This window comes from Gasterosteus aculeatus, chromosome 17, assembly GCF_964276395.1.
Source record: "Gasterosteus aculeatus chromosome 17, fGasAcu3.hap1.1, whole genome shotgun sequence".
Taxonomy (NCBI): Eukaryota; Metazoa; Chordata; class Actinopteri; order Perciformes; family Gasterosteidae; genus Gasterosteus; species Gasterosteus aculeatus.
Window position 1 is genome coordinate 20,890,338 of NC_135705.1, and position 215,973 is coordinate 21,106,310.

General features: G+C 49.1%; 5 protein-coding genes across 32 annotated transcripts; 4 read left to right on the plus strand and 1 right to left on the minus strand.

Moving 5' to 3' along the window:
- The first annotated feature begins 14,309 nt into the window (after positions 1 to 14,309).
- rybpb (RING1 and YY1 binding protein b) lies at positions 14,310 to 28,487 on the plus strand. 3 transcript variants are annotated; one of them, XM_040204267.2, is made up of 6 exons: positions 14,316 to 14,474; positions 15,105 to 15,230; positions 25,955 to 26,177; positions 26,208 to 26,341; positions 26,424 to 26,522; positions 26,818 to 28,487. In XM_040204267.2, the coding sequence occupies exons 1-6, from the start codon at positions 14,449 to 14,451 to the stop codon at positions 27,065 to 27,067; spliced, it is 858 nt and encodes a 285-aa protein (XP_040060201.2). In that variant the 5' UTR covers positions 14,316 to 14,448; the 3' UTR covers positions 27,068 to 28,487. The 3 variants fall into 3 exon arrangements, with proteins under 3 accessions (XP_040060200.2, XP_040060201.2, XP_077948658.1); XM_078092532.1 differs by having other exon boundaries at positions 25,955 to 26,162; XM_040204266.2 differs by having other exon boundaries at positions 14,310 to 14,474; positions 25,955 to 26,341.
- Positions 28,488 to 49,628: 21,141 nt separating this feature from the next.
- On the plus strand, positions 49,629 to 51,813 carry prok2 (prokineticin 2). The gene is made up of 3 exons (XM_040204082.2): positions 49,629 to 49,934; positions 51,280 to 51,405; positions 51,635 to 51,813. The coding sequence occupies exons 1-3, from the start codon at positions 49,704 to 49,706 to the stop codon at positions 51,758 to 51,760; spliced, it is 483 nt and encodes a 160-aa protein (XP_040060016.1). The 5' UTR covers positions 49,629 to 49,703; the 3' UTR covers positions 51,761 to 51,813.
- A 1,351-nt stretch (positions 51,814 to 53,164) lies between these two features.
- gpr27 (G protein-coupled receptor 27) lies at positions 53,165 to 56,741 on the minus strand. The gene has a single exon (XM_078092533.1). It carries the CDS (start codon positions 55,106 to 55,108, stop codon positions 53,996 to 53,998), a length of 1,113 nt encoding a protein of 370 aa, XP_077948659.1. The 5' UTR covers positions 55,109 to 56,741; the 3' UTR covers positions 53,165 to 53,995.
- A 531-nt stretch (positions 56,742 to 57,272) lies between these two features.
- Positions 57,273 to 61,666, plus strand: LOC120835287 (eukaryotic translation initiation factor 4E type 3). Its single transcript, XM_040204081.2, has 7 exons — positions 57,273 to 57,623; positions 58,155 to 58,227; positions 59,104 to 59,198; positions 59,489 to 59,549; positions 59,638 to 59,704; positions 59,783 to 59,938; positions 60,555 to 61,666. The coding sequence occupies exons 1-7, from the start codon at positions 57,478 to 57,480 to the stop codon at positions 60,599 to 60,601; spliced, it is 645 nt and encodes a 214-aa protein (XP_040060015.1). The 5' UTR covers positions 57,273 to 57,477; the 3' UTR covers positions 60,602 to 61,666.
- A 3,146-nt stretch (positions 61,667 to 64,812) lies between these two features.
- foxp1b (forkhead box P1b) lies at positions 64,813 to 185,840 on the plus strand. 26 transcript variants are annotated; one of them, XM_078092544.1, is made up of 20 exons: positions 64,857 to 65,298; positions 77,796 to 77,873; positions 90,563 to 90,606; positions 105,090 to 105,159; positions 119,498 to 119,681; positions 141,138 to 141,272; positions 155,526 to 155,663; positions 155,793 to 155,903; positions 158,745 to 158,895; positions 163,662 to 163,869; positions 168,127 to 168,234; positions 172,071 to 172,158; positions 173,311 to 173,394; positions 176,766 to 176,970; positions 177,052 to 177,128; positions 177,729 to 177,830; positions 178,546 to 178,667; positions 179,457 to 179,526; positions 179,681 to 179,847; positions 181,960 to 185,840. In XM_078092544.1, the coding sequence occupies exons 5-20, from the start codon at positions 119,523 to 119,525 to the stop codon at positions 182,102 to 182,104; spliced, it is 2,070 nt and encodes a 689-aa protein (XP_077948670.1). In that variant the 5' UTR covers positions 64,857 to 65,298; positions 77,796 to 77,873; positions 90,563 to 90,606; positions 105,090 to 105,159; positions 119,498 to 119,522; the 3' UTR covers positions 182,105 to 185,840. The 26 variants fall into 26 exon arrangements, with proteins under 26 accessions (XP_077948671.1, XP_077948662.1, XP_077948675.1 ...); XM_078092535.1 differs by lacking the exon at positions 178,546 to 178,667 and adding an exon at positions 178,958 to 179,115 and having other exon boundaries at positions 64,858 to 65,298; positions 105,090 to 105,160; positions 119,500 to 119,681; XM_078092547.1 differs by having other exon boundaries at positions 64,858 to 65,298; positions 158,748 to 158,895.
- The last annotated feature ends 30,133 nt before the right edge of the window (positions 185,841 to 215,973 follow it).

Below are 215,973 nucleotides of genomic sequence, written 5' to 3' on the forward strand. Positions count from 1 at the left end.
CCGTCTCTACCCGTTCGCCACAACGACCAGGGAGCACAAGTTCGACGGTGAGCCGAGTAGAGGAGGGGCAAGGTTCTTGGCCATGTCAACTCTCCCAATCACCTGACCTAAACCCAGTAGAACACCTCATGGAACCACCATCACATAGAACCACCATCAGAGAACCACCATCCACAGAAGCCTGTGGGGAGGGAGAGCACAGAGACTTTAGGAGAGGGTAATGTTGGTTTATGAGTACAGTAATATGATTAATATCTAAAATAATAATGATGATGATGATGATGATGGCAGCAGCAGGCGTCAGCAGGGCCACGGCAGGTGTCAGGACCAGGGTCCACAAGGGTCCACGATCTACGAAGACCTGCTAGCGGAGAAAGCACAAAAAAAACTCCCAGAAAGAAGCTGAATTAGTCATGTGCATTAATAAAACGTGGATTATGGTAGAAGGAGAGCGTGAGAGAGGAGCTCGGTGTGTCCTAAGAAGTCTAAGCCTATAGCAGCTTAACTAAGGGCTGGTCCGGGCTGACCTGAGCCAGCCCTAACTACAGGCACAATCAAAGAGGAACGTTCTGACCGAGAGGAAAGGGCGGCGACGCGCTGCCTCCGGTTGATTGTAATAGAAAACTCAATCTCCTCTGCTGATTCTGAGAGCCAAAGTGATTCTGGTACTTGAAAAGATTAATAGCCCTCAAGCAGAAATGAATCAGATGACCCCCTCCCGACCCCCAATGGGCGTGCAGATAGGAATCCCGTGCTTCCCTCTTTCCCTCCACGTGGCCTTTTGTCGTGTCGCTCGGCCGGCGGAGAGACGCGGAGCTCCGGCGCTCCAGAAGACAGAAAGAGAAGAAAGGGAAGCAGGTGGCTGCTGCTGCTCGCCTCGTCCTTCTGGCTTTTGTCGTCCGCCGCCTCGTGAGTGACCGCCGCCTGTTAACGGGGGAATGAGAGCATGGGACGTTCCAGTGTCTCTGACGGTGGACGGATTATCTAAATTGGCTATTTTCATGCTCTTAACCACAAAAGGAACATGGAAATACCCCCAGTTCCGCATAGTGTGGAAGCGTGCGCGTGTGTTGACAGTGGCGGCATCCACTTGACGTCAGTAGATTCGCTCTAATTGGTGTGAGCAATGTCCGTTAAATCACTCGCTAACTCTCGGTGGACATGTGCTATCAGGCGGCTTAATGCTGCAAATTGCCTCTGCCGTGTCTGTGTGTGTCTGTGTGTGTGTGTGTGTGTGTGTGTTCTACCACCTTGTTAAGTGCGTTGGATGTCGCTGGATGTCAAAGTGGAGGAGAGTTACGCGGATGAGCAGCAACACACGGAGGTTCTTCCACTCTTTAAACTTCATGTGTTCTGCTCAGCGGGCGCCGTCACGGAGCTGCAGCTCCTCAACATCTCGCACAGGTAAACTCTTCTAATGGGGCTGTTTGCACCGACTGCGCCGCCGCCGCGAAGCCCGATATCCCAGTATTCACTCTGCAGTTGTTCCTCATCTGAGCCAGTGTGTGGTTTTGTTTGCAGCTAAAACAGCTGTCAAACGTGGTCAGTGTTTCAGCGAGAGAACGGGGCTGAGGGAGTTGGGAACAACCAAGCGACGGCCGCGCGGTGTAGTTTGCCTCCGTCCGGCTTCTTCGCGAAGTTGATTCATTTCGTGACTTCCGAAAGCGAAAGCGAGGTTGGGAAATCCAAACAAAGCTCAGGGAAGCTCGGCTGGTCGATGTCAACAAGATGCAAATCGTCTGCCTCTCAGAGGAAGAAGTGATGTCGGGGTTCGCTCGGCCTTGGGTTTCGCAGGACGGTCCCCCCCCCCCCGGCGAGGCTGAGCGTCGGACTAATGAGGCCTCCCGGATGTTGCCTTGTTCCAACCAGACGGTGAACAAAGCTTCCCCCGACGCCGCCGACACAGAGATGAGAAGCTCCCGGGAGTCGACACAGACGCACACTCCCTCCTCTTTTATTAAATCTGCTTCTGTTGACGTGTCCGAAAGCAAGCAAACAAACCCGTGGACTTTCCACCCTCACCGTCCTCCTCCTCTCTTCCCCCCCTTCGTCTGCCGCACTTTCTTTAACCTGCTCTTTCTATTTCACGCTCTGTCACCCCCCCGAATCCCCCCCCACACTCTCACTTCTGGCCTTCTCCCTTATCTCCACCCGACTACTCCGCCGGATGTCTTTCACGTGGCGTCAGCCGAGCCGTGCACATCCCACCACTTTTCAACCGCTACACACATCGCACATCGCACACGTTGGCCTCCCAGCCCACCACACCTCCTCCCCCCGGGGTGAGTTACATGAAAGCAGATACCCTCACATGCGTCGCCAAGCCGATCCTGTCAGCATGTCACGGATCGGCCACCCGCCGAGTTTCAATCGCTGCTCTCTGGCGCGGAGACGTGTAGATTACATCAGCGCCGTGACTTCCAGCCGACACGCGGCATCGACGGGGCGGGTGAAACGTGGGAGCTTACGGGGAAGAAAAGAGGAAAGTCTGTTAGAAAAGGTCCGTCTGAACTTTCTAGTTGGAAAGTCTCATCAAAGAAGCAGATTTGGGGAAAAGCTGAAAGCGACTAAAGCGTTGGTACATTTAACGCAGACTGTAAGGCCTCGCCCCCCCCCGACGTCCATGACCACGTGACTTGCAGATCAGTGGATTTCTCTGACATCGGAGCAATGGAATACGCATGTTGCATAAGTTGTTGCGGCGTGGAGCAGTGGGAACAGGGTCAGATCAGATAAGATAAGGTGGAATAAATGTATCTGCAGCAGCGAGGACTCTGCACTCTGTAGGAGGGAGGAAGCCGTCAGACCACCACTTGCAGGACTGTTGGTGGATTTGTTTACTTGCAACGCTGTTGACCTGTGAACCCTGGTTGAGTGGCTACTTCAACGGACCTTGAGTCCAAACGACTTGGGAGAACTTTGCTCTCTGAAGCCGTGCTGGTTGTTTGCATTGGTGCTTTGAAGCAAGGAGAAATGTTTCTTCAGGAATGTTCTCAGTATGTGAATACAGCTTATTCTGCCAACCTTGTATCACTGTTTTATGCTGCAAACATGTTGGTAAGAATAGCGACTGTTCTGGGATCCGGCTCCACGCTGGTGCCTTTGGTTATCATGGAGATCAGGAGCAGACCAGTGCAGTGTCCATTACCCTCAGAAAGCGCAGCCGACAGCTTGCTCGGGAACCGATATTGCGCGTTGACTCGAGGGAAGCGGAGTTACCTGAATATGACCAGCAGCGATAGTGAATGCTGTAAGAAGCCCTGAGGCCCCGCCCCCTGCTTCTGCTCCCAGCGCCGCGTTTAAAGTTTATTATTGTTGAACGCGTCCTAATTGCACCAGCTTTGAGCTCCTCGGGGGGCATCTGCACACCAGCCAACTGGGAAGTGCACCGGCTGAACGATTAAAGAGGTATGTGAAGGACACACATGCACACATGCACACATGCACACATGCACACATGCAGACATGCACACATGCACACATGCAGAGATTCCTTGGTTCATAGTGAGCAGACAGTTTGCTTGACATTTAACTAGAGACTCACGCTGCCTCCTGGGTCGTGTTGCAGACGTTCCCACTCAAAAGATCTTGGAGGAACAGTGTGTTGGATTTGGGGGATTTATTGGCAGAAAGGGGATATAACATTAACAACGATTCATTAGTGAACCTGAAACTAAGAATCACTGTTCTCATCTGCTTAGATGAGCAGTTATCTACATATGGAGCTCATGGTACTAAATCCGCCATGTTTCTACAGCAACCCAGAAGGACCAAGCACCGGCTCTAAATAGTCCCTTTGAGACGTCTTCCTTACCCGAAGGTCCACGTGGTTCTCCCACATGCTTGGAAAGACAAGAGTTTAAGTTTAATAGGTTGGATGCAATTTGGGGAGAAAGTCTGGCCTGAAGGTGCATGTTCCTCTTAAAGATGTCCAAGCCCTGAGTGTGTATCCCTAACATGCACTGCGTGCGTCTCTGCGGTTGAGTCAGCGGCCTTCACACATCGGGATGCTGGCATCACTGGCCGATGTACTCGTGTGCTTTCACATTCCTCCCTCGGCCCGTCGGTAAAGTCAGGACAGGCACGACGTTTTCCAAGTGTAGAAAAATATGAGATAATGTGTCATTTCGCCTTAAGGGGTCAAGAGGGATTTGCTAAACAAAGGCTCATTATTCAGAACAAACTGCTGCTCTCGTTTAGTAAACCCAGTGGAATAAAGCTGCAGAAGTAAAGCAGTGAGCTGCCAGAAGAGAAAAAAAACATTCGATGGCAAATGATTCCATGTCCTCACATGCTGAGTAGCTTTAAATAAAGGTACATACATTAGTATCCGTTGTTGTTTCCACATGTTTTACATGTCACGGAGCAAAACAAGAGCCAAGCATTCAGAGGGACGTCTCAGAAGCAGAGAAGGCCGCAGTGAGTGAATCACAGTATGTGATCCTCGGTGTCCGTGTCAGAGCGAGAGATTGAGCGATGGAGTGCAACATATAGCAGAGAGTCTGGGGCCAACAGGCTCCTTCTTGGAGACGTGCATCTTGGCCGTCTCACAACCGTCCAGCCTGTCGGAGGATGCCAGCGCGGGACAGCAGGCGTGCTGACAAGCTCTAATCGAGAACAGACCTTGAATTTGGACACCAGCTTGGAGAGAAAACCAGCATCTTGTCATCCTCCAAGCTGTGAGATGATGTCTATTTAGGACCGAATAAGGAAATGATGCTGCGCTGCTGAGAGATTCTTCACTGCGACTTCATTAGGACAACAACAACAACTCTGATGTGCACGTTGCAAAGATGTATATGATCATCTGCTTGCTCTCCCATCGGTGCGGACGTGTCCCATTCAGCCTTTGACTCAGCGCGAGCGTTTTTTAAATGCTGTAACTAAGCTTCTTAGCTGGTTCATACAAGTAATCCTTTCCTATCTCACCATGCTGGAGGTCCACTGCCCTTTGCGTGTACAATACAAAGGAAAAACGTACCCTCAGCTTAGCAGTTTTTAATTGATGACATCTTGACGGCATCTTAGCAGTAAAACACGTGACATTTGTTGACTTTGAACGGATCAATTCTTCACTGATCCATTGGATCGATTATGTGTTTGGACGTTAGACATTTAGTTGCTAACATGCTCAGTAAGACTTAATGTCAATGCTTAGCGGATGTGTTTACCATCCGCACCGCGTTGACTGGTGTTAATGAACACAAATGATTGGATTGTTATTTGTTTTGCAGGTATTTCATCCTAAATCAAAGTATTGGACTGAAGTAAATTGCCTGAACTGATTTGAGCTGATTCCTCACGAATGTGAATATTGTCACAGGGATTCATTCTTAGGGAAACAGACGGGTAAGTTGGACATCGGTTGGACGTGTTTTACATCAGCAGGATATTTTTTCCTTGTGCCACAGAAGTTGCTATAACTAAAAAGTAATCACGTGACCTTGTTTCATGACCCCTTAAAGGCAGAATTGCGTTGAGGGCCCTTCAGTGATCTCGGGGAGCCAAAACTGACGCATCATTTCGTTACAAAGTCCGTCATTATTTTTGTTATTCTTGTATACTGCCAACCTCTGTGACAGACACGAAAGCCCAGAATATAATTCTGATCCCGATCAGATCAGTTTTAGAAGGTGGGTGCAGGCCTCTCTTTTCTTATTTGATCAGGCTGACAAGATCAGTTTCTAGGACAGCTGTCTTTTCCTGCAGGAAACCTGAGTGCGAAGACCATAATCCTGACCTTAATGAACCCTAAGCTGACCTGACCCCCCTGATGAACTCCTGAACTAAATGCCTTAAGCGTAACTGCTGGGAGATACCTGAGACAACTCCAAACCCATCAGTAAGTGTCTTTAAATGCTGGCAAATAATGCCCCATCAACGAATCAATCCATCAGTTTTAATTATATGGGATTGAATTCCAGGTCAATGTATTCACCCTCTCTCAGTTTGTCTCCTTCAATTTGTGTCGAGAGACTTTAAATAGAAAGGATGTGAGTTTGTATTTTGCACAAATCCCAAATTCCTCGATAGGATTCCGTTGGCTTTTGTCAAAGGAAGCAGTGCAGTAATGATGTCTGAGCTTTCCCATCATCTCTGCGTCACTTAAACTTAGATGCTCACTTGCCAAATATCTCACGACAAGATACGATGTGCTTTGAAGAAAAGTCCCCTCCAATGCTCAGAAAAAGACTCTATAGGAATAAATATATATATATTTATTATTAGAGTGTGATCTTATTTAGCGTCGTCTTCTTGTAATGCGGCTTTTCCTCCGCTGGGACGTTCGCTTTGTCTTCTGCAGGACCAGCTCACAACAAGAGATGGTTCCGCTGTCACCTGCAAGGCCGAGAGGTAGAAGCCTCCCTGTAGTATATTTATATGTCACAGTTACATGGATGAGCGCGCCGCTCGTAACCTGCCCTGGGCCTGTTTGCCGCTGTGCAAACACTCGCTCCGATGGACAAAGACAAGCTGCAACCTTTCTCTGACGTGACAAAGCAGTGGGCTGTGTGAAAGCCTGATCTGACACAGCTGCTCGACTCTTAATGGTGTGTCTCTCCTCACATGACAGACCTTCTCACAATGTTATGACCACAAATTGCTCGTGCAATGTGGGATTGTTAGTGGAGGGTTTATCTGGCAGTGCTTTGACCCTTCTTCCTGGTGATAAGCTGCGTTGGCGATACGTGCAGACAGCTTTCTGCCGTGTTTCCACTCTATCAAACAGGTAGAAGAATCCTGTTCCCTTTGATTGGCAATGATGGGACAGGAATCTGATGTTTTAGTCGAGTTCTATGAACGGTTTGGAAATGTTCAGTCAGTCCTCATTCACGTGGCATTCATGCTTTGGACAGAAAAGGGTGTAATTCCATCAGATTTAGTTCAAACATGTACGTCCCGTATAATGTTTCCACCAGCACCAACCGGTCCAAACTAAAATGTGCCCAAATAATTGCAAATAGCGAATGACGTTGTGAGGCTGGCTTTGAGTTTATCTGCACTTGTTGTCAGAGCAACCGGCCCGGTGAAGCCAGCCACGTTGCGTGGGCTAGTTTGTCCACTTTGTTTTAATGGTCATCCACACATAGAGAAAAACAATTTGCATTACGAGACCTTTTCGCTTGGAACGATAGAATTGTTAAAGGCAAAAGATAACTGGAAAAGCACAGCTGAGGACAGCGAATCAAGGCGCCTCTATCCGCTGTACGCTCTGTGATGATTCGCCGCCATGATGTTAATCTTATTTACATGCTTGTTTAACTCGAGCGTTTCCCTCAGCAGCCGCTTAATTAAGTCAAAGGAATCCGCAGGTTTCTCCCCCCGGGCGAGGATGTCACGTGTACAACAACGTGTGTATAATTTCCCTGTGAGCAAACATGACCTTTGTTCATGATGCCACTCACAGCCGTTCCTCAGGCGGACCCCTGCTGGGGGGAGCGGCGTGCCGCGGCTGCTGAGCCCGGCAGTGTCTGGTACCTCCATGGCAGGTAGGACTTGAAGGATCAGTCAAAGTGGAGATGAAGAGGAAAACATTGTCCGGATCGCTTCAGATAAAACAACATAACACACTTTTTTTGTGTGTCTGCGGATCTGGATTCTAGGACAACATTCCTGTGTGTGTTTTTTGATATGCAAACACGTTTTGATCCGTATGTGCTCTTTTTCTCCTCCCCCTCGGGGCTCCCTTTCTTCTCCGCCTCAGAGCGTTCTTGTTCCCAGATGCTTAAATTCAATCATGTGCTGCGGCTGTTGGATGGATTCCTCTTGAGATCTTGTTGTTACCCCCCCCCTCCCTCCCCCTGTCTAACCCCCCCTTATATTCTACTCTACATGGAGTACCGTTGTTTTTTGAGGCAGCGCTCTGGGCAAAGTCCTTGAAGAGCAATCCATCCTCCTTCATCAGCGTGCTCGCTCTTCCAGCTACTTCCGACCATCTCCTCCTCTCATCTCCCGGAGCCCTCTTACTCCATCTTAATTTCCATGCCTCGCTTTCACCACCTGCTGACTCACCCCTCCTCCTCCCTGTTCCTCCTCCCGAGTTACCCTCTTCCTCCGCGCAGCGTCACAGACTCATCACATTGAGTATCGCAGGAATCAAATGTGAAGGCCGGCCGCTTAAGTCCCCTCATAATGGAGCCCAAGGGTATCTGAAATTGAGTGTGAAGACTACATCAAGGTCATTTACTCCACCCCACGGGATGGTGATGGATGTCTTGTCTGATTGCTCGATTGGGCCGCCCCGCTCCCAGAGAGGGGGAGCGCGTCACCCTCTGGGTGAGGGCAGAGTGCTGCTTTCGATGCCCAGAAAGGGATTCCTGCAGCGGGTGAGAATGTAATGCGACGGTGGGAAAACGGCGCTTCTGCATCCACGTTCTTGGGTAAACATGGGGAGGGATTAAAACAGCGCATATTGATTGCTGGATGGATGGCACGCCATCTGTCAATACGCTAATCTGCCAAATTGACTGCGCCTCTCGGGGCATTCTGCGGCTCCAAACAGCTGGATCCAGTCACAGAAAACCACAAACATCAGCCGGGGTCGCCTGGAACCTTTCCCAAGTGCCTGCGCTTTATAATCCCCTGGATTGTGTGTGTGTGTGTGTGTGTGTGTGTGTGTGCGCGCACTTGAGGGAATTACTATGCACTGTGGTTGGACATGTGAAGCTCCGCCCATGCAATTTTATTATAGGGGGGTAAAAATAAAATACTGAACTGACTGAATTGTGCATGTTTGACATTTTATTTGGTTCATCCACTCTCTGAGAGGCGGGACCCTAAAGAGAGATTGGTGACCCACGGCGACCCTTCTATCCCGTCTCATTGGTCCCGTCTCTTTGTGCATGAACTAGGTTCGTTATCTCTGTAGATTCCCCCTGATGGACTGTGTGATAAAGTACAACGTCACACGGAGCAAGGAAGCTAATTATACTTGGCTTAGAATTCTGAATTTTTGAACACAGAAGAAAGTATCATTTTTAGGCAAAGAAGTATTTACGTTGTTGACATAATACTTGTTTTCATGAGCAATATGATCTCAATAAATTTGATTTCAGAATACGATCAAAGTAAAAATCTAACAAACGAACCACGCCATGTTCACATCACTTTGCTTTGGCCTCAAGTTTAGAAGCATTTAGCTACTTGTTAGCAATCACTTCCATAAGAGAAGTAAAAGCTTTGGAACTCACGAGTGGAATATTTACGGACCGTATTTCAAGGCTTATGAGTAAAAGGGCGTAATGACTTGTAGACGGGTGGTCGTGCAAGCATGCTAACTCGTTTCATGGTTTTCCCGCCGCGCTCCCTTGGATTGGAGACAAAAGACTTTCATTTGCTCTCAATAATGTTTTCTTTGCTTGATACAAATTTCTCCGCTAAACATGATTTCTGATACTTGAAAACAAATGTCTTTTCTCCGCGTGTGCTCGGCATTGCGACACACATTCATTAACCCAATGCGTCGGTAAACCGGTCGCGCCGCCTGAGGTGTCGAGCGGTCAGCTCTGTGTTCAACAGGCAGGTAATTGACAAGCGAGGCGCTCGTCTCAGTTTTTACTCGCTGTAATGTCGGCGGGTTAACAAAGCGTGAGATCGGGCTGCGCCTCCACGCTGCACCTCCTCAGCTTGCAGGCCTTTTGTTCTGCAGCCCCTTTTGTGGAGCCTGGCCCGGATTCATTGAGACTCAGGAGCCGCTGTTTTTTTTTTCTTTATTCTCTACTCAAAACACACACACACACATGCACGTACACGCACAACAGGCGTGCACAAAGGCTGAAGCTCTGCCAGCATTTCGTGGGATAATCTACCTTCCTGAACGTTTACTAAAGCCCCCCCTCCCTCCCCTCCCCCCCCCCCCCCTCCCACCACCACAATCCCACTCCTCCTCCTCCTCCTCCTCCTCTTCCTCCTTATCGGCCCCAGTGTAAGCACCATGTGGTTTCCTGCAGACGTCTCTCCAAACAGGAACACGCATGAAGACATTCCAACGCTGAAGGAAACAGTGTCCTCCGCCGCCCTCCCCCACCCTCCCCCCCGACCCTCCCGTGGACGCTCACACACAAATCTGCCGGGGCGCCACCGCTGGACAATCAGCACGCATTAAACTCAGACTGGACGCGCACAAGATGCAGGCGCACAGAGCATGCATCGCCGCGCACGGACGTGGAAATGGAGATGGCAGTAAGAGAGAAGGGGATTTGGGGGGAGAGTCGGGGGGGGGGGAGCATGTGCGCATGGGTACGTGTGAGCCTTCCACACACACGAGAAAACGAAGAGGCAGCGAAGACTCCTGTAAAGAAATCTACCGTCAGCTCATTCCACCTCACTTATCATCACAATGAGTCTGACTTCAGAAGGATTATTCACCAGGAGTTTCTTTCATTGATTTAGCTGAAGGCAAACGTCATTGTGAGGAGGGTGATGGGTGCTGGTATCTGCCCTGTCAGAAGACTAAATATGTCTAACGTTGCAAGAAAGCGCTTTGAAACCAGGTCCGGGTAAGAGCAATAAATGTACAAAAAGGTGACAGAGAGGGGCAGAAGACGTGGACTCACACGGACCTGCAGGTGAAAGGTCAAGTGGTCAACGTGGTGGAGTTGGGACGGACGCGGCAGCAGGCCGAGCCCAGAGGTGACTCGTCCTCGCGATGACAAAGGAAGCATCGCTGTGAGGAGAAAACAAACGGCCTAATTAGTAGGCGTGGGAGGCACGTACCATGGGGGACGTACCATGGGGGACGTACCATGGGGGACGTATTCTGCACAAAAGTCAAACAAGAACTGGGAATTCAGACGTGCAGAAGACGGCACTGAATCATTTAAAGCCGTGTTCTTAAGCAGCGTGTCTTCTCTGCTGGCGTGCGATGCATATCGATTGGGGAATGTTATTGGGGGGGGGGTTCTGTGAGAGATGATTAATCAAACGTCACTTCTCTCCTCTGTGCGTATGGAGCAGCGCCAGCGAGCGTGAGCGTCCTCAATCTGCCGTCCCGCTGCCTTTTTAGCAGCCAATTCTCCCACTTCTGCTCCTCCGCTCCGTCTTATCTCCACTGCTCAGTTTCTCAATGGGCTTTTTTTCTTCTTGGAGGAACAAGTAAACAGAGCGAAATGGACATAGAGAGACGGAGATGGAAGCAACGCCCCTCCTTCTGTGGGCCTGCTCCCCGGGCAGATACGTGGCCTGGCATCTTTTGTTGTGTGCCGGCATAAATGATTCAGCGGCGTGTTGAATTTACACAGTGAGCTACGGAGGAGGAGTCGCACAGGCGGTTTTTCCAGAAGATTCGGGTTCAACACTGAACGCTCAGGACAAACGGAAGCACTTGAGGCAAAAGGACATGCGTTTAAGGTGCTGCGCTAATTTATTCCTCACTGAGTTTAATTGCCACACACCCCAGTTTCGACTGGATCCTCCTTTTGAACAATCGCCCGTATACGATCATCACCGCACAGAGTTGAGAATTTAATGTTGAAAAGACCTTGACTGGTGGTTATTTCTGATATTATACCTATTTTTGCTCGCAGTATTTGGTCGATTATCTTATGGTCATGATAGTAGATTCTTGGCAGGCTAAATTTGTGATCCCCATGCGATTCCCCAACCTGGAACCATTGCGTTGTGGCCCCGTGTGGCCCTGTGTGGCCCTAACCCTACACATTCAGCACAGACCTGGATCCCGAACAGTGTCAAAGATTCGGCATCTTCTACAACATCTTCACGTGGCAACTTGTAGCATGTGCTTCCACCGAAGTCCCTCGCTCGACATCTTTCCCGCATCAGAATCAGGACTCGAGAAAGGTCTGAATTTCTCCTTCAAGCTCTCTTTTTTCATTTTAGTTTAAACCACTTCCCGTTCAAATGAACGCAGATTGAATACCAATTTGAAAAACCCAGTCTGGAAGTGAGCGTAAGTGCTCTCTGTGATGGGTCGCTGTCACGGCCGGTGCACTTTGGGCAAAGGTTGGTTATTCTTATGCATCAAGAAGACCCGCTTGAGGTCAGGGGATGGAAGGTAAATTGTAATTGCAGGTGTATGATGGGATGCAAACTTTGGTCTTCTCTCTCTCAAAGTCTGACTCGCTACCCGTCCCTCCCCCCACTTCTTTACATTATTATTCACATTATTCAACTTCATATTTGGCACCTGTGGCCGATACTTTAAATGGTGCGACAAGGTGTGAGCTTCTTCTCTCACGCTTTCTCTTCTGTCCCTTTTCACGTGATCAACCGAAGCGCACACGATCGATGTCCTCCTGCAGAGATGATTGAAGAATAAGCACCGTACGTACAACCATTTAATCCTACTTTTAGAAACACAGCGTAACCCAAGATGTAAACATTCATCCTCTCTACCCATAGCGCCTGCGTTGGCACTGGACCAGAATTTGGGGGTGCAGATGTGGACACGGTGGAGATATCTGATGTCCAACATTAAACCTGTGAGATCTTCAAACAGGTGTTACTCCGTTTTAACCCCTGAGTTTCCAGAAGAACTACCATCTCAATCTTCTATTTTGAGACACCAATCGGTATTTAAGTGCTTCAAACTAAGTGCTGTTGGGTGCAAAGGATGCCGTCACTTTCAGTCTGGGCACTTTTTCTGAATCTGACTCACACTTTCAGTGACTTTTCTGGAATAAAATATTTCTCACTCAGCATGTGAAATTAACCTTTTTACAATTTTTTTATTTGGAAATATTGGCAGACACAGAATAAAGTGAACATTGTATTTCTATCTTTTCCTACAACAAACCACTGGTTCATCCACCTAAAGAGCAGAAAGAGGAAAAGGTCACCTCATTTTGCCGTGCCATAGGTGATTGTGTGTGTATATATAAATGTGTGTGTGTACATAAACACACACTACATCTGTATGTAGACACACATGCTTCCGTCTACAATGTAAACACACAATCATTGCATTCTACAAGCACATTATGCCCAAACATCAAATGACTGTAGGATAAGCGAGTGGAATCCGAAATGATTCCAGTGTATATCACCCTCCGTTTACTGTTCAAACTCATCTTCTGTAAATAATGAGCGTGGGCTAACTGGTTGTATCATGAAATTGTCTGCGAGTAATGTGAGCTCCTTGCTCAAGGGTGTAGTTGATGAGGGAGGGACGAATCTGCTCCATGAGTGCAATTCTCTTTACCTTCACTGCAGCTGTTTTCAGTAAACGTTGCTCCCTTAAAATGCTCTTTATACCTGTTGGATCAGAACTCATCCTGCCTATGAATACAAATGAACTCCACTCGCTGAGCTCGATGCAAGTGAGAATAACTTGCAAGCTAAATCAAAACAAAGAAAGCACCGTTTTCCCAGAAACTCATTACAGAGCCGGCGAAGGCGGGTCTTCATGTTGTCTCGCCTGAATTGTAGTTATCAGTAGGCCACCGCGATGAAGCTCAATTAGAGCAGCGTGCTGTAAGGTGATCACCGGAGGAGAGGAACGGCAGTTCACCCCGATCAGACAAGGCCAGGGGTTCACAACGGGACCTGGAGCCGTGGAGGGCGGCTAATGAGCCTCCATGATTCACCAGAGAGCCTCGTCCAGGGCAGGAATCAAGAAGCCAGAAATGCTTGATGCGTTCAGTTCAGTAAACGGTGTGTGCAAAGGCTGTAGTTCCGATGCGTGATGTGTTTCAGTATGACTATTCAGTGTGTGAGTAAGTGCCACATTGCTTCACAATAAAATGCATCTAAATCACAGGCGTTGTGTAGTGAGTGAGTCTCTATGTCCAGCTGCTCTGGCTTCCTCCCACAGTCCTTTAAATCCCCGTATATGTGAAATTAAGTGCAAATGTGTTGGTGTTGGGCCATGTTTAAACCGTCTAAACAAACGTTCCTCTGTGTCACCTAATGCAGGCTGCAGGCTCAACAAATTCCTGCTGCCTCTTGTGATTCCTATTGTTACTTATAATCATTGTATAACTGCAGAAATTAGCACGACGGCTGCCTGTAGTTAGTGGCATACTCTGAATATTTTACCCAAGGATTCATCAGAACTCCACCTGTTGAAAGAGGTTGTGCTGGCTGCACCTCTTTTTTGTTTTATATAATAACCTATAATTATTTCTTCCGTTTGTGTATTGTTTCCTTTTATTCTTTCCTCCTCTGACTGGCAGCGCAATTTGACGGCGTTTTAGAAGTTCTTTACTCGTAGGTGCGTGCGGGTTGAGGTGAGGTGAAGTCTGTCAAAGTCTCTCGTAGTTATTAAAATCGCTGCCAAACATCCAGCCAGACTTTTAAACCGACCCGCGCTCCCATTGGCCGGCCGGCGGTCACGTGGCGCCGCGCCGTCAGTCGCTGTGCCTCGAGCCAGCGCGAGCGCAGCCTGTCTGCCAACAGCCTCAGCAGCGGCTCGATCTGGAACCCACCGCACTAACTGCCAATTCAGAGGAGGCCCCTTTTTCTGCTTATTTCCGAGGACTATCCTTCACCATGGGCGACAAGAAGAGCCCTACCAGGTAACCCGACCGCCCGCCGACGTTTGGGTTTAGTTTGGTGCGTTTTGGGCTCGATATTTGGATGCGTCTCCCTCACGCAGGGATCGTTTCTCCCTTTTTCGGTCGGTGTGCCACAGCTAGCTAGAATAGTGCCGTCACTATGGCGGCTTCTCGCTCCCCACTACACAGTCACTTAACAGACAAAGGGAATTTTTTCGGAGGAGACGCCTGGCATTCTCCGAAACGCTCTTCCGCCTCGACGGAGCCTTTCGGAGGGTCAATGTCGAAATTGACATTGTCCGATATTGATTTCGTTAGCCGACGTGCTAAGCCCCGACGCCGAGCGTTTTAGCGGCGCTCCGCCCGCCCGCCCGCCTGCCCGCTAGCAGCCTAGCTGGCGATACGACCGGACGGCGCGGAGCTTCGCCGCCGAGGGGATTCACGCAACGAGGCGCTCCGCCTGACGGGTCAACAACCCAAAAACAATGACAGCCCCCCCGCGGATTGTGCGGCACTTGCTACCTTGTGCATTTACACAACGCGTCGTGTGCGTCGCGATGTCGTTTCTTGTTAATTGGGGAAACGTGTTGGTGGTATTTACACACACACACACACACACACAAAACTAACTTGACCTTAACATTTTGTCAGGCCAAAAAGACAAGCCAAACAGACCGCTGACGACGGGTACTGGGACTGTAGCGTCTGCACCTTCAGGAACACCGCCGAGGCGTTCAAATGCAGCATCTGCGATGTGAGGAAGGGCACATCCACAAGGTAACGTAACGCTCCCTCTCTCTCCCTCTCTCTCCCTCCATCTCTCCCGAGCGTCTCGGTACCCCCCCCCCCCCTGCTTGGCTGGCTGCAGCATTGCATCGCAATTTAAGCGGATGACAACTTTGATCGACAGCTCATTTGTCTGCGAGCGGACGCGGACTTGTTGATGGACAATTCTTTGCAAACACCTCCCGCCCCTGTCTGGATGATCCGGAGCTTCTATGCGACTCGCGTTGGGTTGCGTTTAACGCATTCGTGGAGGCAGGCTGGCTCAGAGAGGAGGAGAGGGGGGGGGCGACCAACCATACTTCATGATGGCTGTAAAGCTGTAGTGCATCATCAGCGAAAGAGCTGCTTTTTTCTCATGGCGTGAAACGCGGAGACTGCACGTGTGTGCATCTCGCCTACCTGTAGGAATGCACAGGCTCTGTAGGGCAAAAGTCAGCTGTATCGTGCATGTGATGGATGTACAGTAAGATGATTGTTTCCAAGATTTATGTTGTTAATCAGGATTAGACGTAAACCCAAGATGGGCCTTTTTTTTAAATGTCTTTTGTCTAAACCTGGTCTAACATGTCGTTTCATCTTGAGCTTTTTTTCTTTCCCCTTCCTAAAATCTATCTGAAAATGTCAGTCGACTCATTCGTCTGTGATTAATCAACTCAATCTGCCACAGACAAGTGAACTCACTCATGCTTGCTCTCTCAAGACGTCTCAGATTAATCATATCGCCGTTCACTGCAACAGGCCTGTATGTCCCCGGACAATTCCCCTGAGCTGCCCTCGGATTACATTCCGTGATGTCAGCCGAAAACGGCGTCTGATGGGAAACTGAGATGTAATCGCTGTCTGACTTAATGTCATGACGGGATCCCCGTCCTAGTTCTGTGTGCGCTGATGCTTCCTCCACCCGACCGGGGGAGTGTTTTTCACCAGAAGTATTGTGTGCCGTGGTGTGAGATTGTTTACTTGTGTCATCACTTGCACCATGAGTGACAGATGAGTCATTTGTGGGTTTTGTTGACTAGTCCCCAGCACTCTAACCTTTCCAGCTGTGGTTTTACAATGAGTGGCAAACGGGGAGAACACACAGACGCTGGTTTACTGAAAATCCCAAAGATTGAGCTCCGTCTTAATTGTCTGGCTCCCCTCCCCCACTGATGTCTTCCCGAGCTGCGTGTAGCTTAAGACCACAGCCGACGGGTGCAGGCTGAGCAGGAAGCGGAGACGAGCACGCCGCGGCCATCCTGCCACTGTGCTTTGGCAACAGCCCGGCTGCCTCTATTTGGTAAATGGGAGCACATGACATCACAGGAGTGCCTGTCACACACCCCCGTTTGATGTGAACGGGTTAACCTTTGATTAATGCAATTGTGTAGTGGGGGGGAGGGACGGCCCCCTCTTATTTTAATGGGGACTAATTAGCTTTCTTTGCCGTGTGATGTAGACCAGCCGGGCTTGAGACGAAGCAACGCGCTCTCGGCGAAATGATTCACAGTTGAGGCTGCGAGTGGATGTTTGTCTTTCTGCTTTTATCTGAGGCTCTACTTCGGATGTGCTTCTATGCGAGAGAGCGCGTGTGTTCACTCATCACAGAGGCCCCTTCTCTGAAAGATGGAGTTTGATTTGGATCATCAAATTGTGTTTATCCCGAGATGAGGGGGACTTGGATAGCTATTGATCTGTGCAGTCACTGCGGTATGATTGTATTTAAGCACCTCTTCAAAGGGCTCCTTGTGAACGTGTGGATGTGACCTCTTTCCACACAACCCCTCCGCAGTCACCAAATATAGCTGTCTTTCCTGCGTCCTGGGACAAAGGTCAGTCTGTGTTGACTGCGTTTTAAACAAAGTACGGAGAAGGTGTGTGACAGCGGAAGATCTGCACGTGGAGGAGAGTTGTTGGTACAGCAAGTAGCAGTCAGCGGACATTCATTCGCGTGATGGCGGCCCGTCCTACAGAAGGCTCCAAGATCGGATTAATGGATCCACCCACTTGAGTTTGATACAGCCGTCCCTCGCCGCCTGCACCCGAGTCATCGAGATATTTCCACAGGTGGCGATGGACCCAATTAACATGATCCACAAAGGCTGGAACAGCGTCCTCCCCTCCCAGCGGTAGGCATGCTAGGTCTGTGGGTGAAAGGAGGCAGGAATGTGTGTCAACGAGGGCAAAACTGTGGCTTCAGCGTGCAGAGAGAGGCCCCATCTCCCCAGCCAGCGCAGCCCTGCAAACCTGTTGACCCAGTCCGAGTCCGTGATGTAACATTATACCCAAGTAGGCTAAATCCAGCCAGCTCTGACTCTTAAACAAGAAAGCACTTTCTTGCACCTGACCTCGCCGCTAATCTACAAGTCTGAGTAGCCCATGTGTTTAGCGTCCGCTTTCAGTGCCCGCCTCTGTGGTAATTGGAGAAGGGCTGGCATAAGCATCCCCTGTGAGGACGCACGCTAGCGTATTAAAAATGTTTCTGGCACGCCGACCCGATAGCTGCGTACTGAACGTGCATCAGTTTGTTTTCGCGGGGTGTTTGGTATGCGCCTCGTTCAGCCTCGGGGAGAAGCCATTAGGAGCCCTCTAAAGTTGATTGATGGCGGGGATCACAGGAAGTCTTGAGGTACCTCGGTCTTTGGCTGCGGCGCTGTTATCTATGTGCCGTTTCTCTTGATGCTTCCATCTGTGCTTCATATAAAAGAGAACAAACTGGTGTCTCTCGCTGGTTGACATGCAGTGCCCTGACTAGATTAAATAAACCAATTTAGATGGTCCGCAATTCATATGGAGCTCCGACTGCAAAGGTGACACCGAACCTCAACCATAGCAACCTATAAACTGTACATACAGCAGTGGAGGTTCAGGAGTTCATTTACATAGGTGTTGAAATTAAGGTGACGCTAATCTATAATGGTTGGAGTCCTGACTACTCAGCAGAAGCTCAAGCTAAATCAAATAAGACATGACATCTGAAGAAAGTTGAAAATTGTTTTTCATTCACCTGTAGCTCATCTGTCATGTACAAACACTGTTTCAGGGTCAAGGAGATGTTTTTCATGATCATTCTGGCAAACTACCATGGGCAGTTACTCCGGTGTGTTCAGTTTAAATTCATCAAGGGCCATTAAGAGAGTATTTCCTGAACATCGCCGTCATTTGTAACCTTTGATGTGATTTAGTCCCATGGTTATTAGAGTAGCTTGCAGTTGTATTAATGTAAAAAGAAAGTTCACATTAATAATATCTTAAGTCTGATGATTATTATAAATCAATGTTTCTTCTCTTATTTCAAGTTAAACAAGGGCTACATATTTAACAATTAATAAAAACAATTTTTTTTTAGAAAAAATGTATTTGAATTGCCCTGCAGCTTTAAACTCAGTTATTTCAGGTGTGAAGTGAGGTCATAATGGTTTGTTCTTTTAATGAATATATTTTCTGGTTATTTAAGCATCTTGTTCCTGCTCTCCTCTCTGTTAACATTATTGTTGAACAGGGAGTGGACGTGTTTGGATTCTGGTCACATTGGGCTCTTTCGTTTGGGATGTGAGTGGGCACGTTGGCTCGAGTTTGTTGTCCTTTGCGCCGTAGTGACGGTTCACGTTACCACTTTTGATGATCGCCACGGTCTCTGAGCGTATCAGACAAACTGGTTTTAAACTCACCGTGGGAAGAATCGTCGTTCTCCGCTGAAGGTTCTGGTCTTGCTGAACGCGTTTCCTTTTTTTCGGAGGACGTCATGTGAAGTAACCTCTCTAACTTGTTATTCTCCTTCCACCACTCCGCCTGTTGCTCAGCTCTCTTGTGGCTGTTTATCTCACTCAAGCCGGGAAGTTGATCAGAATCCACATATTTGTTGGGTGCGTAGTTCAAGTGATTCACGGCGCATGTGACTGGTTGGTGTGTTTCCTGGGTTCCTCAACAAGTGGCGTAGAGCGCTCAGTCAACATTTAATAGGTCCAGCTTCCAGAAACAACGGCGTCTGGTTTCCGTAGTAGTGACCCCTGGTGTTAATGTACTTATGTTTATGTTATTTCGTCTGTGTCTTCATACTTATGGGAAACTTATCAATCCACAGATTGAAACGTTAGAATCAGGATTGATGAACAGAGTACAAACGTAAACCCAACACCGAAGCCATAAGTTACTGGTGTGTCTGAAAAAGTGCATCCTTTTGTGTAAGCGTTGAAGCTGCTTAATTATTGGGAAATGCTTGTTGTGTAAGTGTGTGTCCTAGTTGTGTTCTACAATGATGGAATAGAGCCATTATAATCCGTGGATTCTGCCACTGTCACATTAAGGCAAATTCTCTGGGATAATGGAATTACATAAGAGGGACATGCTGGGGCTCAATTCATATCTGCACTCTCCCCCAACCCCACCCGTACACCCCCCCCACACCCTCCCCCGCGCTCAGAGGAAACTGCTTTTGCTTATCCTGCATTATCAGCGTCTGCACTAAAGCCCTAAGCGTGAACGGGTAGCCCTAATCTTTACATGTTAATTGCCGGATTTAAAAGTTCTTAATTACTTCATGGGATTTGGCTGTGTGTGAGTGATTAAATACAGTAGCCAATTTGGCAATTTGACAAAACAAGAGCGTTGAGAGCGCTGCGGAGTCGGGGCTCCTCCCCACACAGCAAGACGAGGCGAATCAAGTGCGACTGCCAGTGAGCCCCGGAAAATGCAGAAAGAGGCATGTGAGGACAAGGAGCCAGCTGAGGAGTAAAGGGAAGGTGAGGGCAGGAGAGGACACGGGGAGGAACAGCCGTCTGGGCATTTATGTGTGTTGAACGGGGGTGTGGGGGGCTGGTATGGATCGCAGCAAGGGGGATGTGCTCACTCAGCCAACAGTCTCCAGGGGCTGAAGCACATCATTACCCAGGGAGAGCGAGAAGCCGGGCAGCCTCTTCTCTCTCCTACCACCGTCCATGCACTGGGGCAGATGGAGAGCGACTCCCGAGTGGACTTTGTGAACGCTAAGAACGTTCGTTGGAGTCGGATGGTTTGATCCCCGGCTGCCTGAGCGTGATGGAGAAGGGGTGGACCGGGAATCCAAACACTCCAAACGCCGTTGTGTTTGACTTCTCCGTGTCCTGTTGCCTCACTTGGTTTCTGTGTCGGCTGCAAAGGTGCAACGTCCCCTTTGGCAGTTGTGCGAATTGTAAAACCAGATGCTGTTTACGCTAAAGCAAACGGGCAAAGAGGGTGACGGGACAGCGGGATGGAGACGGCGAGCGGGTCTACTTGACAGATGACTCATGCACACCAGAGGAAAACGGAGGCAGAGAGGGTGAAGAGATGTGGAGACGACCTACTTAAAGGCAGCAGGATCTGTGCATGACGCTGTGAGGAGGAGACGAGGGCGGATGTACCGGGAGAAAGTGAAGAGAGCAGGTGAGAAGACAAAGTGGCAGCGGAGAGGAGGAAACGAAAGATGATGCTGCTGAGGGAAGCAGCTCATTTGTTCTCGCTGCCTCTTTAATGACTCGCTGTCCGTCATAGAGAGTGATGTAGACAGCGGGAAGACGAATGGTCTTCCACACATGAGCAAAGGTGTTAACTGTACCTGAACCAGGGTTGTTGCTAAGGCCAATCCTATTTCTGTTAACCAGCAGGTAACCGCAACACGCACGGCTACTCTCTCTGCAATACGCTGGCTGAAAGAGTACGTGAAGCAGACGCACAGCTGCCCGCCTCGCTGCCAAACCAGCGCTTGATTTATGCATTGGAGACGTACTGGGAAAGCAGCGGCGTGTGTGCACGGCGATGTGCGGGACAACATGGGTTTTGATTGTAATTTTTGCGCAGACCTCAACAGCTTGCAGTAAGTGATGGTTTCACAGTGTTTGCATGTCATTGCAGCAGGGCTGCTTGTCAGGCTCTTCCAACATTTCCTCTTTTTATTCGTAGAGCTTCTTTTTTCTTTTTCTTGCATATGTCTACCTCTTTCACTCAGACTATTTTAGCGTTTCCGAAGTGACAGAAAACTCCAGCCAGCATGGTGCCAAAGGCTTTTGCAGTTTGGCAGTTGTGACAGAAAAGTTGACGGGTTTCTTAGAATTTGGTCTTTTTCTGTTCAATAATGTCAAGAGGAACTAAGAGTCATGGCTGGCGTTTACTTTTTTTAAGAGATGGTGTCGGGTGTAGCTTCTGAGATCCTGCTGTGTGAAGCTCCTGATTGAAATAAGGTGGTTGAAGCCACATACCCTCCAGGCACGCAGGGGGGTTACATGAACCTGTTCAACTCAAAAAATGTCATATTTGTGATAAAAAGTGTAATTTCTCTGGAAGTGCTTTGTTTATCTGGACTCCTGTGAGGGTTCTGATGTGTAAAAATCAGTTTTTATGTTGATGGTGAGGAAATAAATCAATACAACACACAAAAAAACCTTTGAATTTCGAAAGGTGTGAAGCATTCATATGGGTTTGTGATGAGTACACGATATTCCTGTTCAAAGTGGGTTCTGGCTGGGTTTTGTGCCCCTTAGGGCGGCCCTGGAGCGGGTCTTACGCCCTCAGCCCGGCCTGGAGGCGACTCGTGGAGGGTTAAATGCTGGAGGCATCTGGTGGGAACGAATCGTAGGAGCTCTGTGGCCGCAGGCTGCTCTTCTTCTCCTTCACCCTCCACAGCGTGACTGAACACCGCTTCAGTCAGCGCACGCCGCTTCCACTGATCAACACGTGTCCCTGCAGTCCACTGGTATTCTTTATTTGACGTTTCTCCATTTAACATCCCCATAAATGAAGGCTTGTTCCTGTAAGGTATTTACTTTAAGATTGCCGTCCCTTCTCTGGAAAGCGCTTGAGTGGGTTCTAGTTGGCCTGTGGATTCTCCCCATGATAACTGTGAATTAATTACCCAGTGAAGTGTGTAATTAGGTTTTACTGCTGATCGTTATCACACAATATTCAGATGAAACATGAGCTATAGAGATTGACTTCAATGCTTTCTACACAGCGTTTCCACTTGTGCCCCGATACACGGACAATTCCACGTATGCGTCAGGACGCCGTGTTGCCATGCAGACATACCTCCAGTCTCTCTGGCAGGATGGTCCAACAGTTGACAATAGAACGATGGAGCTCGCAGATATAAAAGCCCGCGGGCTGCTCAACTCCTCAGGAGCAGCGCAGGCAGGCTCTGCTCCGTCGCCCTGCCGTGGCGCCCGTACAGCCGACACACAGCGGTGAGTGTGGGTCGTCTGCTGTGTCACGGGACGTTGCCCCATCAGACACGCCGGACCAGGGAGTTGTGCTCCAGGCCGAGGCTGGGATGGTCCCTCGGTTCTGTGTGGTGGGGGGGGGGAGAAACCAGGTCACCGCCGAATGCGTATGAATGGAGGCTTCATGTTCGTGAACAAGTTTGCACATCATTGAGGACGAGCGGCCCACGTTGGTGCTGAGTGGATGCGGTTTTCTTTCAGTCTGAATGAGAGAGTGGGTGGCGTTAAACAGTCTGAGCTCTTCAGTGGGCATCAAAGAATACGCTCTCTCCCTCCCACCCTCTTCGCTCAGCTGTCTGCCACTGCATTCACTCAGCCCGGCAGGAAATAATTGCTTGTCCTCGACACAGCACTTCAAATAAAAGCGGCGTGTTAATGAGGGCTTTCCTGCAGCCCCCCCTCTCTCTCTCTCTGTCCATACATCAGCTCTCCCTCCCTTCATTACTCTCTGCGGCTCATTGTTTTCCGGTATCTCTCGAAAGAGTTCCCTCTGCAGAAGCAGCCACAGGTTTTCAGTTGTTTCTGTCTTTTCTTGCGCCTCCTGCAGCCAAAGCGCTGTGTCCGTCTGCGGGACGGTTCCGGCCGAGCGGAGCGGTCTAACCTCGGCTGTCAGTCTGACTGAATTAGTAGCTTTTACGTGTGATGATAGTTATTCCAGGGCGTCCCGTGGAGGGAGTTCTCCCTCCCCCTCCTAACACCTTCCCTCCCTGCCTCCCTCCCCCAGACGGTGGAATTTAGGGCATGGGAGGAGCTGTCAATCACGGCCTATTGTTGTGCAAAGGGGAGGTAATAAGCTGTAAGCCCTCACAGTGGGGAAATAATTCGACAGCCGGCTTTGCACACTTGACACTCTCTTTCTCACACTCGCACACTGAATCCCCACGAATACATTGGCAGCCGCGGGAGGTCGGAGCAATCTCTCCAATTGGGCGCTGGAGTTCACCGCTGGGCCGCCTCCTGGTTTGCTTCCAGTCCTCCTGTGAAACGTCAGTGTTTTGTATTTGATTTGGATGTTTGCAAAAATAACATGTTTCAGTTGTGGAGTCATTTTCTGCAATGTTGTAGGTAGATTTGTACATTCTATGTTAAAAAATGTGAGCGGATTATAATAACATGTTTTTCACAATTAGTTTTCAATAGGATTTAGTTTTTACAGCTGTTCAGAGAGACACACACACACACACACGTGCTGTCAAGCCGGATCTCCAGCCATGTTAATGAGCCGCGGAGTGTGGCTGTGCAAAGCCGCCGTGTGTGGTCAGTAAATAAATAATGGGGCAAAGCGAGCGGTGGCTCCATCACACCAACATTAGCTGGTGGCTGACTTACAGCTGGCACTGAATCACTGCCCAACCACCGCCGCCGCCGACACGCATCCCAGACTGACCAGGGCCCATCAATCACTCCGTCACCGCCTCCTTGACTAACGGCTCGCGCTGCCAGATACAATGATTTGTCATCTTTTGGGGAGCTGGCTGTGTTGAATCTGTTTACTTGTGGATTAGGATCAGATCCCTCCCGTGTGCCTTGTTTGTGTTGTGTGTGTTTCTGTTATTGTAGATACTCCTCACATCTTTGTTCAGCTCAGCTGCCGCCCCAAAAGTGGAATTCTTTATGACACGTTCTTGGCGGCGTGTTGGTTATTTCCCGCCACACGCTGACCCCTGATCACTAATCCAGAGGTACTTGAGGGACCCACAAGGTTCCCATGGGGGGAGGTGTGTTATGTCAGTGACATGGTGTGCTGGAATGTACTATGGTAGGAGGTCCAATGCTCCAAATGATCCCCTCCTATGAATCAATGAATCCGCAGGCAGAAGAACGTAGTTCATCATTATTTATGCTCCTTAAAGCAGCTTCCAGTGCTTCATTTGGGATCTCACGGTTTCCCTGGATTCTTTTGGCACAGAGCTGGAATAAGGTTAAAAAGCGCCTATTGTACAGTTTTATAGTCCGAGTCAATGAACACACATGAATTCTGGCAACTGATTGTTGAACAAATAATTCCGTTGCCTCCACAAGCGAGTGCCGAGCGTCAGACTGGCGCACGCGCTGTAAACGCCTCAAAGCAGTCGATCGCCGCCAGCCGCGTTGATGGAGTGCAGCGCGGAACGCAGCGACGTGATGCTCTATTATGCCGCGATTGATCAGCAGCACGCGCTCCCCAAGGAAATACCCTCTCTGTCCGTAATGGGCCGCAGCAGGGGGAGACTTAATGGTCCTGATGGAGCAACAGGAAGGAAAAAAGGCGCTAAAAAGAATTGGATGGTTTTATTTTTTTAAGTGGCCGGCTACCAAGACGCAGACGGACGGCGTGCAGCATCCTGGGGGACAGACAGACACGCAGGGCTGCCAATGCAGAAACAAGAGTAACCAGACTGGTGATGTAATGATGCCAAATTGAACCACTGAGGCTAACCACTTAAGCTGCCGTCTGAAAACCACTCCACATCAAGCCGGTGAAATCGGAGCCGCCGGCGCCTGACAACACTTTTCAGCTGCTTCACACGCGCCGGCTGTAAAAATACCGCACGCAAAAACATTTGTTTTCCCCGTCGGAGCTTTGTGTCCTCCAGCGGCAGCTCTTGTTGACCTGGACCGACGAGGTTTGAACAGTCCCGAGGATCAGGGGCGCCCCGTCCCCGTGCAGCGGTGCGTCACAAACTGCTGCCGGGACGAGCGCTGGTTACACACAGCCAGCGTGTTCCAGGCGAAAGGCCTCCTTAGCCCTGTGTGTGTGTGTGTGTGTGTGTGTGTGTGTGTGTGTGTGTGTGTGTGTGTGTGTGTGTGTGTGTGTGTGTGTGTGTGTGTGTGTGTGTGTGTGTGTGTGTGTGTGTGTGTGTGTGTGTGTGTGTGTGTGTGTGTGTGTGTGTGTGTGTGTGTGTGTGTGTGTCCGTCCGTCCTGGCCTCCGTTTAGCCACGCTGCAGTTTGGTCTCAGCCAAGTCGAAGCCTCTGCCCCCCCCGATGCTGCCGGCTGGTGTACATCGTGCTGCAGGTGCGCGCGTTGGCTCAGGTTCTACTCTTCTGCACAGCTGATGGAGCAACATGCTGCATCCTGCATGTTTGTAACAGTCGGAAAAGGGAAGTGCCTCTTCGAAGGAATCCGTGGGATTCTTTAAAGTTTCCCTTGTCACTGTTTGCTAAATGAGAAGGAGGCGGCGAGGATGAGCGGGAGGAGCAGGGTTTGAATATAGGACTGCAAGGTGTCTAGTGCTGGTGAGCGGAGCAGCTCCACCATGTCCAACTGAATCTCCGCCTGTGACAAATGGGGCCAACCCTGCAGTAATCAGATTAGAGGGCCTAAGTGACGTGCTGCAAATGTCCCACCTCGTGATCCCGTGCATTCATTTTATTACAGCCGTGAGCTAATGAGATTAGCCCTCCGAACGGAGCGGCTCCAGCAGGAAGCGGCCGCGCTCGCCGCTCGCCAGCCCGCAGCTTCCGTTAGCGCGCAGCTCCGCTACGGGGCTAATCCATCTCTGTGCCTTTGATCTCCTCCACAGGAAACCCAGGATCAACTCCCAGCTGGTTGCCCAGCAGGTGGCCCAGCAGTACCCGATGCCCCCGCCGCCGAAGAAGGAGCGGCGGGAGAGGAGCGAACGCACGGACAAGGATCGCCCCGACGGCGAGGGTGAGCGTGCCATCTTTGAGGGACCCCCGGAGGTCGAGGGACACCCGGAAGTCGAGCGTCCGGAAGTCGAGCGTCCGGAAGTCGAGCGTCCGGAAGTCGAGCGTCCGGAGGTCGAACGTCCGGAGCTGCCGATGCCCGAGCGAGACCCCCCCGAGAAGGAGAAGAGCGACACCGAGCAGCAGCTGATCACAGACAAGCCGAACAAAGAGAAGGACGTCGTCGCGGCCGTCACCAAGAAGCCCAGCAGCAAAAAGACCAGGTCAGCGTGCACGTCCTGTCCTCTTTGCTGGTGTCTTCCTCCCTGATGTCTAACCTGTCCCCTCCCCTCCACCCCCCCCCAGACCCAAAACAGACAACCACCAGAGCCCACCCAGTGAAAAACACAGCATACAGTCCGGAAAATCAGCAACCAAGACCAACAAGATCAGTCACATCTCCAGGTGGGTTCCACCTCGCCGACGACGCTGGTTCTTCTCTCAAGACAAAGTCGTGCAGCACCGTGCGAGTGGGAAAACCTCAAATGATTCACAAGTGATCTTTTACACCAAACACCCACACTCACTTTACACACTATCGTTCTTCATGTGTCACCCGGCAAATTGAGCAATTCAGTGTAACCGCCCCCTCGCGGTGGCGGCCTCCCCCTCGCGGTTTTGCGGTGCCGCTCACGCTCACCGGTTGTCTCTCTGTGTGTTTTTAACGTCTCTGTCTGCGCCCCCCCCCGCCCCTCCTCAGGCCCAAACTGAAGAACGTCGACCGGAGCACCGCCCAGCAGCTGGCCATCACCGTGGGCAACGTGACGGTGATCATCACAGACTTTAAGGAGAAGAGCCGCTCCTCGTCCACGTCCTCGTCCACCATCACGTCCAGCGCCGGCTCCGAACAGCAGCACCAGAGCTCCGGCTCCGAGAGCATGGACAAGGGCTCGTCGCGGGCCTCCACGCCCAAAGGGGAGCTCTCTGTGGGGCATGACGAGTCGTACTGAAGCCCCCCCCAAGCCCACTCCTCCCATTTTAGTCCACCTGTCCTCGCCCCGACCCCGCTACACAACCCCCCCCCCCTTCAACACACCACCACACGTTTCTGGACACTATGGGTCCCAGAGAGGGAGAGTTATCGCCTTTCTCATCGGGGCCCCTGCCTCCATTCCATGACCACTTGAACCCCCCCAGAGGGGACGAGCAGTGGAGCGGACGTCTGAGAGGAACAGTGCAGCGCTCCTTGTGGTCGCAACCTGTGGCGCAGGCGAGGAGAGCCCCCCCTCCGCCCCCCCACCCCACCCTCCCCCAATCCAGACACTTGTATGTATTGTTTTATATTTCTATGTACGGCCAAGTCGAGCTTTCTTTTCTTTGTTCTGTTTTTGTAAAGAAGAATTCTCCGCTGGGCACAACGACACCATCGTTTCAGTACTTTAAACTATCATTACCTTATTTATTACCTGTTGCACATCTATTCTTTGATATTCTCCTTTTTTATGTTGAAGCTTTGCTGTGTAGCTCCGCCGATCGATCATTCCTGCAGTGTTTTTATTACAGTACGAAGATGACCGGACTCTCTCACACACACACACACACACACACACACACTGGTGCTAGATACACTGTGAAGCGTTTCTGCAGATCTGGGTTTGTCCATTCACTCAATGTGACGGAGTGCTGATGAATCAAATTCTCATTCACCTTTTCTGATCATCACCGTCTCTGGACGCCGTCTGGACCTCCATCGGTCTGTTCAGGTCAAAGTTCAAGGACGTTTCAGCGGTTTAGTATGCTATGGCAGATCTCTTGTACAGTATCTTCTGTTCTCGACTGTACAGTGTAGACTGTGTAAAACACTAAAAGCTGTGGATATTTTCTGCATTCCGTACTTGGATGTTGAGTTTGTTTTGTGTTCCTGGTTGAAGGCAGAGCCGTCCTCTCGGCTCCGGAGCCACCGTTTGTTCCCGTGGTGACTGAAGGACGCTCGCACTACTTTGAATCTTCGTTCTCTCAAACTGATACTCCAGAAAAACGGAGTGCAAACTAAATTTGCAAAGAGATTTGCAATTCAGTTTTTATTTTATTTTCTTGATAAATTTAAGACTCCCGTCTTTGAAGGCAAAAATTACTATTGCAGTAGTTAATAGAACACAATTGCTCTTTGATTTTTTTAAACAGCGAGGCCTATTTAAGGGTTTTATTCCCTTCCACCTTAGCTGATACTAGACCAACATCATTTCCTTTTTAATTGTATGAAATTGTATAAAGAATAAATGTGTATATGATATCTTAGTTTTATTTATTGAAGGACCAAAGGAATTTCATAATGACATAATGATACATAGGCAGATAAATAACAATTGGAATTGCAATTATCTAATGTGTGAGATGAATAACAGTTTAAATAAAGACTAATATAATCCATATAAACGGTGTTCTTATTGTCCACTTGTCTCTGCGCACGCTGAGGTCAGAGAAGTGTGTGTAGCGCTGCGAGCCAGACTCCGCCCCCTCGGGGGGGGGGTGGCGGTGAGAAGCGGGGGAGGGATAAGCGGTGTGTCCTCAGTAAGCGACCCCCCCACGGTGCTGGACTACCACAGTGCATGAAACACCCCCCAACTCACCCATTGTGCTGCTCCCAGAGCCACTAAACCACAGTTAGGTGAGGCCCCCCCCCCCCATCTCAAAGGACCTCATTCAACCTCAGGCTGCGAGGTGACGGACGGCGTTCACACGTACGCGTCCAAGAGATGCTCATGAGTTATTGTTGTTCTTTTTCTCTCTGCTCTTCTAAAGCTGTGGTTAATATGTAATTATGTACTTTATCGCATACAAATATGGAGTCAGTGTTCAGTGAGGAAAAGCAATGTGAATAGAAGAAAAGAAATAAGGGAAACATGGGAACGTCGAGAAAAACCCAACAAACTCTGCTTTGTAATGCAATGTGTTAGAAATGGGCTTAAGAAGCCGTCTGTACACCTGCCTTATCGCCAACATTCACTTGACTGAGTTTCAACAGAGCATTCATTGTTAAATTATTGACAAATGGCCATTTGCTGCGTATATGAATTATTGCTTGTACATAGAATTTTAAAACACTATGAATGATGGCATCGAAGTCTTTTCTTTCCCACGCAAGCAGTTCTGTTCTTGTGTGCGACCAGTAACCTTAATTTACTGTGTAAAGATGGTTACATATTTGAGCTTATGTTTGTCAGAGACCCAAATATAGAAGGCTTGTTTACTGACTGTATAACCTTTACCGTGAATTTACAATTAAGTGTATTACACGCACCCATTTCTTGCTATAACGATGTCTTGTAAAATGATTTCAAAGTTATTGCTCGGGTTTTAAAAAAAGTGACAAAAAAGGACAAAAAAAAAAAGTTTTAGGGACAACACAATAATCCATTCTTTGTTTAATGCAGTTTTGTTATTTTTCAGACTTCTAGCTGATGTGTCATTGTTTCCCCTCGTGAAAGGGTCACATTATGTTGCTGGTGTGGAAATGTATGCAGCATTTCCAGCAGATCCTTGTCTGGCTTATAATGTTAAAATACTACATGTTTCTGGCATGTGCACGACTTTGCGCTTATAGGCTAACCTGATCTTTTGTTTCTCCCCCCTCTGCTTCAAATAGAAACGTCTATTTATGAATTTTGCTTGTAGTTTTTCACAAATAAAATTGTTAAAGTTATCTGATTTCCTGGCTGCTGTGTGTCCTTTAATAAAGAGAGAAAGAAGCGACTCAGGACGCATGTGAGTTCACATCTTTGGCTGTTTCTACGTCATCACATGACAGGAAGTGTTGTGGCTTTGAGGCGGCAGGCTTTTGATTGATGTGTCTTGGAGAGTGTGTGACTGTAGTGGAGGAAGCCCCCCTCCTCGCCCCCCCCTCGTCCCCCCCGGAGGGCAGAGACACATGAGACACGAGGGAGACAACGGCTTTTCCCGACGGTCTCAAACGCACCGTTCCTCCGTTTGTTTTTCAAAGCTAAAATAGTTTAACAAAAAGTTCTTTACATTCTACAAAAGCTTTATAGCTGAGATTATTCATTTTATTCCTTTTCTTTGTATCAAGCAGTGTGTCAAATTAAGGGTTTTGATGAATCATAGATAATAGGTTCTTTTAATAAGTGTTGAATCATGATAGACAAATATTTACGGGTCTGAATTCTTTCTACTTCCAGGAAGAGCGACGGTTTGAAAGCAGTTAGAAGGACTTAAAGGGAAAGAACTTCTTCACTCATTCCTCCACATCGTCTGCTCATCCCGGACTTCACCCTCATCCCTTCACCCCTCACCCTCATCCCTTCACCCCTCACCCTTCACCCCTCACCCTCATCCCTTCACCCCTCATCCCTTCATCCCTTCACCCCTCACCCTCATCCCTTCACCCCTCACCCTCATCCCTTCACCCCTCACCCTCATCCCTTCATCCCTTCATCCCTTCACCCCTCACCTTCACCCCTCACCCTCATCCCTTCACCCTCATCCCTTCACCCCTCACCCTCATCCCTTCACACCTCACCCTTCATCCCTTCACCCCTCACCCTTCATCCCTTCACCCTCATCCCTTCATCCCTCATCCCTTCACCCCTCACCCTCATCCCTTCACCCCTCACCCTCATCCCTTCACCCCTCACCCTTCATCCCTTCACCCTCATCCCTTCACCCCTCACCCTCATCCCTTCACCCCTCACCCTCATCCCTTCACCCTTCATCCCTCACCCTTCACCCCTCACCCTTCATCCCTCATCCCTTCACCCCTCACCCTTCATCCCCTCACCCTTCATCCCTCACCCTTCATCCCTTCACCCCTCACCCTTTATCCCTTCATCCCCTCACCCTTCATCCCTCATCCCTTCACCCCTCACCCTTCATCCCTTCACCCTTCATCCCCTCACCCTTCATCCCTCATCCCTTTACCCCTCACCCTTCATCCCTTCATCTTTCATCCCCTCACCCTTCATCCCTCATCCCTTTACCCCTCACCCTTCATCCCTTCATCCCTTCATCTTTCATCCCCTCACCCTTCATCCCTCACCCTTCATCCCTCATCCCTTCACCCCTCACCCTTTATCCCTTCATCCCTTCACCCTTCATCCCCTCACCCTTCATCCCTCATCCCTTCACCCCTCACCCTTCATCCCTTCATCTTTCATCCCTTTATCCCTTCACCCTTTATCCCTCATCCCTTTATCCCTCACCCTTCATCCCTTCATCTTTCATCCCTTTATCCCTTCACCCTTTATCCCTCATCCCTTTATCCCTCATCCCTCACCCTTTATCCCTTCATCCCTTCACCCCTCACCCTTTATCCCTCATCCATTCACCCCTCACCCTTCACCCCTCACCCCTTCATCTCTCATCCCTTCATCCCTCACCCTTTATCCCTCAGCCCTCATCCCTTCATCCCTCATCCCTTCATCTTCCCCTGTAAAACCTTTCATCCCTTATTGAAATCAAACTGAGTTTCTCGGCAGGATATTTTTGTATTCTCTGGGCTCCGTGTGCAGGTATCCATGACCCTTGACCTCCACCTGTGAGGGAGAAACAGAAGCGTAGAAAGGTCCTTTTAGGTCACTGCCCGTTGCAGAAAAACCAAAGCGTGGCTTTTAAGACATAAAATCAAATGGCTGAGATTGCTTTGATGGTTGAAGAGCAGGATGTCCGTTATCACTCACTGTTCCATGGAACGCTGTGAAGGACTTCTGAGGAGGAGGCAGAGATGTGAGGTTTCATCTTGGTGGATCTCATTCCTCAAACAGACAAACCGAACGCTACTTCCTTTCTTTCTCCTTCCTCGACCAAAAGAGAGATGAGGACAAACGCTTCATCGGGACTATTTCCCCTTCAGGTCAAGGTCCAAACGATGGCGAATAATCATGAGATGTTTTCCTTTGGGGTTCAATGAGGGAAATCTCACTTATTAAAACGCTTTCAACTGTAGCTTCTTTGACAAAGTCCAGTGATCAGGACTGAGACAAAGAATGTATCAGAACACCATGTGTGTGTGTGCACACATCATGAAGTTACCGGTAAATAAATCTTCTGTGTCGGTTTGACTGAAGGCTTTTTGGTCATGTTGCCTAACACGGTCAATATAAAACATCAAACCCCATTTGAGTATTGGTTCAAATGGTACAAAATGATTTTTGATGGAGGCAATTTTACATTTTATTGTTAATATTGTTAATTATGACACCGAATTTTCAAATGTACAAATGCAGATTTGTGCTTTTATTCAATCCATATACGACTGCAAACAAAGCATTTCTCCTGTAACATTAAATACGACTCGTCAAGAACAAGCAACCGTGTGAGTTGAAATCAGTCCCGACCAACGGATCTCTTTCATCAGCAGGAAACGTTACAAATCAACGCGCGGCCGCGGGCGAAGCGGGTTGGTGTGTGTTTTCAAAGTGAAGGTGGGGGAAGAAATCGATCAAATTGCCGTGAATTACAGGCTGAGCTATTGGCTCTGAAAGAGGTGATTTGGCATCCGGATGAGAGGCACCTTCAACCTTCCCACACACGCTTAGACGCACTGCTCTAATGTCGGTGGCTGCTTGGTGGGCCGCAAGTTCCTGCTGCTTTGCTCTGCAAGTTGACCCACCAGCAGGTCATCGCCTGCACGGTTTCTCATTATGTCGGCGAGTCGGTGCTAAAGCCTCGTACTGTACGTCCTGGTCTCATCCTCGCTGTGTTTCCTTTCTTTTGTTTCAGGGCTTAAGACATAATTCACACGCGGACGGTCAGTGATCTTTGTCTCACGAAGACGAATTCCTCTTGCACTTTGATAAATGGGAGGGACCCGTCCTTCTGAATGTCATAATAGTCAAGCTGCCTCACAGCTTTTTCTAATGTAGTACGCTATGTTCTGAACACTCATCCAGCTTGAAAGCAGGAAACAGATGAAAAGCATGCTGTGAAACACGAAGCCAAGCAGTCCTTATTTAACCTTCACAGCCGTAAACAATGGAAAGAACCACTTTTTGGGGCCCATCACTCGATACGACATGGACCTCCACTCCGAGGGAAGGACTTTGTCTTTGCCACCGCGGCCGGGCGCCGATGAAAGCTCGTTCCGGGTCGGGTATTTATGGCCCGACATCAGACTGAAAGGGCTGCGCGCCGTATTCCTCTTGACGTGATTATGATAAAGGCTGATGAAGACGTCTCGATCAGGCCGCGTCCCACTGAGGCAGCAGGGAAGCTCCGCCATTACTCACCACATGGGTGAGACGCAACGATCAATGTGGGTTTCTGCAGCAGAGTCAGACGTGGGGGTTTTTGACGCCCCCCAATCTGTCTGCTGAGATCAAATCTCCCAATAAAAGCACCGTGATAAAAGATTTATTGAGCGGCAACCCGGGTGCTCGTAAAGTGGAACAGTGAATCTCTGTTGGAGAAGCTTTTCTTCTGCCCGGCCGGTTTGTTGGAGGACTTTTTTTCTTCTCCTTTGCGACAGCTGCTTGTTTGTTCCTGTTCTGTGCAAAGAGCTGAACAGGCCGACGAGGTCACGCGATCCGACCCACGGGCCACACTCACAAAATAATGTGTGAACTAATGTAAACTAATGTAAATGTCTTTATACTGTCACCTTGTTGGGAGACAAATTCACAATCCACTGTGTGTGTGTTTAACAGGTACACACACCTGGTTTCAGTCACATTGTGGGTACTCACATTTCTGTTGGGACACAATGTAAAATGTGTGTGTGTGTGTGTGTGTGCTTCCATTTCAATCCCGTTTTGGAGCGTGTTGGTGTGTACATGCATGTTAGATGTAAATGAGGCTGCACGAGGACGGCGTGAACATGACTGGCGGTGCGGTGAATCACTGATGGACGACGGGGCCTCTTGTTAAGCGGCTCCACCTGAGGGCCAGAAAAGTCTGTCTGTGGCAGCTGGCTGCTCTCTGACAGCGTGTAGACGTCACGCTGCCGTCACGCGTGCATTAAACATGAGCGACGCAGGTCCTCACGAGGCTTTGAGTGTAGTTTCTGGAGGACACTGGCACGAGGAGATGACGAGGAGATGATGAGGAGATGATGTCGCTGGATCTGCGCCGCGTGTGTTGTTGAGGCGCATCTCCTCCTGAATGCTCGGCCTACTCTCCCCTGGGGGGGGTGGGGGGGGCATTGCTTCAGCATTTAGGCTAATTACCTCCGAACAAATGGTTTCTCGCCGCCTGTCAGCCCGCAGCGCGTAATCATTCTTGACCTACTCCCTGAACTCCGTGTTTTAAGCATTTGAACTGTATAATGTTCTCCCTGCTTAATTATTAATGGGACCAGAATGCGTGAGATGCGCCATCCGTTTAATCTGTGCAGCTCAGTGGGGGGGGGGGGAAGAATTACAGCAGTAAGTAACGACAATACAATGCAAAACAAAAGGTAAGACATGATGATAATAACACATAATGAGGGTCAAACGTTTGCATGTAAGATGTCTGGATTCTAACAATGTTGTGGATAAAATAATAAAATAAATAGCTCACCTATTTTTATTAAATGTGCATAATAAAACATGGAGTAATTGTAGTTTTCTTGTAGCTGAAATGTCCATTATAAGCCTTTATGTTATTGTGCTACGGGTTTTTATAACCCTCAGTCGTACACAGGAAACCTCTGTTGAAAGTAGGAAGACGGACATGTAACGAAAGGGAAAGCCTTTGGCCGGCTGCTGCGGACGCTCGGAGCAATTAGCGCCTTCCTCGTTGGGACGCAGAGTTTTGTTCCGCTGACCGGCCCCGGGACGCCTCCATCCGGGTAGCCGGCAATCGCTCACCCCCCAAATCATGCGTGAGGCCGACAGGTGGGCACGGCTCCAAGTGTGCGTTTCCATTTGGGAGCCGTCCAAACAAAACCTGGAGTGCTGAGCCAAGCTCCTAATGAGGGAGCCGGGGGGGCCTGAGGTTCAAGCTAACGTGAACTCACTCACTTGGACCAACCACTGATATCAGGAGACCTTTTTCATTTCATTCACTTGTGGATTCCAGCGGGGGAGAAGGACTCCAGTCTCCGACCAAAGCAGTTCCCTGCAACTACGCTGAGGTCGACCTGTACACGAACCCCAAATCTGTAAATCCATCTCAAAGTGTCACTGCGATGCAACTCCGGCCTTTGCAGTCAAGATGAAGACGTCTACTTGGACAAATGTTTAGGGACCCCTTTATTTTGAACAATACTCTTTTAAAGGGGGACTGGGTTCACAGTTTGAGTATTTCACAACGAAAGATAAAAACAACATCATCACCCACCCATCTGTGGTTTACAGGGGTTTCATCTCTTAACAGCCCAACGTTTATCCATGGACGGCTCGGGGATTCTAGACAAAGGCACGGGAGGCTTTCTGATCTACCCGGGGCGCTGATGAACACGCGCCACAGCCGCCGCCACAGCCGCTGCCACAGCCGCCGCCACAGCCGCTGCCACAGCCGCGGCACTCCCAGTGGCGACAGATAGAGAAGAGGATGCCGAAGGAGAGGAGGAGCAGGACAACGAGGAGGAGGGGATTGGAATCTGTGAAGGGGAAAAACATAAAGGTGCTTCTGCTGTGACGTTTAATCCACAACATGTGAACGTGCTTGTTATGCACTGGTGTGATTGAAAAGTGCCTCAGCCGCTGCCTGATTATTTGTGCTCGGCGTGCGTTCAGCAGAGAAAAGCCCGGCTCTGTGCAGCAGGGAGCATAATGAGATGTTGAGAGGCGATCCAGAGCGCCATGTGTGAGTCCCACTCTTATTTCAGGCTCCGGTGGGGATGGTTTTTTGGATTGGAAGGCGGGGAGTGGCGGGGGAGTTGTTACACCTCCTTTTGGAGAACGTTAGTACCTACAAGGGCTTTGAGCCGTGCAAACCGACGGCACCCTGCTGCCAAGCTGGCGCAGCCGGGCGCCGCATATTGAGCGATTCTCCCGTGGAGCCCACAGGGCGCCGTGGGCCCCCCTCGGAAGCCGGCGAGCCGGTGAATCATTTAAGCTCTCGCTCTAACATGCCAATGCTGGTATGACACACTTATTTGGGCCGATGGGCTGGTGAGGAGATCTTGGGGGCAGAACGCCAGCAGTAATAAATAATTGCAGGTTGTTCACGTCAGCAGCCAGTTGGACGGATGTTTTTTCTACAGTCCGATTGAGATGCAGCAGAGGAATAATCCCCCCCCCCCCCCCCTAAAAAATACCCTCCACCGGGTTGCCACACCTCAGCCCCCACCAGCCAAGACAGAATGGAGTTGAGGTTTTCTGTCTGTTGGCTTAGATAGAAGATAGAAATTGCCTCTGCTGCTCTCATATATTTCATCAGCATTGGAACTCACCTCCATTCTTGGGAATTAATGGCGAGGATTTCTATGAATGTGAAAGCAGGCGGCGGCGCTGCTCCGCGCTGCCGTGGAAACAGGGAGGCAGATAAACCCTTAACCAAAAAAGAGAAAATATCATTAACATTCTCCTGTCATCTTAGTTGGTTTAGTGAGTCCAGAGTTTGTAATGTTTTATAACCATTTGCATTCACAGCTGCTGTAGTTTGATGATAGTGAATCTGTAATTATTCAATAGAAGTTCTCAGGCTGTCTGCTGAGGTTGTGTCATCCTCAAAACATGGTCAACTAAACCAGTTATATTATGCGCATGGTGACCGACTGGTTGCTGTTAAAGTCATTACACTTATACATATACATATTTTGTGTAAACACAAGCTTTCCTGCTGAGAGGATCACAAACAGTCTATTTGTCAACAGATGTCAAACACAACAATGGTTAGAGATGTTGTCTAAAGATGACTGAGTTACGCCACAGGGCAACGGAGACTCCTCGCTGCATCCGTGAGGTTGCCAGGCAACCACGGTTGACTCATGGAGGTTGCTGCTCCAGGCCGAGAAATAGTTCCAGCGTGCAACAACTTCTAGTGTTGAGACATTAGAAAGGGATCAAACAAAGCAGATATCCCCCCTTGGGTCCAAACTAAACAGATTCATATTGATCATTTTATTCAACTGGGCAAAAAGCAAACAAGGCTGTTCTGCAAACTGTCAAACAATACATTTAATTGTAGCGTTTTTGTGTTAATGTGTGATTTTGTGATAAAGACATTTTTATTTATATACATTTAGAGAAGACAATGCTGTCAAAGCAGATTCTCCCAAAACAGCACTTTGACTTCTTGATTCAAAGTCCTGCAATTTGAGTAAAAATCAACATATTATTTCAGTTCAGTTGGAACCTCCTCTTTTTTTGATGGTCCCTTCTGTAGTTCCTCGGTCTGTTCCTCCTCTTCCTCCTCTTCCTCCTCCTCCCTGGAGAAACACATGATGGGCATCCCTACCCGGTGCAGAGCTCATGACATTTAGGCTAATATTAAGGTTGTTTGCATGTAAATAGTAAATGAAGAGACTCAATGTTGCTGAAAAGACATTTAGTCATTCAGTTCAGGCGCTAAAAAAAAGAAAAAGTGTTGTTTTTTTCCGGCATTTGCACGCAGGGAATACAGACGGAGATGTGGTGAATTAATAAAACCAACATAAAAGGTCTTCAGTTCAGGATTTTACCCCCTTTTTTGTAGAAAGAAATGTGGTTACTGGGTTGCACAATTTTTCAATTCCGCCACTGAGGCCGACTTCCCTCCAACCTGTATGAGTCACATGAAGCTGACTGACCGTCACACGGACGATAAGGTTTTGTTCATAGTTCCTGGTCCACAGAAAATGAGGCGCTGAATATAATATATGTTTCTTTACGTGTGATCTTGTCTTTGCTTCACATAAACAAGTGATTGTAAACATACTGGATGTAACCAGTAAAACCAGAAATAGAGTAGGTTTCTAGACTGGTGCTTGCACGCGCCTTCATGTCTGTGTTCTGGTTTTGGGCAGTAAGACGTAAGCATGCAAACCTGTCAGATGGGGAGTTTTCCTCAAATGGGACCTTGTTGGCAGATCGGCGCCCATCCAGCTCCACAGGGGGCAGAGACGGACACAGGGAGGCCTCAATCAGTCAAATACCGTGTATCTGTTCATAAGTCCAGGTTCCTTCTCGCTGCACAGCACGAGAGCTGGAAATGGGCTTTAGTCTGCGAGCGGAGCCAGAATCTTCATGGACAACCAGAAACAAGCCACAAAAAACATGATGGTCTAAAGGGGAATCCTTCCAGAAAGCCCTCACTGATGCGGATGTGCACATATATGTGTGTGTGTTTGCAATTGGCCAGTCTGGTGCGTGAAGCCTTAGGAGGCTTGTGTTTTATTGGACATTCCAGTATTCCCACCGCTCTCGTTTCTGTTGAGCCGTATCACTGGTGTCTGGTGAAAGCCCAGCATCTCCATGGTGTTCACTCGTCGGGAGCCATACGTGGTTCTGGAAGTCAGACGGCATATTTGAATGGGTCTGATTTGCATCGGGGGCAGAGCTGGAGATGGAGATCAGCTGCTCTGGAGCGTTTGATCGTTTTGCACAATGTACCTGGACAGACGAGGGACGCTGTGGTCATGGATACGCAGACCGTCTGCAGAATCTGAAATTGAAAGCGCATGATGTATGTCTCCAAGGTCATGGATGAACATGTATAATTAAGGATTTCATTTATACTCTTTATCTTCACTGCATTGGATACAAAGCACGTCAGACGTCTTTCAAAAGACAGAGGAAAGGAAACAAATCCGGCACGCTGTCGACATATAAGACAATTGATTCAAGTCTACAGGTTTTTGAATATTGTGACCAACCTACGCAGATTGATGACGAAGCATAAACACTTTACGATGGGCGATAAAACAGAGGCAGACAAAAAACAGCCAGCGGGGAAAAGGCAGAGCAGCCTTTTGGGCTTTTTATAGTCCAACTCTGCCATCTTCTGGTCAAAGCAGCAGTAGAAAGAAGCCCAGCCAGCTTCTGATCGTTTCCTTCTGCCTTCATCCCAGAATGAATCAGCCGGGCCGGCCCTGAGCTCCGGGACCTGTTGCTCTGTTCAGTCACTGATCGAGTGGTCCGCCGATGGAGGGGAGTGATGATACGACGTGATCGGTGGTGACACCCAGTGGTAATTTGTCGCTCCTGGTGCAGGCTGCTCCACCCCGCCTGCGTTCTCCCTCCACCTAATCAGATAAGAAAAGCTCCCCGGGCCTCCGTCGTCCCGTTGGCGCGGGTCGGCCGTTAGGAGGCGGATGTGTGGCCTCTTCGCTCTTTCCAGCTCTGCTGCTTGATCGTAAACACATTATTCTCAAGACAGCCTTGGAAACGCAGCAGATGTCTAATTGGCGTGTTAATTACCGTCATGTGCCACTCGTGAGTCTGTCGACAGCACTCTGGCACAAAAACCCGGAGCTGCTGTCAGATGGCGCAGAATTGTCTTTTTTCAGCGCCATTTTTGAGGCTCCACGAACCTCACTGATTAGATCCGAGTCTCCTCATCAAACCATGTGAGTTGAACAGGCTGTGAATATTTGAGAGAAAAGAACAAGACTGTCAGACAGACAGAGCAGGTTACTGCGAGACATCAGTTTCATATCAATAACTCTCAGTGCAGAGCGGGAAAAGATCAGAGCCATCGTTAGCGTGTGTGATATTCCATCAGCCTTAATACGCGGATACTAGCATGCTCTACTAGGATGGTGACCATTGATGTTTAGCATTTAGCTCAGTGCATTGCTGAACCTGAAGAGCATCACTGAGATATTTAAATCCACAGTGAGAAGACGCCATCAGCGCTGCTGTTCCTCAAATAACGACTCTCTTGTTTTAGGCCTCGGATTTCATTACTTAAATATGCCGGATCTTAAATGCGAAAAAGCCATTCAACATATTAAATAGCACCATTTGTCCTCTGACACCAGCTCATGGGTCCAGGTTTGGTGCACGCAGGCATCTCAGCCTGATATTTATAGAGAGCGCCGTGTGAATAATTGATCTGGAAGTAGCACCGGGGCACAAAGAGGAGCCCGCTAGCTGTGGCGGGTGGAGTTAGTGGAGCAGGAGTCCCTGACAAAGACGGACGGAGTGCAGCACTCTCGTTGTTCCGTGTGTGCTGGGGTTCCCCTCCGTCAGAGACCCAGGAGGAGGCCTTCTCCTGGGTCCGGACCTGCACGCACCTGTCACTGTCCTCGTAGTCACGCACCTGCACCAGATCTGCAATCACCAGGGTATAAGAGGGAGAGCCGGACCACCAGCCGGCGCCGGATCGCCACGTAGGCCGATCGCAGGCGTAGCCTAAGTCCCAGTTGTCTCAGTGTCTGTTCCTGCACGCTGGATTCTCACCGGATATCGTACACCTGGGAATTCACTCTCACCATCGGCACTTCACGCCCGTTCCTGCCGCTCACCTACCCTCGTGCCATTGAATAAATCCGTCTTTCACCTGCTGTCTGACTGCCGTGTCGTTGACGTTCTGCGCTGGTTCAGTCCCACTACAACACCTGACACTCTCGCTGAGTCCTTTAATCACGTTGGGGAACAATTTTAAACTTATGTACGTTTGGACCCATTTAATAGCCGGAAGGGGGAACTTGTTCCATACGTTAATCGTGCAGAGAATGTAAACGTGCAGCTGAGGACACTTTACTCCCACAGTGACCTTTGTCTAGTGTCTCATCCCAGAGCCCCCTTCATTGAGCACTAATAAGATCCCCTTTGGCTTTAATGAACATGAGCTCCAGGGTTGTGCGCCTTAGTACGTGTTCCTGGCTGGAAATCGAAAGTCACAAAAATATCAAGTGAACATTCGTATGGGACAGAAAACATCCTAATTATGGAGTTATGTTAATTGGGCATCTGTTGAGTCAATTTCATCCTCGAGCATTCAAAATGAGCCCCCCCCCTCCTCCCACACTCATGGGTCCGGCTCATCATGATCACTGCGGAGGTGGTGGATCTCACTGCTAAGTGGCTGAAGGCCTCGGCTGGAGGGGAAGTAAATACGCAGCGTGAAGGCTTCTGTTGTGGAGATAAATCCTGACACGCTGACATTTTGTGGGGGAGGGGTTGCTTTCACCCAAAGTGCCTTCCGGTTCGGCGAGAGCTCGTGTTCTCAGCGTGGCAGCGGATCAAACACTTGCTCTTGGCTGTCAGTGTGATATGATATTTAACAGAGGTGTCACTTGGTGATAAATGTTTAAAAAGACGCCGCCACGTCTCGGCATCCAGGTGTTCGTGGCAGCCTGTTCCTCTCCTCCCCACGAAGCGCACAGCAACACGCCGTCATCTGCAAAGAATATCTCGTTTCATACTTGACATTTGACACACACAAACAAATGTGACAATTATCTCCCAGTGCAGTTTTCAGCTCCGGGTTCAGGTCTCTGACCCCTGTGTGCGTTACTGGGAAACATGCGCAAAGTGTGTTTGCGTTGCTGTGACAACGGCCAATGTGACTGCGGTCAGATTACTACATTTGTTTAAACTGTAATTTACATTTTTATTGCTATTTTTTCCATTCTTTGTAAACATAATACAAACTTTAGTTCATGTAAAGCTTATTTTTTAAATGTTAATTTAATGAATAAGCATGAAAGGTACACCTGGCCTTAAGAACATTTCTGTAGACTCTACATCTACAGATTTGACTGTGTTTCATTTACATATATTTAAAAAATGATTAACAATAAGGTATTTAGTGGTAATCCAGAAAAAGATACACCACAAACCTGAAATCCATCTGAAGACATTCAAGTAATAACCGTCAAACTATTCATCCGATTCAATCTGTGTTTGCTGCTTTTCTCTCACAAGAAGAAATCAGTGCATGACGCATTCTGCCGTCTCCTGAACACACCGTCTCTCTGAGGACAAAGATCAACATGACCTGGATGACAGCAGCCAGCGTTGTTCACACACGAAGCCCAGAGAGTTCAGAATATAGATCACGGAAAACATATCGACGGTTCTGCACTGAAAGTGCGATTAGAGCCTCATGAACTTGGTGTTAATGCACCAGAATTAAGAGTTAAAAACATGTTGACGTGTGGCAGGGTTAGGGTTAGGGTTCTTGGTTTAGAGGGTTACCCTGCTATCCATTGCTAATTAGCGCTTAGCACAACGCTGGTGCGGCTTAAGGAAACCCTGTGAGGCACAAAGGGAAGCCACACGGATGTAGAGCGGTTTGGTGAAAGCAGGAAGCGTCGCGTGTGAGTGGACACCCACATGCACCATAACGCCTCAACAGCTCTGCAGGAAGCACATAAATCAGCCGATCAGAGTCAAAATAAACTCTTTGAAAGTTTTCTCTCTAGTAGATTGATCAAATAAAAATAATGTCCTCAGATGCACATGTGAGCTTTTCTTTTATCTCAACAAACAAACTCCCCCAGAGGATGAAGGGAATCTCCGCTCGGCATCATCTCATTCTGCGGGATGCTGAGTGTCACAGAGGGGCCAGTTGTTGGCTCAGCACGACCAGAGCAAAGGAATGCAGTCCTCCCATTAACTTGTATGGACAAAGACACGGTGTGATTGACACTGAAGGAGGAGCAGGAGGTTGTTCCAGTGAAACTGACTTTGTGGAGACATTGTGTCAGGGAGCTATGAATGAATTATGAGGGTGGGAAAATGTGCACACATCCTCTCTCTCGCCGGTTTGACATTGTCTTTCTTCTTCTGCGCAGCTTTTTTTACTGACTGCATTTCATTATTGCCGTCTGAACTAAGAGAAGAAAGCCTGCCGCTGTGTGTCACGTCGTTGCATCACGGTGATGTTTTTGTTTATCTGTCCCCGTTTTCCCCGCTAAGCAATTCCTCTGAGCCTGATGTCTGTTTTACAAGTGTGCTCCATCAATGAATACATCAGCAGTGCAGAGAAGGATCGTCCAAACAACAGACAGCGAGAATAATAGACAGTTCTGCAGGATGCAAGCGATAGAAGTCACATTACTCCCACTCTGAGGCTCCATGTGATCTGTGGACATCTACCACCTGCCTTCATCTCCACTGATCCGGCATCGTCTTCGCTTCGGCTCGTATCGCATTGAAACTATTGCCGCTCAAGGTTTATGGGCCGCTTCTCCTCCCGGGACGCTTCACGCCGCTCTGAAAGAGCCGGAAACCAACAGTGATTATCAAATCAAATTCAGTGAGGCGCCTCGCGCGGCTCTTGAAGTTGCCATGAAGGATTCCTTTGATTCTCTCTGACAGGACAGAGAGAGAGAGATTCTACGCGCTCTGTGATTTATGGCTTCATAGCATCTCAACTTCTGGCAGGAAGCAGAAACCTGAAGTTTCCCTGGAGCCGGAAAACCTGCAGGCCGCTCAGCAGGACGCCTCCGTCCTTCTAAATTCAGCCCACGCGAAGGGCAAGCGGGGGTTTCTAGAACAGCTTCATCTCATTACCCCCCACAACGGTTTCTCTGCGTAGCCCACCGCTTGCATCATCCCTGCACTGCAGCTTCAGAGGGATCTCCTCCCCCCAGAGCTCTCAGCTGGGCGCCCTATTTTTAGAGGAGCGCTCGGGCAATTTAGCTGAACAATGTGCCGTCGTCATCTTTGCAGGATGTGAACCACTGTGTGTGTGTGTGTGCAAAGGCCTGTGTTTTCTCAGCACATACAACAACATCTTCCTCCTTATGCAGAAAAGACGGCATCTTATGTTTCTAAAAGCAAAATAGAATTGTGAATTTCATTGTGTGCAGGAGCAATGTGGGGTTTTTGTCCCACTGCTGAGCCGACTTTAGACAAAAGAAAGTCTTGAATGGAGCAAAATCAGATGTAAGATTTCCTTCCACGGTTCATCGTTATTACCACATGAACAGCCAGGCTGGCTTAATTAAATGAAAGCCATGTCGTGTCCTATAATTCAATGGATGTAAGCTCAATTACTCCCCTAATTAGAAGCAGAGCTTGCGTGAAACATGTGGATTCACCTCGAGTCTAATCCAATTCATTGATCGACGCCCTCGGAACAAGAAGGGAGGACGCGCTTTAATCACATCATTCATGTTGTTGTTGCTCGCTTCAGCCAATGATGTGTTTTTATAATTCCTGCTCTGAAGAGATGAATGCATGAGAGCACCTTCCTTATTACGGCCTTACAGGCAGGTGAGACGCAGAGATCAGGGAGGAGGCCACGGCAGGCGGGCTCTTCATCGTCTGCAGGTTCAGAGCCAGTGGGCCCTCACACGTGGCTGCATGCATGTTGTCATGGTGACGTGGTATGTTGAAGCTAAGTGCTTCCAAGACGACCACTAAGTGTGGTGGAAGAAGTGGGTTTTCCTTTTCCAATCAGCCTCCCTTGATTTACAGTCACTCACACAGCTTGACCGTTGAATTGCATCCCTGCTATTAGCGCTGTGGTTTCGACAGGAAGTACCTGGAGCTGCTGTGTGATGCGTTTGGCTGTTTGTCTGCGTGGGGTTCAGAACCAGTGGATCCGTGCAGGATCAACGCAAACTAATTAAGCAAATTTGTAACAGGTGATTGGAATCATTGGTTAATATTTGTTTAAACTCCCTTCATGCAAAATGAGTTTGGTGATCCATCATGTTCACAGCCAACAGAAACTCCAATCGAGGATTGACGTACAGGTCTACGGTCACGTGGAAATTGTCACACGTTATGTCTAGTTGCGTCTTTGTTCCGTCTCCATGTTTGTTTTCGTGACTTCCTGTTTTATTTTGAAGATTAACTCTCCTCTCGTTTCAGGTTCCTTGTGCGTCACCAGTCTGAGTGTCCTCCCTGATTCCTGGTGTGTCCACCTGTTCCCTCTTCCCCCCCATGTGTTCTTATAGCCTGCATCTCCCATTGTCTCGTACCAGCCAGTGTCCAAGACCCGAGACCTGAGTTGGTCTAGTCTCGTGACCATCTTTTACCGTGCCATAGTTAGTTCAGTTTCATGATCATAGTTTTCATTCGTTCGAGTGATTTTTCGTTGTAGCTCTTTTGTCCAGCGTCAAGTCCCAGTGAGGTTAACTTAAGCAGCCTTGGAGTGACTTTATGTCTTGGACCTATTTGTTCTCTGTGCGAATAAAACGGTCATCCTCTGCGTTTGAGTCCTGCCTCCCGCCCGGTTCTTACAGAAATGTGGACAATATTTTGTTCTTGAACAGGGTGCTGGATTGACAGAATAATAATCTTCTGTTCGTGGGATGAGATTTTACATTTTTACATATTTCCTAGAAATAAAATCAAATGAAATGGTGGAGAAATTGTCTGCGACGAGGGTGAGAGGCGATGAACTATTTGCATAATGTATGTGATGCTGATGCACAGGGCGGAAATTGTCTTTCTAAAAATATTAGGGAAACAAAAGTAAATGTGTTGAAAAGGACGGCAGGGGAGTAATTGGCTGCAGTATTGAACATTTTGTAAAACATTAAAATAAATCATGTGTTTTTGTGGGATTATGCAATAACATGAAGTGATACAGAAATCCACAAAGGTTATTTAAAAACAATCCAAAATCCTTCACGAGGCAGTGATTCATTGCCTCAACAGTCATTGTTTTTGGTAATGTATGTTTTGTGCAGACAAAAGACGGCAACATTTGGGTTCCATGCCGAGCTGCAGGTTTCTCCCCGTGTGAAACTGAGCCATGGCACACGTACTGCAGCCTGTGCTGGGTTATTACAGGTACTTGGTGTGTCGATAAGACTGATGGAAGTGAAATGCGCACAATAAAACTAAAACAATGGGACAGAAAAGCCTAAAAAATATGAATTGTGCATAAATGTTTTTTCTCACTGGATTTCTCTTGGTGAGAGATTCGCCCTCGTGAGCAGCTCTCCTGAAATGTCCAGTCATGTTTTAGAACGGGGGGAAAAGTGGAAACTGTTCTCAGAAGAGTTCCTCGTCCTCAAACATGACCTCATCTCATCACATTTGGGTCCCGGCTCCCCACAGTGTGGTGCTTCCTCATCACAGCGCTCATTGACTCCCAGTGAAGCGATCTATGCACCAGTCTGCATATTCATGCTGCTCACCGTCTCGCTGCAGATGCCGTGTGTTTGCTCATTGAGCGTGTTTGAAATATTCATGCATCATGTTTTGCAAACAAATCTGTTTGAGGACGGATTAAATTTTATATATATATTCTTTGTTGTAGCGGTCTTATTTGCACGATGTAATATTCACTGTGTGTATAAAGATGAAGGCTTTACCCGGATGCAGGCACCAACGTATCAGCCAGTCACAGCTTCACTGTGACCCCTGGAGGGCACGGGGGGAGGAGGCCAGGGTTTGCCAGGTCTTGTCAGTTATGAGTCCTGGACTCCCCCCGCTGCTCATCTCTCACCCTGGGGAGGGATTAGGCTGAGCAGGACGAGGACGGGAGGTGGCAGAGGGGGCCGAGGAGCCGTGTGCATGCAGACACGCCGTGTTTGATCTCTGAGACCACAGCGACATCTGAACGGAGTGTTTAGCAGACGCGTTGGAACCCGGTAAGAGAATAAGCCCTGCTTTTTATCTGCTGGCTGCAAATTGTGTGAGCCGCATCCCCAAATCTCACCAACAAAGTCATATTCAGGCTCCTCCGATGACAATGAGGCTGTGTTATTCCCGAGCTGGAGAGTATTGTTTCTATGAAGAGAAACATCTGACTAAATGTTGGATTTTCACTGCTCCGAGCTGCAGCATGTAGAAGGTGCAGTCCTGCATGTACCGCTACAAGGATACAGGATGCCGTGTCTACTGTCCACGCTCACTAGTTACTAAATAAAGCCAGGAAACCCCTGGGCTCAATGAGTCTTCATTAGCAATGCACGGGTCAGCTGAGACGCCATCCAGATCTTCCCGGATACGGAGCGGAGTCAGCCATGTGTCCCCTCATAATTAAGATCAGAGACCTGCATCTGCATAAGGATTAGATGGGTTTATGAATAATACATAACACGCTGTGATCTCTAACCAACATTTGTAATGCAATAAAAATCTCTGTAAGTGAGACCTGTGGAACATTCGTTGTATCTGTGCAGAACGCATCATTTGGGAATGTCTCCATCGTTTAGTTGGTATCATAGTTATTTATTGGTTTATTTGGTACTAAAACTGCACAAACCACAAACCACTTAAGCACACAATTAGCACACGTAGCATTAGCACACATTTGGGTTCCAACTTGTGGACAGAAACAGCATTATTATTATTAGCTCTGCTTTAAAGCATTCTGGGTCTTCTGAGGTTTGGTCATTTCTTCACCAACTGCAGCATTTGTCTGTCTGGTTTTAGGCCGGGCAGCACCAGGGCACCATATCACCCAGTCACAGCTGGCACGGGACCCCCTGGAGGGCGCGGAGGTTGAACTTTCCTGATTCTGGTTGATCCGGTTCTGTTCCCCTCTTGGTTGAATGCACTTTTTATAAGTCACTTTGGATGAAAGCGTATCTCCAGAGACATGCGAGACATGTGAGACAATGAGCATCTTTAGCTGGCAGTCCTAATGAGACATCGAACGCTGACAGACTTGTTTACTCGGCTACAACGCTCACGACGTCCTCCGTGAACTTTGTTACCAATTTGGTTTTCACGCTGCAGAATAAAATTAATCCCAAACTTAAAGTGTTTACATGCAAGGGATTTGTCACAGCGCAGCAGTGGCACAGCTGCCCCCCCAGAGGAGTGTGTCATGTGTCAGCATTTCTTTACTCATTTATGTCGTTACATTTTGTTAAAGGGTTGTGTATCACGTCACATGTATAAACAGACCCGTGGTGTCCGGATGCATCACACATCCACGGTGCTCTAAGTTCAGACTGAATGCGTCACCCTCATCACCCAAGGACGTCCAGCAGAATAGATTTGCTACAAACTTGTGTTTGGATGGAGATATTTCCCAATAGAGGTGTGGATGTCGTGAACACGTCTCAAGGGGTCTGAAATGATGCTCGTGTCAACACAAGGCTTTGACAGAAGTTACTCAGAAAAGTCCATGCGACGTGGCAGAACTCAACGCCCAAAACAACTTCCAGAGCGATGTCCACATTGAACTACGCCACCTGGAAGGAGTGTGCATAATCACTATTTCCCCACCCGCGACCTCCCGCTGTCCTCCGGCCCTCCGGTATTTGTTCCGCACCGCGTCCTCAGCTTCTATTCCGACAACCAAGGACAAAATGTGTCCTCTGCCAGAATGCTGCTGTATGAAAGGCATGAAAAGTGAGGCGGCCTCAGCGCCGCTTCCAGAGAATGTTAATTAATCGCATCTGAGAGAGAATCCACCTCCCATTCAGAATCCAGCACTGTGCATTCCTCATAATTCCTTGTGCCGTGTTTTCCTTTGTATATCATACAATAAGAGTTTAAATACTAAAATAACACGCATGGACAAAATGCTCCTCCCTAATCTCCGCTCGGGGTCTGTTGAGTGAGGTGGGGGCCGGCTTTTTCTGGAGTGAGCCAACGTTAAACCTTCTACAAGAGGGTCATGTAATAGAGAGAGAGGGAAAAGCAGATTATGTGCGTGGGATGTTGGCGTGTTTATGCGGCACAAGATAAGGGAGGAGGCCCTGCGGCTGCAGCAACATTATGTCATCCGCAGGGGGGCTGATCCCCTGACATGCTCCGTCTTTGCTCTGACCCTGTAATCTAGTGGCGTTTGTTACACTCACATGTTCGTGGACGGGGAGCCAATGAGGTCGGAGATGGCAGAGGAACGCGAGTCGGGGGACGAGCGCCGGCTCCACTGCAGTCTGTCAGAGACGGATGAAGAGCTGAGGCCGGCGTTTTTTGGGCGGCGCCATTTGGCCGTTTAGCCACCAGTGAACGAGGCCGACAGAGGACCACGTTTTACACGTCGATGCTTTAATACGACAACTATTTCTATTCTAACTTTTTCCCCTCGGAGAAAGATTTCCCTCGTTGAACATAGACGTCCTCTTGTGTGACTCGCTGTCACTCTGCTGATCTGTGACGGAGACACGTCCGCTCAGAAGTGTCCGTTGTCCCTGTCAGTCTTAAGAGCTGCCGCTGCTCGGAAACACTGACTTTGACGAGACCTCGGCATCACTTTGTCACTTGCTTCACTTATACATCATCATCATCATCATCATCACCATCGTCATCGTCATCGTCTACGTAGTTCTCTTTTTGCGTCGTCATCCAGAATGTTTTAGTTCAATGTAACTATCAACCAAACACTCAGACAAGACGTTGGCATCTTTTCAATCATTTTAAGCCTAAAAAATACATTGAAAAATACCAAAATGAGTCTTTTAATCTGCTAAAAAAAATTAACTCGGTTGTTCATGAAACTTTGCTGTGGATCTCAATATTCCAAAGAGTGATGACTATTAAAAAGCAGAAATCTTCAAATATTTCCCTCTATAAATTCATTAATTTATTGATTGCTTATGAAATTGGTTAATGTATATTGGGTAGAAAGTAAGTATAAGATTGAGAATGTAGGTCGTGACAAATGACGGAGACTCATAGTATTGATATCATTCATGAAGTAAATGAGCATCGCTGTGAGACTCAGTGGCCTGTGGTTTATTTCTTTTAACCAGTGAACATTTGTGAGGGACAAAAAGATTCAGTGGGCTTGAGAGGAGGCTTTGAAATGTGTGGCCTTGAATCTAACAAACAAAAACAATGCCATCGTTCCCCATAAAGCATAAAACAAGAGGCGTGCGAGCTCACTGGCGCTTCACTGTTCCCCTCGGCCTTTGTGGGGTCTTTTTTCTGCAGCCCCCGCGAGGTGCTGCTGGCGTCACGGGGCGTCTGAATGGCGGGCTGGCTTTATAAAACCTCTGCCAGCCTTCTCGCACGAGTTGGAAGGCCACTCGTCTCCGCGGTCGGTAACGTGTGCACGCGCAGCAAAGTCCCACATCTTCAGCATCCTCAGTCTTCTCCCTGGAGGACAGCGCAGAGACAGCTCGGCACCATGAGGTCCTTCGTCCTACTCTTCTTCACCCTGCTGTTGGTGTCCCGCGGATCTTCAGCCGTCATTACTGGGGTAAGTGGGAGAACAGATGGGAGGGGCAACATTTTCTTATTTGATGTGCACGTCTCAACGTTGTCTCTGGTGGGAATGATGAACTTCTTACCAACTGCAGTCATTTTCTGCTTCACACGTCGCAGCACAAAAAGAAACCGGTCCAATATTCCTGTAAAAAATAAGATCGTGCTTAACACTTTTCCTCTGATGATAAATTGGAAAATTACTTTAATGATTATGTTAAATAATGAAAACCTTTAGCTTAGGACAAATGCATTTTAGTGAAAATGAATCATCATCATCATAATATTTTGAACATTAATATATTTTTATTTCTTTATTTCTTCTTTAATTCTGAATTATTTTCTAAAAGTACAATGGTCTACTGTAATGTAAATAATACGTGCCCTCCCATCTATGTGTATGTGTATTTACATGCTTAAAGTAAATGTGTATTATTTTACACAGTTCTTTGAGATATTTCCAAAATGTTTTAGAGAGCTATGAGCATAAATCGTAGCTCATAAAACAGCCTCCCTGTCACAACAGCCCCCCTTTCGCTGAGAGGAACATGCAGCCATAAAACAGAGGAGGACTTTCATCCATGTCTGTCACATGAAATCACTTGTGTTCCTCTTCATTGCTTTTCCTTCCTTCATCTCATCCAGAGCGAGACGTGTCACTCAGCATCTCCTCCAGACACTCGAGACAATAAACCACCACAGACCCCGAGGTGTTAGTTAGAGGTGTGATGTGACTAATGGTGTCATAACATTAGTCACATCACACCTCTAGCTTAATATTCTGTTTGGGTAACACCGGTGTGCGTCGTGTGCGTGTGTTGCTCTACTTCGTGTACGCGGCTTCTCCTGTTAAAACGTGTGACAATTAGCATGTCATTGTATACAATTACATCACATACGCAACATGGATGGATTTTTTTATTACATACATATTTACCAACTACATTTCTCCTTGGATTCGCCCAATTTACTGACAGCTGGTCATTGCATTTTGGTCCATTTTCGAACCTAAAGGGAAGGAAAATACATCATGAAGTCAAAGCTAATGTGGAGGATTCAAACGATTTGGTTTTCATTCAAGGATCCAGAGAATGCAGAAGCTCCAATGGTTGAATCCTTTAACAGCCATTAGGAGGCGACTTCTCTGCTGGCCACAAAGAGTCAGATGAATAGAAGTGTTTGAGAATATGACCCTTACTTTTTAACATTATGCAGGTTTCAATTTCTCTTCTTCAATACAACAATATAATACAAAGAGAGCTTTGTAGGTTAATGAACACGCAACCGTTCTTATGTGTGTGTGTGTGTGTGTGTGTGTGTGTGTGTGTGTGTGTGTTCAGGCCTGTGAGAAGGACTATCAGTGTGGGGGAGGGATGTGTTGTGCGGTGAGTTTGTGGATGCGCAGTCTGCGTATGTGCGCGCCCGCGGGACAGGAAGGAGACGACTGTCACCCCCTGAGCTACAAGGTGAGAAGTTCAGCACACGCGTGTGTAGTAAAGTGTCGCACAGCAATGATTTAATCCCACACGGGTCTCATGGCAGCGATGCTTCCAACACTCACATCCCTGCAGAAAGAAACAAGGCCTCACAGGCAGTTAATAATGATTATTTTGGTCTGATATTTCTGCACGTTCCACTTACGCTTCAGGAAGATTAAATGACGTATAAACCAAAGGTTTTTCTTTCTGCTTCCAGATTCCTTTCAATGGAAAAAGACTCCACCATACTTGTCCCTGCCTGCCCAACCTGATGTGCATCACCTTAGAGGAGGGGAGGAACAAATGTCTCTCGCCACTCAAGTATCCAGACTACTTCCTCTGAGGACCAACACTTGTTTTCTTTGTTTATTTTGAATAAAGATATATATTTAATAATGTTTTGTCATTTTTGGTGATAATTAAAATATTAAACCATATGTTTAACTTGAAACTATATATAGATGTATATTTATATTGTACTTTTGTATTATTTTTACATATATAAATATGCTATATATAATTTAGATTCCGATTGAATTGATTAATACATTGTGGCACGTTAAATGAGGCTATATTTTAAAGGGAAATGCGCCCTTGGACGAGTTGATGAATGATGACGGCTCCCTGCTGTGTACGAATGTGCTTTGTTCGTTTCAGTTATTTCAGTGACGGGAACCTCAGTGGCTGACAGTTGAATAAACGGCTCATGCTGTCTCCCAGTTCTCCACATCAGCTTATTTAAGTTTCCAGCTGCCCTCCAGGGAAGCATGAAGAGATAAACACTTCCAGTGTCATCATCCACTCACCACCAAACACACAGAACCAGGCGGCGCTCTTCATGCTTCCACTCACAACACAGTGGATGAAAGAAAAAGCGTGAGAACGTCTGAATTGTGGTCAAAAGACTAAGAGACTCTTCTCTCGCCCTCACCGTGGAGCAGGAAGAGGTAATCTCTCATCTATGACATGAACCCCTGTGACACGTTTGATTCATGGCTCAAAGCTACAATCACATTTGTCCAACTCACATAAATAAATGGACGTTGATCTTCTGTGGCTCTGAACATGAGAACATTCAAAAAGCGTTAAAATCTGTGTAAAAAACATTTTAACGTAATGAACATTCTAAGCTTCTATTGCTTCACCCCGACTCTGAACAGAAAGTCATTTTTAGGAGAAAGGTTTGGACGTGAGGCTACAATGACGAGCGTAATACACCCAAATCTGGAAAACAGTCGGAGTTGCACTCTGGGTAATGTAGGCAGGAAAAGATTGTATTTCTTATTGTAGGGAAATGGTGAATTGATGCAGTACTCTTTGCGTACTGAGCTGCGTTTGCGTTGAGCCGAGCACCGGATCAGGAAGCAGCAGGCGTGTGGTGATGCTAATGGTTATGGGTGCTTATGGGTGATAATGGGTGGTTATGGGTGCTTATGGATGGTTATGGGTGGTTATGGATGAGCAGATTTTGAATTGCTGGACTGCCCTTAAACATCCCTTAAGTAAAACCAGGGAAATGAGAAGATCCACAATAGAACCACTATGATACCAAGGCCTGTATTGACTTCTTCAAATACAGAGCGCAACACTCTGTGTTTTTTTTTTTATCATGTCTATTTTCAAACCGATGCAACGGGCTGAAAGGGGGCTGCCAGGAAACAGGAAACATAAGGCTGCATGAGGACGCTATAAGGGGCAGAACCAGATCAGGCATCTTGTTACAAACAGACTATAGAACTCAAACAACTTATCATCCACGTCTCATTTATTTGCTAAGAAATACAAACAGTGCAAACATCCTTCATCCTTTCCAGAGCACCAAATTGCTAAAGAGTATCATGTCCACATCTGTAGAAAAAAGGAACATATGTATACAGGAGGGAACCAACATCTCAACCCTTCAACCAGATTACGGATTTGGAAAATAGCCTTTATAGTGAGTTTGGACGATAAAGATTCCCCCTGGATTATGAAATATACAACAATGAAAAAGAGAAAAAAGGGGGGGAAGAGAGACTACAGTATTTAATACTGTGACACCATCCTCCTTAAAAGATATACTGACATCTGCTTCTCAGTTGTGGTATCCAAACAACTAGAAGGATGCGGACGGATCAGCTGATAAAATAGTCCTTTTTCAGTCATCACTTCTGTAAAAGCTTTCTGGGAATTTACGAATATAAAACCAGATGACATTCATGTGACATTCATGTACAAAGAAAATGAATAAGGTTGATGTAAGTGTTTACGCATACAGGTTATGTTATTGTAATTAATACAATGCATAAGGATTCTCTTGGAAAATAGATCTAATTATTCCGATTGGAATGTTCAGGCATTTATTTACATCTCATTGGTGGGTAAAGGGTTCACCCTCCTGTGTGTGTGCGTGTGTGTGTGTGCGTGTGTGTGTGTGCGTGTGTGCATGTGCGTGTGCGTGTGTGTGTGTGTGTGCGTGTGTGTGCGTGTGTGTGTGTGCGTGTGTGTGTGTGTGCGTGTGTGCGTGTGAGTGCGCGCACGTGTTGGGAGCAGTGTTTACATTCTGAGACGAGATGCGAGCGTCTCCGGTGTGTCCGGGTCAGATGACGCAGTACGGCTCCGTGGGCGTCAGCGTCCCCCGGCAGCTGGGGAAACGGGCTCTGAGGCGCACCCGGAGCTCCTTGTTGAACAGGAAGCTGATGATGGGGTTCGCCCCCGCCTGAGCGAAGCTCATCCACACCGCCGCGCTCAGGTAGAGCTGCGGGACCGGAGCTCCCCGCACAAATATCCGCAGGTAGCAGGCGATTATGTAAGGAGCCCACAGGACGAGGAACGTCAGCGTGATCATGTAGTACATCTTCCCGATGCGCTTCTCCATCTTGAACTCGTCCAGCACCAGCAGCCTCCTGTTGCCGGGGTGCGACGCCTGCCTGATGCCCACCAGCGTCGGCGGGGTGGGCCCGCGGCCGAAGCCGGCGATCCAGTTGGCGGCGGCCTGCCCGGTGGCCCCGGGCCCGTGGAAGGTCCAGTTCTGGCTGATGGCCGGGACCAGTTGAGCCGGCTTCATCTTGCGGTGGTCGTAGACGAAGCACAGCGTCTTGACGTACACCACGTGGGTCGTCCCCACGACCACGGCCAGCATCAGCAGGAAGCCCAGCGTGTCGTTGGCCTTCACGTAGCGGTGCTCGAAGGTGCACTGCTCCTCCTCGCGGATGAACTCGTAGGTGCCCACGTCGAACACCGGCGGAGAAGCCATGGCCACGGAGAGGGTCCACGCCATGCAGATCACCGCCGCGCACGTGCACCGGCTCATCCGCTTGTAGTAGAAGCGGTGGTGGGCGACCGCCATGTAGCGGGTGACGCTGACGCAGAAGAGCAGGAAGGCGGCGTGGAAGCAGAAGAGCACCGACATGAAGGCGACGATCTTGCAGCAGAGCGCGCTGTACGGCCAGCCGCCGCCGCCGATCGCCGCCATCACGAAGGGGAAGCAGACCGCGGAGCGCACCACGTCGGCCAGGCAAAGGTCCAGGAGGAAGAAGTAGGGGGCCTTGTGCAGCGCGCTGTCCTTCAGCAGCAGCAGCGACAGCGCCGCGTTGCCCAGCAGGCTGACGCCGGTGATCAGACCCAGGCAGGCGAGCTTGACCGCAGAGGCCGCGGACGCGTAGCCGTGGGAGGACGGGCTGCTCTCCCCGAACGCGCTCGCGTTCGCCATCTGTGCGGCGCGGATCCCCCGCGTCAATCCATCATCGCGTGGTAGGAAGCCCCTCCTGCCGAGGCTGGAAGCGACACAACCCCCCCCCCCCCCCCCCCAAAAAAAAAACCCGATCCCGATCCGTAAAGCCCTTTAACGGAAGAAAAGAAAAACAATAAAACTCAGGAATAAATTCCACTCAGAAGCATCCGTTCAACATCGGCTGGCATCCATCCCGGTTTGTTCTGCGATCAACAAACAAAATAAAAGCATCTGTATCTTTTCTTTCTCTTCTTGTCCTTCATCTCACACGTGTCCGGTACAAAAGACCGTCCCTGTCAGTCGGCGCCGCTTCTGCTGGGTCGAGGCAGCCCGGTTGAGCTTTAAACACCGTGTCGTTGGGCTCTCGGAGCTCATCTCAGTCCCCCGACCGATGGCGGAGGTCTCCCGCTCCACTAAACGCAGACGGTGCCGCGCGGACGCACCGCGTAATTACGCATCCGCCGCCTCAGCGATCGATGTGAATGAACATCCAGCCTCAGGAGGCAGGTGTGTTGGAGGGAGCCGGGCGGGGGTCGGAGGCTCGCGGAGCGGGTCCGTCCACCGCTGGCTCGCACGCAGCGGCGTCTACAGCCGTATGCGGCGCACGTCCGCGTGAGCAGACCTGGGATCAGTGTCATCCGGCAGTGCGTGTCTACTGCAATCTACATGTTATGTAAAACAACGGATCATGTTTTTATTTTATTTCAATTTTTTAAACTTGTTTTCAGTTTATTCTCACTCTGTTATAATTGTACTTTTTTTCTTCTGTTCGTTTTAATCTAAAGACTGCGTGTCGTTGACACATTTTCTTATTGTTTTTTTTTTTTTAACGAGGTCATAATGAGATTGAACACTGTAAAACTAAACAACCCAAACAATAGTCATTCATTCATGGACAGTAGAATGTATTAACTACTAAATCTTGCCCTCAGCCAACTTGCGTCTTGGACCACAGCTCACCATGTGGTCCACCAGCCCCCCCTGCAGCCGCTGCGAGGAGCATCAGGAGCGCATGTGGAATCAGGCGTTTTGGCACTTCAACAGTTGTCACTGGCCTTGTTTTTACATAGTGAAACAGTGAAAGGCTCACGTCACTGCTCACGCTTCATGGCTGGTTATGGGGCGTCGAGGTCACACGCATCTGTTGTGAGGGGCTTCTGGTGTTGCAGTGTTGATGGTCAAGCAGCAGGGTAATAAGACATGGCTTCGTTATTAGATACAGCTGGTCTAAAGTGTTACAGTGCCTTTGGGGCAGGAATGTGCACCGTGTGGATGCAGGCAGATGAGATTTAGATCACATTTTGCTCATTCCAGTGCTGAAATGCCCAAAGCCCAACTGTGTTGTTGGACCTTGTACGCAGCCCACTTCCACCAAAGGGCCCCTCTGAAGACAACAGGGGCCTGAAGATGGTGCAACGAGAAGAGGCCTCACTCCATAAAAAAAAAGAAGAACTGCCCACGTCCTTGTCTGCACATGTTGGGACCACGTTGGGACCACAAGAAAGAAGTTTTAGGTAGAAATGTGATATTCAAAAACTGTCGTGAAGTATCTACATTTTCGTCCTCTCTCTCCATTCTTTAAGGATTAGAAATAGATGTTTTGGTTACAGCACATCAGCATCAAAGCAGCATCAAGAAAAACTAATGAAAACGATGATGCTTTGACTCAGAACCACAAGTACAACAACAAGTACAATAGTAGCAAAGTGTAACCCCGCCGGTATTGTATTTTTAAACACGTAGTATCGATATTAGAATGACGCTTCGCCGGTGAAACATCAGTGCATTTGTTGTTACTTATGCATGAACTAACACATGTTGACGTGCCTTTGCACACTCGTGAAGTTGCAATTGCTGCTGTCTGTGTGGGAACACACACACACACACATATATAGATATATATAGATATATATATATATATATATATATATATATATATATATATATATATATATATATATATATAATGTTGTATTTCCATGATACTTAAGTACCGGTGATCCACAGTACATAACTTTCATTTGAAGCCATTTGAGTCACAAAGTTGAATTATGTTTATGAAAACAGAAAATCATCTTCATGATTCGTCATATTCGGTCAGATCCGTGTAGGAACTTTCATCCCGTTTAGACCCTGAAAACCGGACCGAGTGAGGCGTCCCCCTCATTGTCCTGCTCTCTGGGACGGACCGTCTGTGACGTTTCTGCCCAGTGACGTCACCAGTCGGCAGGCGGAAAAGCGCCAGCTTGTGTGTGTGTGTGCGCGTGCGTGCGCGCGCGCCGGTCTCTGGCCTGGAGGGGAAGAAGGAAACCGGGTTCTTCACTTGAGTCGCACTCGGCGCTGCTGCCATGTCGGTCCCCGCGGGGCGGACGGTGACCCCCGAACGCGGCATCGACATCGACGAGGAAGAGTTGGAAAACATCGCGAGGAGCCAGCGGGGGGGCGAGGCGGCCCAGCTGCCGCTGCACTCGCCGTGGACGTTCTGGCTGGACAGGTAAAGTTAGCGCCGCCCCCCCGGGACGAGCCGCGGGGATGGAGGAGAGACGAACGCGGCTCGAGGCCTCCCGCGGGCCTGCGGGTGTTACGCTGAAAGGACGCCCGGCCGGCGAAAAGCGACCATAACTGTTTGTGTGTAATTCGACGTACAAGTCGTTTCCTTCTTCTAATGACGTCACGGGTCCGCTCGGTCCTCCCGTTGACCTGAAAAGGAGTGAAACCTCAACGGGTCCGGACCCCGTTGTAGTCAACAGACGCCTACAATCTGCGTCTGTATGTGATTCTAAACCCAAATGTGACATTTGGCTCGTTGATTTGAACATGTCACATTTGACTAATGCAACAGTAAAGAGGCGAAACAATCTGACAGATTGTAATCAATAAAGTAACTGATCCCTTATTCAGACAAGCCTGTGTCTCTACAATCCAAACACTAGGGACCCCGCAGGGGGGCTCGCTGCTTTAATGACCCCCGGGAGCAGCAGCGTGTCCTTGTCCTCCGTCTGACGCGTTCCCTCCTTGTCCTCAGGTCACTACCGGGCACCACCGCCGCTCAGTGTGAATCCGGCCTGAAGAAGATCTACACGGTGCAGAGTGTTCAGGTGAGACGGCAGGAAATGAGCTGTTGACGTGCACCAGCAGTGCACGTGTGCTGGTGGAGGGTGAAACCACCACGTCCTGGAACAGGGACACGTCTGCACGCTTTGCTGACGCCGCGGCACGGCAGCGTTTTCACTCTCACTGTTGTTAATTGAAAAGTTCCTGTTGATTAACAGACTATAACATGATTATAAGTTGCCGATATTTTGATTTGTGATCTCATAGTATTCATCTATTATAATGATGTCAAGCTCATTTTAGTTCTTGGACCATGTAAAAGAAAAGAAAACATTCCAGAATAATCTTTTAAACAAAAAAATCAATGAACATTTAGTCACACAACAGACTTTGTCCGTCTGAAAAAAGGGCAGTTTTCCATCACAGGGGATTTACAAAAGCACCTAAATAGTATTCTTCTTCCTCATGACTTCTGGAGACGTAGGCAATTCACTACAATACTCTTCACCTACTACTGGAAGTCTGCTGGATTGACGAACGACAATAAAAGTCCAGTGTTGAATTTCTTTGAACATGCTCATAATTCTGCTGCGGTGAGGAAGCAGCATTCTGGGAAAGCGCTGCACTTTATTCCAGCAATAAGCTGAAGAGGCTGTAGCTCCGCTGTGCGTCGGGCCCAACGCCACCCACCAACTGTCCTGCCTCCAGTACCTTTTATTATACATCATGAATAGTAGTTGTAGTAATTGCTTTTCAGTAGCCTGGAGAGAAATGTCCCCGGACCCGAGCTCAGAATGCTGCACGTCATCGACCCGTATTATAATCAACAGGTTCTTCTCGGCAATTTAGTCTGTTGTTATAAAACGAAGCTCTAAGAAGGAACACATCTTTTTACCATGTGTTTTTGTTTGTGTTTACAGCTGTTCTGGAGTGTGTACAACAACATCCCTGCAGCCACAGCCCTGCCTCTGAGGTGCAGCTATCACTTGATGCGTGGAGAACGCAGGCCGCTGTGGTGGGTCCATTGTTACCATCAATAGTGTTCTAAATACTGAGTAGGTTGCTGAACAGCAGCTCGACCACACGGCAAATTCTACTGACTTTATGTTGTTCAAATGTCATTTTATTCTCTAGTTGCATCATACAAAGAAAAAGTGATAATGTAATAATAATAATTACCACTCAACATTCAACATTATCCAACATGTTCCTCTGTTAAGTCTCCCCGGTTCATTTAAAGTCCCAAATGTCTTTAATGGAACACTTGAAGAGTATCAACTAAAACCAAATGTTTGATGCCAACAGGGAAGAAGAAAGCAACGCAAAGGGAGGAGTGTGGAAGATGAAGATACCAAAAGAAAGCACCGTAGGCGTCGTGCTCCGTTTAGCAGCTTCTCACATAGTAGATGAAACGTGTGAATTACTCGTTGGCTCCTCTGTTCTTCTCGCTTCAGTCTGCAGTTTGGAAAGAACTGTTACTTGCTACCATCGGGGAGCAGTTTGCAGATTACTGTTCCTCAGGTGAGCTTCTATTGGTCCATGAGCTTTTGTCCCACAACCCAGAGAGCGGTGAATTATTTCTCCCGTTTGGTTTCCCAGACGACGAGGTCGTCGGCGTCAGCGTCAGCGTCCGGGATCGGGAGGATGTTGTACAGATCTGGAACAGCGACGCGTCACTTGCTGGGGAAGCAAATATCTTGGGCAAAGTCTATGAGCTCCTCCCGCACATGTCTTTTAAAGCTGTTTTTTATAAGTGTAAGTATGCCTCTTTTTTCCCTCCTGCACATATTGTACGTTTGGGGCTTATGAAGGGATACAGGTGATGCTCCGCGTCCCGTCTGATGCATGAAAGCGTGCAGTAAACTTTCTATCGTCACGGGACTATTGTCACTAATGCTGCATTAGGAAGAAACTTTTATTTTTATTTACTTTTATTAAACAAACAAACAAACCTAGCAATCCAAAGAAATGTTCGCCATCTTCTTGCCAGAGAGGATCATTTTTCAGACCAGACCACTGTTAAGTTAACGCAACAAACACATTATTCAAAATAAAACGTTTTCCCTGGCAGACTGCATGTATCTCTCCACAAGTTACAAGCTTAAACTATCAAGTTAATACATTTCATTATTGTCCGATTGCACTTTTAAATACTATTTTCATATGATAATAACCCTAACTATGGCCATGTAACATGCAACACAATTTAACATTACAAACAGTCTCCTCACTGTGCTGTTGGTGCAGCAGCAGCGAGGTGATGACATCATGATGTCACATGACGTGAGCGCTGAGGAACGAGTGAATGTGAATGTTTGTTCTGCTCCCATGAGGGTTCGTTCTCACCCTGATTCCCTCTTGACGTTTTCAGCTCACATGGAGCATCGTGCCTTTGAAGGAGGACGCTCAAGACATTAGATCACTACAGAGCACGTCGTGTGAACCGGAGCTCTGCACCCGCCTCGACGTACGGGTCCCCGACCCAATCAGGGATATAAGCCTTCTGCGTTGAGCAAGGAAATGGTTGTTGATGTGTATTTCGTAACTTTTAATGGCCGATGCCTCGTTCCCTTTTGACGGGACCGGCACGTCTCCAGAGAGCGTTCATGCGTGAATCCCATCTGCAGCGGATGAGCTCCAACCCTGAACTGTCCTGCCGCGTCCCAACGGACCTCCGCGGCCTTTTTTTAAACCTCATGTAAGCGATCTGAAGCCACGATGGGATTTAATGACGTCAGCTGCAGTCACTGGCAAAGCACCTTTTTATCCCGTTTAAGGAAGGTCGAATGTCGATTTCCACCTTTCTTAAATCCGCTGGAGTTTGTGCCCATTTGGTTTGTTGCAGACTTCCTCATCCGTACCCTCAGTTTGGTATCAGGGTGACGCTGGGAGCTGTTGCACACGACTACCTGTCCCCCCCCCGCGTGTCCCAACACATCCCAACACACTCCAGCGCAGACAAAAGGCTTAGTGAGAGAGGGAGACCCGTCTCCCAATGTTCTCCGCCACGTTGCGTCTGAGCTCTTCTGCGTGTTGAAAGTGGTCCTCTGCTCTCGGCGAGGTCACACATGGTTTATTGTGCTGCTCTCAAGAGACGTTTCTCTGCTCCGCAGTACTTGTTTGTACTTGTTTGCCCTTTTCTTTCTTACAACACACCCAGGCGCTGTGGTTTGCTTTTAGGTGAGAAATGTAACTAGCGTGTCAGGAAGAGATGGGAAAAGTCAAATGTGACAGACGTGATCAATACTCATTGGCTCGATTTCAAAGACGACACCGTTAACCAGATGTTACACTGACTTCCCCCATCGGAGAATGTCCATATCAATAGATACATCACTATTTATAGGGAAGGAGCTTTTTTCCTTTACTAAAAGCTCTACTGGTGCCGTGTTGCACATCAGTGAGAATTGGACAATATTTCCTTTGTAAACAGGATTTGCAGTGAACCAAAACAAGTAAATAAAAAGGAAATGACAATACAAATAATGTCCTGCGTGTTTCTTCTTTCATAGTAAAATACACACTGCTGGTAAGTGTCCATCAGTGGTCTCGTAGGACGACTCCTGGGGTTAAAGAAAAGCAAGTAGGAGCCTTTTAAACATACAGATAGAGGAGCAGTGTGCAGCATTTAGGGGCTCAAATACTAGAACACCCTGTAAATGAGGTTTGCTTTCTTTAGATCAGAACCAACAGACAATATGATTTGGGTTTTTGAACGAGGGTTTGATCTCCATGTGGAGTTGCAGTGTGTAAATTCACCACCAGATGCCGGCAGAACTCACACATCTGTAAGAGGTTTGTGTCTTTACTCATGAAACCACATCTCAATAGAAAATGGAATACTTTCCTATGTATCTAATGACAATGGAATATATCATTAATGACCGTTGGGCTTTAATTCTGCTGTGGAAAATATACTTTTTTTCTGTGGTGAAGGATTCAATTTGACAGCGGATTCCCTGATCCAAAGCGCTCTGTTACTGTCCACCATGAACCCCATCAAGCTGCAGCCGCAGCTCGTAGAAATGGTTGTTTTAATCTCCTAACATGGCAGAAATGCACACAATGAGATGTGAATATCGCCTGACATGGTCAGTGATTCTTCTCCCTCCACTCTGCTGACGATTGCCGATTATTTATTTACTTTGTTTTTAATGTGAATGCATTAAATTGAATGAGCCTATTTTGTCACTGACCTCCGCGTACTGATGTATATTTAAATCGTGCCTTATGGCTTTACACATGCTGAAGTGATTTTAAAATGTCCACGGTGTCCAGCTGTAAAAAAAACATAGAGAAAGGATTTCTGTAAAGGTTTTACGCATAAAATAGTATTTATTTCTGATTTATATGCCTCAACGGGTCAGAATTAAAAAAGAAAGACCGTTTATTGCACCAAAAAACACACATTTTAAAAGAAGGGACAGAAACATTAGAAATTCTTATCGTTTTACAAAGGAAGCTCTTTATTCTTTATATTTATTCATATTTGACGACTGCAAATAAATACATAAAACATCCACGCGTCAACCCCCCCGCTGCAGAATGGTGCACAACAAGGTCTCATCTCTTTGTCCCCTGACAGTCATTATCTGTACAGCCCCTTTCATTACACGCTGAATGCTGCTGCCCCCCCAGCAACACGGGGACAAACCCCCATGAAAGCCCCCCCACGGAAATCAAGAGGAGCTCCTGTTCATCTGCTTAATTACCTAATTAACAGGAAGCTAATTACTTAGTTGTGTGCATGCCTGTGTGCGTTTGTGTGTGTGTGGAGACGCTGTTGCGTAACTGATACTGATCCTCAGTTAATTTGTAGCTACACTGGATGCATTCGGGGGCCTTTGATCCACACGGCGCATCACCAAACCAAACGTGGTAATAAAGAGAGGACGCGAGGCCGCCGGGCGCCGCTGGGCTCAGAGATCCGCGGCGACACGCCGGGGAAGAATTACAACGATTGTCTCCACCAAACTGCACGCACATCACGCTGTTGTTCTCCTTAATTACACAATCAGACAATCGTGTTTACAACATTTTGAAGAACAAAAAAAAAACACACACACACACAAAAAACGGTGCAGTGATTCTGTGAAAGACTCGAGTGGAAGAAGAAAGTACAGATCCTGTTAGGGAAACAATGGGCGTCACGTTGCACGGGGAGGATGTCGGTTAGTAGTTTTCTCTCAGGCGTGGGGTCAAAAGGTCACCTAAAGGTCTCACAGGCCATCTGTGCGCTGCTGTGGCTTCACAGGCCCTGAGGTCATTGAACACAACACCAGGAAGGGACGGATGTGACTACAACATGTGCTCATATCAACCTTTGCACTTGGAATTTGCTGTTTACAAGCCACAGGTTTGAGGACACGTTGTAATTATGTTAATGACAAAGACAAGTGATGGAACTGTTTTATGCATATAAGACCTGAGAACATATCACCCTGTCTTAAGCCCTCGTTGTATTTATTTACACCCCCTTTTTTCATTAATCAATCGTGTCCAAATTGTTGTTGTCAAACGCGTTTATGTCTAAATTATTTATTGTCTGTTAAAGAACCAAAGGATGGAAAATAGGTTTTCCTGCGTTTAGTTTGGCCTGAATGCCTTAAACCACACAAAGGTTTTGTGGGTTTACAAACCCAAACCCTAAACTACAAGTGACATCTGAAGTATTATAGACTAAGGTAAAACATTTAAATTATTCTTAAGATAACCACCATTTTAAAAGTGTTTTTTTTAAATTATTTGTCATCGTCAATATGCTACGAAAAGTCTCCAAGTATCCTCAGAAGCTCGATCCATAGCTGATGCTAATGGACTTTACTTCTGACCACACATCATTCATCCACTCACACAGTGGTGACAGCAGCTCCTTCACACAGACACCAGCCGCTAACATTCACTGTGGCCACGTGCTGGGCCAAGTGTCTTGCTCGAGGACACGTGGACGTGCAGGTTAGCAGCACCCGGGATCGAACCGCCAACCCTCACAGGTGTGACCAGAGGAGTGTAACCCTCCACATCTGTAATAAAAGAGGATCGAGTCATAAAGTCACACTGTGGTGGTTAAATACCGCAGCAGGGCCCCTGAGACGGGACTTGGCCACAGGGCGGCGCTGTCCACCAACAAGAGGACGTCTCCAGCAGCGCGGCCATGATGAAGCAGCGAGGAGCTTCAGGAGGGAAAGAACCACGTTAGGCGTGTTCTTCACGTCACGTCAGCGCGTCAGGCGTCGACTGGACGGTGGTTCTCGCTCACTCAGATTTGAACTACTATCAGGATTTTATTTTTTATTTGCACTTGTTGTGACTGTCTGCTGAGGTGAAACTGTGAAGAAGTGAACAAAACTATTTAACCAAAAAAAAAGAAGCAAAAAAGGCCGCAGCACAGATTCGTTGAAGTTACTTATCTGAAATTCAGACATGCCCTTTAAAATATTAAAATATGGAATTGGAACCACACGCCAGAAAATAGAGCCATGAAGTCCTCTGGGAATCTGCACCTTTCTTCTTTTTAAAACTTAACACCAGTTACAACTTCTCATATTTGAGTTGATAACATCTAAAAAACGAGAGAAAAAGACGGGACAATTCTCTGAAATAATAAGTTGTAGTCCGTGTCACGCGTTGAGCTCAGCGCGCAGCGGAAAGGACGCACTCGTGCTCGCGCGGCTGTGATGCGCGGCGGAGGATCCGCGACGCGGCAAACGCGCTTCACCCAGCAGGTGGATGTGACGTCACGGACCTGGAACATCAAAAACAACAACATCCAAATCGGCGATTCTCGCCCTCTCGCTTGTTTTCTCCCCTTCTTCTCCCTCCGTGTAATCATCTGAACATCAGCCGAGGAGGAGCAGAGCAGCTCGCGCGTTTCCCCGCCAGCACCGGGAGTCAGCGCGCGCCAAACTCCACGTTTCGCTTCTTTTTCCTCGACGCCCTCCTCGGCGAGACGAGCTTTTTCCTCCTCGTAGTTAAGTTAGTAAGTAAGTCCCCCACCTCCTCCACCTCCACCGGCACCTCCTCCTCCACCTCCACCGGCCGCTGTTGACGGTGCGATCTGTTGTCGCGTGCACGGCTCCGTTATTGCATCGGTAGCCCCGCGCGTGTCCACGCGGGTAAGTTGTGTTACCTTAATGTTAACGTCAGTGTGTGTGTGTGTGTGTGTGTGCGTGCGGGCAGCGCCGCGTCCGCCGCTCGTTTTGTTTCGCTGTGAAAGTTGTGTTTGTTAACTTAGTTGTGTCTCGTCGCGAGCCCCCCCACCAGCAGCACCACCACCACCAGCAGCACCACCCGGCGCGTGCACGCGGCGCGCCGTCGTTAAAGCGACGTTAGTTAACTTGTGAGGGTCGTGATTTGTGGCGCGGGGCACCGCAGGGGGGCTTTTCTCCCCCCACGTGTCCGCTCCCAACCAGCCGGGAAGAAGGTGCGTCAACGGGGCTGTTCGCCGACACGAGACGGCGTTAAAAGCGGATGTTCAACACGTCGCGGACACACAGGATTCAGACGATTTAGTCTCTAGTTTAGTTTTAGTTTAGTTTAGTTTAGTTTAGTTCTGGCTCCTCGTTTGGTTCCGCGGGTTCTACCGGCGGTGGTTCTTCTGGGGTCAAAGTGGACATTCTTCTGTGTGTAAAGGAGCGGAAGTTGCAGAGCACTTTATTCACTTTGGAAAAATAAGGTTTAAATTGTGTTAAATCAACAATGACCCGTTATTGCTATTGAGTGGACGGGTAAATTAATTTTATAATAATAATAATTATAATATTGTAATATTTTTGTGTTCTACTATCCAAATAAATGTAACGTTGGGTGAGCAAAATTAATTTGCCTGTACAAATAAATTCAAAGCAGTGAAATTTATATTAAAAATATTTCAGCTCCTTTTTTAGCTCTGTTTTAATTTTATAATACAAAACAGGTGTATTGCAGACAAATGATTTAATGTTTACATATCACAAACAAATGTCCTTCATGACTTATTAGTCATTTGTAAAGTGAGACAGAATTTTTATTCTCACCAAAATGATAACTTCATATAAAAAAGATAGCGATTATGTATCTCTATTGAGAGTGAACCGCGTACACGAGAGAATGAAGCATTCCCCTAATATATTTTTTTACAGTAAGTCAGTCTGCAGCTGGCAACAGCAGGACCTTTTTATAAAAGGGAAACTGCAGCTTTAACAGCGATTGCTGGCAGTGCTCCCTCCCTCTTGCTCTTTGGATTAGTCATTGTCTGAGGGGGAAAAAAACCCACTTTTTTCTGTAGGAGAAGTAAAGTAAACAGCCTCCAACAAGCGAACCTTGACAACCCAGATTAAGGAAAACAGTGGAGATCAAACAGTGGTGCTGCTGGGCTGTTGTCATGAGAGAGCCGCAGACTATTTGAACAGGCACCGGGTTTGTGTGCTCACTTATGCAGAAATGGACCCTTTGCAAACGCTGACCCTACGTTTTAAAAAACAACAAAAAAAAAAAAATGCAGGGTGAACTTTCTCTGCAACTTTTCCCCGGCCTGCGTTTGCACATCAGACGCTCTGCTGGGAACCGTAACGCCGCGCCGGCTGCTTCTGGAAACTGGAATGTCTGTACTTCTCTCTGCTCCACAACTGAATAAATTACGTTTGCAGCGGGGTGAGGGGGGGTAAAAAGATGCTTAAAATTTGAGGAAGAGCAGCTGTATGCGTTGCAATGACGCAAGATCCTTAACGCCTGTGATTTGGTATGGCATGGAAAGCGCCTGTTGGTAGCCGGGCCTCCCCAGGCGGGGCCCGAGGCTCTCCTTTGTAGCGCGTTGAGGTTCAACGGGTAAGAAAGTAATCAGTCACTCAAGCATTCAGCGCCAGGACTCCCATCCCTGAGTGCAGCGGCCTCTCTTTCATCTGACGGCTCAGTATTTGTGAACACACACCGAAATACCCCGTGCCGGGTACGGAGGGGCCGTTAGCCGCCCGGCTCGCAGCCCGACGATAAGGAGAGTTATTGTCCCGTGCAGTGTGGGAAATAAGGTTTCCGCGTTTGCTCCATTGTTTCTTTCAGATTTATTTGCCTTTCTTCACCCCTCATTTGGTTTCAGGCGCGAGACGCCCTCGAAGCACTTGCTTGAGACTCTTTTTTTCTTTTTTTTCCCCCCCACAAAGCGAGACAAGTGACAGATGAATAAAGGGAATCCTTCTGGTAGATGACTTTGTATATTTTGGCATGTTTGATTGAGTTATCGCGAGGTGATGACAAAGGCAAAGCGGAACGATATTTCCAGGGTCGGTGTGCCCCGGCCCCCCGCGGCGCGGCGCGGCCATGCAGACGGTCGTCCATGCCGGCCGAGGCCATTGGTCGGAGGGGAGCAGCTTCAGGTCTGTGGAGACGGCAAAGCACTGAAGACGCCCATTGACTCATGCAGCCATGAGTTACTGTCTTCTCCTGTGATGTGACCTTAATAGAGGGAGGGACGCTGTCAAGCGCTTCTCATCCGCGCAACTACGTCATTCAGAAATGAGCTCCCCGCCGGTGTCGTCTTTGTGCCTTGAAGCAGCTGTTGTTCGTGTTGTTCTCAGATGAAACCGGTGTTTTATTTTAATGCTTGCCGTACATGCGGTGCAGGCTGTTGCAGAACACGTTTCCTCCGCTCTATCAATTTACATCTAGGGTTTTTTTTTTTTGTCCACAAATATTAGCTTCCTGTCTGAGGCTCGGAATACAACAAACATTATTATTCATCTGATCATTTCCCCAATTAATCCGTTCATTGATAACTCGTTTGTTCAATAAAATATCAGAATTGTGAAATGTCTCCCAAAGCCCAAGATGAGGTTCTCAATGGTGTTTTAAAATGTTTTTTTATGGTCAACATCTCAGATATTCTGGTTACTCTCACAGGGGAGTAAAAAACAAGAGAACATTATCAAGTTTAAGTAGTTGCAATAAATAATATAAATAAATAGTTTATAAAAATGCAGGATAGTTTTTATGATGGATGGTTGGGAGATTAAGTATTTGATACCGATGCAGATTTGTAATTTGTATCATAGATACTCTTAAACTGTGAGTGACGGAATCTGAAACAAAGCCAGATAATTACAAAAAATGACTTTGCCGTTTATTGCATGACACAAGTATTTGATCAGAAAAGCCAAAGTTAATATTTGGTACAGAAACCGTTGTTTGCAATTAGACATCATACGTTTCCTGTAGTTTTTGACCAGGTTCCACACACTGCAGCAGGGATCTTGGCCCTCTCCTGGAGACGAGCTAGGCCACCCCAGGACCTTCAGCTGCTTCTTTCTCCTTAGCTGCCCCGGCTGTGTGTTTTGGGTCGTCATGCTGGAAGACTCAGCCAAGACCCATCTTCAGTGCTCTCACTGAGGGGAGGTTTTTATCTGGCGATACATACAAACACGGCCAGTGGAGTTTAGACTAAAAAGCTCTATTTTTGTCTCATTAGACCACATGACCTTCTCTCGTACCTCCTCTGGATCATCCAGATGCTCATTGGCAAACTTCAGACATCTAGACCTGCGCTGGTTTGAGCAGGAGGACCTTGCGTGCGCTGCAGGATCTTAACCCGTGGCGACGTAGTGTGTCACTAATGGTGGTCCCAGCTCTCTTCAGGTCATTGGCCAGCGCCGTGTGCTTCTGGGCTGATCCCTCACCCTCCTCGTGACCATTGATGCCCCACGAGGTGAGATCTTACATGGAGCACCAGACCGAGGGAAATTGGCCGTTATCTTGAACTTCTTCCATTTTCTAATAATTGCTCAAACAGCTGTTGGCTTCTCACCAAGCAGCTTGTCTGTTGTCTCGTAGCCCGTCTACAACTCTCTCCCTGATGTCCTTACACAGCTCTTGTCCATTGTGGAGAGTCTGTTTGGTTGACAGGTCTCCTACTGGTTGGTAGGTGATCAAATACTTACGTCATGCAATATACTGCAAAATATCTATTTTTGAAATGATACAATGTGATTTTCTGGATTGGTTTTAGATTCCGTCACTCGCAGTTGAAGAGTACCTTTGATACAAATGACTCCTACATGCTTCATAGGTGGGAAACCTGCAACCTCAGCAGTGTATTAAATACTTGTTCTCTCCACTGTATTGATCATTGCAGCTGGATGACGCATCGCTGCAGGAAGCAAGCTGATTTTAGACGTGATGAAGACAACAAATAGAAGAATAACTGAAGCGAGTTGGTTTTGCGTGTGTTGTGGTTTGCGTTGACATTTGACACCTGCTTCAGGGGAGTGAGGTTCTGACACCTAATCAGGATGCGTATCGTTAGAGCTGTTTAAAGCAACAAAACGTAGCAGATTTAACATTTAACCAACACTGCCAGATTCCTGCACACTATTCCCTGTTCAAGTAATAACTTAAAGCCTTCTCAAATAGAGCGGCCCTTGTCTGTTTTGGGAATGATGCAGGTAAGCTACAAACATTCCCACCCAGGCGTGAGGGGGCTCAGCCAGATGCTCAGCTGCCGGGCCGAACCGCACCACCTGTTTCCATCAGCTGTCCAGGCGGCCCGGTGGACTTTCTGTCAAAGATGCATCAATGAGTGTTTACACCGATGGTGCAGTCTCGGAAGTCAAGGATCGACTCACCTTTGGGACGCGTTCGTGAAAGCCTGGAGGTGTGATGCACGTTGTCGTCTCTCTTGTTTGCGGCGCTTTAGGTTGTAGCGGTCCGATCTCGCAAGGCTCCTCTGGTTTATTTTGTGTTTAAACGCCGTCGCCCGCTCCGCGGTGCTCCGCGCTAATCGGGCCGCAGGTGGAATAACAATGTTGGGCTGAACCAGAGCGGAGAAAGACAAACCATGAAAAAAATGCCACTTAAGGCGCGCTAACTCTCGTCGGCAGCTTGATGTAAAGCCCGGTAGCAGGAGCACGTCTTTAAGGGCCTCATCCTCCACTTCTGCTCTCAGCTGGCAGTCCCGGCCTAATAAGAAACACGACATGGCAGGGCCCGCTCCTCCGTCGTCATCGCCGCGTGGAAAAGTTGCCGTTGCTTTGATCATGTCTTCTGGGCGCATCACTCCGGCTTAGCCCGCCGCTCGCTACGTGATAAGCCATCAGAGCACTCAGATCTAAGCCGGCAGCTCCACGGGCTCCAGGAGAGACGGGCGGGAGCGCCGGAGACGAGGAGAGAGCGCCGATGCAAATTTTGTTGACAGACTGTTGCCGCAGCTGTTCTCTTCTGCCTTTGAATTCCGCGATGTTGCTGTCCGTCTTCGCTCGTCTGTGCGGGAAAGGGCCAAGTTGCAAGACTTTCTCTCCTTATTGTGGAACGGCGCCATTCTCGTGTGGTGACTCGGCCACGTTGGCAATAAGAAATGCCTTTTTAAAATTCGACTCATCGATTACTCGCCTCAAAAAAAGCCCGAGTTCATTATTGCACAACGCGTACCGTGCAAGCGCTGCGTTGTCGCGCCGCTCTCGTCCCGTCTGCATAAATCAGGCTTTTCTTTGGACCCCCCATTATGAAAGGGCGCTCCTAATTGACGGGATGTTGCTTGTTTATTTGATGTATATTTACCGGCTGGGTGGTAATTGGGGAGCAGTAATTACCTGAGATGCAGCCCGGCGCTCCGGCGGAGGTGCTGCCACGCTGATGAGTGTGGAGCACGGAGGGAAGTTACTGTCGTCGTCCTCGGGGCTGTTTAAATATGTGACAGCGGAGAGCCGCGATGGCTAATTGGGCCCCGCGTCCCTCGTACGGGTTTCCGTGTTTACCGTGATGATGCACGGTGCGAGATAAAGCGCGGCGCTTTGTGCAATTTTTTCTTTTTTGCAGGCCCATTTGTTGCCAACGTACCTGAGCAGTTCATAGCAACAATAAAAAGGTGTGTGTGTGTGTGTGTGTGTGTGTGTGTGTGTGTGTGTGTGTGTGTGTGTGTGTGTGTGTGTGTGTGTGTGTGTGTGTGTGTGTGTGTGTGTGTGTGTGTGTGTGTGTGTGTGTGTGTGTGTGTGTGTGTGTGTGTGTGTGTGTGTGGGCCCTTGTAGATTTGAAGTCCCTCCTGGATGATGTAGTTCCTTCACTGATAATGGCCTTGTTAACTGAGATTCATTACCTCTTCATTCAGAGTCCCTTCTGGATATCGAGGGAAAGTGTTCTCGAGCTACTCGCTCGCCCACGGTGAAGTCATGCTGACGCCTTCTGCTGTTTGCCAGCTATTCGTGGAAGGCGGTGACGGTATCTTCCCAGACTCCAGATGATTCAGTTGACCTGAGGTCAGGGTGGCTGGGTTGGTGTTTGACTTTGTTTGTTACTCAATTCCACTTTCACACCATCTCTCTCTCTGTCTGTGTGTGTGTGTGTGTGTGTCTCTCTCTCTCTCCCTCCCTCAGCAATTCCCTCAAACGCACAGAGACGCACACCTTGTTTGTGCTGTTGTGTGATTGCTGGCTCTCCCAGTAGATCTGCAGACTTTGTTGTTGTTTGCCTGTATTGGTTGGAGTGTGTGTGTGTGTGTGTGTGTGTGTGTGTGTGTGTGTGTGTGTGTGTGTGTGTGTGTGTGTGTGTGTGTGTGTGTGTGTGTGTGTGTGTGTGTGTGTGTGTGTGTGTGTGTGTGTGTGTGTGTGTGTGAGCTCCTTGGAGGGAGTTTGTTTTTGTTCTCCGTGTTGTAAACAGGGCGAGGCTTCGTTCCCAAACCACTCAGTTGGTTATTTTCGCAGGAGTTTTTTGTTTTGTTTACCATCTCGGTCAACCGATTTCTCTGGGATGGGATCCGGTTTCGGGGGCCGATGTGCGGCCATCCGTCCGTCACTGTCATCTCTGTGGTGATTTAAAGAAGCACTTTGATGACTCAAACCTTCTCAAGGCAGGGTCTTTAATCAATGTTACAATGTTCTCATTTTTAGTATGAGATGAATTGGTTAACGTGATCTCATCGTGGTCTCCGATGCAGCTGTCAATCACAGCTATCATGAGTTGTTAGTTTGATAATAAATACCTAAATGACAGAAACCATAAGAAAACATCCTATTTTACATGTTGTTTGACCACTAAGTTTGGGCTTCACTTTACAAACAGATCATTTCTTTTTGTTCCACATCATGACACGCTAATATATATATATATATATATATATATATATATATATATATCTGAATGCGAATAGAAGAGGCCTCAGCAGCGGTTTGTGTAGTCGCTGTTAGTGCTCCCTGATGGGCGTTACCTCTGCACAGTAACCACGCACACCGGTAGTCAGGTGACCACAACAGGCGCGTCTCTGCTGCGTGAAGATCTGAGAACAACAAGAACGAGGGACAGACGACAGCCGCCAGCAGATGGACGTCCTTTGAGTCCAGCGATTACAAAACACGGTCACACAAAACCGCATTTACCCAATGAAACGGGGTGGGTCCATGCCCACAGAGACAGAGACAGAGACGGAGACGCAGAGACAGAGACGGACTCTCCATCTGCTTCTTTCTCTTCTGTGACTCGTCATCTGCAGCGTCCGTGTGAAACGCCGATGAGACGCCACATTCTACTTGTTCCTATTTATCTCCAGTATCACTTCTCAGTGAGTGGCGCTGACACGCTGCGGCGCCTCCCAGCTCGCCGCGGCTAACCGTTTACCGTTTACTGTTTACTGTTTACTGTTTACAGCCCTCTTGTTTGGAGATTTAGCACCTGTTGTAAAAGCTGCAAAGGCGCCGCAGTTTAAACAATCAGCTGCTCCGAGTTACTGGATATTCCTCTGAAAGGCCGTCCATGTGGTGCGCGTGGAGTTCGTGATGCGCATCGATTCCTCGCCGCCAGGAACGAGTAATCCAACTCGTATCCGACTCCACAGGGGGATTTGTGTATTTAGAGTGCGCATTTGTGTACTTTGTACACAAGCGCACGCTGCGTTTGAGCGGCTCATTTTAACCACTGAGGCCGATGTCGCCGCCTCTTTGCTCTTTGGGAGTGAAATGAATAGATGAGCCGTCTCCTTTTAGAGCCTAATGGCCACATTGGAGCAGATGGATAGCAGATGAGAATCCAGTATCCTTCATGCACTCGTTCTCTCTCCCTTCCACTCAGTCACGCCGGGCTCTCCGGTCTTTTTTTACCGTAGTGAGAGACCTGTCGGGGGGGAGAGCAGTTTGACAGGCAAAAATCGCACAGCGGCAGAAAAGAGGAAGTAAAGGATCGAGTGTTGGCTAATGTACGATTTCACGCCGGTGCGGCGATATTAGATGTTGTTCTGCCTCCAGTTTAAGTCTCATTGATTGCGGCGCCACATCCTCCCACCAGCTTCGCGCTCTTTTTTTTTTCCACCGAGGGAGCTCACGCCGGTCGGAGGCCGCGCGTTGTCAAGGTGGAGGCGGGTGGATGTGTAGACAGCGGCGGAGGCGGTTCCTCACCACCTGATCCTTCCTGGTTGCTGAGAGGGACGAGGGTGCTTCTGCTCCCAGTGGCCTCCTGTGATTCCACCTGTGACCTGCAGTCAGCAGCACGGCGGCCTGCTGCATCCGACCTCTGGTCACTGGCCACCCGATGCCACGCGCTTCTGCTTTCTGATCCACAAAGAAGCATAATGAACCGTTTCCCCTGCATTACGTGACCAGGGAGGGTCTGAACAGGTAATACTGTTACTGTAAATATGTACGTATGTAAACACTTGTTGTGGTTCACGTCCTAAATAGTCGCTAAATGGTGACGATGAATCAACGTAAGGGAAACGCTGATTTCCATCAGGATTCCAGTGAGAGGGCACGCCAATGTTTCCATGGCAGTAGCGCTGGTTGATGTGACCTAACGAAACCAAAAACACATCTGTATTATTAAAGGAACCCATTATTTTCAGATCGGGGCCGTGAGCAGCGAGTGCCAAGAGAGGTCTGCTCTGTTACGGTGAAACTATTTTCTCAGTATTAGACTTTCGGAAAACGACAATGAAACATTAGAAGAAAAAAATGCAATTCCTCTGCTTATTAATCCACATCAGAGTGGTGAAAATGCTGCATATCCACAGCTGCCTTTAAACCAGACAAACTGCAACACGCCACCTACAGTCTCAGGGTCCACGTGGTGATCCAATGGGTTTCCACTCTGGTAAATAGAAGAGGACCCCGATAGAACATCGGTGCCCAGACTGAGCTCTCCCAGTTCCCCTCTGGCTGGAGAGGAGACCTACTTCAGACGGCTCTGAGCAGCTGAACAGAGATGTTCCTCGCTACTTGAGCTAACGTAAATGATTTGCATGGAGTTTGTCCCCGCTGATTACGGCGGTTTGGACCGCTCCTCTCTGGAAGAGCGCCAATCGCGGGAACGCGGCTTCTGGTCCGGGCCCGAGGCTCCATCTCCTCTTTGCCTCCCCCGATCCATTCGCATCACAGTGACAATTAGCCAGCTCCACCGTCCCCAAATGGCACACGTAATTAAAGAGTTGGCATTCTAATTACGAGGTGTTTACTGTCTGTTTATGGGTTTTGTGCGGCGCATTACGCACTGGGAGATTTCCTTTGGTGTAAATGGATTGACGGCTGTAATTTCATGCGGTTAACATCTCGACATCTCCTCCCGTCAGCCGCTTGACGCTTGCCGCGCTCTTAACGAAACGAGCAGAAACTGGCACAAAAGAATAAATGTCACTTTGCCGGACTGGGCCTGTAAACGGGCGATTGGTTCGTTTCTCCTCACTGCCAGGCGGCCTGCCGGCTCTAAAACACCGGCACCCAGATGGCGTTCACGCGCTCCCGGGGAACCGAGCCCACTGCGCCCGGCCTGCTGCTAAATGTTGTGTCACCTGACCAGGTTCTTGTGGAAAGGTTCTACCTCGGAGGTCCCCCGGCAGAGGAGCCCCTCTAATGAGGAGGGCGGGATAAAGCCAGAAGAGAGAGAGAGATTCTTCTTCACACACGAGAGGAAAGCGATGAGCTCTGGAGTGTTAGAAGTCGGTCAACAAGGGGATTTCTTTACCTTCCTGCTCCTCTGCAGCTGGCCTCTGTGGGGCCGGTGGTGAAGTGTGTCCTCTGCAGCCTCTAACAAGTACCAGCTGCACGTCCGCGGGACCGTCGTAACAACGGAGAAATACTCCACAACGACCCCCCCGGTTATGCAAATGCCGGGGAAATGTGTTAGCGGATGGAAAAGCCCTATTTGTGTATGAAGAGGCCGTTTGTTTTATAACACGGATCCACATACCCGTGTTATAACAAGTTTACTGTTTAATCTACCCCCCCCCACACACACATCTGTTAACCAAACCTACGCGTTACAGACAAACACAAACTATTACTTGTTGAGTTGTGACACCAGATGTGGTGGGAGAGAAGGGTCAAACTGTCAAAAGGTTAAAGGTCGAGCAGCCCCGTTGGTTGGAGATGTTATATTTATGTCCTTACCGTCCTGTGTTGCAGTCTTAAGCCTGATTGTAGTTTGCTTTCTTCTGTTTTTTTCCTCCCCCATGAATGAAGAACGAAACCTCAACATCCCGTCCCGTTGTTTAGCTTCTTCTCCCAGTCACCTTGTAATTGTTTCTGTGTCACAAGCCGCTATTAGCATTGCTGGGGAGCGGTAATGCTTCGAGGGGACTCATCCCTCTGAGGGGACGGCTCTCTATCACACTCTCGCATTCTCTTAAAAGGGAAAAGGAAGATGAATTTTGCCCATAAAGGCCGTATCACGGGGGCTTTTTATCCCAAATGGCTCTGGGGATTGTTATCTGTGGGAAGTGTGTCCTGCCTCCGTCGTGTTCAATCAAGTGTCCACTTAGCTGTGACTGCGAGTAATTGTTCCCAAGTGGGCCACACGCTGACCCGTTAATGCCGGCGCTGACCCTCTCACCTTGTCAGCACGTCTTGGGGAGGAGTTTAAATCATGTGGATGTCCTGCACGTCTTTACGCTACCGGGTCAAATGGGCGTCCCCCCCCCCCCCCCCTCCCTCCAAAAAGACCACTCTCTCGTAATTGTCCCCAGCAGCGCGGGTGTTTCCAAACTCCGGCTCTCATGAGATGAGGTTCTAGGAGTGGGGTGAATTAATAGGTCACGCCATTGATCCGATGTGGCCCCCGGCCCCCCCCCGCCCCCCCCCTCACAACCACTGCAGAGCCGGATCACAGTCGCGGTGTCCCTCACACCAGGATGCTGTGGTCTTGCACTATTTGACCGGTTTGAACCGGTTTCCACGTTGTAATTTGCGGCGTGCGGTGAAGCGAGCAGCAGGTGAGCTGGTCACACGTAGTCGCGGTCAGACGCCCTCGGCGAGGACGGACCGCTGCGAGCGCCCGTCCGCTCACGAACGAGAGGCAATTAACACGCGGCCAAGTGGCGTTTCCTCTCAGCGCGGCCGTCCTTTGTACGACCACACGTTTCCACGGCGAGCGTCAAGCGGCACGTTGAGGCGGCGTTCCAGTCGGAGGCCAACGTTCTAACTTTATGTCGCCGTGTTTGGTTTCTTTCAGTTTTATTTTTATTTCATGGACAAATTACTCACTAATACCGCGTTTTTAACATCCAGCGCCTTTTATTGGCAATAAAGTCTCTAATTCCAAGCCTCCTGAAGTGTGCGCTGTCCTCACACCCACTAACCTAAACCCCCGACTTCTCATGAGTCAGTCACAGGCGAACAAACCGAGGCCCTGCTGTGCATCCATGAACGCGTTGTCTGTTGGGATCAACGTATTTTCAGGGGGGGTCTTACCTGGGCCCAGGAATGTGGACTGCTCTGTTAATGGTCGATGGATAACGATGAGTCTGGTCAGTTATGGGTAGCGAAGTGATTATATATATATATATATATATATTTACACATGCAAGCCCACACATGCAGCCACAACTCCTGTTACGAGGACGGAACCAGAAGCCGTCCGTTCCTCCGCCTCGTTGGTCTGAAGCGTATCTGGAAGTCATTAGCATCTTTCCACTCGTTTGTCTGGCTACACATGAGCGCTTTTCCAGTTTGACGCCAGCTTTTTAGAAAGAACAAAATGTTGTCTGGATGTTTTTCTGGGGGCACAAGTCATGCCTCACTTATGGGAAGGGAACATGCGCCAGGTGGAGACCACTTCAGGGACCGTGGCTCGCTGGTCACTAGCACACTAGTGGCTCCGTAGTGCGTCGCAGAGGTTGAATGGCGTTATGTAAGAACTATGTCATCGTCAAAAAACGTTCTGTGTTTCAGACGTCACGTGCCTGCCGGATCGCTTTAAAGGGAAAATAATATTCAACTTGTGAGTCCTGTAGTCGTATGTTTTGATCGTTCATTCACTGACGGGAAGTGAATGCAGCACGTTTTTCTCTTTTTTTTTTTTCAAGTGGGTTTGTGAAAACATTCTTACCGCGGTTACAAAGGTCAACCGCGTGACATGTTTACTGTTTTTTAGGTTCGAAATGAATCACACTTTCTGTGATTCAAACTCCCTTGCTACTATTTGAGCGTCTTATCTGTGGAGCGGCGCAGATGAGGCGTTTGCGCCCCGACAGGAATCCGTGCGTCACATCTTATCAGATACTTGCGGCCGGCGATGATCACTCTTACTTTTGTCTGTTGAAAGGCCGTTGTGTAATTTCTGTACGTGTGGGCTCAGCGGGCCGGGTTAGGGGCTCCCCCCCACACCTTTTCACTTCCTGTTTGTAATAGTTGTATCTCTCTCTTTCCTTCCGTCTCTCGCTCTCTTTCCTCCCCAGTGGTCCAGCCCTCGAGTCTGTAAGCTGAATTCTGATTGGAGGAATGGAGCGCCGCTCTGTCCGGCCCCAGTGATCCGGGTATGTGGCATTCGTACCACTAAGCAATCTCCCGTGTGTGTGTGTGCGCTGTCGGGTCTGATTGTGAGGCCGAGGTGACCTGGAGGCAGATCCCAGCACACGTCCTCCACAAGTGTGGATGCGAGTGGTACAATAATACGGGATACGTCTTGGGTTAGATGTGATCTAATTAACAAGTTTACTGACCGATACTGAAATCATTTTGTATGCATTTAGCTGCAGGAATGTTCTTGGGTCCCAAGCCTCTGCATGTTTTCATTCATATTCTTCTGTCCATCCGTTTCCCCTCCCATTGAACGTGCCCCGCCACCCCAACAAAGTGTCACTTAAAATGAAAATAAACACTTCCAATACATTCCACCGCCCGCCCCCAAATTAAAATAATAATCATTAAAAGAAAACCGCGGGGCGCCCCCATATATAATGGCAGCGGAAACACTGACGCGACCTGCCGACCTTTTGCCAAGTGGAAAATATGTGGTGATGACAGTGAAATGCAGTCATCTGCAGCACATGTGTTAATGCGGCACATTGCCCTCTACCTGAACGGTGCACCGTCAGCTGCTCCGCCTTGGTGACTCTGTATGGGGGGGGGGGGGTCACAGTATCTTCGCCCTACTGTATTCTTTCCGTCCCTCCCGCTCACCTCGGTCCGCCCTGATTGGCCGAGCGCTTTCTGCGCCGCGCTCTGGCTGCTCGCCAGCGGCCGCTGAGCCCCCTGATCACCAGAGAATGTGACATTTGTGCAGAGGTAATGGAATCTGTGTGCAATTAAATCTCTGCCTGTGAAGAGTATACCCTAACCCCCCCCCCTCCACCCACCTCCCCCGTCTCCTGCCATTGCCAGCAGTGGGGGGGGGACACGATGATGAAATCTTCCCAGCAGGCCCCCCTTTCCCAATCTCCGTGTCAGGTTGTGTTTTTTGAACTCCGCTGCGCTGCCGCCGCATTCGTCTGGCAATTAATTACCAAAAACGTCTGTTAGTAATATTACATGAACAACCATGGTGGCCAACGGCCCGAGTCTGTGATCCGTTGCCATAAAAGGAAGCTTTTCCCTCTTTGCTGATGGGGCATTTGCTCGTGAGTTAATACCCCCCCCCATCAGCTAACTGGTATCTAATGGATTTCCCCCCCATCAGGGCGGCTCATAAACGTGGAGCCATTGAAAGCATTTCCCTTGAACCTGTGTAGGAGTGTCTCCCATCCGTGTTCCTCGTCCACAGCGGGGGGGCGAGACGCAGGATATCCAGGTCAGGGTTTGGCCGAATCCTCCCTGTGTCGCGCCCGTCCAAAAGGAGCCGTCTCCTATCTGACCGTTCTGATTTTGGAATGTTCCATTACGCTGAAAAGGCCCAAGATCACCTTTTATTGTTCCAGCTTTAACACGAGGTCCAGTGCCGCTCGGCTAGTTATTTTTTTGTGCTGCATTATTAATGTCAGCGTTGGATGAAGGGTCACTCTGGTTTCCTCACCCAGGGGTTGATTTGAACAAACAATCACGCAGCCTCCCTGTTTCCTCGCTGAACTGTTTGGCTCTTTATTCACCAACATCCTGCTAAACACACACACACACACACACACACACACACCACCCTCTCCTCTCGGCCTGCTGGGTTCTCTTCCGTCGAGAGGTTCGCTCCGTTAGTGGCGGATTAGAGCCGTCTGACAGATAGACGCAGAAAATATTGTTTTAATTGTATAATCGGCCGCGGCCACGCGTGCGGAAAAGTGCGGCGGCGCCGGGGAGGAGCACACATTGGTGCTTATTTAGTCTCTGCGCAGCAAATCAGCAAATGAACAACAATCGGGGGTCCTCGGGATAAAACGGCCCCCCTCTCTCCCCCCGGGCGGGTTGTGACATGCTCACTGAGATGCTTCTCTCTTTAAGTAATGCCTCTGGCCAGCGACGCTTTCCACTCGGGCAAACGGGGGGGGGGGGTCGGATCAAGATGCCACAACAAAGGGGGAAGCGACCGAATCCCATTCAGCTGGTTTCTGTTGAGATGTTGGATTGCGAGGCTACAGAAGCCTCTGCCGGCCCCCAGACTCCCGCTCCTCTCCTGCTAAACATTCCCAAGGAGGCGTTTGCATGGAGCACCCATCTTAACCGCCCATTTGCTTGGAATACAACATCAGTTAGCAGCTCTTCCTGTTCCAGAGGGCGAGGGGTGTTTTACCTGAGGACGGGTGTTTTAGGGCTGATTTAGCTCAGCCTCACTTCCTTCAGGTGATTGTGTTTCTGCTTTTGAATAGAAGCCGTCCCTCATTGCATCCTCGGCACAGAGGATGTCATCACGGTTTAAGCAATAAACTGCTCCGAGTGGGATGTTGCCGCTGCTTTCACAAAGGCTTTGTGTACGGATTAGCAGTTGAGGATGTTAATTTCAACTAATATGTTGATTCATAAGATACTTATCGCACCACTTGGTGTCCTTTTGGAGATTAGTTCATCCTGCCGTTTAGATAAGCATTACATGGTTCTCTAACATGTAAATTTAGCCGGTTAGGCATCGCTGAGCTCGAACTGGATGCGCTGCTGTTGGCACCTGCAGCAGTGAAGCGGTAGTGAAACAATGAGGAGGGCTGTGGGATGTTTGAGCTGCTGTCACGGAACCATTTAGCTGGTAAAACAGCAGACATGTAATGCATCTCATTCTTCGTCCTGCCTGCACGATTAGCACACGTTGTGTGTTGGAGAAAAGCCACAAACAAAGTGCTTCTAAATTAGTGAGGATCGTTTTAATATAAAACCAGGAAATGATGAGTTCTTCATGAGCAGTAACTCATGGCAACACGACCCAGGCGGCGAGTCTCAGCTGTGGCCCGGTTCTTCTCCTCCTCTGCTGTCCTTGGAGGTCGGGGTGGGGGGGGGGGGGGGGGCATCATAATGAAGATCTATATCTGATAAACGTCAGCGAGCGGCGAACTCGATGCCACCAGGCCGTCTCTGCACGCTGGCTGTTCCAGATGGCTGCAAACGGCACCTCGGAGCGTAGTAACGGGAGTCGCTTTGAAACAACGCGTGATAATCCACGGGATGGATGTTCACACACCGAGCACAAAGCCCGGTGGGGGGGCGACGGGCAGCAGCGCTCCCTCGAGGATGCGGCGCGTGGCTTTGGAATCGCACCAAACAATAGCCAATCAAATACCAGCTAGCGCTGATTTCCTGGCTGCGCAGGGAGCCTCCTCCTCCAGTAATGAGAGGTGACAGGAAGGACTCGGGGTCTGGAGCCGGGGCAGGTGGTCCGAGCGGGAGGAGAGGAAGCGCCGCGAAAAACCGGGCTAAAGTGCAGAGAGAAGCAAATTAAAGCTCGTATCTGCCATCTCCCCCTCGCCTCCCTGCACTTTCCTGTTTGGACTTGAAGGCGATTGGGAGCCAAGGCGGTGACAGTTGGCGGAAGCCGCGCGGAGGAGAGAGTATTTATTTACAGCGAGACGCAGCGATGCTTGTTCAGGATGCAGTTTCACGCAGGATGTGCCCCCACGCCCCCCCATCAACAAACAAACACGCACACATGCACTCGCGTACCTCCTCCCTCTCACACTACACCCCCGGGTTTGATGAAGAATGGGAAGCGGGTTATTGGGGCCGGCCGGGGGGCTGCATTGTGTGAGCGGCTGCGTCTGGATGCAGCCAGCGGAGAGCTCACTCAGCGCGGCTTCCTGCCCGGCCCAGGAGGTGGTACCGGAGTCAGCGCGGGTCACCGACAAAAAGGGAGTGCGAAGCATTAAGATTGCATTGTGTGACAAAGGTTGTCTATAAACGAGGGGAAAACACATTGGAAAAGAGAGAGCGAGCTGCCAGGAATTCCACCTTGTAAAGCCGCGTTTGGGGGCTTGAAGGTGTGTAAATCTCAGTAATTTCACTGGTTGCCGGAGTACAATTACCTTCGGTGTCAGCGCAGCGTGCAGCACTCACGTTACGGTAAACGGTTACGTCACACCACCCCGCAAACTGTACTTCAAGTCAAGTAGGCCGATCCATCTTCACCTCTATCAGCAGGCGGGATGCAGGGCGGCGAGCTCGCCAGCGTCCAGGACGCGAGATCTTTGCCCACTAGCGGCCGCGTCGGCATTAATCCTCCCCGAAAGTTTCAAAGGCACGGCTTTTACGACCTGATTTACAGCCTCGTGTGTGCGCACAGCGGCGTCTAAACTCTGGAGAACCTGCCACATAAAACGCACATCTGTTCCAGGCCTCAATTGTAAAAGAGCTGCCCCTGCATGTCGAGGCAGCGTTGAGTTAATGATACACTCAAGGTAAAGCTTTTAACCCCCCCAGCGAAAACCACTGCGACTGTCTTACGCTGACTTCGTTTGATCGTCTCCTGTATCTTTGCTGATTTCTTTCCATCGATTACGTGTTTTCGTTGAAGTGGAGCTGCCTCTGGCATCACTACTCAAAATGCATATTTGATAATGAAAAATATGTGTAAAATCGATCATTTGACTGAATTCTTGACAGAATAGTTTGACGCGTTTAACGATGTCAACTCTTATCAGCGATATCTAACATCGCAACAAGTTATTCTACCGTAAAGTTCTTCTAGTCCTTTTACATTAGACAACAAATACTCCTTGAGGTCTGACACCACGACCGAAATACTCTGAAAACATTAGCCAGTGATGCAACAGGAGGCCGGGTTCTCATTACCGGGACATTTCAGTTGAGTCTGTGAAAGAGGAAGTGAGGTTTCTCCCTGAAGGTGTCATTGCTCTCGATGTACTGACAGAAACGACACAACTTAGACCTCCGCTCAAAGGCTGTATAGCATCCGATGCTAGCAGGGCTAATATCATCAACCGAGTCACTTTATCCATCGGTCAATATGGGCTGCTGTTGTTCTCATTTCATGCCAAATCATAAACTAATCCACATGTTGGATCACACTCGGGACAGAAGTAGTTTTCGGCGTATACGGTGACATCTGCCAGGCGATCAATTCCACATTGTGTTGTTGGTTAAAGGTTTTGGCGACATCAGCTGTTCCTCGGACAGTCTCCTGCATGTGACAACACGGTCACCATCTTGCAGGAAAAGGACTTGTAATTTCCCCGTGCCAGCGGGTCGGAGCCCAAAGTGATGTTTGGAAGATGAGCTCAATTGAATGAGTCATTATTCCTTTTCGCCAGGGTTTCATTAAAAGCCCCAAACCAAAAAAAGGGAAGAGAAATCTGTTGCGGAATATTTCCTTTCTGCGAGAACAGGAGGTCGGATTGGTAAAAAGGCAAATAATATATGTGTGAGATTGATAAGTGAGTAGCGACCCCATTATCTGCTGAGATGTTAATTACACTGTGCTCAGCTAGCATGTCAAACGGCAGATAATTGAAGAAGGTAAAAGATGTGCCACACTTTATTTATGCTGTCACTTGGGGCTGCTGGGCCTTTTCTTTCTCTTCACTCCCTTTTTTTGCCCTATGATGTATTTATTGTTGGGTTATATTACAATGTCAGAGTTGATCATTTTTGCAAGGATATTATTCACAATCATTACCGCAGCGTTTGTGCTCCTGGCTCTAGTTTTATTTAAAGATCTTTTATTTGACAAATACTTTTACAGACCGCTGGAAGACCTTCTGTGTCCGTCTGAGGCTTCATTTGTTTTACTTCCACCTTTCTTGAAAAGAAAACACAAATGTCTGTAACACACACACACACACCTGAGCAGCTCGATGTCAGTATACCTCCTACAGCACCTACGCCACAGAGGACACGACGTACATGTCCATCATTTCACTGCATACTTATTGAGAGAGCGACAAAAACTGAGTTTCCTGTGGCTTCCTGAACTGTGGTGCGCTGCAGTTCAAAAGTGTGCGTGAACACTGTCTGCAAAGCTCTGAACGCACACACATCAACGCTCCCGGATCCTCTTCTCCTCCACGTGTTGCCACGATGGGGCGGAGCCTGAGGGCGTGGCCGTCACACCTGGTGGGCGCTGGCTGCGCAGGTGATTTAGTGCATCACCTGGTGGACACGGCGAATAAAGAGATCCGCGTGATGGAGATGAATATGTACTTATTCTACTTCACCGGATTTCATCTTATTATGGTAGTTCGGCGTTTGTCTTTTGGCCACCCTGGCGTTTGCCACAGCGAGTGCAGCCTCGTCCGCGCTCCAGTCTGTACTTTAATGGGCTTTATTGATCTAAACAACATCAGGGGTTGCGTTGATGTTACTAAGGCCGAGATAACTTAATTCCACTCCAGCAATGTTTTATCCTTTTATTGGTCGAGATAACTGAGCCTTTTAGACTTTAATGCACTAGTTAGTCACAGCAGCTCTCCACGTCGGCAGGGTCTTAATAAAGCATTTATCTGGACATCCTGCTGTGGCGAGAGTGAAAAACGACAGGTTGCAAGGCATGCTGGGAAGTTTCCGTGCCATCACTGTGAATGATCTCTTTTGAATACATAAGGCGAGCGGAGCGCTGTGAAGTGGAATTGGGTGGAGGCGGCTGTGGAAGTTTGTACAAACATGTGTTCCAGCGCTGTCTCTGTTCCACACGTGGAGGTGGTGTGAGGAGGAAGACGAACTGGATGATTTTCAGACGAATGGCCACCGTGGTGACGGTTGTCCCGGGCTGAAAAAACAGAAGCAGCATCAATATTGCCGCCTCTCCGACCACGGCGCCCTCTGGTCGGACACTCAATGGAGTTGCTTCTCTCCGGCAGCCATATAGGCAAAGAAATGCCGGATCCTCAAAGGACAAAGTCAGCAGAGGACGAAAGGGACTTTGTCTGGAATCATTACTCGTTGTGTCACGCGGTACCTGTACCCACGGATTTCCAGAAGTCGCCCCTCTTCCATGGCCCAGGTGCGGCTGGACGTTTCGACCTGCCTGGTTGTACGCCCGTTGTTGGACACCTCTCTCTGCAACTGGTGACGATCCCTCAGGGCCAAGCAACTCCTGCTGCTGCAACCGCTGCCGGGTCTGTCTTGGTAGAGCGGCCCGGCCTGTCGTCGCCCGCCGGGTCTGTCTTGGTAGAGCGGCCCGGCCTCTCGTCGTCGCCCGCCGGGTCTGTCTTGGTAGAGCGGCCCGGCCTGTCGTCGTCGCCCGCCGGGTCTGTCTTGGTAGAGCGGCCCGGCCTCTCGTCGTCGCCCGCCGGGTCTGTCTTGGTAGAGCGGCCCGGCCTCTCGTCGTCGCCCGCCGGGTCTGTCTTGGTAGAGCGGCCCGGCCTGTCGTCGCCCGCCGGGTCTGTCTTGGTAGAGCGGCCCGGCCTCTCGTCGTCGCCCGCCGGGTCTGTCTTGGTAGAGCGGCCCGGCCTCTCGTCGTCGCCCGCCGGGTCTGTCTTGGTAGAGCGGCCCGGCCTCTCGTCGTCGCCCGCCGGGTCTGTCTTGGTAGAGCGGCCCGGCCTCTCGTCGTCGCCCGCCGGGTCTGTCTTGGTAGAGCGGCCCGGCCTCTCGTCGTCGCCCGCCGGGTCTGTCTTGGTAGAGCGGCCCGGCCTGTCGTCGTCGCCCGCCGGGTCTGTCTTGGTAGAGTGGCCCGGCCTCTCGTCGTCGCCCGCCGGGTCTGTCTTGGTAGAGCGGCCCGGCCTGTCGTCGCCGCCCGCCTCATCTGTTGGTTTCTCCCAGTCATCCAAACGTTTCATCCCCTAGAACCATTTAACCCTTTGAATTTTAACCATTTAAAGTATTTATATGCCTTTTTATTCTATTTATTTGCCTTCAAGTATTTATCTATGTTATTCGGGGTACTTATCCACATTAATCATATGATTTATGTAGTGTATTTCATCCCCAAGTATTTATTTTATTCAAAGTCAAGGTATTCATTTTTTACATCACATGTCATTCAGCTGACGTTTTTATCCAAAGCGACTTACAATAAGTGCGTTTCAACAAGGACAAAAACAAGAAAGTGCAATTTCATTAAAAAAGCCGATTTACAACTTGCTATAGATAATTATTATTATTATTATTATAATTATAGTATTATTGTCTTTCATCCACTTTTTTTCAGTCTTTTTTTCAGTCCAAATATTTCACCTTCACCTAAATAGTTTCTGTCCTATTCGTGGACGTAAAGCCTGGAAAGTCCACGAGACTCCGTTTCTCTCCCCGGCCTAACGGGGGTTAATTACTTTGTGGGGGGGAATATATCATTATTTTCAAGTATTTAGTTTAATTTCATGTCTAGACAAACTAAAACCAGCATCTCTAATTAAAGCATGTTTTTGTACTAAAATCAGTTGAAATGTTATCAGGTAGAAACACACCTGTTTATGTTCTGTGAAATGAGGTAAACATTTAATTCACCTGACGACATTGCGTTTGCATGAATATGGAGGGCAGTTATGGGTGAACATAACATGTGGCCTAGTTACTGGAGGCTGAGGACCTCGTGTAGCAGCTGTGATGACGGTTGATGAATATGTGTTTGCATGAGCATTAATAGGCACCACCATGCAATTATAAGTGGACAAAATGCTATTGATGTATATTAAACATACAAAAACAAATGGTTGTCATCCTCAGTGAGAAAAATATACAAAGATGACATTTCAAGGTCAATTCTTTAGCAAAACAGATAAAAGAATAAATGATGATGCATCCAGAGTCCTATGAGTTATAACCCGTCTAATGTAGATAATGAATATCAGATATAGTTTTGGTAGTTTATCATTGATTCGAGGTGTATGTGTGTGCAAACCTCTCAATGGACAGTTGTGATATTTCTTTCCGTTCAAGGGCATCAGAAATGTAATATTTATATGAAATAACGAACCCATTTATCTGGAAGTGTATTTTCGGGGAGGGGGGGGGGGGGTAGCGCCTCATAATTTGCAGCTATTTAAAGCCTCGGTTTTGGTAATGAATTATTTTGTCATCTCGACGGTGATGAGATTCATCTTTAATAACTGTAACAATTATTTTATTAAAAAGAGAAGCCATGCATTACGGCTATCTCACCAAAGTCTCATTAAGCGCATTATATTGCCCCGCGTGCTTTCAGCTGGATGTCCCGCTGAAATTGCATTAGGTGTCAACAATGTTTGTGTTGGAAGTAAGCAGTCATATTTACAGAGGCTCGGCTTTCATTTGCCGGCTGACACCGGGAGACGTATTAAAAAAAGGAAAGATACTAATGTCCTGTATCTGATTAAGTCACTTAGAGAGAAACTCCTGCAAAGTGTTGACTTTTAATATAAGGCCGCGCCGCTCTCTCCACACATAAATCTTCATTTGGAGTTGAGGGAACTTTTGATGCTGGAGATTATACAGTGATTCCTTTGCCCCCCCGACACCTTTCCCACAGACCTGTGAGCATCAGGTTGTTTGCGTGGTGATGGAGTGTGTCTGCTGATGGTTGGCGTGGTGTGCGGCGTTGTGTTAGTTAATGGTTTCGGGCCCGGGGTTGCTGCTAATGACACGCTTGTAATTGTTTGTCAGTGTGATAATGCAGCATTTCCTATTTCCTCGAGAAGTCGGACATTTGACGGAGGAGGGGTCTTGTCAGGAAGACAAAGTGCTGCCATTTGTCACCAGCTAAATGAGCTTCTCTCCTCTTGGTTTTCAACAGCAATATTACGCTCCCACATCCTTTTTTTCCTCTTTTCTAGGCGGGGAGCCGGGAGGCCGTTGCCTCACCCGCTGCACCCTGATTAAGATCAAACCAACGGTGAGATGGAACTCAGGTTGCATCCCGTTCTGCTGACGTGCAGAAACAGTTAACTGTATTTTACAGAAACACAGAAGTGAAATCACAGAATGTGGTAATCTGTTATTCTTAGTTTATGCCAGGAGTCATCACTTCCTTAAAAGGTTAATTCTATTTCATCATAGAGAGAGAGAGAGAGAGAGAGAGCTTTATCTGCTCCAGTAAACACTCAACTCTGGTTCTCTGGTTCTCCCGCTTCCTGTCCGCTCCGTCTCCACGGTGACGCCACAAACATCATCCCGTACTTCACCAAAGTCTTTGATGTAGTCACCCCCTAACAGGCCGCTTCTGTTTCTCATTAGACTGGTTCCATGTTGCGGGGGGGCGGGGGGGGTCCTTCCTATATAACGAGCTAAACAAGCCCGGCAAAGGCGATGTGCGGCGAGCGGGTCTCCTGAGGGAGCTACTTATTGTCACAATTGCCCCTCTCCGTCTTCTGTCCCTCGCCACTCCACATCGATTCACGTCTCACACACGCAATCAGCTAAATGTAGCCTCCGCCTTCTTATGATTACCTGCTGAACACTGACCCCCCCCCCCCACCTTCAAGGACAAACGGTGTAGGAGAAGGCCGATCCCGTGCGAAGTCCCCGAGCTCTCGCCGAGCAGCAGATCCCTTTTCAGTGCCAGCTGTTCTCTCGGATACGCCGGCCGCTGAAATTCTCTTAATATAATTCTGGGAGGGGGGGGGGCTCGGGGGCTCGGGAGAATTGTGCAAAAAAAAAAAAAACGCATGCCAGCCAGGAGAATGTTGAATTTTTCATCAGAGGGCCTCGACTCGCCGAGTTACCGGGCAGCGCTCTCATTCATGAGCAGATGTTCAGCGCGGTTCCACTCTGCAGCTAACGTGAACTCGTTGGCCTCCGCCGCCATCGGCTGCAAGGACGTTGGCAGCGACCCGGCATCTGAGAATTAGTCCGGCCCGCGGCCTCCGGCCCGCTTTCTCCTAGCCCCTCCCTCAGCCCAGGAGCTGGATGCCGGACAGGGGGACGGCGCTGACAGCCCATCCGTCTTTGGCCCGACAGTGATGAAGCGCTCGCCACCGTTGGCTTGCGGGGTGGCGGGGGGGGGGCGGGGGTCGGGGGTGTAGCCCTAAAGACGATTTCCACAAGTTTTTACGGTGCTTTCTAATGACTCGCCAAACACGAAGCACTCAGCAGGTGAACTGCTGTACAACATGAACCACATGCCCCCCCCCCCGACCCCCCCCTCGCCCCCTGCTGTTTGTTTAAAAAAGTTTTACATGCTGAGGAATAATTCCAGTGCTCTTCATAGAAACAAGGCACCTGTGAGGGGGGGGGGGGGCAGTTTGGCCCTGGTCGATCCATAGCTGAAACCAGCTGGTGCTGTGGTCAGTCAGGGGGTGGGGGGCCGGGGGGCCGGGGGGGGCATCCTCTCACCAGCCCGGTGCTTCAGACATCTGCACGGCCAAGCTGCTCGGCCCGGTTTCATCTGTAGTGTCTCCCTCCAAAACGCTATTTGATGTAAAGTGCCGTTAACTGTCGCGGCGAGTACGTGACATCGGGTTGGGGGGGGCAGCGTGCCTGTGTGTGTGTGTGTGTGTGTGTGTGTGTGTGTGTGTGTGTGTGTGTGTGTGTGTGTGTGTGTGTGTGTGTGTGTGTGTGTGTGTGTGTGTGTGTGTGTGTGTGTGTGTGTGTGTGTGAAAGTCATCCCAGTGAAGTTGTGCATGTGGGATTAAAACAGTGAAAGCGACGAGCTCTTGTTTCCTCTGCGCGTCTCATTTTCACTTTCTAATTGGTCGTTTTCAGGTTGACTTTACGAGAGCAAAACTAATTAGTGTTTCTAAATTCAGCAGGAAAAAAAAAGAGAAGGAAAAAAGGAACCTCCTGATTGTTCTGGTTTCCTCTCCTGTCGCCCAACAATAAAATAAGACTCTAATCATTTATAAATTGCTGGTATTTTTAAACCCTGCGGCTGAATGTCACTCCCTGGTCCCTCGGCCTTTTGTTCACCGGGGGGGGGGGGGGGTCCGGGGGGGTTGTGTGCTCTCTGTGCTCCGTGCGAAGTTCGGGCTGGTTTGGAACTTGTTTGAGGTGGGGCGCGCCTTGCTTTGATTTGGGACGTCCTGCCCGGCGGGTTTACAGAAGCGGTGACATTGCTGTTACCTTTATTCAAAGTGCTCCAGCTGCAGCGAGCCCTCAGGAAGCCCGGCGACGCCCCACACGGCGAGGGGGGGGGCGGGCCCTGTTTGAGTTGGCCGACGCTCGCCTCTTCGGGGAACTTCTGCTGCCTCTGCAGAAAGGCCCGTGGCGGGGCAGCGGGGCAGCGGGGACTCTTGGGGGCGGGGGGGGCAGGATGGGCTCTTTCCAACCTCCCCTCCCTTACAGGAAACACATTTCGCTGTTTCTTCCCGCCGCGTTTGCAGGCGGAGGGGAGGGGTTAAGGTTGATGGGCGGAGGGGGGCAGACAGTGACGGAGCCCTTGGGGGGGGGCGGTTTAAGCAACTCGTTTGTGTTCAATAAGAAAACACCGTAAAACTTTTGCTGTTTTTATTTTCCCACCAGCACTTTGGGGACTCGTCCTTCCCGAAGCTCAGTAATTAAAACGTGGTGATCCGAGGTCAGCGAGGAGCAGTGTTTAAATGCAATTAGGGCAACGCTCAAATTCATTTACAGCTTTGGAAATGTGTCATTATTTGTTTAATCAAGGGAGTTGTGGTTTAAGATGCTAAATATGAATCTACCATATGAACACACGCACACACACACACACACACACACACACACACACACACAAAGCAGGGTCACTTTGAAATGAATATTCATTAAAGGAGAATTAATTGTGTGTGTGTGTGTGTGTGTGTGTGTGTGTGTGTGTCTCATCAGCACACCACAATCAACCAAATAGCATCAGAGGTGGATTCACTGTTGCCATTTAATGAGATTGAAGAACAAAAATATAAAAACATGCATGTGTTTGTTTTCTGTCACCTTCATGTTGCAAATAATTTCCCCTCTCTGCCCCCCCCCCCCCCCCCCCCCCCCCCGTCTCCTGCAGCCTGGAGACTCCGGCGGCGACGTCCTGTGGAGCCAGAGATCAAAGTGAGTTCTCCTCGTGTCCCTCAGCGCCACCGGGAGACACGGTCTGACTTTTGGACACTCTTGTTGTTTGATTGGCGTCTCTTAGAACAACGTGGCCGTTTCACATCGAGAGCAACTAAGTGATCGATTGGTTTCCTCGCGTCCTCACTCACTTCCCTCTGAGTGACGCCGGCGGCGAGGGCCAGACGGGCGCCACGTCCTCTCCGCGTTGAAAAGTTGAATCTGAAAACACGCAGCGGTACGTCTGCATCCGAGGCCGAACTACCCAAGAAGTAATTACTCCTTGTGTGTGGTATAAACACGTGTGTGGTATAAACACGCGTGTGGTGTAAACACACAACACGGCAGCCTTCATGGAGGCCAGACTTCAGCTTAAAGCCGCCGTTTGTTTTATTGCCCCCGTCGACCGTGGTCACACGTAGTCCTCGTCTCTCCGGTTCCTCCGGCTCAGCGTGTCTCTGGCGTGTCTCTGGCGTGTTGATGGCGAGCGGCTGACACGCGTAAACTGTCGTTATGTAGATGTTTTTATATGTCATTACATAATATGGTGGTACTTTTTGCAGGATTGCAGCTGTTTTATCTGATACTTGAAGTAAATGAAGGAATCACATTATTTGACGTGTCATCTATTTTGCACAGAGAAGATGACATGCAGTAAGTGTGAGGGTCTAATTACACAGCAGCACTACTTTTCAAGGTGGTGGAGGTGGAGGTGGTGTCCACACGCTCTGTTTCTGTCCTCCACAGTGCATAAACTGCAACGCGCTAAATGACTTTGTTAATAATTGGTTAATACAATAAATCTTTAGTAGTTTTATTTACTAACAGGTCATAATTTCATACAAGAAAACCTACATTGTAGAAGATTACATTAGAATACATCCTAATAACCAGTTAGCCTTTGAACGTATCGTGATACTCGGTGGAAAGATAGTCAACCCGGACCCGTTGATCGCGTTCCTCTCGGGTCTTTCAGTAGCACGCCGTTAACTCTTGTCTTTTCGTGCGTCTCCACATATGAGGGATGGAAGCCGCTGTGTGAATGCACCCCTCTTACAGGGAGCCCATGTGTGAAGCCATGAATATGCATATTCCTGTTTCACGGACTCCTTAGCCCCTGTGAGCGGGGGTGGTGGGGGTTCGGGGGGCTGGGGGACTGCAGGACGATGTGAACCCGTATTTTTAATAAAGCCCGGCTGCCGAATGATCAAATAGAGTCTCTAATTAAGGCCTGCGTGTAAAACTCTCTCTGGAATGCTAACAACCTGTGATATATCCAGCGGAATTTGCTGCACAGGTCTCTGGGGCGTTTGGGTGGGAGGGGTTAAGGGGGTGGGGGAGGGCTGAGTGTTTGCGGCTTGGCGGGGGAGGCGGGGCAGCGTTCGTGCGGCACGCCAACATGTTGTTCACATCCGTGTCAGATGGAGGCTAATGAAGGCCAGGCTGATCCTTTTGGATGCAAGCCTTAAGTAAATGATCCCTCTTTGAATATATTAGTAACCCCCCCCCCCCCTCATGCTTTACCGTGCCAGCGCTGCAGCGCGTCGTCTCGTGGTCTGACGGGGCCGGTCGAACCGCCCGTCACGGCCCTCGATCTCGGCGCTCTTCATCCCCGTCACAGGCGGCGTTGCCGCGCTGGCACAGACTGATCTTTTGCAGGTTCGTGCTTGTGACAAACAGTTTGATAGTAAATGGAAAGTGTGAGTGTTTTGTCATTTGACTGTAAATGAGCCATCGGAGTACGTCCCCCCTCCCTCTGCAGCAGCAGCTGCATTTACATAACAGACAGAGGTTTGGTGCTTATGTAAATTGTTCGTGTAGACGTTTTTTCCTGTTTTCTTTTTATATAATATTATTATTTATCTAGAAAGAAGTAAGAATGTTTATTAAACTATTCAGGAATAATAACATATTAAGGCAACAGACAGAACTTTCTCCTCTGCAGTACGACTACACTGGCACTTTGCATGTAAATGAATGCTAAACGTGCAATTACGAGGCACTTTTGAATATTGATTGGAAAGACAAGGACGTAGAAATGAAGCACTCGTGATGCAGCCCCCCCCCCCCCCCGAAAGCTACTGTAACAGCCCATTAATAAATACCTCTCTGGCTCTTTAGTGCCGGACTTGCCTGAAACAACGTGGTTTGATTTTCGCTGATATGGCGTGTGTACTTCACAGATGGATGGATGGTGGGGTGGATCCAATTAGCCGTGGTCGCTGCTCGTGTATTTAAGCTGACAGCGGGAGTCCCGCGTTGAATATCCTTGATTTCGCTTCTTTTTTTCTTGCAAAAATGCTCTTCGCCAGGCGCTTTTAAAAGCCCATAAAGAGCACATTGTGCGGAAGCACCTCAGATGGAGATTTGATTTACAGCTGCAGCAAACTTTCTCAATTAGGAGGGAAATAATTGATTTTCAGAAGCACAATGACACGGAGCGCTTAAAGGATGATGAAGTGACCAACATCCCCCGTTCTCGCTTTCTTGTTACACGCAATCGACACGACAATTACTTTTGACTTTTCCCCGCAATTTCCTGCAGGCTTTATTAGCAGATAATGCATCTTTTAATGCTACAGCGCGCACTCTGTGCCTCGGGACACCCGGGTGCAGAGGTGCGCGTTGTGTCTGGCGAACGCCTCCTGACCTCCCGCAGGACGCGCCGGCCTGTTTGTGAGCGCGAGAGCGTCTGCAAACACAGACAGAAGGCTGGCGTGGGGGATTGTGGGGGGGGCGGTCTGCCCCTGGCGGACAGACGCAACGTGACAAGCAACAGATGTTTTGCACAAAGCTGGGGCGCGCGCCCGCCATCAGACGCCGGGCGCCGCGACGAGGCTGGCGAGCTCGGCTGGCAGATGAGACAAGCCGGCGCCGCTCGCAGCTCCCTGTCTGCGCGAGGACACGCCCGCTTGTAGGCCGCCGTGACACCCCGACTCACGCTGCCCTCAAAGAGCGTCACATCAGCCGGCTGACAGGGAGGATCCCAACGAGACAACAGCCAGAGGGGGGTGTCCTCTTCAAGCACTGGGGGAGAACAAAATAACATCATATGACATCATCCCCAATGCTCTTTATGTGGTCTCCTTCTAGTTCGGGGGGAGAAGCTTGTATGTCGTCCCGTGTGACGCCTGCACGCACACAGCGAGAGCGAGGCGGGGTCTGAAGTCACGCTCGGTCCGTCCATGATGCCCACTTCGTGCAAACTGATTGTGGTGTTTGACGGCGAAGGCGAAGCTTTGCTCGGAGGACCCAGTAATGTTGTTCTCGGCAGCTTAATCTGCCCGTCGCCGCTGCCCCGTGAGCAACCAGCGCGGCGGGGAATCGGCATCCATCACCGGAACAAGTGAATGAATGAAGGTGCAGCAGCAGCAGCAGCAGCTGCTTGACTGACTGCAGACTGTCACCCCCCCATCTGTTTACCACTCCGACAGCCACACAAGTGTTTGTATCCGCCGCTGTAATTGAGCTATTTTCCCGAGGGCAGCTGTGACCCACACTAAGTTACATTCCAACTTTCCATTAAAGCGTGTGTGTGTGTGTGTGTGTGTGTGTGTGTGTGTGTGTGTGTGTGAGGGGGGGTCTGACAGTAATCGCTGCCAGCAACGCCGCTATGTAAATACGGCTTATCAGCTTCGCCAATTTGGTTAAGTGACACCAACGTGGGTGAGTCCGGCGGAGGCCGCGTACACCCGTCCTATTAAACGCAGGTAACTTGCGTTGTCGCGCACAGTCGGTGTCAAAGCAACACGCCGTACAAAAAAAAAAAGATGCAAATGGCCCTCGCAGGCATCAGCCGGCACGTGGGCAAGCTTAACTGTCTGGATGGATGCACAGTGTATGGAAATTCGGAAATATCTCAATCTCAAACGCACCGTTTAAATATTCAAATGTTAACGGCAAACAATATAATGCACTGTGGCTTTTTTGCATTTGCCTACAACTCTGTTTGCCGCCAGGAGCCGGGGGATGATACCGGGCCGAGGGAGGGAGAGGGAACACTGATATGGAGCACACAAACAAAGCCTTTGTCTTAGGAAAATAACATCTGATAGCGGTACCAGTTCGTAGAAAGAAATCCTTCCGTGTTGCCTTTTGCTCCGTTGCACATTCTACGTCAATATTGGCTCAATCTGTTGTTTGCTTACATACGTTCATGCGGTTCGCCTAGAAGGAGGGTGAGAAAGCAGGAGCGGGACGTGCAAGAGAAGAACCAGGTAGATCTCCTGCAGGCGTGATGGAGCGTCTGCAGCACACAGTCTAGTTTAATCTGCCACGTGCTTTTAACGTTAACCAACATTTCTATACACAAATTTCACTCAACTCATAAAGCCACAAACATTTGCTCTGATTGGTCAAAACGCTCTAAACGGTCTTGAGCGAGTATCCGGTCATCCAGCAGAACAACTTGATAAATATTTGGATCACATGAAGAACTGCCCTCAAAGTGAGATTATTAAATGTTTCTTTATTCAACTTGTTTTGAGTTCATGGAAACATTGATTTTGCTGCTTTTTGAGAAACAGCTATTTTCTAACCCCAAAGAACACTGAAACTCAACATTTCCCTTTCGCCCCACAAAGACTCTCATTGTTACTGACCGTCTCCACAAGGTCTTTATCTTTTTTCCATAACTGGAACCCACCATTTTGACCTTTGTTTGCGCGGTTCTCAGAAGGTGGACCGGGCTGAGTAATTGATCACACAGTGATTGGCGGTCGAGGCCTTTTTTGTCTCCGTGTGTGCAAACGTCAGACATCCAACATATTCCAAGTGGACTCTTTTTGGAGAAACCAGGATGTGAATGGTGAGGAGTAGAGCTGGCGGCTGGTTTCTGGTGGGACGGAGGAGATCGGCTGTGTCCCTGCAAGTAGCCACCACCAACAAAAACAAATTAACTCTGCAAAATATTTAATTCTATATTTCACGCTCAATAACAATCGCCAGCGATGAGAACTTTAGATTGAGGGAAGCTGTTCCTTGTCGCATTTTCACCGTATTTAAATTTAGCCGGTGTCAGTCAGCGTGGTTACATGGATTCCAATAACTGGCTCAGTCGGACTGAAATCAACCTTTGTCCAACTACGATCCGACTAACACGCCTGGATAACTCCATCCGATCCGGTTGGTAGTCCGACTATCGCGGCATGTAACGGTGAATCGGATGAGGAACTGGACTGGATGCTCGAGATCCCGACGGCGTCTTCTCTCCGTTATCAAATCAGCCAATAGCGGCATTCGCATCCGCTGTGCTCCTATTAGCATCATGCACAGACAGTAGAGGGATGTAGCTTCACCTTGCTCTCCGCTCGCCATCTTTCCCGTAATGTTGATGTTGTTGTTGTTGGTTGTTGTTGGTAGTGGTGAAGCGGTCAAGTAGAAATAGCTGCATCACAACTACTCGTAATGAAAACAGCGCCACCTATCGTATCGGATATGACGATATGCTTTCGGCCAATGATTCGATTTATTCACTGCCGTGTATATTGGGATAATAGCGCCTCACCCCGAAAGAGAGCACAGTCCCACTAAGCAAAGATTCCAATTATACCATCATGCAAACACACTCCGTGTCCCGCGGCTCATTTTCTATCTGTCATTAAGCTGCAGAAGGATACGGGTTGGATGTACTGGGAAGACAGGACGTCATCTATGGACCACGTCCTTCCAGCACTACGCGTCGTTATTGTTCGTATGGGAGGTGGACGGGGACCACTGAGACGTGCAGCGGTCAAAGTGGGCTGTGAGGGCGCGAGAGGGGCCCATCACATCCCCTGTCAAATGAAGATTAGCTCTTTATTTCACCATCTAATCCCTGTAAATCTCTCGGGCTTCTGTGTTTTTTAAACAGCGCGGCGGCTTCCCGGCGTGCGCGTGTCTGCCTCGAGTCTGAGCGCACGCGGGAAGACGCAGAAACCCGTGGCGCCCGGTTAGTCGGCGCCTTCTAAGGTGGGGATTAGCGAGCGCTTTGAGGAGAACCGAGGCGCTCGCCGAGCTCTCCGCCGTGTAACTAACCGTAGAGCGGCTTCCTCACATTCTGTTACCCAAGATCATTTCTTCTTTTAATTCTCAAATATGCTGAACATTCTTTTTGGTGAATTATTAATGCGTACATTGAATTATTGAGGGAAGATAATTCCTGATCAGATTAATATTAACTCCGTTTGAAATATTCATGACTCCTGTTTGAAACGATGAACTTGCGGAACTATTAATACAGTCATAAACAGCCGCGCTGCAGCTTCCCTGCAGGTCGGCGAGGAGGAAACGCGGCGCTGCTGAGCACCTCGTGCCCGGGTCGGAGTTCACCAGCGTCGGCTCGCGGTCCACACGACCTGCGGAACCTCCAAAGACGCTCTGCCGCCGGCGAGCGAACGCAAACGCCACTGGTGCCTTATTTTATGTTCTCACAAAGCAAATGGAGCCAAGCGAGGAATCAATCCGGCCCCTTTGTCAGATTTGATTAAAACTCCCTTTAGATTAATACTATTCAGCAAAGATTTGCTATATCGTTCGCCATTCTTTGGTTTGTCATCACGAACTTTGGATTGTATTCATAAAATATGGAAATCGGGAAGAAATAAACCATTATTGTAACATAATGACGAGCACCTCGAAAATACGTCCGCATTGATTACGTCTTAAATGCTAATGCCAGCGAAGAGCATAATAACCACGACATGAAAGACTCACTATTCAGACTCTGATAGCCAGGGAGAAGCAAATTATTTCAAATATTTGATATTTAAATTATTTTTTCAAATGAACAGAGACGTGAGTGGAGCGGAGGCAAGTCGTTTCCCCCGGTGATCCTCCGGGCCTCTTTGTTTCCTCGCTGTGTCTCCAGCTCATTAACGTTCTAAGCGTGTGAGGGGAGGCAGAGCGTGCTCCGTAACCCAGAGCCGGGTGACACCTCGGGCCCCCGCGCACGCACACACGCACACGCACACGCGCACACACACGCGCACACACACACACACGCGCACACACACAACATCCCTCAGCCGTTTAAAGTCCACTGGCTCTTTCAGGAAGTGATGGCCGCCAAGCTGTCCTGATTAAAATGACAATAGTCTAATTAACTCGACCTCAGTCTCAGTGCACTAAAACGGCTGATGGCTCGCCAGTTCCTGTTTGAAAGCCCTTTGTCTCCCCATCGACCAAAATATGACTTTACCCCCCCCACCTACTTACCAGAAGAACGCCTCAACCTCGTTGGACGAGATGCGCTAATAGCATTTCATTTCTCATGAGCTAATTAAATGCAGGGAAAGTTTTCCATTCTTTTTTTTGTTCTTCTACTCGCATAGAAATCTCGGGGTGAGAGGGGGTGGCATTGGGGTGGCATTGGGGTGGGAGGGGGTGGGATTGGGGTGGGGTGATTGTGGTGTTATCATTTAAGTATCACAAGCAACTTCAAGCACAGTTGGTCATTGAGATTACAAGCAGCTTCAGAGTGGCGTCTTGGCCGTTGGAGCTGATTTCATTTCAAGCGTTTTCAATCAGTCATTTGCCACTTGAGTGTGTGTGTGTGTGTGTGTGTGTGCGTGTGTGTGTGTGTGTGTGCGCGCTGCCCTCCCAACCCTCCTCTCAGTGTCGTCGGGTCAAAGGAGCGCAGGCCTCCAAGATCTGTGTTGAACAGAAGACAGAGAAGAGACGCAACTCGTGATTCTTTTGCATCATTTGATGGACTCATCTATTAAGTGCAGAAGAGGGAAAAAAGAGAACAACAATATATAATATATATATATATATATATATATATATATATTAAAAAAGAGGCCTTTAATGACCAAAGAAGAAACGCTTCTATTATCCTTGTGTTGGTGATTAAGGTCCACGGGGAGATAATTACGCTTTATTCTGGAGTTAATGAAACAAAACTTCTCTTCTTCTTGTGAAAAAAGGAAGGGCGGATCTTTTGTGCCGCTATCTGCAGACTTCTCCCCCCTTGACGAGTCACACAGAGAATTGCTTTTGTTTTAAGGTTCGTAGCCCCCCCCCCCCCCCCCCCTCCCCCGCTGCCTGTCAGTGTGGCTGATGTGAGGGATCCACGGATGAAAACATCAGGTCATCTGGGATCCGCGCTTATTGGAAAAGAAGAAGAAAAAGAGAAAAACCTTCAGTCCTACTGCGCCCTCGGTCCCCCCCTCGGACCCCCCCTCAGTCCCCCCCTCGGTCCCCCCCTCGAACCCCCCCTCGGACCCCCCCTCGGACCCCCCCTTGGACCCCCCCTTGGACCCCCCCTCGGACCCCCCCTCGGTCCCCCCCTCAGACGGCGTGCGGAGGGAACGCATCGATTCGGGTTCCTCGCAGCCCGACTCGCAGGTGTGGACCGAAGCCCAAATTACAACTGTCCCTTGGACGGCCACGTCTGGTGCGTGCGTGCGTGCGTGTGTGTGTGTGTGTGTGTGTGTGTGCGTGTGCGTGTGCGGAAGTCACACAAACACACAACTCTCACATTTCATCATCTGTCTCGAGTCGGCCGCTCTGAGTCCATCTGTTGTTATTATTTTCCACTGATAATTGGCTTGAGCAGTGGAATGCCTGTTACCCCCCCCCCCCACGCCCCCCCGCCTTTGAAACACTAACCCTGTTTATTTTCCAGAGGTCTAGTAGTTCTTCACTTTCTCTCTCTTCCTTATTTCCTTTCACCCCTCGATTCCTCCCCCTTCACCCCCCCCTCCTCCCCTTCACCCCCCCGATCCGTTTCAGAGGGTTTCACATGAAAGTGACTTTTTTTTGACTGCCCCCGTCAGACTGTGTCACTCAGCATCTGACGCCACATTTGGAACAAGAGCTCAGCGCCTCCCCCCCTCCCCCCTCCCCCCTCCCCTCTCCTCCCCTCTCCTCCCCCCCCACGTGTTCTTTCTCTGTTTCATTTTTCATAACTCTTGACTGGCCTCGCAGTTTTTTCCCAGGAGTTTCCCCCAACACACCTCACACGTCTGCATTCCTGCCTTAAGTGAGCAGGAGAAACAAAGAAGCACTCAGAGGCCGATAGACGCAGAGGGACGAGGGGGGACGAGGGGGGACGGGGGAGGACGGGGGGAAGTAATAGAGACACTAGAACGAAAGCCATTGAATGGACCTCGGGATAAATCTTTCTTTCTGCTGATTAGCTTTTATTGTTTTTCCCGTTTGCAGCAGGAGGCCGGCAGAGGAGAAGCGTATATGTAAAGATGAATTAAAGGATTAAAGGTGCATCCTTTTAATCCAGGACGTACTTTAATGAAAAAATGAATCAATTAAAAGTGATATTTTAAAGTTTAATTAGCCATTTAGTTGTTGTAATTTAATTCTTCAGGCTGTGGTCACGTTCCTCCACGTTATCAGACGGAGTTCTATCAATAAATTGTCGGCAAAGTAGAAACCTCTAATATCTTCTTATAATATCTACGGCAAAATGTCCTCACTCTCCTACGGCTTAAACTTCTGTTGTTCTCATTAGGGACATTTTTGAGGAATTGAGGAAGCGTATTTTCTTTTCTTCCCCCCTCCCTTTGTTCCGCCTCGATGTTCATTTGTTGTGCCGGCTCTAATTAAAAGAGGCCGGACAGGGACAGACAGGGACAGACAGGGACAGGCAGGGACAGGCAGGGACAGGTAGGGACAGGTAGGCTCTCTGCAGGCGTCCGCTCGCTGCCCGTGTTCAATCCGGGGCAAAGGCACCAGCTCTGGTTGTGTTTAGACCACATACCTCCGGTCCTGCTGCAGCCGCCTGTCTCTCTATCTGACACACACACACACACACACACACACACACACACACACACACACACACACACACACACACTTCAGCTACTCCACAGCCGCTACTTCCACCGGCAGCTTTCTGCTCCTCTTCAGAAGTGGATTTGAGAAGCACTCGGTGCTCTGAGTGAATCTGCATCAATATACAGTTTGATGAACATGATTGACGCCGGTGACTCGGTAAAGATTCCATTGTGGTTCCCTGCGTTCTCTTTTCATGTTACTGCTCTCTCTCTGTGGGAGGCCGGTGTGTCTGTCAGGGACTGACGCTGCTCGGAGTCCCGACTACAAGTTGAGAAAACGTTTGACGTGTTTAAAATATGTGAGTTTGGGCTTTAAAAAGGGGGGGAAGCGATTAAACACTTTGGAATGTTGGTCGCACAAACAAAATCTCAGTCAAACAGACAGTTCGCAACCTTCCGACAGCCAATGGTCATGTGAGACACATTCCGGGGTGTTGGGGACATCGGGATGGTCTCGTCATTGTGTAGTAATTCCTTGATTAATAAAGATAATTGTTGGCAGATTTATTGGCGACGCGATGACAATAGTTGTTAGTCGCAGCCCTAGTTGTGTGTCTGGGTCGGCAGCGCGGCGCTAACGGTGCTAACAGTGCTAACAGTACTGACCTGTAAGCTCAGTCCGGGGGGGTCAATGTGGGTTTAGACTTAATCGTGAGATTTTCAACCTTCAGATGCTTCATGAGCAAGTTGCGCGTCAATAGAGGCCGTTGGTCACATGACAAACATTCACACACGGAGGTTGTAAATATGTAAATATTACATTTCGTAAAGATGAATAATCGAGGAAATCCAAATAAGTTTTAAATAAATCTAATTTTGGACATTATATACATCTCATAGTTCTGTTCATGACACATTTTTAGTCTCTCCATGAGTTTGTTCTTCCCAAGGAGGTGTTTGGGGTTCGAGGGTCATCGATTTTAATACATTTGAATGAAGGAGAACATCAGTTGTGATAAATGGAGGACTGTTTTGGTTAAGTTAAAAATTGACCAATCATCGGAACTGATCGCCAAGCGGTCGGCGTGTATTTGCATTGCAAGTGTGTCGACTGCTGCCCTGCATATGGGTGAGAGACGCCCCCCCGGGCTGGAGGTGGTAGTAAGTGGTAACCCCGGGGTGATGCGTGAGGACGTTAGTTCCTCCCTCCACTCACCGCCTCTTGTTCTCCCTTCTGTCTTTGTCTGGGGAAATGGAATCTGCAGCTTATTGAGATTAATAGCGCTCAGGCTCCGTGGTTGGAGGGCAGCCGGGACCAGAGTGGAAACCTGATACGGATAGAATCCGTGATAACGCCGTTCGCCCCTCTGTGTGCTGACCGCACTGGACGCCATCAGGGATGACCTCTTTTCCCTGAGCTGCCCGCCTGTGACTCCAGACAGACAAAGTACAGTACACTTCTTCAGTGGATCAATAGATCAATGGAGACTTTTTGTGTTCAGCTCATTAGAAATGTGTGTTTGTTTTTAGAATTCCACTTCCTGTTGTAGCAAAGCTCTCTGCACTCTGCTACTTTGTTCTTAGCTCAGCAAAACCTGGTGGTGGTGGTGGTGGTGGGTGGTGGTGTTGGTGTTGTTGGTGTTGGGGGGGGTTGGTGGTGGTGTGGTGGTGGTGTTGAAGGTGTTGGTGGTGTTGGTGTTGGGGGGGTTGGTGGTGGTGTGGTGGTGGTGTTGGAGGTGGTGGTGGTGGTGTGGGTGGGGGGTTGTTGGTGTGGTGGTGTGGTGTGGTGGGGGAGGGTGGTTGATGGGAGGGTGGGGGGGGTGGTGTGGTGTGGTGGGGGGGTTGGTGTTGGTGGTGTTGGTGTGGGTGGGGGGTTGGTGGTGTGGTGGTGTGGTGTGGTGGGGGAGGGTGGTTGATGGGAGGGTGGGGGGGGTGGTGTGGTGTGGTGGGGGGGTTGGTGTTGGTGGTGTTGGTGTGGGTGGGGGGTTGGTGGTGTGGTGGTGTGGTGTGGTGGGGGAGGGTGGTTGATGGGAGGGTGGGGGGGTTGGTGGTGTTGGTGGTGGTGGGCGGGTCAGACAGGCCGAACACGCCACACTTTACAGTCTGTGTGAGTGTTGCAACACAATCCTGCCAATCACATTAATAAAGACCAAAAAATAACTATTTAGTCTTCGCGACATATTTTTTTGACTACGTCATGTTTTTCATTTAAACCCCGAAACAAATAGAGGGAGGAAATCGTCTGCCCTTTTTTTCCTTTTGTCGGATCAGATCACAGTGAGCAGCTGCGTGTTTCGAGGAGTGACTCACGCTTAAGACTTGTCCTGCGTTCCAGAGCGCAGACAGCAAGTTGGAAAATGTCCCGCGAACACCCTTAAAACAAACAGCGGCGACCCCGTCCACTCCGACCGTCCCCGTCCACACGGTGCAGATCTCCGACCGCCCCCGTCCACACGGTGCAGATCTCCGACCGTCCCCGTCCACACGGTGCAGATCTCCGACCGTCCCCGTCCACACGGTGCCCTTCGTCCGTCTCTGTCTCGTCCTGCTCAAACATGACAAATGGAGGCTGTCGATTCCCCCCAGGTGCTGATGCTGAGCGATGGAAACAACCCCCCGGTCGGGCTTTGTGAAGAAGCGAGAGACTCCTATTGACAGCCATTGAGTTGAGCATTAATTACTATGGTAATGACGTGTGAAGGTTCATTAACGAGCCGCGGCAGAAGTAGCCGCGGATGCGGCGCTGAGCGCGCTCGGGAGTAATTAATGGAATAACTTTACTTAGTGGTAAATATTCATGGGCCCTCGTGTTTTGTGTCGGCGCCGTGTGAAGAGAGAGGAGAGCCCGTCCATTAGAGGGCTGAAGGGCCGGCCGGCGCCGGCGCGGACCCTCTGTCGGGCTCGGCCCGTGTTCCTCTGGAGGGGGTATTAATTCATATTTTGAACATGCAATCTTACAACAAAGCCAAAGGCACCGATAACGCGCCGAGGACTAGAGCGCGTACAGTGAATCCGTGACCCACACCACCACCACCACCACCACCACCACCACCACCCTCGCTAATGGGGAAGTCCACTTCACGCAGAATAAAAGTCTTTGTTGGAGCTCGGTTGCAACCAGTGCCGGTCATTGTGTATTTCATGTGACGGCACGGTGTTTGCATGTTTCTGTGTGTGTTTGTTCTGCAGCCCACGCGGTTCACGTGGCGTTTGAGCTCAGAAAGGAGACATGTCTTTGGACGGTGTCGTCCTCTGAAGGGGCCGAACCGTCTCCCGGATTTCTCTTCTGTTCCCGCTCCGTTAAACAAACCAAAAGGAACCAGCGAAATGCTCCACGGCTCCTGTTTGTCTCTTGAAATCGTTGCACTTGGATCCGAGCCTCTTAACGGAGCGTGCACGTAACCCACCTGGGTGGGTAATTATCTCAACCACGAGTGGTTCCATCCCCCGAAATCTGGATGTGGGAGTGCTTGATGGGCTGCGTTTTCCTCCCAGCCCGGGCGAAGCCAGCGGGCGCTTGTTTATCCTCGCCATAAGTTCTCTGCACCCCCACTGCTCTGAACGGCATAACGTTCCAGCTTTGTGCCGTTTGAAATGAAGACAATTATGTGTTTAGGCGTCACAGGATGGGCACTCGGTACGAGCAGAGGAAAGCCGGCGATGCCTTTTTTTCTTCTTCACCCCGATACGAATGTTTCCGCCGTTAAAATGATGGAACATTTGCCTAAATGGATGTTATGCGTCGGGTAAACTCATTTGGCCCCCGGGGCTCTTTTCAGGTGATGGGAATTAATGATGTTTAGTAGTTTGAAACTGAAAATATCTGTCATTTGTCACCACTCGCCATTGATTTACGGTTCCATTGATGATATGTTAATTGAGGTGTAATGAATCACAATGATGGGGCGGTTGTGTGGGAACGGCCCAGTTTTGGAGGATGGTTCAAACCCCCCCGGCGGCGTTCTGCGTGTTGACTGTTACCAACGACATTTAACTTTAAATTAATGCTGAAACTGGGCGAGTTGGACCAGTGTGTGTGTGTGTGTGTGTGTGTGTGTGTGTGTGTGTGTGTGTGTTTTAATCTTCTCAGTCTGCTTTAGATAAACAGGAGCTCGGCCACAGCTTTGACTGCCAAATGTAAACGGCAAGAAAGAACAGTGGGAGCTTCTTTTATTTCTTTATTTTCTTCTTCCATATTTGGATATGCTTTAATGCTTTTATTCAAATGCACCTGAGTTATCGGCCCACAGTCACTTCTCAGTTTACCATAAAAATAAGATTTCGTTTCCTCCCTCTCCTCGCCGTGGTTGAGTGCTCAGTTAGGAGAGCCGTGTGCATGCCGATCAGGGCCGGTGGGCGGAGCCGGGGCAGCGCCGCTACAGGTACAACGCCCCCCTCCCCCCCCCGCCCCCCCGCGTCAAATAAACTGCTCGCTCGGGTGCGTTGTTGTGGAGGGGCGCGGTTGTTGCTAACGGGGGGACGGGACTCGTCACCCGGCAAAGGGACGCTTTGCCTAAAGAGGGGGGGGGGGGGGCCTGGAATGCCGGCTGTCGGGGGACGCGGCTCGGCCTGAACCCCGAGGGGAAGCCAATGCTGGCCAATTGATTCCCTTCTGGTGATTTCCCAGATAAGACACCTCACCGGCGGTGGGGGGGGGGGGGGGGCACAGCTTACAGCTCCTGTATAAGTGCTGGTCGGCGCCTGTTGACGAGCTCTGCAGCTGTAAGCGCCAGTAATTACAAATAATTCCCCGTCTTGTGTCCGCAGGGCGAGGAGGCTGTTGCGCCACCTTTGGATCTGAAGATTGCTTTTAAATAAAAGCAAGTCCACACAGCAGGTAAACACACACACACACACACACACACACACACACACACAGGCCGCTGCTTATTGAATGGGCTTAATAATTAACTCCATGCTGGGTGGGTTCTCTTGTTTGTGTACTGTATTTGTGCCTGTACGGTCGTAGCGGTCGTGGGGGGCGGGTGGTGGGGGTGGTGGGGGTGGTGCGGGTGGGGCGGGTCTGGTGGGCCGCACAGGTGCACTGACAGCTGCTGATTAGAGACCAGCATGGTGAGCGATAAAAGGGATTGTCCCCCCCCCCCGCATCCCCACACCAAGGAGTCACCGCGGACTCGGCTGGCTGAGCAGCACGCCGGCGAGCAGGAAGTGGGATGTTCCCACACGTCTGCGTTTGCCGGGAAAAAGCCGAAATGCGGTGACGGCGTGTTTGGTAAACACGGCGTCATTTGGGTGGATGCCTGGTGTTTGCTCCTCTCACCCGTCTCCCTGTGGGTGGGTGTGGCTTCAGGAGTCTGCCTTCATCTCTTTGTCTCCAGTCTGTTTCATGTCCGTCTTCCTCGTGTCTCTCGCGGGCTCCGCCGACACGCCGGGACTCGAGCGCCGGCTGTGCATTTGTTTTGTTTGGGCCTCTAGCAACGTGTGAGGTGACGATTAAGATAAAGCATCTGGATGGAAAACACTATCAAGTCAATTCCATATTCCCATTTCCAAGAAGTCCTGCTGATATTTACATTTCACCTCAAGTTTAAAGAATAAACGTTCTTTCTTCCGTAAAAAGGGGGAACCCTCCAACGTTCCTTCTAACCCGGAATGGATTCCCAGAGACAAAGCGTTTCGCATTGAGCAGCTTCCCCGCCGCGTCTCTGTGGCGTTTGGGAGAAGCAGCAGTGACGTTGTGGCTGCAGCCTGATTGCACTCCCTCTTTTATTTGATCCACACGATTACCCCCACATTTGGAAAACCCACCTGCAGCAAATTGAGGGGGAGGATTCCCGTTGCTGCTGTTTATCTGGAGCGCATTCTCCGCATAGTCGGGTGCTCTCTCGCAGCAGGCCCCCCCTTTAGCTCCAGATCTGAGATCAGCCGTTGAAAGAAGTCCTCCACCAGCGGCGTCGGTGTCGCGTGAATCGGCGCAGTGATTGACACAACTTCCCAGTGTGATTTTGATTGCATCGCTAATGCAGAAAACCTCGCCGAGGCTTACGGGATTAGCGCGTCTTAGCTGTGCGAAAGCGCCACGGATTCTAATGTACGTGTTTGTGTGTGTGTGGAAGTAACGCGCTCACGTTTGTGTACAGATCAACCAGCTGTACTTTAAGACGTTTGCTGTTTAATTGAAATGTAAGAAAAGCCTTTTGCATTTCCACATCCGGGACCTCGTCAGTGTGTGCAGGCTCCTTCAGACTTCCCGGGAAAGGGCCTTTCCTCAGGAGCGTCCTCAGACCGCCTCACGCCGGACTTCATTTGAATTTCATAAATCCGTGTGAGGGAGAGAAGAAGAGCGACGCACGCAATCGCTCTCGTAATAAGTCCCATTCGCCGTCCTGCAAATGCCTCCCTCGTAAATTGCCTCAGTCTCTCGGCTTGTTGAGGCTGCTTCATTTAATCCACTTTTTTTTGTAAGGAAGTGTTGAGAATAAACAAGCGGATTGACGCGTTGGACCCACGGAAAGGTCGTGTGCAGATTCATGCCGGGATGTAATAGTTCCCTCGACTGCATTTATTGCTTACTTTGAAAAAGAAAGGAGGAAAAAAAGTAATTTCTTTATATCAGCTTCAAGCTGCAAATTGCCTGTATTAGTATTTGGCTCGGTAAGCTTCTAATACTGTGGCATTTACAGCCGGCTGTGTTCCCATTGCATTTATAACACTTTGATTCTTATGGGCCCCGTTTTAATGGCTCAGCCGAACCCGGGACACAATAAACAAGTCGCCGTGGCAAAAGTGCCACATGGGGGAGATTTCCTAGAAGGGCGGCTGAACGCCTCCGTTGGTGTTTTTTTAATGCGCCGCGAGTACCGTAATCTGCCGCAGGTAGCAGACGACGACCGGCGGGGGAACGAGAGCGAGGCAGAGCCGCTCTCCCTTTCTCCCTCCTCCCCGTCGATTGAGATCACAAGAAGTGTCGCAGCTACATAAACGGCGCCTGCTCTGCACATCTGATGCGGCGGCGCGCTCAGGACGCACGCTGGCACGGCGCCCCGCTCCTCCGCCATGTCTCACTAAACGGGTTCAAATGGGCGCCGCGTGCCTGGGTGCAATATGTCAGACGGTGCAACAACACTCTTGTTTTTCTCCTGCATCCCCAGCAGCTTCCGCGTGAAATATCTTCTGGGCGCTGAGCCGAAAAAGAAAAAAGAAATGAATTCCCGCCGATGACGTTAACGCAGATGTGCTGTCTGGGAGACTTGAATGTGATGGAGGAAAACCGCCGTTTGGTTTCAATCTATTTTCCTATCAGCGAGTCATATGAGCCCCGATGAGGAGCTTTGATAACCTTCTTCCTGCCTCCAGGTGCAGGTGGCCAACGCCACAGTAAGCTGGAAAGAAAATCACAAAAGTCCCCAAAAAAGGGTTATTTTTGTTGCGTTGGCCTTGTGGCTCCGCTTCAGAAAAGATGGAATTTGTTGTCTTGTTTTCCTTTTTCTTCGTGGTAACCTCTGCTAACATCTGTCCCAATGCCTTCAACGCTGGCGGGACATTCAGCGCTCCGTTTATTATACATCCATGACACGTCATGTTTATGGTTTCCAGCCAAACTAGAGAGAAACTGTGACTATGTAAGGAAATAATAATAAATAAGAAGGAAACAAAGTTTCCTACAAGGCCCCGTCCTCCTTGTTTGGATAGTTTTGACTTAGTTGTCATGGTAAATATCACTTTGGCAGTCCGTTGCTTTCTCCGTTTATTTGAGAAAACAAATCCCTTTTGGGGATGAAGCACCTGGGGGGGCGACTTAACGGAGCGGCTTCAGCCACGCAAATAAACAGCTTGCGCTTCTCGGTGTGAGATTAGGAATGAGGCTGAGAGGGAGAAAGAGACAAAGACACTCAACATGTGGAGGGGACAGAAGCCCCCTTGGATGTTTGAACCAGTAATCGAGTAGAATAAAAGTGATGGGAGCTCGGACCCTCCGTGTCCCCTTGAAAGTCAACATTAGGACAGTTTGCTGTTACGGGTCCCGGCAGCATAAATCATAACTTTGCAAGTAGTTTGAAATAGTTTTTTACTCCGTTAAATCTCTTTGTTGAGGTTCATTCCACTTTGAACGTGTCGGCACGTTTCCCCAAAGGCAAAAACAGGAGAAGCGTGCATCGTTTCCTGAACGGGAGGCATTGAAAAGAGTACAAATTTTCATTTTTTTGATAAGTTCCTAAAAAACAAATGGGACGTATGGGATCGTATGAATCTGTCCGCTAGCAGCGACACGGGGCACAGCAAAGCCAATGAGATGTTCACCAGAGGGATCCAGAATCCACACGGTGTCCAGAGCTGCTGCTTCTTCTCTTGGTTCGCTTCCAGCGCGAAACCCGACGTGTCCTCGGAAAGACGCGAGAGACACAAAGCTCCCACCTTTGTGTCTCCGAAAGTCCACTCGATCTCCGTTGGGAGTGTTTTTTTCCAGCAGTGCAGCTGGAGTCTGTGAGAGACGTTGGATCAGTCCGGAGGGAGGGCGCTGGAGGGGCGAAGAATGCCGCCCCCACCAGCCCCCAACAGCCCCCCCCCCCAGCCCCCACCAGCCCCCAACCAGCCCCCCCTAGCCCACCCAGCCCCCCCCAGCCCCCAACAGCCCCCCCCCCCAACCCCCACCCAGCCCCCCCCAGCCACCAACAGCCCCGAACCAGCCCCCAACAGCCCCCCCCGAGACGCTATTCCTCCCCAAACTTTGGTTTATTTTTGTAATCAAATGAAAAAAGGTGGAGGCCTATTATTATTATTATTTTTGAACTGATATTTATTTACAGTCCCCCCCCCCTCTCTGGTTTTAGCCTCGGCCCCCGCGAGTGTTTTCATAAACAAAGTCTCTGCGGCCGGCCAGAACAAACACGGGCCGCTCAGTGCGCTGAAAACAGGAATGACAAACACCATTAGCTGCAAAATTTCCATCTCATTGCAACTATGTTATTGTTGACTTTACCATACGCGGCCTAATATGGTTCCCTCCCTGCCAGAGGGGGCCGGAGCCGAGGGGCCCATCGCAGGGAGACGCTTTCAGCTGCCACTTAGACAATAAGAAACAAATGTCACAGCTCGGCAAAAAAAAAGAAAGCGGCTGGCTTTTCACGGCCCCGCAGAAGTTGGCCTGCAGCGCCGCTTGGCCGGGGCTCCCGTGTGATATTTATCTAGCTCTCTGTGCTGGATTCCCTCCCTCCCGCTCTCCCTTCTGCCTTGTCTTTGTCCGTCTCCGTCTCCATCGATCTCCCTGTTCGCCCGTCCTGGTGTCAGCTACGCGCCGGCTGACGGATGGGCCTCTGTTTGCTGTGTTAAAGTTATCTATCGGGAGAAGGGAGGGGCGGGGGGGGGGCGATGGGTTCGGACTGGCCACATGCCCTCCTCCTCCTCCTCCTCCTCCTCCTCCCTGTGGCCGAGCACAGGCCAGGTCAGCTGCAGGTCACGACCCCCGCCTGGAAGGCCGGCCGTAGAGTTCCTTTCCGATTACGTGGATGAAACCACGGCCGCGATAACTCACCGAAAGAATCCCGAGACGTCTTGTCTTAATTTGACTTTTGTGGTTTATTGTACGTATGTGAGACTGAATTGAAAGTCCAGCACGGCTTAAAGCAGCAGCGATTAGTTCGATGAGCCGAAGTGAGCTACGTTATCAGCTCAACACCAAAGCGGAGAATCTGGGCGTCACCCGGCTCGCCGCCCCCCCCGGCACGGTTCTCTGTGGAGGCGTTAAGGCCTCCGGGAGGAAGCGCGGTGCTTTCAGATGCATGGGCTTCCTTTTCCCCAGTTGGTGGAGGATGACGGCAGCCTCACCTCAATCCTAAAATCCTCACGTTTATGATATTTGCGCAGCATTATCTGTGCCTGCGGATGAAGGGGAGGACGGAGCATGAGGAATGTAGAAGGTCAGACTGCGTGATTTACACAGCGCAGAGCCCCAGAATCCTTGGGAAAATACTTGGGTCGGGATCAAACAAGACTGTGCTTGATATGTTCTTAACACTGACCTTTAGATTCACGCTTCGCTGCTACGCCGCCAAACGATGCACTAAACAGAAAGCACTTTGTGCTCTTTCAAAAATCCTCTATTTCAAATATGCATTTAGTTGTATCCATTGATTGATCAACCAATGTGTAAATCCACATTCTTATACCACCCAAGCCTCTCACAGACGGAAGGAGCTGTAAATAATTGGTGAAATAGTTAAGGTCATAGGTCATGAGTTAAAGCACATTGATGAAATCCCCTCATGTCATGCATTTAGTTTTAGGCCCAGTTCAAACAAACATGCTGTCAATTACTTATCACAGAATCTCCTTCCCGCTGTTGATGAGCTGATGCTACTGACCTTTTTGTCTTTATTATATGTGATGGGTGAAAAATAGAGAATTTACCCCGTCTGACGTTGATGAACTTTGTGAAAGGCTTGTTTACCGGCACCAAGGTCACTTTGTGAGAAGGGCGGCAGGTTTTCCTCGTAAACACACTTGCAGGCAGAGATGTGTAAAGAGTGTAAATGTTTACCTCTCCCCTGTGACACGTGCAGAAAGGCTGTTGTCTGCATATGTGTCAATGTCTCAAAGCCCAAGTAAAATCCGCCAAAACAGAACGAGAAACGGAGAGTTAGAAGGCGTATCGATGCTCCCGCTCGCCGTGTAACGGCGGGAGGAGGAGAGGCAGATAGCGAGGCAGCCGGGCTAAGAAACATGAATTAATGCCATGCTGCTCAGGCACATCTCCGGGTGTTGGGGAAATACAATTTATGTTGCCGGCTACGAGCCATGAAGGTGCATTTGGACCCAGCGTGCTTTAATTAGAAGTGAGATATTAGCATTTCACAGGCTTTATGCCGGCGAGGGATCGGCCGGCCACCGCGCCTTCATTAGCCGGCTTCTCCGTGTAATGAGTGGCATCATTAGCTGATGGAGTGGATTTGCCCCAGCTCTGCCTTGAAAGGCACATCTCTTACATACTTGCGAGGAATAAGGCCTTTTAATGGATTTCTTAATGAATAAAATCACATGCCACTTCTCCCCTCGCCACTGCTTTAAAATATAAAAAAAGCTTTTTTGTCGAGTTATCGGCAAGAAAGCCAGACGAAGGGAACCTGCAACAAAACAAAGGTGTGCTTGTTGGTAGCGTAGCGGACATTTTACCTTTATTCTAACGCGGCGCTGCGTCACCAACTCCCAATCGCACGCGGCGCCGCGACATGAAAGGGATCGGCGCTGGAGGAGGACGGTGTGATTGCTGTCTGAGGAAGGGCTTAAAACCCCCCCGTGTTTATTGGGGTGGGGGGACGGGGTGAAAAGGCAGGACAGCTATTGGATCAACCTGACTGTGAATTATACCAGTGTGTGTGTGTGTGTGTGTGTGTGTGTGTGTGCGCTTTGAACAACAGTGAAGGCAGTCGGAGTGGAGGTGTTTTCTGTGATACCCCCCCCCACCCCCCCTCCTCTAAGCCTCCGGGCTGCGGCTCCATTCTCCGAATCAGGCGTGAAGTGATTAGTATTTTATTGATGAGCTCCCGAAGTGGCAAGTGTGGGAAATTGGATCTTTGATCTCCTGGAGTTTGGTGAAATATATCCTGAGAGTGTGCAGCTCTCCAGGTAACCCCCCCCCCCCCCCCGCATGCATCACAGCGCACGCACACACACGGGACAGATGCTGCGTTGGGGCGGGATGCTCCTCCCCTTCCTCCGAAAAACACATATTTGTTTTGGATGTTTTTCCAACCGAGAGGCAACACGGCGATTACAGATGTTCATTAACAAAATTGCGTATTTGTTTTCAACTTTAACCAATCACTTTGATATGCTAATTACAGAGTAATTTAATTTGAGCCCTGTAATGATGATGCCGTTATTATGGACATAAATGATGCAGTTAAGCTGAGAGTAATCTCATTTGCATACCGTACATGCCAGTAAATTAAGCCCTTTTCCGGCGTCGCTTTGGCTTTAATTTTCCGCCCCTTTCCGCGGCGCATCCCTCGGCTCCGGCGCCTAATGGCAGACCGGCCCGTTTGATGTGGAGGAGCCCGCTTCCTCGTGCCGAAGCCCGGCACAATATGTAGTACATAAAGGCGCTCATTATAAATCTAAGTGCTCTTTTAAGAACGCGGCATTAATAAGCATCGAGGCTATTCCTGCTCTTGATATCGATACACAACAAAAAAAAATCCCTGTTTTGTCGCTCGCCATAATCATGTTCCTTCATCAGACACACTGCGGCGCCTGTGATAACGATGTGACCAGCAGCGGTTAAAGAGCCCCTTAATCATATTGTATATGTCCTTCTCCGTGTTGATCAGAGACATCTTCAAAGACGTCCGTCCTCTGAGACAAGAACATGAAGGGCTTCTTTTCTTTTTTCACCTGATGCGTTTTCTCTTCACCAAGAGAAAGGAAACATTTGACCGTATCAAATGTTTAGAGCAAATAACTTTGCTCCTTTTGAGCAGATGCTTTTTTTCAGCATAAAAGGCACATTCCTCACACGGCCTTGAGGAAAAAAGGGAAAGATGTCCCGTGTCTTCATTAGAGAAGCAGCACCTTCCGGTGTCTGATTGTCTGATGTTTGCAGGGAGAAGGTAAACATGTTTGTCACACACGGACGTATTTATGCCCATCAAACACGGCGGAGAGGCCGCGGCGTGAATGCCCCCAAACGGCCCCGCACACCCCCAAGGCGGGACCAGGAGGCCTTCGTGGACTTACAGCACAGACAATACGATTGCCCTTCACTGACAATGCGCCTCCATTTTCCGACCATAAAGAATATAATTTCTTCTGCCAGCCAATTTTCTCTGTTGGCCTCTAATTGGCTACATAAATCTCGTCCGCTGAGGGTGAGAAATGTGGCGGTGTCACACAGTGTAATCTTCACCCTTATTTACCAATTCATTAAGATTCATTGATGCAGGATCGGTGAGAGGAAATGACAACATAAATCAGGCCTCCAGCATAATGACCCTAATCAGTCGGGAATTGCAGAAAATGTCATGATGAACTATGTCCTTGTATTAGCGCCACTGTACATTGTCATTGTGCTGCTTTATGAGTGGGACGCATCCTCCTGACATGGGCTGTATTTAACCCCCAAAAAAAGAAAAACGAAGAAAGAGTTGTTAAAATGTGATTCCATTAAAACGCAGAAATTCATGCGAGGTCTTTTGCTGTTTAGCCCCTTCGCCCTTTATCTTCAGTTTAACTGCTTAATGGAAGCCTCCAACTCCCGTCCTGTTTAACCCGCTCCGTGCTCTCTGGGACGCCGGGGCTTTTAAAATGATAATACGCTTCAGGAGGCTGGAGCGTCGCCGCTACCACCACGAGGAAGAAAGCGCCACCGGGGGGGTCGGCGGGCGAGACCACTCCCCTAACAAGGACGTCAATCAGAGGCCCGCGGCAGGTGACGTACCATTAAAGGAGAATGGGTTTAAAACCAAGGTGGTAATTGATTCCTTTGAATTCATTAATCATTTGTAGTACTTATCAATACCGATGATCGGTTAGTCTCCTGCGGTGCGTCCGTGTCCATAGAGTCATTTAGATGAGAAGGCTAAAGCCCCCGTTGGTTCCTTCAGTCTCATCACGTACGGACGCATCCGGCGCACCTGATGACTTAACTCGACAATAATTAGCAGCTTACTTTCTGCAGAGCGGCGGTCTAATCTCTGGCTCCGCCTCCCAATAAAGCAAAGATTACTACATGTTGCCAGCTCTCGGGGGGGGGGGGGGGGGGGGGGGGGTAGCGTGCTCGCCAGCGAGTCGACGGCACCTCTGACAATATTGTCCTCGCTATTCGCAGGTCGGCAATATTAATTAGACAAGTTCGTTAAGGCCAGCCTTGGTTTTCCCTGGAAGATGCATCCGACATATTTCCTCTCCGAGTTTGCATCCCGGGACCCCCGGGGATCTGCCCTTACACGAGTCCTAGCAAAGACGATTAAAAATATATGACACACTTTAAGTAATGTTAAAACAATAAGCGCTTTTGCAGATCCCACAGGAGTTTTTTCTCCTTCTGACGGGTCTAATTGGTGGGATGAGCGCGAGGACCGACGTCCTGGTCAGAGGAAGACGGCCTCGTGTCTCCTGGTGTCTGTCCTCTACGCCGCAGAGTTAATGGGAACGACTTTCCTCAAAGTCAAGTGAAGGACAGTCGCTGGGAGAAACGGCTCCTAAAAGAAGCTCCCCGTCCCGCAATTACTATTCCATCCACGTGCAACCGGATTTAAACTCATCAGAGTCTCTATTTACTCAGCCGAGTTCACTAAAAATACCGTGGCCTGCCTTACTTTGGCACATTCCGCCACCGTCTTTCCTCTGTAACGCCTCGCTGCGCCCCGTGGCGAAAGTAGACAAGCTGGTTTGTGTGCCCCCCCCCCCCCCCAAAAAAAAATCCTGTTTCTACTCAGCTTCACCGCCGGAGTCTGCCCCCCCCCCCCCCCCAGTCTTCTTGTTAATACATCGGAGCTCGCGGCGTGATAACAGGTCGATGTTCACGAATGATCGAGACGAGTCGCGCTCGGGGGTCCCGTCCCCGCCGCCCCCACGCGTGTCATAAATATATGCTTGGCGCCCCTCGCTCCCATTTCGTGCCCCCCTTACGAGTGGGTAACTGTGTTTCTGGGGGGATTAAATGGCATCCACGGGGGAGGGGGGTGAGGGGGGGGGGCATCTCAGGTGGGGGAGCGTCATTAGCTGCACATCAGCAGATGGCAGGTTGTTGTATTCATGAAAAATTCATGGTCAAGGTGCAGCTTTGAACGTCCCGTTGCCCCCCCCCCCCTGTCCTCCTAATCGCTGCTCATTGGTGGAAGACTTGGATGTCGCGCCGTTAATGAAGCAATCAAAGGCGCCGCACTCGGCCCCGTGGCGGACGCCGTCTCTTCTGACCCTCTTCTTTCGTGTTGTGCGCTCGTTGATGCACCTCAGACTTCCTTTGTTGTTTCCACGAAGCCGCCCGCTGAATAATTGAACGAGGTCGATGTTTAACATGTTTCAACACGAGTTTAACATGTGGCCCGCCGCCCTGCGAGGAGCCGCCATTTGTCGGGTCGGGAAGGAAAGGCGCGCGTATCCTCGGCAGGCCGCTCCAGAGGGGCGGGGTTGGGGCGGGTTGGGGGGGCCGGGCCTTGTCTTTTGTTTCTGCGAACACCGCAGCTTTAGAACGTCTTCAGAAACGTCTGAAGAGCGACTTTGTGTTTATCTTCTGCCTGGCTGTTTATTTTAGCCCCGAGCTGCATCTGCATCGACCTCGGTTCCCTAAAGCCCCCCCGACACCCCGTCCCCTCCCACAACTTGTTTACACTGGGCCTCCCCCGAGTGTCACCTAGCAAATCGGCTGATTATTCCACTGTGTTAATATTAAAACGGCTCCAGCATGAGGTGTTTGTTCATCGCCCCTTGTTTACCGTTGCCATGGCAGCAATCACCAAACAGCTGCGTGGTTTCTCAGTGCAGTGGTCTGCTGACACGCCGGCTGGGAAAAACGACCCGTGCCCCCCCCCCCCCCCCCCCCCGCGGTGGAAGGATGTGGGCTTTACCGACGGAGGCGTTGGCGCTTGTGTGTGTGTGTGTGTGTGTGTGTGTGTGTGTGTGTGTGTGTGTGTACAGATATGCGGTGCTTATCTGTGACTTGGTTGAAGTGGCTGACTAGATTGTGTGCTTGTTTGGTCTGACTGTGAAGTCTCCTTTGGCAGAGCGTCACCCCCGCCGTGCCGCGTCGCTCTGGGGGGCGAGGGGGGTGCAGGTCGAGAGTCCCGTCGGTTGGGGAGGGAGTCCACGTTGGGGCGGGAGTCCACGTTGGGGAGGGAGTCCACGTTGGGGAGGGAGTCCACGTTGGGGAGGGAGTCCACGTTGGGGCGGTCCTGTCCTGCAGAAGGCCCCTGTTAGGATCTGGTTGCCGAGGCTGCAATGATTGATTATTTAACAGCTCGTGTTTGTCTTGTCGCCCCAGGAGCCAAAATACAGCAGAACACAAGAGGAACCTTGAAGGGACGTGTTGTTTTGTGGGTGCTGTCTAGTCTACCGACCAGCGCAGAACCCAAACAGCTCTTTAGCTGAACCTCTTCTCTTTGTCTCTTTATCTCCATCGGGGCTTTTGTTGTGCGCTTGTGTGAACACGGCTGTGAGAACACGTTGAATCAGAGCAGGTGGCCGCCGAGGAAAAACACAGCGCGGAGCACAGACTCCACCCTGACTCCACCTAGACACCACCGCTGACTCCACCTACACTCCACCTAGACTCCACCTAGACTCCACCTAGACTCCATCGCTGGCTCCACCTAGACTCCATCGCTGGCTCCACCTAGACTCCACCGCTAACTCCACCTAGACTCCACCTAGACTCCACCGCTGGCTCCACCTAGACTTCATCGCTGGCTCCACCTAGACTCCACCGCTGGCTCCACCTAGACTCCACCGCTGACTCCACCGCTGGCTCCACCCCTGACTCCCCCCCTGACTCCCCCCCTGACTCCCCCGCTGACTCCACCCCTGACTCCACCTAGACTCCCCCCCTGACTCCCCCCCTGACTCCCCCGCTGACTCCACCCCTGACTCCACCTAGACTCCACCGCTGACTCCACCCCTGACTCCACCTAGACTCCCCCGCTGACTCCACCCCTGACTCCACCTAGACTCCCCCGCTGACTCCACCCCTGACTCCACCGCTGACATTAGGGTCCCAGTGAGGCGGGGAGGGGCGTGAGGAGGGGGGGGCTGTTGTTGACCTTTGACCTGTCTGCTCAGGTGGGAGACGCATGTGTTTTGTAATGACGGTCTTTATGAGGTGCTCGTTCCTGCACACTGGAACAGCAGACGCAGCAAACCCTCTGAGCAAAGGGAGAGTAAATAAATATAATGTAAATAAATGTGCGTAGGGACGAGTCACGTGACCCAGTCGCCCAGCTGATGACACTTCTCTCTAATAAGGAGTTTTCATATCTTCTTGATATTTATGATGGATAACGCCCCTTTTCCAATTTCTTTCTTCCCTTTCCAATTTCTAATTTTTCTCCGTGTCCGCTCGCGATATTGTAGCATTGAATTATTCTCTGGTGAAATTAATGAGAAAGTAGATTTATGGGTTTCATTTGTTTGTCGATTTGAAAATTAATTGGGTGTTAATTTTAGCCATCCCCTCATCAGTGCCGGTTCCAAGCATGCGCGCATTACTCTGCATTCGCTGTGGCCTCTTCCCTCCTTCGATTGTGGGTCACTAGTTTTTGCATTCATTAAAAAAGTCGTCCTCCTGATTCCTTTTGCGCATTTGGAAATTTTGTTAGAATTCAGAAAATTCAGCGTGAAATGTCGATGTATAATACCCATCAGGCTTCCCCTTTACTCGCTGTGGATGTGCATGACCTTTGTTTTCCCTACATTTGGAAGAGTAAAATATTTAGCATTTTATTTGACAAATAAGTGGTTGTGAACATGGTGAACAACAACAAATGGCCTTTAATTCTGCTCCAAGAATGAGTGTTTCTAATTGATGTCTGCGGACGTGACGGGGGGGGTCGGGGGGGTCGTGGATTGACCCGCTGGCTGCGTCCCATCACGCAGCGTTTGCTCTCGCTCTCTCCTTGTTAGAAAAATCCCATTATATGGAGGGAGGCCCTGCCAGACTGGAAGGTGAGCAGGGTCAACATCTGTCTGGGGGAGAACCGGGGTTCTGTAGCGCCGGGCCCAAAGCCGCTCAGACAGGCTGCTGGGTTCGGGGGCGTCGTGACACCCGGCGGAACCGAGTCCGATGACTCACTGGGATACGAAAACCAGAAGGAACTCTGCGTCCGGCTTTTTGTGCCCCGGTTAATATATTTCTACTCTTTGAGCTCACAGACGTCCACAGCGACTCCAGCTGGAAGACGGTGATTGTTTATTTCTTTAAATAATTCCATGTCTAGATTATTATCTCACCTATGCTCTGTAAATATTCTTCTGTGACAAGTTGTCAACTTCAATTTCCTATCTGTCAGCTGAGTGTGTGTCCCCACGGCGTCACACACACACTGTGTCTTGTTTAGATCTGGACCCCAGGAGACACTGCGCCTGGGTAGTTGAGCACATATTAACCCGGCGTGGCCCCTCCTATTACACGCCTTAAACGCAACACCATAAATCTGCATTTAGTTCCATTTTCACCTTCTTTCATGATGAGGCCCAGTATTTTAAAGGCATTTATTCTGCTTCATATAAATAATTAATCAGCCAAGTTAATTTGCTTCTGCCCGACTTGGTCAGCTTCATTAAGCGGAATGAGGAGGCTGGACGCTACGACCGACTCACAATAGCTGTAAATCATTCCACTGATTTGAGGAATACAGGCACACACACACACACACACACACACAAAGAAGAGCGCTCCACTGGCACTCGTCCCGCGGGAGACGGGGAGGGGGGGGGTTCATCCGGGGGGGCTGGAAGGGCATCGTGTCTGTCTGGCTTTTGTGTTTCCAAAAGCAGGACCCAGATTGTAAAAAGCGAGCAAAGACCCCGTTTGACGCAGATTGCTGCCGTCACATTTGAACGTGCGATACGCAGATCTAGTGGACTGCCTCTATTAATGTGTCCCTTTGAGTTCCATTAAGACAACATGCCCCCCCCCCCCCCCCCCCACCAACCCAATGGGGTTTATTTGTATTGAGTATCTTGGTGTTAATCGAGCGCCCCTGAAGGACGGGACTGTTTTTGCTCGGGCCCTCGGGTTGGAGCTTTCTCATGGAGATCCTTCGCCCTGTTTCCCATTAAAAAGCCATTCTGGCCGCGGTTCTTCTGGGAGCCGTGCGGGTAAATATATCCATTTCCACAGAACGGGTTTTGTTTTGGAGGCTCAGTGTTTTCTTGGGCTCTTCTGCTCTCGCTCGAACGCAGGTTGGGTTCCTCTCCTGTGATGCCCCCCCCCCCCCCTCCCTCTTTGCCACCGCACCCATAATGGAGAACACAAACGGAACCCTCACCACCGGCCCGCCGTGGACGTGTCATCTGGGGCAGGAAAAGGGCCGGAACAAAGGCGGGTCACTATTCGGCGTGCGTTGGCGTTTGCCTGGTGGGGGGAGCAGCCAGCGTCAAACGTGTGGGGAGGGACGTGACAGATGTTTATAGTTTTGGTCCAGAGTTGAAACGCGACCTCATCGCCCGCGTGTTTTAACAGCTGTTTTTCCCCCTTCTTTTTTTCTCCCTTTTTTTGGTCCCAGTTTTTTTTTTTTTTTTTTTAAAGCCATGATGCAAGAATCTGGGACGGAGGCGACGAGCAACGGAGCGGCTACTCAGAATGGAGGCGCGGGGGCGGAGAGCAGGCCCAGGGAGGGCCGACCCGAGAGCGCCGCGCCGTCGATGGAGGTGACCGCCGCTGACCTCCTGCAGCTGCAGCAGCACCAGGTAGGCCCGCCCCCCCCATTCGCACCTGTCTCCGCTTCATCAAGCCGCGTCAACAGCAGGCTGCTGCCTCCCTCCTAAAGTGCCACTTAATATTTAATCCCACCTCCAAGTACATCGAGTACATAAACACATTATTATTATTATTTATGTATATTGAAGCCCTTTTTGAATATTTCAAGAAGGAGAAGTGCTCTGTGTGTGTGTGTGTGTGTGTGTGTGTGTGTGTGTGTGTGTGTTTATCGTAGCATGCAGCATCTGCATTCATTTGAAATATTTATCGCGGCGTTCGGGGCGCTCTGCCCCGTTCGAAGCCCCGCCCCTCGTCCCCCCCCCCCGCCCCTCGTCCCCCCACCAAAAAAAGCCTTTCCCGCCACCTCGAGACGTGAGGCGGGCGGACAAGCTCTTTCTGTCCGTGTCAGCGTTGTGTGTGTCGCGCGACGGCGCGTTTAAGGAAACAACATTGAAAAGATCAGCGTGTCTCGGGACATCTGGGTCTCTCCCGACGGGGGACGGCGCCGCCGCCGTTGTCAGGAGCCGTTTGGCGCCGATGCACAGGCTCCACGCCGCCGCCCCGCTGTCACAGCGCATCCGTCAGCATTCTGCACACAGAGGCGACGCGCTGCGGCGTCTGTAACATCACACGGACGCGCCGGTAATTCCACATCAGCGCTCGTCATCTCTCAGAGCAGGCGCGGCGACAACCGGGACGGCGGGCCGCGTTGACGGCGGGATTCGCGGCCCCCCCGTTGGAGGCACAATCGCTGGAGTCTTTTATCACGAGGGGGAAAAAAATGATTCATTTTCAAGTGTATTACGTGAATAGTAAGCAGCATGTGGAGTGATCACCACCACATCGGGGTCAGTCATATGTGTTAATGGTCGAGATGTACGAGGGGCGAACATGCGATGCCGTCATCTTTAGTCCGCCAAGATCCTCCTCCGTTAATCACACGCTCTCTGGGCGCCTGCTCCTCGCTCTCAGTGGTCCAGTGCTCCTCCGGCCGGCTCTTCTTCTCCTCCTTCCAGCTCAGAATGAGCCGGAGAGAGAATCGCCGTCACGCTGAATTCGTCCGTCGGCGCGGTGGTCACACTGAGCCACGGAGGAGATTTCAATAACTTCAGGCCACAGTTGAGTAAACAGCTGAAACTTAATCCCTGTTGACTTTTCCCTCCGTCATGTAGCCTGGAGCACATTCTGATTCGCTCCACGAGGACAACGGGGTTACAGCTTCTGATCAATCGACACAAGGGGGAGAGAGAGGGAGAGAGACAGAGGGGGAGAGGGAGGGAGAGAGAGGGGGAGAGAGAGGGAGAGAGAGAGAGCACGTGACACGAGGAGGGATGAAATGAAGCCTCCTCATGACTAAACAGCCGGTCGTGTTTGCTGGTCATCCAGAGGGAGCCGCTACGTCCCCGGCATTGAGAGGCGGCCTGGACGAGCAGCTCCTCTGCCCTTTGCCCTTTGCCCTCTGCTCTCTGCCGCGGAACCTAGCGAGCGCTATTTTTGCTCCGTGCCTTTTGAACAAATCCGCTGGTTAATTTCCAGGCCTGCGGTCCGGGGTGAAGTAGAAGCGAGGCGCGTTAATCTTTGCGGGTGATAAAGGGGGGACGGGTGGGGGACGGGTGGGGGACAGAGGACGAGATGTCTCACTCCCGGCTCCCCGGCACCGTGCTTTGATAGGCTACTTACCAGAAGTGGTGTTACTGGGAAAGGCGGGCAGGCAATCTTTTTATTTTCCCATTAGACTAACCCGGATTTTCACTCATGCACCATGAACCATGTTAATTGCCCCGGGGGGCATTACCATCTCCGCTCAATTACTCAATTACCAACTTTTATTTTACTTCTGTGGCATTTCACTGTCTGTCTTTAAAGTTCCTTTTATTTTGCAGCTCACACTAATATGCATCCAGCTGACACGCGGCTCTTTGTTCTCCCCAACATCCAAGATGCCTTAACTCCCCCGCCTCCCCCTCCTCCCCCGTTTAGGTGGTGGAGAAATCAATCTAGAAATCTTCCCCCGACTCGAAGCGCAAATGTGCGAGTCTCCCCTGAGTGAGCAGGGAACAACAAACCTGGCAGTGGCATATCATTTATTCTTATTAGGGAACATAACTATGAAAGACAGTCCTCATTAATAAAGATGGGGGATGAAATAATTGTAATGTGTTTGATCATCTTGATCCTGACAGGCGAATTCATCTTGTGGACTAGTCAGATTTGGGGGAAGTGGACCATAAGCTTGATTCAAGCATCTCTATTAGTAAGTCAAACATTGTTTGTTAGGAAGGGAGGATGAAGGTCTCTCCTCTTCTCTTCTCTCCTCTTCTCTTCTCCCGTGGAAGCGATGTTGAGGAAGTCAGAGTGACATCGGTTGTGTCGTAACCGGTTAGTTGCTTATGAACCGTTTTCGTGCTTCTTGAAGCTTACTTTTCTTCCCCGGCTGCTCGTGTATAATATATGAGTATCTCCCTTTTCTAGAAGCATGAATGCATCATGAATACAGTATCTTTTTTTCATCACATATGTGTTGTTTTGTCTCAGGATACCGAGTGTGTGTTTTTTTTGTTTGCCTCGCAGAAGTTGTGGTTTTATCGTTGTCCTCATGAGGAAGTGAAGATAAAACACAACAAAAGCAACAGCGTGCTGTTCGTGCATTAACCTGTTTTTAAATGCTTCTGCAACAGGAAGCTGCGTTGCCACGGCAAACACGCGGCGACAACACCGCTGCCACAGGGAGAGGACGGGGGGAGGGACGGGGGCAGGGACGGGGGGACGGGCTCTGCCGCCGCGCGTCCCAACACGCACTCCTCCCGCGATCCCTTTGTCGATTCCTGCGGAGCGTTTATAACCTATCACAGGGTTAATAATGCACTACATTCCTTCACTTGAAACTCAGTTCAACTGATACGACCGAGAATAAAATATTAATATCCTGTCTTTTAGAAGAGCCGTTTTAATCAAGCCAGGGGTATTTCTAAAACACCGGCCTGCCTCCTCCTCTCAGCGATGGATCCAGATCCACAGACCCAACAGCATCTCAACAGAGCACCAAACTAAACAGGGATGAATAATTGCTTTTCTTCTTATTGCAGCACATCCATAAAGTCCGGCTTTCTCCAACAAATGCCTTTTAAAATCTTTGTTACATATCGCCAGATGACGCCATTTTTTGTCTCTGCCCCCCCCCCCCCCCCCCCCCCCCCGCCGCGTGCTGGAGGTGTCCGCCGCGTCGCGTGTGCAGAGACGAGAGAGAGACACGCAGAGCGGAGGGCTCAGAAAGCGCTGAGCGGGCGCAGGTTTCCTGTTTGCATAATGCAGGGCTGACACGGTCCCTGGTGGAGGCTCCGAGGAGGGGCGGGCGCAGTGGGCGGGGGGGAGGGACCGTGGGACCGTGGCGAGCACTCGGACAGGTGCACCACTCACACACACACACACACACACACACACACGGCTAGTTCAGAGCCCGAAGGCCCGAAGGCACAAGGCCCGCTCCTTTACCTCGTCCAGCGCCACATCAGTCACATCTCAGCTAATCACACACACGTGGAGAGCTGACGCGCGTAGAAACCCTCCACCCGGGCGCCATCCGCCCCCCCCCATCCTCGCAGCCTCGCCCCGCGCGCTCCTCCGTCCCTCCTCGCTCTCGGGTGTCTCTGCGTGCGCTGTTTGTATCGTCACAAGAGGCCGAGCACCGGCTCCAACTTATTGGAAAATCTGGCGGCGAGGATAACATCAGTGTTATGACACTGCATATTGCCTTAAATTGCTTTATTGGTAAAATGATAGTGCTCGTCCAATTTGAATAATTTTATGGAATCCCTCACTGAACAGTTTAATTATGTTATCACACAACTGGCAACATCTGTCTTTATAGCAGAGCACATGACAGTTTTATTACAGGCTGAATTTCTTTGCTGGTTCTTGCAATTGATGTGTGATCTGATTAATAATCACACAGATGGAGGTGAAAATTGAACACTGCTAGTCGGCGAAAAAAGAGAAGGAAATCATTATTAAAGGTGAAAAAACACAAAAATAAATCCTGCGTTTCTTAAGAATATCACGGCGGTTTTCACTGCTGCTTAAGCTCCTCTTGAATCATAATGCTTTTCAAACACAGCTCGGTGTGTTTCCTCCTATTTTTAATCAGCAAAATGAATCTGTTTAGTCTTGGTACGAGTCCTTAAATCCCTTTGTCACCTCGCTTCTTCTTGCGAGGCTCTGGGAGGTAAACCGCCCGCCACCCCTCCTTTGTCTTGTGGAGGCCTTCCAAGGCGGCCGGCCATGAAGTCATCCGTTTTGTTGAGTCTACCGACCGGGCGAGGGAGGCGATCGCATGTGTGCCGAAGCCCTTGTTTTAAAATAGTTGACTGTTGCTGTGCTCCACGTCCTGTTTACACACCGTGCTGATGTGGGACGCACGGGGGGGGATCGCAGGACCCTCGCGGCTCAGTTTGCACCTCGATTCGGCCGGAAAGAGAGGACGCGGCGAGCGCGTTGACGTGCGCTGTGGTCCTGTGATTGTTGTCGGTTCCTCCCTGAAGAATAAACGTCTCTCCTGCAACATTGGTGATTATTCTGTATTCTATTGCTTGTTAAAAGTCGGCGCCTTCATTACGCCTCCGTTAGTACCTGCTGGTGTTTTTTACATTTTTGAGACTTTAGTTTCTAGCTTCATAGGACCTCGAGCGACAGCAGCGTCCTTTCTTTCTTTCAGTCTTTTTGTTTTCAGTCCATGCAGGTTACATGTGGAATAACCTGCCAACCACACAAAAACCACACAGAATGAAACAAGGCACAAAAACACCCTCAAGCACCAGGTCATCATCCTTCTCTCTGAAGATAGTTTTCCAATAGCTGCGCTGCTACGCCAATCACTCAACAGGTTCACCTGCTTTGAATTACACCGCTTCTGCTCGATTCTTTCATTATTACGCAATCCTGATTAATTGTAAAAGATCTGGAATATCGATCAAATCGCTATTTTTCACTCTAAACCACATTCTACCAAAAGCAGCTAAATCAACCTTTATCTTGTTAAGCGGCTATTTTGTCTCAAAATGAGCAGTCGCAGAGAGTTTAGACCCCATGAAGACGGTTCAGTTCAGTCCCCGTGCAGACGATCTATGCGTCCTTATCGGAGTCCAGGTCTGGTGGAAGGCGGAAGAGGTGTCGGTGAGCAAACCTCCCAGGGATGTAAACCATGCATGCGGGTGTCATCAGGGAGCGGCGCGGGGGGGCTCCCATTGTGTGGAGCCCGGACCCTCTTTCATGTGCTGAAGTGGGCAAAGTCTAAACCTTGAGCAGGTGTCCGAGGCAGCTGGCTGGAGGCAGACGGGGAAACACGTCGGCGTGGGTTCAGCATTAAGTGGCTTAGAGAGCGGCCTCGCTTAGCAGGAGGACTAATGCATCCCCGATGTTTTATTTAGAGCAGCGGCAACAACTGCCTCTGAACGCACCACAGCAAGACGCACACACACACACACACACACACACAGGCATTTTGCGCTGTTTAGCTGAACAACTTGTGTGTTTAGTGTTGTAAATAAGTAACCGCTTTAACCGGGCCTCAGGAGGCCGGGGTTGGGAAAGTACGCGCACCGACATGACCGGCTAATAGCCGTTGTCAAGACATGAATAAAGAAAAAGTCCCTTCACGCGATTGGAATGTTTACTCTCAGTTGAGTAATAATGCCGTTTTGTGGAGAAGCTATTCTTTAAAGATAGTCAATCTGACCCAATTTATTGGGGATTGACTTAAGGATGCATCGCTCCTCCTGGGAAAAGATGCGAGCGCACGGCCTATTCATTTTTAATGAGAGCACTACTTTGAAAAAAGAAAAAAAACTTCACAGAATTAATATGTATCAGTGAAGTCTTTCCTGTGCACAAAACTTCAGGGTAATTAATATTCATAGGCTGTGCTTGTTAACACCCCCCTATGCTGGTGCAATGTAGATCCAATTAACATAGAATGGACCCCAAGGATTTGGGCAGATAAGGGTTAAATGAGCTATTGAAATTGAAACCGGGGCCGTCTCACTCTTAAAACACTTATTTGTTTCAATAAGCCTTAATCCTTGTTGCAGATGAAGGCATCTTTTTCCTCATGCAAAGCATAAATGTGTGTGTGTGTCTTACGTTTAGGTCAGTGCACGTGCACAACGCGCACGTGCACATGTATACAGTTGTGCACAGAGGGGCATCACCTCCGCAGCCGGGCTAATGTGAAAGTCCTGTAGCGAGCCGGCATCTATAACTTATTCATAATCTCTTGACAATGTAACAGGCATCCGAGTTGGCTCTCGGCGTCAGCCTGCAGGCCCCGGCCCGGCTGGGGGACAGGGGGGCTGGGGGCGAAGGTGGGGGGCCGGGGGTGGGAGGGCCGGGACGGGTGATGTGAAGGTAGCAAAATGCCTGTTTCCCACCTGCTGCCTTTCGTTAGCACGCAGACGCACATATTGCTCCCCAGAGCCTCCTGAGCCCCCCTGAGCCCCCCTGAGCCCCCCCCCTCAGCTCAGAGAGGATTCTGGCTTCAAGAGTTTGAACAGGTGAGCTGACTGAGGAAACACAATCCTCTTTATTTTCCCTCACCTTTCAGCAAAGGATCCTGCCTTGATGAATTACTGATGTAGTTGTATATTATAGAAGTCAGCTGGGACAAAACATCGCTGGATGAAAAGTGTGATCGTTGTATATAATTAATTAAAATGTGCAGCTTTTACTGCTCATCGACACGTTGATGTAAATAAACCTCCGTCTGCCTCCTGAAAAACCCAGTCGGCTCCGATTGGTCCCAACGTTTTCAGATCTTCCACATCTGCGCCGTCGCTGTCCTCACGGCAGCCGGGACTCCTCGCCGTGTGTGTGTGTGTGTGTGTGTGTGTGTTCTCTCCCGGTGACAAATGGTTGTGACATCACCACCTCACCAAAGCCCCACTGGCTCGTTTGAGCACTCTGTCTGAATCCTGACTGTGCGGATTGAGCTATTTCATACTCAGTATTTATTAGCACCCACAGTGGACGAGCTTCAGCACCAAAGAAGCCATTACAGTTTCATGCTCTACAATAAAGTGCATTGGAAAAGATTGTTGCATTGATCAATGATTCATTCATATAATATAAGCCCACTATTGATTTTCTGCATATATTCCGATATGTTTGGAAAGGATGAACACTATGTATTTATGGCACACATTACCAACATTTCCTGACTTCAAATATCAAGAAATCCGTATGTTGTTTTATTTCCTCTTGGGCCTTTTGTACTCTATTTGGTCAATGGGCAACAGTACTAATAGAATTATTATTGATGTAGAGTTCAACCAGGCAGTGACATTTCTGTTATCATAACAGCTCTAGTGTAGAGTGTGTGTTCCCTTTCTGCGTTAGCAGGGAGTTGCAATATGACAAATGGCCGATGCCGGTGATCAAATGAGCCTTCATTGAAGTATATGTGCGCGGACAGGAACACCATGTCCACGTCTCAGAGTAAATTTGATTGTTTGACATGTATTCACCCATCAAAGCATGTACCTGTGATTAATAACAACCCCCCTGTGCGCTCAGCAGTGACATGGCCTCTATTTGAGAGAAAAATGGCACAGGTCGGCATTCACTGGCAAATAGCTGTATACCATTTAGAGAATGATGTGCCGTGATGGGACGTCGCGTCATAAATAACAGTGATGGCACCTCCGCATCCCGTGAATGGCGTGTGCCATAAATACTTAGGCCGGGCCGGAGACAATGGTTCATGTAAACCCTTTTCTCCTGCTAAAAAGAAGAGAAAAAGGAGCGATACGTATAATTTAAATGGCTAGTAAAAAACCAAATGTTTCCTTGTGCGCTGCTCCCTCGCTGTGGCCTCTGATGCGCTGTTGTTATTTGCTTGTTTACAATCTGACATGATGTAATGGGATGGCTGTGAAAGTACTAGCCAGTAAATGGCACAGAAAATAAGACCGTCCTTTATGTCCTCCTCCCGTCCCCCGTCCCCCGCCCCCTCCTTTTATTTCCCTTGTTTCCCCCCCTGCTAGCGGGGGAATATGTCTTGCATTGTACTGAAGGAACATGGGCCTTGAATATAACAGGTTTTTCTGCATTAGGTTCCTCCTGGAGGGGGGGGGGGCAGATATCATGTCCCTGCATGAAATGTGAATGTGAAATCTACCAGAAAGAAATATTTATTCATTTTTTGCTTGATTAGAGCTGGATGACATTCCTAAGGAGACGGCGAGTGGACAAAAGGCTGCTTCTGGGCAGATGTTAAAGAAAGACTTGTTTAGGGAGGAGGCCATTCTGTCCGGGGGGGTTTCTCTCTCTCTCTGTGTGTTTGGGGGTTTGAGGCATCGTAGAGGAAATTGAGTAAGTCCTACAGGAGGCAGATGGAGCGCACACAAGATGTATCACTCGTCTTGTTCGCAGACACACAAAACACGAGTAATGTCCTGCAGACGGACGCTCATGAAGCCGGGACATCGGTAACCATTCATCAACCAGTTTCGGTGGTCCGGGTGCTGCGCCGAGACACAGTCAACTGTTCTCGGCGTTTGCTGCCGCTGTGTCTGAATTTGTCTGTGATTTTTACCTTCATCGGACGAGGAAAAGACGGCCAGATGACCAGCAGGGGCTCTGAATCCATACAGATGGAACTCACGTCTCGTTTGCGTTCATCTACTGATAATGATCTACCTGCTCCAGTTCTAGCGCCTCTTATGTTTCGCAAATCCTTGCTATTACTTTCTATTCTTAAGCGCTGCAGTCAACAGGCGTCCCGTCTGCAGACGCTGTTCGTTATGCAAAATTTAGATGGCGTTATTCCTCCTTCTGACGAATCAAATCGAATCATCTGCTGCCGAAGATACATTTTGTCATCTTTCGCATATGAAGGTTACAGCTGCAAACGTGCATTAGTTCCATTTTTAAATGATTGCAATGAGCTGTTGATTCATGGCGTCTGTGGCAGTGCTTCCGTAGATCATAACACCTTATTGTTTACAACCCTTTCAAAAGCTTTAACTGCCACTTGGGAAACTTGATAGTGTGGAATACAACACAAAGCGTTTGGTCTGCACATCAGCACATTGCATGAGCGTAGTTTGCATACAGTATTGGCGGGGGCCAAAACTAGGATCATGGAGAACCTACAGGGCCCACGCCTGGATAATTGAGTTGTGTGGATGGGAAACTGCTTCTGCTCTGAGCAATTTAGTGTTTGCACCTGTCTTCGGTGAATATGCATCCTATCAGGATGAGAGAAACGTCCCCGCCGTCTACGCCCACCGACGCCGTCTACGTCAGGACGAGGAGATCTCTGCCAACAGGCTCATTTAGAAAAGAAGCGCCCAGACGAACATAGCGGGGTGATTGTATTTAGGCGTCGACAGGCGGCCGCAGAGACATTTCCAGCGGATCAGGGAAGTACTAAATTGAGAGTGTGATTAATTTTTCAATTTCTCTCCGCGGATATCTAATAATTGTGGCCATAGATCGCCACGGGCTCATATTAAACATTAACATACAGCAAGAGAGAAGTTTGAATCAGAAAGATGGTATTTTGGATTGAATGATGTAAAATATCTTTAGGGCAACGGGGAAAGAAGCAGGTTTATTCTTCAAATGTTTTCCACCACTCCTAATTACTGAGCTCTTATCTGCACACTCAACACGATATTTATTTTTCCTCCTCGCTAAATGCAAATTTCATCGCAACCTTTTAATAACACAACCTTTTAATAATATATATACATGCCAGTAATTATTTTAAAGCAATCATTAGAGATGTCAGTTGGACAACGGCGGGATTGTGTTTTTAATTTGAATGTTTTATTTTTTAATTCATGTTTTTTGATAATTACCGCGGGACACGGCTCCACGTCTCGGCTGGAGATTGTTATTAAAGCAGCAGCGGGGTCGCTGTCGGAGAGGCGCTTTGCCTTTAAGAAGCCTCCCTCTCTCACTTCCACATAACATCATCTTCATCTCAGATCGCTGTGGCACTGGGGAACTGCATTTGCTGATCAGATTTGGCTTGCTGGACGCCTCCCCTCCCCAGCTCCCTCTGACTGATTGAGTGGTCCTGCCTGTCACAGGACAAGATAAGCACATCAGTAAATACTCCACACCGGCCGTACCGGGGCCGTGCCCCCCGTTGTGTCCTCGTACCACAGGAAACACGTTTGGTCCGTTCTGTTTTTAATTCATCGCCGTCGCTGCTCTCAAGGAGGCAAATAAGAGCTCGTTAGCACGCAGCGGCTCTCTGCCCCCCCACGGGGGATTCTGGCTCCAGTTACAGTCACATTTTTCCTCTCAATTTGATGAGGTCTCTAGCCGGTATCGCGCCGTGCAAATCCCCCCCCCCCCCCCCCCCCTCAAAACAGCTGCGGCATCGAAGACGAATTGAATGAACGATTTGTATTTATCTCGATCTGAGAGTAATTTCGTGCTCTCTGTCTTTGCACTCAAGCTCAATGAAAACAATAAATGGCGTCCTTATCTTCAATCAAGATAGGCTTCAGAGGCTGCACGTTATTTGTGGTTTGATTTGGGGGGGAGGGCGGGGCGGGAAATGGACACCCGTCTCACATTACCTCTCGCCATACGGCGGGAGATGGAGGGAGGCCCGGGGAAGGTTTTTTAATCAGCCGGACGCTGTGCTTCTAATGTAAAAGTGTCAAAGATGTGCCTTCGCCCTCCATTGAGTGAAATCTGCTCCACTCTCGTGTTAAATTGAAAACGGGGCCGCTGGGATTTGGAGGTGAGGGGACGGGGACCCAGTGGTAGCAGCATCTTGGTCAATTATCGCAATCGCCGGTGCTCCGTCCTCCTGCTGAGGCCTCCTCGCCGCCGCCTGGCTGAACAAGACCCGACAAAACAAGCTGCTTCCAATATGAACACATTGTTCTGAAGCGGCTCGTCCTCCAGTCAAAGGGAGACTTCAGCCACAAAATGACCGACCCGTACACCAACTGCTCCCCCCGTGTTGCCCTGAGATCCCCACGCCAACACAGTTGGGGGAGAAACTAGAAAGGTTCCTGCGTCTGGAGCGACCGCGGCTGCGTGGCACAGGCGCCCGCGTCCAAACACCAACGGGCTTCGCAAGACTCACTTCATTCAAACTCCGTAATAAGCAGCCAGAAGAAGATCGGCTCCAAGTCATCGTCGGTTACACTTTGTAGAATGATGCCAAAAACAACGACGACACCGGTGGTTCCGTTAGCTATTAGCAGTTAGCGTAACACACCATCCAACCCAACACAAGTGAGCCTCACCGAGATCAGCCGTGGTCACTCACTCACGCATCACAATGCTACGTTAGCATTAGCAACGCTATCAGAACATCTGTTTTCATACTTTCACGTTGCCTCCGCTGTGGTTTTTATTATTCTCACTTGTTCCCGTGTGCTTTGAGTCCTCGGCTCGCTTTATGCAGTGGTGAATGCAGACGTGCGGCGCTGTGCGCTCTCTGCACATCTGCATGCCGGCCTGCAGGCGCATTGAGCTGAGCGCCACAGCGGCGTGTCCTGCAGAGGAAGGGGTCCAAGCAGCTCCCCCCTTCTCCTGCCGACTCGCCACAAAGTGTGGTTCAAAAAAAGTCTATTAACAGGCGCATACTTTGTGTTCAGGCTATTTCAGCCACCTGAGCGGGAGCCAGGATGCCGCCACTTGCAACCATATTTTAACCAGATGTTTAAGAGGGGAAATCAGATGATTGTCTTCACGGGTGGATGTTTACAAAGTGTTAATTTGATATTCTGCAGGCCGACTAACCGAGCCTGCTTCTACGTGTCGAACATGAGCGACGCCTCCCGCTCTGAGCGGCGTGCGGGACAGACGGGCCTCTTTGACTGACAGTCGGCAGAGATTTGTAGCCACTGGGCAACAGCGCCGCCGCAAGCTCCTCTCGCCAAGCTCCCATATCACAGCCAGGCACGATGTCATCACTATTCATATTCCACAAGATCAAGCCGTAAATTCTAATGTGATCCTGCATGTTTAATGTATTTATCTGCTACCTGATTGGGCGAGTCAGGATAGAAACGCACCGTATGTAGGCTGACATCTAATGGAATCCGCTCCTTTTGCTTCAGGGGGAGTTTGTTTTTGGAGCATATTAGCTTTGGCGGCATTGTAGTCTGTCGACGATTTCTCTCAGGAATCGATGTTTAATTTGAATAATCAACCCCCCCCGCCCCCTCGCCCCAAAAATGAAAGGAAGCGGGTTCTTTTGGTTTGCGGGGACGTCCGTGTCCCAGATGAACAAAGAAGTAAATGAGGGGGAAGAAAAACAGGTAATTATGCCGAACCAGTAAATGAATGACCCACTGACCCTCAGTCCTAATTGATTTTGTGCGGCAAACCGCTTCCTCACCCATTTTCATGCGTTTTTCAACTGTCTTTTTGCCTCTTTTTTTTCCCATGTAATTAATTGGTTCATGCGAATAAAGAATCAAATAGAAACGGAGGGGACATCTGCGCCCCTTCCATGTACCAGCAGGGTAATTCCAGCTGTAAGCCTGCGCGCTGTGGTCTGATGTCATATCCTGCAGGAGTCATCAAACCCACAATGCTATTCAGCTTAAGTTCATAGGAAAGCGTCACGCGTACCAGGGCCTCGCCGTTTGCTGGAGGAGTTTGTAGTTGCACAAATGATGCATATGTGGGGGAAAAAAGTCTGCAGCTGATGTTTGTGTTTCAGAAACAGCGTTCAGATCAGAGAGCGGACGCCGGGTCGGACCGTCGACTGCACATGTGTGGCGGTCAGTGTGGCGGCGCGGACTACTTCCGCCGCTTTGCATGTAAATCCTTTTAGCGGCTCACCTCCCTGTGAACCCACTGAGCGCCGTCGAGGTGCTGGCTTAAAGACAGAGGTGTGTTTTTATGACTAGGAGACGCACGTCCTCTCCAAGGCCCCCGAGCACTGCGTCCCCCTCCCCTTTAATCACTGTATCCACCACTCTCATAAACTCCATGAGGTGTGTACGAGTGTGTGCGTGCGCAAGTGTGTTTGCTTGTGTGTGTGTGTGTGGCGTCTACGCGTCCGTGAGCTTGTGCCCTTCGTTGTTTCCCCCATTTTTAAACTTAATCAGCAGAAAATAAAAGCCGTTGTAAGCCGGCTCGTATTAAAGGGGTGATTATTGGTAATAAATACTTTTTATACATACTTATTACAGAGGCAGTTTTCTTCTTGCGCTTAATGAGAGTAATTTGATTTGCTTGAGAGATTACAGCTTCACAGAATTAATGCGGCAATCCCCATTCCAAGATAGAGTGAGATCTAAGATTCTTCACAGGTCGTGTGCTGCTAGATGCACCCCTCTCACATAGCAGCTAATGGAGTTGAACAGCAGTCTGTCATCCCCCCCCCCCCCCGCCCCAGCAGCTCTATGGCCCACATGCCCTTGGTTCCTGCAGAGCTTGTTGTTTGGGCCACTTCCGCCGCCTGCATTTTACTTGTACCTCTTATTCACAGCCACTGCTGCTAAGTGCCTCTCTGGAGAAGCAGAAGAGATAAACAGGAGTTGGGGGGGCGGGGGGGGGGGGGGGGGGGGGGTTTATTCGCTGCATAGAATGTTCAGTCATCAATAAGAATTCAACATCTGGACAAATTATTCACACAATTGCACTAATTCAAATTGTGTTTAAAGTCTCACCAGGGCCTGTTTTTTCTTCTTTCCCCGTCTAGTTCCACGTTTTGACGTGGTCTTAATATTCCACACATGTTTGTGCAGGCGCGCAACTTAATTTGAGTTGTGATCATCTTCTCCCGCGACATTTATCGAAGCCCGCCGGTCTCGGCGGCCTGAAGCGGACGGCGGCTCAGGCAGATTGAGGGCAGCCAATCCCGCCTGCGCGCTGCACTCCGCATGTCAATGAAGCTCCAGGGGGTTTGGAAAAGTGCTTCCGCCCAAAGGACTTATTCCCCGAGTTGTTAGTCCATAAACACGCGGGATTGTGAACCGGGGATTTGGCTACAAGTACTTGTGATGTAATTAGATCAAATCTTCAGTGAGACTGTCGATAGCGGCGCTGTTGTGTCGTTTCCCCCCTCTTCCTTTAACCGCTCCACACTGACTTGTCAACACCTTTATTGCAGACCAGCAGAAATATCAGCAACAGGTGCTTGTTTTTTACAAAGCTTAATGTAAATTTGCTGCAGCTTTAAGGGGCATTAACATGTTGCCCATAAGAATGCACACACAGCGCCACCGTGATCCCTCAAAACAAGCTTCACTAATAGAGTCTCACAGGCTGCGCTAAATATACTCACATGTCTCTATTGACGGTGAAGAGAAGGATGCATGTGAACGGCCTCTGTGGTCATTGGTTATTGTTAAAGCGTTTTGTGCACCGGCCCAACTCCCCCTAGAGCCTAAGCGCTGAGGGTCTAGGGTCTAGGCTTTAGGGTCTAGGGTCTAGGGGGCAGATTGGGCCTTGGCCTCAAGTGCACAAGCTTAATGACTTGGGGCGGAGGAGCAGGAGTCCATTGATCAGTGGTACCAGAACCCTTTGCTTTCCCAGACGCCTTCCAAATCTTCCTACTGTGTCAATAAGGATTTTTTTAAAAATCCTTGATTCTAAAAAATAGTTTGAACCACCAAAAGAAATAACAGATGATGTCTGCGAGACTCTAATACATTAGAGTCCAGTGTGACGGGTAATATGTCTGACCCTGCTGAAGATTACTCCTCTTTATGGCCGCAGCTGATCACATTTTTCTATTTTTTCCTTCCCATTCTCTTCCCTTCCTTTATTCCTGGCAGCCTGGGATCATATTACCCATCTTGGAATGACTTCAACAGAGACACTGCTATTCCCAGGGAGCTGTCTCTCCCCGCTGCAACTCAATCCACAGCCAATTGGACTGGCCCTGTGATTTATAGAAAACCGTCATTCAGAGGAACCCAGACACACACACACACACACACACACACACACACACACACACACAGACTGGGCAGCCTGTGCTGGTGGGTCTCAGATCAGGACAGTTTAAGGCAGGGAGCATCGCTGGGAGACACAACACAAACCACACATCCTTCCCATAGAGGCGAAGCGCTGTTTGCTTTTTGCAAAGCACGTAAAGCAGAAAAAGATCTCTCTCCATTTCTCTTCCAGTGTCTCGATGGAACGCGATACTCTGAGGAGAAACTCGCCCGCTGTTTGGGGGCGGATGTCATTTCTAATCCGTCTCCAAGGGAGCGGTCCCGATCGGCTGGGGGGCAGCGTCACGCTTGTCGTGTGCTGCACTGATTAGCGGGATTATTCATCTCGATGAGTTACTTTAGCATCCACACACTGAGTTAATCAACGCGCCCCGTGGCGCCGAGGCCGGGGAGTGGTCAGCTGACAATGCGCCCCCTTCACCTCACCCCCCCATTCCTCTGGCACTCATACGGCAGCGTTCATCTATATTCACCACGACCAAATTGTGAGATTTCGGCGGGTTTACCGGCCGTCCCGGGTGTGCCGATGGTGTTGAGTCCTCTCGTCTCTGAGACCAGAGCGGATCCAGCTTCCCATTCCAAACAATATCATCTGCGCACGATAAAATCCGCTCGCAGTATTCTAGGTCTCACGCTGGGTCTTTGGAAGCTCCCGTTTTCCCAAGCACAACACCCCCCCTCGCTGCAAAGTGATGCAACGCTTCCAGCACAGAGGCAATCGGCGGAGGAGGAGGGGGGCGGGGGGGCTCTGCTCTCCTGCTCCCACTTTATCAACCTGACGGATGTGATCGCTGTATTCAGCGGTGGGCATCCTGAGGCTCGGAGCAGAGGTCAGGGAGGGGCGGCCGGCTCAGATCCTCCACGTCCGTTCATTTATTTATTTCCCCCTCATTTTATCGGCCCCTCAATCCCATGCGTTTCTTTTCTCTCTCTCTCCATCTGCCTCTAAATGACAGCGGAGCACCGGCGGTTTCTGCTTTGTCTGCGTGTGACCCGCCTCCTTTCAGTGGAGCCGTTCTCAGGCAGCGCTGAAGTGGAAGCGGGCGGCGGCGGCGGCGACACGCGGCTGTGCGCTGATGGACTTTCCACTGGAGTGGATTAAATCAGCATCAGACTAGTGGAGCTGATTACCCCGATATGAAATGCAGTATCTTAATGGTACATATTTTCATGAGGCAGCCCAGTTGCCTTTCATTTTGCTGCTAATATGTCTATTCTTATGAGTCATTTACTTCTTTAATTACCTTTAGCAGCAGATGCACAATGGTGTATTAATGTGAATGATTTTTACTGCCACTTTATCACACTGAGCCCGTGAAGTTGAAAGGCGTAATTGAGGCGGAAGAGAGACTCATGAGAGGAACAATATTTAGCTGACAGCTCCTCTTGTACTCGGGGAGGCTGTTTATGAGTTTACACACACTGAAGCTGTAACAAACACACTATTCCTTTTAATGGTGGCGGGGGGGACGGAAACGCTTCTCACTCAGCTCTGCTGGGTTATTTAATCATCCCGGCACAATCCGACAACACGTTGCGTGTCTGTGTGTGTGCATTTGGTTGTGTGTGTGTGTGTGTGTGTGTGCTTCTCTTTGTAATCCCTCATTTTGCAGCATGTGCGACTCTGCCGATCCATGTTGTTAGCGTGCCGCTAACACGCTGGCGAGGCGTCTTGTCTGCAGCCCGCGTTTCTCTGATGAGCGCTGAATGGAGGCCTTCTTTAGCCATCTGCTAAGCTGCTGGCTAGGCAATGGGGGGGGGGGGGGCAAACAAACAACGAGCACACAGCAATCGGTAGCTGTCAGGACGGCATAGCTGAGCTGACCCCGGCGGGTTCGGGGGCCGGCCGGGACCCGGGAGCCCTCTGTACTAGGCTCCAAGCGGACGGGCCGCCTGCCCGAGGCGCTGCTCACCCCCCCTCACCCCCCCTCACCCCCTCTGCACCTCCTCCCATATGCTGCATTCTGTCCTCTTTACTCTTCACACCCTGTCTGCGTCTTCCTGTGACCCCCCCTCTTCTCTCCCTCCATCATTCTTCTGTCTCCGCTCGCGGTTAATAACTTTGCTTTGGTCTTGTTTTTCTTACAGGCATTACCTGTTATGGGGAGAGAGGGAGGTGGAGGGGGTCCATGGGGGGAGTGTGTTGGACAAACAAAACAGGCTTTTTATTAAAGTCAGATTTGTTCTCATGTAAGTGCACGCACTGCCTTATTGTTTAAACGTGGATATTTCAAATGTTTAGTGTTGTCATAAATATTAATAGATTAGTTGAAAAGTGCAGCGAAGGAAAGGGAATCTAATGGTTGGGAGGGGTATGAACATTGATTTATTTATGTATTCTACATGAATCTAAACACAGAATGGAGAGTGTTGTTGGAAGGGCCCTGTAGTGCGCCGGGTCTGTGCATCGGGGGCCTGTTTTCCATGTGGAGTGGCTTTTTGGAAATGGCATTAATTACATACTCACTGGGACTTTCCCTCCTTTGCATTGCAGATAAACGTGTTTTGCTGTGGAGAGAGAAGAGGGGGGGGGGCAAGAAGGCAATTAATATAAATACAAATGATCCCGACCGCTCACGTGCTTAAAAAATCTCCCCCCGCTGCAATAAATAGAAAAAACTGTGAATTTCATTACTGTGTGTTTGCAGTGTGAAAACCCGTTGATGTAAATGTGTGGAACGTTTCCATCAGCCCACGTTGTGGATGAAACGGCATTAGCGTAGCGCGCTAGCAGCGTGTGTCCAAGGAGCAGCGGCCCCGTGGTTCGCTTCCCCTCCGAGGAGCCGAGGGGCCGTTTCTTTGAAAAGGGGAAGCAGCACGAGTGATAAATGTCAGGTGAGCTGAGACGTGCGATCAGTCGCAAAGTCCAGCAGATAACCTTGACATTTAGGCCCCCAACACCCCCCCGACCAGAGGGCCCGGCGTCTTCAGAGCCGGACTACATTAAGAGCTCACCTATTACTCGTGTTGTTGCTCTCTGATGTCCCCCCCACACACACACACACACACACACACACACACACACACACACACACACACACACAGGCACATCTCGTCTCCCTTTCTCCGAGTGGCCGCAGGGATCCGGTTACACCTGCCTGCACATCTTCTAGCAATTAGGAGCAATCTGCTCAAAACCGTTCCACGCTCGTCCCCCGGCCGTGGGGGGGGTGAGCTGGGCGTTTCCAGAGCTAAAGAGGTATCTGTGCTCCCCACCTGAGGAGCCGTTCCCTCCCCCCACATTCAGCGGCATCGTCCCCGTTTGCTGTCGGATCCCTCTCCTCCTTCGTACGCGCTTCGACTTCGGCACCGCGGGTCAGCAGTCGCATGCAACGAGATTAAAGGGAGACGCGTCTGAGATCCGTTTTACGTCGTTGTGTCTTTGAAAAACAAGGTGCAGTGGGGGGATTCGGGCAGAGAGCAGACTCGACTGTGTGGCAATGCTCTGAGCCGGGATTTGTCAGACACCCAGAGCCGGCTTTAGCAGCAGGAAACCCCAAAGCCTGTAAATAATCCGCATGTGCAGCCTGCACATAAAGACATCCAGTACTTAGCGGTTCCCTTATCGCAGCGTGATGGCCGAGGGACACGCCAGAGACGCTCCTGCCCCTATTTGCTAATATGCAAGTAGATGCAGATAAATCAAATGCAATAAAACGCCTGTTGTTTATTGAGGAAGTTGCGGTAACTCTTGTAAAAGGCTGTGAACTATGAACACATTTCAGAGGGTGGACGCAAAATTGCACCGGCTTTGTTGCTGATAAAAAAAAAGAAAAAAGAAAAGAAAACTTTTGTCTTTTGCTGGAGGATGTTTTCTAATCAGAAGCACCTGCAGGCTTCAGTGTGTGTGTGTGTGTGTGTGTGTGTGTGTGTGTGTGTGTGTGTGTGTGTGTGTGTGTGCACACACATGCAATGTTCTGACACTCGCACCTTTCTGAGTAGGACATGAAAGAGGGTGCATTCCAGAGGAGGAGCGGGTGCTGAGTAAACATTGCAGTGACAGTTCACAACGGTCATTCTGGCCCCCGTTGGGCCTCAGAGGCACCACAGGCCTGTTTGAGAGAAAATACAAACATGACTGCAGCATTCCTCCGGTTCTCAGCCGGCACGCTGCTTTTGTCACCTATTTTCTGCACCAGCAACACCTTCTACTCATCTGGTGTCTTTCAAAAAGTTCACACGGTAACTCCACACAGTAACGTTATTAAAACGGCATTTCCAGGCGTTAGCCGCCCGGCAGCGGTCTGATTTTAGCTAATTCAAATCGTTCCGTTGCTCCGGTTATAAAAAGGTAGTTTGGATTGAACAGTTACACAAACTGACCGATGGAGGCGACTGACGCCTCCTGCTCGGGGGAAATACTGCTGGTGACTTTCAAGACCCTCGACTCCTTTCACAGCTTTCCTTTGTCTGAATTAAAGGTTAACAGTAACAATATATATATATATATATATATATATATATATATACATATATATGTACGTTTCTTTGCGTTTCTGTAAACGTACAGTAGAAAATAGACTATGGAAAAGAACCTCATGAAAGCTCACTGTAAATAAGACCATTGTTTTAATGTCCTGCAGGCTCACGATTGGCTCTCTGGTTGGAGTGAAGGGGACAGTGAACAGACTTCCCAGAAACGCATCTCTTCATCCATTACTGTCTGAATTTCATATCCTGTTGACTCAACTCTCTTTGTTCCAACACCCTCGGTTATAAAGCAACACACACACACACACACACACACACACACACACACACACTTCCCTGCATGTGTCATCAGTTACAGGGGAAAAGAAAACAGATCGCCTTGTTTGTTCTTGTGCGTTTCCACGCCTTTGGGCGTTTGTTTTACCGTTTTTTGTTCTCTTGACCTCTTTTATGAATTGTCAGTGTTTTATCGTCTTAGTCAGTCTCTCTTTCTCACCTCACGATGCTGCGTTCGCTGACTACGCTGAAACTAGAGTTCTACTCGTACTTACTGTCAGCGTGCGGCCGCTACGGTTTGTGAGTTTGTGCGTCATTGTGTCAAAATGTGGTGCCGTGGACGCCTTCCGTACCGGGAACTCCCACAGAGGGACGTGCTGCTAGTGTGGCCCGCCGGTCCCTCTGCAACCTGCTTTGGATGAGAGCGGGAAGAGCTCATCATACTTGTTGTAGTCGTATTAGTAATGATGAAGGAAGCGAGAGATGAATCTCACAGATGTAAATATCACCATTCTGTGGGAGTGAATCTCGCTCACACAGTTCTTGGTTCACTCTGCGGGGGGGGGGGGGGGGGGGGGGCAGATACTGGTCTGTGTGAAGCTGGCAGACGGACACAGAAGAGTCGGGGAAACGCCGCCGTGTGGCCTCCGTGTATCTCCAGCTCATATTTCTGCCATGATGTCATCCGACAGCCGTGCTTTTTTAGGGGGGGAGGGTCAACGCACCCAGAGATCATCATACAGCTGTTTGCCCCCCCGTCTGCAGCCTTAAAGTATTGTCCGACTTTAGAGGCAGTAAGACGGACTTATCTCCATCTTTTCATCCGTCCGCCGCGCGCGTTTCCCCGCAGACATCTTCACACGCTGGTTCTCAGGGTTCCCTTCCCCTGTTCACACGCCGCTCTAACTCCTCTCTCCCTGTAACGGACGGACCCCTGAAGCAACGTGCCGGGGGAAACCCTCCATTTGTGCCCCGGCTGTTTGTTTGATTGCGGCAGCGACGGTCTGAGGAACACGGAAAGAATGAGGCCATTTATTTACCCAGATGGTTTACTGGTGGAGGTGTGAGGCCGGCCAGCTCGCTGTGGGAACGCAGCGCTTGCTTTTCTTGGTATCGCTGACCGTTTTTCAAGACTGCGGTGTGTGTGTGTGTGTGTGTGTGTGTGTGTGTGTGTGTGTGTGTGTGTGTGTGTGTGTGTGTGTGTGTGTGTGTGTGTGTGTGTGTGTGTGTGTGTGTGTGTGTGTGTGTGTGTGTGTGTGTGTGTGTGTGTGTGTGTGTGTCCTTCCCGGCTCTCCAGCTTTGTTTGTTCTGGATGGCATGTTTGATTATTTATCGCGAGGGAAAAGGGAGTAGCTGGAGCAATAAACATGTGATTGGACTGTATTTAGTTTTCCACGCAGAAGGCCGTGTCCTTTAACTGATGTTCCTTCGGGTAGTTTGAGCTGAAGCAGAAGACGCTCAGAGCGTCTCCCACCGCTTGTTTGCCGTAAGAACAACTTATCAACAGATGAATATTTCCTCTGGGCCGCTGCAGGTTCTTTTGTGTGCGTGAGTTTGTTTTGACGTCGATCATTGTTCCCGCCGTGTTTGCAGAGGGTTCGTTAGATTTATGACTGAATGGGAGAGTGAAAAGATGCTGTTTGTTATCAACGGGCCGGCGAGGGGAGATTAATGGAAGACACATCTGCTCTGACGATAAGCATCAGCGTCCTCAAGGGACTTTGAACGTATCTACTTGTAGCATTTCTATTAGACTGTTTAACAAGCACAATCTCTCTGTGCATTTCTCTTTATTAGGCTCTTCAAGTGGCCCGGCAGATACTTCTCCGGCAGCAGCAGCAACATCAACAACAACAACAACAACAACAGCAACAACAACAAAACACCGGCCGCAAGTCTCCCAAAGCCGTCGACAAGCAGCAGAGCCTCCAGGTACGTCTCGTTTATTCCCCCGTGACATCATCAGAAGAGAGAAGAAGAGAAGGAAGGAAAGTGGGGAACTTGTGCAACTCGCTGTAGAACACCGTGTGCGAGGAAAAGCACTGAGCAAAGCTCACAAACAGGAAATTAGAATCGGCATGTTTCCCCACGCACTATGTGTGATTAAGCAACTCACACACACACACACTCACACACACACACACACACACACACACACACACTCACACATCAGCCACGTGTCATCTAAATGTCGACAGAGAACACTATAAGCTGCGGTATGTAAGCATGAAATAAATAGGCCAGAATGTAAAAGAAGAACCTCTCTGTGGGCAGTTGAGCTCATCCAGTCATTCCAGTGCGGTGACACACATCAGCATGTTGTGTGGTCGATCCCCACTTCTGTTTGTGGAAAAACGCCTTTTTTTATCCCTGCTGACTGACTGGGTTTAGGAGGTAAAAGCAGGAGACGGGAAACGTGGAAGTGAGACGGAGCTTCACTCCTCTCACGGTCCAGCAGAGGAGCTTTCTGTTGACACACACACACACACACACACACACACACACGGGTGGGTGTGGTTGGACATGCAGGTGGACGGCTTGTAGGTGACGTAGAGGTGGGGAATTGGGGGGCTGACGATTATTTAGAATGCATTTAGCAGGAAGAAACCTCTCTTGTGCTGTATGAACATGTGAAGCTGCTTCACGGATGAACGTCTTTGTGTTTGAACAGGCAGCAGTTGTTTGTGTCGGTGTGAAATCGCAAACGACTTCAGGGCATATTTGGTAATTAATACAGAGGCCCTGCTCCGTCTCTGTGTGTGTGGATAGATATATATATATATGTATATGTAATATTTAATACCCTGACGATCCCATTGGGGGCCCTTTTTAATGAGCTATTGTAGCAGCTAGGTCTAATGTCAGGTTGCGCGAAAGCCTCTTTGTTGTGCAGATGTCTTGAACGAGCTCCAGAGGATGAAATGTGATGACCTTTCAGTTGTGTGCATATTTGTCAGGATTCAAGTAAGTTGAAAGGATGGAACTAAACTGTTTCCCGGCCTGCGGGGGGATTGTGCTGCGGAGGTCAGCGGAGGTCAGCGGAGGGGACCGCGGCGGCGGGTTCCCGCGCGCAGCCAGTTGTTGGTACATAGTGAAGTACGACACCGTCTCCCGCAGACAAAGGCAAAATTAAAATTCTAATTTATTAATGTATACAGAGAGCCGGGCCAAGCTGTCACTCAGCCATTGAAAAGAGAGCCGCCCCCCTCCCCAGCGCTGGCCGCGGTATCTAACCGACACCGTAAATTGGCTGCTCTCTAATGTCGTGTTCTGCGTTCCGCCGGGGTTGAAGCTGCCATACGGGAAAAAAAGCCACAAGTCCAGACAAGCGCTTGTTTATCAGGGAATTACATATTGTGCTAATTAAAGACGCGGCGGCCGCATGCAGTTCAGCGCGAGGAGGACGCAGAACATTGTTTCTGTTGCGGTTTCCTTTTTTCTCTCGTCTCTCCCTCTCCCCCTCTCTCTCTCTCTCTCTCTCTCTCTCTCTCTCTCTCTCTCTCTCTCTCTCTCTCTCTCTCTCTCTCTCCCTCTCCCTCTCCCTCTCCCTCTCCCTCTCCCTCTCCCTCTCCCTCTCCCTCTCTCTCTCTCTCTCTCTCTCTCTCTCTCCCTCTCTCTAAAGACGTTTTGTGAAGCTCCGGAGGGTCGTAGGGTCTCATCCCACTTCCTCTTTTAAGAAGAAGCCCCGGTGCCTGGAGGAGCCCCCTTCACGCACAGCGTTCCCCGTCTCCCTTCACGCCGGCCCGGATAATGATTCTCCCGTTGAGCCGGACCGGGTCATCAAAAGACATGGTCTGACAATCACGGGGCTGTGTAGTCAGCTGACACCCCACAGAAGCACCTGATCTGGGCACGCGGGCTCCATCCATGGCAGCGGTCGTGCCATTAGGCACCAAGAGATGCACCGAGAGACTTTCACTCATTTGGAGATGCGACTCACGCTCCAATTCATTCCCATTCAAGTCCAAAATAATGAAGCGCCGGATGTACAGAACGTTTGTAAAACCGAGAGAAGAAAAGACCTGTGAAGAGTAAAGGGGGGAAAACACGAGTGAAACAACCTCCAGGATCCTTGATCAACATTAAATGGCTCTTTGGTTTTATATCTGGAACAGGGGTCCGCTACACACACACACACACACACACACACACACACACACACACACACACACACACGCCCTCTTCTGCCTGTGAGCGAAGACGCCCGGCGGCGTCCTCATCAGGCCTCGGTATACAAACACGTGGCCTCGGAAGCAGCTAAACACACTCGACTGGTCAAAAAGGCGGTAAATTACATTGACTGAATGAAACGTGTGATTAAAATAATCCGTGCCGCTTTCACCTGTTTGGCGACGAGAGAGCGGCGACTCCCACCCCGCTAATTACCATTATCAGTGAAATGGTCGGGTTTGACTCATTAGGTCCATGTGCATTTAATTAGAGGCAGGCTGAAATTGGATTTAACTTATTACTTTTTCATGGATCACTTTCTTGTCATCACTTCAAATTGGATTGCAGCCCCAGGTAACTAATTATGCCAGCCGCAGGATCAGGAGTGGAGAAATAGGTAATTAGGAACAACACTGTCGGACCCTCGCTGACAGTCCGCCGAGGAGGAGGGAGGCGCCGGAGCTCGCCGAGTCGCGTCGTTAACTACAAACCTCACGGCGCGAGGTCCCCGGTGGGCACGGAGCCTCCTGCGGGGGGATTACGCGCCGTCGAGCCGTGCTGAAGACGTCTGTCTGCGTTGCGGGTCCTGGTGCGGGATTGCGTCCGGGGGGGGGGGGGGGCCCGCGTTGCCCATCCACCGGGTACGGTGTGAGCTGGCGTCCGCTGCCTGAGCGACATTGACTGGCGTCTGATCGCCATGATCGCCATGGCGACGCACGGATGGCCGTCGTTGGACAATGTCACTTTCCTTGCTGTACAGCTTCGTAGTAAAGCTTGTAAGTCGATGGAACTTTATCCGTTGGGTGTTGTGATGCAGTTGTGCGTCGGCCTTCTTGTTCTCAAAGGAGAAACTCCGTCCATTGTTCTCTAATAATGCTGCATTGAACATTTCCATGATGTCAAAGGTGCATCACATGTTCAGACACCGTTAAGCTGCTGATAATGTTTGAAAACCACGGCAGCAGACAATCCTCTTATCTGTGCTATTACCAGTCGAAGCCTCTATCCTCACTTCCTTCTTCTTCTTTCCTCCGTCTTCACATCAGTGTCCAGCCTCACAGAGGGCGCCTCCAGGTCACAAGATAAAGTCCTTTCAGTTTACAGGATGAAAGCCTTTTGCATCGCCCCTCCTCCTCCCCACGTTGGCTCTTCACATCCTTCATTTGGGGGTCGGTCAGAAAAGGGGGGGGGGCGGAGCTCAGCCAGCCTGCAGGGCCATCGGGGGGGGGGGGGGGGGGTTGTGAGCTGAAGACATGGAGAGAGATGGTATTTAGTTATATATTACATATATTCATAATCATCATTTTGGACGTTAAATTCGTATTTTTACATCCGTTCTACTCTGTTGTTGTAAATGTGTGAGATCAACGTGCACAAACACGGCTGCTTTAAGCCGCCCTGTTAGTAGCTGCAGGCGTGTCCACAGCAGCCTGACCTCTGACCCACCAGGTAGACACATACACGGCAAACCTGGATTCTCTCTACTGACCAGCAGGGGGCGACTCCTCGGGGTGAAAAACAAAGGGAAAATGACCCCACTTCTCTCTTGATTTGTAACCTCAGTAAACACTGTAAACAGGAGTTTATTGTCTTATTAGTTCCTGTTGTCTGCTGGTCCCATTTAGTAGAACCGGCGAAGCTTTGGCTGTGGTTGCGTTGTGTTAACCACGGGGTCGCCTGTGTTTTTGTCTCGCAACCTTTTTCCCCGTGTTGGTGCGTGAAAAGGTAACCGTGACTCTTTTGCTGTACGTCGCTCCTCATCGCAGAAAGATGGGGGCCGGCCCAAATGCCCAACGCGAGGACTCAGAAGGCCCGCCCACCGTCCGACAGCTGATGATGTGCGATTTCACTCTGGCTTGTTGCGTTTTAGATACAAAGCGAGCTTTGGGCGGTTCGCCTCAGTCCCCGGCTCGTGGCCGTGGTCACAATCAGCGAGGTCGGTCCGTTCATCCGGCTGTTGATGAAGAGGAACTGTCCAACCCTTCATCCTAAGAGCTGTGTTATTCGTCCTGAATACCCTCTTGGTTGAAATCGTATTTGCTTCTTTGCCTCCGGGATGCGCCGCTGTCATCAATATTTCAGGGAAGTGTCGTTCAAGAATAGCTCCCTCTTTCCGTCTGCAAAGTGTCTTCCAGCGGGAAAAATCCCATAATTCATCAGTCGCGTGCCGGAACCCCAAGAGGATCTCATCTCTTTGTGTTTGTGAAAAGTCTCAAGGTGATGCGCTAATGAAATCTCATTTTGACGCCCGCGTTGCTCTGAGGTGATAAAGTCTGTCAGCAGTGATCAGCGAGGACACGGCGGCCCGACGCTGCCGTGGAACCCGGGATCGCTGCTTGTTTCTCTTGTCACATTGTAAAAATCCATCATGTGTACGGTGCAGATTACAACCAGGTTTGGGATAATCCTGTCACAATGAAGTCATCTGTCCCAAATCCCACGCAGCCAAGCAGAAGGTGAGTGGGGGGGGCGGCGTTACGAAGCCTCCCCCAGCCAAGACGATGACTGTCGAAGTGACTCCGCTGCGCTGGGAGCCACTTCGGGAACCTCTTCTTTTCTTTTTTCTCTTTGTTGGAGGCCTGACGTTTCCCCTTCAAGCAGTGACCCCCCCTTCTCCCCCCCCCCACACTCAAAATGTGTTGCATCTCGGTGTCGTCCTCCGGCGCCGTATCCTGACGTGGAGCGTGCGCCGTTTGGAGTGATTCACGCGCCCTTTGCGAGGGTCGGAAGGACGGATGTGAAGCACGGTCGGCCGCGGCTTTAATAAACACCAACAGCCCTGCGCGGTGCAGGCGGGTCGGCGGAGAGAGACGGCGCTCTCTGGTGAGCCGCCGCCGCCGCCGACCCGCGCTCACCAGAGAGCGCCGTCTCTCTCCGCCGCCATCGCCGTCACTCCGCCACGCTGCTTTTGTTTGGGACAGATGTGCACTTCTCTGGTTCCATTTTCCTCCCCGTCTGCTCAGAGTTGGGAGAATGAATGTTGTGTCGCTCAGACGGCAGAGAGAGGGGGGGGGGGGGGCAAAAAGAGGCCGCCAGCGACCATGAGGACATGGTTTGCGAGCCGTGTTTTTTGTTTGTGTTGGAGACAGTGCGGCAAACCGTCACGCTCCGCCTTGTTCCGCCCAATCTGCAGAAAGTCAAAAGGAACATTGCCTTTCGATTTATTCTCGCTTTACTCCTCGTGTCTGTTCCTTCTCCCGGGGAACACGGGACTCGCCAGCGAACGCAGGACGTGCTTCACTGGAAGCTAGAACTAAATACAAATATCAACACAACAGCCGACTTGTTTGAGCTTCAGATGTAGTGATCATAGTCGCTCATTGAAATGACCAAACGTCCCCTTGAAAGCGGCGCTGCGCGTTGTTTTGAAGACGTCCTGCTCTGCCTGTCACATGACCTCAGGACACATTGTGCAGTTCACTTGTGCTGATTGCACAATGTTCTCCTGAATGGTGACGTTAGAGGTAAATAACTAACCATACATCCATAGATGGATAGAGATGTGTATATATATTACACACGCGTGTGTGTGTGTGTGTTTCTGATGGATTGGTGACTCAGGCGTGACTTACTGTAACTTCACTGCTTCGGGTGTTAACCTCATTCACTCCACGTCAGACTTCTTCTCAGTTCTTCAGAGGGCGTATCGGTGGCTTGAGGGTGTTAAAAGGGAAGATCGGATAATAGAAATATCCTCAGCAACAAAAATGAATCAAAAACCACGAAGAGAAGAAAACAAACCCTCTTTAGAAACCAGATCACTTTTTGAGTTTCGCTTTGACCCACAACAGACCCTGTCCGAGTAATAAAGATATAAAGATCTACAAGGAGTTCCTGTTGCCGTGGCGATACGATATGGAGCAGCGGCCCGCCGGCCTGTAAACAATGATTTACTTCACACACGGAAACGGACCGCGTTTGTTTCCTCGTGACGGAGGTCAGGTGTAGTTTTGCGTTTCCCCTCCACTTCCTCCCCCCCCCCCCCTCTCTCTCTCTCCCTCCACGCAGACATGGGTCGGCACACCGGTGCCGCTTACTCACCGGCTGCGTTAGACGTGTTTTGTAATTGGAGGCGAGTCGTTATCTTTAGCGCAGACATTAACTCGTACTTTCACTCGAACTCGAGCAGGAAATATAATGTCAGTCAGTCGCTCGGCACGAACGCGGTTCAGGGCTCAAGGATATCGATGTTCCTCTGCGGAGCAGAGACGGGGGGGAATCCATACAGCGTGTGCATCACATCGACACATACGTGTAATTATTTTACATGGCGCAGGCGGCGAGGCGACGGATTAGAAAGACGGTGTGTGAGAGGAGAAGCTTGAACTGTGTGTCTGCTAAATTTATCACGAGGCCTCTGGGAGCGTTGAAATGAGAACAGTGGCCTATTACTGCTAAGAAGGTGTTTTATTGAGAATACGCCGACATGCCACCCCAGGGAGAGTGCCGGGGGAGACGGGTGTGACTGTAGCCTAAACCACTTTCTGCATGTGTGTGTGTGTTTGTGAGCGTGTCACTTGTCTGTGTGTGTGTGTGTGTGTGTGTGTGAGCCGTCCTCAGGGTTTCAGATGGAAAATAAAAGCGTCTTTTCTTCCACTTAATTATTCACCATGATATGTATTGGAATCGTCACTTTAGACGCTCAAGGTGTCCCAGTCAATAATTTATATAGGTCAGGCAGCTTAGCAGCTCGCTGTTGCTTGTGAGCGCCGGCGTTTGCGGACTGGAACGCGTCCTGCGAACATTCCTTCATCCTGGGCCAAGAGGTTTAAGGCCGCTGATATGGAGGCGCGTTTCAGAACGGCGCCGTGTTTTATTGTCACCGTGATTTAAGTTTTAATCTCGCCTGGTGCTTTTCTTCTAATTCTTTGTTGAGTGGGTTTTTATTGTTGTCTTTATGCTTTTATGTACCACAGAGGGAAGTGTGCTCGTTGTATTTAAGTAATATATGTCATTTATATACATATATATGCTGACCTGCAGGCTGGTCTCTCTGTGTCTCTGGTGAGTTCAGCAGGATGTCCAGTAGGTGGCAGAGTCCTGTTTGTCCTGTTTGTCCCCCTCACTGAGGTCGATGGTGTTATGACAGCTAATTGCTCTCATTGGGACGGAGACGGACGGACCTCCTGGTTCCGTGGCTGCTGGACTGTTCGCTGTTAATGCGACTGCTTTTTATTTTATTTAAGTAGATATATACATATATATATATATACATATATTTCTAAGCTGGAAAGGAGTTCCTGCCGCTGTGGTTGATCTTTGATTGATGCATTTTGGTGGTAAAACAATCATTTCACTGTAAAATGAACCGCTCGGGGAGTTTAAAAGCAACGCGGGAAAAACAAGCACAGCTGAAAGCGTCCGAGTTGTTTGTGCATCTTGTTGTTTTCAGCGTGTGTCTTTGTTCCGCCACTATAAACAATAAAGGGGCCACTTTTCTTTCTTCCCGCTGCATAGCCGTGTTTACTTATCTGTTGTTTAATTAAGGGCCTCTTTTCTTTAGGCGCCCATTGTTTCAATAGCGCGGCCGGACTCCCGGCAGGGGTCAAAGGTTAACAGCCGTCAACCGTGTCTTTTTTTCTTCTTTTTTTCCCCTTTTCTTTCCTTTTTTTTTGAAAAGGGGCCCCCACACAAAGGCACGGGTTCACCTGCAGCTCAGCCCGCGGCGCCCTATTGTGTGGCCCCGTTTGAATTGATTATGTTGAGGGCGCTGCCTGTGATTGGTGGAGAAGGGCGTGGTTGATTGGGTGGTTTTTGTATCTTGTCAGCGCTGCAATCTGTCTGCATCCTGAGGAAGGTTGGAGGCTCCACAGCAGCGTCGCTCTCAGCCCGGCAGCCCGTCTCCCCCCCTCGCTCTCTCTCTCTCTCCCCCGTCTCTCTCTCTCTCTCTCACACAGACTCTCTCTCTCTCCCTTCGGCCGCTGTGCTTCACTCCGCTCCGCGTGGCCCAGCTCTCTGTTTACCCTGCCAGCTAAATGGAGTTTGTCAGGTTTGTCAATATGATTGATTTTCTGTGATTTATTTTTAATATTTTTTGTTGTTGACTGCTTTAATGCGGGAGGGTGAGGGAAAAAAAAAGAAGAAAAAAAAAGGAAGCAGAGAAAAGAGACTTGAGGATCGTCTCTGGCCGGGGGAAGCCGAGCAAAGGAGGCTGCGTTGTCTGTGATCGGCGTTTGCTCTGCGCGGGCAGAACGCCGCTGTCATCAGCAGCGCGTCGCCCTGCGCTGCACTTTACTCTCACTCCCAGCAACAGTTAGTTTGTTTGCCGGTGCGTTGTGTTTGTTTAGTTGTGTTTACTCTGCCGATAGTGAGCTAACCAGTGGAGCCGGACGCGGTTCTGTACCGGGCTGCTCGCCGCGTGAATTATGGAATGTTCTGGGGAACGCAGCAGTCAGGTTTGCCTTCTCCTCGCCTCTCATGCCTCACATGCTATTCTTCTTAGTCAGTCTTCTTAGTACATGTTTCCGGGGTCCAGCTTGTGCAGCAGGTAGCAGGCGTTGAGTTGTGCGGCTGATTGTGTGTTGGGGCTGGTTGTGTTGCGTGGCTGGCTGTGTGTTGTGCGGTGAGCTGTGTGTTGTGCGGTGAGCTGTGTGTTGTGAGCTGAGTGAGTCCTGGTCAGCGAGCTCTCAGGACTCATCGTGTCACACTGAATTAAGACGCACCGTCGCGACTCAGCATCTGACACATTTGTCACCACAAAACCACGTTGGGCCGCGCTGTCACTCCGAGTGTCATCGACTCGCATCTTCCTCAAAAGTTTTCAGTGTGTGAATGTGTGTGTGTGTGTGTGTGTGTGTGTGTGTACTAACAAAGGGGGCTGTTTGGAGGGAAAGTTGTGGGCTTTTTTCCTCCCATCTTTCTCTCTCTGTCAGGTGGCAACCGACCTGACAGCTTTGAGGCTATTGACGTTCTGCTGCTTAATGACCCTCGAGTGTTTTTCCTCCAATAAGCTCAATAAGTAATTCACGCACGCGCTGTAGACGAGACGTTCACTTTGTCCAACGTGCTGCCATTGTTTTGTAGTTTTGTGTGTTCGCCGTTTCGCCGCCCAAATAATAGTTTTTGCCTCCCTGCGTCGCTGCAGGAGAGGAAAGTGTGCGGCTGAGCCGACAGGCAGCGATGGAGGAGCCGGCGGGGGGGGCAGCGTGCACCGTAATGCCGTGCAGCTGTGCGGAGACGCGCGGTTTGGGAGAGCTGGAGTGCGAGCTGATTGGGCTGACAGTTTGTAATCAAAGTTGATTTATTGTTCATTAGTAGTGCATTAGCCCTTTCAGGCAGCGGCGTTATTTGTGCAGTGGCCTGTCAAGGCGACGGGCTGCGAGCACCTGTCATTTCTAAACCATGACATAGGCAGCCAGATATTAGCCGGGTACCGGAGTGGAGTGGAGGGGGGGACGGGCTGGTCTCTGCAGCGGAGACGGAGACACGGGGGGAATAGTTTAGCGGTGATATCGTGAGCCACCAGCTGCTCAGGGCTCTTACTCCCCGGCTTCCCCCACCGAAGCCTGTTTTTACTTGGAGAAGAAAAGGAAGGGTCAGGCTGTCATTCATTCTCGCTTTCTTTCTTCTTCTCTGCTCTTTTTAAGGGTCATTATTGCTCCGGGTTTGTGAGTGTGTTTCAGATGAGATTAACTCCACACTTGAGATGCCGTGTGTTTGAAAGGATCATAACCAGATTACACCGTGTTTTATGGCAGAAGGTCTTCTTCACCACTTATCTGTCACCACCTATATAGATATATATATATATAGATAGATATATTTGTACATATATATGTGTATATATATATATATTTTTTTTTACAATAAGTGCTGCGATAATGTTGCTGCATCTGTAAAATTAAAGTGTAATTTTGTATTTGTGTTTTGTGTGAAGTTGATCGTTCATTGATGCAGTAAACCTGCCGCTTTGACTGAGGGTCTTTTCTATATAACTGTATTAATTGGCCGTATACTTTTATACGAGTCCCCTAACGCGACAGCATTAGGAGGCTCGTCATGGAAACAAGGACTCGTCTCTGCGTTGCCGTGTGAGTACAAACTGTCGGCCGTTGTCTTCGGACTACAGTTTAATTTAAAGGGGATTTTAGGGGTCTGTGATCTTAATTAAAGCGGCGTGCGCCGCTGCGTAACCCCTCTGGATCACGAGCACGCCGTCCGCGCCGGCGGCGACGCTCCTGCGTCGGGGACGGTGAGCGCTGCTCTGTGGGACGATAACGGTCACCCCACATTTGTAAGCCAGGTTTCGGAGCTCAAAACGCCGCGTGGTTGTGAATGAAGCACCTGGTTCCGCTTCAGGGGTCAAAAACCCGAATGATTATTTTTGGAAATGTCAGCGTCGTTTTAAGCTTTAACAGTGATACTGTTTGGTCTTAGAAACCAGTCAATAGTGAAATGCTGGCGATGCAGAGGTGCGTTGGCGGTGTGCCCTCCGCTCCCCCCCCCCCAGCAGGGGGTCACATGCGGCGCCGGCTGCCTCGCGCGAGGGAAGCGGCGTCCGCAGCTGGCAGCGCAGCCGTTTGTTTGTTTGAAGCCGACGCGGCGACCAGCGAAGGAAACCTGTTTGTTTTATTCTGGAGGGAAAAAAGTGAATTAAAACACAATCTCCACCGTTGTTTTTACAGTTGCTCTCACAATCTGAGCCCCTGATCCACGGCCCCCCCCCCCCCCCCCGGTGCAGGGTGTTGGTGAGCGGAGGCGCGACGTGCCGGTGATTATCCTGTTTATGTGAGCCGTAAACATTTTTGAAACAGCTTGATTGTGGTTGATGAGGAAGCAGCGAGGAGGTCTTTACTCACGCCGCCATCAACGCTTACGTCTACGAACTGAAGAACGCAGCACGCCGGTGGTGTTGCTGCTTCACATTGAGTCCTGCACCAGATTATGTTTGCATTTTTTTTAAATGATTAAGGGAACGGATTATCTGTGTGAATGTGCTGCTTGCAATTCTATTATCATTATTCTCATTATTATTCTAGTTATTATTAGAGATTTCCATCGACCGGTCGGCGCGCTGTGGAAACACTTTCCAGTCTCGTCCGCGACTAATTGCGTTCACACGTCACTGCAGGACGACGGGCCGTGAAACGCTCGTCGGCGATACGTTTCCATGCGGTCAGTACGGGAAGTAAAAGAGCCGCATCAAACGGACTGATTTCTCCAGGGCCGGTTATGCCTTTTTTTTACTTTTCCATTTGATGCTCCTACAAAACAAGACGACCTCAGGGAGCTGAAATGAAAATTTAATAAATGATATAAATGATAAATCTTCTTTCTTTTTTTCTTCCTCCACGCTGAAACGTCCGTGTCGTCTCGTGTAGAAACGTCCCTCCTTTCTCTTCCCTTTTAATTGCCTTTGCGGCGGGTAAGGGGGCATCTCCCGTCGTCGCTCGCCCCTACTCCTCCTCGCCGGCTTTGACCTCTGACATGTGATGTGGGGGGGGGGGGGGGCTGCTAGGGGAGCATCTTCATTAGCTCTGAATGTGTGACCGTCTAACGTGGTGCGATGTGCGCTTTGTGTCCCTCGTCCTCTCCCCTCTTGAAGTGGACTTGCTGGTGTCCTTCAAATGCACCTAAACTGAAACACACACAGCTGGACAGGAAATGATGATATGAATCATCCAGATCTTTTTCACAAGGAATGTTTTTGTTTATATATGTATATATATTTTTTTTACATTTTATATGTTTGTTTCGTGTGTTTTCATATTTCTGAACATTCTCACACTGAACACACTGTTCACGGGAAACCGGTTTTGGTGCTACACTATTTGCCCGTCGGTGCTTGTCACCGTTAACGCGCCTCAGCTCAGGTGTGTGTTTGTTGGGCCAGCCGGCCTCTCGGCTCCGTGCATCCCTCCACTTATTGTCCCGGTGCGAGGCTCCTCTCACGCTATCTTTAGACGGCGATACGTTCCGCTGGCTCATCTGTTGCCACGACGTTGTCCGTTAGACGAGGCGGCTCGCCATATGGGAGTGCTCTAAATGTGTTGGCGTTAAATGGGCCTGATGCAGCGGCCAGGGCCGTATTTGTCAGTGGAAGTGCTCCCTCCCAATGGGACCCAGTCTTAGGCAGATTTTCACTCCTTCAGCACAGGATTAAATGGTAGTAGTTACATTGATCAATAGGTTAAAAAGCACACAATCCCTCTTGCTGCTAATGACCTCGGTCTAATGGGTGATAAAATGGGGGTCTGTAATAGCGTCTCGCTGCGGCCGTGCACAGAGGAAGCTGCTGTAGCTGCAGTCACTGAGCCAGACGCTCTCGACGTGTGAAACCATGATGAGATGTACACCCAAGGTGTGAAGAATCAGAACGGTTGAATTGAAAGAAAACCTCTCTGTAATTTGTAATTAAATCGGCAGCTATCGAGCGCTGAAGTGTGTGTAAAGAAAAAAGAAAAAGGTGCAGTTAGGGCTCCCCTTCCCATCACACTCGCTATAATGTGGCATGACAAAATGATTATACTTTTGAAAATAAGGCTAAATTTACAGCTTTAACACGGCAGTAAAAAATAGAGCATGACAAGTATAGAGTCGATTTTTAATGCACGCAGTTAAAGCAAAGCTTCAAAAGGAAGGGGGTGCATTATTATTTACCCTCGGTGCGCGCGCACAGGGTGGGTGGGGGGGGGGGGTAAATGTCATGTTTAGACGGGGACTATACATCACATCGTGTACGGCGCCGGCACGTCAGCGAGACGGGGCCGCGCCGCTGACCTTCAAAATAGTTCATCAAAATTAGCGATGCCCAGAAAAAGGGGAGAAAAGACGCTTTTGTTGGATAATGACTGTGAAATGAGGATATGCAAATGACAGCACAAGTCAAGACGGACTGCACATTAAGACATAATAGGGGGGGGGAATTAATATTGCATTTTTTCCTGCTCGCGCCCGCCGCTGCCAATGAGCGACGTAGCGCGTGCGTCCTGGGCGGGGCCGGCGCGGCGACGCTAACGGAGAGCATCAAAGCCGGCCTGCTCCATTTCATGGCCGAGCTCTCGCCGCGTGTCCTTCCCCGTACACGCTGTTCATCATGGCTCGGCTTTATCAATCCCTGAATATCGGCACGTGTCAGAAAAGGCCCCTTAGTCAGCGCTCGAGGTCTTTTTAAAACCGCTTTCAGAAAAATACATGAAAAATTCAAAGGGGGTGTCAGTAGCCGGGAGGCGGGCGCACAATTTGGGTAACCTTGGTGGAGGCGGACCGTCACTGACGGACCGTCTCAGCCTGAGACGCACACAAGCACACCTTAACGCACACTTTACGCACCTACATGACTAACGTGTGCCGAGACGCGCGGCTATCCGACCCGGGGAAGCAGCTTTTAATGGCATCGCACATGGCGGCGGGTGAGTGGCAGCATCCAGACACACTGCGAGTCCCCGCCGCCGCCGGAGCAATTAAGGCATCGCGACGACTGTCAGTGTCGCAACGCATCACTTGTTTGTGAGGAGTCGTGCACTCGCACCATCTTCTGCCGGGGGTCATTTGAGGGGGGGGGGGCCTGCGTGTCCGCGCGGTGGCCCATCCCACAGGCGCTCCGCGTCGTCACGACAACAGACCGCCGCCAGCGGCCTCCCTGGTGAAGGGTTCTCACGCGACCTGCCCCGCCGCGTGCGATGAGCGAGCAGTAGCCGCGTGGTTGGTTTCACATTAGGTGTTGAGGTGTGTGTGTGTGTGTGAGAGGTTGGAGGAGAGGTTGTTTGGGTGGATGCGTGGTCCACGCCTGGACGCCGTGTGTCCTTCAGCCCGCCTCATGTGCTGTCGTGGGGGTCCGAGCGGTTGGATCGTGTGTGTTTGCTGGAGGCCGCGTGCAGCTCAACAGCCAGGCACCATTTTGTATTTGTACATCGGGTATTTATTTGTAGTATTTTGGAGAGCACGATCATTTTTTATAATTTCATGGCTGATCTCCTGTGGATCGGTTTGCCTTTTGTCTCCTGCACCAACTCTGCACCGTATTATCGGACTCTTCCCCTTTTGACGTCATCTGGCTTCCGTGTGTCCCACCAGGTCCCAGTTTCAGTGGCTATGATGACGCCTCAAGTGATAACTCCTCAGCAGATGCAGCAAATCCTTCAGCAGCAGGTCCTGAGCCCTCAGCAGCTCCAGGTTCTCCTCCAGCAGCAGCAGGCCCTCATGTTACAGCAGGTAATGTGCATCGGACGCTCGCGTCACAGACCTTTACTACAAACTTGTTACAAATTCAAATATCAAACAACGCAGTTTTCTTTGTGACAGACTTTCACTCACATGTCGCCCGTTGCGTCTCTTCTGCAGCAGCAACTCCAAGAGTTCTACAAAAAGCAGCAGGAACAGCTCCACCTCCAGCTCCTACAGCAGCAGCCACAGCAGCAGCAGCAGCATGCGGTCAGCAAGCAGAGTAAAGAGGTACGCTGACGTCACCGCCATTACCAAAGCCGTCGGCCAGACCGAGCATGCAAGGCGTGTGTGCTCCCTCCCTCGACCCCATCTGCTTCCAGACTGCGGTTAGAGTAGAGCGGGAAGGGGTCAAGTGCTCTCATGCTTCTGATTAGCATGTCAGACCCGCTGGATAAACGGCTGACTGATACAGTGCTAAATATACAGGGTGTCTTTCTCCGTGGAGCTGGAGCCTCGGCCTCCAGATGTTGTTGTGTTGTTTCTTGCTGGCAGGGACACAAATGTCGTATGCAACAAAGAGACGGCCGCTGCTGTGCGCCTGGTGTGGGACGTAATGGAAGGCGGGGGCTGGTATCAGAGAGGCTTTTCTCGGTAATTAACATGGAAATGGCAGAGGAAGAGAAGGCATGTAATTGTGAGATATCAGTGCAGAGAGCGCTCGCAGCTTTGTTGCCCGTGTTATTTTATTTATTCCCCTCCATCCTCGCTCTCTCTCTCTATAATATATATATATATATATATATATATATATATATATATATATCTCGGTCCCTTCAGTACAGCGGGGTTTGCTCATCGGGCAGCAGCTTAATGCGTGTTAATGAGCAAAGGAGGCGTCACTGGACAAAGCAAGTTGTTATTGCGGTCAGAAGGAGTTCAAAGACGATCCGCGGAGAGAAGAAATAAGACGTTTCGGCTTTCGTCCGCGTCCGAAAGGAGTGGAGGAAGCGCAGTGAAATGACGGCGGGGGCTCACGCGCGCTCGCTCACGCGCCCGCGTCCTGTCGGCGCCCAACTTCAAAGTCGCAGCTCCCTAATTAATGAACTGCGGGTTTGGACGAGTGTGTGGTGTGATGCTCCCATAAATCAAGGTGACAGCAGAGCTCCTCGGCCTCAGATAGGGCCTGTCACCGAGTCGCATCTGATGTAAACACAAGAGGAACGGGGCAGAAAAGAGTGGGGGGGGGGGGCAATTGATCAGTGGAATGGAGCAGGAGAATAAAAGAAAAGCCAACTTTTGAAGCATATTATGTATGATCACAGGAAGCGGATGCAGCCTCGAGAGGCTCTCCCGCGCCGACGATGTTTTCTTTCTCTTCTTCTCTTTTCTTTTTTTTTTCCATTCGCATCTCAAGCAGCCATCAAAAGACAGAGTGAGAATTATGCAGCGACTCCCCTGTGGCTGCCAGACAATAACCCCCTGTTGTCGCTTTGTGCCTCTTTTATTTTAAAGACATCAGAATTGAGTTTTTCAAAGATCTTTAACTTTTATATTTGAAGCTTGACAATAAAGGCCTGCCAGTGTCGCTCTTTATCATTTGTCAGGGACTGTATTTTTCTCCCCCTCGTGCCACTTCTTGTTAACCTCTTATTTGGTCTATTGGTTCTGGGGGGTTTTAATGTGTCGGCATGCTGGGAGCGCACAGGAGCTCCTGTCAGCCGATGGGACGGGAAGAAGAGAAAACATGTGACGGGTACGGAGTCAAATTCATTCGAAATACTCCATTCTTTTCTTCAGTCTTTTTATTTAGCGTTTTTGATGAAAGACATTGTTCCTCGCGAGCCCCCGTAGCCGCCGTCTTTGTGTCGGGCTGTCAGAACAGAAAAGCACTCAAGACGTGAGAAACTTTTCTCTCACCGAGAACAAAAAAAGAACCCAAACCCTCCTGGTGAACAGAGATCAGAGGGGATCAATATTCCCCCTCGGCCCCACATGAGTGCGTGAACCTCCGTGGTTACTCCTCGATTATGACCCTCCGCTGTCAGAGCGCCTTCCTCGCCCTGATTGATCCAATGAGACGCCCCGCTCGCCGCAGTGGACCAGCGCAGCCCACAGCTTTATTTTTAGTGATGCTGGAGCGGCCGGGTGGGGGGGTGGGGGGGGGGGGGGCTTTGACAGGCTGAACGTGGGCTGATTCTGAGCCGCCAGCCAGGGACCTGACAGCCGCGCCGCCCGAGACCTTTTTCCTTGTAAGCGCTGGATTGTGAGACGTAAACAAAGTGGTGTATCCTGTGTTTGGTAACAGGGCGCGGCGCACAGCTTGGCAGCGCCGCCCCCCCCCCCCTCTCCCGCCATACAACTGGCCTTGTATACTCACAAACAGGCCGGCAGCATCCTGTTGAGTCTCCGGCATCCTTATCTGTTAGACTACACAAGGTGACCGGCTGAGTCGGTGAGTTCACCGTGGATTCGCCGGGAGAAGGAACGAAAAGGTGAAGAAAGTCAGCGCTCCTCTGTGACCTTGCTGTCTTGATCATATCCCTCGTTTGTTGTGACTCATAGCAGATTGGGGAGATTAGGTGATTTCCTTCTATTTATTATTCAGACTTTTCCTTTTCACACAGAAAACGGCACGAGACCTTTTCATTAGAAAAGTTCCAAACCGCCACATCACAGTTAAATCAACAACACGGGGATCAGCGTGGCTGAACGGCGCCGGTGCGTGTGTGTGTGTGTGCGTGGGGGGGTGGTTGTATCCCTGAGCTCAGCGCCGCGCCTGGGAGAGTTGCTATGGTGGTTATTAAGCTCTCTGATTTAGTCACATGTTGTTTGCTAAATTATGAATGGCTGTAATTAAATTCCTGTGGCTCTTATTATGAATGATTAACTATGTTGTTTCATTGTTTGTCATTTGCCTCCCGACTCCTCGTTAATTAACACAGAAAGGGGGGAGAGGGGGAGACATAACACACTGGGTCCAAAGCTCTGCATCCATTCACCGGTCCTTTGAATGAAGACGATTCTCCACAATCTAAGAATAAAAACACAAGTTGACTCTTGTACTTCTACGGTATGTCTTTCTATGCATGTGTGTTTGCTGATGATGCCCCTGTGTGTGTGTGTCTCCAGCAGCAGGTGTCAGCGCAGCAGTTGGCCTTCCAGCAGCAGCTCCTGCAGGTCCAGCAGGTCCAGCAGCAGCATCTGCTCAACCTTCAGAGGCAGGGGCTGCTCACCATCCAGCCCGGACAGACCGGCCTGCCGCTGCACTCCCTCACTCAGGGTCAGTACCCGGCGCCTCGCCGAGCTCACATCGCCTGTCATGTATCTCTGTACGTCCGCAGCGGTTTCACCTGCCGCTGTTGATGCTCCGCCACAGTAACTGGGACAGATTCATTAAGCCGCAGCGAACAAAGCAAACGTCCACTGTGCGCTGCTGCTCCCTGTTTATCGGGGGTGAGCTGTTGAGAACGTCCGCGCTTTGTCCTTGAGCCCTGCAGCCTGTGATTGGCATCCCGGTGGCAGCCTCCTTCAGCCTGGAGGGAAGACTGGATCTATTGTTGGCTAAACTGCCGGTGAACCTGTCATTGTGAAACGGCTGTTACCCGATAGGGAGTCAATACGTGCCGCTTGGCCAGGAAGTTTACGTCTTTATTTATTCTTTGATATTGTGTCAAGGAGTGGCTCCCCTTGTGACAAAGACGCCGTTATGAGGGTTCTGGAACATGACATTGACTATTCATTCCGGGCTTAAACAAACGGTTTTGAAATAACAAGATAAGGGCGATAAGGCGCGCAGGGCTCGCTGGGTGCGCTTAGGTAATAGGCAAACACAAACACGGCCTGTACAGTGCTGTTATTGTTTGGACTGGGTATGGAATCACTCATCTACCCGCAGTCGATCGCCGCGGGCGCGGGCGCGGAGCGCCGCTGACTCGTGAGCATGCGTCGCTGAATTGCTCCGTGTCAGAAATCTGGCAAACGCGCACACACCCCCTGAGCAAAGCATTATGTGGCGATGCGCCAAGGCAGCCTCTTGATGGATTTCACAACGGCCCCAGAACATCCTGTTTATAGTGTGTCACCATCAAACACCCCCGAGGCCTCTCAGCTCATGCCACGGGTAGGTGTGTGCACTCGCTTTTACCCCGTCGGGCGCGAGTCCACGTCCGCCGAGCTCCGCCGTTAACTGCGGTCAAACAGCGGTTTCTCTTTCATCTCGTCACGTGCTTCGTTTCTCCAGAAGTTGTGTCAATACCTGAGGAAAGATGAATCATGGGCGCCTGCTGCCGTCTGAGGCTGAACCGCGCAGGAATCACATGACCACCAACTTTAACTCAGGGACCAAGACTGAAGGGAATTTCTTTCACCCAGCTGGATTTCAGTTGTTTGCCCGGCGAGTCGCTGACGGCGGTCAGTTTGTTGTCGCCGTCCGTCGATGGTTAACTTGCTGCCTTGGACAGCTGTTCCAACACTTAGCGCTCAGTGCTCCGGGCCCGCGCTTTGTCTCCCTCTTCTACACGTTTTCTGCTCCGCTGTTTGCAGTTGTTGATGACCTTTCTGTTTTCCACATCAATAAGCTCTTTCATGCCCCAGTGGAGCGGGCCTACGGGGTCTACGGGGGCCTACGGGGCGCGGATCTTATCTGCAGCACTCCAGCTAGCGGTTAGCACTGCGTCGGAAGTAATGAGTTGATCTGCTCCGGTTGGGTCCAGATGATCGTGGGTTTAAACTCCGGGGCAGTAGAAAGTTGGCGTGACGTTTAAAGCTGCTGATTTTAATTGTAATTGATTAGAGTTTTTAACGCGATGAGACGAGACGATGAAAAGGCCAAAATGTTGTCGGATATGAGGTCAGGAAAGAAAGGCAGGAGCCTCTTTGGCTCCGTTAGCTGCTGTAATGGTGCCTCATTGCTGCTTAGCGAGTCAGATTACACGCACTCCTTTATTTAGTGTTTCCCAACAAGCAGCGGGCTGAAGGAATGCGTTGGAATCGGCCTCTGAAACGTTTGATAGCGCTAATTAAGTATCAACTTGCAGATAACGCCGCCGACTGAAAAACAATTGCTCACATTATCCGCAGCAAAGATTTGTTCCTGTTGCCGTAAATTCTTTTGACAAAGTCTTGGAAGCGGCCAGACGGTGTCTGCTATAAATTACAACAATGTGTTTGGGGAGGATCACAACCCCCCCCCTGGACCTGATGAGTGGGTCACGTTGTTGTTCAGGTGTTGCGTGTTTGTCCCGTGTTCATGCTCACACTCTCCTTGTAGCACCACATCAGTTAAGCTGTCTGGGGGGGGAGGGGGGGGGGCAGTGGGGACGGCGACAAGACAAATTTGCCGGTAAAACGAAAGCAAAGAACGTGGCGAGCCATGAAGTGCTCACAGCGCGGCGGCGACAGCGGCGGGTGACCCGTCAGTGATTGAAACGTCCCGCAGTGGACCGCTGCATCAGGACGGGACATATTTCAGGCCTAAGGGGTGTGAGGGCCGCACATCAGCGGGCCAGTGATTACGGCAACATAAACAGGGGGGCAGTAAAGGTCCCAGCCCGACGGAACAATAAACTAATAGCGATGTCACCGAACCCCCCCGCCCTCCCCACGGCGCCGCGTGTGAGAAGTAACAGCTTGGTTTAAAGGGCCCGGAGCTCTGGGGGCCATTTTTTATTTGGGGGATGATGGCCTGCAACTGATGTCATTATGAACCTTAAATCAACTTTCCGCCTGCTCGAACACGGTCACCTGGGTACAGCGGGACAAGGACGGGAAAAGGTTGAAGAGCTCGGCCCGTCTCCTCCCTGCAGAGGCACAATCGAGTTGAGAGGCCGGTGATCAATCAAGTGTCCCAACAACATACATTTTTTAAAGTGCTGGTCCGTGTTTCCCGGGCCGTAATGAGTGGAGTAGTTGTGTTGAAAAATGGAAAGAGGGGAGATAAACCAATCGGGCATTGAAAGGACGGACGGGCCGGGGGACCCGAGGAAGACGATGTCCAGACGTCATTATGTGTCCCGCAGTAATCAGATGGAGAGCAACTCAATGCGTTCTGCCCAAAACAGCAAAACATCATCCCCTCCGAGACGCTGGTGTTGTGTTATTGTCATCTCACGTCTGAGGGGCCGAGGTTACGCGTGAGGAGGGGGCGGGCGCTACGTCTCTCATCAGACCGCTCCACATCGAGTAAACAGCGGCGCCGGGGTCACCAGGACCGCTGGGTAATTGAGCCGGCGCGGGCCGCCCTGTCAAGCACATCGGCTAAAAATACTTCCCCCACTGTCACCGGGCACCGGGGGGGGGGGGGGGGCAAATGATTATTCCCGCTGTCGGAGCGCAGGACACTCGCAGCACCAGTGACCTTCCGCTTCCAAACCAGCCGCCACAGAGGAAAGTTCTCCTCGCAGCATCGAGACAACAGCGGGTCCTTTGAAGAAGCGGGCGAGGACGAGCGCGCGGCGGATCAGCGCGCTACAGCACGAGCGCTAATATGAAGCGTGTTTAGCCTGTCATGGACGTGCACTTCGATTAGGACACATCAAGGCGCTGAGGAGACTAAGGGCCGGGCGTGTTGGGGATATTCAAGTGAGGGAAGAACGTGGAGAGCTTATTGATTTGTCCTGTAATCATTTCCTGCTCTTTGATATGCAAACGATCTGGTGTGAATTTACAGCAATCCTATCAGACTCATTTCACAGTGGTGAGCCGCTCGTCTCTCCAGAGTCCTCCGCCTCATTAGGCCAATGTTCTCCATTACCAGCATAATTAAAATCTTTAGGAGCTTATCAAATTAAAAATACTTTTTTTCGCTGATCGTATTGAGATCTTCACCTCGCCGTTATTTTCCACAACAGGGATGAATTAAGACTAAGCATTTTGCACACAATGTGGTGCTTGAAAGGAGCACTTCTGGTATCTGTCGAGCGGGTGATGAGAAGCGGGGACGGGGGGGCGCGAGGGGTCCGGAGAATATAAACCCCAGAAGATAAGCGTGTGCGAATTATCTTTCATTCGCCAGTGCTCATTTTGAGAATGGATTTAATTAATTGTAATGTTAAATGAGCAGCCTTGCCCATTTGCTCCGTGGTTAAACTCGCCACGTATCCGAGGGCTTTTTTTCTCGCCGTGCTTCAAACGCGCGGCTTATTCAAGCACAGATTTACCGTCGCTAATGCAAATCCACACACACATCCCCCATTAGCTCCCCCTGAATGCTGTTACAATCAGGGGTCTCCAGACGCTCGGCGTTTTGACTGAAAAATACAAAATAGCCAGAGATTCTGCGCCCGTGAGGCTTAATCTCATTTTTTACACATCGGCAACAGACGCAGCGTAGTTGGTCACACGTGTATTGTGCGCCCAACAAAGACACGGAGCGAGGGGAGCACAAACACGCCATTATCCTGCTCCGTCCCGACTGCGGCCCTGCGTGTCGGCGTCGCTGTCACTCACGGCCCCAAAGAGGGAAAGAAACACACAAGAAATGTTGTCTGTCTTCAAGGGATCCTTCTTTTCTTGTTTCTCTCAAAGGGCTGCGTGAGCTGCAGTGTGCTTGACTCGTTAAATGAGCTTTAAGTCTTCTGTGTCAATTGGAGGCGGTGCAGAGCTTTAAGTATTTTGCACATTAATGCGCTTTTGAGAATATTACCCCCGGGTCCCGTTTCCCAGGGAGGGGTGGGATGTTTTCTAGTGTCGCTATTGTAAACTTTTTTTTCTTCTCGTGTATGTTTTGCGACGCTCCGTTGTGCGAAAATGATGGTGATTATTCGGATTTCATGCCTTGTCTGGGTGTTAATTATTTACTCTGGGCATGAAATCTGCGTGAATGCCACGGATTTGTGTATACAAACACGCTCCAGATCACAGGGAAGAAATCGGGAGGAGGTGGCGGAGCGGGGGGGTGCGGGGGGGGCGATCGTGCTTTACGCTGTAGTGGAATATGTTCTAATTAATACTGCGCTTTGTTTACAGACGCTTTGATTTAATTAAGTGATGAAGAGGAGAGCTGGATTAGCTGTTAATTGATTTAATTATCCAATTTGTTTGTCTCAGGCATGATTCCAGCCGAGCTGCAGCAGCTGTGGAAGGAGGTGACGAATGCGCACGTGAAGGAGGAGCAGCACCACCACCACCACCACAACAACAGCATCAACAACGGCCACCGGGGCCTCGACCTGTCCTCCCCGGCGACGCCAAAGAACCCGCCGCTCAACCAGCACGCCTCCACCAACGGGCAGTACATGAGTCACAAGCGAGACGGGTGAGTCCCGCGCTTCCGTTTCATGTCGCGCGTCCTTGTTCTCTCACGTCGCACAACGAGGGTCAGCGGAGACACACGAGCTGCGTGGTTGCTTTTTATGCAGCGAGAGCCTTTGAAGGCGCCGTCCCTCGGCTTATTTGTCACCTTCAACGGGTAATTAAAGAGTCTTCACTGTGCTCTTTGGTGTAAAGCAAACAGAAGGCCTTTTATATGTCCCCATTTAAACTAGCAATTTCTCACAGGGCCCCAATTGATAGACACGTCCCCACAGACTCTGCCTAATTCAGAGTGTGTAAGTATTATTTTCATTAAGGCCGGCGCAGTGTTCTATGTGCCTGGACTCACAGGAACACCTGGAGGACTGGGACCAGCGTGCCGTTAATAGGGGGGCGTTCAGGGCAACCTACCCCCCCCCCCCTGCCCTGGTTTCCACCAATACAGCTGTGACGCTTCTGAAAGTCAAACCAGTTCCAGGGCAACTTGTTGACGTGAATCATCGCCTGTCACACCAAGAAAAACAAACGATTGTGTTGTTATGCGGCAGTAACAACGAATCGTACGAAGCGTATCGTACTTCTCACAACCAGGAGGACTCACCCGTCAGGGGGGGTTTGCTCCCCCAGCGTCTTTAAGGGGGAATTCATTTGCTTGTTTTCTTGCACCAAAGGTCTTTGAGCGGCTGGTGAGGAGCCTCCAGGCACCTGCAGCTCACGCGCAACATCTGACTGGTGTTACGCTCATGCATGTTTAGCACCGAGAAGCAGGAGGCCTTTGCAGCTGAAGAGGGGCTGCTGGTGGGGGGGGGGGGGGTGTAGAGAAGATCTGAGGCCTTTGGAGAGGAAACGCTGTGATCTGCTGACGCAGGATAGGAAAGGATAGTAGTTTCTTTTGAAGCATCGGTGGCCGTTACCTGCGCGCACTTCTTTTTACTGTCTTACAAGACAAACCGAGACACAAAAATGGGCGTCAGTCGCTCCCACAGCTGACGGTTTCCACGCGCTTCACGTCCTTCCTCCACAGTCAGTAAAGAAGAACGCAAATCGCAAGGGAGGGTATTGATTCGCTCCCTCCATCACGCGTTGTCGCAGGCGAGCAAACAAGGTGAGCGTCGATGGGAAAAGGCGAGAATCCGTCTCGCTGAGGGCTGCATGAAACATGGGGGGAGACATAATGCGAGAGCTGGCAGCCCCTCTGCCTCGCGCCGACTGCCAGACATTAAAGAAGATGTCAACAGCAGTTTAACACAAGCTTAAGTGAGGAAGGCAGCCTGAATATTCCCTGCAGGATCTTAGATCTGTCAGAAAACCAAGCAGGTGATTCTCATGCAGCCCGTCTGCTGGAGGGAAGGTGGATTACCTGCACACCTCCTGATACAAAATGAACACGCTGCTTATTGATGGTGCGAATTTAGATCCACGCTGTCAATAATACCTGCGTTCGTTTTTTGGAACCCTTCAAATCCCACAATTCATCCAGAGCTCCCCCTCCTCTCCGTTCGATGACTCCATTCTAATCAGACACCACGGGAAGGGAAATGAAATATTATTAAGTTCGCTTATTCCAAGCGCGGCTCTGAGAAAACGTCTGTGTTATAATCCAGGGATTTGAATAATCAGGTTGAAGATAATGGGCTGGGCCGGCCGGGCCGTAAATAGAGAGCATCCCCTCATCCTCCCAGCGCTGAACTTAATGAACTTTTAATTGATGCGGTTTGGCGAGTCCTTTTGTCATGCAACAGAAACAAGCCTCTCTGCTGATGGGCCTGTTTTCCCGGCTGGCTTCAGATTGGTTTACAGCAGGCCCTAAGTACCGTGTAGTTAGTTTCATGTGTCATATAAAATCTGCCCAGGCACAACGACGCCTGCAACTAAAACCTTAAGTGCATCCACAGGAATCACTCACCGGCTTTGCACTTCCGTCTTAAGGAAGGAGGAGAAATTCAATCACTGCCGGCCTGACACACGGCGAGGACGGGGGCTCGTGCATCGGCTTCTCCTTGTGTTCGCGGGCCGGGATCTCCGGTACGACCCGGCCCGAGTCACTCAATCTGTCGGTTGGTGCCGCTCGCCGGCATCTGCTGCACAGACCGAGATGTTTCCCCCCCCAGCGGGCCAGGTCATCTTTATTCAATGATTTGCTTATTTAAATGAAATGTGGCTGATCTGTATCTGACACAAATTCCCAATACAGCGCTGCATCAGCTTTGTAAAGGAGGAGGGGGAGGAAGTATCACAAAGCACTTGGCCCACTTTTCTTCCCAACAACCATCAGTAACCACAGCTCGGGGACTGTAACACGGCTATCTGTTAAGGAGATAAATAATCAGATCTGGCACAGCACTCGTCTCTCACCAGAGGAAGAAACAACAGCTGATGGAATCATTTAGGGTGAACTATGCAGTGGCACCGAGCAGAAGGGGAGCATGGAGCTTCTCACACATTGGGGTCAAATCTTCCCTCTTTATTTTTTGTCTCCGCTCATAGATCAAATCCATCGGCACGCGATGTCATAGATCATGACTTGTTCAGGGCCCCGAGCGTCTCATCAGAAGAAGTGCAGTAGAAAACAAGTGGCGGGCGGCTGTCGGGAGTCAACCTTTCCGTCCGGATCTATAGGCGCTGCAATGCGCCGGCTCCGCTCAAGGAAGCCGATGGCACGTTTTTCTTTCCCCTCATCGCTGGTACGAGATCACTCGCGCGTTCCTTCCTCCGGGCTGCCAGGCAATAATAACATCCTGACAGAACCTGTCCCGGCTGCAAGTCAAATTTAACGCAACGCGGGAACCGCGCAGCCGTTTCCTTCATTGCTTTATTTCCCTCCCCCTGCAACGCCGTCTGAAATGGGAGAACACCCCATGAATCCTCCCCTCTCCTCCCATTACACTAATGCAGCTCATTTGGTGTAAATTCTGTCATTTACTACTGTTTAGCCATCCGGCGTTTAAAGGGGCTCTTCTGGCGCCGGCCCCTCGCAGCGCTCTGCGGCCACTGAGTCCCAGCGCTCTCCACATTTCACTCTCCTATTAACACAGAATTAACCAACGGGCCTGAACAGAAAAAGGGAACAGTTTAAATTAAAAAGCAGCGTTACCTTCAGCGGTCCACGCGGTTCCTTGTTAAGAGCTCATCATAACGGCTCGTCCGCCATCTATTCATTAGCTGTCTCTAAACAGGGGGCTTAATGCAAATGCATAATTCATTATTGAACACAGAATAATACAAATTCAGACTTCTAGAAGAGGGCTGGTGGGGGGGCTGCTAACCACGTTCACGAGTGCTCGGCTGCATGTAATTATCACATGTTATGAACGACTCCTCAGTGAGTGATTACAGCACACGGGAACCTGTGACGTCCCACCTTTACTAACACGGACCCCTTTAGCCAGCCCCCCCCAGGCGCACTAATTCATCCTTACGTTAAACGCTTTAAATCGGGGGAGACGCGCATTTCTTCCCCTCCGCTCTCCGTCCGACGGCGTTCCCCTGAAGTACTGGACGTTGTCTCTGTATTGAACACGTGTGTATGGTTCCGGCGGTTGGCGGTATTCTCACATGGCGGCGCCTGTAATGAATCTACGGCGTCTCGGGGAGCGGCGCTCAGGCTGGAGGAGCGGCGGCGGCGGCGCGCTCTCCAGAAGCACAGGTGGCGGCGACGTCGGCCGCCCCCCCCCCCCGGGCTCCCTGTAGCTGGAAGGGGTGTGTCTTGTGAAGCGCCGCGTCCATATGGCCTGTTGTCTCGCCCGACACGTCCGCCGCACAGGCCGCTTCCTCTCGGCGCCGGCGGCAGGACTCGCCGCGGCCTGATCCTCTCGCCATGTGGAGGATGTTGTGGAGGTTCTTGGTTGGCGTCGGATGGATACCAGGCGGGAGGATGTTTACAGGGAAGGTGCCTGATGCTTTTGGGGGGGGTTTATGTCACGGATCACTGTCCTCCAGGTGACCCGTCGCATATGATGCAGCAGTCGGAGCGAGAGACGCCCCCACGCAGTCCTGATCAAAGTCACCGCAACATGGCTCAGTGATACTAAATAAAACCATATTGATCCGGTCGCAGCGTGAGGAGCGGACATCACGCAGCTCCACACAGATCATGGCGAGGGTCCTCATGTGGAAGCTGCACACACACACACGCACACACACACACACACACACACCAGCTTAGCAGGAGAACCCAATCCTCTGCGACCTTGGACTTCTGTCAACAGAAAGTTGTATTAACGGCCGCCTCTCTCTTCCGCCCTGTTGATTTGTCTTCTAGGTCCACGCTAGAAGACCATTCCCCCCACAGCCACCCGCTCTACGGCCACGGCGTCTGCAAGTGGCCCGGGTGTGAGGCGGTGTTCGACGACTTCTATTCATTCCTCAAGTGAGTAAAGTCCCAGCCAGGAGGCGTCGGTTGTTCTTTCTGTCCTCGCGTTGAGCCGATTGAACGTTTCGTGACCCCCAACCCACGACTACGGGGGCCCTACAGGTGCAGCCGGTTGTTATTGCTGAGTGTGGGTTGACAAGGGTACCGAGGCGGGGTCTCCTTCTCAGAACGCCATGGGCCTCTAATTCCTGTGATAAGTGCAGTTCCCATGGTGACGGGGGCCGTTTTTCCCAAACAAACAACGGTAGGATGTTTATCTGTGGCAGCACACACTGTGTGTTTGCCCTTGTCACTGGACGGGGGGGTTGTGTGTGTGTGTGTGTGTGTGTGTCTTTCTTCCTCCAGCCTCTGTGACTTGTGGTGCTGTTTGTGGCACCTCAGCGTTACAATGAACCACTAAAGGGCTTTGAAGCATCTTTCCAGGTGGGAACCGTCCAGCGTGACGCGGGCCTTTGTTGCAGCGTAATCCAACACATAACAGCGCCATGGTTACGGGAAGATGAAAACATCTGCATTGTGGCAGCAGATCAATGGCCCGCTGTCACCAGGATTAGTGGCACTTTAAACACGATATGACACAATTCCATAATCCTAAAACAAGCACTCAGCGAACGCACACGAACCCTGCAGGCGCAGCCATAGGTGCTACGGGGGGGATTGGGGGGGGGGGGCTGGAAGTTTGACCGTCAGTCCACATTTAAAAATCCTCTTTGCTGTTTTCTTAAATCTACTCTGAGCGCAGTTTCCCAGCGTAGTCATTAAACCACGGATTCCACACACGGACGCACATTTCAGCTCAGGGAGTGTCCTCCTAAATCCGTCAGTATTTATTGTATTCTGACATCGCCTCAGCCTTTGTTTATGGATGACAGGGGAATTAAAGGCAGCTCTGCCTTAAACAGTCAGAGTGCACGCTGCGATGTTGTTACACGTGCTTTTAACATGGCAACATCTTGTTTACTTTAGTTGCCTGCTTGGAACATGTTAAGAAAACATTTTGGGGGAGCGTCTCTCCACAAAGCCGCCTTTGTTTCGCAGCGGGCGAGAGCGCAGAGCAGCTCAGCGAGGTGTTAACTCTCAAACCCCTTAAGCGCTTCCACATGAAACCCGCCGGCCTGCAGGAACACTCGCAAACACAAAACAAAGAATGCATCAGGCAGCTCTCCGCAGGCCGGGGCGATGTTGAAAGTATAAGCGGAGGTAGGTGTGTGCAGTCAGCAGGACGCGCTGTGAAACGTGGGGAGCAGATTTCAGCCCCTCGTGCCAACAGCAACAACCAACACGGGGCGCAAATGTTGTTTTAAACCCTGCGTGTATTTGTTCTGTCTTTTAAAGAAAAACATGACATACCTACGTGCACGATCTCCATAAATACAAAGCGCCAGATCCCTGTTCCTGTTTTCGGGGCCTTGGGCTCACAGGAGGGGCGGGTCCGTTCACAGCCGAGCCCGGTGGTTTTTTTTATGAGGGTCAAGACCCTTCTCTTCAGAGTCCAGTCCAGAGGTCAGAGCTAGTGAAACACTGCAGTGCCATCTAGTGCTGCAGCGTCTGGTCTGCTGGAACCACCAAAAGACCAAATATAAAATCATGTAGAATATAAGCTGGAACCCTGTAAGAAAAGTGACTGATTATAACACTGGGAATAATTAGAAAAGGGTTTTAATGCATTTTAAATGTAAATACTACTGTAAAGATGTGTGCCTGCTCATTTAAAAGTCCACAGTGAAGAAGATAAAGCGTCCTCAGAGACGGCCTTAAGCTCCGGCTCCGGCCTATATAATTAGAAAGAAAGAGGGAAAGAAATCGCTAACTAACTGGTATGTAGAAAAGGGCGAGGTGTTACCGGCATGTCTGTTTAACTTGTTTTATTGCGGCAATTTACATTAGGAACTGTCATCCTGCCAGAGAGCTTTTAAAAGTGGCTTCATTTGAAGTCCAGAAAGTGACACATGCCAGCGCCCATCGCCTCTCTCCATGTCAATTCCCCGCATCCTGCTCCCGTGTCCGACGCTCCTCCCAAGGCTGCATTAGGGCCATTTGAATATTTCATTTCCTATTAATTATGCACTGTGACTCTCCATGTCATTAGAAGAAATAAAGTGGAATGTAACAAAGGGATGAAAAGAAGCAGGCCACACGTCTCCTACGAACAAGGAAATTCCAAAGCTGCTCACGTAGGCCACCCTTCATTGAAAATTCAGTCTGTGCCAGTTAAATTGAAGTTGAAATGTCTTTACCTATTATTTTCTTCTTTGAAATTTAGTAAGATGTCCTGAAATGTTTACCAGTTTCATTCTCCAGACCTACTTAATTAAAGGGGCATTTATTTGACTCAAACAAATGGAACTGGAACGTGAAGTCTGAATTGATTTCAGCAAAAGGGGCTATTAGCCAAAGCTTTCTTTGAATACGCCTTTTTAATTTAATTTTTTGCCACAATAATTAACTAGAAGCGTATGTATGTACCAACACACAATAGGGGGAGTGTAATCGGGGGGGATGGGGGGGGCACATTTAAATCATCCACCTCAAGGTTGAGAATACTTCAGCTGAACAGAAACCTTCACATTTCAAGCCGAGCACCATCAATTGTCCCCCCGCGCCCCCCCGGACCGCCCCCCCCCCCCCCCCCCCCCCTTCCCCCGGACCGCCTCCCCCCCCCACCAACCCCCCCCCCCCCCCCCCCAAAGCGCCACCCGCCTCCCCCCCACCGCTGCGTGTGTCTGTGTGGTGTCTCCAATGCGTAAAAGGCAATGGCATCAAATTTATCTGGCTGTATCGCCGTCACAGGTCGACTCTGCTGTTTTTTGATTTGCAGTAAACGACAAAAAAAGCGCATTTGAAGAAGGCGCGACACACACACACACACACACACACACACACACACACCTCTCTTCCCCTCTGCCGGCGCCACGGCGTGCACACAGACATGCCTGGTGACAGTGACCTACATGGTCACCGAAGATGTGATATAATTTATGATATATATAATATATTGGATCCATTAGCGAGCATAATGAAGTAGTGAAATGAAAGGGTATTTGTGAAATCAGTTCAAACATCCTGCTCGGATTATGATTAAATGATTAATGAAATGCCCCTGCATAAGCATTTTCAAACAGTAATTCATGCGGCGGCTGATAAAATTCCTGCAATCATATTTCCTTCACTCGTGAACCTTATCTCCACCATTTTATATAAATCACAGAAAAAGGAGGAGGAAAAAAATACCCTGTCTGCTACGCAGCGAGCTACTTATTTAGATTAGTTCTAAACGAGCAGGAAAAAGGGAACATTGTCCCCTGTATAAAATAATCATGCATAATTAGATCCATAATTCAAGTTCGCCGACAGATCCCATCTCCTCGTCCTGTTGTCCTCTGCATTTGGTCCGGCTTCCATTTGAATTCTCTTAATTACACAATTAAAGGAAAAAACACAAAGAAAAAGGCGCCCGGATCCGAGAAGGGAGGCATTAGGCATCCGGGCGCCGGAGCACAACGCAGCAGAGGAGTCCGACCTGGAAATCTTCAGTCGTCCCTCTTGTCTGCTGGACAGAACTGCCATGAAATAGAGTCAGTCACTCTCATACGTTAAGAAGCAGCATCTTCCGCTTCTGCAGATATTGGATGCCGAAGCTCTGTGTGATATTCCCCTTCGTCTCTGTGCGTTGGGACAGAGACGTAGGGGACAGAGACGTAGGGGACAGAGACGAAGGGGACAGAGACGTGGCGCCATTAAACCACGCGTCTTTTGTTGTTTCCCACATCTAAAAGTCTGCCAAAAGTCAAAAGTCCCGACTGACATCAGCTCTTTGTGTGTTTGTTTTGCAGGCATCTTAACAATGAGCACGCCCTGGATGACAGGAGCACGGCCCAGTGTCGGGTGCAGATGCAGGTCGTACAACAGCTGGAGCTGCAGGTATTGTCTCTGTTTGTTTTGGCCCAAATATTTATGCGTCTTCTCCTCCTGACACACGTCTGATATCAGCCGTGGGGACGGCTCGCGGGACGGGAAGGGGCCACGCAGGCCACAGAGTCTGTGCATCTGCATGTAACCAGTCATTAAAAAATGGGTTATGTATGCATGACAAGCAGGATATATGAAGGGGCCTGGGGCTAAGTAGAGAAGATAATTGCATTTTGAGTTTTACTGGATTTTCAAGTTATTTATGACTCTTAACCGTGGCAGCAACAGTAAAACACTGGGTGGAATGACTGGGCAGCACAGTGTGTTATAGGCGCTCAATGTTGAGCGGCCTAAAGGAAAGATTATTGCAGCCCACCGAGGAAAAAACCTTTTTATAATCAGTGGTTTTAATATCTCTTTCCTGTGTGTGACACTTCATTGTCTTTCTATATAGCAAAGAGAAAAGTCTGCACTTAAGGTAAAAGTCAGATGTTTGTCTGTGTGGCAAATGACAAGTAAGATCATTTATTTGTTAGTATTAAGGACAAAATAAAACCAACCAGCCCATAAAAGAGCATTTTTATAATTAGCTGCTGCTACAGTTGCAAAGTGAATAAGGATCAGATGTATTTCCTTGTAGATTTCACACAGTTTCACATCTCTCTCCCCCAAAAAGGCCTCATAATGGGTGTAAATCCTGGTTTCTGGACGTTAACACAATGAGAGCGAGAGAGTTGCTCAAACATTACACCACACCAGCGTCCTGTTATTTCTGCTCTGGAGGCGTATTAGAGGGATGGAGCGGAGCTTTACAGACACAGACTCCCTCCGCATGCAGCCCATCAACATAATGTGAGCTGGCAGGCAGGACAGCGCTGCGGCTCGACAGGTAGAACGGGCCCGGCCTGTTATCGGCGGTGGAGGCGCTGTACATTTTAACCTTGAAATGGACTTGAAGTGCCAAGTGGTTGACAGCTTCCAAAAGCATTTTTAAAAGTAAATAATTATACAGTGCCAAGAGGGGGGGGGGGGTTGGTTTATTCGAACAAGCACTTTGGGAAAGATGCCTTCACTGCAAAGGGGTGTTGGGAATTCATAAAACTAGAGAAATCGATTTCTTTGTCTCCGTAGTTGATAAAAACGTGTTCTCTCTCCTCGTTACAGCTGGCGAAAGACAAAGAGCGTCTGCAAGCCATGATGACGCACCTCCATGTCAAGTCCACGGAGCCCAAAGCCCCCCCACAGCCGGTGAGCAGCCATCCTGTCATCTCCCCCGTCCCTCCCCCGTCCTTTTGTTCCTCTTAATTGGCACACGTGTATTCATTAATCCCTTCCTCCATCTTCTTATTTATCTGCTAAATAAAAACAGCTGTTCTCTTGAGGGAGGCAGTAAATATTGTTTGCACCACATCTGCTGACATCCGAGATTCAATTTGGTGCCTGTGATGAACTGGATGCTCGCGCTGTAACAGCTTCAGAGCGCCGGGTCTGTTCGGCCAGACGGGAGGGAGGAGGAAAGCACATCAGTGGCAATAAAATATGCTGAATTTAAAGGGATAATTTAACCTTTATTTTTAGGCTTTTAAAAGAAAAGTTACAGAGGTGCTATGTGCCAGGTAACGTAAAATATAGGAACAATTTATTAAAATACCAACGTGATATTTGTGCAACTTTGTATTGGCGGGAGGAGTGAAAAGGAAAAAATATTAAATGATAAAAAGGGATTCAAATAATATATTATTTTTATAACTATAAGATAAAACATCTTAGTTTACTAGCTGATGTTTTTGATGATCTTGATTTAAATATTGACTCTTCATTCATGGTAATTTAACAGTAATTAGTAAAATTACATTAAGTAAAAAGTAAAAACATCTCCCCGTCATTGTGTGAGCTGAAGTTTTGACCTAAATGTTGTTGATTCACCCAAATATTGTCCAGGTGAACAACTGAACTTTTGAAAAAATGCAAAAGCAGATCCATTTATTATCTCCGTGACACATTCCAGGCGTCGTGCTTATCACTCTTAATATACGCCACGCCATAAAGCCTCCTGTTAATCCCCGTCCTGTGGGGCCGACGGCTTAACATTCAAGTGTCTGCGCTATTTTGTCATGTTTAAGCAGCAGGCCTCGCGCCATATTTCAGTCCGTGTGACAGTTAATTCTGACATAGTTTTACTGCAGGGCGTGAATCTGAAACCGTGCGCGGCGCTCATGCGGGAGTCTCGTCTCTCAGCACGCCGCGCAGCTTGGATCATTTATTTACAGTCAGCGAGAACGTGGCAACGCAAAGCGCCCGGAGACGTCGCAACGACAAAAGGCCGCCTGTGTCGCGCGCACTGATGGGGTGGATTACAGTGCAGAACGAGGGGTCGGGTAGCAGATAGCATCTTGACTTCACTGCCCCCCCCCTCCCCGGCCCCCCGGCATCAGAGCTCAGCGCTCAACACGAGCTGGGATTTTTATTCAAATAAATAGACTCTGCCTGCTGCGAGCCGCTACCAAAGAACACGTCTGATTCGGCTGTGGTGGATTTGCACAGGTCAGCGCGCGTGACCCCGCTGAGGTTTTTGCCACTAAAGGAAAAAAGGAAGCCTCCTTTGAGCAGATGCAAAATGAAAAGGTTCTCGCAGCCGCCTGGAGAAACAAACGGGTCCTTCCAGTAATTGCTAGTTTCTGCATTTCTGCCCTTCGGTGCTGTTACGTTTAATAACGCTGCGTGTGAGTAGTCAACTGTCACGGCAAAGTAGCTTGTTTACATTTACTCATAATTAAAGACAAATAAACTGATACCGTGCATGAACGCCGACAAACGGATGGGATTCATTTTGCTCCTCTGAGGTGGATGAGATCAAAACAAAATGTGCCACATTAGCAGTGTGTGTTTCTGTCCGCCTGTGCACGTGTTTTTGCCAGCGTGTGTGTGTGTGTGTGTGTGTGTGTGTGGGGGGGGGGGGGTCTGCTCTGCACTCGGTGTCACTAAGCATTCTTGTCAGAAATCTGACCTTTTACTCCATACATAATTAAGGAGGGACTTTTTGTTTATTTTCTTTAGCAGCTTGCCGAGTCAAAGCCAGTATAATTAGATCACCAATTACCATTTAATTAATTTCAGACTGAAGTCTCATTTTGTGTCGCACTGGAGTGAGCCCAAATGGTGAGGCAAACAAAGGCGAGGCTATTACCAGCCTGTCTGGCCTATTGTGGAAGCCTTTCTGTGTTTATGGCCGGGGAATATGGATGAAACATGAAACAAAGGCCGCTAATCCACAGGAAGAGGAGTCAACACGGCGGCCCCCCGTCTATTGATAGCATTGTGTCAGAAACACGCGAGCCCGAGTGTGATTTATTTTGCTCATGATTCAGAATAACACGTCTTCTGCTGCTGTTGGGGAGCATGTGCTCTGTGGTCCGTGCATCCCACAGTAATCCAAATTATTTAGGCAGACGATGCCAGAAGCCATAGTTCAGCCCCACAGCATAAATAGACATTGTGAGGAGTTGGACCCATGTCTGTGGAAGTGAGACAATAGGAAAGACCAAGTATTGGTCCACATTTATTTGTTGAATAAAAAAAAAATGGAATTGATGAGAAACCAGAACATTGAGTCTGTGTGAAAAGAGACGTGTCGTATCTGTAGTTCAGACGTCTCCTGTCCGCCTTCAAACCCTCATTCAGCTCCACAGGACGATCAGCTGGTCTCGGCGGCCGGATCCTCGTCCTGGTAATCAACAAATGATGTCCAGGATGAGACGTGTCCTCTCACACAGTGTCCCCAGCTTACAGTCTGAACTCATGTTTCATTTGGATACTGGCCTCCTTTGGCAAATTAGCAATTAGGACAATTTTGTGGGAATATGTATATGTGTCATTAGTTTTCCTGCCAATTAATAGCTGGAGCAAGCGGGGTCACGGTAGCATTTTCCACTTGACTGCTGCGGCGGCGGCGCGGGCAGCCGCTGCGAGCTACGCTGCACCTTTTGGAGCACTCGCCGTAATTAGTTTACCTTGCAGCCATTATCGCTTAAGTCCCGCCTCCTCGTCAGGCCGGCCAACCCGTCGGCATTCACGGGCGGCCAAATACTCTCCTTCCAGGGGAAACGGCCCTGATGATGGAGGTCAGTCAGATACAGCCGTTAATCATCGGATCACCTCCATAAGCAGCTCCTAATTAGAGCCCTCACAATACGATTCCAGCTTGTAATTAGCCCAGATTGGCTCCTTCCTCTGGCTGCCTTGTTAGCCGCGGGTGAGACACACGGTGGCGTCTGTCAGAGCGGCTCGGGCCGCCCATCTTCCTCCCTCCGCTCAACCCCTCGCCGGTTGCCATGGGTGGATGGGGAAGAAGGGGGGCGGTTGTCCAAACAGGGCAAGAGGGACAAAAGATTAAACAAAGGCGGTGGAACAGAAAAGCCGGGTGCAGGCCCCCCGGGAGGGAGGGAGGGAGAAGACGGGAGGAGGTGGGGAGCCGAGCTGCCGGCCTCCGAAGGCTTCCAAACGTTTAGCAAACGTTCATGGATCATCTCTGGGCGCGTCCGTAATTAGCGGGGAGACGCGTCGTCAACGAGCCGCCGCCGGTCATTAGAGGACTAACTGTGTCTTTTCTCCGTTTGCAGCTCAACTTGGTGTCCAACGTCACGTTGTCCAAATCGGCTCCCGAGGCCTCCCCTCCTCTGAGCCTGCCCCAGACCCCCACCACCCCCACGGCGCCGCTCACGCCCCTGTCCCAGACGCACTCCGTCATCACAGCCAACAGCCTCCACAGCGTGGGCCCCATGCGGCGCCGCTACTCCGAGAAGTACAACATGCCCATCTCTCCAGGTACTGCGTGATGACGGTGACGGACGGATCCTCGTGGTCCTGCTGCCCGCTGACGCTCTGCGTTTGTCCCCCTGTGTGCAGATCTCAGTCAGAACAAAGAGTTTTACATGAACGCGGACGTTCGACCGCCGTTCACATACGCCTCACTAATAAGACAGGTAAGGACGCCGAACACATTCGCACACCGCGCCGCTCGCAGCGGGAAATGCAGCGTTCCAGAAGCCACATGACTGCATTTGCTCCACTTATTTCCGCCCTCGCTCCTCGTTAAATTCCGAATGCAATTTAGACCGAAGAGCAGATTAAGCATCTTCAAATGAGTGCAAGAATGCGTACGGGATTCAAAGAAGAAGAAGAACATACGGCCACATATGACAATTGCATTTGATTAAGCGTTTCTGTGGCTGTGATTATTACAAAATCCATTTCACACAACAGTGGGGATGAACCTGTTTTAAAATGGCCAGTCAATTATTGCCGGGCCGCAGTAATCTGGGATCTCAGGAATTAATCTGAGCCGGCCATAATTGCTGCCCCTGTAATCTGCCTGAGAAATGTTTTTGCTCGCCCTTCATTTACACCCACAAAGGAAAATATATTCAAATCTGCCGGTTTCCGGCGAGAAAGTGCGGCCGGCTTCTAATGGAGTAAAGCGGTTACACTTCACACGGAGAAAACAAACCTGCCGGCCTCCTGGTGAATTATTGATCAGTGCGTGAAGGTTCAATGTTTGTTTCTTGTCACTGTTCCTCATGCAGGCGATCCTGGAGTCTCCAGAAAAGCAGCTAACACTAAACGAAATCTACAACTGGTTCACACGAATGTTTGCATATTTTAGGCGCAACGCGGCGACGTGGAAGGTAATGCTGCTCCTCCTCCTTCCTCCTTTAAAGAGCACCAGAGTAGAGATGTTGAAACGTAAAACCTTCAGCCAAACACATAACAGCCTCCACTTCTTCTGTCCAAATGAGCCCCTCTTCAAACAAACAAGCTCACAGACTCCTGTGTGATGCTGGGGATGTTGTGCTGCTGCGTGGCGTTAGCTTAGCGTTGGGGGGCCTTGCCAGTGACTCCTGGCTGAGCCCCTCGCACTCACTCACTGAAGGGAACGCTCCGTTTTCCAACCGAGCCACACACACACACGCACACACACACACACACACACCACCCTGCTTCACCCCCGTCCTCCTTCAGCTCTCGCAGGCCTTTTTAAATGGGGGCACGTTGGTGTTATTACCACCAGCTGTGATACACACGCCACATGTCTTACGTTGTGATGGGTCGATTACCAGAAAAGTAAAAGCTGCTCTGGACGGCAAAAAGAAGAACAAACGCCACTGACTCTATTGCCATGGAAACCCATAAATATTTACATGTTGAAGATGTTTCAAAGTTTTTATTGGACCGTTTCCTGCCAATAACATTGTGGTTCATCTGTTGTTTTCATCCAGTGCTTGTTGAAATAATTCTCCTTTGAAATGAGGTTGTACCCCCCCCCCCCCCCCCCCGACGTGTTCACTGTACTGATAGAGACCTTTTCTTTCTCTCTCTGTTTGTTTTACACCAACTGAACAGAACGCAGTGCGCCATAATCTTAGTCTTCACAAGTGTTTTGTGCGAGTAGAAAACGTAAAAGGGGCTGTGTGGACAGTCGACGAACTAGAGTTCCAAAAGAGACGGCCTCAGAAGATCAGCGGGTAGGTTTGGTCCTCCGCTCGCTGCTGGGAAGAGGCTGCTGCTCCATCTCATTGTCTGTGTGCCATCACGTCCCCGCTTGCTTTGGCGTGCCCTCCCCTTCGTGCTTTCAGAAGCCCTTTTTTGGTGATGCCTCAAACCCCACGATGGCCTTATTATTTATCTTGATCCTCACCCTCTCCCTCCCTCCCTCCCTCCCTCCCTCCCTCTGTCTGTGTCGATCACTGCATCTGCATCTGGCTGCCCGACCCCCCCCTCCCGCCCCCCCTCCTCCGCTGGTTTGCTTTCCCAGGGTGCCGTTCGCACCAACCTTTCCTTGCATAAGTGCTTTGTGAGAGTAGAGGATGAGTTTGGGTCCTTTTGGACCGTTGATGATGAGGAGTTTAAGCGCGGCCGCCACGTGCAGCGGGGCCGCCCTCGGAAAAACGCCGCCGACGAGCTGCTCGTACAGTAAGCACTTCCGCCCGCAAACCCCTGAGGCCCAAACCTGCATGTTCCCCCACCCACCTTCAGTGTTGCCATCGTGCTTTGTGTGTGTGTGTGTAGCTTCATGCATCTCGCCCTCACAGGCCTCCATCAACCTGTTCTTTCTTCTCAAAGATAGTCGTGTGGTGTTGTCAAGTGATTGGACATCTTAGAACCGTAGCCACATTACAGCAGCAGTAAATGTGTTTAGCGCTTATACAAAGTGCATTGATTTCTTTTTATGGAATCGGATACGGCTGCTGAGGAATGCATGCCCCCCCGAGACACGAGTCTGTGGTTGTAATTGGATTGTGTTCTCTTTGCAGAAGTCCAGCCTTAGTAAAGAACATTCAGACCAGCTTGGGCTACGGTCCGACCCTCTCTGCTGCCTTCCAGGTAACCTCATCCTCAGCCGGGAGCGTTAAGAGAAGAATAACAAGCCCACATGCCCAGTCACCTACTCTCTGTTTTTAAGGGGGTGTGAAAAGAGTGATGGGGAACCGGGAAAGTGCTGACAGGCCTCTTCCGTTTCCCGTTTAATGCTTTTCAGGCTTCAATGGCAGAAAACAACATACCTCTATACACTACTGCTTCCATTGGAAGTCCCACCCTCCACTCCCTGGCCAACGCCATCCGCGAGGAGATGAACGGAGCGATGGACCATGGAAACAGCAACGGCAGTGACAGCAGCCCGGGACGCTCGCCCCTGCTAGCTATGTGAGTGGCACGCCGCCGTCTCACTCCACCGAGACAGCGGCGCCCGAAATAGACCTCGGTGCCCACCCAAAATGCTGTAAAGCGCCCCGCCGCGTGGCACCAGATGAAACAGAAGCAGCGAGGGCAGTAAATAAAGTAAAGGAGGATTATGTAGGAGTGGCGAGTGGGGTCAGGGCCAGAGCTGTGGTCGGCCTCCGTGCAGCCAACGGAAACTCCGCCTTTTCTTTTTTGTTCTTTGAAGGAAGAAAAGGCCGGAGCCCCCTTTGTTATTTTAAGAGGGAATTCATGGACCCCCCCCCCCCCCGTGTTTCCCGCCGTAATCACCTTCCCATTTGTTAAAATGTTTACAAAATGCCCCGACGCTGTTGGCCGCGACGCGCAGGCGAAACGCCTCCGAACCGCTGAAAGAAAAAGCGACACGACGGGTAATTAGTCCGCAAGACTTCATCCGAGATTCGCATGTAGGAAAGTTGTGGTCGGCCGGGAAACCGCACCGACGCCCCCCCTCCCGCCCCCCAGTTGCAGCTTGTCGTCTTGGGGTGTCTGCGAAGTTGTTTGAGGCCTAAAATAACACGGCACGCGCTGCATGGTTTCCAGATGTGGGCGCCGGCCCCCTGAACGCCTGAGCTGAGGGTGAACTGTGCAGCAGGGAGCTGGTGGAGGAAGGTGATGTGTGTGAGCGTGGCTGTGGAACAGGAAGCAGACAGGATGGGTGTGCTGGCCTGAAGGTTCTCCCTCTGCCCCCCCGCTTCTATCTTTAGGCCGATGCAGCTCACAAACCACCATAATTATGTCTATGAGCTTTATGAAAGAACAGAATCACTTCAATCTGTTTTCTTTTGCTGTTTAAGAACTTTGTTCTGTCGCGCGCACTAAATGCCGGCGTCCTCGTCCTCGTGCTCTGGACTAACGTGACGGGATGCAGCTTCTCTCTCAGGCTACATTCAGGTATCCAGAGAAGACTAATTATAAGCAAAGTGTAGAATCAGCATGCAGCTCAATAAGCATAATAATAACAGTTTCATGTCTGGCCCGAAGCCACAGAGTCCGACCTGAGGCAACTTGTGGAGTTACTTTGATGTGAAAGAAAAGCTGACTTTACTTTTTCTCCCCCCCTTTCTCTTTTATTTATGGTTTGCACACAAAACATGTCAGCTCATTAGCATGCGAGCGTCTCCGTGGCCGTGGAATCACGTGAACGAGCCGCTGACGGAGCGCGTGCCAGGTGCCGCTCGGCGTGGCAGTAGATGAGCCCGGTGGCAGCGCGGGTCGGAGCAGCCGGTCCCCTGCAGCTGCTCATGATGCTCCTGTTCTTTATTTATTTAGTTCCCCCCCAGCTCCTTTATCCCTGCTCTGTTTCTGTAATGAGAAATTTGGCAGATCTCATCTCTTTAGTGGCTCTTTAGCCCGGGCTGTGAGCTCGGAGGGGGGGGGCTCGTGTTTTTGCCTTGTTTACAAGTGACAGCGTTATTATTCTCATAAGAGCTGCGTTTCTTATCGCGGCGCTCTGCTGGCGCGCCTCTCCTGCCAGCGCCGTTCTTCCCTTATTGACACTCGGTTGAAAATATGCATTAATTCAGGAGTCTGAAGCGCGCGCGGCGGTGTCTGCTCGCCGTGTTTGCTTGAAGTTGATTAATGATAGAAGCCGGCGCGGGGTCGTCCTCCGGGGACCCGCCTCGCAGGTTGTGCATGTTAACGAGCAGGAAGGGGAACACACAGCGCGCCGCTGATCCGCCGCCACCAGGAGGCCGACAACGGCGAGTCCATTCTCTCCTCGCCGTCGCACGTTCTTAATCTTCCTCATTCATCAATCCGAAGTGAATAGCTTGTTGTCGGCTGCCGGGAAAATAAAAAATAAAAAGCCCCTCAGCTCCGCCGCGTTGGAACACCTCAAAAGAAAGCAGAAATTATCGCCAGCGCCAGCGAGGCCCCCCCACTCCCCCCTCATCGGAGCCAGACGTTTGTTTTTGTTCCCGTTTCTCTCTGCGAGCGTGTGTGTGTGTGTGTCCATGTGTGTGTGTGTGTCCATGTGTGTGTGTGTGTGTGTCCGTGTGTGTGTGTGTGTGAAAGCAGAACTCAAGTGCTATTCCGAGCTCTCTCGTCTGCTTGCAGGCACCACATCAGCATTAAGGAGGAACCACTGGACCCCGAGGACCACGACGGGCCCCTCTCCCTGGTCACGACCGCCAATCACAGTCCGGATTTTGATCACCACAGAGATTACGACGACGACCAGGGCCACGACGACATGCTGTAAGCTGTGTCCCCGAGCCCCCCGAGCCCCCCGAGACCCCCCTTCCCAAAGCCTCGGGGGCCGAGGACAGTCACGCTCATCCGGGAGACCGACTGCGCTCGGTAGACGACAAACACTGAACTGCAGTCTCAGCCACTGATGACAGCTCGCCAATGTCTCCCGAGTTCACTTTTGTAGTGCCATGACAACACACACACACACACACACACACACACACGACAAAAAAACTGAATACACCCCGAGTACGGGATTATTTTTCTTCTTCTCTTTCTACTTTTTATTTTGCGTAAAAATTAAAAAGTGAAACTTCATTTGTACACCTGTGAGCGATGGACTTTGATTGGTACTTCGGGGGGAGGGGGAGGAGCCAGAGACCGTCGCCGTGCAGCCAGGACGGACTGCAAGAGGGGCTGCTGCCCCCCCCCCAACACCCCCAACCCCCCCATCTGACCGAGAGGCAGAGAGAGAGAATGACTGACGTAATTAATTTACACCGGGTGTGTGTGTGAGAGTGTGCGTGTGCGTGAGTGTGTGTGTGTGTGTGTGTGTGTGTGTGAGTGTGTGTGTGTGTGTGCGTGTGTGTGCGTGTGCGTGTGCGAGCGCAGACTTGTTCATTGTCGCAGCATCATCACGTCTCTCGGCGGGAGGCTCGTCGTTTTATTCGGGTGTCGTTGTTGTTCGAGGTTATGAAATCTTTTCCATTGGACGCTGTAGTGGATTTTGTCTCCATCGTCTTGGACTGATGTTACCGATGTGACGTCCTGCTGTGAAGATCGATGATGAATGTTTATGATTTCCACTCATGTTGCTCTTTTTAACCACACACAGGATGCAGAATGTCACATGCCAAGTAGCATTTTTCTGTCATTTATTCCACAATCTTTTCACAAACAGACCAACAGAAAAAGTCACCACTGAGCCCCCCCCCGCGCCTTCCTGCCCCCCTGCTCATGAAGTCCACTGGCAATGCACTACTCGTAATGAAGGCTCTCCTCGCATTGATGAAGTTTAATTTAAGATGAATGACAGAGAAATCATGCAGGTTATGATTTATCCTAAATGATACTTCTAAAAAGCCCCTCCAGGCAGAGCATGCTGAGCCCCCCTGTATCCCCCATCTGATCACTTGCTCCCGGTGCTTTTACAGGTTTTTCTTTCTTTCTTTTCTCATTGGCAAAATGAAAATGTCAGGTGTGCGCCGGGGAGATTTCGACCAACTAATTGTGATTCCTGAGCACAACTCGTCGCTGCATTCAGACCAACGTTCATTCCCACTAGTTTTTCATGACCAGTTTCACCTTCCAACCTGCTCCTTTCCTTTCATGGAGGGTGAGCCCCCCGCGCCTTGCAATAAGACCCCGACATTGCACATTCCAGCATGTGACAGCCGTGTTAAGGGAGCATACCGCACACGCCTCGCAGGGAACGCCATCCAGCAGCTTTGGTAGGGAGGTCAATGAGTTTCACTTCAGCAATCAACCACTTTTATATTTATTATTAGTGTTGTTGTTTTTTTCTTTTTTAGTCGTTGATGTGTTCTGATATCTTGTTCTGTGACTACCAAAGATAAACTACAGAGTTGTGTGTTTCATGCAATAGCAGATAAGGCCAAATATCTCCTCAAAAATGCTCCTCAAACTGGTGTTTTCGTTCTAGTTTTTAAATTTTCTTTCTCCATAAAAACCAAACCGAACAGGACGGCCAAAGTAGGAGTGTTTTTTAGTACTTTAGTTTGGGCCGGCGGGCGGAGAAGGAAGCTCTTTGGTCAGCGGGTGTGTGTGTGTGTGTGTGTGTGTGTTTGTGCGCAATATAAAGGGGACGTAGATTTAGTCAAGGAGGGAAAAAAATGGGAAACGCTTTGCAGGGAACAATGTGAACGGATTGTATTCTTCGACTGGGCCACACGATCTACAGTCTCTCTTCTTTAATTCCTTTTCTTCATTTGTGTCCTTTGAAATGATTGTATGCCACTTTTTAGGTGTTTTAGCGTCTTTTGGCAAGACTTTATGATTGTGTTTAGTTTCTGTCAACTTATTACTTTTTATATTAAAAAAACACTCCTGTCAACGACTAAGCTGGGTACAAGGTACTTTATGGCAGTTATTGTTATATTTCATTTATAGTTCAGCGCTCATTAGCTAATGAGAGGAAAAGGGCAGTCTGTGGTTAATATCCAGGCAGCTGTGCGATGGGTCAGTTCCAGCCAGGCCGGGATCGTGAGAACAGGGCCCAAACCCCCCGGCCCCCCCTCCCGGTCATCTGGCGGGTTTGTTTGGTATTAAAAAGGGGAAACCGCTGGTAGATTAGAACGTTCTCAGCACGTGCAGCTCGACATTACTAAAGATAACGGCATGAGAGAAGAGGTCTGTCCGCAGACCTCAGATCAGACCTTTAGGGAGTGATTCCATTCAACCACAAAGACAACAAACGTTTCCCTCAGTTGCACTTAGTTGTATGTCTTGCATGTGTAGTTAAAGATACTTTAAAGAGTAAACTACAAAAAAAACAGAGGAATGAAATTCCAGCTTATTTATCTCCACGGTTTCATCGTCAAACATCAAACCTCAGGCTTTTTGTTCATGGAAATGTCCCCCAGCTTCACCCGGTCCTCTCCTTCTAAGGGCGTTCCCATGTTTCCGTTGTACATACATGTGCGTTTGGCCTTTGTCTCTTTCCCGTCAGTCCGTCTGACTTTTTCTTTTTTCTTTTTTGAGATCAAAAAATACATTTGTGTTCTGACGTTTGCTTCATTGCGACTGCTTTGTATTGACTATGAAATCGCTATGAGAAGAAAAAGAACTGCTGTATGTATCGGAAAAGCAAACTGTGCTGCAAATGTATTTTACTTAGTAATCCTTGCTTTAAAAAAATGAAAAAAGGGAAGAAAAAAAATCACATCATCCTGGCAGACATCGGGGGGGTGGGGGGGGGGGGTCTAAACTGTAATATAGAAGACAGACTTTTATCTGTTATCATTGACCTAAGCATTTTGTACAGGTTGTTCCCCTTTTTGTGTTAAGCTGTTTTTTGATACTTTTGAAGATTCCTGCGCTGACAGAAGGGCAGACATCGTATTTCCTCGTGCATGACTAATCCCAGGGTCACAGACGGGGGGTGGAAGTGGTCAGTAATAATATAAGGGTGTATCAAGCTAATGATATTTTATATGAAATGAATAGGAAAAAGAAAAAAATATGCAGTGCCAAGATGTAAAGAATATTGTTGAATGCTGTTTTGTTGTTTTTTTTTCTTTTCTTTATAAAGTTTGTTTCACTCGCGCATCCAAGATGTGTCGTCCTGCACCGCGTCATGTAGGTAAAACACACGTTTCTGTTCGCCAACATATTTATATTTTAACGGGTCCAACCGAGCACAGCAGGCGGGTCAGAGGCCGGACGCTGAACCAACAACGCCGCCGCTTCATCCATGAGCAGCCATCCAGCCCGCTGTCAGCCCGCCCCCCTGATGGAGGGGGAGGGGGGGGGGGGCATCAAACCCAGGAGCTGTCACTCAGCTCTCATCCCGCAGCAGCTTTTCCTTTTCTTCCTCGTTCTTTTTTCTTTGAAGTTTCTCTGTAGTTTTCTTTTTTTTTTATAGAGAAATATTATTGCTCATCACTTCATCAGTGTGTAACCTCCTCGTCATTCCCCGTCTGTCTGACACAGGCCACTCTGTTGTAGTCAGTGGCGCTGACTGACGTGAGCATTCTAAACATGCAATAAAATGCTGGTTGTTCAGATCCTTTGCTGCAAGTCTGGTTGATTCTAACGTTCCTTCTCATCGTCTCACTGGATGCAGAACGAGTCTGAGGACATTCGTCTTAGATCTCGGCAAAACAAAGGCTTTGTGCACTGACTGCAAGGTCAGTTAATGCATCAAAGGTGAAGAAACGTACGACAGTAACTCGTATTTCCAGATATGTATTATAATGCAAACAAACGGGGCATGAAAAACCTCTTTGTCATTATTTTGTCCGTCGATCTGTTTGCTGCAGACCTGTTTGTCATCTGCGCCAGAACTCTCATCAGCACCAACATTAAATCGTATCGTAAATAAAAAGGCAGTTAAACTGTCTTTTCCCTCACAGCAATTTAGGTAACTGCATTTGATAAGCTATAAATTGCAACAGCATTAAAATTTCAGAAATAATAGAGCTTGGGATTTGGTGACAGGCGCTAATGCTGATGACAGGACTTGCGTTTTTACGACGGAGGCAAAGGTCACGTTGGCCACTAAACAGCAGACAGAGATCAAGTCTAAGCACTTTTAATCTTGTGAAACAAGCAATTACAAATAGTTGCATTGATTTGTTAAAAAGCTTCAGGTGACGTAAATTGTTTCTTGCTTAGCTCGAAAACATAAATGTCAAGTGTATTATTAATTAAGGCCTTTGAAAGACAAGATTTAATGGAAACGATATAAAATCACAAGCGGTTTCAGCGTGGGCCGTATTTCACCGGACGCTGTGTATCGGCCGTTGATCAGATAACGGTAAGCTAAGAGGAACGCGACGTGATGGACCGTGTTTGTGTTTGAGGAACTCGTGAATGAATCACATTCACATTTGATATCATTGCAGATCATAAACGGATTAAATGTTTTATTGGGTAAATCGCTTCAGCCGACACGGACCTGTGCTCATAAACCTCTTTGCTGACAACAAACCGGTAGAACTCGTCGCCACTTGGTGCTTTGGTGGGATCGCAGATACCGAAAACAGGCGGTCCCACCATAATTACCCACCCGAGTCATGTGACGTTACAAACGGGATGACCAGTGACGAGACGAGGACGACGACATTTAAAATGTTCAGAACATTTTAAACCTTAAGGATTAAAGATGGAAAAAAACACATGTGACAACATTGACATCATATTTGGGTTGAAAGTGCAGACAAAGTATTTGTATTACCAGAGAAAAAGATCATAATTCATGTAAAGTATAATCAAATGAAAAGTTTCAGTCATTATTTTGACAATCCATGACTAGTTAGATTGTTACCATGCATCACTTTTCATAAGTATTTTCTATCTGGCAGAAACGGGTTTGATGGCATATTACTGTTATGTCAGCATAAAGCATCCTTTAAATCATCTTTAAACCAAAACTCCAACAAGTCGTGGAAACCGTCTCTCGTGCCAAATCCTCATGGATCCCACATGTTGCTGTTGAACCTCTGAAGCTCTTGTTCTCCGTCGTGGTCTACAGGCACCAGACGGATCCTTCAGGAGGGCAAACACAGACCCGGATGGCCGCTGTACACGTTGTCCTGATTGAAGCGTGGCGCAGCCGCTTCAGTCACACAGTCAAAGCTGGCAAACGCCCAACATTGCAGTGAGGCAATTAGCAGTCCTGCAGTGTTTGTTATTCATGGTTTGATTTGAAAATGTGTTTATTAAGATGGGCTGCGAGCCCTGGTGTGCAACAGACCTGCTTGTAATTAGATTCCAATTATTTGTCTGTTTCTGATATTGTAAACTGGCACTTACCACATCAGTTAAATTGACACACTGCGACGCTTGGTTTACTCTGTAATTAAAATGTGTTGTGTTAATTAGATGATGACCACTTCATTCCAGGGCTCTTGTGTTTGTGCTCCTCGGCGGCTTGCTGTTTGGATCATGAGCTGCCAGACGCTTCCCTAATCAGCCCTTGTTTTCTTTCAATTACCACCTGCTGTTCAGAAGCCAGGCCTCGCCGCCCCGGCACGCCGGCGTGCACGCGCACAACAGTAACGCAAAGGCCCGCTTTACCACCGGCTCCAACACAACAAGCAGTAATTCACCGCTGGGCCCGCTGGCTTCTCCATTAGATACGGATACGAATGCGAGAGAGAGTCCAAGCAATTAAAAGCACGAAGGTGCTGATCACCTCAGTCAGCAGCCTGGCGTGAGCAGTGATGTAATTATTATATTATATTACAAGAGAGGGGGAGCTGATTGTGCTGGTTGGTATTGTGACTTCGTACGACTCGACTGTTGTACGTCAGCGCCGAGCCAGCGGTTAGCAGCTAACGGCGGCAACACATAGCAGGCGCTCTGCGGCCGTGATGAGCAGGAAGAGGAGAGGAGGTGACCGAGAGACGTCCTGCTCTGCACAGCTGCACATCTTGTACATCACGATACCTTCAGGATGACAATGGAAAGAGCACCGCGGCACCAAAGGCACCATCAGATCAAGCCGAGCCGGCAAACAAAGTGACTCCCACGGCGAGCTGCACTCAGTGTCTGACCTGCAGTCCCGTGCCAGCGTGCAGCACCACTGTAAGAAGTGTTGTGTTTGAATAATTGAAGAGATGCAAAACAACATGAATAATTGCGTCTGGCTCGCGCACTTTGTGTCATAGTGAATTAACAGAATGGACTGCTGCTGGGACCCGTTCTGAGAGGGATGATTTCTCGCCGGGTTTCAAACAGCGTGTTGGAGCTAATGGTTCAAGACGGAGAAATGTTTTCATGTTGGAGAAATACCGTTTTCTACACAGACAGAATTTGGACCGGGCTTTTGTTTCATTCTGGATTCATGGCTCTGTGGTTCTCTGACAGATTAAGAGGAAGCGCGTCGTTATAAACTGGATATGTCTGAATGCTGCTCTGGTCCTCTATGGGCGTTCTCCCCCCCCCCCTCCCTCCCTCCTCCTCCTCCTTTCCATCACAAAAAAAGCTATCATCTGGAAATGTCACGGCCAGTGTTTACCTGCACTGAACCTTGATTGAGGAAGCCTGACTTTACACTGATGCCCTCCTAATCTGTATGACTGGCATTCTAATTCCTCTGACGCTGCCATTCAAAACACAAACATGAAATGTTGGTTTTAGAACCGGGAGACCTGGTAGAGTGAATTTCAAGTGCTTATTCAAATATTTCATTAAAATGTAAATTTTTACAACGCCTTACGTCTAGCTGTGCACAAGGCATGACTTAAGAAGTTATGAAGTTATAACAGCATTTCTCTCTCTGATGCCAATTAACCGGTGGGGGGACTCTGATGTCCTTACCTTGTTTTCTCGCTGCATAACGGCGTACTAACAAATGCATCACATGCAACAGGAGTTTCAGGTATTGACAGCTGAGATTGGAAGACTGGAAGAGAAAGAATTAAGTCAAACGTGAAGCCTCCTGGCGAGTGGTGGCTAATCAATTCTCTCCAAAGTGCACATGAAGTGATTAGAATTAGCCTTACGCAGAGGACGGGGTGAGGGAGAGTTTTAAATAAGACCACACAGCACGTTTATCTCTCGTTGGGAGCAGAAAACCACCGGCTGGAGGTCACGGCTGAGGTCAGCGTGGAAGCAAAGAGACGGAAATGATGATTGCAGTTTTAATAGCTGATTGTGAAATGGAACCAACCTGAATTAGTTTGTGTAAAGATTTAATCATTAAAACAGTTTACTTTAAAAACCATATACTAATAATTTATATATATATATATATATATAAAAAACATGGATTTGTTCTGAAATTATTAGAACTTCTTTTGACATTGACTTGAGTTATGTATTTTTTTTTAGTCCATGTAGGTTGTAAAACACCGTAGTTCTTTTTTTTGGCAAAAATATTTTACGATTTTATATTATTGTCATTCCTCAAATTATTTCAAATGTTAATTTAACATTTGCCTCTAATGTTTTTAGGAAACAAAGCTTTTGAACTATTATGTCAGATGTATATATATATACTGTATGTATATTTATAATATATATATACACACATACACACGTATATATTAATATATATATATATATATATTAGCATTGACACCTCAGTTAAGCATTTTCTTTTGTAGTGTTTTTCTGGTGTGAACCATTCGATCACCAAGCACAGAATATCCGCTGCGAGGCTTTTTCCTTGTCAATCAGTTACCCGTCATGACAGAGTGTGTGTTCTCCACAACACGTATCAATGATTAAACAGCGTTCTGTTGACTTTTAAGGTGCCTGTCTGGCTTATTTGCAGTTTAACCGCCTTGATCAGGCACTGCAACTTCAGCAAAGAACCTCGGGCTTTATGTCGCTCGAGGTTCTTCCCTCTTCCCCTTTTATTTCTTTATTTATTCTCTCATTTTTAACTTGCAGACGGAAGAAGACAAAATGGTTGCAGGTGGTGATGAAAATAAGAGCCATCCATCATTATTTATTAGGCATGAAAAAGATACACAATAATGTAATTTAATCTCTCGGCAGACAATTATTTCCACATATTGATAACGCAATGCGAAAAGTGCCATGAATCCTAATATGATGTTTGCTTTTATTGGTCTATGATACAACCATAACAAATAATGTAATTGTATCAGGGAGAAAATGGGATTATTTGCACATGCTAACATTATAATATCAATCTGCCGGGACAACGGTATCATATTATTTTGCTGTGCTTAACTAGTTACAATTTGCATTAACGTATTATTTCTGGCTGCAGTTTAAGACGCTTCTCTCGCTCTGCTTTGAGCTTTTCTTACTTTCTCATTACAGCCCAAGTTTCAAGTCCAGCAGCCGCCACCATTTCCGTCTTGAAGAAAGAAACTTTTACACGGAGTTTTAATGTGGTTTTCATTGCTGTCTGCGTGCTTTGGCACAGATGAATCATCCAGCCGTCGGAGGTTAAAGAAGCAACACACAATAGACACCATTTCTATGCAAATGACAGTGAGGGAAACAAAAACACCTTTTTCCATTAAGCCGTGAAATGCTTTAAACATTTGCATGTAGGTGCACTGATTTGGTTATTCACAATTTCAAAATGATTAACATTAATGAAGGAGCGGCTTGATGCACTGACTGTCAGGCCACATCAGGCCATCTCTGCAACCTCCTCTGCGCTTTGCATGGCGAAGCGATCACGCCATTCTGAACTAATGACCGAGTCGGCCCGTGTAAAATTAGGCTGTGCATCTACTTTCTGACATTACGAGAATGTTTTATTGATGGCTCATTATTAGCAGTCCAGCAGTGAGGTGAGTTTGATCCACCCAGAAGATGTAAAGTGTAATAATAATAACGCCTGCTTAATAATTAATAGCCAAAACCTAATCCATCTCTGCAGAGAATATGTACATATTTAAGTGTCTCATTTGAATTTTTGCAACAAACACACACCTTAAAACCATTAGACGGCCGCGGTAATGACAGGTTTAAACGGGCAGATTTTTAAGAATTCATGTGTTGTTGCCACGTGTGGCCTGTGCTGGAAGACAGAGGTCGTCCTGTTTATTCTGTTTGATTCTGCGAGCGGCCCGGCGCTCGTCCCCGTGGAGCGGCGAGCAGAACACACACTGTGAGCGGGCGTCAGCCGCCACCCGAGGCTACACCAGTGTTTGCAAGTCATTAGTGGTTTGTAAATGATATTTGTTCCCATGTGACATATCGTTTGAAATGCTTTTCTAATAATAACACCCACTGATAATAAAATAAGGGGCCCTCATGTTGTGATCATGCTTTTCATAAATTTATTTTGAAAAAAAAAAAAAAAAGAAACGACGCAGGGAGACATTTCAGAACGAATAAGCGTTGATATGAGTTTCCCTCTCAGATGATCCTCAAACAATGGCTCCGCTTTCAGCTCCGTTCAGTCAGACCAGTGAAAACGTCTCACGCCGAGCTGGAAAGAACGTTGAACGTAACCCGACTCGGCTCGGTCGCCCCGAAGCTCATTGCACTTTATTCTACGAGCAAAAAGCTTGAACCGTCACCTCCCTCCTTAATGACTCCTGACAAACGCCGTTTGTCCTCCTGCGGTGCTGCTCCTGCTCGCCGCAGCACAGAGGACGCCGCGTGTCTGCTGAATAGGAGGCCGCACCGCCGCTCCAACGCCTTTCGCCTTGTATTTTAATGAAATGAACCAGCGGCTCGGGGATCAACAGGCCCCCCCGCGGTGAATGCCAACAACGCTGCTGGGCCCTTATCAGGAGCCCGCTGCCAATCGGTGGCAAGCGAAGCTGCACCTTCCCTGGATACGCCATTGGTCTTTGAAATTAAAGTTGACGCCTGTAATCCAGGGAAATGGTCCCTCTACTTTCGCTTAACACCGGTTTAGTTTCACCCCAGCTGATGATAAAGCATGACAGAAATACAGAGACTATCTCCTGGCCGGGGTTGATAGGTTCTGCCAGCTTATCAGGAAACAGGCGGCTAACCTTCTTGTGTCTGGCACGTGGACAAAAACTGAGGAGTCAATTTACAAAAGAAGGCATGCTGGGTGGCTTGTAAATAAAACCCTTATTTCTTCACAAGAGACAAAATAACCAATTTAAAAAGCCACCCAAAAAAAGTGAGCAAATGCAGAGGACGGGCGGCTCAGCGCCGTGATAGAGTGTATTCATGTAAATCCGACGGAGCACAGCTGCGGGAAATTGACAGGGATCTACTGGAGCGCTTTGCCTGTAAAGGGTGGGATTTACATGGCTAACTAGGGCTTAACCACCCTCCCCCCAGTTTACCTGTTACTCTGTGGCCCCCGCGCGCCGGCTAAGGTTGCACTACTTATTCCTAATGCCTGTTCATCCCCCCTCATGTCTGTCAGTCTCAGAAATGAACTCGGTATCGGGGGGCTGGTTTCGGCACATCAGGACTTTTGTTTGTTTCCTGCTCGGCAGAACTTTCCCCAGCAGCCGGGAGGCGTGCGCGGGGGGGGGGGGGGGGGGGGGGGGCTGCACGTCTGCTTTACGGGTAATTGAGATCACATTAATGCACGTGTTCCTCCTGAGGAGAAAGTGCAAGTCTTTTCCTTTTGGACAGGATGTGGCTTTGGGCAGTTGGGGCGGTGGGCGTCGCTCGTGGGCTCCGGCGCCCTCAGCTGAGTCTCAGCCCCTGCAGGCGGATTCTGCAGGCCGCTCCGGGCGCTTTAGACTGAGCAGAAAAAAAATCTCTCTTTTCTTTACACGTAGAACAGCAGCAGCGAGCTGAACGCAGTCTCAACAAAAACATCTAACTGTTTTCCTGTTTCTTTTGTTCATCTGAACCCAAGATGCCTCCGTATGATTAAAACACACAAATAGAAGCGATTCTATTAATGCTCTCGTCGTATCACGCAGGAAGTGCTGATGCAAAGCGTTCCTTTCTGCCTTGTGTGTTTTGTATTTTTTCCCTCCAAAACAATGATTTTCTCAACTAGAGCCGCCGCCAATAAAATTAATGGGAGACTTGCTGAGTCCATACAGGAAGTGGGCTTTTTAAATAAACACATTGTTTCCAAACTAATCCACACCCCTGTTGTTTACAGACGGGGAGGCAGGCAGCGTGCAGACCGGCCGCTTCGCCCCGATTACCCCCCCTCCTGTCGGGGCTGCTCCAGTCCTCAAAAAGGGAGACGACCGTGGAGCAGGTTTGATGTTCTTCCTGCTCAGTATTTGCATCTGAAGCACAAACAATAAGAGAGTCACCAATTCATCCTATTAGTCCCTTTGGCAATTTCCAAACTTTTGGAGGACCCTGACCTTGAGTTGTAAGGGGAAGCTAGTTAGCCTAGCTTCCTACCATTAGCACTAATTCCCACTACACAACATCTGCATTTTAAGGATGTTATTTCAACATCGCTCGCGTCCGTTGCTTCACACGCTTTTTAATTTATGTTCCACTGCAGCTGAACATCTAGTTTTAAATGATAAACCATTGTCAATATTATCACAGGACATATCCTATTAGCATGGAGGGGCCCTTATGTAATGAATATATTTTGCATGATCAAATTATCATCCCTGAATTGGACTTTTCTGTGGATATCCAGAACCACTCTGTCATCCACTCGCTCTTATCGCCTCCTGCATCGATTTCTGTTTCAAATACTACCAGTCACTTACACTCACATTTACATAATGTCCGATGAGAAAAAATGTGTCCAACAGATTGTAATTCATAGCTCCACTCTGCGCGCTCGCTGGCCTTGATACTTCAGCTAGATACCTCACATTTACATTTCAATCAGTGATTATAGCCTCCCCCCCCCTCCTCAATCTCAGCTGAAATGCATTTGGTGGGACCGGCAGGGAGAGGCATGAATATTCTGTCTGGTGCTGCATCCTTTGGAAGCTCACTGCTTTGCTGGAGCCTCAGACCAGCTAGAAATGTCTCATTTCGGCTTGACGTGTCCACCAAATGTCCCGCGGTGTGTCCTCTGCGACGGCCGTCCAGCGCACTCACTGGCCGTCTTGTTTTGTGTGTTGGAACCCGGCTTTATCTCCTGGTGTGTCCCTCGAACACTAGTGGGGGAGAAGAGAAAACTCACGAGCTGCTTCGCGCACAGCTGCAGAGTTTAAACACATCATGTCGGAAAAAAGTCAAGCAGGCGGAAAAATGGCTCTGTTGTGAAATGAACATTCAACATGTTTGTTCCTACGTCTTGGCTTGTGGGTCGAGCGTAATAAATGGTGCGTGTTCTGCAGAGCCACACAGGCTGCTGCTGTGGCCCGAGTGAAGCCCGGCACACAAAGCGGGTTACAGCTCCTCTGTGGTGGAAGCCACCGGAGGAAAGTCTGCTGATTTTGGAAAAGCTTCACTTCCACGTCCGCTGGCCGCCCGCCGTCTGTTGATTTCTTGGTCAGTGGAAACCAAATATCCAACTTAGGGAAAAGTCCGTCAGCCGATGAGTCACAGCGAAGCGTGCAAGCGTGCGCTTTAATTGCTCATTGGGTGGAATTACCTTTGTGTTGCTCAGACAGGAATTGTTTGCTTGTTTGCTTGTTTTGGAGCGTCTCTGCGACTCATCCATCAAGCAGCAAGGCGGAGGACAATTCATAATAATCACATTATGCCACAAAGTGCCTCCCTGGCCTTCTGTTTTCCATGTCTGGTTACACACACACACATGTTGGCTCCGCACAAAACTCAATGCAAGAAATAAATTAAGAGCTGAATCAAACCACATGGCCTTGGGAGGTTTATTTGTAAAGCGCCTGCATCAAAGCCTTTTCCAGATCACACCATATTAGCTCTGTTTTTCCAGTCCAGCAAGATCAGGAAGGGAACCACAGACGCTGCTGATGGGAAACACATGAGCCTCGTGAGCGGACGCGGCATCGCCAGGGAGCATCAGCGAAAACAACCATTCGCTGCGTGTCTGGATGTCGTACGTCACCGCGGCTCGACTCTAAATCGGAGGGGAGAGCGATTGAGCTCCGTCACTTCTCAGAGAAACCTTCTTTAGCCTCTGAGTGACCCCCGCTGCCCTCAACCCGACCCCCGCTTCACTCGCACTTCTTTGCATGGGAGGCCCGGATGTCTGTGGGCTCGAAAGGCCGAGAGGGAGGCGGGAGGGAGGCGAGAGGGAGGCGGGAGGGAGGGAGGGAGGGAGGCGGGAGGGAGGGAGCGGCGGTAGCCGGGCTCTGCACTTCCCCTGCTGCACCTACGCAGCCCTTCTTTCCCTTCCCTCCCAAGCATCTCATCAGTAGGCTGGACCAGTTGACAGCGGCAGCCCTCCAGCGCGTAGACGGGCCCAGCGGCAGCCCTCCAGCGCGTAGACGGGCCCAGCGGCAGCGGTCTGCCCCTCCCTCGGGGTGGTTCCCCCCCTCTTTGCTGTTGATCTTGGGCTCGCGCTGCGCACACCGCCCAGAGTCCACAACTCGAACCAGGGTGTGTTATTCTTGATGTGGAGATGCACTAATTTTCCGCCAGACGTCAAGAGCCAACTCGGGTCGCGGTTTCCTCTGCAGAACCTCAAAGTGCAGAATGTGCACCCGCCGCCGCCGCCGTGGAGGTCTAAAGCTCCATTTCACAGTAAAGACAACATGGCATCGGGTCCATTCTCGCTCATTTCCCTCTGTGCTTCTCGTCTCTTGGATGCACATACGCACACAGATGAACGTGATATATGCTCAGAGTGATCAGCGCCCGCTGAGCGCCATCGGCCAGTTTACCTCAGGACTGACGGAAAAGCACTTCCAGGAAAAGAGAAGCCAGGGATTCCTGCTGAGGGAAAATGCATCAAAGCGCCTGACTTAAGGCTATAATTAGCCGCTGTGGTGTTTGAAATGTGGAAGAATGAAGTCTTTGGAGGATTTCAATTGTTTATTTATTTACCGCTGTTGCCTTAATTTTCCCTCCAAATGAGCCCATTTTTCACCGAGTTGAGTTCAGTTTGGCTTCATCTGCTATTCGTGCTCGTCGTGAGATGTAAAGAAAACAAGCAGGAAACGGTGCCGCGTTTCCAATAAGTGATGTTTTACATTCTCCGTTCTGTCTCTGGGGTTTTATGGCAGAGGAGACGGATTCTCTAACGATGCCCGGCCCTCCATCTGCCTCCTGAACCAGTGGAACCAGTGGAACCAGTGCTCCATACTGCTGGCGTGCAGCTCCCCACCGATGAGACTTCCTGCCTTGTGTCAGCAGAGAGCCGACGGCTGCTGACGGCTCCTGGTTCCTTCCTAAATGTACTGATGTTTTAGCGCCACGTGCACGGAGCGTTTTGCACACGGCCATGAACGCGTGCGCGTGTTCCACTGCCGGTGGCGTGATGGTCTCAGACGTGTGAGTGGTCTTTGCGGGCTGCAGACCTGTGCTGTTTCACCTCAGCAATCCCGGCTCAGCTCACAGCAGCTTCTGCACACGTCGCGCCGCAGCAGCAGCTCATCGACTCAAAGAGGAACGGGGAGAGTCGCCTGTGTGCGTCGGCAGCGGAGGATCGGGCCCGAGCGAGGAAGCTCGGCTGGAAACGCGCGCCGTGCCGGCTGAATTGCTTTATCGAATCTCCACACCGGCGAGGATCCAATAACCTTCAGCTGCCATATTTAAAGCACACAGTCAGTGTGAACTTCACATCTAGAACACCAAAGGGGCCTCGGCTGTAATGGACTCGTACGCATGCGCCGTCCAACAGGAAGTCGGATCTATAAACTGTCTTCCCGCAGACTGGATCCACCAGATGTGCATAATTGTCGCTGTGTTTTCAGTTCAACTGGTTGCCTGACAAGCCAATTTATTCTTTTGGGTTCCTGCCGAACTTCCCTCTAAATACTAACAGGTTCTTGGTTAAAATCGACACATTAATATTGTGCCACAGCGGAGGGAGAATTATGTAGTAAAGAGGTTTTCCATTTATTAAAGCTGAAAATCCACACAGAACCCCTCTAGATGACGAGGTTTCATCCATTCGTGTCCTGACTGTGTATCTCATTATGGTTTCACATTTCCATAAAAGTCCCAACGTGCAACCAGTTTAACAAGAAGACCAGGCAGCAATTTAGTGACACCTACTGTAAACAACGGCCTCCTGTCAGCTACGTGGCGACATCCATGAATACTGATTCTATCATGTCAGCTTCCATTAGCTGCTCAAGTGATCCGGCTCTCACTCCTGATGAAGCAGCGGGACGGAGAATCATTTCAGTGAACCTGACGTTCAAAGAATAAAAGTCAGTATAAAAGAGCGCGAGCGCCTCCGCAGATTGGAAAAACCCAGATCCACCGCGGCGGCTTATTGGCGAGGCGGCGGCGGCTTATTGACGAGGCCGCGGCGTTCCTAGAACGCACTCTCACAAGCCTCATTGGTGAATTACTGCTGTTCTCTCAGTCCAAACTAAACAGAAGAAAACAGTGAGTCACTTTTCACGTACAAATCCTCTGAAATCAGGCTCCACCAAAAAGAACACCCTGCTTTTTCCATAAATATGATGATGGTCCCAAATCTCTCAAGAATCTGATGGATTTCGTTTGAATTTGTGCCCTGATTTCATCTTTACAACCCAAACAATTAGAACATTAGAACATGGATTCATTCAAGTAGAAATACAACACAGATACGTCACTTTTACTTAAAGGTCACAAAGAGAAGCAGAACTATGCACAGTGAGCAGTGAAATGCTGTAAATCATTTGTTTCCTGCTTATTATCATGAGTATATGATGATAAAGTAATACTCTCTTTTACTTACCAGGACTTTTTCGACACTACATGCTACACTTACCTATTTTGACATACGATCCTCTGATTTTCATATTATTTTTAATAGTTTTTCTGACATGCATCTATAATTTTTTCAAAGACTTTTATTTTATTATATTTCAAATAACGATACTTTTTTTTCAGCTTTTCGGCATTTTACTTTGAGTGGTTTAACTCTTTCACTATGTAATGTGACATAATATGGACGCACTATGCAATGAATCTGTTGTATCGCTCTTGATATGTTGTGCGTTGTCTGACTTTTTTAGACACACTGAGGATTTTTTTTTTATTAAAAAAGATGTCTACATATGACGTATGACTCTTTTCTTCCAACACGCTATTGTTTTTCTGACCTACTGGTCTGATTGATGATTCTATATTTTTGGACATTCTATACTTTTTGAACCTGTGAGAGGCCTCGTATGCTCTTGGTCTGAATAATGTGGAAACAAGTGTTCTTTCATTTGTCTCCACTTACAGTAAAAACAAGGCCACTGACATTTGGTCCTCATTCTTACATAAAAGCCTCTTTTACTACTCAGCAATTCATCAGATAACTTTGTGTTGTTTTTCTTCTTCATCCGATGCTGACAGCTGTCTGTCAAAGCTAACGTGGTGTCATTTTCAATAATTAAAGCTGTTTGTATTTCAAATGGAATATTTCAGCTACAAAAGAAACCATATGTGAAGCGATGCATCAATGATAGAAAAGAATAAGCACGCAAGCTGAATCCCCCCCCACCTGTAAAACTGATTACATCTTATGATTAAAAAGAAAAATGATTGAATGCCTGTGAAGAACTCGACATTTCACCAGTGTGCAAACAACACAGACTATTCTGTTATTGTTGTAATCTTTGGATCAAAGGGGGCTTTAATAAGGCCATTATAAATACATCTGAAAATTCACTCTGTTATTCGGCCAACAAATCAATACAGGATGTGCACCGTTCATTGGTCTTTTATTGCGGCGCTGCAGGTCGTCGCCGAGGTACCAGAGCATAACGAACAGGCAGCATGCCGGGCGTCAGCATCCCCGCTGCGTTCAAAGTCAGGCCCGTCCAGTGTACTTTATAATGAAATAAAGGTAATCTCTCCATCCCTTTTAACTGCTCCTCTGCTGCTGTCCAAAGGAAACATGTGGTTGTTGGAGAAGCGACGCTCACGTGGGCCTGAACAGTCGGTGGTGGAGTTCCTCTAAGAATTAAAGAACGAGACATTATCAGGTGTATTTGTCTCAAGCTTCTTTAGTATGTGCAATAAGCCATTCACCTCCTCATTGTTTATTTAACGGCCACGGCAAAGTGTATCCCCAAATCAATACTCGCGCTGCCGCTTGATTAGGCTTCAGTACTTCGCTCCTTCACCACCAGCCTACTTTATTCTTTTGCAAAATTGATGAGCTGAGTGTAGGAGTGTGGCCTAAAAGCCCGTCCTGGACCACAGGCTGGCTGGGGGGGCTCTGGCCGGGCCCGGGGTCACTGTGGGCTGCAGTGGGCAGTGAGAGCACAGTGGAACATGGCAAAACAACAACACGACTACTGTTCACAGCAGCATTTGTTGTCTGTTTGTACACAAACAGCCAGACCTCCGTCCTCAGAACACTAACAAGAGCAGAGTACACATCTGTAACTGTAACATCTGCTAATTCCATAACACCAAAATGAATCCCCCATATACCTGCAGAGTGCTGTTGTTTGCGGTGGTAAGTCATGGAGAAGCCGGCGTGCAGTGCGATCGATTTGCCTCCTCAGCCACGTGTCACACAAACAGGTGCTGTTCCTTCCTGCAGAGCAGCCATTACACGCTGCAACCACACACAGGAGGCCGATCGCTTCCCCTTCTCACCTACAGCACGGGACCGCCGCTCACCCCCCCCCCCCCAGCATTGTGCACGGCAGTATATAATAAACCTTGTTTGAAGTACATTAACCTGGCTCACAACAATGGTAATGTGCACCCTGAGGGGGCGGCCGGCGTTATTGACTTCCTGTTCCTGGAATGTTTTTCTCCTGACAGTTAACTGAACTCATTTAAAGTTTACAGGCATGTGTGTAAAGTGTATTAAAGACACATATTACACTTTAACTGTATGATTGGGGATTAGCTGCTGATTGAATGGAGGGCTGGGTTACATCCGGGTGTTAGATGAGATGCCAGCTAGCTGCCTTCCTCCAACCCTAAATTATGTTTTATATTACATTATTTATGTCATTTATTTAACAATTTAGACGGAGTATAGAAAAATAACAGCTGCGTAGATCAACGGAGCATTCATGGTTTTATAATGGTGACCTCTCCCACAGAGAAATCACACGGCATAACTTACAAAATCAATAATCCAGCATTGATAAAAACACAAGAAATGTACAGTGACCAATTCAATCTTTGTTGTCTTTTTAATGGCTTGAGTTGTCGAAGGTGGAGGTTATCAATCCAAGTGGCTGATTCAAAATAAGAGCAGACAAATAAATATGAAGCAAAGTGAAGATATATTATACAAAATGAAAACAATAATTTGGAAACTAATTTCATTTTGAGAGAATTGGTCCCCAAATCAAAAGTGAAAGTATAAGAATACGTTTGTGGGTATTTGGACACCAAACGTTTTCGAATCCTACACATAATTGGACATGAAATAAGCACAATACTCGTATGGAAACTACAGTGAGTCCAAAGGTCTGCTGGTCTCAACAATAACAATTTTGAGTTATAAGTCAGTAATTTTAAGCTCGCGGTGAGATTTAGTGTAAAAAATGCTTAAAATGGACATTGCATTTCTTCAGAGCTCGATCGAACTGTAAAATCAAGCTTTCATCTCGAGGATGAATTTACTGTTCTTTCAGAAAATGTGATGTGACGTTATTTACTCATGAAAATGAATTGATTATTATTAACACTCTTTTTCCTGTGATCTTGAAGTCAAGACTACTAAATTGACAGTGTGGTTACTAAAGAAACCCTGAGGTCTGTATTTATTTCACATTAGCAGAAATCATGTTGGTAGCCTTAAAATCAAAGTTGAACTTTTCCCTCCAAATGTCGCCTGCCACATGTGTTTGCTTGTGTCACACTATTAATACTGAATACTTTGCACAGCGCGTGTCTCTGTCCACAGCTGTCCCCTGCTAAGCCCAAGTGCAGAGACGTAAAGCGTTCATCAACTTCACACAGAAATACAGAATAACTGACTTATTGTCATCATGGGCTTTTCTCCTTGACTTGTCATTGGAATAAAAGAAACAAAACCAGTCTTCCCCTTTCATCTCCCAGATGTTTGCAAATGATTTTCATGAATTCTGCATGATGTGATTACTCATGACAACTTAATGAGATATTTCCGTGGAGTGAGATACAAACCTGCATTATTCTGCTTTATTCTCTTTGATGAATGTCTCAAACCTTTTCCAGTGTATCTATAGTGTGATTTATTATATTAAAAGTATTTATTCATCTTTTTCACTTTGAGTGACTTTATAAAACAACAACAACGTTGTTAATTTGATACTGCTGTATTTGGAAAAAGCAACAAATATCCATGAGGCGTACAGCAATAACGGGTACATTGAAAGTAAGATGTGAGCCGTGCTGCATGAATTCACGCTGGGAGCAAACAGAGAGCTGTTTACCACAATAAGCAGTCTGTCCGCAGCCCGTCAGACAGATAGAATCCGTTCCACCATCATCAGTCTGACATCGGCGTCTCACACAGCCAAACACCGCGAGTGAGGCTGTTATTCACCGATGGCCCGATAGTCTCCATGACAACGCTCACTACAATTAGACAACTGTAATCCCGCCTGCACGCAGTCAATTATTTCAGGACAAAGTGAGAGACGAAACGCCTCAGAGGGGAGATCGAGAGGCGACTGTGGAGCTCTGCTCTGCTGCCATCAATCCGCCTCACACGCACACACACACACGCACACACACACACACGCTGCGTGTGTGTGTGTGTGCGTGTGTGTGTGTGTGTGTGTGTGTGTGTGTGTGTGCCATTTACTTTAAAAGGTTTGAGTGGTCAAATCTGTTGAAAGACCACAGCGGAATATTGGAATATAATAATATCAAGAATCAAACTAACGTTAGTTTGATTGTCCCTAACTTCACCTTAAATGAGAATATAACAAATACATATTAAGAAATAAGGGATGAGATTCATTTATGTGTATTTACTTTTTAGTATTGTCTCCTGATCTATAGACTACTAATACTAATACATGTACTACTAATACATATATTACTAACACATATACTACTAATACATACTTCACAACACTGTGCTGATGTACTGGTTGATTTGCTAGTACCTTTTATTTAATAACTTTATTCAATAGTTACATTACTGATTCATATTAATGACACGAAAGCAACAATTTGTAAAGTGTTGTACTGTATAATATATATATATATATATATATTATAGAATATAGAGGTTTACTTTGTTTTACTACACTGTGGTGATGCTTCCTTTGGTTAAGAAACATATCTGAAACACTTTCAATGGACTGAACATGAACTTGTCATCTAGCAAACACCTTGATCGATTAAAATGAAGAGATGATGAAGGACGGTCTGTTAACTGGTTCCACAGAACGACCTGCTGTCTCCAAATGTTCAGACTCAGACATGCTTCTATTCCCCAGAAGCCCTCAGCCGGCACCGTTTGCTCCGGCTCGGCCATGTTAACAGGAAAAACTCATTTGCCATGTATTGTTAAAACTTTTATTAATAGCAATTTATGTCCCTCAGACGGAGCCTCTGCAGAAAAACGAAAAACATCTGGGCCTTGTACAAATCTATCACTCAACTTGTCAAAAAAATTTGTTCTCATACAATATGAATAGGCGCTGGGTCTGCGGGTAGAGAGATGGGATCTGTTTCTGCGAGGGCGACGGGCCGGCTGTTTGGAGACTCCCAGTAAAACAGGTCATGCTGTTCACATCATGAAGCCTCAATCACAAACAAATGTTTTATTTAAAGAGCCACGGCGTTGTTTACTGCAGTCGGCTCACCCTCCTTCCCCGTCTTCCTCTCCCGCCCGGGTGCACTCTGTGTGATCAGCACATTCAAACGCTGGAAGCATGCAAAGAGGAAACAAAAACACGGCTGACAGGAAGCGCTACCCTGTCATGTAGAGGAACAAATAGGTAGGCACGGCGCTAAGTGAACAAATTGCACCGACGCCGTTTAATAAATGAAGCATTCAGGGAGTACAAATGTGTTAACCGCTGCAGAAGCCGCTGTAAATAAGCTCAGCGGCGCTTGTTTGTTGAGTGGGAGGGTGAAGCCGAGGAGAGAACACAAGAAGTTGGTTTTTGCCTCTTGTAGTCGCTGATAAATAAAGGACGATTAACGTGCTGCAGCTACGCGTCTACTGAAGGATCTCGGTCTCATCGAGAGCATCCGAGAAGAAACGCAACTATTGACAAATCAGCACAGAGGCGTCTGCGATCAGCTAATAATTAATCATTATTCATCAGGGCTGTTGTCTCCTTAAAGGAGAATAATCCCAATGAGGTTTACTCTATACTGTACACTGCTCTTTGAGGGAATGCTGCACAAATGATGTTCAAGTATTTCACTCACAGCACATCCCAGAGTATCTCCCTCACATGAGAGAACGCGCTCAGGTAGAAACCTGTTAGATGAGCTGCTCATCCTGTGGAGACTGAGGGAAGTGACCTCATCCAGCTGCGTTTTGGGGCCAGTTGGGTTGCAGGTTTTAGTTTTCTTCTTCCGGTCTTCATGATACGTCGAGGTGAGGAGCCGATTCACGTTTCATTCACTGCTGATTCACGTTCATTGTTCGGACTTTAATGCCGTCAGTCTTCTTATAAAGATGATGCACATCTCTTGTTGCTTCACGGCTTTCAGTTATACTGAGTCAACTCAAACGGTTACGAAGGTAAAGATACATTAGTCATCCTCATTATACATTGTAAAATATGTGTTTACCTTTTAGTCATTTTATGATTGTTTGTCCTTTTGTTGTCTAAAGACACGCAGGACACGAACCCTCCGGGGCCAAAGTCACCATTCAGCACATTATTAAAAGAGAGAATTATAAAAATGATTCACGGAACTGGATGTTTTCAGACTGTTTGTCTCCACTTGGATGACGTTCATTTAGAAATACGACATCCTTCCGTCTTCATGTTGCTCACAAGCACATTTAAAGCGAGCGCTGCATTAATGCGGCTGTTGTTGTTTTTCACACTGAGCGGCTCCTGTTTTGCATTTGATGAGATGATTGTGGAGGGAATGAGTGCTGCTTAATGTGGTGGACAGTGATCAGCCCCCCCCCCCCCTTCAGGACTGCAGGCCATCTCATTTACATTCTCCCCGTCTGCGGATTGAACGCTGCAAATCTACTGCGGCTCCACGCATCCTGCCCGCAGCAGCCACCCAGTGTGTGTGTGTGTGTGTGTGTGTGTTACTGCCAAGTAGGATTTTGCACAGGTTAAAGCCATTAAATGAAAACAGTTATTCTTATGACTAATTCCTGATTCTGACAAACAACAGAAATGTAAGTATGACGCTTGTAGAGGCGACGGATCAGATGAACGAGTGAAGATCTGACTGAGCCGATCAAACACAACGGGCTCCATCCTTTTGTGACGGGCGCTGCCCCTCCGCCGGTGTTCAGTAGCCGCATGCCAGGAAGACAGAGTGAAAGCATGGGGGGGGGGGGGGGGCCGCAAAAACAGGGAGGCCGCTCTTCACATGTCCTTTTACCGCACTCACAAAAGCACCACGCAGTGAGACAAAAGGTGAAGGGTACGCAGGTCAACACACACACACACACACACACACACGCACACACGCACACACGCACACACACACACACACACACATCCCCCCTCTTCACTTAGCGTCCTCCACTCACCATAAACCAACCTGCATTCATTCTCAAGCAAGTGCTGTGAAGGTGAACGGGCCTCTCATCACCTAAAACAACAAGGGGAGGAATGCGAGGGTTTGGGGGGGGGGGGGTAACCCTAACCCGTGGTGCACATGAAACCGGTTTCTACCTTGATCCCACGGGAGGTTGACGAAGGGGGAAAACAACACGTCAAATGAGGCAACAAGGCAAGGATGCACGGGGACTTTCTGCAGACTGATCCCACGTGTGAAACAAAGACGGTCAAAGGTCGAGTGACGAGCAGCTCGATGCTGGAAGAAGAACACGGGCTGATACTCACCTGCTTAGCAAACATATCAGAACTGCGTTTTTGGGATCGCGTATTCCGACAGCAATTTCATTTGGGAGGAGATCTTCCCTCAGGGCATAAAACATCATTAACATTATTATTGTCAGAGCCCCCCCCCCCCCTTCCCGTTAATTCAAAGCAGTTGTATTTACATGATGGATCTACAGTATTGACTGAATAATTTCTATAGAGTGCGAATATGCAAATAGCCGCTCAAATGCTAGAAAGTACATACCCTATGTGCAATTATGTAAATTGTCTTTGGTTATTCATTCAGTTATTCACCCTTGTATTCGCTCATGCATTCATTTGCCATATTAGGGGCTGCCGGTGATGCCCCTGACAACGGGCCCCCTCTGCAGAGCTGTGCTGCAAGTTCACCCGCTCACACCACACGGCCCACCGGGGGGGGGGGGGCAGCGACCACCACACACACACACTGTGCATGTGCACTTTCTTGTGCCGAGCTGCAAGTCTCACACACACACACACACACACACATTTAACCGCTGCGTCCTTCGACAAATAACTATTTTATTTCCAACATCAATTTTATTTCCAACATTTTCTGGAAATGTAAAAGAAATGACATTCGAAATAAAAAATGTCATCAAATCGCTGCTGCTTAATATGAAGAAGAATTAGGTTTTGACAAGCGATATTAGACAATAAAGAAAACGCTGTTCAGGAGAAAAACAGACGGGGTAAATGACGGAGGAGCGAAATGCAACTTTTTCAAAGTTGATCAAAGTTCTGTAGCTGTGCACCGCAGGCGTCTTGAAGCTGCTGCACGATACTTTACGTGCACCAGCAAATGCTGCCCTCTGTGTTTTTGTGGCATGCAAGTGTACATTATAAGCTCGTACGGATCCTGGCTCCCCTAAAGTCATGAGAGCACATGGGTGGGTCCAGAGAATTGATTTCCACGAGGACTGACGGGGAAAATGTACACATAACGCTGGAAACACATGGTGGTGATCAGACTTTTGACCTCCCCGTAACCTGCAATCACTAAATTTGTGCTTGCTTCCACATGAAGAGGGAGTGTGCTATTAAACTTGACGTGCAAAAAAAAGAAAAGAAAGAAAGCTTAGAAAAATAAAGTGCTGAACTGTATTGTGTCATAACAGGCCAGTTATTCCTGAATAGCTTCACTGTGTAATATAATGGATGCTCAAGCACTTACAGTGTGTGTGTGTGTGTGTGTGTGTGTGTGTGTGTGTGTGTGAGTGAGAGTGGGCTCATGTGCGTGTTCATGTGGGTGTTTTATTATTTCTCCCGCCTCCGTCCCTCTCTCCCGCATTTACTCCCATTCATTGGGACTCATGCATTAAGACTGAGCTGGTATTGATTTGGAAAAGCAAAAAGAAACATAGCTGACATGAGAGCTGATATTTAGCTGTAAAAGAAAACCAGCAAACCACAAACGGCTGTTGTAATGTGGCATTACAGCACAAACGCTGAGGCGGTAGTCTGATGTAAAGCGTTGCCGGAGGGGGAGAGCGTGTCCCGTTGCTGCACCCACGGTGACTTAAAAATATGTTTAGCGGAGGAACAAAGAGCAGGAAGGAAATGCAGAAGACACACTGAGCAAAGAAAAAACATTTGCAAACACGACAGCAAAAGTTCCTCCCGTATTCAGTGTTAACTGAGCGAGTTAATGAGTCACTGAGATATTCATTCCAATTGAAATGTCTTTACTGGGCTTTGTTGTTTTCTCACCATGCATTATGTTCTTCATGGCACAGCTGACTTTATGGTTTATATTAGCATGAAAGCTGCGATAATGATCGTATTTTATGCTAAAGGTGACTTGTTCAGGTCAAAGCATCAACTAAACAATGACATAGTGCTTAAAGGCAGCATGGGAACAACAACTGGATGGTGCTTCATCTCTGTTTTACTACGTATATAAACGAGTAACTTTACTAACTGCCTTTGCATAGAAAATGTTGGGATAACTTAACACTATCCAGCTGTATACCTCAACCAACTGCACGCGGAAAAGGATGGAGGCATGTTTAATGTAATAACATAGTTATACCACTTTTACATGATATTACCGAGTCTTTAAAAGGTTGATGCAGACTATTAACAGACTTTAGCAGCTCCTGAGTGGCTCACATGGACATTAAGACACCTGCACCTCATCGCCTGAGCAGGAGACCCTGCAGCAGCAGTCAAACCCCCTGAGGTCCACCGTACGCAAAGACCACCTGCTTCATCGCGTCCCTCAACGAGTCAACGTGGATGTAGGTGATTCGAGTGGAACATCATTTTTTTATTAAGGACAAAGCGCTTTTCGTCTGACTGGTAAATACAAGCACTCTCCCTTCTCTTGTTGGGAGTGCGTTTGTGTGCACGGCGTCCCCGTGCGTCGCTGCACGCGGGGCCTAAACGCTCCATGTTTGGGTAAACTGCGTAACAAATTGGAGGAAAAAGGCTGGAGCAGGAGACGCAGAGTAAACTCCCTCCTGGACAATAGCATGCTGTATTATTAAAAGAGCAGCGTCGTAACCTGCTAAGATGGGGGAACATGCTCATCGATGATATCAAGGTGACTGAACACACGCAGCGCAGCAGCCAGCTGCTGTTCAGGCAGCATGTGGGCTCACGCTGAGGACTTGGTGCCTCACTGCATAATTGGGAATTATTAAACAAGGCTCTGGCAGCGAGCTGATCATGAAATTGTGTTTTCAGTCTTGAGGGATGAAAGCAAGAATTAAAATGTTCCCGTTTGTAAGGGAGAGAGAGAGAGAGAAATAAATGGAAGTCTTGTCCTAAACCTCCCATGATTCAATTTCTTTTAAGAAACAATGGAAATGCATTTGGACAAGCGGGGAGATGGATGATGCAGACTGCTGTCGGAAATTGTGGATTGTTGTATATTGCAATCTGGATAAATATTTCAGTGGCGAGTGGACCAACATGATGAAAAGCGAAGTGAGATGTTGTCCATTTCTCTGCAGGTGGCACACAGATACAGAGAGACTGACACAAAGCGCTGCGATGAATTAGTAGTCCTTGTGCACAGCGTGGATGATTACTAACTATTAAATGATCAACTTACAAAGAAATGCAGACTTTCTCATCCACGGCATGTAAATCAAGTTTATAAACTATGAACGCTGCTCCAAATATCATCACAATATCAATGTAAATAAAAATAAAACGAGACCTGTTAAATATCCTTTATCCTACATCCGATCCACTGGAGACAAAGACAAAAGTTCCACGTGATTAAAGGAGGCAGAACATGCAAAATAAGGATGTGGTCAGTCTCAAGTTCTTTTTTTGCGTATTTCCTTAGAAGGTAAAATCATTTGAAAATCATGTCCGAGGATTTATTTCCGTACGTTAAATGCTAACTAAGAGTTATGGTAACATGTCATGTGGTTTATAGGAAAAAAGCATTTCTCTTCCACACTCCTTTCCGCCCTTTTTATTTATGTGATGGAACAAACATGTAATGGCTTTTTAAAAATGTTCATGGTAAAACGGAGCACTGATGCAACTGACATGGTAAATAGAGGTTTTGTAATACGGCTTTAGGTTTAGTTTGGTACAGTTTGCACGATGAAGCTGAATTATTCATTCATTTATTTTAGGTACAACAGAGCCGTCTTTACATCTGCTTGCATGAAGGAAATTCAACACCAAGTGTCTCCACAACACCTGGCGGTGCATTGAGGCCAGTGAAACATCAAGAAGTACGAGTAAAATATATAAAAGACATCCGGCCATCAGCTCGTGGTGATGTGACGGGTCTCAAGGCTTCGTCTGGTCTGTGGTGATTTCTATCGTTCCAGATCCACATGATGAGCAACTGTTTAGAAACCAAAACTCAGAGTAACACAATTGTATTTAAATTAAGTTCATATTAGAAAATCTGCTTTATTAATCATGCACGGGGTCCACATTTTAAAATACGTCCATCAGACCACACATGTCAACAATTAAAGACAACCAACAACTTCCCTCCGTTCATCAAATCAGATATTGAGCTAAAGTTGAATCAGACAGAAAGCGTGACAGGCGACACACGTCTTTGAAATGAGTTCATCTCACTGGAATCATTAGTTTTGAGCTGCGAGCAGAACATTTTCCTCCATAGCAGCAGTTTCAAATCACACTGCAATAATATTTTCCAGTATAATCTCAAATGATGTTGGCGAAAAAAAGAAAGGAAGCGGCGAGTGGCTTGATGTGGCAGAGCAGCAGAGGATGTTAGTGATTGTCCTATATTGCTCATGCTCTCATGGATTACTTAATTATCAGCCCGTGCCGACGTTATGCTCTGTTAATGGTAGGCAATATGGCCTTTACCTCACTTACGGGATAAATTGTATTGCTCCGTATCTGTTCATCTTGTGAGGAACACGCCCTCCCACACACACACACAAACATGCTTTCCTCCTCTTCACCGCTCACAGAGATGATTCAAGTCGGAATGGGATGGTTACTGGAGCAAAATCCCAATGAGATCCTGTGCTATTTCACAATAACAATTTCTTTAATTGCGCATCTGTGGAGCCCGGCAACCAGTTTTATTCTTCTCTGCAAAAATGAGACCCTCATAGACGCACGCTGTGTTTATCATTTGGAATCATAAGGAGTGAAACTTCTCAGCGAAATTGCTGTTGGCTCAGTGGGGAGCGTTGTTGTGAGCGGAGGTTTAGGAGGTAAAATGAATAAATAAAAGGACGTTAATCATGAGAGTCAGTCAGAGAGTCGTGGCTGGTGGAGCATACCCAGGAGGGGGGGGGGGGGGGGGGTCGGGGGAGGGGGGGTGCAGGTGTCACCAGGGGGTCAGTGTCTCCAGCAGCTACAGCGCAGGCGTCCTGAAATGGAATCATCTAAAAATATACATAAATTATGTCTAACATGTAGTGGAATGGAAATTTGAAGTTGTAAAATTATACTTTAGAACATTTTGTAGATGCACTTAAATGCCTTTTCCACCTTATAAGCTACATTAATTGGAAGAAAAGCAAGAAACTGGAGGTTAAAAAACCTCCTGGGAGAACAGACATTATGAGTTACGTCGTATCGAGTTGTCTGCAGCCGATGCCCACACACACACACACACACACCGTCTCTAAAGACTCCATTGACCTCATCATGAGTTGCACTCTCAACAGGAAGTCTCCTCCGCTTCACACGGTCACTCGCTGCAGGTCTGCTGTTTGCCAGCAGGCCTGTGTGGAGTAAATATCTGCCATTAATATCCACACACAGATCTTTTGCCAGAGGATCATTGAACATTAATTACATTAGCATCTTCTCTCTCTGACAACGAGGTGGCGTCTTATCTGTGATCTCCAAACTGCGACTGGGAACTATTGATCTGGGCCATGTTGTCATTCAGATGATAATTAGGAGCAGGTGAGAGGTCAGCCTCCAATCCGTTTGAACATCTGGATGAGAGTTCCTCAAGGACAATGGGATGCCGCCACTCTGTCGAGCCCTGCAAGTCTTTATGTGCCCAAGTCCATTATACACATTGTCTAATTAATTCCCACATTCCAGCAATCAATAGAGACAAAAGACCAGGCGAGTCCACAGCTACAACGGATGCACGTAGAGCTGGAGGTGATGCACCTGCTGCAAGTTCCTCTATGAAGATTACAAAAATGCAGCTACAAGCAAACAACTACACTCTTAGTACAGGGAAGGTAACACAGGTGTGAGTGCATGTTTCGGCGTCTCTTTATAACCATCCTATCAACTTGAAGCCATAAAACGCTGCACTTAGAACACGCTGTGAGTGTGCCACAGCTGTGGATGAGGCTCCATCCCGGGTTGGTCTTATCTATAATTAAAACTGTACTTTAAGGACATGCAAATGGAGATATTAGCAGACCTAACATATACCCTTCTCAGTATGGTGAGGACAGAGTTCAAAAGAATCATTTTGCCGGGAAAGAAAAGTAGTTCAATGTGTTCTTTCTCATGAGTAAATAAAGGTAATCTCCACAGGGTGCATGAAATTCTGTTGCCGCTGCATTTATGTTATCACTAATGCGATGAATAATTCCGTTTGCACACTCCAAAAGTGCTTACAGCAGAACTTTGGAAGAATCAACTGGACAAATTGTGTGAGGGATTCCTAAATGGTCTTGTTGGGTGTGGGAGAAGTTTGTGCCGAGCCGTACAAACTGCACGCTTGACCACTTAGAGCGACGGCTTGCAGATCCACAGATCCACAGATCTGCAGATCCACAGATCCACAGATCCACAGGGCGAGACGACAGATGTTGCCGTGGTGACTATTTCCAAACGTACAGATACGCAGTGGATATAGAAGGTTTTTAGTCTGTAAATCACTATTGGCTGTAAATTGTGCCATAAAGAGCCTGTTAGTCGGTGTGAGCGGTTGTCGCTACACAGCAGCTTATCTGGCTTCTGCTCAACATGTTGCGATGTGAATGAACAGCTAAACTGTGCTCCATCGCAATGTGCAAATGCAAAACAGGAATGTAAATCAGCGTGTGCCCGGGAGGATGCAGACAAACAATGCAAGTATTGCCCCCTTGTGGTTCACGCGCACTCGGGGTGCCGAGGGGAGCTGCAGCATCTGGGACGGCAGGGACCGGGTGTCTGTTACGGAGCAATAGGGGGGGTTTGGAGTTAATGGATGACGTGTAGAATGTTTCGGGAAGATTTCTATTTACTAACTGCGTCTCTTTGTCGTGGCCACACATCTCTACACCACCTCTGTCCCCCCTTCTGCGCCGTCTCTCTCTCTCATTAGAGCAAAGTAAATTCCAATGTCACTTAAAGTCACGGCTGTAATTTATAGGCTCCTTAATACTGACGGACAAAGGTCGTGGGCAGCGCTGTGAGGCCTCCTATCAGGTTTATCTGAGCAGGTCATTAACCTTGACCTGGTGTAAATGCACTTCAGTCCAAGAAGCTCCCCGTCCAGCATGCGCTGTCCTCGTGCCCCCGAGAAGTTCCGCCCGCCCCGTCAGCCCGAGTGCTTTAAACGGGCCTTAATTGTCATATGGCAGCCAACGCCGCTCCCTTAATTGATGTGACCTTTCACAGCGCCTTCTAATTTCCAATCCCGCTTTCATTGTTCCATCTGGCACTTTTAAAGCGACATCTGGTTGACTGTACTTTAGCCGGTGATCTTTGTACAGTTATTTTCTAACTTAATGTATGCTTCAACAGATGTTGGTTTTATAGGTGAAAGCTGGACTGACGTCTCAACGCTGTGTCCAGAACTCTTCCCCTCAGGAACCCAAATATCCTCAACAGCGATTAGACGCCAGAAAACGCCACTGTTGTGTTGGGATGCTTGTTTTAGTTATTTAGCTCGGTTTGGTTTGTCAGGGAAAACCTTTCTAACGAATAATAATGAATGAGTTGTGGAGGAAAATCAGAAACGGGTCACTGCGTAATGGTGGAAATATAACTGCTGCTCAGATCTTTACCAATGGAATCAGGAATATTAAAATATTCCCTCCACTATCAAGACTACGACGTCGTTTTTCGCTCACTCGAATCGCTCAATTAAAGAGCGTCTCTGCAGAACTGTTATTTGCAGATCTGTGCTTTTATGAGGAAAGTTCTGGCCAAGATTTCGTGTGGACTCCAATCTGTCCAGCTGATACTCTCTCATACTGCTGTACGTAATCTTCTCTTTGACCCCCCTAAACTCTCTTTTATCTCCGAACATGGGCGGCATGTTGGACTCCCGAAGCCCCTCCGCCCCCCTTTCGCTCTGACATTTTCCAAAAGATAAATTTCCCATCGCCTGTATTTTCATGGGGAGACGACTACCTGCAGGCTGTTAAATTAGTGCCATAGAATTGACAGATTAAACGCTTATTGATTGCTGAGATCCGGGTGATGGAGACGGAGGATCCTCTTGTCCTTGCATCTTGTCCTCTGCTCGTGAGGAAGCAGCGCACAGAAGGAAATAGATCCCTGGCTGAAGAATAAAATACGTTTTCTGGGCCGAGGGTTGAACTTCTATCAGGAGAGCGGAGAATTCTGGAACTTTTTCTAAGCAGCCACTTCAATAAACCCAATGTCTTGCGTTTGTGCCGTTTTTGTCCATTTGTAACCAAACAGGGGCCGCGCTTGGCGTCTCGCCGGGCTTCAGGAGGCGGCGATTGACATGCGGCAGCCTCAAGGTCAAAGTCTGAAGGCCTCCAGCCACCGATAGACACGTCTTCCCTCCTGAGCCGCGCTGCAGCGCAAACACACCGATGAACATCTGTTGGCAAACAGCCCTGATGGAGCCGTACTGACACCGCCGCCCGCACCTCACCACCCAATTCCCCGGCCGGGGCCAGATGGCGGGCCGCCGCGCCGCCGCTCCCTCCTCTCCTCGTCCAGGACGAATCAGGAGGGAGAACGGCCCGCAGGTTCCGCCCCAGGCAGCCCCGCGCCTCACCGCTGACCACCCTCTGGTGGCTTCCAATGTTCCCTCCTGTCAAAAGACAAATTGTCCACCAGACTGCTCTTTTATGAATTCACCCCGCGGTCCATTTCTCAAAAGAGGTTACGGGAAATCCTTGGCCCGAGCTGCTCAACTTTCAGACGCAACTCTGAAAAGTTAAGAGGTGTGGAGACGGATTAAAGTCCTGCTGCGACTTTCTCCTCAACGGAGGATTGCTAAGCCAACCCCTCTACGCTTGACCTCTGACCTCTGTGCACTGCTGCCCACACAAAAAGGGAGTGAGGTGAGAAGCACGAGCAGCGCCAGTTTAAAATAGCTTTGTTCCTCCGTGCCGGAGCTCACTCGCTCCACAATCCTCTCTTCACCTACAGGTGAACAGGTAGTGATGTGCTAAGTGTGATTAATCTCCCCTGACAGTCTTTTATACAGCGGTTCATCTTGAGGCCCCACAGGGCAGATGTGTGGGAAACATCTGGAATGACGGGAGGAATCGGCCTCACAGATAATTGCAATATTGCCTCATTTATACTTAGTGCTATTTTGGCGACACCTCAGGTTCTGCTCTAGTTGTGCTTACCACTAATATCCTGGATGGATGTTCAGAGACATCAAATAGATGACATTTTCTTTCCCCCATGACATCATGGTCTCGCTGGCTTTGTAAGTACGTACAACTGCTCGGGTGTTTACATCCTGAACACTGGTTTCCCACCAGCACTTTACTCTCAGAGGACGACGTGGGTCCTTTTCATTTGTCACATGAGGAAGATGAACCAATGAGGTGGTGTCACGCTGTCCTCAACAACCCACATCTGTGGACAAGTCAAATAAACATCATCTGCCTCCACCTTTTATTTATGGGAGACGCCTCGGAACAAGTGAGTTTACCTCAAAACACATTTCCCTCTTACTCCTTTGGCTTGTAGTCATGGAGATATTTTTCAATGGTTACTACGGTCAATTGTTATTGGTGCGTCAAATTATTTGTGTGCCAACAAATAAAAATAAATAAATAGTTTTAATAAATAGATAAATGTCAAAAGACAGACATGTCAGGGTTTGGCTACACAGACAACGATCGTTAGAAACATTCATTGTTCATTTTGTTTTTCATGGCTTTGTTGACAGTATGATGAATATTCTACATCAGTATTCTCATCCAGCGAGTCCAATGTTTTATACCTGGAGGTTATTGGTTCAGTTTGTAATGACGATGAACCTTTGACAATATTATTATGACCATTTCATTTGTTCTTTACTTTCTAAATTTGTTTTAACTCATAAAGATTTATTTTTATCTGGAAAAATGGATGGTGGAGGATTAAGCAGAAGGTTTATTGTGATTAAACATCTCCATATCCTGACCAAAGCACAGACATTGTAACACTCACATTACAACCGCTGTTGTGTTGCTGGAGACGTCACTCAGACGTCAGCTGATCGCATTCTTTGAATCACCGCGTTGTGACGCTCAGGGATCCAATGTTGCCTCTACCAGACACTTCTCTCTGGAATCCATCCGGAGCCTCGCGACTCTGCCGGGAAACATTTGAACTGATACTTACACCACTTAATGTGATTCTCGTTGCATAAACATCAAACATCAAGGCGAAACGATGTGACTAAACACGGTGAGCTGCGACATCATCGGGACGACTCGCCGATTTCTGGAAGGCCTCTATGGAGCCGTGAAGCCATGCAGCCGTTTACAGTGAAACCAGAGGGCCTCTATACGCACACAAAGGCCGCATCACACTGCGACGCGCTCTCGCACATCTTGAGCCGCGGCGGAAAATCTCTTTTCATTGTGATTGCGCTTAATTACAGCCATCCTTCGTGGAAGAAGAGGCTGGGGGTATTTCTCAAAGCACTCACGAGCCTAATGGGGCAAAGAAGTCACACGTGATGATTCCTACCACAGGTATGTGTCCCGACCGCCAGCGGCTCTGACGGACAAACAGCAACTTAGCACATTCCCCCTGTATGTGTATTTACAGGTGAATCTGAGAACGGAGCCCGTCGGGGCGGCGGCGCGAGCACGGGAGCCCACTCGCTGTCAGAGAGGAGCCACTCGGCGCTGCAGAGGGCGCAGGGATGGAGGCCGGCTGTGGGTTGGAGAGGCGGCGCTCCTCTGCCTTCAAGCCCACATGAGCTCACTGGTGCTGGAGAGTATATCAGGCAAACGCAGTGTGGTCATTAAAGGCCCGTGCTGCAAATCTTTTTAATTATTCTCCTTCCTCTCTGGCCTTTTTAATGAGGAGTATCCACAGATAATGCGGGTAATTGGACAATGGGATTCACTCATTCAATTATTGACCACTGAATCCGCTGAAGAGTCGATGGGTGATTCTCGTTCTCCGCTCCGGCCGC

Bases quoted from the DNA above. Each gene is read 5' to 3' on its own strand.
- rybpb (XM_040204266.2), top strand. From the start codon at position 14,449: ATGGGCGACAAGAAGAGCCCTACCAG. The intron at 15,231-25,954 runs GTAACGTAACGC...TCTCCTCCACAG, and splicing joins AGGAAGGGCACATCCACAAG to GAAACCCAGGATCAACTCCC. The intron at 26,342-26,423 runs GTCAGCGTGCAC...ACCCCCCCCCAG, and splicing joins CCCAGCAGCAAAAAGACCAG to ACCCAAAACAGACAACCACC.
- prok2 (XM_040204082.2), top strand. From the start codon at position 49,704: ATGGCGGGCTGGCTTTATAAAACCTCTGCCAGCCTTCTCGCACGAGTT. The intron at 49,935-51,279 runs GTAAGTGGGAGA...GTGTGTGTTCAG, and splicing joins CTTCAGCCGTCATTACTGGG to GCCTGTGAGAAGGACTATCA. The intron at 51,406-51,634 runs GTGAGAAGTTCA...TTCTGCTTCCAG, and splicing joins GTCACCCCCTGAGCTACAAG to ATTCCTTTCAATGGAAAAAG.
- gpr27 (XM_078092533.1), bottom strand. From the start codon at position 55,108: ATGGCGAACGCGAGCGCGTTCGGGGAGAGCAGCCCGTCCTCCCACGGC.
- LOC120835287 (XM_040204081.2), top strand. From the start codon at position 57,478: ATGTCGGTCCCCGCGGGGCGGACGGTGACCCCCGAACGCGGCATCGAC. The intron at 58,228-59,103 runs GTGAGACGGCAG...TTGTGTTTACAG, and splicing joins ACACGGTGCAGAGTGTTCAG to CTGTTCTGGAGTGTGTACAA. The intron at 59,550-59,637 runs GTAGGCGTCGTG...TTCTCGCTTCAG, and splicing joins AGATACCAAAAGAAAGCACC to TCTGCAGTTTGGAAAGAACT.
- foxp1b (XM_078092536.1), top strand. From the start codon at position 119,523: ATGATGCAAGAATCTGGGACGGAGGCGACGAGCAACGGAGCGGCTACT. The intron at 177,129-177,728 runs GTAAGGACGCCG...TTCCTCATGCAG, and splicing joins ACGCCTCACTAATAAGACAG to GCGATCCTGGAGTCTCCAGA. The intron at 179,527-179,680 runs GTAACCTCATCC...AATGCTTTTCAG, and splicing joins CCCTCTCTGCTGCCTTCCAG to GCTTCAATGGCAGAAAACAA.